At 46.1% G+C, this 288358-nt stretch overlaps 1 protein-coding gene and 1 long non-coding RNA gene across 2 annotated transcripts; both read left to right on the top strand.

Moving 5' to 3' along the window:
• The first annotated feature begins 39687 nt into the window (after positions 1 to 39687).
• On the top strand, positions 39688 to 42571 carry LOC140719229 (uncharacterized). The gene is made up of 2 exons (XR_012096873.1): positions 39688 to 40667; positions 41470 to 42571. It is a non-coding gene; the product is annotated as an uncharacterized lncRNA (long non-coding RNA).
• An 8820-nt stretch (positions 42572 to 51391) lies between these two features.
• On the top strand, positions 51392 to 283017 carry LOC140719223 (complement factor B-like). The gene is made up of 18 exons (XM_073033681.1): positions 51392 to 51539; positions 64779 to 64973; positions 65786 to 65968; positions 77253 to 77426; positions 83330 to 83431; positions 89720 to 89856; positions 99726 to 99873; positions 101378 to 101509; positions 203424 to 203513; positions 217575 to 217712; positions 227757 to 227881; positions 240722 to 240836; positions 247320 to 247470; positions 256766 to 256845; positions 257161 to 257273; positions 274352 to 274487; positions 277171 to 277220; positions 282125 to 283017. The coding sequence occupies exons 1-18, from the start codon at positions 51482 to 51484 to the stop codon at positions 282269 to 282271; spliced, it is 2274 nt and encodes a 757-aa protein (XP_072889782.1). The 5' UTR covers positions 51392 to 51481; the 3' UTR covers positions 282272 to 283017.
• The last annotated feature ends 5341 nt before the right edge of the window (positions 283018 to 288358 follow it).

The raw sequence follows: 288358 nt of genomic DNA, 5'->3' as shown, positions 1-288358 counted from the left end.
TGGACAGAAGTTTTTCTATTGGGGAGGGTGTTTTATTTGGACAGAAGGTGTTCTATTCGGGGAGGGTGTGTGTTTTATTTGGACAGAATGTGTTCTGTTGGGGGGAGGGTGTTTGTTTTATTTGAACAGAAGGTGTTCTCTTGGGGGAGGGTGTTTTATTTGGACAGAAGGTGTTCTATTCGGGGAGGGTGTGTGATTTATTTGGACAGAATGTGTTCTGTTGGGGGGAGTGTGTTTGTTTTATTTGAACAGAAGGTGTTCTGTTGGGGGGAGGGTGTTTATTCTATTTGGACAGAAGGTGTTCTATTGGGGGAGAGTGTGTGTTTTATTTGGACAGAATGTGTTCTGTTGGGGGTAAGGTGTTTGTTTTATTTGAACAAAAGGTGTTCTATTGGGGGGAGGGTGTTTATTTTATAGGGCAGAATGTGTTCTATTGGGGGGAGGTGTTTCTTTTATTTGGACAGAAGGTGTTCTATTGGGGGGAGGGTGTTTATTTTATATGGGCAGAATGTGTTCTATTAGGGGGAGGTGTTTCTTTTATTTGGACAGAAGGTGTTCTATTGGGGATGGTGTTTTGTTTGGACAGAAGGTGTTCTATTGGAGGGAGGGTGTTTGTTTTATTTGAACAGAAGGTGTTCTATTGGGGGGAGGGTGTTTCTTTTATTTGAACAGAAGGTGTTCTATTGGGGGGAGGTGTTTCTTTTATTTGGACAGAAGGTGTTCTATTGGGGGGCGGGTGTTTGTTTTATTTGAGCAGAAGGTGTTCTTTTGGGGGAGGGTGTGTGTTTTATTTGGACAGAATGTGTTCTGTTGGGGGGAGGGTGTTTTATTTGGACAGAAGGTGTTCTATTGGTGGAGCGTGTTTGTTTTATTTGAACAGAAGGTGTTCTATTGGGGGGAGGGTGTTTCTTTTATTTGGACAGAAGGTGTTCTATTGGGGGGGTGTTTGTTTTATTTGAACAGAAGGTGTTCTATTGGCGGGAGGGTGTTTGTTTTATTTGAACAGAAGGTGTTCTATTGGCGGGAGGGTGTTTGTTTTATTTGGACAAAAGGTGTTCTATTGGGGTGAGGGTGTTTTATTTGGACAGAAGGTGTATTGGGGAGGATGTTTGTTTTATTTGGAGAGAAGGTGTTCTATTGGGGGTAGGGTGTTTGTTTTATTTGTACAGAAGGTGTTCTATTGGGGGGAGGGTGTTTTATTTGGACAGAAGGTGTTCTATTGGGGGGAGGGTGTTTTATTTGGACAAAAGGTGTTCTATTGGGGGGAGGTGTTTGTTTTATTTGGACAGAAGGTGTTCTATTGGGGGGAGGGTGTTTGTTTTATTTGGACAGAAGGTGTTCTATTGGGGGGAGGGTGTTTGTTTTATTTGGACAGAAGGTGTTCTATTGGGGGAGGGTATTTGTTTTATTTGGACAGAAGGTGTTCTATTGGGGGGAGGGTGTTTGTTTTATTTGGTCAGAAGTTGTTCTATTGGGGGGAGGGTGTTTTATTTGGAGAGAAGGTGTTCTATTGGGGGGAGGGTGTTTGTTTTATTTGGACAGACCGTGTTCTATTGGGGGGAGTTGTTTGTTTTATTTGGACAGAAGGTGTTGTATTGCGGGAGGTGTTTGTTTTATTTGGACAGACCGTGTTCTATTGGGGGAGGGTGTTTTATTTGGACAGAAGGTGTTCTATTGGGGGGAGGGTGTTTGTTTTATTTGGACAAAAGGTGTTCTATTGCGGGAGGTGTTTGTTTTATTTGGACAGAAGGTGTTCTATTGGGGGGAGGGTGTTTGTTTATTTGGACAGAAGGTGTTGTATTGGGGGAGGGTATTTGTTTTATTTGGACAGAAGGTGTTCTATTGGGGGGAGGGTGTTTGTTTTATTTGGACAGAAGGTGTTGTATTGCGGGAGGTGTTTGTTTTATTTGGACAGAAGGTGTTCTATTGGGGGAGGGTGTTTTATTTGGACAGAAGGTGTTCTATTGGTGGAGGGTGTGTGTTTTATTTGGACGGAATTTGTTCTGTTGGGGGGAGTTGTTTGTTTTATTTGGACAGAATGTGATCTATTGGGGGAGTTCTTTGTTTTATATGGGCAGAATGTGTTCTATTGGGGGAGGTGTTTCATTTATTTGGACAGAAGGTGTTCTATTGGGGGGGTGTTTGTTTTATTTGGACAGAAGGTGTTCTATTGGGGGGAGGGTGTTTGTTTTATTTGGACAGAAGGTGTTCTATTGGGGGAGGGTGTTTTATTTGGACAGAAGTTGTTCTATTGGGGGGTGGTGTTTTATTTGGACAGAAGGTGTTCTATTGGGGGGAGGGTGTTTTATTTGGAGAGAAGGTGTTGTATTGGGGGGAGGGTGTTTTATTTGGAGAGACGGTATTCTATTGGGGGAGGGTGTTTTATTTGGACAGAAGGTGTTCTATTGGGGGAGGTGTTTGTTTTATTTGGACAGAAGGTGTTGTATTGGGGGGAGGGTGTTTTATTTGGAGAGAAGGTGTTCTATTGGGGGGAGGGTGTTTGTTTTATTTGGACAGAAGGTGTTCTATTGGGGGAGGGTATTTGTTTTATTTGGACAGAAGGTGTTCTATTGGGGGACAGTGTTTAATTTGGACAGAAGGTGTTCTATTCGGGGAGGGTGTGTGTTTTATTTGGACAGAATGTGTTCTGTTGGGGGGAGGGTGTTTGTTTTATTTGAACTGAAGGTGTTCTCTTGGGGGAGGGTGTTTTATTTGGACACAAGGTGTTCTATTCGGGGAGGGTGTGTGTTTTATTTGGACAGAATGTGTTCTGTTGGGGGGAGTGTGTTTGTTTTATTTAAAGGTGTTCTGTTGGGGGGAGGGTGTTTATTCTATTTGGACAGAAGGTGTTCTATTGGGGGAGGGTGTGTGTTTTATTTGGACAGAATGTGTTCTGTTGGGGGAGGGTGTTTTATTTGGAGAGAAGGTGTTCTATTGGGGGAGAGTGTGTGTTTTATTTGGACAGAATGTGTTCTGTTGGGGGTAAGGTGTTTGTTTTATTTGAACAAAAGGTGTTCTATTGGGGGGAGGGTGTTTATTTTATATGGGCAGAATGTGTTCTATTGGGGGGAGGTGTTTCTTTTATTTGGACAGAAGGTGTTCTATTGGGGGGAGGGTGTTTATTTTATATGGGCAGAATGTGTTCTATTAGGGGGAGGTGTTTCTTTTATTTGGACAGAAGGTGTTCTATTGGGGATGGTGTTTTGTTTGAACAGAAGGTGTTCTATTGGGGGGAGGGTGTTTATTTTATTTGAACAGAAGGTGTTCTATTGGGGGGAGGGTGTTTTATTTGGAGAGAATGTGTTCTATTGGGGGGAGGGTGTTTGTTTTATTTGAACAGAAGTTGTTCTCTTGGGGGGAGGGGTTTGTTTTATTTGGACAGAAGGTGTTCTATTCGGGGAGGGTGTGTGGTTTTATTTGGACAGAATGTGTTCTATTGGGGGGGTGTTTGTTTTATTTGGACAGAAGGTGTTCTATTGGGGGAGGGTGTTTGTTTTATTTGGACAAAAGGTGTTCTATTGGGGGGAGGGTGTTTTATTTGGACAGAAGGTGTATTGGGGAGGATGTTTGTTTTATTTGGAGAGAAGGTGTTGTATTGGGGGGAGGTATTTGTTTTATTTGGACAAAAGGTGTTCTATTGGGGGGAGGGTGTTTTATTTGTAGAGAAGGTGTTCTATTGGGGGGAGGTGTTTGTTTTATTTGGACAAAAGGTGTTCTATTGGGGGAGGGTGTGTGTTTTATTTGGACGGAATTTGTTCTGTTGGGGGGAGTTGTTTGTTTTATTTGGACAGAATTTGATCTATTGGGGGAGTTCTTTGTTTTATATGGGCAGAATGTGTTCTATTGGGGGAGGTGTTTCATTTATTTGGACAGAAGGTGTTCTATTGGGGGGGTGTTTGTTTTATTTGGACAGAAGGTGTTCTATTGGGGGGAGGGTGTTTGTTTTATTTGGACAGAAGGTGTTCTATTGGGGGAGGGTGTTTTATTTGGACAGAAGTTGTTCTATTGGGGGGTGGTGTTTTATTTGGACAGAAGGTGTTCTATTGGGGGGAGGGTGTTTTATTTGGAGAGAAGGTGTTGTATTGGGTGGAGGGTGTTTTATTTGGAGAGACGGTATTCTATTGGGGGAGGGTGTTTTATTTGGACAGAAGGTGTTCTATTGGGGGAGGTGTTTGTTTTATTTGGACAGAAGGTGTTGTATTGGGGGGAGGGTGTTTTATTTGGAGAGAAGGTGTTCTATTGGGGGGAGGGTGTTTGTTTTATTTGGACAGAAGGTGTTCTATTGGGGGACAGTGTTTAATTTGGACAGAAGTTTTTCTATTGGGGAGGGTGTTTTATTTGGACAGAAGGTGTTCTATTCGGGGAGGGTGTGTGTTTTATTTGGACAGAATGTGTTCTGTTGGGGGGAGGGTGTTTGTTTTATTTGAACTGAAGGTGTTCTATTGGGGGACAGTGTTTAATTTGGACAGAAGTTTTTCAATTGGGGAGGGTGTTTTATTTGGACAGAAGGTGTTCTGTTGGGGGGAGGGTGTTTGTTTTATTTGAACTGAAGGTGTTCTATTGGGGAGGGTGTTTTATTTGGACAGAAGGTGTTCTATTCGGGGAGGGTGTGTGTTTTATTTGGACAGAATGTGATCTATTGGGGGAGTTCTTTGTTTTATATGGGCAGAATGTGTTCTATTGGGGGAGGTGTTTCATTTATTTGGACAGAAGGTGTTCTATTGGGGGGGTGTTTGTTTTATTTGGACAGAAGGTGTTCTATTGGGGGGAGGGTGTTTGTTTTATTTGGACAGAAGGTGTTCTATTGGGGGAGGGTGTTTTATTTGGACAGAAGTTGTTCTATTGGGGGGTGGTGTTTTATTTGGACAGAAGGTGTTCTATTGGGGGGAGGGTGTTTTATTTGGAGAGAAGGTGTTGTATTGGGGGGAGGGTGTTTTATTTGGAGAGACGGTATTCTATTGGGGGAGGGTGTTTTATTTGGACAGAAGGTGTTCTATTGGGGGAGGTGTTTGTTTTATTTGGACAGAAGGTGTTGTATTGGGGGGAGGGTGTTTTATTTGGACAGAAGGTGTTCTATTGGGGGGAGGGTGTTTGTTTTATTTGGACAGAAGGTGTTCTATTGGGGGACAGTGTTTAATTTGGACAGAAGTTTTTCTATTGGGGAGGGTGTTTTATTTGTACAGAAGGTGTTCTATTCGGGGAGGGTGTGTGTTTTATTTGGACAGAAGGTGTTCTGTTGGGGGGAGGGTGTTTGTTTTATTTGAACTGAAGGTGTTCTCTTGGGGGAGGGTGTTTTATTTGGACAGAAGGTTTTCTATTGGGGGACAGTGTTTAATTTGGACAGAAGTTTTTCTATTGGGGAGGGTGTTTTATTTGGACAGAAGGTGTTCTATTCGGGGAGGGTGTGTGTTTTATTTGGACAGAATGTGATCTATTGGGGGAGTTCTTTGTTTTATATGGGCAGAATGTGTTCTATTGGGGGAGGTGTTTCATTTATTTGGACAGAAGGTGTTCTATTGGGGGGAGGGTGTTTGTTTTATTTGGACAGAAGGTGTTCTATTGGGGGACAGTGTTTAATTTGGACAGAAGTTTTTCTATTGGGGAGGGTGTTTTATTTGGACAGAAGGTGTTCTATTCGGGGAGGGTGTGTGTTTTATTTGGACAGAATGTGTTCTGTTGGGGGGAGGGTGTTTGTTTTATTTGAACTGAAGGTGTTGTATTGGGGGGAGGTATTTGTTTTATTTGGACAAAAGGTGTTCTATTGGGGGGAGGGTGTTTTATTTGTAGAGAAGGTGTTCTATTGGGGGGAGGTGTTTGTTTTATTTGGACAAAAGGTGTTCTGTTGGGGGGAGGGTGTTTGTTTTATTTGAACTGAAGGTGTTCTCTTGGGGGAGGGTGTTTTATTTGGACAGAAGGTGTTCTATTGGGGGACAGTGTTTAATTTGGACAGAAGTTTTTCTATTGGGGAGGGTGTTTTATTTGGACAGAAGGTGTTCTATTGGGGGGAGGGTGTTTGTTTTATTTGGACAGAAGGTGTTGTATTGCGGGAGGTGTTTGTTTTATTTGGACAGAAGGTGTTCTATTGGGGGAGGTGTTTCATTTATTTGGACAGAAGGTGTTCTATTGGGGGGAGGTGTTTGTTTTATTTGGACAGAAGGTGTTCTATTGGGGGGAGGGTGTTTGTTTTATTTGGACAGAAGGTGTTCTATTGGGGGAGGGTGTTTTATTTGGACAGAAGGTGTTCTATTGGTGGAGGGTGTGTGTTTTATTTGGACGGAATTTGTTCTGTTGGGGGGAGTTGTTTGTTTTATTTGGACAGAATGTGATCTATTGGGGGAGTTCTTTGTTTTATATGGGCAGAATGTGTTCTATTGGGGGAGGTGTTTCATTTATTTGGACAGAAGGTGTTCTATTGGGGGGGTGTTTGTTTTATTTGGACAGAAGGTGTTCTATTGGGGGAGGGTGTTTTATTTGGACAGAAGTTGTTCTATTGGGGGGTGGTGTTTTATTTGGACAGAAGGTGTTCTATTGGGGGGAGGGTGTTTTATTTGGAGAGAAGGTGTTGTATTGGGGGGAGGGTGTTTTATTTGGAGAGACGGTATTCTATTGGGGGAGGGTGTTTTATTTGGACAGAAGGTGTTCTATTGGGGGAGGTGTTTGTTTTATTTGGACAGAAGGTGTTGTATTGGGGGGAGGGTGTTTTATTTGGAGAGAAGGTGTTCTATTGGGGGGAGGGTGTTTGTTTTATTTGGACAGAAGGTGTTCTATTGGGGGAGGGTATTTGTTTTATTTGGACAGAAGGTGTTCTATTGGGGGACAGTGTTTAATTTGGACAGAAGTTTTTCTATTGGGGAGGGTGTTTTATTTGGACAGAAGGTGTTCTATTCGGGGAGGGTGTGTGTTTTATTTGGACAGAATGTGTTCTGTTGGGGGGAGGGTGTTTGTTTTATTTGAACTGAAGGTGTTCTCTTGGGAGAGGGTGTTTTATTTGGACAGAAGGTGTTCTATTCGGGGAGGGTGTGTGTTTTATTTGGACAGAATGTGTTCTGTTGGGGGGAGTGTGTTTGTTTTATTTAAAGGTGTTCTGTTGGGGGGAGGGTGTTTATTCTATTTGGACAGAAGGTGTTCTATTGGGGGAGGGTGTGTGTTTTATTTGGACAGAATGTGTTCTGTTGGGGGAGGGTGTTTTATTTGGAGAGAAGGTGTTCTATTGGGGGAGAGTGTGTGTTTTATTTGGACAGAATGTGTTCTGTTGGGGGTAAGGTGTTTGTTTTATTTGAACAAAAGGTGTTCTATTGGGGGGAGGGTGTTTATTTTATATGGGCAGAATGTGTTCTATTGGGGGGAGGTGTTTCTTTTATTTGGACAGAAGGTGTTCTATTGGGGGGAGGGTGTTTATTTTATATGGGCAGAATGTGTTCTATTAGGGGGAGGTGTTTCTTTTATTTGGACAGAAGGTGTTCTATTGGGGATGGTGTTTTGTTTGGACAGAAGGTGTTCTATTGGAGGGAGGGTGTTTGTTTTATTTGAACAGAAGGTGTTCTATTGGGGGGAGGTGTTTCTTTTATTTGGACAGAAGGTGTTCTATTGGGGGGTGTTTGTTTTATTTGAACAGAAGGTGTTCTATTGGGGGGAGGGTGTTTATTTTATTTGAACAGAAGGTGTTCTATTGGGGGGAGGGTGTTTTATTTGGAGAGAATGTGTTCTATTGGGGGGAGGGTGTTTGTTTTATTTGAACAGAAGTTGTTCTCTTGGGGGGAGGGGTTTGTTTTATTTGGACAGAAGGTGTTCTATTCGGGGAGGGTGTGTGGTTTTATTTGGACAGAATGTGTTCTATTGGGGGGGTGTTTGTTTTATTTGGACAGAAGGTGTTCTATTGGGGGAGGGTGTTTGTTTTATTTGGACAAAAGGTGTTCTATTGGGGGGAGGGTGTTTTATTTGGACAGAAGGTGTATTGGGGAGGATGTTTGTTTTATTTGGAGAGAAGGTGTTGTATTGGGGGGAGGTATTTGTTTTATTTGGACAAAAGGTGTTCTATTGGGGGGAGGGTGTTTTATTTGTAGAGAAGGTGTTCTATTGGGGGGAGGTGTTTGTTTTATTTGGACAAAAGGTGTTCTATTGGGGGAGGGTGTGTGTTTTATTTGGACGGAATTTGTTCTGTTGGGGGGAGTTGTTTGTTTTATTTGGACAGAATTTGATCTATTGGGGGAGTTCTTTGTTTTATATGGGCAGAATGTGTTCTATTGGGGGAGGTGTTTCATTTATTTGGACAGAAGGTGTTCTATTGGGGGGGTGTTTGTTTTATTTGGACAGAAGGTGTTCTATTGGGGGGAGGGTGTTTGTTTTATTTGGACAGAAGGTGTTCTATTGGGGGAGGGTGTTTTATTTGGACAGAAGTTGTTCTATTGGGGGGTGGTGTTTTATTTGGACAGAAGGTGTTCTATTGGGGGGAGGGTGTTTTATTTGGAGAGAAGGTGTTGTATTGGGTGGAGGGTGTTTTATTTGGAGAGACGGTATTCTATTGGGGGAGGGTGTTTTATTTGGACAGAAGGTGTTCTATTGGGGGAGGTGTTTCTTTTATTTGGACAGAAGGTGTTGTATTGGGGGGAGGGTGTTTTATTTGGAGAGAAGGTGTTCTATTGGGGGGAGGGTGTTTGTTTTATTTGGACAGAAGGTGTTCTATTGGGGGACAGTGTTTAATTTGGACAGAAGTTTTTCTATTGGGGAGGGTGTTTTATTTGGACAGAAGGTGTTCTATTCGGGGAGGGTGTGTGTTTTATTTGGACAGAATGTGTTCTGTTGGGGGGAGGGTGTTTGTTTTATTTGAACTGAAGGTGTTCTATTGGGGGACAGTGTTTAATTTGGACAGAAGTTTTTCAATTGGGGAGGGTGTTTTATTTGGACAGAAGGTGTTCTGTTGGGGGGAGGGTGTTTGTTTTATTTGAACTGAAGGTGTTCTCTTGGGGGAGGGTGTTTTATTTGGACAGAAGGTGTTCTATTGGGGGACAGTGTTTAATTTGGACAGAAGTTTTTCTATTGGGGAGGGTGTTTTATTTGGACAGAAGGTGTTCTATTCGGGGAGGGTGTGTGTTTTATTTGGACAGAATGTGATCTATTGGGGGAGTTCTTTGTTTTATATGGGCAGAATGTGTTCTATTGGGGCAGGTGTTTCATTTATTTGGACAGAAGGTGTTCTATTGGGGGGGTGTTTGTTTTATTTGGACAGAAGGTGTTCTATTGGGGGGAGGGTGTTTGTTTTATTTGGACAGAAGGTGTTCTATTGGGGGAGGGTGTTTTATTTGGACAGAAGTTGTTCTATTGGGGGGTGGTGTTTTATTTGGACAGAAGGTGTTCTATTGGGGGGAGGGTGTTTTATTTGGAGAGAAGGTGTTGTATTGGGGGGAGGGTGTTTTATTTGGAGAGACGGTATTCTATTGGGGGAGGGTGTTTTATTTGGACAGAAGGTGTTCTATTTGGGGGAGGTGTTTGTTTTATTTGGACAGAAGGTGTTGTATTGGGGGGAGGGTGTTTTATTTGGACAGAAGGTGTTCTATTGGGGGGAGGGTGTTTGTTTTATTTGGACAGAAGGTGTTCTATTGGGGGACAGTGTTTAATTTGGACAGAAGTTTTTCTATTGGGGAGGGTGTTTTATTTGTACAGAAGGTGTTCTATTCGGGGAGGGTGTGTGTTTTATTTGGACAGAAGGTGTTCTGTTGGGGGGAGGGTGTTTGTTTTATTTGAACTGAAGGTGTTCTCTTGGGGGAGGGTGTTTTATTTGGACAGAAGGTTTTCTATTGGGGGACAGTGTTTAATTTGGACAGAAGTTTTTCTATTGGGGAGGGTGTTTTATTTGGACAGAAGGTGTTCTATTCGGGGAGGGTGTGTGTTTTATTTGGACAGAATGTGATCTATTGGGGGAGTTCTTTGTTTTATATGGGCAGAATGTGTTCTATTGGGGGAGGTGTTTCATTTATTTGGACAGAAGGTGTTCTATTGGGGGGAGGGTGTTTGTTTTATTTGGACAGAAGGTGTTCTATTGGGGGACAGTGTTTAATTTGGACAGAAGTTTTTCTATTGGGGAGGGTGTTTTATTTGGACAGAAGGTGTTCTATTCGGGGAGGGTGTGTGTTTTATTTGGACAGAATGTGTTCTGTTGGGGGGAGGGTGTTTGTTTTATTTGAACTGAAGGTGTTGTATTGGGGGGAGGTATTTGTTTTATTTGGACAAAAGGTGTTCTATTGGGGGGAGGGTGTTTTATTTGTAGAGAAGGTGTTCTATTGGGGGGAGGTGTTTGTTTTATTTGGACAAAAGGTGTTCTGTTGGGGGGAGGGTGTTTGTTTTATTTGAACTGAAGGTGTTCTCTTGGGGGAGGGTGTTTTATTTGGACAGAAGGTGTTCTATTGGGGGACAGTGTTTAATTTGGACAGAAGTTTTTCTATTGGGGAGGGTGTTTTATTTGGACAGAAGGTGTTCTATTCGGGGAGGGTGTGTGTTTTATTTGGACAGAATGTGATCTATTGGGGGAGTTCTTTGTTTTATATGGGCAGAATGTGTTCTATTGGGGGAGGTGTTTCATTTATTTGGACAGAAGGTGTTCTATTGGGGGGGTGTTTGTTTTATTTGTACAGAAGGTGTTCTATTGGGGGGAGGGTGTTTGTTTTATTTGGACAAAAGGTGTTCTATTGGGGGGAGGTATTTGTTTTATTTGGACAAAAGGTGTTCTATTGGGGGGAGGTGTTTGTTTTATTTGTACAGAAGGTGTTCTATTGGGGGGAGGGTGTTTTATTTGTAGAGAAGGTGTTCTATTGGGGGTAGTGTGTTTGGTTTTTTTTGGACAGAAGGTGTTCTATTGGGGGGAGGGTGTTTGTTTATTTGAACAGAAGGTGTTCTTTTGGGGGGAGGTGTTTCTTTTATTTGGACAGAAGGTGTTCTATTGGGGGTTGTTTGTTTTATTTGTACAGAAGGTGTTCTATTGGGGGGAGGGTGTTTGTTTTATTTGGACAGAAGGTGTTCTATTGGGGGAGGGTGTTTTATTTGGACAGAAGGTGTTCTATTGGTGGAGGGTGTGTGTTTTATTTGGACGGAATTTGTTCTGTTGGGGGGAGTTGTTTGTTTTATTTGGACAGAATGTGATCTATTGGGGGAGTTCTTTGTTTTATATGGGCAGAATGTGTTCTATTGGGGGAGGTGTTTCATTTATTTGGACAGAAGGTGTTCTATTGGGGGGGTGTTTGTTTTATTTGGACAGAAGGTGTTCTATTGGGGGGAGGGTGTTTGTTTTATTTGGACAGAAGGTGTTCTATTGGGGGAGGGTGTTTTATTTGGACAGAAGTTGTTCTATTGGGGGGTGGTGTTTTATTTGGACAGAAGGTGTTCTATTGGGGGGAGGGTGTTTTATTTGGAGAGAAGGTGTTGTATTGGGGGGAGGGTGTTTTATTTGGAGAGACGGTATTCTATTGGGGGAGGGTGTTTTATTTGGACAGAAGGTGTTCTATTGGGGGAGGTGTTTGTTTTATTTGGACAGAAGGTGTTGTATTGGGGGGAGGGTGTTTTATTTGGAGAGAAGGTGTTCTATTGGGGGGAGGGTGTTTGTTTTATTTGGACAGAAGGTGTTCTATTGGGGGAGGGTATTTGTTTTATTTGGACAGAAGGTGTTCTATTGGGGGACAGTGTTTAATTTGGACAGAAGTTTTTCTATTGGGGAGGGTGTTTTATTTGGACAGAAGGTGTTCTATTCGGGGAGGGTGTGTGTTTTATTTGGACAGAATGTGTTCTGTTGGGGGGAGGGTGTTTGTTTTATTTGAACTGAAGGTGTTCTCTTGGGGGAGGGTGTTTTATTTGGACAGAAGGTGTTCTATTCGGGGAGGGTGTGTGTTTTATTTGGACAGAATGTGTTCTGTTGGGGGGAGTGTGTTTGTTTTATTTAAAGGTGTTCTGTTGGGGGGAGGGTGTTTATTCTATTTGGACAGAAGGTGTTCTATTGGGGGAGGGTGTGTGTTTTATTTGGACAGAATGTGTTCTGTTGGGGGAGGGTGTTTTATTTGGAGAGAAGGTGTTCTATTGGGGGAGAGTGTGTGTTTTATTTGGACAGAATGTGTTCTGTTGGGGGTAAGGTGTTTGTTTTATTTGAACAAAAGGTGTTCTATTGGGGGGAGGGTGTTTATTTTATTTGGACAGAAGGTGTTCTATTGGGGGGAGGGTGTTTATTTTATATGGGCAGAATGTGTTCTATTAGGGGGAGGTGTTTCTTTTATTTGGACAGAAGGTGTTCTATTGGGGATGGTGTTTTGTTTGGACAGAAGGTGTTCTATTGGAGGGAGGGTGTTTGTTTTATTTGAACAGAAGGTGTTCTATTGGGGGGAGGTGTTTCTTTTATTTGGACAGAAGGTGTTCTATTGGGGGGAGGGTGTTTTATTTGGAGAGAATGTGTTCTATTGGGGGGAGGGTGTTTGTTTTATTTGAACAGAAGTTGTTCTCTTGGGGGGAGGGGTTTGTTTTATTTGGACAGAAGGTGTTCTATTCGGGGAGGGTGTGTGGTTTTATTTGGACAGAATGTGTTCTATTGGGGGGGTGTTTGTTTTATTTGGACAGAAGGTGTTCTATTGGGGGAGGGTGTTTGTTTTATTTGGACAAAAGGTGTTCTATTGGGGGGAGGGTGTTTTATTTGGACAGAAGGTGTATTGGGGAGGATGTTTGTTTTATTTGGAGAGAAGGTGTTGTATTGGGGGGAGGTATTTGTTTTATTTGGACAAAAGGTGTTCTATTGGGGGGAGGGTGTTTTATTTGTAGAGAAGGTGTTCTATTGGGGGGAGGTGTTTGTTTTATTTGGACAAAAGGTGTTCTATTGGGGGAGGGTGTGTGTTTTATTTGGACGGAATTTGTTCTGTTGGGGGGAGTTGTTTGTTTTATTTGGACAGAATTTGATCTATTGGGGGAGTTCTTTGTTTTATATGGGCAGAATGTGTTCTATTGGGGGAGGTGTTTCATTTATTTGGACAGAAGGTGTTCTATTGGGGGGGTGTTTGTTTTATTTGGACAGAAGGTGTTCTATTGGGGGGAGGGTGTTTGTTTTATTTGGACAGAAGGTGTTCTATTGGGGGAGGGTGTTTTATTTGGACAGAAGTTGTTCTATTGGGGGGTGGTGTTTTATTTGGACAGAAGGTGTTCTATTGGGGGGAGGGTGTTTTATTTGGAGAGAAGGTGTTGTATTGGGTGGAGGGTGTTTTATTTGGAGAGACGGTATTCTATTGGGGGAGGGTGTTTTATTTGGACAGAAGGTGTTCTATTGGGGGAGGTGTTTGTTTTATTTGGACAGAAGGTGTTGTATTGGGGGGAGGGTGTTTTATTTGGAGAGAAGGTGTTCTATTGGGGGGAGGGTGTTTGTTTTATTTGGACAGAAGGTGTTCTATTGGGGGACAGTGTTTAATTTGGACAGAAGTTTTTCTATTGGGGAGGGTGTTTTATTTGGACAGAAGGTGTTCTATTCGGGGAGGGTGTGTGTTTTATTTGGACAGAATGTGTTCTGTTGGGGGGAGGGTGTTTGTTTTATTTGAACTGAAGGTGTTCTATTGGGGGACAGTGTTTAATTTGGACAGAAGTTTTTCAATTGGGGAGGGTGTTTTATTTGGACAGAAGGTGTTCTGTTGGGGGGAGGGTGTTTGTTTTATTTGAACTGAAGGTGTTCTCTTGGGGGAGGGTGTTTTATTTGGACAGAAGGTGTTCTATTGGGGGACAGTGTTTAATTTGGACAGAAGTTTTTCTATTGGGGAGGGTGTTTTATTTGGACAGAAGGTGTTCTATTCGGGGAGGGTGTGTGTTTTATTTGGACAGAATGTGATCTATTGGGGGAGTTCTTTGTTTTATATGGGCAGAATGTGTTCTATTGGGGCAGGTGTTTCATTTATTTGGACAGAAGGTGTTCTATTGGGGGGGTGTTTGTTTTATTTGGACAGAAGGTGTTCTATTGGGGGGAGGGTGTTTGTTTTATTTGGACAGAAGGTGTTCTATTGGGGGAGGGTGTTTTATTTGGACAGAAGTTGTTCTATTGGGGGGTGGTGTTTTATTTGGACAGAAGGTGTTCTATTGGGGGGAGGGTGTTTTATTTGGAGAGAAGGTGTTGTATTGGGGGGAGGGTGTTTTATTTGGAGAGACGGTATTCTATTGGGGGAGGGTGTTTTATTTGGACAGAAGGTGTTCTATTGGGGGAGGTGTTTGTTTTATTTGGACAGAAGGTGTTGTATTGGGGGGAGGGTGTTTTATTTGGACAGAAGGTGTTCTATTGGGGGGAGGGTGTTTGTTTTATTTGGACAGAAGGTGTTCTATTGGGGGACAGTGTTTAATTTGGACAGAAGTTTTTCTATTGGGGAGGGTGTTTTATTTGTACAGAAGGTGTTCTATTCGGGGAGGGTGTGTGTTTTATTTGGACAGAAGGTGTTCTGTTGGGGGGAGGGTGTTTGTTTTATTTGAACTGAAGGTGTTCTCTTGGGGGAGGGTGTTTTATTTGGACAGAAGGTTTTCTATTGGGGGACAGTGTTTAATTTGGACAGAAGTTTTTCTATTGGGGAGGGTGTTTTATTTGGACAGAAGGTGTTCTATTCGGGGAGGGTGTGTGTTTTATTTGGACAGAATGTGATCTATTGGGGGAGTTCTTTGTTTTATATGGGCAGAATGTGTTCTATTGGGGGAGGTGTTTCATTTATTTGGACAGAAGGTGTTCTATTGGGGGGAGGGTGTTTGTTTTATTTGGACAGAAGGTGTTCTATTGGGGGACAGTGTTTAATTTGGACAGAAGTTTTTCTATTGGGGAGGGTGTTTTATTTGGACAGAAGGTGTTCTATTCGGGGAGGGTGTGTGTTTTATTTGGACAGAATGTGTTCTGTTGGGGGGAGGGTGTTTGTTTTATTTGAACTGAAGGTGTTGTATTGGGGGGAGGTATTTGTTTTATTTGGACAAAAGGTGTTCTATTGGGGGGAGGGTGTTTTATTTGTAGAGAAGGTGTTCTATTGGGGGGAGGTGTTTGTTTTATTTGGACAAAAGGTGTTCTGTTGGGGGGAGGGTGTTTGTTTTATTTGAACTGAAGGTGTTCTCTTGGGGGAGGGTGTTTTATTTGGACAGAAGGTGTTCTATTGGGGGACAGTGTTTAATTTGGACAGAAGTTTTTCTATTGGGGAGGGTGTTTTATTTGGACAGAAGGTGTTCTATTCGGGGAGGGTGTGTGTTTTATTTGGACAGAATGTGATCTATTGGGGGAGTTCTTTGTTTTATATGGGCAGAATGTGTTCTATTGGGGGAGGTGTTTCATTTATTTGGACAGAAGGTGTTCTATTGGGGGGGTGTTTGTTTTATTTGTACAGAAGGTGTTCTATTGGGGGGAGGGTGTTTGTTTTATTTGGACAAAAGGTGTTCTATTGGGGGGAGGTATTTGTTTTATTTGGACAAAAGGTGTTCTATTGGGGGGAGGTGTTTGTTTTATTTGTACAGAAGCTGTTCTATTGGGGGGAGGGTGTTTTATTTGTAGAGAAGGTGTTCTATTGGGGGTAGTGTGTTTGGTTTTTTTTGGACAGAAGGTGTTCTATTGGGGGGAGGGTGTTTGTTTATTTGAACAGAAGGTGTTCTTTTGGGGGGAGGTGTTTCTTTTATTTGGACAGAAGGTGTTCTATTGGGGGTTGTTTGTTTTATTTGAACAGAAGGTGTTCTATTGGGGGGAGTGTGTTTATTTTTTTTGAACAGAAGTTGTTCTATTGGGGGGAGGGTGTTTTATTTGGAGAGAATGTGTTCTATTGGGGGGAGGGTGTTTGTTTTATTTGAACAGAAGGTGTTCTCTTGGGGGGAGAGGTTTGTTTTATTTGGACAGAAGTTGTTCTTTTGGGGGAGTATGTGGTTTTATTTGGACAGAATGTGTTCTGATGGGGGAAGGGTGTTTTATTTGGACAGAAGGTGTTCTATTGGTGGAGCGTGTTTGTTTTATTTGAACAGAAGGTGTTCTATTGGGTGGAGGGTGTTTCTTTTATTTGGACAGAAGGTGTTCTATTGGGGGGGTGTTTGTTTTATTTGGACAGAAGGTGTTCTATTGGGGGAGGGTGTTTGTTTTATTTGGACAAAAGGTGTTCTATTGGGGGGAGGGTGTTTTATTTGGACTGAAGGTGTTCTATTGGGGGGAGGATGTTTGTTTCATTTGGAGAGAAGGTGTTCTATTGGGGGGAGGGTGTTTTATTTGTAGAGAAGGTGTTCTATTGGGGGGAGGTGTTTGTTTTATTTGGACAGAAGGTGTTGTATTGGGGGGAGGTGTTTGTTTTATTTGTACAGAAGGTGTTCTATTGGGGGGAGGTGTTTGTTTTATTTGGACAGAAGGTGTTGTATTGGGGGGAGGGTGTTTTATTTGGACAGAAGGTGTTCTATTGGGGGGAGGGTGTTTGTTTTATTTGGACAGAAGGTGTTCTATTGGGGGACAGTGTTTAATTTGGACAGAAGTTTTTCTATTGGGGAGGGTGTTTTATTTGTACAGAAGGTGTTCTATTCGGGGAGGGTGTGTGTTTTATTTGGACAGAAGGTGTTCTGTTGGGGGGAGGGTGTTTGTTTTATTTGAACTGAAGGTGTTCTCTTGGGGGAGGGTGTTTTATTTGGACAGAAGGTTTTCTATTGGGGGACAGTGTTTAATTTGGACAGAAGTTTTTCTATTGGGGAGGGTGTTTTATTTGGACAGAAGGTGTTCTATTCGGGGAGGGTGTGTGTTTTATTTGGACAGAATGTGATCTATTGGGGGAGTTCTTTGTTTTATATGGGCAGAATGTGTTCTATTGGGGGAGGTGTTTCATTTATTTGGACAGAAGGTGTTCTATTGGGGGGAGGGTGTTTGTTTTATTTGGACAGAAGGTGTTCTATTGGGGGACAGTGTTTAATTTGGACAGAAGTTTTTCTATTGGGGAGGGTGTTTTATTTGGACAGAAGGTGTTCTATTCGGGGAGGGTGTGTGTTTTATTTGGACAGAATGTGTTCTGTTGGGGGGAGGGTGTTTGTTTTATTTGAACTGAAGGTGTTGTATTGGGGGGAGGTATTTGTTTTATTTGGACAAAAGGTGTTCTATTGGGGGGAGGGTGTTTTATTTGTAGAGAAGGTGTTCTATTGGGGGGAGGTGTTTGTTTTATTTGGACAAAAGGTGTTCTGTTGGGGGGAGGGTGTTTGTTTTATTTGAACTGAAGGTGTTCTCTTGGGGGAGGGTGTTTTATTTGGACAGAAGGTGTTCTATTGGGGGACAGTGTTTAATTTGGACAGAAGTTTTTCTATTGGGGAGGGTGTTTTATTTGGACAGAAGGTGTTCTATTCGGGGAGGGTGTGTGTTTTATTTGGACAGAATGTGATCTATTGGGGGAGTTCTTTGTTTTATATGGGCAGAATGTGTTCTATTGGGGGAGGTGTTTCATTTATTTGGACAGAAGGTGTTCTATTGGGGGGGTGTTTGTTTTATTTGTACAGAAGGTGTTCTATTGGGGGGAGGGTGTTTGTTTTATTTGGACAAAAGGTGTTCTATTGGGGGGAGGTATTTGTTTTATTTGGACAAAAGGTGTTCTATTGGGGGGAGGTGTTTGTTTTATTTGTACAGAAGGTGTTCTATTGGGGGGAGGGTGTTTTATTTGTAGAGAAGGTGTTCTATTGGGGGTAGTGTGTTTGGTTTTTTTTGGACAGAAGGTGTTCTATTGGGGGGAGGGTGTTTGTTTATTTGAACAGAAGGTGTTCTTTTGGGGGGAGGTGTTTCTTTTATTTGGACAGAAGGTGTTCTATTGGGGGTTGTTTGTTTTATTTGAACAGAAGGTGTTCTATTGGGGGGAGTGTGTTTATTTTTTTTGAACAGAAGTTGTTCTATTGGGGGGAGGGTGTTTTATTTGGAGAGAATGTGTTCTATTGGGGGGAGGGTGTTTGTTTTATTTGAACAGAAGGTGTTCTCTTGGGGGGAGAGGTTTGTTTTATTTGGACAGAAGTTGTTCTTTTGGGGGAGTATGTGGTTTTATTTGGACAGAATGTGTTCTGATGGGGGAAGGGTGTTTTATTTGGACAGAAGGTGTTCTATTGGGTGGAGGGTGTTTCTTTTATTTGGACAGAAGGTGTTCTATTGGGTGGAGGGTGTTTCTTTTATTTGGACAGAAGGTGTTCTATTGGGGGGGTGTTTGTTTTATTTGGACAGAAGGTGTTCTATTGGGGGAGGGTGTTTGTTTTATTTGGACAAAAGGTGTTCTATTGGGGGGAGGGTGTTTTATTTGGACTGAAGGTGTTCTATTGGGGGGAGGATGTTTGTTTCATTTGGAGAGAAGGTGTTCTATTGGGGGGAGGGTGTTTTATTTGTAGAGAAGGTGTTCTATTGGGGGGAGGTGTTTGTTTTATTTGGACAGAAGGTGTTGTATTGGGGGGAGGTGTTTGTTTTATTTGTACAGAAGGTGTTCTATTGGGGGGAGGTGTTTGTTTTATTTGGACAGAAGGTGTTGTATTGGGGGGAGGTGTTTGTTTTATTTGGACAGAAGGTGTTCTATTGGGGGGAGGGTGTTTGTTTTATTTGGACAGAAGGTGTTCTATTGGGGGGAGGGTGTTTGTTTTTTTTGGACAAAAGTTGTTCTATTGGGGGAGGGTGCTTTATTTGGACAGAAGGTGTTCTATTGGGGGGAGGGTGTTTATTTTATATGGGCAGAATGTATTCCATTGGGGGAGGTGTTTCATTTATTTGGACAGAAGGTGTTCTATTGGGGGGCTGTTTGTTTTATTTGGACAGAAGGTGTTCTATTGTGGGGAGGGTGTTTTATTTGGACAGAAGGTGTTCTATTGGGGGAAGGTGTTTGTTTTATTTGGACAGAAGGTGTTCTATTGGGGGAAGGTGTTTGTTTTATTTGGACAGAAGGTGTTCTATTGGGCGAGGGTGTTTTATTTGGAGAGAAGGTGTTGTATTGGGGGGAGTGTGTTTGTTTTATTTGGACAGAAGGTGTTCAATTGGTGGGAGGGTGTTTATTTTATTTGGACAAAAGGTGTTCAATTGGGGGGAGAGTGTTTTATTTGGAGAGAAGGTGTTCTATTGTGGGGAGGGTGTTTGTTTTATTTGGACAGAAGGTGTTCTATTGGGCGAGGGTGTTTTATTTGGAGAGAAGGTGTTCTATTGGGGGAGGGTGTGTGTTTTATTTGGACGGAATTTGTTCTGTTGGGGGGAGTTGTTTGTTTTATTTGGACAGAATGTGATCTATTGGGGGAGTTCTTTGTTTTATATGGGCAGAATGTGTTCTATTGGGGGAGGTGTTTCATTTATTTGGACAGAAGGTGTTCTATTGGGGGGAGGGTGTTTGTTTTATTTGGACAGAAGGTGTTCTATTGGGGGAGGGTGTTTTATTTGGACAGAAGTTGTTCTATTGGGGGGTGGTGTTTTATTTGGACAGAAGGTGTTCTATTGGGGGGAAGGTGTTTTATTTGGAGAGAAGGTGTTGTATTGGGGGGAGGGTGTTTTATTTGGAGAGACGGTATTCTATTGGGGGAGGGTGTTTTATTTGGACAGAAGGTGTTCTATTGGGGGAGGTGTTTGTTTTATTTGGACAGAAGGTGTTGTATTGGGGGGAGGGTGTTTTATTTGGAGAGAAGGTGTTCTATTGGGGGGAGGGTGTTTGTTTTATTTGGACAGAAGGTGTTCTATTGGGCGAGGGTATTTGTTTTATTTGGACAGAAGGTGTTCTATTGGGGGACAGTGTTTAATTTGGACAGAAGTTTTTCTATTGGGGCGGGTGTTTTATTTGGACAGAAGGTGTTCTATTCGGGGAGGGTGTGTGTTTTATTTGGACAGAATGTGTTCTGTTGGGGGGAGGGTGTTTGTTTTATTTGAACTGAAGGTGTTCTCTTGGGGGAGGGTGTTTTATTTGGACAGAAGGTGTTCTATTCGGGGAGGGTGTGTGTTTTATTTGGACAGAATGTGTTCTGTTGGGGGGAGTGTGTTTGTTTTATTTGAACAGAAGGTGTTCTGTTGGGGGGAGGGTGTTTATTCTATTTGGACAGAAGGTGTTCTATTGGGGGAGGGTGTGTGTTTTATTTGGACAGAATGTGTTCTGTTGGGGGAGGGTGTTTTATTTGGAGAGAAGGTGTTCTATTGGGGGAGAGTGTGTGTTTTATTTGGACAGAATGTGTTCTGTTGGGGGTAAGGTGTTTGTTTTATTTGAACAAAAGGTGTTCTATTGGGGGGAGGGTGTTTATTTTATATGGGCAGAATGTGTTCTATTGGGGGGAGGTGTTTCTTTTATTTGGACAGAAGGTGTTCTATTGGGTGGAGGGTGTTTATTTTATATGGGCAGAATGTGTTCTATTAGGGGGAGGTGTTTCTTTTATTTGGACAGAAGGTGTTCTATTGGGGATGGTGTTTTGTTTGGACAGAAGGTGTTCTATTGGAGGGAGGGTGTTTGTTTTATTTGAACAGAAGGTGTTCTATTGGGGGGAGGTGTTTCTTTTATTTGGACAGAAGGTGTTCTATTGGGGGGTGTTTGTTTTATTTGAACAGAAGGTGTTCTATTGGGGGGAGGGTGTTTATTTTATTTGAACAGAAGGTGTTCTATTGGGGGGAGGTGTTTCTTTTATTTGGACAGAAGGTGTTCTATTGGGGGGGTGTTTGTTTTATTTGGACAGAAGGTGTTCTATTGGGGGGAGGGTGTTTGTTTTATTTGGACAGAAGGTGTTCTATTGGGGGAGGGTGTTTTATTTGGACAGAAGTTGTTCTATTGGGGGGTGGTGTTTTATTTGGACAGAAGGTGTTCTATTGGGGGGAGGGTGTTTTATTTGGAGAGAAGGTGTTGTATTGGGTGGAGGGTGTTTTATTTGGAGAGACGGTATTCTATTGGGGGAGGGTGTTTTATTTGGACAGAAGGTGTTCTATTGGGGGAGGTGTTTGTTTTATTTGGACAGAAGGTGTTGTATTGGGGGGAGGGTGTTTTATTTGGAGAGAAGGTGTTCTATTGGGGGGAGGGTGTTTGTTTTATTTGGACAGAAGGTGTTCTATTGGGGGACAGTGTTTAATTTGGACAGAAGTTTTTCTATTGGGGAGGGTGTTTTATTTGGACAGAAGGTGTTCTATTCGGGGAGGGTGTGTGTTTTATTTGGACAGAATGTGTTCTGTTGGGGGGAGGGTGTTTGTTTTATTTGAACTGAAGGTGTTCTATTGGGGGACAGTGTTTAATTTGGACAGAAGTTTTTCAATTGGGGAGGGTGTTTTATTTGGACAGAAGGTGTTCTGTTGGGGGGAGGGTGTTTGTTTTATTTGAACTGAAGGTGTTCTCTTGGGGGAGGGTGTTTTATTTGGACAGAAGGTGTTCTATTGGGGGACAGTGTTTAATTTGGACAGAAGTTTTTCTATTGGGGAGGGTGTTTTATTTGGACAGAAGGTGTTCTATTCGGGGAGGGTGTGTGTTTTATTTGGACAGAATGTGATCTATTGGGGGAGTTCTTTGTTTTATATGGGCAGAATGTGTTCTATTGGGGCAGGTGTTTCATTTATTTGGACAGAAGGTGTTCTATTGGGGGGGTGTTTGTTTTATTTGGACAGAAGGTGTTCTATTGGGGGGAGGGTGTTTGTTTTATTTGGACAGAAGGTGTTCTATTGGGGGAGGGTGTTTTATTTGGACAGAAGTTGTTCTATTGGGGGGTGGTGTTTTATTTGGACAGAAGGTGTTCTATTGGGGGGAGGGTGTTTTATTTGGAGAGAAGGTGTTGTATTGGGGGGAGGGTGTTTTATTTGGAGAGACGGTATTCTATTGGGGGAGGGTGTTTTATTTGGACAGAAGGTGTTCTATTGGGGGAGGTGTTTGTTTTATTTGGACAGAAGGTGTTGTATTGGGGGGAGGGTGTTTTATTTGGACAGAAGGTGTTCTATTGGGGGGAGGGTGTTTGTTTTATTTGGACAGAAGGTGTTCTATTGGGGGACAGTGTTTAATTTGGACAGAAGTTTTTCTATTGGGGAGGGTGTTTTATTTGTACAGAAGGTGTTCTATTCGGGGAGGGTGTGTGTTTTATTTGGACAGAAGGTGTTCTGTTGGGGGGAGGGTGTTTGTTTTATTTGAACTGAAGGTGTTCTCTTGGGGGAGGGTGTTTTATTTGGACAGAAGGTTTTCTATTGGGGGACAGTGTTTAATTTGGACAGAAGTTTTTCTATTGGGGAGGGTGTTTTATTTGGACAGAAGGTGTTCTATTCGGGGAGGGTGTGTGTTTTATTTGGACAGAATGTGACCTATTGGGGGAGTTCTTTGTTTTATATGGGCAGAATGTGTTCTATTGGGGGAGGTGTTTCATTTATTTGGACAGAAGGTGTTCTATTGGGGGGAGGGTGTTTGTTTTATTTGGACAGAAGGTGTTCTATTGGGGGACAGTGTTTAATTTGGACAGAAGTTTTTCTATTGGGGAGGGTGTTTTATTTGGACAGAAGGTGTTCTATTCGGGGAGGGTGTGTGTTTTATTTGGACAGAATGTGTTCTGTTGGGGGGAGGGTGTTTGTTTTATTTGAACTGAAGGTGTTGTATTGGGGGGAGGTATTTGTTTTATTTGGACAAAAGGTGTTCTATTGGGGGGAGGGTGTTTTATTTGTAGAGAAGGTGTTCTATTGGGGGGAGGTGTTTGTTTTATTTGGACAAAAGGTGTTCTGTTGGGGGGAGGGTGTTTGTTTTATTTGAACTGAAGGTGTTCTCTTGGGGGAGGGTGTTTTATTTGGACAGAAGGTGTTCTATTGGGGGACAGTGTTTAATTTGGACAGAAGTTTTTCTATTGGGGAGGGTGTTTTATTTGGACAGAAGGTGTTCTATTCGGGGAGGGTGTGTGTTTTATTTGGACAGAATGTGATCTATTGGGGGAGTTCTTTGTTTTATATGGGCAGAATGTGTTCTATTGGGGGAGGTGTTTCATTTATTTGGACAGAAGGTGTTCTATTGGGGGGGTGTTTGTTTTATTTGTACAGAAGGTGCTCTATTGGGGGGAGGGTGTTTGTTTTATTTGGACAAAAGGTGTTCTATTGGGGGGAGGTATTTGTTTTATTTGGACAAAAGGTGTTCTATTGGGGGGAGGTGTTTGTTTTATTTGTACAGAAGGTGTTCTATTGGGGGGAGGGTGTTTTATTTGTAGAGAAGGTGTTCTATTGGGGGTAGTGTGTTTGGTTTTTTTTGGACAGAAGGTGTTCTATTGGGGGGAGGGTGTTTGTTTATTTGAACAGAAGGTGTTCTTTTGGGGGGAGGTGTTTCTTTTATTTGGACAGAAGGTGTTCTATTGGGGGTTGTTTGTTTTATTTGAACAGAAGGTGTTCTATTGGGGGGAGTGTGTTTATTTTTTTTGAACAGAAGTTGTTCTATTGGGGGGAGGGTGTTTTATTTGGAGAGAATGTGTTCTATTGGGGGGAGGGTGTTTGTTTTATTTGAACAGAAGGTGTTCTCTTGGGGGGAGAGGTTTGTTTTATTTGGACAGAAGTTGTTCTTTTGGGGGAGTATGTGGTTTTATTTGGACAGAATGTGTTCTGATGGGGGAAGGGTGTTTTATTTGGACAGAAGGTGTTCTATTGGTGGAGCGTGTTTGTTTTATTTGAACAGAAGGTGTTCTATTGGGTGGAGGGTGTTTCTTTTATTTGGATAGAAGGTGTTCTATTGGGGGGGTGTTTGTTTTATTTGGACAGAAGGTGTTCTATTGGGGGAGGGTGTTTGTTTTATTTGGACAAAAGGTGTTCTATTGGGGGGAGGGTGTTTTATTTGGACTGAAGGTGTTCTATTGGGGGGAGGATGTTTGTTTCATTTGGAGAGAAGGTGTTCTATTGGGGGGAGGGTGTTTTATTTGTAGAGAAGGTGTTCTATTGGGGGGAGGTGTTTGTTTTATTTGGACAGAAGGTGTTGTATTGGGGGGAGGTGTTTGTTTTATTTGGACAGAAGGTGTTCTATTGGGGGGAGGTGTTTGTTTTATTTGGACAGAAGGTGTTGTATTGGGGGGAGGTGTTTGTTTTATTTGGACAGAAGGTGTTCTATTGGGGGGAGGGTGTTTGTTTTATTTGGACAGAAGGTGTTCTATTGGGGGGAGGGTGTTTGTTTTTTTTGGACAAAAGTTGTTCTATTGGGGGAGGGTGTTTTATTTGGACAGAAGGTGTTCTATTGGGGGGAGGGTGTTTATTTTATATGGGCAGAATGTATTCCATTGGGGGAGGTGTTTCATTTATTTGGACAGAAGGTGTTCTATTGGGGGGCTGTTTGTTTTATTTGGACAGAAGGTGTTCTATTGTGGGGAGGGTGTTTTATTTGGACAGAAGGTGTTCTATTGGGGGAAGGTGTTTGTTTTATTTGGACAGAAGGTGTTCTATTGGGGGAGGGTGTTTGTTTTATTTGGACAAAAGGTGTTCTATTGGGGGGAGGGTGTTTTATTTGGACTGAAGGTGTTCTATTGGGGGGAGGATGTTTGTTTCATTTGGAGAGAAGGTGTTCTATTGGGGGGAGGGTGTTTTATTTGTAGAGAAGGTGTTCTATTGGGGGGAGGTGTTTGTTTTATTTGGACAGAAGGTGTTGTATTGGGGGGAGGTGTTTGTTTTATTTGGACAGAAGGTGTTCTATTGGGGGGAGGTGTTTGTTTTATTTGGACAGAAGGTGTTGTATTGGGGGGAGGTGTTTGTTTTATTTGGACAGAAGGTGTTCTATTGGGGGGAGGGTGTTTGTTTTATTTGGACAGAAGGTGTTCTATTGGGGGGAGGGTGTTTGTTTTTTTTGGACAAAAGTTGTTCTATTGGGGGAGGGTGTTTTATTTGGACAGAAGGTGTTCTATTGGGGGGAGGGTGTTTATTTTATATGGGCAGAATGTATTCCATTGGGGGAGGTGTTTCATTTATTTGGACAGAAGGTGTTCTATTGGGGGGCTGTTTGTTTTATTTGGACAGAAGGTGTTCTATTGTGGGGAGGGTGTTTTATTTGGACAGAAGGTGTTCTATTGGGGGAAGGTGTTTGTTTTATTTGGACAGAAGGTGTTCTATTGGGGGAAGGTGTTTGTTTTATTTGGACAGAAGGTGTTCTATTGGGCGAGGGTGTTTTATTTGGAGAGAAGGTGTTGTATTGGGGGGAGTGTGTTTGTTTTATTTGGACAGAAGGTGTTCAATTGGTGGGAGGGTGTTTATTTTATTTGGACAAAAGGTGTTCAATTGGGGGGAGAGTGTTTTATTTGGAGAGAAGGTGTTCTATTGTGGGGAGGGTGTTTGTTTTATTTGGACAGAAGGTGTTCTATTGGGCGAGGGTGTTTTATTTGGAGAGAAGGTGTTCTATTGGGGGAGGGTGTGTGTTTTATTTGGACGGAATTTGTTCTGTTGGGGGGAGTTGTTTGTTTTATTTGGACAGAATGTGATCTATTGGGGGAGTTCTTTGTTTTATATGGGCAGAATGTGTTCTATTGGGGGAGGTGTTTCATTTATTTGGACAGAAGGTGTTCTATTGGGGGGAGGGTGTTTGTTTTATTTGGACAGAAGGTGTTCTATTGGGGGAGGGTGTTTTATTTGGACAGAAGTTGTTCTATTGGGGGCTGTTTGTTTTATTTGGACAGAAGGTGTTCTATTGGGGGGAAGGTGTTTTATTTGGAGAGAAGGTGTTGTATTGGGGGGAGGGTGTTTTATTTGGAGAGACGGTATTCTATTGGGGGAGGGTGTTTTATTTGGACAGAAGGTGTTCTATTGGGGGAGGTGTTTGTTTTATTTGGACAGAAGGTGTTGTATTGGGGGGAGGGTGTTTTATTTGGAGAGAAGGTGTTCTATTGGGGGGAGGGTGTTTGTTTTATTTGGACAGAAGGTGTTCTATTGGGCGAGGGTATTTGTTTTATTTGGACAGAAGGTGTTCTATTGGGGGACAGTGTTTAATTTGGACAGAAGTTTTTCTATTGGGGCGGGTGTTTTATTTGGACAGAAGGTGTTCTATTCGGGGAGGGTGTGTGTTTTATTTGGACAGAATGTGTTCTGTTGGGGGGAGGGTGTTTGTTTTATTTGAACTGAAGGTGTTCTCTTGGGGGAGGGTGTTTTATTTGGACAGAAGGTGTTCTATTCGGGGAGGGTGTGTGTTTTATTTGGACAGAATGTGTTCTGTTGGGGGGAGTGTGTTTGTTTTATTTGAACAGAAGGTGTTCTGTTGGGGGGAGGGTGTTTATTCTATTTGGACAGAAGGTGTTCTATTGAGGGAGGGTGTGTGTTTTATTTGGACAGAATGTGTTCTGTTGGGGGAGGGTGTTTTATTTGGAGAGAAGGTGTTCTATTGGGGGAGAGTGTGTGTTTTATTTGGACAGAATGTGTTCTGTTGGGGGTAAGGTGTTTGTTTTATTTGAACAAAAGGTGTTCTATTGGGGGGAGGGTGTTTATTTTATATGGGCAGAATGTGTTCTATTGGGGGGAGGTGTTTCTTTTATTTGGACAGAAGGTGTTCTATTGGGTGGAGGGTGTTTATTTTATATGGGCAGAATGTGTTCTATTAGGGGGAGGTGTTTCTTTTATTTGGACAGAAGGTGTTCTATTGGGGATGGTGTTTTGTTTGGACAGAAGGTGTTCTATTGGAGGGAGGGTGTTTGTTTTATTTGAACAGAAGGTGTTCTATTGGGGGGAGGTGTTTCTTTTATTTGGACAGAAGGTGTTCTATTGGGGGGTGTTTGTTTTATTTGAACAGAAGGTGTTCTATTGGGGGGAGGGTGTTTATTTTATTTGAACAGAAGGTGTTCTATTGGGGGGAGGTGTTTCTTTTATTTGGACAGAAGGTGTTCTATTGGGGGGTGTTTGTTTTATTTGAACAGAAGGTGTTCTATTGGGGGGAGGGTGTTTGTTTTATTTGAACAGAAGTTGTTCTCTTGGGGGGAGGGGTTTGTTTTATTTGGACAGAAGGTGTTCTATTCGGGGAGGGTGTGTGGTTTTATTTGGACAGAATGTGTTCTGTTGGGGGGAGGGTGTTTTATTTGGACAGAAGGTGTTCTATTGGGGGGGTGTTTGTTTTATTTGGACAGAAGGTGTTCTATTGGGGGAGGGTGTTTGTTTTATTTGGACAAAAGTTGTTCTATTGGGGGGAGGGTGTTTTATTTGGACAGAAGGTGTATTGGGGAGGATGTTTGTTTTATTTGGAGAGAAGGTGTTGTATTGGGGGGAGGTATTTGTTTTATTTGGACAAAAGGTGTTCTATTGGGGGGAGGGTGTTTTATTTGTAGAGAAGGTGTTCTATTGGGGGGAGGTGTTTGTTTTATTTGGACAAAAGGTGTTCTATTGGGGGGAGGTATTTGTTTTATTTGGACAAAAGGTGTTCTATTGGGGGGAGGTGTTTGTTTTATTTGTACAGAAGGTGTTCTATTGGGGGGAGGGTGTTTTATTTGTAGAGAAGGTGTTCTATTGGGGGTAGTGTGTTTGTTTTTCTTTGGACAGAAGGTGTTCTATTGGGGGGAGGGTGTTTGTTTTATTTGAACAGAAGGTGTTCTTTTGGGGGGAGGTGTTTCTTTTATTTGGACAGAAGGTGTTCTATTGGGGGGTGTTTGTTTTATTTGAACAGAAGGTGTTCTATTGGGGGGAGTGTGTTTATTTTTTTTGAACAGAAGTTGTTCTATTGGGGGGAGGGTGTTTTATTTGGAGAGAATGTGTTCTATTGGGGGGAGGGTGTTTGTTTTATTTGAACAGAAGGTGTTCTCTTGGGGGGAGAGGTTTGTTTTATTTGGACAGAAGTTGTTCTTTTGGGGGAGTGTGTGGTTTTATTTGGACAGAATGTGTTCTGATGGGGGGAGGGTGTTTTATTTGGACAGAAGGTGTTCTATTGGTGGAGCGTGTTTGTTTTATTTGAACAGAAGGTGTTCTATTGGGGGAGGGTGTTTGTTTTATTTGGACAGAAGGTGTTCTATTGGGGGGGTGTTTGTTTTATTTGGACAGAAGGTGTTCTATTGGTGGAGCGTGTTTGTTTTATTTGGACAAAAGGTGTTCTATTGGGGGGAGGGTGTTTTATTTGGACTGAAGGTGTTCTATTGGGGGGAGGATGTTTGTTTTATTTGGAGAGAAGGTGTTCTATTGGGGGGAGGGTGTTTTATTTGTAGAGAAGGTGTTCTATTGAGGGTAGGGTGTTTGTTTTATTTGTACAGAAGGTGTTCTATTGGGGGGAGGTGTTTGTTTTATTTGGACAGAAGGTGTTGTATTGGGTGGAGGTGTTTGTTTTATTTGGACAGAAGGTGTTCTATTGGGGGGAGGGTGTTTGTTTTTTTTGGACAAAAGTTGTTCTATTGGGGGAGGGTGTTTTATTTGGACAGAAGGTGTTCTATTGGGGGGAGGGTGTTTCATTTATTTGGACAGAAGGTGTTCTATTAGGGGGGTGTTTGTTTTATTTGGACAGAAGGTGTTCTATTGTGGGGAGGGTGTTTTATTTGGACAGAAGGTGTTCTATTGGGGGAAGGTGTTTGTTTTATTTGGACAGAAGGTGTTCTATTGGGGGAAGGTGTTTGTTTTATTTGGACAGAAGGTGTTCTATTGGGCGAGGGTGTTTTATTTGGAGAGAAGGTGTTGTATTGGGGGGAGTGTGTTTGTTTTATTTGGACAGAAGGTGTTCAATTGGTGGGAGGGTGTTTATTTTATTTGGACAAAAGGTGTTCAATTGGGGGGAGAGTGTTTTATTTGGAGAGAAGGTGTTCTATTGTGGGGAGGGTGTTTGTTTTATTTGGACAGAAGGTGTTCTATTGGGCGAGGTTGTTTTATTTGGAGAGAAGGTGTTCTATTGGGGGAGGGTGTGTGTTTTATTTGGACGGAATTTGTTCTGTTGGGGGGAGTTGTTTGTTTTATTTGGACAGAATGTGATCTATTGGGGGAGTTCTTTGTTTTATATGGACAGAAGGTGTTCTATTGGGGGAGGGTGTTTTATTTGGACAGAAGTTGTTCTATTGGGGGGTGGTGTTTTATTTGGACAGAAGGTGTTCTATTGGGGGGAGGGTGTTTTATTTGGAGAGAAGGTGTTGTATTGGGGGGAGGGTGTTTTATTTGGAGAGACGGTATTCTATTGGGGGAGGGTGTTTTATTTGGACAGAAGGTGTTCTATTGGGGGAGGTGTTTGTTTTATTTGGACAGAAGGTGTTGTATTGGGGGGAGGGTGTTTTATTTGGAGAGAAGGTGTTTTATTGGGGGGAGGGTGTTTGTTTTATTTGGACAGAAGTTGTTCTTTTGGGGGAGTGTGTGGTTTTATTTGGACAGAATGTGTTCTGATGGGGGGAGGGTGTTTTATTTGGACAGAAGGTGTTCTATTGGTGGAGCGTGTTTGTTTTATTTGAACAGAAGGTGTTCTATTGGGGGAGGGTGTTTGTTTTATTTGGACAGAAGGTGTTCTATTGGGGGGGTGTTTGTTTTATTTGGACAGAAGGTGTTCTATTGGTGGAGCGTGTTTGTTTTATTTGGACAAAAGGTGTTCTATTGGGGGGAGGGTGTTTTATTTGGACTGAAGTTGTTCTATTGGGGGGAGGATGTTTGTTTTATTTGGAGAGAAGGTGTTCTATTGGGGGGAGGGTGTTTTATTTGTAGAGAAGGTGTTCTATTGAGGGTAGGGTGTTTGTTTTATTTGTACAGAAGGTGTTCTATTGGGGGGAGGTGTTTGTTTTATTTGGACAGAAGGTGTTGTATTGTGTGGAGGTGTTTGTTTTATTTGGACAGAAGGTGTTCTATTGGGGGGAGGGTGTTTGTTTTATTTGGACAGAAGGTGTTCTATTGGGGGGAGGGTGTTTGTTTTTTTTGGACAAAAGTTGTTCTATTGGGGGAGGGTGTTTTATTTGGACAGAAGGTGTTCTATTGGGGGGAGGGTGTTTCATTTATTTGGACAGAAGGTGTTCTATTGGGGGGGTGTTTGTTTTATTTGGACAGAAGGTGTTCTATTGTGGGGAGGGTGTTTTATTTGGACAGAAGGTGTTCTATTGGGGGAAGGTGTTTGTTTTATTTGTACAGAAGGTGTTCTATTGGGGGGAGGTGTTTGTTTTATTTGGACAGAAGGTGTTGTATTGGGGGAGGTGTTTGTTTTTTTTGGACAAAAGTTGTTCTATTGGGGGAGGGTGTTTTATTTGGACAGAAGGTGTTCTATTGGGGAGAGGGTGTTTATTTTATATGGGCAGAATGTATTCCATTGGGGGAGGTGTTTCATTTATTTGGACAGAAGGTGTTCTATTGGGGGGGTGTTTGTTTTATTTGGACAGAAGGTGTTCTATTGTGGGGAGGGTGTTTTATTTGGACAGAAGGTGTTCTATTGGGGGAAGGTGTTTGTTTTATTTGGACAGAAGGTGTTCTATTGGGGGAAGGTGTTTGTTTTATTTGGACAGAAGGTGTTCTATTGGGCGAGGGTGTTTTATTTGGAGAGAAGGTGTTGTATTGGGGGGAGGTATTTGTTTTATTTGGACAAAAGGTGTTCTATTGGGGGGAGGGTGTTTTATTTGTAGAGAAGGTGTTGTATTGGGGGGAGTGTGTTTGTTTTATTTGGACAGAAGGTGTTCAATTGGTGGGAGGGTGTTTATTTTATTTGGACAAAAGGTGTTCAATTGGGGGGAGAGTGTTTTATTTGGAGAGAAGGTGTTCTATTGTGGGGAGGGTGTTTGTTTTATTTGGACAGAAGGTGTTCTATTGGGCGAGGTTGTTTTATTTGGAGAGAAGGTGTTCTATTGGGGGAGGGTGTGTGTTTTATTTGGACGGAATTTGTTCTGTTGGGGGGAGTTGTTTGTTTTATTTGGACAGAATGTGATCTATTGGGGGAGTTCTTTGTTTTATATGGGCAGAATGTGTTCTATTGGGGGAGGTGTTTCATTTATTTGGACAGAAGGTGTTCTATTGGGGGGGTGTTTGTTTTATTTGGACAGAAGGTGTTCTATTGGGGGGAGGGTGTTTGTTTTATTTGGACAGAAGGTGTTCTATTGGGGGAGGGTGTTTTATTTGGACAGAAGTTGTTCTATTGGGGGGTGGTGTTTTATTTGGACAGAAGGTGTTCTATTGGGGGGAGGGTGTTTTATTTGGAGAGAAGGTGTTGTATTGGGGGGAGGGTGTTTTATTTGGAGAGACGGTATTCTATTGGGGGAGGGTGTTTTATTTGGACAGAAGGTGTTCTATTGGGGGAGGTGTTTGTTTTATTTGGACAGAAGGTGTTGTATTGGGGGGAGGGTGTTTTATTTGGAGAGAAGGTGTTTTATTGGGGGGAGGGTGTTTGTTTTATTTGGACAGAAGGTGTTCTATTGGGGGAGGGTATTTGTTTTATTTGGACAGAAGGTGTTCTATTGGGGGGTGTTTGTTTTATTTGAACAGAAGGTGTTCTATTGGGGGGAGTGTGTTTATTTTTTTTGAACAGAAGTTGTTCTATTGGGGGGAGGGTGTTTTATTTGGAGAGAATGTGTTCTATTGGGGGGAGGGTGTTTGTTTTATTTGAACAGAAGGTGTTCTCTTGGGGGGAGAGGTTTGTTTTATTTGGACAGAAGTTGTTCTTTTGGGGGAGTGTGTGGTTTTATTTGGACAGAATGTGTTCTGATGGGGGGAGGGTGTTTTATTTGGACAGAAGGTGTTCTATTGGTGGAGCGTGTTTGTTTTATTTGAACAGAAGGTGTTCTATTGGGGGAGGGTGTTTGTTTTATTTGGACAGAAGGTGTTCTATTGGGGGGGTGTTTGTTTTATTTGGACAGAAGGTGTTCTATTGGTGGAGCGTGTTTGTTTTATTTGGACAAAAGGTGTTCTATTGGGGGGAGGGTGTTTTATTTGGACTGAAGGTGTTCTATTGGGGGGAGGATGTTTGTTTTATTTGGAGAGAAGGTGTTCTATTGGGGGGAGGGTGTTTTATTTGTAGAGAAGGTGTTCTATTGAGGGTAGGGTGTTTGTTTTATTTGTACAGAAGGTGTTCTATTGGGGGGAGGTGTTTGTTTTATTTGGACAGAAGGTGTTGTATTGGGTGGAGGTGTTTGTTTTATTTGGACAGAAGGTGTTCTATTGGGGGGAGGGTGTTTGTTTTATTTGGACAGAAGGTGTTCTATTGGGGGGAGGGTGTTTGTTTTTTTTGGACAAAAGTTGTTCTATTGGGGGAGGGTGTTTTATTTGGACAGAAGGTGTTCTATTGGGGGGAGGGTGTTTCATTTATTTGGACAGAAGGTGTTCTATTGGGGGGGTGTTTGTTTTATTTGGACAGAAGGTGTTCTATTGTGGGGAGGGTGTTTTATTTGGACAGAAGGTGTTCTATTGGGGGAAGGTGTTTGTTTTATTTGGACAGAAGGTGTTCTATTGGGGGAAGGTGTTTGTTTTATTTGGACAGAAGGTGTTCTATTGGGCGAGGGTGTTTTATTTGGAGAGAAGGTGTTGTATTGGGGGGAGTGTGTTTGTTTTATTTGGACAGAAGGTGTTCAATTGGTGGGAGGGTGTTTATTTTATTTGGACAAAAGGTGTTCAATTGGGGGGAGAGTGTTTTATTTGGAGAGAAGGTGTTCTATTGTGGGGAGGGTGTTTGTTTTATTTGGACAGAAGGTGTTCTATTGGGCGAGGTTGTTTTATTTGGAGAGAAGGTGTTCTATTGGGGGAGGGTGTGTGTTTTATTTGGACGGAATTTGTTCTGTTGGGGGGAGTTGTTTGTTTTATTTGGACAGAATGTGATCTATTGGGGGAGTTCTTTGTTTTATATGGGCAGAATGTGTTCTATTGGGGGAGGTGTTTCATTTATTTGGACAGAAGGTGTTCTATTGGGGGGGTGTTTGTTTTATTTGGACAGAAGGTGTTCTATTGGGGGGAGGGTGTTTGTTTTATTTGGACAGAAGGTGTTCTATTGGGGGAGGGTGTTTTATTTGGACAGAAGTTGTTCTATTGGGGGGTGGTGTTTTATTTGGACAGAAGGTGTTCTATTGGGGGGAGGGTGTTTTATTTGGAGAGAAGGTGTTGTATTGGGGGGAGGGTGTTTTATTTGGAGAGACGGTATTCTATTGGGGGAGGGTGTTTTATTTGGACAGAAGGTGTTCTATTGGGGGAGGTGTTTGTTTTATTTGGACAGAAGGTGTTGTATTGGGGGGAGGGTGTTTTATTTGGAGAGAAGGTGTTTTATTGGGGGGAGGGTGTTTGTTTTATTTGGACAGAAGGTGTTCTATTGGGGGAGGGTATTTGTTTTATTTGGACCGAAGGTGTTCTATTGGGGGACAGTGTTTAATTTGGACAGAAGTTTTTCTATTGGGGAGGGTGTTTTATTTGGACAGAAGGTGTTCTATTCGGGGAGGGTGTGTGTTTTATTTGGACAGAATGTGTTCTGTTGGGGGGAGGGTGTTTGTTTTATTTGAACTGAAGGTGTTCTCTTGGGGGAGGGTGTTTTATTTGGACAGAAGGTGTTCTATTCGGGGAGGGTGTGTGTTTTATTTGGACAGAATGTGTTCTGTTGGGGGGAGTGTGTTTGTTTCATTTGAACAGAAGCTGTTCTGTTGGGGGGAGGGTGTTTTATTTGGAGAGAATGTGTTCTATTGGGGGGAGGGTGTTTGTTTTATTTGAACAGAAGTTGTTCTCTTGGGGGGAGGAGTTTGTTTTATTTGGACAGAATGTGTTCTGTTGGGGGGAGGGTGTTTTATTTGGACAGAAGGTGTTCTATTGGGGGGGTGTTTGTTTTATTTGGACAGAAGGTGTTCTATTGGGGGAGGGTGTTTGTTTTATTTGGACCGAAGGTGTTCTATTGGGGGACAGTGTTTAATTTGGACAGAAGTTTTTCTATTGGGGAGGGTGTTTTATTTGGACAGAAGGTGTTCTATTCGGGGAGGGTGTGTGTTTTATTTGGACAGAATGTGTTCTGTTGGGGGGAGGGTGTTTGTTTTATTTGAACTGAAGGTGTTCTCTTGGGGGAGGGTGTTTTATTTGGACAGAAGGTGTTCTATTCGGGGAGGGTGTGTGTTTTATTTGGACAGAATGTGTTCTGTTGGGGGGAGTGTGTTTGTTTCATTTGAACAGAAGGTGTTCTATTGGGGGGAGGGGTTTGTTTTATTTGGACAGAATGTGTTCTGTTGGGGGGAGGGTGTTTTATTTGGACAGAAGGTGTTCTATTGGGGGGGTGTTTGTTTTATTTGGACAGAAGGTGTTCTATTGGGGGAGGGTGTTTGTTTTATTTGGACAAAAGGTGTTCTATTGGGGGGAGGGTGTTTTATTTGGACAGAAGGTGTATTGGGGAGGATGTTTGTTTTATTTGGAGAGAAGGTGTTGTATTGGGGGGAGGTATTTGTTTTATTTGGACAAAAGGTGTTCTATTGGGGGGAGGGTGTTTTATTTGTAGAGAAGGTGTTCTATTGGGGGGAGGTGTTTGTTTTATTTGGACAAAAGGTGTTCTATTGGGGGGAGGTATTTGTTTTATTTGGACAAAAGGTGTTCTATTGGGGGGAGGTGTTTGTTTTATTTGTACAGAAGGTGTTCTATTGGGGGGAGGGTGTTTGTTTTATTTGAACAGAAGGTGTTCTTTTGGGGGGAGGTGTTTCTTTTATTTGGACAGAAGGTGTTCTATTGGGGGGTGTTTGTTTTATTTGAACAGAAGGTGTTCTATTGGGGGGAGTGTGTTTATTTTTTTTGAACAGAAGTTGTTCTATTGGGGGGAGGGTGTTTTATTTGGAGAGAAGGTGTTCTATTGGGGGGAGGGTGTTTGTTTTATTTGAACAGAAGGTGTTCTCTTGGGGGGAGAGGTTTGTTTTATTTGAACAGAAGGTGTTCTATTGGGGGAGGGTGTTTGTTTTATTTGGACAAAAGGTGTTCTATTGGGGGGAGGGTGTTTTATTTGGACTGAAGGTGTTCTATTGGGGGGAGGATGTTTGTTTTATTTGGAGAGAAGGTGTTCTATTGGGGGGAGGGTGTTTTATTTGTAGAGAAGGTGTTCTATTGAGGGTAGGGTGTTTGTTTTATTTGTACAGAAGGTGTTCTATTGGGGGGAGGTGTTTGTTTTATTTGGACAGAAGGTGTTGTATTGGGTGGAGGTGTTTGTTTTATTTGGACAGAAGGTGTTCTATTGGGGGGAGGGTGTTTGTTTTATTTGGAGAGAAGGTGTTCTATTGGGGGGAGGGTGTTTGTTTTTTTTGGACAAAAGTTGTTCTATTGGGGGAGGGTGTTTTATTTGGACAGAAGGTGTTCTATTGGGGGGAGGGTGTTTATTTTATATGGGCAGAATGTATTCCATTTTGGGAGGTGTTTCATTTATTTGGACAGAAGGTGTTCTATTGTGGGGAGGGTGTTTTATTTGGACAGAAGGTGTTCTATTGGGCGAGGGTGTTTTATTTGGAGAGAAGGTGTTGTATTGGGGGGAGTGTGTTTGTTTTATTTGGACAGAAGGTGTTCAATTGGTGGGAGGGTGTTTATTTTATTTGGACAAAAGGTGTTCAATTGGGGGGAGAGTGTTTTATTTGGAGAGATGGTGTTCTATTGTGGGGAGGGTGTTTGTTTTATTTGGACAGAAGGTGTTCTATTGGGCGAGGTTGTTTTATTTGGAGAGAAGGTGTTCTATTGGGGGAGGGTGTGTGTTTTATTTGGACGGAATTTGTTCTGTTGGGGGGAGTTGTTTGTTTTATTTGGACAGAATGTGATCTATTGGGGGAGTTCTTTGTTTTATTTGGACAGAAGTTGTTCTATTGGGGGGTGGTGTTTTATTTGGAGAGAAGGTGTTCTATTGGGGGGAGGGTGTTTTATTTGGAGAGAAGGTGTTGTATTGGGGGGAGGGTGTTTTATTTGGAGAGACGGTATTCTATTGGGGGAGGGTGTTTTATTTGGACAGAAGGTGTTCTATTGGGGGAGGTGTTTGTTTTATTTGGACAGAAGGTGTTTTATTGGGGGGAGGGTGTTTGTTTTATTTGGACAGAAGGTGTTCTATTGGGGGAGGGTATTTGTTTTATTTGGACAGAAGGTGTTCTATTGGGGGACAGTGTTTAATTTGGACAGAAGTTTTTCTATTGGGGAGGGTGTTTTATTTGGACAGAAGGTGTTCTATTCGGGGAGGGTGTGTGTTTTATTTGGACAGAATGTGTTCTGTTGGGGGGAGGGTGTTTGTTTTATTTGGACAGAAGTTGTTCTCTTGGGGGAGGGTGTTTTATTTGGACAGAAGGTGTTCTATTCGGGGAGGGTGTGTGTTTTATTTGGACAGAATGTGTTCTGTTGGGGGGAGTGTGTTTGTTTTATTTGAACAGAAGGTGTTCTGTTGGGGGGAGGGTGTTTATTCTATTTGGACAGAAGGTGTTCTATTGGGGGAGGGTGTGTGTTTTATTTGGACAGAATGTGTTCTGTTGGGGGAGGGTGTTTTATTTGGAGAGAAGGTGTTCTATTGGGGGGAGTGTGTTTGTTTTATTTGAACAGAAGGTGTTCTGTTGGGGGGAGGGTGTTTATTCTATTTGGACAGAAGGTGTTCTATTGGGGGAGAGTGTGTGTTTTATTTGGACAGAATGTGTTCTGTTGGGGGTAAGGTGTTTGTTTTATTTGAACAAAAGGTGTTCTATTGGGGGGAGGGTGTTTATTTTATATGGGCAGAATGTGTTCTATTGGGGGGAGGTGTTTCTTTTATTTGGACAGAAGGTGTTCTATTGGGGGGAGGGTGTTTATTTTATATGGGCAGAATGTGTTCTATTAGGGGGAGGTGTTTCTTTTATTTGGACAGAAGGTGTTCTATTGGGGATGGTGTTTTGTTTGGACAGAAGGTGTTCTATTGGAGGGAGGGTGTTTGTTTTATTTGAACAGAAGGTGTTCTATTGGGGGGAGGTGTTTCTTTTATTTGGACAGAAGGTGTTCTATTGGGGGGTGTTTGTTTTATTTGAACAGAAGGTGTTCTATTGGGGGGAGGGTGTTTATTTTATTTGAACAGAAGGTGTTCTATTGGGGGGAGGGTGTTTTATTTGGAGAGAATGTGTTCTATTGGGGGGAGGGTGTTTGTTTTATTTGAACAGAAGTTGTTCTCTTGGGGGGAGGGGTTTGTTTTATTTGGACAGAAGGTGTTCTATTCGGGGAGGGTGTGTGGTTTTATTTGGACAGAATGTGTTCTGTTGGGGGGAGGGTGTTTTATTTGGACAGAAGGTGTTCTATTGGGGGGGTGTTTGTTTTATTTGGACAGAAGGTGTTCTATTGGGGGAGGGTGTTTGTTTTATTTGGACAAAAGGTGTTCTATTGGGGGGAGGGTGTTTTATTTGGACAGAAGGTGTATTGGGGAGGATGTTTGTTTTATTTGGACAGAAGGTGTATTGGGGGGGTGTTTGTTTTATTTGGACAGAAGGTGTTCTATTGGGGGGAGGGTGTTTGTTTTATTTGGACAAAAGGTGTTCTATTGGGGGGAGGGTGTTTTATTTGTAGAGAAGGTGTTCTATTGGGGGGAGGTGTTTGTTTTATTTGGACAAAAGGTGTTCTATTGGGGGGAGATATTTGTTTTATTTGGACAAAAGGTGTTCTATTGGGGGGAGGTGTTTGTTTTATTTGTACAGAAGGTGTTCTATTGGGGGGAGGGTGTTTTATTTGTAGAGAAGGTGTTCTATTGGGGGTAGTGTGTTTGTTTTTTTTTGGACAGAAGGTGTTCTATTGGGGGGAGGGTGTTTGTTTTATTTGAACAGAAGGTGTTCTTTTGGGGGGAGGTGTTTCTTTTATTTGGACAGAAGGTGTTCTATTGGGGGGTGTTTGTTTTATTTGAACAGAAGGTGTTCTATTGGGGGGAGTGTGTTTATTTTTTTTGATCAGAAGTTGTTCTATTGGTGGGAGGGTGTTTTTTTTGGAGAGAATGTGTTCTATTGGGGGGAGGGTGTTTGTTTTATTTGAACAGAAGGTGTTCTCTTGGGGGGAGAGGTTTGTTTTATTTGGACAGAAGTTGTTCTTTTGGGGGAGTGTGTGGTTTTATTTGGACAGAATGTGTTCTGATGGGGGGAGGGTGTTTGTTTTATTTGGACAAAAGGTGTTCTATTGGGGGGAGGGTGTTTTATTTGGACTGAAGGTGTTCTATTGGGGGGAGGATGTTTGTTTTATTTGGAGAGAAGGTGTTCTATTGGGGGGAGGGTGTTTTATTTGTAGAGAAGGTGTTCTATTGAGGGTAGGGTGTTTGTTTTATTTGTACAGAAGGTGTTCTATTGGGGGGAGGTGTTTGTTTTATTTGGACAGAAGGTGTTGTATTGGGGGAGGTGTTTGTTTTATTTGGACAGAAGGTGTTCTATTGGGGGGAGGGTGTTTGTTTTATTTGGACAGAAGGTGTTCTATTGGGGGGAGGGTGTTTGTTTTTTTTGGACAAAAGTTGTTCTATTGGGGGAGGGTGTTTTATTTGGACAGAAGGTGTTCTATTGGGGGGAGGGTGTTTATTTTATATGGGCAGAATGTATTCCATTGGGGGAGGTGTTTCATTTATTTGGACAGAAGGTGTTCTATTGGGGGGGTGTTTGTTTTATTTGGACAGAAGGTGTTCTATTGTGGGGAGGGTGTTTTATTTGGACAGAAGGTGTTCTATTGGGGGAAGGTGTTTGTTTTATTTGGACAGAAGGTGTTCTATTGGGGGAAGGTGTTTGTTTTATTTGGACAGAAGGTGTTCTATTGGGCGAGGGTGTTTTATTTGGAGAGAAGGTGTTGTATTGGGGGGAGGTATTTGTTTTATTTGGACAAAAGGTGTTCTATTGGGGGGAGGGTGTTTTATTTGTAGAGAAGGTGTACTATTGGGGGGAGGTGTTTGTTTTATTTGGACAAAAGGTGTTCTATTGGGGGGAGGTATTTGTTTTATTTGGACAAAAGGTGTTCTATTGGGGGGAGGTGTTTGTTTTATGTGTACAGAAGGTGTTCTATTGGGGGGAGGTTGTTTTATTTGTAGAGAAGGTGTTCTATTGGGGGTAGTGTGTTTGTTTTTTTTGGACAGAAGGTGTTCTATTGGGGGGAGGGTGTTTGTTTTATTTGAACAGAAGGTGTTCTTTTGGGGGGAGGTGTTGCTTTTATTTGGACAGAAGGTGTTCTATTGGGGGGTGTTTGTTTTATTTGAACAGAAGGTGTTCTATTGGGGGGAGTGTGTTTATTTTTTTTGAACAGAAGTTGTTCTATTGGTGGGAGGGTGTTTTATTTGGAGAGAATGTGTTCTATTGGGGGGAGGGTGTTTGTTTTATTTGAACAGAAGGTGTTCTCTTGGGGGGAGAGGTTTGTTTTATTTGGACAGAAGTTGTTCTTTTGGGGGAGTGTGTGGTTTTATTTGGACAGAATGTGTTCTGATGGGGGGAGGGTGTTTGTTTTATTTGGACAAAAGGTGTTCTATTGGGGGGAGGGTGTTTTATTTGGACTGAAGGTGTTCTATTGGGGGGAGGATGTTTGTTTTATTTGGAGAGAAGGTGTTCTATTGGGGGGAGGGTGTTTTATTTGTAGAGAAGGTGTTCTATTGAGGGTAGGGTGTTTGTTTTATTTGTACAGAAGGTGTTCTATTGGGGGGAGGTGTTTGTTTTATTTGGACAGAAGGTGTTGTATTGGGGGGAGGTGTTTGTTTTATTTGGACAGAAGGTGTTCTATTGGGGGGAGGGTGTTTGTTTTATTTGGACAGAAGGTGTTCTATTGGGGGGAGGGTGTTTGTTTTTTTTGGACAAAAGTTGTTCTATTGGGGGAGGGTGTTTTATTTGGACAGAAGGTGTTCTATTGGGGGGAGGGTGTTTATTTTATATGGGCAGAATGTATTCCATTGGGGGAGGTGTTTCATTTATTTGGACAGAAGGTGTTCTATTGGGGGGGTGTTTGTTTTATTTGGACAGAAGGTGTTCTATTGTGGGGAGGGTGTTTTATTTGGACAGAAGGTGTTCTATTGGGGGAAGGTGTTTGTTTTATTTGGACAGAAGGTGTTCTATTGGGGGAAGGTGTTTGTTTTATTTGGACAGAAGGTGTTCTATTGGGCGAGGGTGTTTTATTTGGAGAGAAGGTGTTGTATTGGGGGGAGTGTGTTTGTTTTATTTGGACAGAAGCTGTTCAATTGGTGGGAGGGTGTTTATTTTATTTGGACAAAAGGTGTTCAATTGGGGGGAGAGTGTTTTATTTGGAGAGAAGGTGTTCTATTGTGGGGAGGGTGTTTGTTTTATTTGGACAGAAGGTGTTCTATTGGGCGAGGGTGTTTTATTTGGAGAGAAGGTGTTCTATTGGGGGAGGGTGTTTTATTTGGACAGAGGATTTTCTATTGGGGGAGGGTCTTTGTTTTATTTGGAGGGAGGATGTTACATTTGGAGGGAGGGTGTTTTATTGGGACTGAGGGTTTTTCATTGGGGGAGGGTTTTTTATTTTGAGTAAGGTTGTTGTATTGGGGTGAGTGTGCTTCAGACTGTGTTTTTGAAGTTCCCCTTGCCAGTTGTTCATCGTATCTGACTATGACAGGTAACCTACGTGGGAGAGCTTTTCAATTGGAAAAGCCATTGCACTGGGACATTTCCACTCTCTCCACCTCAGAGGCCTGGGTCCAGGGGTACGAGTAGTCTAACAACTGGTGGCTTGCTTGTTTGTTGTGGCTGACCATGACTTTTCTGTGCCTTCTCCTGCCCTTTGCTCTCTGTGGAGCTTTGCAGAGCCGCATTCCTGGCCATTGGATCTCCCTGTTGGTCTCATTCACCCGGCCCACTGGAGCTGACTTCACGTGCTAGGACAGGGATGTCCCTATCTCACCGGGCCCGGCGTGAGACCTGCCGGCTACTCTCACCTGGTTCAGCCCTCCTGTCGGAGCAGTGTACCGGGGCGTGGCCGCAGTCACAGGCAGCAGGTGAGAGCTGAGTGTCCAGTGGGGACCATAGGTCATTGAGCTGCCCCAGAATGGACAGGCCATACACCCCATCCCTTAAGGTCTCTCTCTCTCACACAGACACATACACACACACACACACTCTCACTCACTCAGTGGCACCCACAGTGCACGTGGACTCATGCCCTCGTATATCCCGCACACAGACACTCAGTGGCCGATTTCTAAGCTACAGGGGTGGAACTGTTGTAACGCTGCTGTAGCCTATCCACTTCAAGGTTCAATGTGTTGTGCATTTCGACATGCTTTTCTGCACACCACTTATCACAAGTCACGTGCGCTGGCATGTCAGAACCCAATTGCGGAGGAAAGACAAACTCCAGTGTTGAAATGGCAACTGGAGTTCATTCATACGATTTCAGTGGCTCCATGAGAGTAACATTCTCAAAACCAGGACCCCGCGATTAGCACTAATCCGTGTCTACTTAAATAGTACAAGAAACACAGGAATCCCCAATTCTGGCAAAATAGACTGAGCAAGTTTAAACAGAAGTCACCATGAGACAGCATTCCAAAGAGTGAATGGCTTGATTTAAAAAAACAGAAGGAACTGTAAATGATTAATAATTCTCATTGAACAACAATTAACCAATTCAGATGCTCTGCAAGCCTTGGAGCCCGATGGTCTCCGACTCCCCGCACAACTGCAAAAATCTTAGTACACCTCTGTGTAACGCATGGTTATTTCAGTTACTGTTGCCGTCCCATCAGTCTGAGCATTCTCCTCTGTACTCCCTCATTAACAAGATATTTTTGCCCACAGAACTGCTGCTGACTGGATGTCTTCTGTTTCTCGCACCATTCTCTGTAAACCCTAGAGACTTTTATGTGTAAAAATCTCAAGAGATCATCAGTTTCTGAGATACTCAAACCACCCCATCCGGCACCAACAATCATTCCATGGTCCAAGTCACTTAGATCACGTTTCTTCCCTTTTCTGATGTTTGGTCTGAACCTCTGGTCTATCTCTGCTTGTTTTCATGCATTGAGTTGCTGCCATATGAATGGCTAATTAGATATTTACATTAATGAGCAGGTATACTAATAAAGTGCCCTAGAAACCAGCTAGTTTTGTTGCTGTCTTATCACTCACTCCATGCCACGTGAGTGAAAGCTCATACTTGGCTTCCACCATCCTGCACAAGCATTTGGACTGATTGGGAGACTAGACAAATAAATGTATGGTCATGCACGTGGTAGAAGGAATAAAAGTGTTAGACTATTTTCTAAACGGGGAGAAAATTGAAAGATCAGAGCTACAAAAGGCCTTGGAAGTCCTGGTGCAGGATCCTGAAAAGTTAATTTGCAGGTAGATTCAGTGGTGAGGAAGGCAAATGCAATGTTGGAACTCATTTTGAGAGGACTAGGATGTAACGCGGAGGTTCCATAAGGTGTTGGTCAGACCGCGCTTGAAGTATTGTGAGCAGTTTTAAGCCCCTTATTGAAAAGATGTGTAGGGATTGGAGAGAGACCAGAGGAGGTTCATGAGAATGATCTCAGGGATGAAAAGGTGAGCATAATATACATAAATTTTATATATAAATGAATGAAAGAATGAAATTAATTTATTTCGTTCAGTTCAAAACATAACATTTATGACGATGATTTCATAGGACAAAATTACAACATAAAACAGATATTATTTAAAACAGACTGAAAGAGTGTAGGCTGAAGCTACAGCTTATTACGCCTACCCCCTCTTACTTATACAACAACATATTTGGTGCCAATCATCACATCAAAAACACAAAAATTCATAATCTTTTAACACAAAATCCAATTCCAAATATCATTTATTTACATTACTCCCATTCATTTTAAGTCATGTATTTTATATTTGTTCATTAAATAATTTTTTTAAACTTGTTAAGTGTAGTGCATGTTTTTAAATTCTCACTACAACTGTTACGTAGATTCACCCCTCTGACTGAAATACAATGATTTTTTACATTTGTTCTTATCCTATGTTTCCTATAGTGGGGGAGTCTAGGACCAGAGGACACAGATAGAGTGGATGTGGAGAGGATGTTTCTTGTAGTGGGGGAGTCTAGGACCAGAGGGAACAGATAGAGTGGATGTGGAGAGGATGTTTCCTATAGTGGGGGAGTGTAGGACCAGAGGGAACAGATAGAGTAGGAATGGAGAGGATGTTTCCTATAGTGGGGGAGTCTAGGACCAGAGGGCACACCCTCAGAATAGAATAACATCCCTTTATTCTGAACAGAGATGAGAAAGAATTTTCTGAGCCAGAGGGTGGTGGATCTGTAGAATTCATTGCCACAGACAGCTCTGGAGGCCAGGTAATTGAGTATGTTGAAAGCGGAGGTTGATAGGTTTTAGATTAGTCAGGGAGTCACAAGTTTCTAGGAGAAGGCAGGAGAATGAGATGAGAGGGATAATAAATCAGCCATGCTGGTGAGGCCAGAACTAGGAAGATTATACAGTTTAATACATGGATAAGGAGTTGGTGTAGGAGGGAGGGCATAAGATTTTTGGATCACTGGGCTCTCTTCCAGGTAAGATGGGAGGGTTTGCACCTGAACTGGCGGGTGAGTAATAACCTAGTGGGAAGGTTTGCAAATGTTGTACGGTGGGGTTTAAACTAAAGTTGCAGGCAGATGGGAGGCAGACAGAGGAGAGATTGGTAAGACCTCAGACAAAGTTAGCAATTAAAAGGTTGAGCATGGTGTGACTAGTGTCCTGAGCTGCATATACAGTATTTCAATGCAAGAAGTATTGTAGGGAGGGCAGATGACAGTGCTGAAGATGAGGTAGCTGGTTTAAAAACAGAAGAAAGGCTGCTGACAGGGCAAAATTGCAGTCAACAGGATGAGTTGCAATGTAAAGGGTGGACAAAAACAAAAAGAGCCAACACGGGACTGAAGGTGTTGTATTTGAATGTGTGCATTTTACGGAATAAGGTAGATGAACTTGTAGTACAGTTACAGACTGGCAGGTATGAAATGATGTTGCTGGCATCACTGAATCACGGCTGAAAGATGATTATAGCTGGGAGCTTATTGTCCAAGGATACACATTGTCTTGAAAGGACAGGTAGGAAGGCAGAGTGGGTGGCGTTGCTCTGTTGGTGAAAAATGAAATTAAATCATTAGAAAGAGGTGGCATAGGGTCTGAAGGGGTTGAATCATTGTGGATAGAGCTAAGGAACTGAAAGGGTAAAAAGACCCTGAAGGGAGTTGTATACACACCCCCAAACAGTAGTAAGGATGTGGTCTACAGATTACAATAGGAGATGGAAAATGCATGCCAAAAGGGTAATGTTTCACTAGTCTTGGGAGATTTCAATATGCAGGTAGTCTGGAAAAATCAGGTTGGCGCTGGATCCCAAAAGGGGGAATTTCTAGAATGCCTACGAGATGGCTTTTTAAAGCAGCTTGTCATTGAGCCCACAAGAGGATCAGCTATTCAGGATTGGGTGTTGTGCAATGAACTGGACAGTTTAAGGGAAAAGAACCCTTTGGAGAAAGTGATCATAATATGATCAAATTCACCCTGAAATTTGAGAAGGGTGAAGTCAGATGTATCAGTATTACAGTGAAGTAAATTGGAATTACAGAGGCTTGAGAGAAGAATGGCCAGAAATGATTGGAAAAAGAACACTGGCAGGGATGATGGCAGAGCAGCAATGCCTGAGCTTTCTGGAAGTAATTCACAAGGGACAGCATATATACATCCCAAAGAGGAAGAAGTATTCTAAAGGCAAGATGGCACAACTGTAGCTAACAAGAGAGTCAAAGTGAACATAGAAGTCAAACAAGGCAAAATAGAGCAAAAATTAGTGGGAAGTTAGAGGATTGGGAAGCTTTTAAAAATCAACAGGAGACAACTAAAGAAGTTATTAAGTTAAAGATGGAATACGAAAGTAAGCTAGTCAATACTATTAAAGAGGATCCCGAAAGTTTCTTCAGATACATAAAGTGTAAAAGAGAGGCAAGAGGGGATACTGGACTGCAGGAAAAACGATGCTGAAGAGGTAGCAATGGGGGACAATAAAATAGCAGATAAGCTGAATAAGTATTTTGCATATGTCTTCACTGTGGAAGACACTAGTAATATGGTGGAAGTTCCAGGTGTCAGGGGTCATGAAGTGTGAGAAGTTACCATTTCTAGAGAGAACTTTCTTAGAAAACTGAAAGGTCTGAAGGGAGATAAGTCACTTGGACCAGATGGTGTACACCCCAGGGCTCTGGAAGAGGTGGATGAAGAATTGCGGAGGCATTTGTAATGATCTTTCAAGAATCACCAGCTTCTTGAATGGTTCTGGAATATTGGAAAATCAGAAATGTCACTTCACTATTCAAGAAGGGAGAGATGCAGAAGAAAGGGAAAGATAGGCAATTTAGTCTGACCTCAGCTGGGAAGATGTTGGAGTCGATTATTAAGGATGAGGTCTCAAGGTACTTGGAGGCACATGATAAAATAGTCAGCATGGTTTCCTCAAGGGAAAATCTTATCTGACAAATCTTGGAATCCTTTGAATAAATGACAAACAGGATAAACTAAGGAGAATCAGTTGATGTTGTGTACTTGGATTTTCAGAAGGCCTTTGAAAAGGTGCCACACGTGAGGCTGTTTGACAAGCTACTGCAAGATTCTAGCATGGATAAAGCAGTGGCTGATTGGCAGGTGGCAAAGAGTGGAATAAAGGGAGCCTTTTCTGATTGGCTGCCAGTGACTAGTGATGTTCCACAGGGTTAAGTGTTGGGATGGACTTTTTTTTACATTATATGTCAATGATTTGGATGATGGAATTGATGGCTTTGTTAAAAAGTTTGCAGATAATATGAAGATTGGTGGAGGGGCAGGTAGTTTTGAGGAAGCAGAGAGTCTGCAGAAGGACTTAGACAGATTAAGAGAATGGACAAAAGTGGCAAATGTAATACAGTGTCAGGAAGTCTGGTCAAACATGCTAGAAGAATTGAAACGGTTGACTATTTTCTAAATGGAGATAAAATATATTTAAAAAAAACTGAGGCACAAAGGGACTTGGAAGTCCTTGTCCAGGATTTCCTAAAGGTTAATTTTCAGGTTGAATCTGTAATGAGGAAGGCAAATGTAATTTTAACATTCATTTCAAGAGCATGAAAGTAATGTTGACTCTTTATAAAGCACTGGTGAGGCCTCACTTGGAGTATTGTGAGCAGGTTTGGGCCCCTTATCTTCAAAAGGATTGCTGAAATTGGAGCTTCACGAAAACAATTCCAGGATTGAATAGCTTGTCATATGAAGAACGTTTGATGGCTTTAGGGCCAAATTCACTAGAATTCAGAAGAATGAGGGGTGACCTCATTGAAACCTATTGAATGGTGAAAGGCCTTGAGAGTGGATGTGGAGAGGTTGTTTCCCATGGTGGGAGAGTCTAAGACCAGAGGACAGAGCCTCTGCCTGGTGTCAGTGGTCACATAACCAGGACTTCTAACTTGCACCAGCTGTTCATATGATTATTTAGAATCAGAATCAGGTTTATTATCACTGGCATGTGTTGTGAAATTTGTTAACTTAGTAGCAGCAGTTCAATGCAATACAAAGTATAGAAGAAAAAAAAGTAATAACAAATGAATAAGCAAATCTTCCTCAGTATACTTTACACAATGTACATATATTCAATAGATTAAAAATCATGCCAAAAAAACTGTATATTAAAAAAGTGAGTTAGTGTCCAAGGGTTCAATGTCCATTTAGGAATCGGATGGCAGAGGGGAAGGAGCTGTTTGCCACCTGCTCCCATGGCTCCACATGACCCGGATCGTTGGGGAGGAGGTGGGGGCTCAGCAGGGTGACCTGGCCGAGGGTAGGGGTACCTGCCACCTCCTTTGGTAGAGATGACTCTTCACCCTGCCACACACACGTGTATATATACTGTATATTACTGTTCCTTATTCATTACTCCACATGACCATGAGATATGGGAGCAGAGTCATCGTGACCGATCCAATTTTCGTCTCAGCCCCCATCCCCTGCCTTCTCCCCATATCACTTCATACCCTGACCAATCAAAAATCTATCAATCTGCCTTAAGTAAACAAAGAATTGGCTTCCAGCAGCTGCCTGTGGCACTAACCGCTGCACCAGCTCGATACTTGTTGCCACAGTGACACTATGGATTAGAAACATAGAAAACCTACAGCACAATACAGGCCATTCGGCCCACAATGCTGTGCGGAGCATGTACTTACTAAGAAATTACCTAAGGTTACCCATAGCCCTCTTTTTCTAAGATGGAATACCCATCTTTTTAATTACCCATTTTTTCTAAGCTCTGTTTACCTATCCAAGACTTTCTTAGAAGATCATGTCATATCCGCCTCCACCATCGTCGCCAGCAGCCCATTTCACGCACTCACCACTCTCTGCGTAAAAAAAACTTAACCCGACATCTCCTTTGCACCTAATTCCAAGCACCTATAAACTGTGCCCGCTCATGTTAGGTACTTCAGCCCCGTGAAAAAGCCTCTGACTATCCACAGGATCAATGTCTCTCATCATCTTATACACATATATCAGGTCACCTTTCATTCTTCACCACTCCAAGGAAAAAAGACCGAGTTCACTCAACCTATTCTCATAAGGCATGCTCCCCAATCCAGGCAAATTATAAATCTCCTCTGCACCCTCTCTGTAGTTTCCACATCCTTCCTGTAGTGAGGTGACCGGAACTGAGCACTGTACTCCCCCAGGGCCCTATATAGCTGCAACATTACCTCTCGGATCTTAAACTCACTCCCATGGTTGATGAAGGCCAATGCACTGTATGACTTCTTAACCACAGAGTTAACCTGTGCAGCAACTTTGAGCATTCTATGAACTTGGACCCCAAGATCCCTCTGATCCTCCACACTGCCAAGAGTCTTACCATTAATACTATATTTTGCCATCATATTTGACTTACCAAAGTGAACCACCTCACACTTATCTGGGTTGAACTCCATCTGCCACTTCTCAGCCCAGTTTTGCATCCTATCAATGTCCCGCTGTAACCTCTGACAACCCTCCACACTATCCACACCACCTCCAACCTTTGTGTCATCAGCAAACTTACTAACCCATCCCTCCACTTCCTCATCCAGGTCATTTATAAATATCACAAAGAGAAGAGGTCTCAGAACAAATCCCTGAGGCACACCACTGGTGACCGACCTCCATGCAGAATATAACCCGTCTACAACCACACTTTGCCTTCTGTGAGCAAACCAATTCTGGATCCACAAAGCAAGGTCCCCTTGGATCCCATGCCTCCTTACTTTCTCAATAAGCCTTGCATCAAATGCATCAAAGGCATCAAATGCCTTGCTGAAATGTCGACTGTTTATTCATTTCCATAGATCCTGAGTTCCTCCAGCATTTTGTGTGTATTGCTCTGGATTTCCAGCATCTACAGAATCTCTTGTGTTTAAGTTCTGAAGCACAAGTCTTCAGTGCTATTTGCAGAAAGCTACTAGGGGCCAAGGCCTTTGCTTTAATCAATAACTTGCATGTTGTCATTACCCAGATCTCCAAACTCTTCACTGAGGGAAGCAGGCAAGGGTGCGCCCTGTGAGATCACAGCTGAGCAATGTTCTGTTCCCACCAGCTCCTCAATACTGTGGTTTACAGTCCATCTGTGAATCTCGGGTATAAAGTGAGTGATGGAGATGTAATCTATCGCAACTTGTGAAACACGTGAAGACACACACTCAATGTTTTAGGAGCGGAATCTACCCCTCTGCCATGAGATTTCTCAACAGACAATGAGCCCATGAACATCACCTTTTTTCTTCTGCACTACTGATTTATATAATGGTGGGGGGAGGGCTTTGCCTGTGATGGACTGGGCTGTATCCACTACTCTCTGTGCTCGAGGACATTGTTGTTTGCAGCCAGTCAACATACTCTCCACCGCACATGTATAGAAGTTAGTCAGAGTTTTATATTACAAGCCGAATGTTCACAAACTTCGATGCCCAGTTCCCAGTTCCAGCGTGGTGAGGATCTGGAATGTTTTTGCAATGGTTTAATATTAACCGAGTGCTGGTAATGGTCACAGTGATGGTGCAATCCCAGTCGGAAAATTACTGAAATGCTTCCCGTAGTCATTTATCTTCGATCTGTGCCCTGAGTGAACTGGCGGCCTTTTGCCCCCCGAAGCGATGAATGTGAAGCTGAGGAACTGCTGTGTTGTTCTTGCTGAATTGTGGCTCCAGGGCAATGTTATTCTGCAGGCTACGACACCAGGACTTGTGCTATTAGCTTTTTCTCTTGTCTTTGCTATTCTGCAGCCGTGTGCTGTGTGTGACTGCTCATTCTGTGTTTCACACCTTGGCCCCGGAGGAACACTGTTTCACTTCACTGTGTTCACGTGTATGGTGAATGACAATTAAACTTGAATGGTTGTAATGAACACTATGCAGGGCGAGTTTTTCACAGCACCCCGGTACACGTGGCAATCATGAACCAACTTATTAATTTAGCCTCAATGCCCATTGCTTTTCTGAATGAACCGAGCCTCCAAGGCTCCTGGGAGACAGAGAGAGAGAATTCCAGGGATTCAGCCACCCCACTGAGCAGAGAAACCTCAACTCAACATAAAGGTGCTTTGTTACTTCCAAGACCCTGACGCCCGGTCCCAGACTTCTCGACCATGTGAGGTATTGTCCGTGTATCTTACAACAATGTTTAAGTTTCAGTAACACATACAAAATGCTGGAGGAACTCAGCTAGTCAGGCAGCAGATTTGACATTTTGGACTGAGACCCTTCATCAGGACTGGAAAGCAATGGGGGAGAAGTTTCAAATTCCCCCAGAGCCATCAAATACTCCTCATGCATTAACTCTTTAATTCCTGGGATAGCTCTTGTGAACATAGACATGTATACGTGAAACATACATGGATATAGTTGAATGACAATTGAGATTGAACTTGATATGACAGTTCAATAAATGTTGAGCAAATTTGTGAGGCCTGTTTGTATCCCCAGAATGGAATACCTTGGTCAGACCAATGACGTGTAAACTATCAGCTGGACTCTGACTCTGAAACCCTATTTGCAAAGGACACTTCCTTCAATTGTAACTTTAAAACAAAGTTGTAGGTCTTAAAGAAATGGTCAATAATGACAAGTTAACATGGGGGTCAGAGAATGTTAAATCTTTGTGGATGCCATTAAGAAACTGCAAGGATAAAAAAAAAACATGGGAATCATATATATTAGTGAAGAATTGGGGTTGAGATTGCAAAGGGAGCTGGAAAAGGTATGTAAGAATGGTAATGACACAATTGTAATGGGAATTTCAATATGCAAGGGGATTTGGGAAAATCAGGTTAGTGTTGGATAACAAGAAAGGGAATTTGTTGAATGCCTACAAGATGGCTTTTTTAGAGCAGCTTGTGCTTGAGCCTATTCGGGAAAGGCTATTATAGATTGGGTGTTGTAAACTAACCCAGATTTTATTAGTCAACTTAACGTAAAGGTAACCCAGAGGAGGCAGTAATCATAATATGATTGAACTCATACTGCAATTTGAGAGGGAGAAGCATAAAACATATGTATCAATATCGCAATGGAATTACAGAGGCATGAGAGAGGAGCTTGCCCAGGTGGATTGGAGGAGGATACTGGCAGGGATCACGCAGAGCAGAGATGGCTGAACTTTCTGGGAATAGTTCACAAGGCACAGGTTTATCCCACAGAGGAAAAAGTTCTCAAATGATAGGTATGGAAACTGTGGCTGACAAGGGGAGGTATGGACTGCATAACAGCCAAGAAAAGGACACACAAGGTAGCAAAAGTGAGTGGGAAGTTGGATGATTGGGAAGCTTTTAAAATCCAACAAAAAGCAACTAAAGAAGGGAAAAGATGAAATATGAAGGCAAACTAGGCAATAATATAAAGCAGGAAACAAAGTTTTTTCAGTTATATAAAGAGTAAAAGGTGAGTCCATCCTCAGGATGGAGAAGCAACACATATTCCTTCTGGGTATTCCCCGCCCCCCCCCCCCCCAGGCGATTTCTCGATTTCCCCTTCCAGTGAACAATTCCTCCACCCCTCTTTCTCCACTCTGATCTTTCACTTCCTCTCACCTCCCTATTACTTCCCCCTGGGTCCCCTGCTCCTATGGTACAATCTCCTCTCCTATTAGATTATTTCTTCTCCAGCCCTTGGCCTTTCACGCCCACCTGGTTTCTTCAAGCTAGCTTCTTTTCCCTCCTGGCATCTTACCCTTTCCTGAGGAAGGGTCTTGGACCAAAATATCTGTTTACTCTTCTCCATATATACTGCCGGACCTACTGAGTTCCGCCAGCGTTTTATGCACTTCGCTGTGGATTTCCAGCATCTGCAAACTTTCACGTGTTTGAGACTCTATAGGCCGAATGGCCTACTTCTGATCTTATGGTATCCTTGCAGTACATTTTCAGGAATTTGTCTATCCATCTGTGTTTTACAATGGGCTGTTGCCCCAATTGCCTTTTGTGGATTCCCAAGTCTTTCCCTCTCCCTGGCTTTTTCCCAATCTCACTCCTCTAATGGGGGCTCTACTTTGTAGTTGGTGCCTCTCCCCTCTCCCAGCCTCGCACGCCTGCCCATGGACTCTGCAATTTCCAAGAACTGCTTTGTGAAAAGCAAACACAAGTTCTGTTTGTGGACCTCTGTTTACAGTGGAGTTAATGAACCAACAAAAGGTATACAGTCCCTTGCCCTCACCTCGCTTTCCATTTGGAGCTGTGACTCCGACTTTAGCGTGCCCAGGGAGGGATTAGTCATCCACGGAAACCAGGGATGAATGCACTATACCTGGGTCTTGGTTTGGGCCTCGCTTTGCTTCTGACATCTAAAGGTAAAGTAACGGGATGTAACTACGGATGTCTTTCTGTGCCTAGGTTGTTCAGAATCAGAAGCAGGTTTAATATCACTGGCAAATGTTGTGAAATTTGTTGTTTTGCAGCACCAGTACATTGTAATATGAATATTACAATACAAATATGAATAACAATAAGAACAAAAACTAAAATAAATTAAGTGAAGAATTATACAAAGAGAGCAAAAACAAAGAAAAAAGTGAGGTAGTGAGGTTGTCCATTCAGAAATCTGATGGTGGAGGGGAAGAAGCTGTTCCTGAAACATTGAGTGTGAGTCTTCATGTTCCTGTACCTCCTCCCTGATGGCAGCAATGAGAAGAGGGCATGTCCTGGGTTATGGGAGTCCTTCTTGATGGATGCCATCTTCTTGAAGCATTGTCTTTGGAAGATGTACTCGACGCTGGTTACGGAGGTACAGAGGCCCAGGTATTGGAGCTTTTTGATGAGAATTGAGGGTATTATTGTATTGAGCTGTGATCAATAAACAGCAGCCTGGCATACAGTAGCTACAGCAGTTGTCATGGTGATTCAACGCCGAGTGAAGAACCAGAGAAATTGTATGTGCTGCAGACCTATTGTAGTAATAAGCAAATTGCAGCACGTTCAGGTCCTTGCTTAGACAGGAGTTGATCACAGCCATGTGCTGTAGGTTTTCTATGTTTCTATGAACAACGATGAAAGCATTTCATCGCTGCAGCTGTGAGTGCCACTGGGCACTTCACCCTGCTCTTCACTGGCACTGGTGTGATTGTTGTCCTTTTGAAACAGGTGGGACCCTCCGACTGCAGCAGTGAGAGATTGAAGATGTCCTTGAACACTCCACCAGTTGGAGGCTTTCAAAGTCCCACCATCAGGGCCTAATGCCTTGTGAGGGTTCAGATATTCTGACATTGGCAGCCGAGACAGAGATCACAGGGTTACCGGGTGCTCTCTTTCAAAGCAAGCATAAAAGGTGTGGGGCTCATCTGGGAGTGATGAACACTGCTGTTCCTCATGTTACATCTTGCTTTGGAAGGCAGCAGCAGTACATTGTAATACACAATAATTAAAATATATAGTGGTTGGCATTTGTCTGGAAGAACAAAGAGGTGTGATGATCATCATCACAAGCCTGAGCAGAAGGTCTGGAGATCCTGAGATGCCCCAGTTGTCAAGATCCCCCCTCTGGGCCTCAGTACTATAGTCCAAAGGAAAGCTTATGAAGCAATATGTTTGGCACCAGCTTGGCCACAGGAGCTGCCAGAAGTTTGTTTAATGATGTCCAGCCACCTTGGCAGCTCCACTCTGGATTTGCTGTTTGAGTTTACTCACTTAGCCTTCTTCTCTCCCAAGGCTGCCCACAGGGCAGTGGGGCTATTTACTCCTAGCCGGGGATCTGGTTCACGAACACCAGGGTATGTCCACACACCGATGGGCCTGCATGCTATATGTGCAGGGGACAGACCTCCTCCCATCCTCTGGAGTTCAGCCTGAGTCCAAAAGGAGTCCGTTTCCACATGTTGCCGGCGAGGAGGCTTGCTGCTGGATAGCAACATTCTGGGTGATGGGGGTCCTTAATGACGGATGTGCCCTCTTTAGGCATCATCTTTTAGATAGATAGATAGATAGATACTTTATTCATCCCCATGGGGAAATTCAACTTTTTTCCAATGTCCCATACACTTGTTGTAGCAAAACTAATTACATACAATACTTAACTCAGTAAAAAAAATATGATATGCATCTAAATCACTATCTCAAAAAGCATTAATAATAGCTTTTAAAAAGTTCTTAAGTCCTGGCGGTTGAATTGTAAAGCCTAATGGCATTGGGGAGTATTGACCTCTTCATCCTGTCTGAGGAGCATTGCATCGATAGTAACCTGTCACTGAAACTGCTTCTCTGTCTCTGGATGGTGCTATGTAGAGGATGTTCAGAGTTTTCCATAATTGACCGTAGCCTACTCAGCGCCCTTCGCTCAGCTACCGATGTTAAACTCTCCAGTACTTTGCCCACGACAGAGCCCGCCTTCCTTACCAGCTTATTAAGACGTGAGGCGTCCCTCTTCTTAATGCTTCCTCCCCAACACGCCACCACAAAGAAGAGGGCGCTCTCCACAACTGACCTATAGAACATCTTCAGCATCTCACTACAGACATTGAATGACGCCAACCTTCTAAGGAAGTACAGTCGACTCTGTGCCTTCCTGCACAAGGCATCTGTGTTGGCAGTCCAGTCTAGCTTCTCGTCTAACTGTACTCCCAGATACTTGTAGGTCTTAACCTGCTCCACACATTCTCCATTAATGATCACTGGCTCCATATGAGGCCTAGATCTCCTAAAGTCCACCACCATCTCCTTGGTCTTGGTGATATTGAGACGCAGGTAGTTTGAGTTGCACCATATCACAAAGTCCTGTATCAGTTTCCTATACTCCTCCTGTCCATTCCTGACACACCCCACTATGGCCGTGTCATCAGCGAACTTCTGCACATGGCAGGACTCCGAGTTATATTGGAAGTCTGATGTGTACAGGGTGAACAGGACCGAAGAGAGTACGGTTCCCTGCGGCGCTCCTGTGCTGCTGACCACCGTGTCAGACCTACAGTCTCCCAACCGCACATATTGAGGTCTATCTGTCAAGTAGTCCACTATCCAATCCACCATGTGAGAGTCTACTCCCATCTCCGTTAGTTTGTGCCTTAAGATCTTGGGCTGGATGGTGTTAAAGGCACTAGAGAAGTCAAGGAATGTAATCCTCACAGCACAACTGACCCCATCTAGGTGAGAGAGTGATTTGTGCAGCAAATACGTGATAGCATCCTCCACTCCCACCTTCTCCTTATACGCAAACTGAAGAGGATCCTGGGCGTGCCTGGTTTGGTGGTGTTGGTTGCTGGGGAAGATTGTGCCCATGATGGAACTGGCTGTGTTTTCAACTTCTTGCTGCTTTTCCTGATCCCGTGCAGTGGCATTGTCCTCAGATCCATCGAAATGCCGAGAGATCATTGACCATTGTATCATTGCTGCCGGAATGATAGGTGAGGATGTGATTAAACCGGATGAAGAAGTGAGCCCGACGGGCTTGACGGGAGTTGAATCTCTGCATCAGGCAAGTAGGAGAGGTTCTTGTGATCAGTCCAAACCGATAACAGAGGCTCTGCCCTCTCCAGCCCAATGGGCTTGACGGGAGTTGAATCTCCTTGCGTAAAGAAAGTAGGAGAGATTCTTGTGATCAGTCCAAACCAGTAACAGAGGCTCTGCCACTCCAGCCCAATGGGCTTGACGGGAGTTGAATCTCTGCGTAAAGAAAGTAGGAGAGATTCTTGTGATCAGTCCAAACCAGTAACAGAGGCTCTGCCCTCTCCAGCCCAATGGGCTTGACAGGAGTTGAATCTCTTTGCATCAGGAAAGTAGGAGAGGTTCTTGTGATTAGTCAAAACCGATAACAGAGGCTCTGCCCTCTCCAGCCCAATGGGCTTGACGGGAGTTGAATCTCTTTGCATCAGGAAAGTAGGAGAGGTTCTTGTGATTAGTCAAAACCGATAACAGAGGCTCTGCCCTCTCCAGCCCAATGGGCTTGACGGGAGTTGAATCTCTTTGCATCAGGAAAGTAGGAGAGGTTCTTGTGATTAGTCAAAACCGATAACAGAGGCTCTGCCCTCTCCAGCCCAATGGGCTTGACGGGAGTTGAATCTCTTTGCATCAGGCAAGTAGGAGAGGTTCTTGTGATCAGTCCAAACCGATAACAGAGGCTCTGCCCTCTCCAGCCCAATGGGCTTGACGGGAGTTGAATCTCTGCATCAGGCAAGTAGGAGAGGTTCTTGTGATCAGTCCAAACCAGTAACAGAGGCTCTGCCACTCCAGCCCAATGGGCTTGACGGGAGTTGAATCTCCTTGCGTAAAGAAAGTAGGAGAGATTCTTGTGATCATTCCAAACCGATAACAGAGGCTCTGCCCTCTCCAGCCAGTGTTGTCATTCTTTCATGGGCTCCTTGACAGCCAGAAGTTCTCAGCTTCCGACATCGTGGCCGGAGTCAAGCGACAGGAAAGAAAAGCAGAATGGTGCAGCAGGTTATTTGCTGAAGAGTGCTGAGAGAGTACAACTCAAATGCCGACGTCTGACACGTCGACCCCCCAGAATGGGTCTGGGTGCTGCAGCACTGGGGTAGTGGTGAAGCTTTGCTTTCATTCCGAGATTGCTTGGCCTGCTTCGCTTGTCCAGTGGAATCCTACAGAGGTCTTCTTGGTGAACGTATTTATGGGGGGTGCGACTGAGCTGAAATTTTGGATGAAGTGGTGATAATAGTTCGCAAGCCCCATGAAGCACCGCACCTGTTTGACCATAGGTGGTTTGGGTCAGTCTGTAACCACCTAAACTTCACTCAGCTCCATTTGAACACTGACGGATCTAAGTACCTTGCCCAAAAGTGACACCTGGTCTTTTTGGAACTTGCACTTTTCTGGCTTGGCATATAAAGGAATCTGAAGGAGCTGTCTGCAAACCCTCCGGCCATGCTGGACCTGTTGGGAATAGATCCGACTGTCGACCAAATACACACAAACAAACTGGTTGGTGCATCATTGACGAGAGCCTGAAAAACAGTGGGGGCATTGGCCAGACCAAAGGGCATCACAAGGTACTCATAGTGGCCAGTGAAGGTGTTCAAAGCCATTTTCCACCCGTCCCTTTCTCTGGTACCAACCATATTTTAAGCACTGCACAGATTTATCGTGGAAAATATGATTGCTCCCTGGAGATATTCAAACGCAGAGGCAAGCAGGGGAAGAGAGTAGCGGTTCTTCATGGTAAGTTGTTGAGGGGCCAATAATGCAGGGACGAAACTTGCCATCCTTGCTCACAAAAAAGAAGCTCGCTCCTGCTGGTGAGGTTGACGGACGGATAAACTCCAAGACCAGTACCTCCTTTATACTTTCGAGGTCATCATTTCTGAATGAGAGTGAGGAAAGAGCCGGTCCCTGGGAGGACGAGCACTGGGTAAGAGGTCAATAGCGCAGTTGTATGGCCGGTGTGGAGGCAGGGAGGTGGCCTTTATTTTGTATTGAAGACCTCGACAAGATCAATATATTCAGCCAGAATCCCAGACAGGTCCACATCAGTAGTTGATACACGGGGGGATTCCCAGTCCGAGGCTTTCAGCTGGACGTAGACAGGTAAAGGGAATACTGGTCCCCAATGTTCCCAGTGAGTCCACGCAAAACTCTTCTGCTGTGCATTTCTTTGCCTGGTGACATGTGCACGCTGAATTCTATTCATTTTAATAGCTAGCAAAACACTGTCAATAAGAACTTTGATCTCCTCTGGGTATGATCATTTTTGCTCTTGTTCATCTGCACTCTCACCAAACATACGTGGCAGGCCTGTATTGGGTAATGAAGGATTTTCTCGCACAGTGTCCAAGTGCCATATGTGATATGCTTGCTAAATGATGTTTTAAGAGGTCAAGTTTTCAAATATCACTCCACATCTTCGCACTTACAAATTCTCCAGCAACATTTGTATTAGACAATAACACTTAAGTAACACCAGTTTCAATATTGTACATAAATATTTCTGCTAACTGCATGCTCCTGACCTCATGAGCTTTCGGTGCAGCCGATTCTACGGCTTCATTAAGCCACTCCGCTTCAGATGAACTAGCAGTTCTTTCATTGTGAGTGGTTTAAACTAACATGGCAGGGATGTGGGAACCAGGATGATAGAGCTGAGGATGAGCTAGCAGGTTTACAACTAGATGATGGGTGTAACATGAATGTAAGGAAGGACAAGCCAATGACTGGGTGCTGATGCAGATGGAGTAAAGAGTTAAATTGTACCACAGAGGCAAAATTCAAAAGGGCAACAAATGCAGGACTGAAAGTGCTGTATTTAAATGTGTGTGGCATTCAGAATAAGGTGGTCGAACCAATTAGAGATTGGTTGGTTTGGTGTTGTGGGCATCACTGAGTCTAGGCTGAAAGAAGACCATAGTTGGGAGCTTAACAACGATGCATTTACTTTGTATCGCAAGGACAGGCCGGAAGGCATAGGCAGTGGTGTGGGTCTGTTGGTAAGAAATGGAATTACATCTTTAGAAAGAGGAGACATAGGGTCAGAGAATGTTAAATTTTTGTGGGTACCGTTAAGAACCTACAAGGGTAAAAAAACATGGGAATCATATATAGTAGTGAAGAATTGGGGTTGAGTTTGCAAAGGGAGCTGGTAAAGGCATGGCATAATGGCAATGACACAATTGTAATGGGGGATTTCAATATGCAAGGGGATTTGGGAAAATCAGGTTAGTGTTGGATAACAAGGGAGGGAAATTATTGAATGCCTATGAGATGGATTTTAGAGCAGCTTGTGCTTGAGCCACTGTCATTGTCATTGTCACTGTCATTGATTGGGTGTTGTGTACTAGCCCTGATCTTACTAGGGAGCTTAACATAAAGGAACCCTTAGGAGGCAGTGATCATAATATAATTGAATTTATACTGTAATTTTAGGGTGAGAAGCATAAGTCATACCAGTATCGCAATGGAATAAAGGGAAGTACAGAGGCATGAGAGAGGAGCTTGCCAAGGTGGGTTGGAGGAGGATACTGGTGGGGATGATGGCAGAACAAAGATGGGTGAAGTTTCTGGGAATAGTTCACAAGTCATGGGATAGATAAGTCACACAGAGGAAGTTCTCAAATAGCAGGGGTAGACAACCTTGGCTGACAAGGAAAGAGGGCCAGCCCAAGTTGGGCCTCAACACATTACAGTTCCATCCCTGATCTTGGACTGTGACCAGCCCGTCACCTGCTCAGCCCATGCAAATCAACTGCATAAGAATCTCCACTGGAGAGGTTCTGGCATTTGAGTCAAGGTCGCTGAAGAAGGTCACCTGTGGGTCGGATATCTGAAGCTGCAGCTGTGAGGAGAACTGTTTAGACCATCCGATGTCAGGAGGACTGTGACAGTAGCACCCATCACCCCTAACATCACAGATTTTAGTGTGGCACTGAGGGTGGAGGGCTCCTGAGGTAGGAACTGTCAACAAGTGAGTGTTCTTTTGGACCCTGAAGTAGCTGGAAATTTCCTGGACATGGGGACCGCCTGTCGGCTCAACTACCGCTGCAGGTAGGAGCCAGCCCATGCCCACAAATGTCCTGGACGGCCATCTGCTTAGTTCCAGGCAGATCTGGCAGTAGACATTGGTTTTGCAGATGAGTATAAGAGGACTGTGTGGAAGAGCTGTGATTTTGAACTGGTGTTCCAACCCTCAGACTCTCCCGAGACCAGCAGCCAACGCGGAGACAGATGTCTGCTCAGGGTAACCTGGAGCTTTCAGGAAACCCAACCCTGCCTTCTAGGGAAGACCGGCTGGCCCCAGCTAATAGGCCCTTGCGAGTCCCTACCCAGCCCATTCTAGTCTCTAGTTCGGGAGCAAGCCAAGGAGATGTACAAGCAATCCAGATCTTCAGCAGCCAAGTCAAAGAGCTCCAGTTGCCAGATCCCATCTAAAGGAAGGCTCCAAAACAGAGACCCTTGGAACCTTGTCCCAAGAGCACAAAGACCACTTGTTGCACCTCACGGTCAATGTCTGAGGAGACGGACGAGGATTTGGACTTGAAGATGGCTTTTGTTTTTACTAAACACGCTTGTGGACCTATGGGGGAGACGCTGGAGTCTGTTGAACCACAACTGCTACTGAGAGAGTCTCCATCGTATCTGCCTCCATCACCACCCAGAGGAAGGTTCAGGGGTAATTACAGCACCCAAGCCAGTAGAAATCCCTTCTATCTACAAGGATTTAGAAGAGGTCTTCAGTAATGGAAGGGCCTCGACTTTTCAACCGTACCGACCCCCTGACTGCCCTTGTACGTGCTCTCAGGCCCAGAGAGAAACGCTTTGGAGGCTCCTGCCCTGGGATTCATTCGACCCTCCCCCTCCCCATACAGAAGGAGGACGGGAGCCTGTGGCAATGCATTGATTATAGAAGGCTGAATCGCACAACAGTCTAGAATCTTCCTCTCATGAACTCTACCTTTGAGATTCTCCAAGGGGCAAGAGTATTCTTGAAGCTGGACTTGTGGAGTGCAGACATCCCAGTAGGCATAAAGGAGGCCATGAGCGGAAGACGGCATTCAACACACCAACAGGGCACTAACTCTAACCACCATTTCCTTTTATGACTTTGCCTCCTCTGAAGATGCATCCTACTAAGACAAAGACAGGCAGAGACTGTCCACAACCCTCCAGTGTGAAACAAGCCCATCAATTCCTGGGATTTGCCAACTTTTACCAAAGGTTCACCAGAAACTTCAGCTCATGGTGGCTCCGCTGACTGCTCTAACCAAGAGATCCACAGGCCCTTTTGGTTGGACTACCATGGCAGAGGCTGCTTTTACAGAGCTCAAGCATCTGATGGACATTATTTACTTGGATTTCCAGAAGGTGTCTGATAAGGTGCCACATAAAAGACTTATCCATAGAGGATGTATAGAGTTGGGGGTGATGTATTAGCATGCATAGAAGATTGGTTAACTACTAGAAAGCAGGGTTGGGATACATGGGTGTTACTCTGGTTGGCAGTCATTGGTGAGCAGTGTGCCGCAGGGGTCGGTGCTGGGCCCTCGAGTTCAAGATATGCATTAGAGGGGTCCGAGTGTAGTGTATCTAAGTTTGCTGATGATACTAAATTGAGTGGAAAAACAAATTGTGCAGAAGGTACAGAGTGATATAGATGGGTTAAGTGAGTGGGCAAGGGTCTGGCAGATGGAGTACAATGTTGGTAAGTGCGAGGTCATCCACTTTTGAAAGAAAAATGGAAGAGAAGATTATTATTTAAATGGTAAAAAATTGCAGCATGCTGCTGTGCAGAGGGATTCGGGAGTGCTTGTGCATGTATCACAAGAGGTTGGTTTGCAGGTACAGCCCGCTATCAAGAAGGCAAGTGGAATCATGGCCTTCATTGCTAGAGGGATTGAATTCAAGAGCAGGGAGGTTATGCTGCAACTATACAGGGTACTGGTGAGGCTGCACCTGGAGTACTGTGTGCAGTTCGGGTCTCCTTACTTGAGGAAGGATATACTGGCTTTGGAGGCAGTGTGGAGGAGGTTCACCAGGTTGATTTCAGAGATGAGGGGGTTTGGACTATGAGGAGAGATTGAGTCACCTGGGACTGTACTTGCTGGAATACAGAAGGATGAGAGGAGATCTAATAGAAACATTTAGAATTATGAAAGGGATAGATAAGATAGAGGCAGAAAGGCTGTTTCCACTGATAGGTGAGACTAGAACTAGGGAACATAGCCTCAAGATTCAGAGACTAGAACTAGGGGACATAGCCTCAAGATTCAGGGGAGTAGATTTAGGACGGAGATGAGGAGGAACTGCTTTTTCCAGAGAGTGGTGAATTTGTGGAATTCTCTGCTGGTGAAGCAGTGGAGGCTACCTCGGTAAATATATTTAAGACAAGGTTGGATAGATTTTTGCATAGTAGGGAATTAAGGGTTATGGGGGAAAAGACAGGTGGAGATGAGTCCTTGGCCAGATCAGCCATGATCTTATTAAGTGTCAGAGCAGGCTCAATGGGCCACATGGCCTACTCCTGCTTCCACTTCTTATGTACAACAGCTCCCATTTTGGTTGAACCTAACCCGGACCCTCCCTTCATCATGGAGATGGACACCTCGAGCATTGAAGTAGGTGCAGTGTTGTCTCAACGGACACCTTTGGGCAACAAATTGCACCTGTGTGCATTCTTTTCCAGGCGGTTAACCCCAGCGTGAGTTGGCGCGGATAAGGCATCGAACTAGTAACCTGAAGGTCACTGGTTCGAGCCTCAGCTGAGACAGCATGTTTGTGTCCTTGAGCAAGGCACTTAACCACACATTGCTCTGCAATGACACCGGTGCCAAGCTGCATGGGTCCTAGTGCCCTTCCCTTTGACAACATCAGTGGCGTGGAGAGGGGAAGGCTTGCAGCTTGGGCAACTGCCAGTCTCCCATACAACCCTGCCCAGGCCAGCGCCCTGGAAAAACCTTCCAAGGTGCAAATCCATGGTGTCATGAGACTGACAGATGCCTATTATAACCCCAGCAGAGATGAACTATGACTTGGGAATTGGGAGCTTCTTGCAGTTAAATTAGCTCTGGAGGAATGGTTTCACTGGCTAGAAAGGGCCAAGAACCTTCTTATAGTTTGAGCAGACCACGTGAATCTGGCTTGTATTTAGCCTGAATTCCAGGCAGGCCAGGTGGTCTTTGCTCATTAACCATTTTAATTTCATCCTGACCTGGTGACCAGAGTCAAAGAACCAGAAGCCAGATGCCTTGTCCTGTCAGTTTTGAGAAGAACAGCCAACCACCATTCTGCATCAAGCCAAGGTGGGGAATTGATGCTCTTGTTTCCAAGGCCCCAGCGCAAAGGGAAGATTCCTAACAACGGTGCTCCAGGTCAGCCGGTCGTCCCAAGTTCCGTTCTGTCCCAAGTACTCCAGTGGACACATTCCTTGAGAATGGCCGCTCACCTAGGGATTGCCAGCACCCTCGAGTTTATCAAGTGGAGGTGGTGGTGGCCTGGAAGAAAGTTCGGCTGTATGTACCCTGGCATGGAAGGAGCCATGTAGCCGACCTCAAGGGCTGGACAGACCATGGGCTCACATCTCCATAGACTTGGATAGTCTACCAACTGTGGCGGAGACAGCCAAAATTGTCTTGCACCAGGTCTTTGGGATTCATGGTTTTCTGGTGGGCATTTTGTTGGATTGCAGTCTGCAATTCACATCACATTTCTGAGGAGTGTTTTGCAAACTGATTGGGGCAACAGCGGGTCTTTCCTCCGGGTTTCACCTGCAGCCCAATGGTCAGATGGAGCAGGTGAACCAAGATACGGAACATACCTTAAGATGCCTGGCCTCTGAAAGACTGAACAAGTAGAGTGACCATTTGATGTGGGCAGAGATTGCCCACAACACATTATGCATTCAGCGCATGGGATATTCCTGTCCAAATGCCAATTTGGGTATTCTTTGCCACACTTCGCTTGGTGGGAGGGTGAGGTTGAGGGTTCCTGTGGCCAAAGATCTCACCCGTCGCTGCAAGGAGAGATAGACTAGGGCAAGGGAGATTTTGCTAGCTTCTACTCTGAAGGCTGAAATAAATGCTAACCATGAGAAGAGGCTCCAGTTTTGCAGCCTGGGCAACAGGTCTGCCTGTCGACCCAGAACTTGCCTCTGAGTGGAGTCCAGGAAATTAGAGCCCAAGTTCATTGGACCCTCCAAGATTTTCAGGAAAGTAAATCTGGTGGCCTACACCTTGCAGCTCCCCAAGACTTCCAAGTTTCCAAGTTAAAGCCTGTGAACACCAGCATGTCAGCTCTGCCGCCACCCAGGTTTGCTGATGGGGAACAGGTCTTCACCGTGAGAAGAATTTTGGATTCAGGAACTGTTCGGGGTGTTCAGCAGTTCTTTGTGGATTGAGAGGGATTTGGACCCGAGGAACGTCTCGGATCTGATGCTCATCCGTGCCTACGATCATCGTCTCCACAGACAGCCAGGGCTGCCAGGAGTCGGCCATAGGGGAGAGTCCTGTTATGCCACACACCGAACTCCACCCGCTTCTAGGTTTAGACGCTCTAACTCCTCGGTGTGCAGATAGCTGGGGCGGTCTCTTTAAAGATTCAGCGTTGTCCCGGTAATTGGCAATCATGTTTTGGGCACCAAGAGGGGACTATTTGAAGAGCACCTTAGCAGAAGTTCAGTGCTCAGTTGTCAGCCTTACTAGAGATTTCGTCCAGTGTTATGTTTCATGCACAATTCTCGATCCAGATTGAAACTGTGTCTCGATCTTGGCTTCAGGTATTCCAGTGTTTGGGTCCAAACCATCCTTGTAAAGGGCCCTCATCACAGTAATAACGGATCAATCATAATATAATTTGTGGAATTCTGAATCTAAAACTACATCAGGCTTATATATAGCAAGGCATGCTTTCTTTTGAGATTGTATTTTAAAGCAAGGTTTTGGTGAATGATGTTTGCCACTTGATTGTCCCTGTGTAAGTAATCAGATTGAGTTAAACTGCAACAGGATCCTGTAGTGTGTTGGATAGTTTCTGTTTTTTTCTTGTCGTTTCCTGCATTTATCATCTTGAATGTGTTGGTCTTTTATTAAGTATTTTTAATATTTTTCTTGTTAACTACCTGGTCCCGTATTGCCACAGGGAACCCTTCTGTTTCTGGGAAGAGGTCTCCAACTCTGAGCCAGGCGTTTGACAAACCACAAAGGGCCATAAAACAAGAGGGAAAAGAAACTAAACAGGCAACATGGTAAATTTTCGACAGGCAGAGTGAAATCTGGGAGAAGCTGGTGGAGTCCGGTTGTATAAATGAGTGAACAAGGACTGGGGTTAAATAGGCTGCCGGTGATGAGTCTGGAGTGAGTGGCAGGTGAACCCTATTAGCTGGGTGGAGACTGGGAGGTGCCTGCACGTGCAGGCTGGGAGATGTCAGTGAGAACAGACCTGACAGGTGGATGGGCAGTCAGTGAACTGACTCTGAAATCTGTTACACGGTACTGCTCTATGTAACACCCTCCGGCCCAGGTCCCCAACGTACAAGGGAAGGATCACTGCATAAGGAGACCTCCCTCAGTGTCAAGTGCTAAAACAGACTGCCGTGGCATGTCTGGATGGCAGCTGAGGAGAAGGAAGTGAAAAGCCCATGCAAAAACCACCTTGGCTTCACCATCGTGAAATCAGTGGGTAAATATCTTCCATGAGTCGGCTCGTGTTGTGTGGGGCCAGCTATTGAGAGAAATCTCAGCTAACAGAAATTCCACGGTGACATTAGAATCAAAATCAGAACCACGTTTATTATCACCAGTATGTGTTGTGAAATTTGGAATCTTAGCTGCAGCAGTTCAAAGCAATATATAATATAGAATAATAATACTTAAATCATGCAAAAACAGAAATAATGTATATTAAAAAAGTGAGGTAGTGTTCACGGGTTCAATGTCCATTTAGGAATCGGATGGCAAAGGGGAAGAAGCTGTTCCTGCCAGTTCCAGCTTCTAGACAGGGATGGGAGGGATGTGGGGAGGGGGAGAAGAATGGGACAGGTAGCACAGGTCCTGTGGGCTGAATGGCTTCACCTATATCAGTTCTTTGACCCCATCCCCCTCGCGCCCCTCCTGCATTTCTACCTGCTCTTTAATATTCCAGGAGTTACACTGACGTGTTGTTTGCAGGAGAGGAGGTGGTAACCTGTGACCCCAACATTCACATCACTGGAGGGTGGGTCATCAAGTCCAAAGGCAATAATGTGACGAGTGTGGCGACGTTCCAGTGTCCGGATTGGCATTATCCCTGGCCAATGTCCACTTCGAAGTGTCTTCATAGTGGCAAATGGAGATTCTACAACAAAGGAACGTTCATCTGTAAAGGTACGTTTACCTTCTGTAAAGATTCTTCTAACATCTGTAAAGGGACAGTAAACAGTTGTTTTCCCTCGCTCTCCCACTGCCTTACTCTCTTGGTCATATTCACTCCTCCTTACACCTCTGCCTGACTCTCCCCTTCTCCCTCTTACTTTTTTATCCCTACATAACTCTTTCTTCTTCCCTTTTTTGCTATATCTCTTTCCCTTTTTCTCTCTTTCCCACTCCCTTACCTTGCTCTCCTATTTTCACTCTTCTCTCATCATACTACACTGCTTCCTCCCTCTCTGTCCTGCTCTCTGCTCCTTCTCCCCATTTCCTGCTTCTCCCCCTCTCCTGCCTTGACCCCAGTCTTTCGCTCTCCCCTGCCGCTTCACCCTGCCTTGCTCCATAGAATGAGCCCGGGGGACTAGACTTCGGTCCAAACTCCAGAAGGGTAAGAAGTGGTGCTATCGTGGTTCTAACATCACCATCCCACAGGCCAGGTCTACCGCGCTGTCTTTCTCTAAGGTCTCATGGGGCATAGGCTCTGGATAGCACTAGCCAGAGACATCATCCTGGACGGTCTTTCAAGTTATCCCTAGGAGAATCCATCTTTAAAGATCTTTTCTCTCCCAGAAATGAGGTATTGGCGATTCTGTAACTCTGGCAGTTTGTTGGGATGGGGTTGCTAACCCTATGCCCAAACTGCTCCTTTCATAGCTGGACTTGGGACCCTCCATGGTGGAGTTAAGTTTGCCATTCTGGCCACATCCAATTATCGAGCACGGCCTAACTACTAACTGCCTCAATGTAACATCAGCTTTCACCTTTCTCAGCGTTAGAATGTCCAGCTCCTGTACTCGAAGATGGAACTGTCTACCCCGGGAACTTGTCCTTTGTACAGGGAGAGACTGCTTCATTTGACTGTTACGACGGGTACATCCTTAAAGGTTCACAGAAGAGAACGTGCATGAAGAACGGTCGTTGGAATGGGACCAATGCTGTCTGTACCACAGGATGTAAGTTCATCTTCTATAAAGGTTGGCCTTGGAATCAAAAGGATATGGACAGGATAAATGAGTGGGCAAGTGGGTGGTAGAAGTAGTTTATTAACAGGGAAGTGAGAAGGTTCAGTTGAAAGCCCAACATAAAGGTGGTCCCCAGGTTATGTATTGATTCATTCTTGAGAATTGAGCCTACTCTGACTACCAAATCATGTTGACAAAGATAGAACTGTGGATGTGGTGTATATGGATTTTAGTAAGTTGAGCAAGGCCTTACTTGGTAGGCTCATTCATAATGTCAGAAGGCACGAGATCCTGGGAGACTTGGCAGTCTGGATTTAGAGTTATCCATAGGAAACAGAGGGTGGTTGTAGATGGAGTGATATGTGCCTGGATATGCATGGCTACAGGTGTTTCACAGGGATCCATTGTGAGACACCTGCTCTTTGTGATTTTTATAAACAGCTTGGATGAGGAAGTGGAAGGTAGGTTAGGAAGTTTGCAGATGACATGAAGGTTGGTGGAGTTGTGGATAGTGTAGAAGGCTGTTGTAGGTTACAGTGGAACATTGACAGGATGCAGAGTTGAACTGAGAGATGGCAGGTGGAGTTCAACCCCAAAAAATGTGAAATGATTCATTTTGGAAGGTCGAACTTGAGGCAGAGTACAACTTTAATCACAGAGAGATCCTGGAGTCCACGTCCATAGGTTCCTCAAAGGTGCCACACAAGTTGATAGGGAGGTTAAGAAGGCGTATGATGTGTTAGTCTTAATTCTAGACATTGCAGGTCTATAAAACCCTTGTTCAGCTCTGGTCATCTCATTATAGAAAGAATGTGGAAGCTTTAGAGAGGGTGCAGAGGAGATTTACCAGGAGGCTATCTGGATTAGAGAGGGTGCAGAGGAGATTTACCAGGACGCTGCCAGGATTAGAGAGGGTGCAGAGGAGATTTACCAGGAGGCTATCTGGATTAGAGAGGGTGCAGAGGAGATTTACCAGGAGGCTATCTGGATTAGAGAGGGTGCAGAGGAGATTCACCAGGATGCTGCCTGGATTAGAGAGGGTGCAGAGGAGATTGACCAGGACGCTGCCTGGATTAGAGAGGGTGCAGAGGAGATTTACCAGGAGGCTATCTGGATTAGCGAGGGTGCAGAGGAGATTTACCAGGAGGCTATCTGGATTAGAGAGGGTGCAGAGGAGATTCACCAGGATGCTGCCTGGATTAGAGAGGGTGCAGAGGAGATTTACCAGGATGCTGCCTGGATTAGAGAGGGTGCAGAGGAGATTGACCAGGACGCTGCCTGGATTAGAGAGGGTGCAGAGGAGATTTACCAGGAGGCTATCTGGATTAGAGAGGGTGCAGAGGAGATTTACCAGGAGGCTATCTGGATTAGAGAGGGTGCAGAGGAGATTCACCAGGATGCTACCTGGATTAGAGAAGGTGCAGAGGAGATTTACCAGGATGCTGCCTGGATTAGAGAGGGTGCAGAGGAGATTCACCAGGATGCTGTCTGGATTAGAGAGGGTGCAGAGGAGAGTTACCAGGATGCTGCCTGGATTAGAGAGGGTGCAGAGGAGATTTACCAGGGTGCTGCCTGGATTAGAGAGGGTGCAGAGGAGATTTACCAGGATGCTGCCTGGATTAGAGAGGGTGCAGAGGAGAGTTACCAGGATGCTGCCTGGATTAGAGAGTGTGCAGAGGAGATTTACCAGGAGGCTATCTGGATTAGAGAGGGTGCAGAGGAGATTTACCAGGAGGCTATCTGGATTAGAGAGGGTGCAGAGGAGATTTACCAGGAGGCTATCTGGATTAGAGAGGGTGCAGAGGAGATTTACCAGGGTGCTGCCTGGATTAGAGAGGGTGCAGAGGAGATTCACCAGGATGCTGTCTGGATTAGAGAGGGTGCAGAGGAGAGTTACCAGGATGCTGCCTGGATTAGAGAGTGTGCAGAGGAGATTCACCAGGATGCTGCCTGGATTAGAGAGGATGCAGAGGAGATTTACCAGGACGCTGCCTGGATTAGAGAGGGTGCAGAGGAGATTGACCAGGATGCTGCCTGGATTAGAGAGGGTGCAGAGGAGATTTACCAGGATGCTGCCTGGATTAGAGAGGGTGCAGAGGAGATTCACCACGATGCTGCCTGGATTAGAGAGGGTGCAGAGGAGATTCACCAGGATGCTGCCTGGATTAGAGAGGGTGCAGAGGAGATTTACCAGGAGGCTATCTGGATTAGAGAGGGTGCAGAGGAGATTTACCAGGAGGCTATCTGGATTAGAGAGGGTGCAGAGGAGATTGACCAGGAGGCTATCTGGATTAGAGAGGGTGCAGAGGAGATTTACCAGGATGCTGTCTGGATTAGAGAGGGTGCAGAGGAGATTTACCAGGATGCTGCCTGGATTAGAGAGGGTGCAGAGGAGATTGACCAGGATGCTGCCTGGATTAGAGAGGGTGCAGAGGAGATTTACCAGGATGCTGTCTGGATTAGAGAGGGTGCAGAGGAGATTTACCAGGAGGCTATCTGGATTAGAGAGGGTGCAGAGGAGATTTACCAGGAGGCTCTCTGGATTAGAGAGGGTGCAGAGGAGATTTCCCAGGAGGCTATCTGGATTAGAGAGGGTGCAGAGGAGATTTACCAGGAGGCTATCTGGATTAGAGAGGGTGCAGAGGAGATTTCCCAGGAGGCTGCCTGGATTAGAGAGGGTGCAGAGGAGATTTACCAGGAGGCTATCTGGATTAGAGAGGGTGCAGAGGAGATTTCCCAGGAGGCTATCTGGATTAGAGAGGGTGCAGAGGAGATTTACCAGGAGGCTGTCTGGATTAGAGAGGGTGCAGAGGAGATTTACCAGGAGGCTATCTGGATTAGAGAGGGTGCAGAGGAGATTTACCAGGAGGCTATCTGGATTAGAGAGGGTGCAGAGGAGATTTACCAGGATGCTATCTGGATTAGAGAGGGTGCAGAGGAGATTTACCAGGATGCTGCCTGGATTAGAGAGGGTGCAGAGGAGATTCACCAGGAGGCTATCTGGATTAGAGAGGGTGCAGAGGAGATTCACCAGGATGCTGCCTGGATTAGAGAGGGTGCAGAGGAGATTCACCAGGATGCTGCCTGGATTAGAGAGGGTGCAGAGGAGATTTACCAGGGTGCTGTCTGGATTAGAGAGGGTGCAGAGGAGATTTACCAGGATGCTGCCTGGATTAGAGAGCGTGCAGAAGAGATTCACCAGGAGGCTATCTGGATTAGAGAGGGTGCAGAGGAGATTCACCAGGATGCTGCCTGGATTAGAGAGGGTGCAGAGGAGATTCACCAGGAGGCTATCTGGATTAGAGAGGGTGCAGAGGAGATTCACCAGGAGGCTATCTGGATTAGAGAGGGTGCAGAGGAGATTTACCAGGAGGCTGCCTGGATTAGAGTGGGTGCAGAGGAGATTTACCAGGATGCTGCCTGGATTAGAGAGGGTGCAGAGGAGATTTACCAGGATGCTGTCTGGATTAGAGAGGGTGCAGAGGAGATTTACCAGGAGGCTATCTGGATTAGAGAGGGTGCAGAGGAGATTTACCAGGAGGCTATCTGGATTAGAGAGGGTGCAGAGGAGATTTCCCAGGAGGCTATCTGGATTAGAGAGGGTGCAGAGGAGATTTACCAGGAGGCTATCTGGATTAGAGAGGGTGCAGAGGAGATTTCCCAGGAGGCTGCCTGGATTAGAGAGGGTGCAGAGGAGATTTACCAGGAGGCTATCTGGATTAGAGAGGGTGCAGAGGAGATTTCCCAGGAGGCTATCTGGATTAGAGAGGGTGCAGAGGAGATTTACCAGGAGGCTGTCTGGATTAGAGAGGGTGCAGAGGAGATTTACCAGGAGGCTATCTGGATTAGAGAGGGTGCAGAGGAGATTTACCAGGAGGCTATCTGGATTAGAGAGGGTGCAGAGGAGATTTACCAGGATGCTATCTGGATTAGAGAGGGTGCAGAGGAGATTTACCAGGATGCTGCCTGGATTAGAGAGGGTGCAGAGGAGATTCACCAGGAGGCTATCTGGATTAGAGAGGGTGCAGAGGAGATTCACCAGGATGCTGCCTGGATTAGAGAGGGTGCAGAGGAGATTCACCAGGATGCTGCCTGGATTAGAGAGGGTGCAGAGGTGATTCACCAGGATGCTGTCTGGATTAGAGAGGGTGCAGAGGAGATTTACCAGGATGCTGCCTGGATTAGAGAGGGTGCAGAAGAGATTCACCAGGAGGCTATCTGGATTAGAGAGGGTGCAGAGGAGATTCACCAGGATTAGAGAGGGTGCAGAGGAGATTCACCAGGAGGCTATCTGGATTAGAGAGGGTGCAGAGGAGATTTACCAGGAGGCTGCCTGGATTAGAGTGGGTGTAGAGGAGATTTACCAGGATGCTGCCTGGATTAGAGAGGGTGCAGAGGAGATTTACCAGGATGCTGCCTGGATTAGAGAGGGTGCAGAGGAGATTTCCCAGGAGGCTGCCTGGATTAGAGAGGGTGCAGAGGAGATTTACCAGGAGGCTATCTGGATTAGAGAGGGTGCAGAGGAGATTCACCAGGATGCTGCCTGGATTAGAGAGGGTGCAGAGGAGATTTACCAGGAGGCTATCTGGATTAGAGAGGGTGCAGAGGAGATTGACCAGGATGCTATCTGGATTAGAGAGGGTGCAGAGGAGATTTACCAGGATGCTGCCTGGATTAGAGAGGGTGCAGAGGAGATTCACCAGGATGCCGCCTGGATTAGAGAGGGTGCAGAGGAGATTGACCAGGATACCCTCTGGATTAGAGAGGGTGCAGAGGAGATTTACCAGGATGCTGCCTGGATTAGAGAGGGTGCAGAGGAGATTCACCAGGATGCTGTCTGGATTAGAGAGGGTGCAGAGGAGATTTACCAGGAGGCTGCCTGGATTAGAGAGGGTGCAGAGGAGATTCACCAGGATGCTGCCTGGATTAGATAGGGTGCAGAGGAGATTTACCAGGAGGCTGCCTGGATTAGAGAGGGTGCAGAGGAGATTCACCAGGAGGCTATCTGGATTAGAGAGGGTGCAGAGGAGATTCACCAGGATGCTGCCTGGATTAGAGAGGGTGCAGAGGAGATTCACCAGGAGGCTATCTGGATTAGAGAGGGTGCAGAGGAGATTTACCAGGAGGCTGCCTGGATTAGAGAGGGTGCAGAGGAGATTTACCAGGATGCTGCCTGGATTAGAGAGGGTGCAGAGGAGATTTCCCAGGAGGCTGCCTGGATTAGAGAGGGTGCAGAGGAGATTTACCAGGAGGCTATCTGGATTAGAGAGGGTGCAGAGGAGATTTACCAGGATGCTGCCTGGATTAGAGAGGGTGCAGAGGAGATTCACCAGGATGCCGCCTGGATTAGAGAGGGTGCAGAGGAGATTGACCAGGATGCTGCCTGGATTAGAGAGGGTGCAGAGGAGATTCACCAGGATGCCGCCTGGATTAGAGAGGGTGCAGAGGAGATTGACCAGGATACCCTCTGGATTCGAGAGGGTGCAGAGGAGATTTACCAGGGTGCTGCCTGGATTAGAGAGGGTGCAGAAGAGATTTACCAGGAGGCTATCTGGATTAGAGAGTGTGCAGAGGAGATTGACCAGGATGCTGCCTGGATTAGAGAGGGTGCAGAGGAGATTCACCAGGATGCTGCCTGGATTAGAGAGGGTGCAGAGGAGATTCACCAGGATGCTGTCTGGATTAGAGAGGGTGCAGAGGAGATTTACCAGGAGGCTGCCTGGATTAGAGAGGGTGCAGAGGAGATTCACCAGGATGCTGCCTGGATTAGAGAGGGTGCAGAGGAGATTTACCAGGAGGCTGCCTGGATTAGAGAGGGTGCAGAGGAGATTCACCAGGAGGCTATCTGGATTAGAGAGGGTGCAGAGGAGATTTCCCAGGAGGCTATCTGGATTAGAGAGGGTGTCTTATTGAGGATAGGTTGAGCGTGCTAGAGGTTTTTACTTTGGAGCGAAGGATGTTGAGATGTGTACAAGATAAAAGCCATGGACAGCCAGAGACTTTCTGTCAGGGCAGTGTACAAGAGGGTATAACTTTATGGTGACAGGAGGAAAGTATAGAGACGTCAGACGCAGTTTATTTGTACATGGAGTGGCAAGTGTGTGGATATTTGGTGATGGTTTTAGGGACGTTTAAAAACCTCTGAGATGGATGCGTGTTGATCGGGCGGTGATATGTTGATGTGAAAACGAAGGGCTGTGTGGGAGGAAGGGGTTGAATTAATTTTGGAGTAGGTTTAAAAAGTTGGCACAGCATAGTGGGCCATATTGTGCTGTAATGCTCTATGTCTGTAAACAGAACTTTCCTTGTCAGAAACAATGCATGTCAGTGAGGGACCTTTAACACGGATTTCAATGGTTATGCATCAGCATGTCCCACATCCAAGCACATCAAAGGAGATGCTGGCAGAGGTGACAGCAGAGAAACAGTGGCTTGAGTTTCTGGGGAAAACGAGGAAGGTGCAGGATAGATGTATTCCAAAAACTATCATTCAAACCTTTTGAATGACAGAGTAGATATGGAAAGGATGCTTCTCATGGTGGGCCAGTCTCAGGGTAGAGGGGCTTTGATTTAAAACAGATGTGGAGAAATTTCTTTAGCCAGAGGGTGATGTATTTGTGGAATTTGTTACCACAGGCAGCTGTGGATGCCAGTTTGTTGGGTGTATTTAAGGCAGAGAATGATAGGTTCTTGATTGAACATGGCATCAAAGGTTCTGGAAAGGCCAGGGAGTGTGGCTGAGGGGAAAAAAGGATCAGCCACGATCGAATGGCAGAGCAGAATCGATGGGCCAAATGGCCTAATTCTGATCCCATGTCATAAGGTCTTGTGGTCTAACAAAGAAATACTCAAATGGCAAAATAGTACAACTGTGGCTGATAGGGAAGTCAAAGCAAAAGGGGGCATAAAATAAAGCAAAAGTTAGCGGAAGACAGAAAATTTGGAAGCTTTTAAAAACTTACAGAATGCAACTAATGTTTTGTAATGTCATGTTTTGTACTGTGTCATGTAACGCCATGGTCCTGAAAAACGTTGTCTCATTTTTACTATGCACTGTACCAGCAGTTATGGTCGAAATGACAATAAAAGTTGACTTGACTTGACTAAAATAATCATTACGAGGGAAAAGATGAAATATGGAAGCAAGCTAGCGAATACTATTAAGGTGGATAGAAAAATCTTTTTCATGTTTGTAAAGATTAAAAGAGAGATGTGAGTGGATACAGGACCACGAGCAAATGAGGCCAGAAAAATAAAAACTGGGGGACAAGGAGATGGCAGGTGAACCAATTTTGCATCAGTTGTTACTGTGGAAGACACTAACAGTGTGCGAGGTGTTGAAGTGTGTGAGGGAACAGAAGTGAGTGCAATCACTATTACAAGGGAGAAGGTGCTCAAAAAGCTGAAAGACCTAAGGGTGCATAAGTCACCCGGACCAGATGAACTGCACCCTGGGGTGCTGAAAGAGATAGCGTTAGAGATTGTGGCGGCATTATCAATGATCTTTCAAAAATAACTGGACTCTGGCATGGTGCCAGAGGACTGCAAAATTGCAAATGTCACTACACTCTTTAAGAAAGGAGGGAGGCAGCAGAAAGGAAATTATAGACCAGTTAGCCTGACCTCAGTGGTTGGGAAGATGTTGGAGTCAATTGTTAAGGATGAGGTGATGGAGTAGTTGGTGACACAGGACAAGATTGGATAAAGTCAGCATGGTTTCATTCAGAGAAAACCCTGCTGACAAACCTATTGAAGAGATTACAAGTAGGATAGATAAAGGGGATGTAGTGGATGTTATACGAGGGGTGATTGATAAGTTCATGGCCTGAGGTAGAAGGAGTCAATTTTAGAAAACCTAGCACTATTTTTCAACATAGTCCCCTCCTACATTTACACACTTAGCCCAGCGGTCGTGGAGCATACGGATCTTGGGCTTCCAGAATGTGTCCACAGCAGGGGTGATTGATAAGTTTGTGGCCTAAGGTAGAATGAGATGAGTTATACAGCTCTCGTTACATGCACATGCAATTCAACTCTTTGAGTGATTATGCAGAAAGTTTGAAGTTAATGATTTATCAGGGGTGATTGATAAGTTCATGGCTTAAGATAGAAGGAGATGAATTATTAACTTCAAACTTTCTACATAATCAAAGAGTTGAACTGCATGTGCATGTAACGAGAGCTGTATAACTCATCTCCTTCTACCTTAGGCCATGAACTTATCAATCACCCCTTGTATTATTTGGACTTTCAGAAGTCGTTTGATAAGGTGCTACACATGTGGCTGCTTACCAAGTTGAGAGGAAAGTTACTAACATGGCTAGAGCAATGGCTAATTGGAGGAGGCAGCAATTCTTTCTCCCGAGGCCTCCCGTCCCAAGATCCTTGCCCTTCTCCAGCTCTGTATCACTTTCGCCAATCACCTTTCCAGCTCTTAGCTTCATCCCACCCCCTCCGGTCTTCTCCTATCATTTCACATTTCCCCCTCCCCCCTCTACTTTCAAATCTCTTACTATCTTTCCTTTCGGTTAGTCCTGACGAAGGGTCTCGGCCCGAAACGTCGACATCGCTTCTCCCTATAGATGCTGCCTGGCCTGCTGTGTTCTACCAGCATTTTGTGTGTGTTGTTAATGGGAATAAAAGGATCCTTTTCTAGTTGGCTGCTAGAGACTAGTAGTGTTCCACTGGGGTCGGCGTTGGGACCACTTCTGTTTATGTTGTATGTCAATGATTTAGATGATGGAATCGATGGCTTTGTTGCCAAGTTTGCAGATAATATGAAGGTTGGTGGAGGGCCAGGTAGTGTTGAGGAAACAGGTAGGTTGCAGAAGGACTTAGACTGATTAGGAGAGTTGTCAAGAAAGTGGCAAATGAAATAAAATCTTGAAAAATTCATGGTAGTAGAGATTTTGGTAGTAAAAATAAATGTTCAGACTATTTTCAAAATGGGGAGAAAATCCAAAACTCTGAGATGCAAAGGGACTTGGGTGTCCTTGTGCAGGATACCCTAAAGATTAACTTGCAGGTAGAATTGGTGGTGAGGAAGGCAAATGCAATGTTAGCGTTCATTTCAAGAGGTCTAGAAGACAAGAGCAGGGCTGTGATGCTGAGGCTTTATAGGACACTGGTGAGGCATCACCAGTGAGTACAGTTTAACCTTCTGTAATCCGGCACCATTGGGACCTGAGGAGTGCTGGATTAGTGAAAATGCTGAATTACAGAAGGATCACATTAAGCAATAGCTAACCGCCTCATCATACCTTTAAAATATCATATAAATCAGTACGTTAGATAATAATGAAACAGAAATATTAAATGAGTAGCAAGTGAAATTTTAATAAAGTAATATACTGTACAGGCACAGATAAATAAAGGGTACAGGTAAATGTACAGGAATTAACTTATACAGAACAGTTGAGCACTTCTACTTCTAAAGTGAGACGTTTAATATGCCTTCAGGCAAAGTTACATGTCTACAAGTGTGGGGTTGTCAGGATCATCAACATCTTCATCCTGAAAAATGAGTGAAGCATCAGGAACTGGTGCTGAAACTGGCTCAACAGTTTCTCCAAAAACTGTTGATGTTGGTGGCAGCACATCTGGGTGAGCAGAAGCAGAAGTCGGAGAAAGAAGGTCTTCTATACGCCACATTTCACGCGTCCGCCAGGCGGTCGGGGATTCAGCGCTGGGCCCTTCCCTCTTCACTCGCAGTTACTGAGGGAATCCTCGTTATTTTCTTTTCCTCCGCTTAGTAATATGCTTAAATTTAGCGGGTCACCAGGCGTGCCAGCTCCCCCGCCGCTGGTGGGTGAGACGAGCGGGTGCCGGGTGGCCGTGCCTCACGCAAATGATATTAATAAATGCAGGAAAACAAGCAGGAATCGCCTGTCTGTGCTTACAAGAGCGCGCCAACATGTGAGCAGCCAAAACGATGCGCAGCAGATTGGTGCAGTGGCCCGGGAAATTGGAAATTACAGTTGCATGGAAAATTTGAAATTAGTGCTGGATTATCGAAGGAACCGATTACAGGTAGTCGGGTTAGTGAAGGCCGACTGTATTGTGAACAGATTTGGGCTCTTCATCAAAGTAAAGATGTGCCGACATTGGAGAGGGTCTAGAGGAGGTTCACGAGGATGACTCTGGGAATGAAAGGGTTATCATATGAAGAATGTTTGATGGCCCTGGGTTTATACGATGTAATTTAGAAGGACGGGGGGGGGGGGGGGGGGATCTCATTGAAATCCTTTGCATGTTGAAAGTCTTAGAGTAGATTCCCATGGTGGGGGTGTCTGGGATAAGAGGGCACAACCTCAGGATAGAGGAGTTGTCTGTTTGAAACACAGATGTGGAGAAGTTTCTTTAGCCAGCGGTTGGTGAATTTGTGGAATTTGTTACCACAGACAGCTGTAGAGGACAGGTCATTGGGTGTATTTAAGGCAGAGATTGATAGGTTCTTAATCAGACACGGCGTCAAATGTTATCGGGAGAAGGCCGAGGAGAGGAAGGACAGGTCAGCCATAATTGAAAGGCGGAGCAGACTAGATGGGCCAAATGGCCTAATTCTGCTCCTTTGTCTTATGATTGTCTGAGGCTGTGCCCTCTGATCTTAGACTCTCGAACGAAAGGAAACATCCTTTTCACATCGACTCAATGTCAGCCATTCGATATTTGATGAAGTTTCAGTGAGATTCTCCCCTCCCCTCATTCTTCTGAATTAGAGTACAGCCTCAGCCATCAAACGCTCCTCATACATTAACCCTTTCATTACCAGGATCAATGGATGATTGTTTAATATCATTTCCAGTGCATAGTGTAAAGGAGAATGTATTAATTGTCTCTGTATCCAATGTAGCACAAAAAATTGCAGTAAGATTAAGAACACCATAATTATAAATACATAAGTTAGGTTATGTACATAGATTGTATGTCTGTAAAATGGCATTAGGCATGGTTGTGTCTGTATGTAGGGTGACTCAGACAGCAAGTGATAAATTAAAGGTGGTTGGGGGTGTGGAGGGGTGGGTTAATGGGTGAAGCTGTTGGACAACTTTACCACTTGGGAAAAGTAACTGTTTTTGGGTCTGGTGGTCCTGGCATGGATGCTACGTGGATGCTCTCCCTGATGAGGGTGGGACAAACAGTCGATGAGCATGATGATGGACTGGCCCTTTACAATGATACTCGCCCTTTCCTGGCGTGTGTGGGCGTGTGTATGTACACTACTTACTGTGCACTTGTGCCCTTGCCTCTAATGCCTTATCCTGTACCTTTCAAGTGCAAGAATGCTCTCATCCGGGGATTCCGGCGGGCGGCAGGAAAGCTGGAACGAGATACAACATTGGAGACAAGGTCCAGTACTATTGCAATAGCGGTCTGGTGTTGGTGGGATCGACCATTAGGCAGTGCATGGAGCCGGGCGTCTGGAGTGGCATGGCGCCCATGTGTTTGTGTGAGTATCCACTCGGGCTTGGCGGCTTCCCTGGGGGCTGCGTGTGGTGGCCATCTGCCTGGTGAGTCTCCACCCGGGTCTGTCTGGTGAGTCTCCACCCGGGTCTGCCTGGTGAGTCTCCACCCGGGTCTGCCTGGTGAGTCTCCACCCGGGTCTGTCTGGTGAGTCTCCACCCGGGTCTGTCTGGTGAGTCTCCACCCGGGTCTGTCTGGTGAGTCTCCACCCGGGTCTGCCTGGTGAGTCTCCACCCGGGTCTGCCTGGTGAGTCTCCACCCGGGTCTGCCTGGTGAGTCTCCACCCGGGTCTGTCTGGTGAGTCTCCACCCGGGTCTGCCTGGTGAGTCTCCACCCGGGTCTGTCTGGTGAGTCTCCACCCGGGTCTGTCTGGTGAGTCTCCACCCGGGTCTGCCTGGTGAGTCTCCACCCGGGTCTGCCTGGTGAGTCTCCACCCGGGTCTGCCTGGTGAGTCTCCACCCGGGTCTGCCTGGTGAGTCTCCACCCGGGTCTGTCTGGTGAGTCTCCACCCGGGTCTGTCTGGTGAGTCTCCACCCGGGTCTGCCTGGTGAGTCTCCACCCGGGTCTGCCTGGTGAGTCTCCACCCGGGTCTGCCTGGTGAGTCTCCACCCGGGTCTGTCTGGTGAGTCTCCACCCGGGTCTGTCTGGTGAGTCTCCACCCGGGTCTGTCTGGTGAGTCTCCACCCGGGTCTGTCTGGTGAGTCTCCACCCGGGTCTGCCTGGTGAGTCTCCACCCGGGTCTGTCTGGTGAGTCTCCACCCGGGTCTGCCTGGTGAGTCTCCACCCGGGTCTGTCTGGTGAGTCTCCACCCGGGTCTGCCTGGTGAGTCTCCACCCGGGTCTGTCTGGTGAGTCTCCACCCGGGTCTGCCTGGTGAGTCTCCACCCGGGTCTGCCTGGTGAGTCTCCACCCGGGTCTGCCTGGTGAGTCTCCACCCGGGTCTGTCTGGTGAGTCTCCACCCGGGTCTGTCTGGTGAGTCTCCACCCGGGTCTGCCTGGTGAGTCTCCACCCGGGTCTGCCTGGTGAGTCTCCACCCGGGTCTGCCTGGTGAGTCTCCACCCGGGTCTGCCTGGTGAGTCTCCACCCGGGTCTGCCTGGTGAGTCTCCACCCGGGTCTGCCTGGTGAGTCTCCACCCGGGTCTGCCTGGTGAGTCTCCACCCGGGTCTGCCTGGTGAGTCTCCACCCGGGCGTCATAGGAAGTCATTCCTGCCTGTAGCCATCAAACTTTACAACTCCTCCCTCGGAGTGTCAGACACCCTGAGCCAATAGGCTGGTCCTGGACTCATTTCCACTTGGAATTATTTACTTATTATTATTTAATTATTTATGGTGTTATATTGCTATATTTCTACACTATTCTTGGTTGGTGTGACTAACGAAACCCAATTTCCCTCGGGATCAATAAAGTATGTCTGTCTGTCTGGATCTGGAGCCTGGCTATAAACCAAGAGTGACTGGAAGTGCTGAATTCAATACAGAGTCTGCAAGGCTCCAATGGGCCCTGACAGGAGATTGTCACTAACTGGTTAGAGTGTGAGTGAGAGTGGAATGGGAAGTTTAGAGCAATATTGCAGGCTATCGGGAGATTGATCACTAAGGAGCATGGCCTCGGGGAAAGGGGGTGGTGCCGAGGGAGCACCACGTGGCGGGAGGCTAGTGTCAAGAGAGTGCCAGTCGCAGGAGGGGCATCACTGATGGAGTGCCACACGGCAGGAGGGGCGATGCTAAGTGACTGCTGCATCATGGGAAGGCAGGCGACACACCATCAATGGTTAAATTCACACGCCTGCTCAGTTCCCAGAAGACACAGGAGAAAAATTAAGCCATTCAGTCCGATCCCACTCAACCCCACCACTTACCTTCTCACCATATCCTTTGATGCTCTGACCAAAACAGTCAAAGTCCGCTTTCAATATACCCACAGACTTGCCCTCCACCGCTGTCTGTGGTAGAGTATTCCATAGGTTCACTACTCTCTGGCTAAAAATTTCCTCCTTACCTCTGTTCTAAAAGGTCACCCCTCAGTTTTGAAGCTGTGCCCTCTAGTTCTGGATACCCCCACCAAAGGAAACATTCTCTCCACATCTACCCTATCTAGTCCTTTTAACATTCAGTAGGTTTCAATGAGATCCCCCTGCATTCGCGGTGCTGTTCCAATTTTGCTCACCAGACCTGGAATATCTAGCAGTAAAGTGCCGTTCTTTTTATCTACCATGGGAGTTCTCTGGGGTCATTTTGGTAGCAGTTACATTCCACCTCAGGCCAATGCCAAGCAGGCTTTAGATGATCTATGTCAAGTCAAACTTGAATTTCTGGAAAGTATTGGGACCTAGAGGCAAAAGAAAATAAAATTTTAAAGTCAGAGCAAGAATTCACTGATAGACTGGAGGGAACCTACTGCCTGAGTGCTAACACGAGGAAATCTGCAGATGCTGGAAATTTCAAAATGCTTCTCCCTATAGATGCTGCCTGGCCTGCTGTGTTCTACCAGCATTTTGTGTGTGTTGTTGCCTGAGTGCTGCTTCTTCCCGGAACATTTGGGCAGACCCCGCAGCGCCACAGCGGCTGTCCAGGAGCAGCGTTGGAATCGTGATAAGATGCCGAACTTTAAATAACTTGCGCTGTGTCACTGCATTGGGGTTAACTTCGCCACGGGAGCATCGTGCGCAGGCACTTCTCGGGCCTTAAGAAGAGCTCGTGAACCTTCGAGAGAGTTCGCCCACGGAGGCCATGACGGTCCATTAGAGAAACGGAGGTGCAGGTCCGAATTCGTCTACAAAGTCCGAGAGGCAGCCAGCTTTTTCACCTTCTTATGACTAGACTTAACCTAATGACTGACTTATGACGACTGACTAATAACTAACGGAACTGTAAAACTGCCGCACTAGCGAAAAATAAAAGGGGAGAAAAAAAGGAAAAGTTGTTTGGTCATAGATTGGAATCCGGTTAAAAAAAACTTTCGGGTAGGCGTATTCAATCTCTTTCAAGTGGGGAAGCTGCACATGTTCAAAGAACAAGAACTCAGACTTGACAATCTGAGCAATGGAATCAACATTCATGAAACAGGGCACCCTAACGCCTTCACCATCGCTTTGAGAGATTTTAACCAGGCCAGTCTGAAAAAAATCACTGAGCAACTACCATCAACAGATCACTTGCAAAACCAGAGGAAACAACAAACTGGACCACTGTTACACCATCATCAAGAATACCTACCGTGCTATTCCACGCCCTCTCTTCGGGAATACTGATCACCCGGCTGTACGTCTACTCCCTGAGTACAGGCAGAGACTGAAGACTGCAGCACCAGCAGTGAGGACCAAGAGGGTATGGACAAGGGAAGCACAGGAACGCCTACAGGACTGGACTGTATTCAGGAATTCATCTTCGAACCTGGATGAGAATGCTGCAGTTGTTATCGACTTCATTAAAGCCTGGGTGGATGAGTGTGTGCCCACAAAGACTTACTGTACATTCCCAAACCAAGAGCCATGGATGAACCACGAGGTACGTCATCTGCTGAAGGCAGGATCTGTGGCATTCAAGTCTGGCGACCCAGGCCTGTAGCAAAAAACCAGGTATGATTTATGGAGGGCTATTTTAAGGGCAAAGAGACAATTTCGAATGAGTTTGGAGGTGACATTGGATGCACAGCAACTCTGGCAGAGTCTGCAAGATCCCTGCTGCACCTGATGACCCTGTGATCTCTGTCTCAGGGGCCGATGTTAGGCTGTCTTTAAAAAGGGTGAACCCTCATAAGGTGGAAGGTCCCGATGGAGTACCTGGTAAGGCTCTGAAAACCTGTGCCAACCAACTAGCGGGAGTATTCAAGGACATTTTCAACCTCTCGCTGCCATGGACAGAAGTTCCCACTTGCTTCAAAAAGGCAACAATTATACGAGTGTCTAAGAAGGATAATGTGGGCTGCCTTAATGACTATCGCCTGGTAGCACTCACATTGACAGTGATGCAATGCTTTGAGAGGTTGGTCATGACTAGACTGAGCAAGGGCCTCAGCAAGGACCTGGACCCATTGCAGTTTGGCTAATGCCACAATAGGTCAACGGCAGATGCAATTTCAATGGCTCTCCACACGGTTTTAAACCACCTGGACAACACAAACACCTACGTCAGGATGCTGTTAAATCAACTATAGCTCAGCATTTAATACCATCATTCCCATAATCCTGATTGAAAAGTTGTAGAACCTGGGCCTCTGTACCTCCCTCTGCAATTGGATCCTTGACTTCCTAACTGGAAGACCACAATCTTGCCGGATTGATGATAACATATCCTCCTTGCTGATGATCAACACTGGTGCACCTCAGGGGTGTGTGCTTAGCCCACTGCTCTACCCTCTCTATACCCATGACTGCGTGGCTAGGCATAGATCAAATACCATCTACAAATTTGCTGGTGATACAACCATTGTTGGTAGAATCTCAGGTGGTGACAAGAGGGCATACAGGAGTGAGATATGCCAACTAGTGGAGTGGTTTGCAGCAACAACCTGGCACTCAACATCAGTAAGACAGAAGAGCTGATTGTGGACTTCAGGAAGGGTAAGATGAAGGAACATATTCCAATCCTCATAGAGGGATCAGAAGTGGAGAGAGTGAGCAGTTTCAAGTTCCTGGGCGTCAAGATCTCTGAGGATCTAACCTGGTCCCAACATATTGATGTAGTCATAAAGAAGGCAAGACGGTGGCTATAATTTATTAGGAGTTTGAACAGATTTGGTATGTCAACAAATACACTCAAAGACTTCTATAGTTGTACAGTGGAGAGCATTCTGACAGGCTGCAGCACTGTCCATTATGGGGGGGGGGGGGCGCTACTGCACAGGACTGAAAGAAGCTTCAGAAGGTTATAAATCTAGTCAGCTCCATCCTGTGTACTAGCCTACAAAGTACCCAGGACATCTTTAGGGAGCAGTGTCTCAAAAATGCAGTGTCCATTATTAAGGACCTCCAGCACCCAGGGCATGTCCTTTTCTCACTGTTACCATCAGGGAGGGATCAGGTATATTTTTACCCTTGCAGTTTCTTAACGGCATCCACATAGATTCAACATTTTCTGACCCTATGACATCCACATAGATTCAACATTTTCTGACCCTATGACATCCACATAGATTCAACATTTTCTGACTCTATGACACCTCTTTCTAAAGATGTAATTCCATCTCTTATCAACACAGCCACACCACCGCCTATGCCTTCCTGCCTGTCCTTTCAATACAAAGTATATCCTTTGATGTTAGACTCCCAACTGTTACCTCCTTTCACCACGACGCTTCGATGCCCACATCATATGACCAATGTCTAATTGCACTGCAAGTTTGTCCACCTTATTCTGAATGCTACGCACATTTAAATACAGCACTTTCAGTCCTGCATTCTTCGACTTTTTGAACTTTGCTGCTGTGGTACAATTTAATGCTTTACATCCATCATCTACTCGTAAACCCACTGGCTCATCCTCAGCTCTATCATCCTGATTCCCATCTCCCTGCCATACCACTCCCAACCACTCTAATTACGTTATAGTTTAGACCTCGCAACAGCCGCCACTGAGGGACCACTCCAAAAGTTTGAATCCCACCGCCAGAATTCCAACTTCTGACATTCAATAAATCAGAAATTAATCTGTCTACTTAATCACCGAGCGCAGAGTCCAGACTGTGATTTACGGTTGCTTGTCCTGGAATCAAATCCTGTCCTTTCCACCATCTCTGTTTCTGACTACTTCTCAGCCGACTCTGTGTGTGGGCAGTTTTGGACGGTCAATAATGGGAAAATCTAGGTGAAAATGAGAGCATTGCTTATAAACCCGGAGGAGAGCGGATATATTTCCCATTCTGAACAAGATGTCACTTTGCTCCACAGACCCGAACTCATTCGACATGCCTGAAGAAGTAGCAGAATCTTTCTCAGCCTCACTGACCAGCACCCTGGGCATAAGCCGCAGTGACCCCTCGAAGACTTCAGGTGGTAATAATTATTATTTCTCTATCATATTGTTTCTATGAAATAAGTTGTTCTTGCTTGTTTATTTAATAATACAGGACAAACAAGCAGGAACAACTTATTTACTAGATAGAGCCATTGCAAATACATATAAGATGCAGAAATCAGTCAGTGGAGAACACCAGAAATATGCTGAATTATGAGGATATTGAAAGACTTTGGAACAAGAACAGAGTTTTGTCCCAATAGAAATATTTATAACTGGTATCATCCCAAAGGTACTACACAACAGCATTAAAGAATTAGGGCATCACAGCATCACCTGTGTAAATCTTCAGACAGCCACAATACTAAACAGTACAAAAATTCCTAATAATTGAGAAATTGCTTTTACTTTGGCTCTGACTTCACTTGTCAGCCATGGTACTGTCTTTCTTCCATTCAAAAATTTCTTCTTCTTGGGAATATATCTGTCTTGCACTTCCCTCATTTTTTGCAGAAACTCCACCCATTGCTGCTCTGCTCTCCTTCCTGCTAGTGTCCCTCTCCAGTCAAATTTGGCCAGTTCCCCTCTCATTGTTTTTTTATTAAGTGCAATTGTGAACAGCAGCCAGATCAGAAATGCTGATCGTCAACTAGTTCCCAAAGAGAACTCTGATAGACCAATCAGATGGTTCACTGCTGCTCAGTGATAGAACACAAAAAAATCATATGTACAATTAAGAAACATTAAAAAATAGTAGAAATACAGGAGTCATGATGAAGCCTGCTGGAGAGACATTTATACACATGCTGTCCTCCATAGTTCAGAGAGATTGAAGGATAAGGTTGCAGGGTGATAAAACGTGACAGGAGCACTTGGAACTAAAAACTAATCCCTACTGGGAGAAAACAGCACCTGTTCTTTCCGCACTGTTCTCCAGCAGTTTAAGTCCAGCCAGAACATAACTCACAAGTGCTCTTGAGAGTCAGGTATTAACCCTTCCTACCAACAACCAAGCATTGCCATCCTGGTCCCCTTCATGATAGCTTCTGAAGAAGCATGTGACTTCCCTCCCAGAGATGATAGGTGTTTGTGTACTGGACTCTTGAAGGCTTAGACCCCATCATCGCAGATGTTTCCAACCACAGCATCTGGAAGGCTGTTCCAAATTCTGATAGCACAGTGAAGGAAGCTTCTATCCAGTGTGTAGGTTCTCACATCAGGCATAGAAACAGCATGAGCAGGCATAGATAAACTTGGTCATGTGGTGCGCCGTCTCTCATAAGATGAAGGCAGCATGGCGTGAAGGTCTGTAAGGCTGTGGCTGGTGTGCATTTTGTGTAGCACAGTAGGTGCAGCAACCTGTCGTCTGTGATGTAAGCTACTGATGGCTAGCTTCTCACGAGCTGTGGCTTCATCTACACCTGTAATCCTGAGAGCCTTTCTTTGAATGGAATCAAGCTGGCTGAGGACACTCTGTGAGGCATTCATCTATGAAAAGCAGTCTCAAATTTCAAAATGAACTCGATCATATTGTGATCACTGTTCCGTAAGGGTTCCTTAACCTTAAGCTCTCTTATCATCTCTAGACCATTTGCACAACACCCAACCCAGCACAGCTGATCCCCAAGTGGGCTCAACAACAAGCTGTTCTAAAAAGCCATCCCTTAGACATTCTACAAATTCTCTCTCTTTCTTGAGGTCCAGTACTGACCTGGTTTTCCCAATTCAATTTCGTATTAAAATCCCCAACGATTATCATGACATTGCCCTTCTGACACACCTTTTCTATCTCCTGCTGCAATTTGTAATCCACATCCCGGCTGCTGTTTGGAGGCCTGTCTACAACTGCCATTAGGGTCCTTTTACCCTTGCCATTTCTTAACTCAACGCATAGAGACTCTAATCCTATGTCATATCTTTCTAATGATTTAATATTATTTCTTATACACAGAGCCACACCACCTCCTATGCCTATATCTTTCTGATACACCGTATGTCCTTGGACGTTCAGCTCCCAACAGCAGCTGTCCTTTGGCTAAGTTTCAGAGATGCCCACGACATCATATTTGTCAATCTGTAGCTGAATTTCCAGATTGTCCATTTTATTTCTTATGCTGTGTGCATTCAAATCTAACACTTTCAGTTCAGTATTTGTAGCTTTCTGTTTTAACTGCACCATGCCTTTTTTGCCCTGTAACTCATCCCACTGGCTTGATTAAGCCTCATCTCCTGCCTGTCCTTTCTATCATCTCTGTTGCACACTATCTTTGATTTATTTCTGTGTTCCCCTCCCTCAGCCTCATCACTCTGGTTCCCACCCCCCTGCCAAATTAGTTTAAACTCTCCTTAACAGCTCTATTAAACCTGCCTGTTAGGATATTGAACCCCTCTGGGTTCAGGTGTAACCCTTCCTTTTTGTACAGGTCCCCAGAAGAGGCCCCAATGATTCAGGAACCTGAAGCCCTGCCCCCTGCACCAGTCTCTCAGCCATGCATTAACATGCCTGATCATACTATTCTTGCGCTTGTTAGCACTTGGCAGTCAGCAATCCTGATTACTACCCTGGAGGTCCTGCTTTACAGTTCCTGCCCAACTCTCTGAATTCTCTTTTCAGGACCTCCTCCCTTTTTCTACCTATGTCATTGGTACCAACGTGTACCAAGACTTTTGGCTGTTCACCTTCTCCCTTCAGATCACACCTGATCCGAGACATCCTGTACCCTGGCACCTGGGAGGTAACACACAATGTGGGTATCTCTATCAGGCTGACAGAATCTCCTGTTTGTTCCCCTCACTGTGGAATCCCTCATGACTACCACATTCCTCATCTTCCTCTTTCCCTTCTACACCGCAGAACCAGGCTCAGTTCCAGAGACCCGATCGCCGTGGTCAACCCCCTCAACATCATCCAAAACGAGATAACGATTACTGAGGGGGACGGCCACAGGGCTGCTCTCTACCATCTGAGCTCTTCCCATCCCTTACCTTCCCTAACCGTCACCCACTTCTGCATCCTCGGGATGACTAACTCCCTGTAGCTCCTATCTATCTCCTGCTCACTTTCCCTAATAAGCTGACATCCCATGAGAAAGAGCACCTTTAATGTTGGGCACCTGTGGTCTCACTTTAATCCCCCCAGACCTACACCACATCCATCTCTGTAAAACCCTCCAGTTCCTACACCCCTCCTCGTCTCTGTAAACCCCTCCAGTTCCTACACCCCTCCTCATCTCTGTAAACCCCCCCAGTTCCTACACCCCTCCTCATCTCTGTAAACCCCTCCAGTTCCTACACCCCTTCCATCTCTGTAAACCCCTCCAGTTCCTACACCCCTTCCATATATGTAAACCCATCCAGTTCCTACACCCCTCCTCATCTCTGTAAACCCCTCCAGCCCCTACACCCCTCCTCATCTCTGTAAACCCCTCCAGTTCCTACACCCCTTCCATCTCTGTAAACCCCTCCAGTCCCTACACCCCTTCCATATCTGTAAACCCCTCCAGCCCCTACACCCCTCCTCATCTCTGTAAACCCCTCCAGCCCCTACACCCCTCCTCATCTCTGTAAACCCCTCCAGTTCCTACACCCCTTCCATCTCTGTAAACCCCTCCAGTTCCTACACCCCTCCTCACTGAACCCCTCCAGTTCCTACACCCCTCCTCATCTCTGTAAACCACTCCAGTTCCTACACCCCTCCTCATCTCTGTAAACCACTCCAGTTCCTACACCCCTTCTCATCTCTGTAAACTCATCCAGTTCCTACACCCCTCCTCATCTCTGTAAACCCCTCCAGTTCCTACACCCCTCCTCATCTCTGTAAACTCATCCAGCCCCTACACCCCTTCTCATCTCTGTAAACTCATCCAGTTCCTACACTCCTCCTCATCTCTGTAAACCCCTCCAGTTCCTACACCCCTCCTCATCTCTGTAAACTCATCCAGCCCCTACACCCCTCCTCATCTCTGTAAACCCCTCCAGTTCCTACACCCCTCCTCATCTCTGTAAACCCCTCCAGTTCCTACACCCCTCCTCATCTCTGTAAACCCCTCCAGTTCCTACACCCCTCCTCATCTCTGTAAACCCCTCCAGTTCCTACACCCCTCCTCATCTCTGTCCATCAGAACGACCCTATTATTATTGCACCCTTCCAAAATCTTCCTCCCTATCTGCTCCTCGATGTTCATGTTACTATTGGGGGTTCTATAAAAACACCCAGTAGAGTTATTGCCCCTTTCTGTTTCTGACTTCCACCCACACTGACTCAGTAGACCACTCCTCCTTTTCTGCAGCCGTGACACTATCTCTCATCAGCAACGCCGCACCCTGACCTCTTTTGCCTCCCTCTCTGTCCTTTTTGAAACATCTGAAGCCTGGCACACACCGCAGCCATTCCTGCTCCTGAGACATCCAAGTCTCTGTAATGGCCACAACGTCACACTTCCTCATATTGATCCATGCTGTACATTCGTCCTCCTTGTTTATAATACTCCTTGCATTAAAATAGACACATCTCAAGCCATCAGGCTGACTGCATCTTTGCTCTAACTTGCTCTAATTCTTTGTCATAAAGTACTAATCAACCAAGTAGAATAATTTCCGACAACACACGCAAAATGCTGGTGGAACACAGCAGGCCAGGCAGCATCTATAAGGGGAAGCACTGGTGAAGAGGTTCTCCTGTTCAGACCAAACATGAGAATGGGGAAAGAAATGTGATCTAAATACCTTTGACCGTGGAATGATTGCTGGTGCCAGCCAGAGTGTTTTCAGAGTGGAAACTGCTGATCGATCAGGGTTATGGGCTGAGTGCGGGTCGGTGGGACTAGGTGAGAGTAAGCGTTCGGCATGGACTAGAAGGGCCTGTTTCCGTGCTGTAATTGTTATATGGTTATATGATCTGCTGGCATTCTCAGTACAGTCTCTACAGTTTACAAAGATTCATATAAGATCACAGAACAAGACATCAGTGAGTGGCAGCTCTGTGGGTGAAAACACCCTGTTAATGAGAGAGGTCGGAGGAGAATGGCCAGACTGGTTCAAGCTGACAGGAAGGTGACAGTAACTCAGTAACCACACCTTACAACAGTGGCATACAGAAAATGCTGGAGGAATTTTGGACCCTTCCATATTTGCCTTTTCAGCTCCCCCCCCGCTCCTAACTCACTGCAGCCTGAACACTCTCCTAGTGTCCCCACGACTCAGGCTGTCTGGTCTCCTCTGTGGGGTTTTGCGCACTTGGGCAGTCTGTGGCCAGAGCTGAGGGTCCCAGTGGCTGAGGAACAATTGCACTGACATTATGGGCAGGGGAGGTCCATGGCTGTCTACACATTACCAGATGTTAGTTTAATCTCACTTGCTCTCGGACTATGCCCCAGTGGATGACCACGGCCGGTCAGTGCTGCTCTTGGTGTGTTCAAAGTTCAGAGTAAATTCAGTCAATGTCACCATATACTACATTGAGACTGATCTTCCTGCTGTTGTTCACAGGAAGAATAAAAAACTACAATATAATTTATGAAAACTTACACACAGAAATGAGTGATGCACCATCTGCAAAAGAACACACACAAAATGCTGGAGGAACTCAGCAGGTCAGGTAGCATCGATGGAAATGAATAAACAGTTGATGTTTCAGGCTGAGACCCTTCTTCAGGACTGAAAAGAAAGGGGGAGGATGCTGGAATAAAAAGTTGGGGGGAGGGAAAGGAGGACCAGGCAGTACGTGATGTCAAGCCAGGTGGGTGGGAAAGGTAAAGGGCTGGAGAAGAGGGACTCTGATAGGAGAGGAGAGTGGACCATTGGAGAAAGGGGAAAGAGGGGTACCAGGAGGAGGTGGTAGGCTGGTGAGGAGAAGAGGTAAGAGGCCTCTTCAACTGCAAATAAATACAAACTGCATAAAAATATATAGTACTGAGAACATGAGATGTAGAGTCCTTGTACAGATTCTACAGAAGTGGATCTGTAGATTGTGGAGTCAGGTTGGAGTTGTGGTGAGTGAAGTTATCCATGCCAGTTCAGGAGCCTGATGGTTGTAGGGTGATAATGGTTCCTGAACCTGGGCTCCTGTATCTCCTGCCTGACGGCAGCAGCAAGACGAGAACACGGCCTTGGTGGAGAGGGTCCTCGATGATGGACGCTGCTTTCTTGTGGCAGTTCTCCTTGTAAATGTACTCAATGGAGGGGAGGTCTTTACTTGTGATGGACTGGGCTGTATCCACTACTTTCTGTAGGCCTTGTTTCTGGGTGGCTAGGACTTCTGGGGGCCAGTGGGTGACACGGTGGTCTGGGCATCGCTAACGGCTACAAACCTTCCTCTCCTTCAGACCGCTCCACAGCCCGCAAACTGACTATCGGCAAAGACGCACACCTCCATGTCTACTTCATGATCGATGCGTCACGGAGCGTGGAGGAAGCAAACTTCAATTTGGCCATGGACATGGTGAAGAACCTTATCGACAAGGTGAGAGGCAGCACAGTGCTGGAGTTACAGCTAAATCCAGATTCAGATTTAGTTATCGCACACACATGTAAACCCTACAGTGAAATGCTTCATTTGTCTTAACTAAGGGTGTGCTGGGGGCAGCCCGCAAGTGTCTCGACACATTCTGGTGCAAACGTAACATTCCACAAACGATGCACACACACAGTGAGACGGGTAATTTCAAAGGAGCTCTGAGCTCGAGTAAAGGGTTCGGCACAACATGGAGGGCTGCTTCTGTTGTGTACAGTATAACGTTCTTTGCCCCAGGGTTGAAATGTCTAGTACTAGGCGGCATGCATTTAAGCTGAGAGGGGGTAATTTCAGAGGCAATGTGTTTTCTTTACTCCGACAGTGGTGGGTACCTGAAACACGCTGCCTGGGGTGGAGGGAGAGGCAGATTCATTAGGGACTTTTACGAGACATTTAGATGAGCACATGGATGTGAGGAAAGTGGAAGGAGATGGACATTGTTGTGGCTGAAAGAAGGCCGTGGTTGGGAGCTTAATATCAAACTTTGTATCGAAAGGACTGGCAGGAAGGCGTAGGCCGTGGCATGGATCTGTTGGTGAGAGATGGAATTACATGCTTAGAAAGAGGTGACATAGGGTGAATCTTTCTGGGTGGAGTTAAGAAGCTGCAAGGGTTAAATAAAAAACTATTCTGGGGATCATATACAGGCCAACAAATAGAGGCCAAGATGTGGGGTTGAGGTTGCAAAGGGAGCTGGAAAAGGCTTGTGATGATCCAATTGTAATGGGGGACTTCAATATGCAAGGGGATTGGGAAAATAAGGTTGGTGTCAGATTGCAAGAGGGAATTTGTTGAATACCTATGAGATGAGTTTTTAGAGCAGCTTGTGCTTGAGCCTACTCGGGGAAAGGTTATCTTACTTTGGGTGTTGTGTAATAACCCAGATCTTGTTAGGGAGCTTAATGTAAAGAAACCATTAGGAGACAGTGATCATAACGTAATTGAATTAATACTACAGTTTGAGAGGAAGGAGCATAAATCACATCTATCAGTATTGCAAAGGAATAAAGGGAATTACAGAGGCATGAGAGAGGAGCTTGCCCTGGTGGATTGGAGGAGGATACTGGCAGGGATGACGGCAGAGCAGAGATGAGCTGAAGCTTTTGGGAATAGTTCACAAGGCACAGGATAGATGTGTCTCACAGAAGAAGTTGTTCTGAAATGGCAGAGGTAGGCAACTATGGCTGACAAGGGAAGTTAAGGACTGCATAAAAGCCAAGCAAAGGACACACAAGGTAGCAAAAGTGAGTGGGAAGTTGGATGATTGGGAAGCTTTTAAAATCCAACCAAAGGCAACTAAAAAAGCTACAAGAAGGGAAAAGATGAATATGAGGGCAGACCAGCCAATAATACCTAAAGTTTTTTCAGCTATACAAAGAGTAAAAGGGAGGTGAGAATTGAACCACTGGAAAATGATGCTGGTGAGGTAGTAATGGGGGACAAAGAAATGGCAGATGAACTTAATGGGGACTTTGCATCTATCTTCACTGTGGAATCACTAGCAGTGTGCCAGTGGTCCGCAAGTGTCAGGGAGCAGGAGTGAGTGCCATTGATATTACAAACGAAAATATGTGAGGCAAGCTCAAAGGTCTTAAGGTGGATAAGTCACCTGGACCAGATGGACGACATCCCAGAGTCCTGAGAGAGGTTGCTGAAGAGATAATGGATGCATTGGTCATGATCTTTCAAGAATTACTTGATTTTGGCATGGTCCTGGAGGACTGGAAGATTGCAAATGTCACTCACTCTTTAAGAAGGAGGAAGGCAAATGAAAGGAAATTACAGGCCAGTTAGTCTGACCTCAGTGGTTGGGAAAGTGTTGGAGTCTATTATTAATGATGAGGTTTCGGGGTACTTGAGGTCTAATGATAAAGTAAGTCAAAGTCAGCATGGTTTCTGTGAAGGGAAATCTTGCCTGACAAAGCTGTTAGAGTCCTTTGAGGAAGTAACAAGCAGAGTGGACAATGGAGAGGCAGTGGATGTCATTTACTTGGATTTTCAGAAGGCATTTGATAAGGTGCCACACATAAGACTGCTTATCAAGATAAAATCCGATGGCATTACTGGAAATATACCGGTTTGGGTAGCAGAATGGCTGACAGGCAGGAGGCAGAGAGTGGGAATAAAAGGGGCTTTTCTGATTGGCTGTCAGTGAATAGTGGTGTTCCTCAGGGGTCAGTATTGGGACCGCTACTTTTCACAGTGTCAGTGATTTAGATAATGGAATTGATGGCTTTGTGGCAAAGTTTGCGGATGATAAGAATATAGGTGGAGGGGTAGGTAGTGCTGAGGAAGCAATGCAATTGAAGCAGGACAGACAAATTGGAAGAATGGGCAGAAATAGGGGCAGATGGAATACAGTGTATGATAATGCATTTTGGTAAAAGGAACAATAGTGCGGATTATTATCTAAATGGGGAGAAGTGTCAAACATCAGAGGTGCAGAGGGACTTGGAGTCCTCATGCAAGACTCTAAAAGGTTAATTTGCATGTTGAGTTTGTGGTAAATAAATGTTGGCATTTATTTCAAGGGGAATAGAATATAAAAGCAAGGAGATAATGCTGAGCCTTTATAAGACACCAGTCAGCCCGCACTTGGAGTATTGTCAAGAGTTTTTGGCGCGGTATCTCAGACAGGATGTGTTGAAATTAGACAGAGTCCAGAGGAGGTTCTTGAGGATGATTCTGGGACTGAAGGAGTTAAAATATGAGGAGCATCTATCAGCTTTGGGCCTGTACTCACTGGTATTTAGAACAATGCAGAGGGATCTCATTGAAATCTACTGAATGTTGAAAGGACTACATAGGGTGGGTGTGGAGAGGGTGTTTCCTACGGTGGGGTATCCAGAACTATAGAGCACACTCAAAGTTGAGAGATGACCCTTTAGAACAGCGGTAAGCAGTAATTTTTTTAGCCAGAGAGTAGTGAATCTGTGGAATACTCTGCCGTAGACTGCAATGAAGGCCAAGTCCATGCGTACATTTAAGGCAGAAGTTGATTGTTTTCTGATTGGTCAGGACATCAAAGGACAAGAAGGCAGGAATGGTAGAGCAAACTTGATGGGCTGAATGGCCTAATTCTACTCCCGTGTCTTATGGTCTTATTGTGTGGACAGAGGGGATTAGTTAAGTCGGCCATTTCTTCACAAACATTGTGGGCCGAAGGGTCTGTTCCTGTGCACGTGGACCTTGGAGCCGGGATTTGCCAACGTGGGTGGGGAATCGCTGGTCTCAGTCCACAGCACCTGGTGACCCGAGCTGCGGGACTGCTGAGTCTTCATTTACCGTCCCCGACCCTCATCCCTGTCCCTAAGCCATTACTTGGTCCCTAACTCCTCTCGCTGCCCCACAAACAATCCCTACAAACCAGAGAAAACTACTGTCTAAGCCACTACGTTACCGCTCGGCGCCATGTTGACAGAAATTATGAGAACTCGTCCCAGATCTATTTCCGACAGGGAGTACCGCAGAGTGTGGGGGTAGGGGCAGCACTGAGGAAGCGCCACAGTCTGAGAGGGAAAGATGCTCTCAGGTTAGGGCAATGGATAGCCGCGCGGTTTGGGGGGGAGCAGTGGTGAGGGAGAGTCACATTGTGGGTTTGTCCTGGAGTATCATGAGCAGTTTTGGGCCCCTTATCTAAGAAACAATGTGGTGGTATTGAAGAGGGTCCATAAGATATTCATGAGAATGAAAGGGTTAATGTATGAGGAGCATTTGATGGCTCTGGGCCTGTACCTGCTGGAATTTAGAAAAATGAGGGGGGCACCGCATTGCAACGTGTTGAATATTGAAAGGACTCAATAGAGTGGGACTAGAGAGGATGTTTCCTATAGTGGGGGAGTCTAGGACCAGAGGACACAGATAGAGTGGATGTGGAGAGGATGTTTCCTATAGTAGGGGAGTCTAGGACCAGAGGACACAGAGAGAGTGGATGTGGAGAGGATGTTTCCTATAGTGGGGAGTCAAGGAGCAGAGGGCACAGATAGAGTGGATGTGGAGAGGATGTTTCGTATCGTGGGGGAGTCTAGGACCAGAGGACACAGATAGAGTGGATGTGGAGAGGATGTTTCCTATAGTGGGGGAGTCTAGGACCAGAGGACACAGATAGAGTGGATGTGGAGAGGATGTTTCCTATAGTGGGGGAGTCTAGGACCAGAGGACACAGATAGAGTGGATGTGGAGAGGATGTTCCCTATAGTGGGGGAGTCTAGGACCAGAGGACACAGATAGAGTGGATGTGGAGAGGATGTTTCCTATAGTGGGGGAGTCAAGGAGCAGAGGGCACAGATAGAGTGGATGTGGAGAGGATGTTCCCTATAGTGGGGGAGTCTAGGACCAGAGGACACAGATAGAGTGGATATGGAGAGGATGTTTCCTATAGTGGGGGAGTCTAGGACCAGAGGACACAGATAGAGTGGATGTGGTGAGGATGTTTCCTATAGTGGGGGAGTCAAGGAGCAGAGGACACAGATAGAGTGGATGTGGAGAGGATGTTCCCTATAGTGGGGGAGTCTAGGACCAGAGGACACAGATAGAGTGGATGTGGAGAGGATGTTTCCTATAGTGGTAGAGTCAAGAAGCAGAGGGCACAGATAGAGTGGATGTGGAGAGGATGTTTCGTATCGTGGGGGAGTCTAGGAGCAGAGGACACAGATAGAGTGGATGTGGAGAGGATGTTCCCTATAGTGGGGGAGTCTAGGACCAGAGGACACAGATAGAGTGGATGTGGAGAGGATGTTTCCTATAGTGGGGGAGACAAGGAGCAGAGGGCACAGATAGAGTGGATGTGGAGAAGATATTTCCTATAGTGGGGGAGTCTAGGACCAGAGGACACAGATAGAGTGGATGTGGAGAGGATGTTTCCTACAGTGGGGGAGTCTAGGATCAGAAGACACAGATAGAGTGGATGTGGTGAGGATGTTTCCTATAGTGGGGGAGTCTAGGACCAGAGGACACAGATAGAGTGGATGTGGAGAGGATGTTTCCTATAGTAGGGGAGTCTAGGACCAGAGGACACAGATAGAGTGGATGTGGAGAGGATGTTCCCTATAGTGGGGAGTCAAGGAGCAGAGGGCACAGATAGAGTGGATGTGGAGAGGATGTTTCGTATCGTGGGGGAGTCTAGGACCAGAGGACACAGATAGAGTGGGTGTGGAGAGGATGTTTCCTATAGTGGGGGAGTCTAGGACCAGAGGACACAGATAGAGTGGATGTGGAGAGGATGTTTCCTATAGTGGGGGAGTCTAGGACCAGAGGACACAGAAAGAGTGGATATGGAGAGGATGTTTCCTATAGTGGGGGAGTCTAGGACCAGAGGACACAGATAGAGTGGATGTGGAGAGGATGTTCCCTATAGTGGGGGAGTCTAGGACCAGAGGACACAGATAGAGTGGATGTGGAGAGGATGTTTCCTATAGTGGGGGAGTCAAGGAGCAGAGGGCACAGATAGAGTGGATGTGGAGAGGATGGTTCGTATCGTGGGGGAGTCTAGGAGCAGAGGACACAGATAGAGTGGATGTGGAGAGGATGTTCCCTATAGTGGGGGAGTCTAGGACCAGAGGACACAGATAGAGTGGATGTGGAGAGGATGTTTCCTATAGTGGGGGAGTCAAGGAGCAGAGGGCACAGATAGAGTGGATGTGGAGAGGATGTTTCGTATCGTGGGGGAGTCTAGGACCAGAGGACACAGATAGAGTGGATGTGGAGAGGATGTTTCCTATAGTGGGGGAGTCTAGGACCAGAGGACACAGATAGAGTGGATGTGGAGAGGATGTTTACTATAGTGGGGGAGTCTAGGACCAGAGGACACAGATAGAGTGTATATGGTGAGGATGTTTCCTATAGTGGGGGAGTCTAGGACCAGAGGACACAGATAGAGTGGATGTGGAGAGGATGTTTCCTATAGTGGGGGAGTCAAGGAGCAGAGGGCACAGATAGAGTGGATGTGGAGAGGATGTTTCGTATCGTGGGGGAGTCTAGGACCAGAGGACACAGATAGAGTGGATGTGGAGAGGATGTTTCGTATCATGGGGGAGTCTAGGACCAGAGGACATAGATAGAGTGGATGTGGAGAGGATGTTTCCTATAGTGGGGGAGTCTAGGACCAGAGGACACAGATAGAGTGGATGTGGAGAGGATGTTTCCTATAGTGGGGGAGTCTAGGACCAGAGGACACAGATAGAGTGGATGTGGAGAGGATGTTTCCTATAGTGGGGGAGTCTAGGACCAGAGGACACAGATAGAGTGGATGTGGAGAGGATGTTTCCTATAGTGGGGGAGTCTAGGACCAGAGGACACAGATAGAGTGGATATGGAGAGGATGTTTCCTATAGTGGGGGAGTCTAGGACCAGAGGACACAGATAGAGTGGATGTGGTGAGGATGTTTCCTATAGTGGGGGAGTCAAGGAGCAGAGGACACAGATAGAGTGGATGTGGAGAGGATGTTCCCTATAGTGGGGGAGTCAAGGAGCAGAGGGCACAGATAGAGTGGATGTGGAGAGGATGTTTCGTATCGTGGGGGAGTCTAGGACCAGAGGACATAGATAGAGTGGATGTGGAGAGGATGTTTCCTATAGTGGGGGAGTCTAGGACCAGAGGACACAGATAGAGTGGATGTGGAGAGGATGTTTCCTATAGTGGGGGAGTCTAGGACCAGAGGACACAGATAGAGTGCATATGGAGAGGATGTTTCCTATAGTGGGGGAGTCTAGGACCAGAGGACACAGATAGAGTGGATGTGGTGAGGATGTTTCCTATAGTGGGGGAGTCTGGGACCAGAGGACACAGATAGAGTTGGTGTGGAGAGGATGTTTCCTATAGTGGGGGAGTCTAGGACCAGAGGACACAGATAGAGTGGATGTGGAGAGGATGTTCCCTATAGTGGGGGAGTCTAGGACCAGAGGACACAGATAGAGTGGATGTGGAGAGGATGTTTCCTATAGTGGGGGAGTCAAGGAGCAGAGGGCACAGATAGAGTGGATGTGGAGAGGATGTTTCGTATCGTGGGGGAGTCTAGGACCAGAGGACACAGATAGAGTGGATGTGGTGAGGATGTTTCCTATAGTGGGGGAGTCAAGGAGCAGAGGACACAGATAGAGTGGATGTGGAGAGGATGTTCCCTATAGTGGGGGAGTCTAGGACCAGAGGACACAGATAGAGTGGATGTGGAGAGGATGTTCCCTATAGTGGGGGAGTCAAGGACCAGAGGGCACAGATAGAGTGGATGTGGAGAGGATGTTCCCTATATTGGGGGAGTCTAGGACCAGAGGACACAGATAGAGTGGATGTGGAGAGGATGTTTCCTATAGTGGGGGAGTCTAGGAGCAGAGGACACAGATAGAGTGGATGTGGAGAGGATGTTTCCTATAGTGGGGGAGTCTAGGACCAGAGGACACAGATAGAGTGGATGTGGAGAGGATGTTTCCTATAGTGGGGGAGTCTAGGACCAGAGGACACAGATAGAGTGGATGTGGAGAGGATGTTTCCTATAGTGGGGGAGTCTAGGACCAGAGGACACAGATAGAGTGGATGTGGAGAGGATGTTTCGTATCGTGGGGGAGTCTAGGAGCAGAGGACACAGATAGAGTGGATGTGGAGAGGATGTTCCCTATAGTGGGGGAGTCTAGGACCAGAGGACACAGATAGAGTGGATGTGGAGAGGATGTTTCCTATAGTGGGGGAGTCAAGGAGCAGAGGACACAGATAGAGTGGATGTGGAGAGGATGTTTCGTATCATGGGGGAGTCTAGGACCAGAGGACATAGATAGAGTGGATGTGGAGAGGATGTTTCCTATAGTGGGGGAGTCTAGGACCAGAGGACACAGATAGAGTGGATGTGGAGAGGATGTTTCCTATAGTGGGGGAGTCTAGGACCAGAGGACACAGATAGAGTGGATATGGAGAGGATGTTTCCTATAGTGGGGGAGTCTAGGACCAGAGGACACAGATAGAGTGGATGTGGTGAGGATGTTTCCTATAGTGGGGGAGTCAAGGAGCAGAGGGCACAGATAGAGTGGATGTGGAGAGGATGTTCCCTATAGTGGGGGAGTCAAGGAGCAGAGGGCACAGATAGAGTGGATGTGGAGAGGATGTTTCCTATAGTGGGGGAGTCTGGGACCAGAGGACACAGATAGAGTGGATGTGGAGAGGATGTTTCCTATAGTGGGGGAATCAAGGAGCAGAGGACACAGATAGAGTGGATGTGGAGAGGATGTTCCCTATAGTGGGGGAGTCTAGGAGCAGAGGACACAGATAGAGTGGATGTGGAGAGGATGTTCCCTATAGTGGGGGAGTCTAGGACCAGAGGACACAGATAGAGTGGATGTGGAGAGGATGTTTCCTATAGTGGGGGAGTCAAGGAGCAGAGGACACAGATAGAGTGGATGTGGTGAGGATGTTCCCTATAGTGGGGGAGTCTAGGACCAGAGGACACAGATAGAGTGGATGTGGAGAGGATGTTTCCTATAGTGGGGGAGTCTAGGACCAGAGGACACAGATAGAGTGGATGTGGAGAGGATGTTTCGTATCGTGGGGGAGTCTAGGACCAGAGGACACAGATAGAGTGGATGTGGAGAGGATGTTCCCTATAGTGGGGGAGTCTAGGACCAGAGGACACAGATAGAGTGGATGTGGAGAGGATGTTTCCTATAGTGGGGGAGTCAAGGAGCAGAGGACACAGATAGAGTGGATGTGGAGAGGATGTTCCCTATAGTGGTGGAGTCTAGGACCAGAGGACACAGATAGAGTGGATGTGGAGAGGATGTTTCCTATAGTGGGGGAGTCAAGGAGCAGAGGGCACAGATAGAGTGGATGTGGAGAGGATGTTTCGTATCGTGGGGGAGTCTAGGAGCAGAGGACACAGATAGAGTGGATGTGGAGAGGATGTTCCCTATAGTGGGGGAGTCTAGGACCAGAGGACACAGATAGAGTGGATGTGGAGAGGATGTTTCCTATAGTGGGGGAGTCAAGGAGCAGAGGGCACAGATAGAGTGGATGTGGAAAGGATGTTTCCTATAGTGGGGGAGTCAAGGAGCAGAGGGCACAGATAGAGTGGATGTGGAGAGGATGTTTCGTATCGTGGGGGAGTCTAGGAGCAGAGGACACAGATAGAGTGGATGTGGAGAGGATGTTTCCTATAGTGGGGGAGTCTGGGACCAGAGAACACAGATAGTGTGGATGTGGAGAGGATGTTTCATATCGTGGGGGAGTCTAGGACCAGAGGGCACAGATAGAGTTGATGTGGAGAGGATGTTTCGTATCGTGGGGGAGTCTAGGACCAGAGGGTATAGACTCAGAACAGAAGGACAGAGATAAGGAGGAATTTCTTCAGCTGGAGAATGGTGAATCTGTGGAAATCATTACCACAGACTGCTGTGGGTGTCAAGTCACTGGGTATATTTAAAGTGGAGGAAGATAAGTTATTGATCAGTCAGGGTGTCAAAGGTTTTGGGGAGAAGAAATGAGAATGGGTTAAGGGGGTGATCAATCTGCCATGATCATTGTTCTCTCTAAGGTGCGTGACCACATGGTAACTGAAACGCTCCCGCACACGTTCTCTTTGCTGTCACACAGCCGTATTAAAGATAGATGAGAAAAAGTTTACGAAACATGAAAGATATTCATCCCTCCAACCTGATGGCATGAATATTGATTTCTCCTTCCAGTGACCAAATCCCGCCCCCCACCCCCCCATCATCTCCTTCTTTCCCTACTCTGGCCGTTTACTTCTCACCTGCCTGATACTGTCGAGATTTGCGAATGTCTCGAGCGGTGGACCCTTTGCGCTGGCCTCTCTGACGCAGCTCTCATTGCTCCACAGATCTCCAGCTTTGACGTAAGACCGCGGTTTGGGGTGGTGACCTATGCAACCAATCCCATAAGGGTGGTGAATCTGAACGAAAGAGAGCGATCCGGATCAGAGGACGTCCTCCATATACTGAACACTGAAGAATCTGCCACGTATGCAGGTAAAAGATGTAAAATCGCTGTCTTTTACATAGGTAAAATAATGCCAAATTATATTCTATTTGTCTAGAAACTAGAATATAAAAGCAGGGATATAAGGCTGAGGCGTTATAAGATAAACATCAGCTTTATTTGGCAAATAAATTTATTCTAGTCCTTTTCAGTGAATGCTAACATACACTTCCCATTTCTTTGCCCATTCTCTTAATCTCTCCGAGCCCTTCTGTAGCCTCTCTACTCCATCAAAACTACTGGTTCCTCCATCTATCTTCATATAATCCACAAAGCCATCAATCCCATCATCCAAATCATTGCCATATCATTGAATCCGTCCCAACGCTTCCCCCTGTGGAACCGGCAGCCCTTCAGAAAAGGCTCCCTTCAATCACTCTTTGTCTCCTCCCAATCAGGCGTGGCTGTATCCATGCTAGAATCTTTCCTGATACCATGGGCTCATAGCTTATTTAGCAGCCTCAAGTCTGACACCTTGTCAAAGGCCTTCTGAAAATCCAAGTACATCACATTAAACGATTCTCCTTTGTCTGTTCGCTGGAGTTTATAACCATATAACAATTACAGCACGGAAACAGGCCATCTCAGCCCTTCTAGCCCGTGCCAAACGCTTACTTTCACCTAGTCCCACCGATCTGCACTCAGCCCATAACCTTGCATTCCTTTCCTGTCCATATACCTGTCCAATTTTTTTTAATGACAATATCAAACCTGCCTCTATCACTTCTACTGGAAGCTCGTTCCACACAGCTACCACTCTCTGAGTAAAGAAGTTCCCCCTCGTGTTACCCCTAAACTTTTGCCCCCTAACTCTCAACTCATGTCCTCTTGTTTGAATCTCCCCTGCTCTCAATGGAAAAAGGCTATCCACATCAAATCTATCTATCCCCCTCATAATTTTAAATACCTCTATCAAGTCCCCTCTCAACCTTCTATGCTCCAAAGAATAAAGACCTAATAGTAGAATGAGGGGAGGGGGGATTTAGAAGGCCGAAATAGATTCCTCCACTACAGGAAACATCCTCGACATGTCCGGTCTAAGATCAGAGGATGCTGCCTCAGAACAGGAGGGGCATCCAGTTAGAACAGCGCTGAGCAGGAATTCCTTTATTAGAGAGTGGTGAATCTGTGCAATTCATTGCCACAGTCTTCTGTAGCCAAGTCATCGTGTATATTTAAAGTGGAGATTGATAGGTTGTGATCAGACATGGCATCAAAGGTTACAGAGAGATCTCAGGAGAATGGTTTCAGAGGAATAAATCAGCTATTCTGGAATGGCAGAGCAAACTCAAAGGTCCACATGGCATAATTCTACTCTCATCTAAAGCCGGGAAACCCAGGTCTGTTATCTTGACCAACCAATCTCCTTCCCATCCCCAAGCTCCCTGATATTATCATGAAGGGGACAACTGCCCCATCCTTTTCAGCAGAAAGCAGCAGTCTGCCTGGCCACTCTTTCTCTCTCTAACGTCAGTCTCTTGTATCTTTCCGCAGCTCACAAGGATCAGAGAGGCACCGACATCTACGCGGCACTGGATACAGTTTATAAAATGATGCTGTTCTCAAAGCAACATTTTAAAAACACGTGGAAGGACATTAGATTTGCCACAATTTTATTCACTGATGGTGAGCACGCTTCTCCAGATGAACAGGGGAAGGGCAAATGACAGAGGTAGTTAATGTTAATTTATTTCTGAAAGGATACAGTGCGAAACAAGAAATTCTGTCCCAATGAGCCACACAGCCACAGATTTATCTCCAGCCTGATCACAGGAAAAACACAAAGACCAGATAACCAGAATATTAGGTGAGGTTGCTAACCTACTAACCAGAATGTCTTTGGAAGGTGGGACGAAACTGCAGAAACCAGAGATAACTGAGGGAGAGTGTATAGACTCCTGACAGAGGGCGTTACAATTGTAAACCCACGCACACTCGGAGTAATGTACAGACTCCTGAGAGACAGTGTTACAATTGTAAACCCATGCACACTCGAGTAATGTACAGACTCCTGACAGACAGTGTTACAATTGTAAACCCACGCACACACGGAGTAATGTACAGACTCCTGACAGAGGGCGTTACAATTGTAAACCCACGCACACTCGAGTAATGTACAGACTCCTGACAGACAGTGTTACAATTGTAAACCCACGCACACTCGGAGTAATGTACAGACTCTTGACAGAGGGCGTTACAATTGTAAACCCACGCAAACTCGGAGTAATGTGCAGACTCCTGACAGACAGTGTTACAATTGTAAACCCACGCACACTCAGAGTAATGTACAGACTCCTGACAGAGGGCGTTACAATTGTAAACCCACGCACACTCGGAGTAATGTGCAGACTCCTGACAGACAGTGTTACAATTGTAAACACACGCACATTCGGAGTAATGTACAGACTCCTGACAGAGGGCGTTACAATTGTAAACCCACGCACACTCGGAGTAATATGCAGACTCCTGACAGACAGTGTTACAATTGTAAACCCACACACACTCGGAGTAATGTACAGACTCCTGAGAGACAGTGTTACAATTGTAAACCCACGCACACTCGGAGTAATGTACAGACCCCTGAGAGACAGTGTTACAATTGTAAACCCACGCACACTTGGAGTAATGTACAGACTTCTGACAGACAGTGTTACAATTGTAAACCCACACATACTCGGAGTAATGTACAGACTCCTGACAGAGGGCATTACAATTATAAACCCACGCACACTCAGAGTAATGTACAGACTCCTGACAGACAGTGTTACAATTGAAAACCCACACATAGTTGGAGTAATGTACAGACTCCTGAGAGACAGTGTTACAATAGTAAACCCACACACACACTCGGAGTAATGTACAGACTCCCGACAGAGGGCGTTACAATTGTAAACACACGTACACTCGGAGTAATGTACAGACTCTTTACAGACTGTGTTACAATTGTAAACCCATGCACACTCGGAGTAATGTACAGACTCCTGACAGACGGTGTTACAATTATGAACCCACACACACTCGGAGTAATGTACAGATTCCTGACAGACGGTGTTACAATTGTAAACCCATGCACACTTGGAGTAATGTACAGACTCCTGACAGACGGTGTTACAATTGTGAACCCACACACATTCGGAGTAATGTACAGACTCCTGACAGACGGTGTTACAATTGTGAACCCACACACACTCGGAGTAATGTACAGACTCCTGACAGACGGTGTTACAATTGTAAACACACGCACACTCGGAGTAATGTACAGACTCCTGACAGACAGTGTTACAATTGTAAACCCACACACACACTCGGAGTAATGTATAGACTCCTTACAGACAGTGTTACAATTGTAAATCCACACACACTCGGAGTAATGTACAGACTCCTTACAGACAGTGTTACAATTGTAAACCCATGCACACTCGAAGTATTGTACAGACTCCTGAAAGACTGTGTTTCATTTGTAACCCCACGCACACTCAGAGTAATGTACAGACTCCTGAGAGATGGTGTTACAATTGTAAACCCACGCACACTAGGAGTAATGTACAGACTCCTGACAGACAGTGTTACAATTGTAAACCCACGCACACTCGGAGTAATGTACGGACTCCTGACAGACAGTGTTACAATTGTAAACCCACGCACACACTCGGAGTAATGTACAGACTCCTGACAGACAGTGTTACAATTGTAAACCCACGCACACTCGGAGTAATGTACGGACTCCTGACAGGGGGCGTTACAATTGTAAACCCACGCACACTCGGAGTAATATGCAGACTCCTGACAGACAGTGTTACAATTGTAAACCCACACACACACTCGGAGTAATGTACAGACTCCTGACAGACAGTGTTACAATTGTAAACCCACACACACACTCAGAGTAATGTACAGACTCCTTACAGACAGTGTTACAATTGTAAACCCACACACACTCGGAGTAATGTGCAGACTCCTGACAGACAGTGTTACAATTGTAAACCCACGCACACTCGGAGTAATGTACGGACTCCTGACAGGGGGCGTTACAATTGTAAACCCACGCACACTCGGAGTAATATGCAGACTCCTGACAGACAGTGTTACAATTGTAAACCCACACACACTCGGAGTAATGTACAGACTCCTGACAGACAGTGTTACAATTGTAAACCCACGCACACTTGGAGAAATGTACAGACTCCTGACAGAGGGCGTTACAATTGTAAACCCACGAACACTCAGAGTAATGTACAGACTCCTGAGAGACGGCGTTACCATTGTAAACCCACGCACACTCGGAGTAATGTACAGATTCCTGACAGACGGTGTTACAATTGTAAACCCATGCACACTCGGAGTAATGTACAGACTCCTGACAGACGGTGTTACAATTGTGAACCCACACACACTCGGAGTAATGTACAGACTCCTGACAGACGGTGTTACAATTGTGAACCCACACACACTCGGAGTAATGTACAGACTCCTGACAGAGGGCGTTACAATTGTAAACCCACGCACACTCGGAGTAATGTACAGACTCCTGACAGAGGGCGTTACAATTGTAAACCCACGCACACTCGGAGTAATGTACAGACTCCTGAGAGACGGCGTTACCATTGTAAACCCACGCACACTCGGAGTAATGTACAGACTCCTGACAGAGGGCGTTACAATTGTAAACCCACGCACACTCGGAGTAATGTACAGACTCCTGAGAGACGGCCTTACCATTGTAAACCCACGCACACTCGGAGTAATGTACAGACCCCTGAGAGACAGTGTTACAATTGTAAACCCACGCACACTTGGAGTAATGTACAGACTCCTGACAGACAGTGTTACAATTGTAAACCCACACATACTCGGAGTAATGTACAGACTCCTGAGAGACAGTGTTACAATTGTAAACCCACACACACACTCGGAGTAATGTACAGACTCCTGACAGAGGGCATTACAATTAAAAACCCACGCACACTCAGAGTAATGTACAGACTCCTGACAGACAGTGTTACAATTGTAAACCCACACATAGTTGGAGTAATGTACAGACTCCTGAGAGACAGTGTTACAATTGTAAACCCACACACACACTCGGAGTAATGTACAGACTCCTGACAGAGGGCGTTACAATTGTAAACCCACGGACACTCGGAGTAATGTACAGACTCCTGAGAGACAGTGTTACAATTGTAAACCCACACACACACTCGGAGAAATGTACAGATTCTTTACAGACTGTGTTACAATTGTAAACACACGCACACTCGGTGTAATGTACAGACTCCTGACAAACGGTGTTTCAATTGTAAACCCATGCACACTCGGAGTAATGTACAGACTCCTGACAGACGGTGTTACAATTGTGAACCCACACACACTCGGAGTAATGTACAGACCCCTGACAGACGGTGTTACAATTGTGAACCCACACACACTCGGAGTAATGTACATACTCCTGAGAGAGGCGTTACAATTGTAAACCCACGCACACTCGAGTAATGTACAGACTCCTGAGAGACAGTGTTACAATTGTAAACCCACGCACACTTGGCGAAATGTACAGACCCCTGAGAGACAGTGTTACAATTGTAAACCCAAGCACACTCGGAGTAATGTACAGACTCCTGACAGAGGGCATTACAATTGTAAACCCACGCACACTCGGAGTAATGTACAGACCCCTGAGAGACAGTGTTACAATTGTAAACCCACGCACACTCAGAGTAATGTACAGACTCCTGCAGAGGGCGTTACAATTGTAAACCCACGCTCACTCGGAGTAATGTACATACTCCTGAGAGACAGTGTTAAAATTGTAAACACACGCACACTTGGAGTAATGTACAGACTCCTGACCGACAGTGTTACAATTGTAAACCCACACATAGTCGGAGTAATGTACAGACTCCTGAGAGACAGTGTTACAATTGTAAACCCACACACACACTCGGAGTAATGTACAGACTCCTGACAGAGAGCGTTACAATTGTAAACCCACGCACACTCGGAGTAATGTACAGACTCCTGACAGACTGTGTTACAATTGTAAACCCACACACACACTCGGAGTAATGTACAGATTCTTTACAGACGGTGTTACAATTGTAAACAACGCACACTCGTAGTAATGTACAGACTCCTGACAGACGGTGTTACAATTATGAAACCACACACACTCGGAGTAATGTACAGAATCCTGACAGACGGTGTTACAATTGTAAACACACGCACACTCGGAGTAATGTACAGACTCCTGACAGACGGTGTTACAATTGTAAACCCATGCACACTCGGAGTAATGTACAGACTCCTGACAGACGGTGTTCCAATTGTAAACCCATGCACACTCGGAGTAATGTACAGACTCCTGACAGAGGGCGTTACAATTGTAAACCCACGCACACTCGGAGTAATGTACAGACTCCTGAGAGACAGTGTTACAATTGTAAACCCACACACACACTCGGAGTAATGTACAGACTCCTGACAGAGGGCGTTACAATTGTAAACCCATGCACACTCGGAGTAATGTACAGACTCCTGACAGACTGTGTTACAATTGTAAACACATGCACACTCGGTGTAATGTACAGACTCCTGACAGACGGTGTTACAATTATGAACCCACACACACTCGGAGTAATGTACAGATTCCTGACAGACGGTGTTAAAATTGTAAACCCATGCACACTCGGAGTATTGTACAGACTCCTGACAGACGGTGTTACAATTGTGAATCCACACACACTCGGAGTAATGTACAGACTCCTGACAGACGGTGTTACAATTGTGAACCCACACACACTCGGAGTAATGTACAGACTCCTGACAGAGGGCGTTACAATTGTAAACCCACGCACACTCGGAGTAATGTACAGACTCCTGAGAGACGGCCTTACCATTGTAAACCCACGCACACTCGGAGTAATGTACAGACCCCTGAGAGACAGTGTTACAATTGTAAAACCACGCACACTCGGAGTAATATGCAGACTCCTGACAGACAGTGTTACAATTGTAAACCCACACACACTCGGAGTAATGTACAGACTCCTGACAGACGGTGTTACAATTGTGAACCCACACACACTCGGAGTAATGTACAGACCCCTGACAGACGGTGTTACAATTGTGAACTCACACACACTCGGAGTAATGTACATACTCCTGAGAGAGGCGTTACAATTGTAAACCCACGCACACTCGAGTAATGTACAGACTCCTGAGAGACAGTGTTACAATTGTAAACCCACGCACACTTGGCGAAATGTACAGACCCCTGAGAGACAGTGTTACAATTGTAAACCCAAGCACACTCGGAGTAATGTACAGACTCCTGACAGAGGGCATTACAATTGTAAACCCACGCACACTCGGAGTAATGTACAGACCCCTGAGAGACAGTGTTACAATTGTAAACCCACGCACACTCAGAGTAATGTACAGACTCCTGACAGAGGGCGTTACAATTGTAAACCCACGCACACTCGGAGTAATGTACATACTCCTGAGAGACAGTGTTAAAATTGTAAACACACGCACACTTGGAGTAATGTACAGACTCCTGACCGACAGTGTTACAATTGTAAACCCACACATAGTCGGAGTAATGTACAGACTCCTGAGAGACAGTGTTACAATTGTAAACCCACACACACACTCGGAGTAATGTACAGACTCCTGACAGAGAGCGTTACAATTGTAAACCCACGCACACTCGGAGTAATGTACAGACTCCTGACAGACTGTGTTACAATTGTAAACCCACACACACACTCGGAGTAATGTACAGATTCTTTACAGACGGTGTTACAATTGTAAACAACGCACACTCGTAGTAATGTACAGACTCCTGACAGACGGTGTTACAATTATGAAACCACACACACTCGGAGTAATGTACAGAATCCTGACAGACGGTGTTACAATTGTAAACACACGCACACTCGGAGTAATGTACAGACTCCTGACAGACGGTGTTACAATTGTAAACCCATGCACACTCGGAGTAATGTACAGACTCCTGACAGACGGTGTTCCAATTGTAAACCCATGCACACTCGGAGTAATGTACAGACTCCTGACAGAGGGCGTTACAATTGTAAACCCACGCACACTCGGAGTAATGTACAGACTCCTGAGAGACAGTGTTACAATTGTAAACCCACACACACACTCGGAGTAATGTACAGACTCCTGACAGAGGGCGTTACAATTGTAAACCCATGCACACTCGGAGTAATGTACAGACTCCTGACAGACTGTGTTACAATTGTAAACACATGCACACTCGGTGTAATGTACAGACTCCTGACAGACGGTGTTACAATTATGAACCCACACACACTCGGAGTAATGTACAGATTCCTGACAGACGGTGTTAAAATTGTAAACCCATGCACACTCGGAGTATTGTACAGACTCCTGACAGACGGTGTTACAATTGTGAACCCACACACACTCGGAGTAATGTACAGACTCCTGACAGACGGTGTTACAATTGTGAACCCACACACACTCGGAGTAATGTACAGACTCCTGACAGAGGGCGTTACAATTGTAAACCCACGCACACTCGGAGTAATGTACAGACTCCTGAGAGACGGCCTTACCATTGTAAACCCACGCACACTCGGAGTAATGTACAGACCCCTGAGAGACAGTGTTACAATTGTAAAACCACGCACACTCGGAGTAATATGCAGACTCCTGACAGACAGTGTTACAATTGTAAACCCACACACACTCGGAGTAATGTACAGACTCCTGACAGACAGTGTTACAATTGTAAACCCACGCACACTCGAGTAATGTACAGACTCCTGACAGACAGTGTTACAATTGTAAACCCACGCACACTTGGAGAAATGTACAGACTCCTGACAGAGGGCGTTACAATTGTAAACCCACGCACACTCGGAGTAATGTACAGACTCCTGAGAGACGGCGTTACCATTGTAAACCCACGCACACTCGGAGTAATGTACAGACCCTTGAGAGACAGTGTTACAATTGTAAACCCACGCACACTTGGAGTAATGTACATACTCCTGACAGACAGTGTTACAATTGTAAACCTACACATACTCGGAGTAATGTACAGACTCCTGAGAGACAGTGTTAAAATTGTAAACCCACACACACACTCGGAGTAGTGTACAGACTCCTGACAGAGGGCATTACAATTATAAACCCACGCACACTCAGAGTAATGTACAGACTCCTGACAGACAGTGTTACAATTGTAAACCCACACATAGTTGGAGTAATGTACAGACTCCTGAGAGACAGTGTTACAATTGTAAACCCACACACACACTCGGAGTAATGTACAGACTCCTGACAGAGGGCGTTACAATTGTAAACCCACGCACACTCGGAGTAATGTACAGACTCCTGAGAGACAGTGTTACAATTGTAAACCCACACATAGTTGGAGTAATGTACAGACTCCTGAGAGACAGTGTTACAATTGTAAACCCACACACACACTCGGAGTAATGTACAGACTCCTGACAGAGGGCGTTACAATTGTAAACCCACGCACACTCGGAGTAATGTACAGACTCCTGACAGACAGTGTTACAATTGTAAACCGACATACAAACTCGGAGTAATGTACAGATTCTTTACAGACTGTGTTACAATTGTAAACACACGCACACTCAGAGTAATGTACAGACTCCTGACAGACGGTGTTACAATTATGAACCCACACACACTCGGAGTAATGTACAGATTCCTGACAGACGGTGTTACAATTGTAAACCCATGCACACTCGGAGTAATGTACAGACTCCTGACAGACGGTGTTACAATGGTGAACCCACACACACTCGGAGTAATGTACAGACTCCTGACAGACAGTGTTACAATTGTAAACCCACGCACACTCGGAGTAATGTACGGACTCCTGACAGGGGGCGTTGCAATTGAAAACCCACGCACACTCGGAGTAATATGCAGACTCCTGACAGACAGTGTTACAATTGTAAACCCACACACACACTCGGAGTAATGTACAGACTCCTTACAGACAGTGTTACAATTGTAAACCCACACACACTCGGAGTAATGTGCAGACTCCTGACAGACAGTGTTACAATTGTAAACCCACGCACACTCGGAGTAATGTACGGACTCCTGACAGGGGGCGTTACAATTGTAAACCCACGCACACTCGGAGTAATATGCAGACTCCTGACAGACAGTGTTACAATTGTAAACCCACACACACTCGGAGTAATGTACAGACTCCTGACAGACAGTGTTACAATTGTAAACCCACGCACACTTGGAGAAATGTACAGACTCCTGACAGAGGGCGTTACAATTGTAAACCCACGCACACTCAGAGTAATGTACAGACTCCTGAGAGACGGCGTTACCATTGTAAACCCACGCACACTCGGAGTAATGTAGAGATTCCTGACAGACGGTGTTACAATTGTAAACCCATGCACACTCGGAGTAATGTACAGACTCCTGACAGACGGTGTTACAATTGTGAACCCACACACACTCGGAGTAATGTACAGACTCCTGACAGACGGTGTTACAATTGTGAACCCACACACACTCGGAGTAATGTACAGACTCCTGACAGAGGGCGTTACAATTGTAAACCCACGCACACTCGGAGTAATGTACAGACTCCTGACAGAGGGCGTTACAATTGTAAACCCACGCACACTCGGAGTAATGTACAGACTCCTGAGAGACGGCGTTACCATTGTAAACCCACGCACACTCGGAGTAATGTACAGACCCCTGAGAGACAGTGTTACAATTGTAAACCCACGCACACTTGGAGTAATGTACAGACTCCTGACAGACAGTGTTACAATTGTAAACCCACACATACTCGGAGTAATGTACAGACTCCTGAGAGACAGTGTTACAATTGTAAACCCACACACACACTTGGAGTAATGTACAGACTCCTGACAGAGGGCATTACAATTAAAAACCCACGCACACTCAGAGTAATGTACAGACTCCTGACAGACAGTGTTACAATTGTAAACCCACACATAGTTGGAGTAATGTACAGACTCCTGAGAGACAGTGTTACAATTGTAAACCCACACACACACTCGGAGTAATGTACAGACTCCTGACAGAGGGCGTTACAATTGTAAACCCACGGACACTCGGAGTAATGTACAGACTCCTGAGAGACAGTGTTACAATTGTAAACCCACACACACACTCGGAGAAATGTACAGATTCTTTACAGACTGTGTTACAATTGTAAACACACGCACACTCGGTGTAATGTACAGACTCCTGACAAACGGTGTTTCAATTGTAAACCCATGCACACTCGGAGTAATGTACAGACTCCTGACAGACGGTGTTACAATTATGAACCAACACACACTCGGAGTAATGTACAGATTCCTGACAGACGGTGTTACAATTGTAAACCCATGCACACTCGGAGTAATGTACAGACTCCTGACAGACGGTGTTACAATTGTGAACCCACACACACTCGGAGTAATGTACAGACCCCTGACAGACGGTGTTACAATTGTGAACCCACACACACTCGGAGTAATGTACATACTCCTGAGAGAGGCGTTACAATTGTAAACCCACGCACACTCGAGTAATGTACAGACTCCTGAGAGACAGTGTTACAATTGTAAACCCACGCACACTCGAGTAATGTACAGACTCCTGACAGACAGTGTTACAATTGTAAACCCACGCACACTTGGAGAAATGTACAGACTCCTGACAGAGGGCGTTACAATTGTAAACCCACGCACACTCGGAGTAATGTACAGACTCCTGAGAGACGGCGTTACCATTGTAAACCCACGCACACTCGGAGTAATGTACAGACCCTTGAGAGACAGTGTTACAATTGTAAACCCACGCACACTTGGAGTAATGTACATACTCCTGACAGACAGTGTTACAATTGTAAACCTACACATACTCGGAGTAATGTACAGACTCCTGAGAGACAGTGTTAAAATTGTAAACCCACACACACACTCGGAGTAGTGTACAGACTCCTGACAGAGGGCATTACAATTATAAACCCACGCACACTCAGAGTAATGTACAGACTCCTGACAGACAGTGTTACAATTGTAAACCCACACATAGTTGGAGTAATGTACAGACTCCTGAGAGACAGTGTTACAATTGTAAACCCACACACACACTCGGAGTAATGTACAGACTCCTGACAGAGGGCGTTACAATTGTAAACCCACGCACACTCGGAGTAATGTACAGACTCCTGAGAGACAGTGTTACAATTGTAAACCCACACATAGTTGGAGTAATGTACAGACTCCTGAGAGACAGTGTTACAATTGTAAACCCACACACACACTCGGAGTAATGTACAGACTCCTGACAGAGGGCGTTACAATTGTAAACCCACGCACACTCGGAGTAATGTACAGACTCCTGACAGACAGTGTTACAATTGTAAACCGACATACAAACTCGGAGTAATGTACAGATTCTTTACAGACTGTGTTACAATTGTAAACACACGCACACTCAGAGTAATGTACAGACTCCTGACAGACGGTGTTACAATTATGAACCCACACACACTCGGAGTAATGTACAGATTCCTGACAGACGGTGTTACAATTGTAAACCCATGCACACTCGGAGTAATGTACAGACTCCTGACAGACGGTGTTACAATGGTGAACCCACACACACTCGGAGTAATGTACAGACTCCTGACAGACAGTGTTACAATTGTAAACCCACGCACACTCGGAGTAATGTACGGACTCCTGACAGGGGGCGTTGCAATTGTAAACCCACGCACACTCGGAGTAATATGCAGACTCCTGACAGACAGTGTTACAATTGTAAACCCACACACACACTCGGAGTAATGTACAGACTCCTTACAGACAGTGTTACAATTGTAAACCCACACACACTCGGAGTAATGTGCAGACTCCTGACAGACAGTGTTACAATTGTAAACCCACGCACACTCGGAGTAATGTACGGACTCCTGACAGGGGGCGTTACAATTGTAAACCCACGCACACTCGGAGTAATATGCAGACTCCTGACAGACAGTGTTACAATTGTAAACCCACACACACTCGGAGTAATGTACAGACTCCTGACAGACAGTGTTACAATTGTAAACCCACGCACACTTGGAGAAATGTACAGACTCCTGACAGAGGGCGTTACAATTGTAAACCCACGCACACTCAGAGTAATGTACAGACTCCTGAGAGACGGCGTTACCATTGTAAACCCACGCACACTCGGAGTAATGTACAGATTCCTGACAGACGGTGTTACAATTGTAAACCCATGCACACTCGGAGTAATGTACAGACTCCTGACAGACGGTGTTACAATTGTGAACCCACACACACTCGGAGTAAAGTACAGACTCCTGACAGACGGTGTTACAATTGTGAACCCACACACACTCGGAGTAATGTACAGACTCCTGACAGAGGGCGTTACAATTGTAAACCCACGCACACTCGGAGTAATGTACAGACTCCTGACAGAGGGCGTTACAATTGTAAACCCACGCACACTCGGAGTAATGTACAGACTCCTGAGAGACGGCGTTACCATTGTAAACCCACGCACACTCGGAGTAATGTACAGACCCCTGAGAGACAGTGTTACAATTGTAAACCCACGCACACTTGGAGTAATGTACAGACTCCTGACAGACAGTGTTACAATTGTAAACCCACACATACTCGGAGTAATGTACAGACTCCTGAGAGACAGTGTTACAATTGTAAACCCACACACACACTCGGAGTAATGTACAGACTCCTGACAGAGGGCATTACAATTAAAAACCCACGCACACTCAGAGTAATGTACAGACTCCTGACAGACAGTGTTACAATTGTAAACCCACACATAGTTGGAGTAATGTACAGACTCCTGAGAGACAGTGTTACAATTGTAAACCCACACACACACTCGGAGTAATGTACAGACTCCTGACAGAGGGCGTTACAATTGTAAACCCACGGACACTCGGAGTAATGTACAGACTCCTGAGAGACAGTGTTACAATTGTAAACCCACACACACACTCGGAGAAATGTACAGATTCTTTACAGACTGTGTTACAATTGTAAACACACGCACACTCGGTGTAATGTACAGACTCCTGACAAACGGTGTTTCAATTGTAAACCCATGCACACTCGGAGTAATGTACAGACTCCTGACAGACGGTGTTACAATTATGAACCCACACACACTCGGAGTAATGTGCAGATTCCTGACAGACGGTGTTACAATTGTAAACCCACACACACACTCGGAGTAATGTACAGACTCCTGACAGAGGGCGTTACAATTGTAAACCCACGGACACTCGGAGTAATGTACAGACTCCTGAGAGACAGTGTTACAATTGTAAACCCACACACACACTCGGAGAAATGTACAGATTCTTTACAGACTGTGTTACAATTGTAAACACACGCACACTCGGTGTAATGTACAGACTCCTGACAAACGGTGTTTCAATTGTAAACCCATGCACACTCGGAGTAATGTACAGACTCCTGACAGACGGTGTTACAATTATGAACCCACACACACTCGGAGTAATGTACAGATTCCTGACAGACGGTGTTACAATTGTAAACCCAGGCACACTCGGAGTAATGTACAGACTCCTGACAGACGGTGTTACAATTGTGAACCCACACACACTCGGAGTAATGTACAGACCCCTGACAGACGGTGTTACAATTGTGAACCCACACACACTCGGAGTAATGTACATACTCCTGAGAGAGGCGTTACAATTGTAAACCCACGCACACTCGAGTAATGTACAGACTCCTGAGAGACAGTGTTACAATTGTAAACCCACGCACACTTGGCGAAATGTACAGACCCCTGAGAGACAGTGTTACAATTGTAAACCCAAGCACACTCGGAGTAATGTACAGACTCCTGACAGAGGGCATTACAATTGTAAACCCACGCACACTCGGAGTAATGTACAGACCCCTGAGAGACAGTGTTACAATTGTAAACCCACGCACACTCAGAGTAATGTACAGACTCCTGACAGAGGGCGTTACAATTGTAAACCCACGCACACTCGGAGTAATGTACATACTCCTGAGAGACAGTGTTAAAATTGTAAACACACGCACACTTGGAGTAATGTACAGACTCCTGACCGACAGTGTTACAATTGTAAACCCACACATAGTCGGAGTAATGTACAGACTCCTGAGAGACAGTGTTACAATTGTAAACCCACACACACACTCGGAGTAATGTACAGACTCCTGACAGAGAGCGTTACAATTGTAAACCCACGCACACTCGGAGTAATGTACAGACTCCTGACAGACTGTGTTACAATTGTAAACCCACACACACACTCGGAGTAATGTACAGACTCCTGACAGAGGGCGTTACAATTGTAAACCCACGCACACTCGGAGTAATGTACAGACTCCTGAGAGACAGTGTTACAATTGTAAACCCACACACACACTCGGAGTAATGTACAGACTCCTGACAGAGGGCGTTACAATTGTAAACCCATGCACACTCGGAGTAATGTACAGACTCCTGACAGACTGTGTTACAATTGTAAACACACGCACACTCGGTGTAATGTACAGACTCCTGACAGACGGTGTTACAATTATGAACCCACACACACTCGGAGTAATGTACAGATTCCTGACAGACGGTGTTAAAATTGTAAACCCATGCACACTCGGAGTATTGTACAGACTCCTGACAGACGGTGTTACAATTGTGAACCCACACACACTCGGAGTAATGTACAGACTCCTGACAGACGGTGTTACAATTGTGAACCCACACACACTCGGAGTAATGTACAGACTCCTGACAGAGGGCGTTACAATTGTAAACCCACGCACACTCGGAGTAATGTACAGACTCCTGAGAGACGGCCTTACCATTGTAAACCCACGCACACTCGGAGTAATGTACAGACCCCTGAGAGACAGTGTTACAATTGTAAAACCACGCACACTCGGAGTAATATGCAGACTCCTGACAGACAGTGTTACAATTGTAAACCCACACACACTCGGAGTAATGTACAGACTCCTGACAGACAGTGTTACAATTGTAAACCCACGCACACTCGAGTAATGTACAGACTCCTGACAGACAGTGTTACAATTGTAAACCCACGCACACTTGGAGAAATGTACAGACTCCTGACAGAGGGCGTTACAATTGTAAACCCACGCACACTCGGAGTAATGTACAGACTCCTGAGAGACGGCGTTACCATTGTAAACCCACGCACACTCGGAGTAATGTACAGACCCTTGAGAGACAGTGTTACAATTGTAAACCCACGCACACTTGGAGTAATGTACAGACTCCTGACAGACAGTGTTACAATTGTAAACCTACACATACTCGGAGTAATGTACAGACTCCTGAGAGACAGTGTTAAAATTGTAAACCCACACACACACTCGGAGTAGTGTACAGACTCCTGACAGAGGGCATTACAATTATAAACCCACGCACACTCAGAGTAATGTACTGACTCCTGACAGACAGTGTTACAATTGTAAACCCACACATAGTTGGAGTAATGTACAGACTCCTGAGAGACAGTGTTACAATTGTAAACCGACACACACACTCGGAGTAATGTACAGACTCCTGACAGAGGGCGTTACAATTGTAAACCCACGCACACTCGGAGTAATGTACAGACTCCTGAGAGACAGTGTTACAATTGTAAACCCACACATAGTTGGAGTAATGTACAGACTCCTGAGAGACAGTGTTACAATTGTAAACCCACACACACACTCGGAGTAATGTACAGACTCCTGACAGAGGGCGTTACAATTGTAAACCCACGCACACTCGGAGTAATGTACAGACTCCTGACAGACAGTGTTACAATTGTAAACCGACATACAAACTCGGAGTAATGTACAGATTCTTTACAGACTGTGTTACAATTGTAAACACACGCACACTCAGAGTAATGTACAGACTCCTGACAGACGGTGTTACAATTATGAACCCACACACACTCAGAGTAATGTACAGATTCCTGACAGACGGTGTTACAATTGTAAACCCATGCACACTCGGAGTAATGTACAGACTCCTGACAGACGGTGTTACAATGGTGAACCCACACACACTCGGAGTAATGTAGAGACTCCTGACAGACGGTGTTACAATTGTGAACCCACACACACTCGGAGTAATGTACAGACTCCTGACAGAGGGCGTTACAATTGTAAACCCACGCACACTCGGAGTAATGTACAGACTCCTGAGAGACGGCGTTACCATTGTAAACCCACGCACACTCGGAGTAATGTACAGACCCTTGAGAGACAGTGTTACAATTGTAAACCCACGCACACTTGGAGTAATGTACAGACTCCTGACAGACAGTGTTACAATTGTAAACCTACACATACTCGGAGTAATGTACAGACTCCTGACAGACAGTGTTAAAATTGTAAACCCACACACACACTCGGAGTAGTGTACAGACTCCTGACAGAGGGCATTACAATTATAAACCCACGCACACTTGGAGTAATGTACAGACTCCTGACAGACAGTGTTACAATTGTAAACCCACACATAGTTGGAGTAATGTACAGACTCCTGAGAGACAGTGTTACAATTGTAAACCCACACACACACTCGGAGTAATGTACAGACTCCTGACAGAGGGCGTTACAATTGTAAACCCACGCACACTCGGAGTAATGTACAGACTCCTGAGAGACAGTGTTACAATTGTAAACCCACACACACACTCGGAGTAATGTACAGACTCCTGACAGAGGGCGTTACAATTGTAAACCCACGCACACTCGGAGTAATGTACAGACTCCTGACAGACTGTGTTACAATTGTAAACCCACACACACACTCGGAGTAATGTACAGATTCTTTACAGACGGTGTTACAATTGTAAACACACGCACACTCGTAGTAATGTACAGACTCCTGACAGACGGTGTTACAATTATGAAACCACACACACTCGGAGTAATGTACAGACTCCTGACAGACGGTGTTACAATTGTAAACACACGCACACTCGGAGTAATGTACAGACTCCTGACAGACGGTGTTACAATTGTAAACCCATGCACACTCGGAGTAATGTACAGACTCCTGACAGACGGTGTTCCAATTGTAAACCCATGCACACTCGGAGTAATGTACAGACTCCTGACAGAGGGCGTTACAATTGTAAACCCACGCACACTCGGAGTAATGTACAGACTCCTGAGAGACAGTGTTACAATTGTAAACCCACACACACACTCGGAGTAATGTACAGACTCCTGACAGAGGGCGTTACAATTGTAAACCCACGCACACTCGGAGTAATGTACAGACTCCTGACAGACTGTGTTACAATTGTAAACACACGCACACTCGGTGTAATGTACAGACTCCTGACAGACGGTGTTACAATTATGAACCCACACACACTCGGAGTAATGTACAGATTCCTGACAGACGGTGTTAAAATTGTAAACCCATGCACACTCGGAGTATTGTACAGACTCCTGACAGACGGTGTTACAATTGTGAACCCACACACACTCGGAGTAATGTACAGACTCCTGACAGACGGTGTTACAATTGTGAACCCACACACACTCGGAGTAATGTACAGACTCCTGACAGAGGGCGTTACAATTGTAAACCCACGCACACTCGGAGTAATGTACAGACTCCTGAGAGACGGCCTTACCATTGTAAACCCACGCACACTCGGAGTAATGTACAGACCCCTGAGAGACAGTGTTACAATTGTAAAACCACGCACACTCGGAGTAATATGCAGACTCCTGACAGACAGTGTTACAATTGTAAACCCACACACACTCGGAGTAATGTACAGACTCCTGACAGACAGTGTTACAATTGTAAACCCACGCACACTCGAGTAATGTACAGACTCCTGACAGACAGTGTTACAATTGTAAACCCACGCACACTTGGAGAAATGTACAGACTCCTGACAGAGGGCGTTACAATTGTAAACCCACGCACACTCGGAGTAATGTACAGACTCCTGAGAGACGGCGTTACCATTGTAAACCCACGCACACTCGGAGTAATGTACAGACCCTTGAGAGACAGTGTTACAATTGTAAACCCACGCACACTTGGAGTAATGTACAGACTCCTGACAGACAGTGTTACAATTGTAAACCTACACATACTCGGAGTAATGTACAGACTCCTGAGAGACCGTGTTAAAATTGTAAACCCACACACACACTCGGAGTAGTGTACAGACTCCTGACAGAGGGCATTACAATTATAAACCCACGCACACTTGGAGTAATGTACAGACTCCTGACAGACAGTGTTACAATTGTAAACCCACACATAGTTGGAGTAATGTACAGACTCCTGAGAGACAGTGTTACAATTGTAAACCCACACACACACTCGGAGTAATGTACAGACTCCTGACAGAGGGCGTTACAATTGTAAACCCACGCACACTCGGAGTAATGTACAGACTCCTGAGAGACAGTGTTACAATTGTAAACCCACACACACACTCGGAGTAATGTACAGACTCCTGACAGAGGGCGTTACAATTGTAAACCCACGCACACTCGGAGTAATGTACAGACTCCTGACAGACTGTGTTACAATTGTAAACCCACACACACACTCGGAGTAATGTACAGATTCTTTACAGACGGTGTTACAATTGTAAACACACGCACACTCGTAGTAATGTACAGACTCCTGACAGACGGTGTTACAATTATGAAACCACACACACTCGGAGTAATGTACAGACTCCTGACAGACGGTGTTACAATTGTAAACACACGCACACTCGGAGTAATGTACAGACTCCTGACAGACGGTGTTACAATTGTAAACCCATGCACACTCGGAGTAATGTACAGACTCCTGACAGACGGTGTTCCAATTGTAAACCCATGCACACTCGGAGTAATGTACAGACTCCTGACAGAGGGCGTTACAATTGTAAACCCACGCACACTCGGAGTAATGTACAGACTCCTGAGAGACAGTGTTACAATTGTAAACCCACACACACACTCGGAGTAATGTACAGACTCCTGACAGAGGGCGTTACAATTGTAAACCCACGCACACTCGGAGTAATGTACAGACTCCTGACAGACTGTGTTACAATTGTAAACACACGCACACTCGGTGTAATGTACAGACTCCTGACAGACGGTGTTACAATTATGAACCCACACACACTCGGAGTAATGTACAGATTCCTGACAGACGGTGTTAAAATTGTAAACCCATGCACACTCGGAGTATTGTACAGACTCCTGACAGACGGTGTTACAATTGTGAACCCACACACACTCGGAGTAATGTACAGACTCCTGACAGACGGTGTTACAATTGTGAACCCACACACACTCGGAGTAATGTACAGACTCCTGACAGAGGGCGTTACAATTGTAAACCCACGCACACTCGGAGTAATGTACAGACTCCTGAGAGACGGCCTTACCATTGTAAACCCACGCACACTCGGAGTAATGTACAGACCCCTGAGAGACAGTGTTACAATTGTAAAACCACGCACACTCGGAGTAATATGCAGACTCCTGACAGACAGTGTTACAATTGTAAACCCACACACACTCGGAGTAATGTACAGACTCCTGACAGACAGTGTTACAATTGTAAACCCACGCACACTCGAGTAATGTACAGACTCCTGACAGACAGTGTTACAATTGTAAACCCACGCACACTTGGAGAAATGTACAGACTCCTGACAGAGGGCGTTACAATTGTAAACCCACGCACACTCGGAGTAATGTACAGACGCCTGAGAGACGGCGTTACCATTGTAAACCCACGCACACTCGGAGTAATGTACAGACCCTTGAGAGACAGTGTTACAATTGTAAACCCACGCACACTTGGAGTAATGTACAGACTCCTGACAGACAGTGTTACAATTGTAAACCTACACATACTCGGAGTAATGTACAGACTCCTGAGAGACCGTGTTAAAATTGTAAACCCACACACACACTCGGAGTAGTGTACAGACTCCTGACAGAGGGCATTACAATTATAAACCCACGCACACTCAGAGTAATGTACTGACTCCTGACAGACAGTGTTACAATTGTAAACCCACACATAGTTGGAGTAATGTACAGACTCCTGAGAGACAGTGTTACAATTGTAAACCCACACACACACTCGGAGTAATGTACAGACTCCTGACAGAGGGCGTTACAATTGTAAACCCACGCACACTCGGAGTAATGTACAGACTCCTGAGAGACAGTGTTACAATTGTAAACCCACACATAGTTGGAGTAATGTACAGACTCCTGAGAGACAGTGTTACAATTGTAAACCCACACACACACTCGGAGTAATGTACAGACTCCTGACAGAGGGCGTTACAATTGTAAACCCACGCACACTCGGAGTAATGTACAGACTCCTGACAGACAGTGTTACAATTGTAAACCGACATACAAACTCGGAGTAATGTACAGATTCTTTACAGACTGTGTTACAATTGTAAACACACGCACACTCAGAGTAATGTACAGACTCCTGACAGACGGTGTTACAATTATGAACCCACACACACTCGGAGTAATGTACAGATTCCTGACAGACGGTGTTACAATTGTAAACCCATGCACACTCGGAGTAATGTACAGACTCCTGACAGACGGTGTTACAATGGTGAACCCACACACACTCGGAGTAATGTACAGACTCCTGACAGACGGTGTTACAATTGTGAACCCACACACACTCGGAGTAATGTACAGACTCCTGACAGAGGGCGTTACAATTGTAAACCCACGCACACTCGGAGTAATGTACAGACTCCTGAGAGACGGCGTTACCATTGTAAACCCACGCACACTCGGAGTAATGTACAGACCCTTGAGAGACAGTGTTACAATTGTAAACCCACGCACACTTGGAGTAATGTACAGACTCCTGACAGACAGTGTTACAATTGTAAACCTACACATACTCGGAGTAATGTACAGACTCCTGAGAGACAGTGTTAAAATTGTAAACCCACACACACACTCGGAGTAGTGTACAGACTCCTGACAGAGGGCATTACAATTATAAACCCACGCACACTTGGAGTAATGTACAGACTCCTGAGAGACAGTGTTACAATTGTAAACCCACACACACACTCGGAGTAATGTACAGACTCCTGACAGAGGGCGTTACAATTGTAAACCCACGCACACTCGGAGTAATGTACAGACTCCTGAGAGACAGTGTTACAATTGTAAACCCACACACACACTCGGAGTAATGTACAGACTCCTGACAGAGGGCGTTACAATTGTAAACCCACGCACACTCGGAGTAATGTACAGACTCCTGACAGACTGTGTTACAATTGTAAACCCACACACACACTCGGAGTAATGTACAGATTCTTTACAGACGGTGTTACAATTGTAAACACACGCACACTCGTAGTAATGTACAGACTCCTGACAGACGGTGTTACAATTATGAAACCACACACACTCGGAGTAATGTACAGACTCCTGACAGACGGTGTTACAATTGTAAACACACGCACACTCGGAGTAATGTACAGACTCCTGACAGACGGTGTTACAATTGTAAACCCATGCACACTCGGAGTAATGTACAGACTCCTGACAGACGGTGTTCCAATTGTAAACCCATGCACACTCGGAGTAATGTACAGACTCCTGACAGAGGGCGTTACAATTGTAAACCCACGCACACTCGGAGTAATGTACAGACTCCTGAGAGACAGTGTTACAATTGTAAACCCACACACACACTCGGAGTAATGTACAGACTCCTGACAGAGGGCGTTACAATTGTAAACCCACGCACACTCGGAGTAATGTACAGACTCCTGACAGACTGTGTTACAATTGTAAACACACGCACACTCGGTGTAATGTACAGACTCCTGACAGACGGTGTTACAATTATGAACCCACACACACTCGGAGTAATGTACAGATTCCTGACAGACGGTGTTAAAATTGTAAACCCATGCACACTCGGAGTATTGTACAGACTCCTGACAGACGGTGTTACAATTGTGAACCCACACACACTCGGAGTAATGTACAGACTCCTGACAGACGGTGTTACAATTGTGAACCCACACACACTCGGAGTAATGTACAGACTCCTGACAGAGGGCGTTACAATTGTAAACCCACGCACACTCGGAGTAATGTACAGACTCCTGAGAGACGGCCTTACCATTGTAAACCCACGCACACTCGGAGTAATGTACAGACCCCTGAGAGACAGTGTTACAATTGTAAAACCACGCACACTCGGAGTAATATGCAGACTCCTGACAGACAGTGTTACAATTGTAAACCCACACACACTCGGAGTAATGTACAGACTCCTGACAGACAGTGTTACAATTGTAAACCCACGCACACTCGAGTAATGTACAGACTCCTGACAGACAGTGTTACAATTGTAAACCCACGCACACTTGGAGAAATGTACAGACTCCTGACAGAGGGCGTTACAATTGTAAACCCACGCACACTCGGAGTAATGTACAGACTCCTGAGAGACGGCGTTACCATTGTAAACCCACGCACACTCGGAGTAATGTACAGACCCTTGAGAGACAGTGTTACAATTGTAAACCCACGCACACTTGGAGTAATGTACAGACTCCTGACAGACAGTGTTACAATTGTAAACCTACACATACTCGGAGTAATGTACAGACTCCTGAGAGACAGTGTTAAAATTGTAAACCCACACACACACTCGGAGTAGTGTACAGACTCCTGACAGAGGGTGTTACAATTGTGAACCCACACACACTCGGAGTAATGTACAGACCCCTGACAGACGGTGTTACAATTGTGAACCCACACACACTCGGAGTAATGTACAGACTCCTGACAGACGGTGTTACAATTGTGAACCCACACACACTCGGAGTAATGTACAGACTCCTGACAGAGGGCGTTACAATTGTAAACCCACGCACACTCGAGTAATGTACAGACTCCTGAGAGACAGTGTTACAATTGTAAACCCACGCACACTCGAGTAATGTACAGACTCCTGACAGACAGTGTTACAATTGTAAACCCACACATAGTTGGAGTAATGTACAGACTCCTGAGAGACAGTGTTACAATTGTAAACCCACACACACACTCGGAGTAATGTACAGACTCCTGACAGAGGGCGTTACAATTGTAAACCCACGCACACTCGGAGTAATGTACAGACTCCTGAGAGACAGTGTTACAATTGTAAACCCACACATAGTTGGAGTAATGTACAGACTCCTGAGAGACAGTGTTACAATTGTAAACCCACACACACACTCGGAGTAATGTACAGACTCCTGACAGAGGGCGTTACAATTGTAAACCCACGCACACTCGGAGTAATGTACAGACTCCTGACAGACAGTGTTACAATTGTAAACCGACATACACACTCGGAGTAATGTACAGATTCTTTACAGACTGTGTTACAATTGTAAACACACGCACACTCAGAGTAATGTACAGACTCCTGACAGACGGTGTTACAATTATGAACCCACACACACTCGGAGTAATGTACAGATTCCTGACAGACGGTGTTACAATTGTAAACCCATGCACACTCGGAGTAATGTACAGACTCCTGACAGACGGTGTTACAATTGTGAACCCACACACACTCGGAGTAATGTTCAGACTCCTGACAGACGGTGTTCCAATTGTAAACCCATGCACACTCGGAGTAATGTACAGACTCCTGACAGAGGGCGTTACAATTGTAAACCCACGCACACTCGGAGTAATGTACAGACTCCTGAGAGACAGTGTTACAATTGTAAACCCACACACACACTCGGAGTAATGTACAGACTCCTGACAGAGGGCGTTACAATTGTAAACCCATGCACACTCGGAGTAATGTACAGACTCCTGACAGACGGTGTTACAATTGTAAACACACGCACACTCGGAGTAATGTACAGACTCCTGACAGACTGTGTTACAATTGTAAACACACGCACACTCGGTGTAATGTACAGACTCCTGACAGACGGTGTTACAATTATGAACCCACACACACTCGGAGTAATGTACACATTCCTGACAGACGGTGTTAAAATTGTAAACCCATGCACACTCGGAGTATTGTACAGACTCCTGACAGACGGTGTTACAATTGTGAACCCACACACACTCGGAGTAATGTACAGACTCCTGACAGACGGTGTTACAATTGTGAACCCACACACACTCGGAGTAATGTACAGACTCCTGACAGAGGGCGTTACAATTGTAAACCCACGCACACTCGGAGTAATGTACAGACTCCTGAGAGACGGCCTTACCATTGTAAACCCACGCACACTCGGAGTAATGTACAGACCCCTGAGAAACAGTGTTACAATTGTAAAACCACGCACACTCGGAGTAATATGCAGACTCCTGACAGACAGTGTTACAATTGTAAACCCACACACACTCGGAGTAATGTACAGACTCCTGACAGACAGTGTTACAATTGTAAACCCACACATAGTTGGAGTAATGTACAGACTCCGGAGAGACAGTGTTACAATTGTAAACCCACACACACACTCGGAGTAATGTACAGACTCCTGACAGAGGGCCTTACAATTGTAAACCCACGCACACTCGGAGTAATGTACAGACTCCTGAGAGACAGTGTTACAATTGTAAACCCACACACACACTCGGAGTAATGTACAGACTCCTGACAGAGGGCGTTACAATTGTAAACCCACGCACACTCGGAGTAATGTACAGACTCCTGACAGACTGTGTTACAATTGTAAACCCACACACACACTCGGAGTAATGTACAGATTCTTTACAGACGGTGTTACAATTGTAAACACACGCACACTCGTAGTAATGTACAGACTCCTGACAGACGGTGTTACAATTATGAAACCACACACACTCGGAGTAATGTACAGACTCCTGACAGACGGTGTTACAATTGTAAACACACGCACACTCGGAGTAATGTACAGACTCCTGACAGAGGGCGTTACAATTGTAAACCCACGCACACTCGGAGTAATGTACAGACTCCTGAGAGACAGTGTTACAATTGTAAACCCACACACACACTCGGAGTAATGTACAGACTCCTGACAGAGGGCGTTACAATTGTAAACCCACGCACACTCGGAGTAATGTACAGACTCCTGACAGACTGTGTTACAATTGTAAACACACGCACACTCGGTGTAATGTACAGACTCCTGACAGACGGTGTTACAATTATGAACCCACACACACTCGGAGTAATGTACAGATTCCTGACAGACGGTGTTAAAATTGTAAACCCATGCACACTCGGACTATTGTACAGACTCCTGACAGACGGTGTTACAATTGTGAACCCACACACACTCGGAGTAATGTACAGACTCCTGACAGACGGTGTTACAATTGTGAACCCACACACACTCGGAGTAATGTACAGACTCCTGACAGAGGGCGTTACAATTGTAAACCCACGCACACTCGGAGTAATGTACAGACTCCTGAGAGACGGCCTTACCATTGTAAACCCACGCACACTCGGAGTAATGTACAGACCCCTGAGAGACAGTGTTACAATTGTAAAACCACGCACACTCGGAGTAATATGCAGACTCCTGACAGACAGTGTTACAATTGTAAACCCACACACACTCGGAGTAATGTACAGACTCCTGACAGACAGTGTTACAATTGTAAACCCACGCACACTCGAGTAATGTACAGACTCCTGACAGACAGTGTTACAATTGTAAACCCACGCACACTTGGAGAAATGTACAGACTCCTGACAGAGGGCGTTACAATTGTAAACCCACGCACACTCGGAGTAATGTACAGACTCCTGAGAGACGGCGTTACCATTGTAAACCCACGCACACTCGGAGTAATGTACAGACCCTTGAGAGACAGTGTTACAATTGTAAACCCACGCACACTTGGAGTAATGTACAGACTCCTGACAGACAGTGTTACAATTGTAAACCTACACATACTCGGAGTAATGTACAGACTCCTGAGAGACAGTGTTAAAATTGTAAACCCACACACACACTCGGAGTAGTGTACAGACTCCTGACAGAGGGCATTACAATTATAAACCCACGCACACTCAGAGTAATGTACAGACTCCTGACAGACAGTGTTACAATTGTAAACCCACACATAGTTGGAGTAATGTACAGACTCCTGAGAGACAGTGTTACAATTGTAAACCCACACACACACTCGGAGTAATGTACAGACTCCTGACAGAGGGCGTTACAATTGTAAACCCACGCACACTCGGAGTAATGTACAGACTCCTGAGAGACAGTGTTACAATTGTAAACCCACACATAGTTGGAGTAATGTACAGACTCCTGAGAGACAGTGTTACAATTGTAAACCCACACACACACTCGGAGTAATGTACAGACTCCTGACAGAGGGCGTTACAATTGTAAACCCACGCACACTCGGAGTAATGTACAGACTCCTGACAGACAGTGTTACAATTGTAAACCGACATACACACTCGGAGTAATGTACAGATTCTTTACAGACTGTGTTACAATTGTAAACACACGCACACTCAGAGTAATGTACAGACTCCTGACAGACGGTGTTACAATTGTGAACCCACACACACTCGGAGTAATGTACAGACTCCTGACAGACGGTGTTCCAATTGTAAACCCATGCACACTCGGAGTAATGTACAGACTCCTGACAGAGGGCGTTACAATTGTAAACCCACGCACACTCGGAGTAATGTACAGACTCCTGAGAGACAGTGTTACAATTGTAAACCCACACACACACTCGGAGTAATGTACAGACTCCTGACAGAGGGCGTTACAATTGTAAACCCATGCACACTCGGAGTAATGTACAGACTCCTGACAGACGGTGTTACAATTGTAAACACACGCACACTCGGAGTAATGTACAGACTCCTGACAGACTGTGTTACAATTGTAAACACACGCACACTCGGTGTAATGTACAGACTCCTGACAGACGGTGTTACAATTATGAACCCACACACACTCGGAGTAATGTACACATTCCTGACAGACGGTGTTACAATTGTGAACCCACACACACTCGGAGTAATGTACAGACTCCTGACAGACGGTGTTACAATTGTGAACCCACACACACTCGGAGTAATGTACAGACTCCTGACAGAGGGCGTTACAATTGTAAACCCACGCACACTCGGAGTAATGTACAGACTCCTGAGAGACGGCCTTACCATTGTAAACCCACACACACTCGGAGTAATGTACAGACCCCTGAGAGACAGTGTTACAATTGTAAAACCACGCACACTCGGAGTAATATGCAGACTCCTGACAGACAGTGTTACAATTGTAAACCCACACACACTCGGAGTAATGTACAGACTCCTGACAGAGGGCGTTACAATTGTAAACCCACGCACACTCGGAGTAATGTACAGACTCCTGAGAGACGGCCTTACCATTGTAAACCCACGCACACTCGGAGTAATGTACAGACCCCTGAGAGACAGTGTTACAATTGTAAAACCACGCACACTCGGAGTAATATGCAGACTCCTGACAGACAGTGTTACAATTGTAAACCCACACACACTCGGAGTAATGTACAGACTCCTGACAGACAGTGTTACAATTGTAAACCCACGCACACTCGAGTAATGTACAGACTCCTGACAGACAGTGTTACAATTGTAAACCCACGCACACTTGGAGAAATGTACAGACTCCTGACAGAGGGCGTTACAATTGTAAACCCACGCACACTCGGAATAATGTACAGACTCCTGAGAGACGGCGTTACCATTGTAAACCCACGCACACTCGGAGTAATGTACAGACCCTTGAGAGACAGTGTTACAATTGTAAACCCACGCACACTTGGAGTAATGTACAGACTCCTGACAGACAGTGTTACAATTGTAAACCTACACATACTCGGAGTAATGTACAGACTCCTGAGAGACAGTGTTAAAATTGTAAACCCACACACACACTCGGAGTAGTGTACAGACTCCTGACAGAGGGCATTACAATTATAAACCCACGCACACTCAGAGTAATGTACAGACTCCTGACAGACAGTGTTACAATTGTAAACCCACACATAGTTGGAGTAATGTACAGACTCCTGAGAGACAGTGTTACAATTGTAAACCCACACACACACTCGGAGTAATGTACAGACTCCTGACAGAGGGCGTTACAATTGTAAACCCACGCACACTCGGAGTAATGTACAGACTCCTGAGAGACAGTGTTACAATTGTAAACCCACACATAGTTGGAGTAATGTACAGACTCCTGAGAGACAGTGTTACAATTGTAAACCCACACACACACTCGGAGTAATGTACAGACTCCTGACAGAGGGCGTTACAATTGTAAACCCACGCACACTCGGAGTAATGTACAGACTCCTGACAGACAGTGTTACAATTGTAAACCGACATACACACTCGGAGTAATGTACAGATTCTTTACAGACTGTGTTACAATTGTAAACACACGCACACTCAGAGTAATGTACAGACTCTTGACAGACGGTGTTACAATTATGAACCCACACACACTCGGAGTAATGTACAGATTCCTGACAGACGGTGTTACAATTATGAACCCACACACACTCGGAGTAATGTACAGATTCCTGACAGACGGTGTTACAATTGTAAACCCATGCACACTCGGAGTAATGTACAGACTCCTGACAGACGGTGTTACAATTCTGAACCCACACACACTCGGAGTAATGTACAGACTCCTGACAGACGGTGTTCCAATTGTAAACCCATGCACACTCGGAGTAATGTACAGACTCCTGACAGAGGGCGTTACAATTGTAAACCCACGCACACTCGGAGTAATGTACAGACTCCTGAGAGACAGTGTTACAATTGTAAACCCACACACACACTCGGAGTAATGTACAGACTCCTGACAGAGGGCGTTACAATTGTAAACCCATGCACACTCGGAGTAATGTACAGACTCCTGACAGACTGTGTTACAATTGTAAACACACGCACACTCGGTGTAATGTACAGACTCCTGACAGACGGTGTTACAATTATGAACCCACACACACTCGGAGTAATGTACAGATTCCTGACAGACGGTGTTACAATTGTGAACCCACACACACTCGGAGTAATGTACAGACTCCTGACAGACGGTGTTACAATTGTGAACCCACACACACTCGGAGTAATGTACAGACTCCTGACAGAGGGCGATACAATTGTAAACCCACGCACACTCGGAGTAATGTACAGACTCCTGAGAGACGGCCTTACCATTGTAAACCCACGCACACTCGGAGTAATGTACAGACCCCTGAGAGACAGTGTTACAATTGTAAAACCACGCACACTCGGAGTAATATGCAGACTCCTGACAGACAGTGTTACAATTGTAAACCCACACACACTCGGAGTAATGTACAGACTCCTGACAGACGGTGTTACAATTGTAAACCCACGCACACTCGAGTAATGTACAGACTCCTGACAGACAGTGTTACAATTGTAAACCCACGCACACTTGGAGAAATGTACAGACTCCTGACAGAGGGCGTTACAATTGTAAACCCACGCACACTCGAGTAATGTACAGACTCCTGACAGACAGTGTTACAATTGTAAACCCACGCACACTCGAGTAATGTACAGACTCCTGACAGACAGTGTTACAATTGTAAACCCACGCACACTTGGAGAAATGTACAGACTCCTGACAGAGGGCGTTACAATTGTAAACCCACGCACACTCGGAGTAATGTACAGACTCCTGAGAGACGGCGTTACCATTGTAAACCCACGCACACTCGGAGTAATGTACAGACCCTTGAGAGACAGTGTTACAATTGTAAACCCACGCACACTTGGAGTAATGTACAGACTCCTGACAGACAGTGTTACAATTGTAAACCTACACATACTCGGAGTAATGTACAGACTCCTGAGAGACAGTGTTAAAATTGTAAACCCACACACACACTCGGAGTAGTGTACAGACTCCTGACAGAGGGCATTACAATTATAAACCCACGCACACTCAGAGTAATGTACAGACTCCTGACAGACAGTGTTACAATTGTAAACCCACACATAGTTGGAGTAATGTACAGACTCCTGAGAGACAGTGTTACAATTGTAAACCCACACACACACTCGGAGTAATGTACAGACTCCTGACAGACGGTGTTAAAATTGTAAACCCATGCACACTCGGAGTATTGTACAGACTCCTGACAGACGGTGTTACAATTGTGAACCCACACACACTCGGAGTAATGTACAGACTCCTGACAGACGGTGTTACAATTGTGAACCCACACACACTCGGAGTAATGTACAGACTCCTGACAGAGGGCGTTACAATTGTAAACCCACGCACACTCGGAGTAATGTACAGACTCCTGAGAGACGGCCTTACCATTGTAAACCCACGCACACTCGGAGTAATGTACAGACCCCTGAGAGACAGTGTTACAATTGTAAAACCACGCACACTCGGAGTAATATGCAGACTCCTGACAGACAGTGTTACAATTGTAAACCCACACACACTCGGAGTAATGTACAGACTCCTGACAGACAGTGTTACAATTGTAAACCCACGCACACTCGAGTAATGTACAGACTCCTGACAGACAGTGTTACAATTGTAAACCCACGCACACTTGGAGAAATGTACAGACTCCTGACAGAGGGCGTTACAATTGTAAACACACGCACACTCAGAGTAATGTACAGACTCCTGAGAGACGGCGTTACCATTGTAAACCCACGCACACTCGGAGTAATGTACAGACCCTTGAGAGACAGTGTTACAATTGTAAACCCACGCACACTTGGAGTAATGTACAGACTCCTGACAGACAGTGTTACAATTGTAAACCTACACATACTCGGAGTAATGTACAGACTCCTGAGAGACAGTGTTAAAATTGTAAACCCACACACACACTCGGAGTAGTGTACAGACTCCTGACAGAGGGCATTACAATTATAAACCCACGCACACTCAGAGTAATGTACAGACTCCTGACAGACAGTGTTACAATTGTAAACCCACACATAGTTGGAGTAATGTACAGACTCCTGAGAGACAGTGTTACAATTGTAAACCCACACACACACTCGGAGTAATGTACAGACTCCTGACAGAGGGCGTTACAATTGTAAACCCACGCACACTCGGAGTAATGTACAGACTCCTGAGAGACTGTGTTACAATTGTAAACCCACACATAGTTGGAGTAATGTACAGACTCCTGAGAGACAGTGTTACAATTGTAAACCCACACACACACTCGGAGTAATGTACAGACTCCTGACAGAGGGCGTTACAATTGTAAACCCACGCACACTCGGAGTAATGTACAGACTCCTGACAGACAGTGTTACAATTGTAAACCGACTTACACACTCGGAGTAATGTACAGATTCTTTACAGACTGTGTTACAATTGTAAACACACGCACACTCAGAGTAATGTACAGACTCCTGACAGACGGTGTTACAATTATGAACCCACACACACTCGGAGTAATGTACAGATTCCTGACAGACGGTGTTACAATTGTAAACCCATGCACACTCGGAGTAATGTACAGACTCCTGACAGACGGTGTTACAATTGTGAACCCACACACACTCGGAGTAATGTACAGACTCCTGACAGACGGTGTTACAATTGTGAACCCACACACACTCGGAGTAATGTACAGACTCCTGACAGAGGGCATTACAATTGTAAACCCACGCACACTCGGAGTAATGTACAGACTCCTGAGAGACGGCGTTACCATTGTAAACCCACGCACACTCGGAGTAATGTACAGACCCTTGAGAGACAGTGTTACAATTGTAAACCCACGCACACTTGGAGTAATGTACAGACTCCTGACAGACAGTGTTACAATTGTAAACCTACACATACTCGGAGTAATGTACAGACTCCTGAGAGACAGTGTTAAAATTGTAAACCCACACACACACTCGGAGTAGTGTACAGACTCCTGACAGAGGGCATTACAATTATAAACCCACGCACACTTGGAGTAATGTACAGACTCCTGACAGACAGTGTTACAATTGTAAACCCACACATAGTTGGAGTAATGTACAGACTCCTGAGAGACAGTGTTACAATTGTAAACCCACACACACACTCGGAGTAATGTACAGACTCCTGACAGAGGGCGTTACAATTGTAAACCCACGCACACTCGGAGTAATGTACAGACTCCTGAGAGACAGTGTTACAATTGTAAACCCACACACACACTCGGAGTAATGTACAGACTCCTGACAGAGGGCGTTACAATTGTAAACCCACGCACACTCGGAGTAATGTACAGACTCCTGACAGACTGTGTTACAATTGTAAACCCACACACACACTCGGAGTAATGTACAGATTCTTTACAGACGGTGTTACAATTGTAAACACACGCACACTCGTAGTAATGTACAGACTCTTGACAGACGGTGTTACAATTATGAAACCACACACACTCGGAGTAATGTACAGACTCCTGACAGACGGTGTTACAATTGTAAACACACGCACACTCGGAGTAATGTACAGACTCCTGACAGACGGTGTTACAATTGTAAACCCATGCACACTCGGAGTAATGTACAGACTCCTGACAGACGGTGTTCCAATTGTAAACCCATGCACACTCGGAGTAATGTACAGACTCCTGACAGAGGGCGTTACAATTGTAAACCCACGCACACTCGGTGTAATGTACAGACTCCTGAGAGACAGTGTTACAATTGTAAACCCACACACACACTCGGAGTAATGTACAGACTCCTGACAGAGGGCGTTACAATTGTAAACCCACGCACACTCGGAGTAATGTACAGACTCCTGACAGACTGTGTTACAATTGTAAACACACGCACACTCGGTGTAATGTACAGACTCCTGACAGACGGTGTTACAATTATGAACCCACACACACTCGGAGTAATGTACAGATTCCTGACAGACGGTGTTAAAATTGTAAACCCATGCACACTCGGAGTATTGTACAGACTCCTGACAGACGGTGTTACAATTGTGAACCCACACACACTCGGAGTAATGTACAGACTCCTGACAGACGGTGTTACAATTGTGAACCCACACACACTCGGAGTAATGTACAGACTCCTGACAGAGGGCGTTACAATTGTAAACCCACGCATACTCGGAGTAATGTACAGACTCCTGAGAGACGGTGTTACAATTATGAACCCACGCACACTCGGAGTAATGTACAGACCCCTGAGAGACAGTGTTACAATTGTAAAACCACGCACACTCGGAGTAATATGCAGACTCCTGACAGACAGTGTTACAATTGTAAACCCACACACACTCGGAGTAATGTACAGACTCCTGACAGACAGTGTTACAATTGTAAACCCACGCACACTCGAGTAATGTACAGACTCCTGACAGACAGTGTTACAATTGTAAACCCACGCACACTTGGAGAAATGTACAGACTCCTGACAGAGGGCGTTACAATTGTAAACCCACGCACACTCGGAGTAATGTACAGACTCCTGACAGACAGTGTTACAATTGTAAACCGACATACACACTCGGAGTAATGTACAGATTCTTTACAGACTGTGTTACAATTGTAAACACACGCACACTCAGAGTAATGTACAGACTCTTGACAGACGGTGTTACAATTATGAACCCACACACACTCGGAGTAATGTACAGATTCCTGACAGACGGTGTTACAATTATGAACCCACACACACTCGGAGTAATGTACAGATTCCTGACAGACGGTGTTACAATTGTAAACCCATGCACACTCGGAGTAATGTACAGACTCCTGACAGACGGTGTTACAATTCTGAACCCACACACACTCGGAGTAATGTACAGACTCCTGACAGACGGTGTTCCAATTGTAAACCCATGCACACTCGGAGTAATGTACAGACTCCTGACAGAGGGCGTTACAATTGTAAACCCACGCACACTCGGAGTAATGTACAGACTCCTGAGAGACAGTGTTACAATTGTAAACCCACACACACACTCGGAGTAATGTACAGACTCCTGACAGAGGGCGTTACAATTGTAAACCCATGCACACTCGGAGTAATGTACAGACTCCTGACAGACTGTGTTACAATTGTAAACACACGCACACTCGGTGTAATGTACAGACTCCTGACAGACGGTGTTACAATTATGAACCCACACACACTCGGAGTAATGTACAGATTCCTGACAGACGGTGTTACAATTGTGAACCCACACACACTCGGAGTAATGTACAGACTCCTGACAGACGGTGTTACAATTGTGAACCCACACACACTCGGAGTAATGTACAGACTCCTGACAGAGGGCGATACAATTGTAAACCCACGCACACTCGGAGTAATGTACAGACTCCTGAGAGACGGCCTTACCATTGTAAACCCACGCACACTCGGAGTAATGTACAGACCCCTGAGAGACAGTGTTACAATTGTAAAACCACGCACACTCGGAGTAATATGCAGACTCCTGACAGACAGTGTTACAATTGTAAACCCACACACACTCGGAGTAATGTACAGACTCCTGACAGACGGTGTTACAATTGTAAACCCACGCACACTCGAGTAATGTACAGACTCCTGACAGACAGTGTTACAATTGTAAACCCACGCACACTTGGAGAAATGTACAGACTCCTGACAGAGGGCGTTACAATTGTAAACCCACGCACACTCGAGTAATGTACAGACTCCTGACAGACAGTGTTACAATTGTAAACCCACGCACACTCGAGTAATGTACAGACTCCTGACAGACAGTGTTACAATTGTAAACCCACGCACACTTGGAGAAATGTACAGACTCCTGACAGAGGGCGTTACAATTGTAAACCCACGCACACTCAGAGTAATGTACAGACTCCTGAGAGACGGCGTTACCATTGTAAACCCACGCACACTCGGAGTAATGTACAGACCCTTGAGAGACAGTGTTACAATTGTAAACCCACGCACACTTGGAGTAATGTACAGACTCCTGACAGACAGTGTTACAATTGTAAACCTACACATACTCGGAGTAATGTACAGACTCCTGAGAGACAGTGTTAAAATTGTAAACCCACACACACACTCGGAGTAGTGTACAGACTCCTGACAGAGGGCATTACAATTATAAACCCACGCACACTCAGAGTAATGTACAGACTCCTGACAGACAGTGTTACAATTGTAAACCCACACATAGTTGGAGTAATGTACAGACTCCTGAGAGACAGTGTTACAATTGTAAACCCACACACACACTCGGAGTAATGTACAGACTCCTGACAGACGGTGTTAAAATTGTAAACCCATGCACACTCGGAGTATTGTACAGACTCCTGACAGACGGTGTTACAATTGTGAACCCACACACACTCGGAGTAATGTACAGACTCCTGACAGACGGTGTTACAATTGTGAACCCACACACACTCGGAGTAATGTACAGACTCCTGACAGAGGGCGTTACAATTGTAAACCCACGCACACTCGGAGTAATGTACAGACTCCTGAGAGACGGCCTTACCATTGTAAACCCACGCACACTCGGAGTAATGTACAGACCCCTGAGAGACAGTGTTACAATTGTAAAACCACGCACACTCGGTGTAATATGCAGACTCCTGACAGACAGTGTTACAATTGTAAACCCACACACACTCGGAGTAATGTACAGACTCCTGACAGACAGTGTTACAATTGTAAACCCACGCACACTCGAGTAATGTACAGACTCCTGACAGACAGTGTTACAATTGTAAACCCACGCACACTTGGAGAAATGTACAGACTCCTGACAGAGGGCGTTACAATTGTAAACACACGCACACTCAGAGTAATGTACAGACTCCTGAGAGACGGCGTTACCATTGTAAACCCACGCACACTCGGAGTAATGTACAGACCCTTGAGAGACAGTGTTACAATTGTAAACCCACGCACACTTGGAGTAATGTACAGACTCCTGACAGACAGTGTTACAATTGTAAACCTACACATACTCGGAGTAATGTACAGACTCCTGAGAGACAGTGTTAAAATTGTAAACCCACACACACACTCGGAGTAGTGTACAGACTCCTGACAGAGGGCATTACAATTATAAACCCACGCACACTCAGAGTAATGTACAGACTCCTGACAGACAGTGTTACAATTGTAAACCCACACATAGTTGGAGTAATGTACAGACTCCTGAGAGACAGTGTTACAATTGTAAACCCACACACACACTCGGAGTAATGTACAGACTCCTGACAGAGGGCGTTACAATTGTAAACCCACGCACACTCGGAGTAATGTACAGACTCCTGAGAGACTGTGTTACAATTGTAAACCCACACATAGTTGGAGTAATGTACAGACTCCTGAGAGACAGTGTTACAATTGTAAACCCACACACACACTCGGAGTAATGTACAGACTCCTGACAGAGGGCGTTACAATTGTAAACCCACGCACACTCGGAGTAATGTACAGACTCCTGACAGACAGTGTTACAATTGTAAACCGACTTACACACTCGGAGTAATGTACAGATTCTTTACAGACTGTGTTACAATTGTAAACACACGCACACTCAGAGTAATGTACAGACTCCTGACAGACGGTGTTACAATTATGAACCCACACACACTCGGAGTAATGTACAGATTCCTGACAGACGGTGTTACAATTGTAAACCCATGCACACTCGGAGTAATGTACAGACTCCTGACAGACGGTGTTACAATTGTGAACCCACACACACTCGGAGTAATGTACAGACTCCTGACAGACGGTGTTACAATTGTGAACCCACACACACTCGGAGTAATGTACAGACTCCTGACAGAGGGCATTACAATTGTAAACCCACGCACACTCGGAGTAATGTACAGACTCCTGAGAGACGGCGTTACCATTGTAAACCCACGCACACTCGGAGTAATGTACAGACCCTTGAGAGACAGTGTTACAATTGTAAACCCACGCACACTTGGAGTAATGTACAGACTCCTGACAGACAGTGTTACAATTGTAAACCTACACATACTCGGAGTAATGTACAGACTCCTGAGAGACAGTGTTAAAATTGTAAACCCACACACACACTCGGAGTAGTGTACAGACTCCTGACAGAGGGCATTACAATTATAAACCCACGCACACTTGGAGTAATGTACAGACTCCTGACAGACAGTGTTACAATTGTAAACCCACACATAGTTGGAGTAATGTACAGACTCCTGAGAGACAGTGTTACAATTGTAAACCCACACACACACTCGGAGTAATGTACAGACTCCTGACAGAGGGCGTTACAATTGTAAACCCACGCACACTCGGAGTAATGTACAGACTCCTGAGAGACAGTGTTACAATTGTAAACCCACACACACACTCGGAGTAATGTACAGACTCCTGACAGAGGGCGTTACAATTGTAAACCCACGCACACTCGGAGTAATGTACAGACTCCTGACAGACTGTGTTACAATTGTAAACCCACACACACACTCGGAGTAATGTACAGATTCTTTACAGACGGTGTTACAATTGTAAACACACGCACACTCGTAGTAATGTACAGACTCTTGACAGACGGTGTTACAATTATGAAACCACACACACTCGGAGTAATGTACAGACTCCTGACAGACGGTGTTACAATTGTAAACACACGCACACTCGGAGTAATGTACAGACTCCTGACAGACGGTGTTACAATTGTAAACCCATGCACACTCGGAGTAATGTACAGACTCCTGACAGACGGTGTTCCAATTGTAAACCCATGCACACTCGGAGTAATGTACAGACTCCTGACAGAGGGCGTTACAATTGTAAACCCACGCACACTCGGTGTAATGTACAGACTCCTGAGAGACAGTGTTACAATTGTAAACCCACACACACACTCGGAGTAATGTACAGACTCCTGACAGAGGGCGTTACAATTGTAAACCCACGCACACTCGGAGTAATGTACAGACTCCTGACAGACTGTGTTACAATTGTAAACACACGCACACTCGGTGTAATGTACAGACTCCTGACAGACGGTGTTACAATTATGAACCCACACACACTCGGAGTAATGTACAGATTCCTGACAGACGGTGTTAAAATTGTAAACCCATGCACACTCGGAGTATTGTACAGACTCCTGACAGACGGTGTTACAATTGTGAACCCACACACACTCGGAGTAATGTACAGACTCCTGACAGACGGTGTTACAATTGTGAACCCACACACACTCGGAGTAATGTACAGACTCCTGACAGAGGGCGTTACAATTGTAAACCCACGCATACTCGGAGTAATGTACAGACTCCTGAGAGACGGTGTTACAATTATGAACCCACGCACACTCGGAGTAATGTACAGACCCCTGAGAGACAGTGTTACAATTGTAAAACCACGCACACTCGGAGTAATATGCAGACTCCTGACAGACAGTGTTACAATTGTAAACCCACACACACTCGGAGTAATGTACAGACTCCTGACAGACAGTGTTACAATTGTAAACCCACGCACACTCGAGTAATGTACAGACTCCTGACAGACAGTGTTACAATTGTAAACCCACGCACACTTGGAGAAATGTACAGACTCCTGACAGAGGGCGTTACAATTGTAAACACACGCACACTCAGAGTAATGTACAGACTCCTGAGAGACGGCGTTACCATTGTAAACCCACGCACACTCGGAGTAATGTACAGACCCTTGAGAGACAGTGTTACAATTGTAAACCCACGCACACTTGGAGTAATGTACAGACTCCTGACAGACAGTGTTACAATTGTAAACCTACACATACTCGGAGTAATGTACAGACTCCTGAGAGACAGTGTTAAAATTGTAAACCCACACACACACTCGGAGTAGTGTACAGACTCCTGACAGAGGGCATTACAATTATAAACCCACGCACACTCAGAGTAATGTACAGACTCCTGACAGACAGTGTTACAATTGTAAACCCACACATAGTTGGAGTAATGTACAGACTCCTGAGAGACAGTGTTACAATTGTAAACCCACACACACACTCGGAGTAATGTACAGACTCCTGACAGAGGGCGTTACAATTGTAAACCCACGCACACTCGGAGTAATGTACAGACTCCTGAGAGACTGTGTTACAATTGTAAACCCACACATAGTTGGAGTAATGTACAGACTCCTGAGAGACAGTGTTACAATTGTAAACCCACACACACACTCGGAGTAATGTACAGACTCCTGACAGAGGGCGTTACAATTGTAAACCCACGCACACTCGGAGTAATGTACAGACTCCTGACAGACAGTGTTACAATTGTAAACCGACTTACACACTCGGAGTAATGTACAGATTCTTTACAGACTGTGTTACAATTGTAAACACACGCACACTCAGAGTAATGTACAGACTCCTGACAGACGGTGTTACAATTATGAACCCACACACACTCGGAGTAATGTACAGATTCCTGACAGACGGTGTTACAATTGTAAACCCATGCACACTCGGAGTAATGTACAGACTCCTGACAGACGGTGTTACAATTGTGAACCCACACACACTCGGAGTAATGTACAGACTCCTGACAGACGGTGTTACAATTGTGAACCCACACACACTCGGAGTAATGTACAGACTCCTGACAGAGGGCATTACAATTGTAAACCCACGCACACTCGGAGTAATGTACAGACTCCTGAGAGACGGCGTTACCATTGTAAACCCACGCACACTCGGAGTAATGTACAGACCCTTGAGAGACAGTGTTACAATTGTAAACCCACGCACACTTGGAGTAATGTACAGACTCCTGACAGACAGTGTTACAATTGTAAACCTACACATACTCGGAGTAATGTACAGACTCCTGAGAGACAGTGTTAAAATTGTAAACCCACACACACACTCGGAGTAGTGTACAGACTCCTGACAGAGGGCATTACAATTATAAACCCACGCACACTTGGAGTAATGTACAGACTCCTGACAGACAGTGTTACAATTGTAAACCCACACATAGTTGGAGTAATGTACAGACTCCTGAGAGACAGTGTTACAATTGTAAACCCACACACACACTCGGAGTAATGTACAGACTCCTGACAGAGGGCGTTACAATTGTAAACCCACGCACACTCGGAGTAATGTACAGACTCCTGAGAGACAGTGTTACAATTGTAAACCCACACACACACTCGGAGTAATGTACAGACTCCTGACAGAGGGCGTTACAATTGTAAACCCACGCACACTCGGAGTAATGTACAGACTCCTGACAGACTGTGTTACAATTGTAAACCCACACACACACTCGGAGTAATGTACAGATTCTTTACAGACGGTGTTACAATTGTAAACACACGCACACTCGTAGTAATGTACAGACTCTTGACAGACGGTGTTACAATTATGAAACCACACACACTCGGAGTAATGTACAGACTCCTGACAGACGGTGTTACAATTGTAAACCCACGCACACTCGGAGTAATGTACAGACTCCTGACAGACAGTGTTACAATTGTAAACCGACATACACACTCGGAGTAATGTACAGATTCTTTACAGACTGTGTTACAATTGTAAACACACGCACACTCAGAGTAATGTACAGACTCTTGACAGACGGTGTTACAATTATGAACCCACACACACTCGGAGTAATGTACAGATTCCTGACAGACGGTGTTACAATTATGAACCCACACACACTCGGAGTAATGTACAGATTCCTGACAGACGGTGTTACAATTGTAAACCCATGCACACTCGGAGTAATGTACAGACTCCTGACAGACGGTGTTACAATTCTGAACCCACACACACTCGGAGTAATGTACAGACTCCTGACAGACGGTGTTCCAATTGTAAACCCATGCACACTCGGAGTAATGTACAGACTCCTGACAGAGGGCGTTACAATTGTAAACCCACGCACACTCGGAGTAATGTACAGACTCCTGAGAGACAGTGTTACAATTGTAAACCCACACACACACTCGGAGTAATGTACAGACTCCTGACAGAGGGCGTTACAATTGTAAACCCATGCACACTCGGAGTAATGTACAGACTCCTGACAGACTGTGTTACAATTGTAAACACACGCACACTCGGTGTAATGTACAGACTCCTGACAGACGGTGTTACAATTATGAACCCACACACACTCGGAGTAATGTACAGATTCCTGACAGACGGTGTTACAATTGTGAACCCACACACACTCGGAGTAATGTACAGACTCCTGACAGACGGTGTTACAATTGTGAACCCACACACACTCGGAGTAATGTACAGACTCCTGACAGAGGGCGATACAATTGTAAACCCACGCACACTCGGAGTAATGTACAGACTCCTGAGAGACGGCCTTACCATTGTAAACCCACGCACACTCGGAGTAATGTACAGACCCCTGAGAGACAGTGTTACAATTGTAAAACCACGCACACTCGGAGTAATATGCAGACTCCTGACAGACAGTGTTACAATTGTAAACCCACACACACTCGGAGTAATGTACAGACTCCTGACAGACGGTGTTACAATTGTAAACCCACGCACACTCGAGTAATGTACAGACTCCTGACAGACAGTGTTACAATTGTAAACCCACGCACACTTGGAGAAATGTACAGACTCCTGACAGAGGGCGTTACAATTGTAAACCCACGCACACTCGAGTAATGTACAGACTCCTGACAGACAGTGTTACAATTGTAAACCCACGCACACTCGAGTAATGTACAGACTCCTGACAGACAGTGTTACAATTGTAAACCCACGCACACTTGGAGAAATGTACAGACTCCTGACAGAGGGCGTTACAATTGTAAACCCACGCACACTCGGAGTAATGTACAGACTCCTGAGAGACGGCGTTACCATTGTAAACCCACGCACACTCGGAGTAATGTACAGACCCTTGAGAGACAGTGTTACAATTGTAAACCCACGCACACTTGGAGTAATGTACAGACTCCTGACAGACAGTGTTACAATTGTAAACCTACACATACTCGGAGTAATGTACAGACTCCTGAGAGACAGTGTTAAAATTGTAAACCCACACACACACTCGGAGTAGTGTACAGACTCCTGACAGAGGGCATTACAATTATAAACCCACGCACACTCAGAGTAATGTACAGACTCCTGACAGACAGTGTTACAATTGTAAACCCACACATAGTTGGAGTAATGTACAGACTCCTGAGAGACAGTGTTACAATTGTAAACCCACACACACACTCGGAGTAATGTACAGACTCCTGACAGACGGTGTTAAAATTGTAAACCCATGCACACTCGGAGTATTGTACAGACTCCTGACAGACGGTGTTACAATTGTGAACCCACACACACTCGGAGTAATGTACAGACTCCTGACAGACGGTGTTACAATTGTGAACCCACACACACTCGGAGTAATGTACAGACTCCTGACAGAGGGCGTTACAATTGTAAACCCACGCACACTCGGAGTAATGTACAGACTCCTGAGAGACGGCCTTACCATTGTAAACCCACGCACACTCGGAGTAATGTACAGACCCCTGAGAGACAGTGTTACAATTGTAAAACCACGCACACTCGGAGTAATATGCAGACTCCTGACAGACAGTGTTACAATTGTAAACCCACACACACTCGGAGTAATGTACAGACTCCTGACAGACAGTGTTACAATTGTAAACCCACGCACACTCGAGTAATGTACAGACTCCTGACAGACAGTGTTACAATTGTAAACCCACGCACACTTGGAGAAATGTACAGACTCCTGACAGAGGGCGTTACAATTGTAAACACACGCACACTCAGAGTAATGTACAGACTCCTGAGAGACGGCGTTACCATTGTAAACCCACGCACACTCGGAGTAATGTACAGACCCTTGAGAGACAGTGTTACAATTGTAAACCCACGCACACTTGGAGTAATGTACAGACTCCTGACAGACAGTGTTACAATTGTAAACCTACACATACTCGGAGTAATGTACAGACTCCTGAGAGACAGTGTTAAAATTGTAAACCCACACACACACTCGGAGTAGTGTACAGACTCCTGACAGAGGGCATTACAATTATAAACCCACGCACACTCAGAGTAATGTACAGACTCCTGACAGACAGTGTTACAATTGTAAACCCACACATAGTTGGAGTAATGTACAGACTCCTGAGAGACAGTGTTACAATTGTAAACCCACACACACACTCGGAGTAATGTACAGACTCCTGACAGAGGGCGTTACAATTGTAAACCCACGCACACTCGGAGTAATGTACAGACTCCTGAGAGACTGTGTTACAATTGTAAACCCACACATAGTTGGAGTAATGTACAGACTCCTGAGAGACAGTGTTACAATTGTAAACCCACACACACACTCGGAGTAATGTACAGACTCCTGACAGAGGGCGTTACAATTGTAAACCCACGCACACTCGGAGTAATGTACAGACTCCTGACAGACAGTGTTACAATTGTAAACCGACTTACACACTCGGAGTAATGTACAGATTCTTTACAGACTGTGTTACAATTGTAAACACACGCACACTCAGAGTAATGTACAGACTCCTGACAGACGGTGTTACAATTATGAACCCACACACACTCGGAGTAATGTACAGATTCCTGACAGACGGTGTTACAATTGTAAACCCATGCACACTCGGAGTAATGTACAGACTCCTGACAGACGGTGTTACAATTGTGAACCCACACACACTCGGAGTAATGTACAGACTCCTGACAGACGGTGTTACAATTGTGAACCCACACACACTCGGAGTAATGTACAGACTCCTGACAGAGGGCATTACAATTGTAAACCCACGCACACTCGGAGTAATGTACAGACTCCTGAGAGACGGCGTTACCATTGTAAACCCACGCACACTCGGAGTAATGTACAGACCCTTGAGAGACAGTGTTACAATTGTAAACCCACGCACACTTGGAGTAATGTACAGACTCCTGACAGACAGTGTTACAATTGTAAACCTACACATACTCGGAGTAATGTACAGACTCCTGAGAGACAGTGTTAAAATTGTAAACCCACACACACACTCGGAGTAGTGTACAGACTCCTGACAGAGGGCATTACAATTATAAACCCACGCACACTTGGAGTAATGTACAGACTCCTGACAGACAGTGTTACAATTGTAAACCCACACATAGTTGGAGTAATGTACAGACTCCTGAGAGACAGTGTTACAATTGTAAACCCACACACACACTCGGAGTAATGTACAGACTCCTGACAGAGGGCGTTACAATTGTAAACCCACGCACACTCGGAGTAATGTACAGACTCCTGAGAGACAGTGTTACAATTGTAAACCCACACACACACTCGGAGTAATGTACAGACTCCTGACAGAGGGCGTTACAATTGTAAACCCACGCACACTCGGAGTAATGTACAGACTCCTGACAGACTGTGTTACAATTGTAAACCCACACACACACTCGGAGTAATGTACAGATTCTTTACAGACGGTGTTACAATTGTAAACACACGCACACTCGTAGTAATGTACAGACTCTTGACAGACGGTGTTACAATTATGAAACCACACACACTCGGAGTAATGTACAGACTCCTGACAGACGGTGTTACAATTGTAAACACACGCACACTCGGAGTAATGTACAGACTCCTGACAGACGGTGTTACAATTGTAAACCCATGCACACTCGGAGTAATGTACAGACTCCTGACAGACGGTGTTCCAATTGTAAACCCATGCACACTCGGAGTAATGTACAGACTCCTGACAGAGGGCGTTACAATTGTAAACCCACGCACACTCGGTGTAATGTACAGACTCCTGAGAGACAGTGTTACAATTGTAAACCCACACACACACTCGGAGTAATGTACAGACTCCTGACAGAGGGCGTTACAATTGTAAACCCACGCACACTCGGAGTAATGTACAGACTCCTGACAGACTGTGTTACAATTGTAAACACACGCACACTCGGTGTAATGTACAGACTCCTGACAGACGGTGTTACAATTATGAACCCACACACACTCGGAGTAATGTACAGATTCCTGACAGACGGTGTTAAAATTGTAAACCCATGCACACTCGGAGTATTGTACAGACTCCTGACAGACGGTGTTACAATTGTGAACCCACACACACTCGGAGTAATGTACAGACTCCTGACAGACGGTGTTACAATTGTGAACCCACACACACTCGGAGTAATGTACAGACTCCTGACAGAGGGCGTTACAATTGTAAACCCACGCATACTCGGAGTAATGTACAGACTCCTGAGAGACGGTGTTACAATTATGAACCCACGCACACTCGGAGTAATGTACAGACCCCTGAGAGACAGTGTTACAATTGTAAAACCACGCACACTCGGAGTAATATGCAGACTCCTGACAGACAGTGTTACAATTGTAAACCCACACACACTCGGAGTAATGTACAGACTCCTGACAGACAGTGTTACAATTGTAAACCCACGCACACTCGAGTAATGTACAGACTCCTGACAGACAGTGTTACAATTGTAAACCCACGCACACTTGGAGAAATGTACAGACTCCTGACAGAGGGCGTTACAATTGTAAACCCACGCACACTCGGAGTAATGTACAGACTCCTGAGAGACGGCGTTACCATTGTAAACCCACGCACACTCGGAGTAATGTACAGACCCTTGAGAGACAGTGTTACAATTGTAAACCCACGCACACTTGGAGTAATGTACAGACTCCTGACAGACAGTGTTACAATTGTAAACCTACACATACTCGGAGTAATGTACAGACTCCTGAGAGACAGTGTTAAAATTGTAAACCCACACACACACTCGGAGTAGTGTACAGACTCCTGACAGAGGGCATTACAATTATAAACCCACGCACACTCAGAGTAATGTACAGACTCCTGACAGACAGTGTTACAATTGTAAACCCACACATAGTTGGAGTAATGTACAGACTCCTGAGAGACAGTGTTACAATTGTAAACCCACACACACACTCGGAGTAATGTACAGACTCCTGACAGAGGGCGTTACAATTGTAAACCCACGCACACTCGGAGTAATGTACAGACTCCTGAGAGACAGTGTTACAATTGTAAACCCACACATAGTTGGAGTAATGTACAGACTCCTGAGAGACAGTGTTACAATTGTAAACCCACACACACACTCGGAGTAATGTACAGACTCCTGACAGAGGGCGTTACAATTGTAAACCCACGCACACTCGGAGTAATGTACAGACTCCTGACAGACAGTGTTACAATTGTAAACCGACATACACACTCGGAGTAATGTACAGATTCTTTACAGACTGTGTTACAATTGTAAACACACGCACACTCAGAGTAATGTACAGACTCTTGACAGACGGTGTTACAATTATGAACCCACACACACTCGGAGTAATGTACAGATTCCTGACAGACGGTGTTACAATTATGAACCCACACACACTCGGAGTAATGTACAGATTCCTGACAGACGGTGTTACAATTGTAAACCCATGCACACTCGGAGTAATGTACAGACTCCTGACAGACGGTGTTACAATTCTGAACCCACACACACTCGGAGTAATGTACAGACTCCTGACAGACGGTGTTCCAATTGTAAACCCATGCACACTCGGAGTAATGTACAGACTCCTGACAGAGGGCGTTACAATTGTAAACCCACGCACACTCGGAGTAATGTACAGACTCCTGAGAGACAGTGTTACAATTGTAAACCCACACACACACTCGGAGTAATGTACAGACTCCTGACAGAGGGCGTTACAATTGTAAACCCATGCACACTCGGAGTAATGTACAGACTCCTGACAGACTGTGTTACAATTGTAAACACACGCACACTCGGTGTAATGTACAGACTCCTGACAGACGGTGTTACAATTATGAACCCACACACACTCGGAGTAATGTACAGATTCCTGACAGACGGTGTTACAATTGTGAACCCACACACACTCGGAGTAATGTACAGACTCCTGACAGACGGTGTTACAATTGTGAACCCACACACACTCGGAGTAATGTACAGACTCCTGACAGAGGGCGTTACAATTGTAAACCCACGCACACTCGGAGTAATGTACAGACTCCTGAGAGACGGCCTTACCATTGTAAACCCACGCACACTCGGAGTAATGTACAGACCCCTGAGAGACAGTGTTACAATTGTAAAACCACGCACACTCGGAGTAATATGCAGACTCCTGACAGACAGTGTTACAATTGTAAACCCACACACACTCGGAGTAATGTACAGACTCCTGACAGATGGTGTTACAATTGTAAACCCACGCACACTCGAGTAATGTACAGACTCCTGACAGACAGTGTTACAATTGTAAACCCACGCACACTTGGAGAAATGTACAGACTCCTGACAGAGGGCGTTACAATTGTAAACCCACGCACACTCGAGTAATGTACAGACTCCTGACAGACAGTGTTACAATTGTAAACCCACGCACACTCGAGTAATGTACAGACTCCTGACAGACAGTGTTACAATTGTAAACCCACGCACACTTGGAGAAATGTACAGACTCCTGACAGAGGGCGTTACAATTGTAAACCCACGCACACTCGGAGTAATGTACAGACTCCTGAGAGACGGCGTTACCATTGTAAACCCACGCACACTCGGAGTAATGTACAGACCCTTGAGAGACAGTGTTACAATTGTAAACCCACGCACACTTGGAGTAATGTACAGACTCCTGACAGACAGTGTTACAATTGTAAACCTACACATACTCGGAGTAATGTACAGACTCCTGAGAGACAGTGTTAAAATTGTAAACCCACACACACACTCGGAGTAGTGTACAGACTCCTGACAGAGGGCATTACAATTATAAACCCACGCACACTCAGAGTAATGTACAGACTCCTGACAGACAGTGTTACAATTGTAAACCCACACATAGTTGGAGTAATGTACAGACTCCTGAGAGACAGTGTTACAATTGTAAACCCACACACACACTCGGAGTAATGTACAGACTCCTGACAGACGGTGTTAAAATTGTAAACCCATGCACACTCGGAGTATTGTACAGACTCCTGACAGACGGTGTTACAATTGTGAACCCACACACACTCGGAGTAATGTACAGACTCCTGACAGACGGTGTTACAATTGTGAACCCACACACACTCGGAGTAATGTACAGACTCCTGACAGAGGGCGTTACAATTGTAAACCCACGCACACTCGGAGTAATGTACAGACTCCTGAGAGACGGCCTTACCATTGTAAACCCACGCACACTCGGAGTAATGTACAGACCCCTGAGAGACAGTGTTACAATTGTAAAACCACGCACACTCGGAGTAATATGCAGACTCCTGACAGACAGTGTTACAATTGTAAACCCACACACACTCGGAGTAATGTACAGACTCCTGACAGACAGTGTTACAATTGTAAACCCACGCACACTCGAGTAATGTACAGACTCCTGACAGACAGTGTTACAATTGTAAACCCACGCACACTTGGAGAAATGTACAGACTCCTGACAGAGGGCGTTACAATTGTAAACACACGCACACTCAGAGTAATGTACAGACTCCTGAGAGACGGCGTTACCATTGTAAACCCACGCACACTCGGAGTAATGTACAGACCCTTGAGAGACAGTGTTACAATTGTAAACCCACGCACACTTGGAGTAATGTACAGACTCCTGACAGACAGTGTTACAATTGTAAACCTACACATACTCGGAGTAATGTACAGACTCCTGAGAGACAGTGTTAAAATTGTAAACCCACACACACACTCGGAGTAGTGTACAGACTCCTGACAGAGGGCATTACAATTATAAACCCACGCACACTCAGAGTAATGTACAGACTCCTGACAGACAGTGTTACAATTGTAAACCCACACATAGTTGGAGTAATGTACAGACTCCTGAGAGACAGTGTTACAATTGTAAACCCACACACACACTCGGAGTAATGTACAGACTCCTGACAGAGGGCGTTACAATTGTAAACCCACGCACACTCGGAGTAATGTACAGACTCCTGAGAGACAGTGTTACAATTGTAAACCCACACATAGTTGGAGTAATGTACAGACTCCTGAGAGACAGTGTTACAATTGTAAACCCACACACACACTCGGAGTAATGTACAGACTCCTGACAGAGGGCGTTACAATTGTAAACCCACGCACACTCGGAGTAATGTACAGACTCCTGACAGACAGTGTTACAATTGTAAACCGACTTACACACTCGGAGTAATGTACAGATTCTTTACAGACTGTGTTACAATTGTAAACACACGCACACTCAGAGTAATGTACAGACTCCTGACAGACGGTGTTACAATTATGAACCCACACACACTCGGAGTAATGTACAGATTCCTGACAGACGGTGTTACAATTGTAAACCCATGCACACTCGGAGTAATGTACAGACTCCTGACAGACGGTGTTACAATTGTGAACCCACACACACTCGGAGTAATGTACAGACTCCTGACAGACGGTGTTACAATTGTGAACCCACACACACTCGGAGTAATGTACAGACTCCTGACAGAGGGCATTACAATTGTAAACCCACGCACACTCGGAGTAATGTACAGACTCCTGAGAGACGGCGTTACCATTGTAAACCCACGCACACTCGGAGTAATGTACAGACCCTTGAGAGACAGTGTTACAATTGTAAACCCACGCACACTTGGAGTAATGTACAGACTCCTGACAGACAGTGTTACAATTGTAAACCTACACATACTCGGAGTAATGTACAGACTCCTGAGAGACAGTGTTAAAATTGTAAACCCACACACACACTCGGAGTAGTGTACAGACTCCTGACAGACAGTGTTACAATTGTAAACCCACACATAGTTGGAGTAATGTACAGACTCCTGAGAGACAGTGTTACAATTGTAAACCCACACACACACTCGGAGTAATGTACAGACTCCTGACAGAGGGCGTTACAATTGTAAACCCACGCACACTCGGAGTAATGTACAGACTCCTGAGAGACAGTGTTACAATTGTAAACCCACACACACACTCGGAGTAATGTACAGACTCCTGACAGAGGGCGTTACAATTGTAAACCCACGCACACTCGGAGTAATGTACAGACTCCTGACAGACTGTGTTACAATTGTAAACCCACACACACACTCGGAGTAATGTACAGATTCTTTACAGACGGTGTTACAATTGTAAACACACGCACACTCGTAGTAATGTACAGACTCTTGACAGACGGTGTTACAATTATGAAACCACACACACTCGGAGTAATGTACAGACTCCTGACAGACGGTGTTACAATTGTAAACACACGCACACTCGGAGTAATGTACAGACTCCTGACAGACGGTGTTACAATTGTAAACCCATGCACACTCGGAGTAATGTACAGACTCCTGACAGACGGTGTTCCAATTGTAAACCCATGCACACTCGGAGTAATGTACAGACTCCTGACAGAGGGCGTTACAATTGTAAACCCACGCACACTCGGAGTAATGTACAGACTCCTGAGAGACAGTGTTACAATTGTAAACCCACACACACACTCGGAGTAATGTACAGACTCCTGACAGAGGGCGTTACAATTGTAAACCCACGCACACTCGGAGTAATGTACAGACTCCTGACAGACTGTGTTACAATTGTAAACACACGCACACTCGGTGTAATGTACAGACTCCTGACAGACGGTGTTACAATTATGAACCCACACACACTCGGAGTAATGTACAGATTCCTGACAGACGGTGTTAAAATTGTAAACCCATGCACACTCGGAGTATTGTACAGACTCCTGACAGACGGTGTTACAATTGTGAACCCACACACACTCGGAGTAATGTACAGACTCCTGACAGACGGTGTTACAATTGTGAACCCACACACACTCGGAGTAATGTACAGACTCCTGACAGAGGGCGTTACAATTGTAAACCCACGCATACTCGGAGTAATGTACAGACTCCTGAGAGACGGTGTTACAATTATGAACCCACGCACACTCGGAGTAATGTACAGACTCCTGACAGACAGTGTTACAATTGTAAACCTACACATACTCGGAGTAATGTACAGACTCCTGACAGAGGGCGTTACAATTGTAAACCCACGCACACTCGGAGTAATGTACAGACTCCTGAGAGACAGTGTTACAATTGTAAACCCACACAAAGTTGGAGTAATGTACAGACTCCTGAGCGACAGTGTTTCAATTATAAACCCACACACACACTCGGAGTAATGTACAGACTCCTGACAGAGGGCGTTACAATTGTAAACCCACAAACACTCGGAGTAATGTACAGACTCCTGACAGACAGTGTTACAATTGTAAACCGACATACACACTCGGAGTAATGTACAGATTCTTTACAGACTGTGTTACAATTGTAAACACACGCACACTCAGAGTAATGTACAGACTCCTGACAGACGGTGTTACAATTATGAACCCACACACACTCGGAGTAATGTACAGACTCCTGACAGACGGTGTTACAATTGTGAACCCACACACACTCGGAGTAATGTACAGACTCCTGACAGACGGTGTTACAATTGTGAACCCACACACACTCGGAGTAATGTACAGACTCCTGACAGAGGGCGTTACAATTGTAAACCCACGCACACTCGGAGTAATGTACAGACTCCTGAGAGACGGCGTTACCATTGTAAACCCACGCACACTCGGAGTAATGTACAGACCCTTGAGAGACAGTGTTACAATTGTAAACCCACGCACACTTGGAGTAATGTACAGACTCCTGACAGACAGTGTTACAATTGTAAACCTACACATACTCGGAGTAATGTACAGACTCCTGAGAGACAGTGTTAAAATTGTAAACCCACACACACACTCGGAGTAGTGTACAGACTCCTGACAGACAGTGTTACAATTGTAAACCCACACATAGTTGGAGTAATGTACAGACTCCTGAGAGACAGTGTTACAATTGTAAACCCACACACACACTCGGAGTAATGTACAGACTCCTGACAGAGGGCGTTACAATTGTAAACCCACGCACACTCGGAGTAATGTACAGACTCCTGAGAGACAGTGTTACAATTGTAAACCCACACACACACTCGGAGTAATGTACAGACTCCTGACAGAGGGCGTTACAATTGTAAACCCACGCACACTCGGAGTAATGTACAGACTCCTGACAGACTGTGTTACAATTGTAAACCCACACACACACTCGGAGTAATGTACAGATTCTTTACAGACGGTGTTACAATTGTAAACACACGCACACTCGTAGTAATGTACAGACTCCTGACAGACGTTGTTACAATTATGAAACCACACACACTCGGAGTAATGTACAGACTCCTGACAGACGGTGTTACAATTGTAAACACACGCACACTCGGTGTAATGTACAGACTCCTGACAGACGGTGTTACAATTGTAAACCCATGCACACTTGGAGTAATGTACAGACTCCTGACAGACGGTGTTCCAATTGTAAACCCATGCACACTCGGAGTAATGTACAGACTCCTGACAGAGGGCGTTACAATTGTAAACCCACGCACACTCGGAGTAATGTACAGACTCCTGAGAGACGGCCTTACCATTGTAAACCCACGCACACTCGGAGTAATGTACAGACCCCTGAGAGACAGTGTTACAATTGTAAAACCACGCACACTCGGAGTAATATGCAGACTCCTGACAAACAGTGTTACAATTGTAAACCCACACACACTCGGAGTAATGTACAGACTCCTGACAGACAGTGTTACAATTGTAAACCCACGCACACTCGAGTAATGTACAGACTCCTGACAGACAGTGTTACAATTGTAAACCCACGCACACTTGGAGAAATGTACAGACTCCTGACAGAGGGCGTTACAATTGTAAACCCACGCACACTCGGAGTAATGTACAGACTCCTGAGAGACGGCGTTACCATTGTAAACCCACGCACACTCGGAGTAATGTACAGACCCTTGAGAGACAGTGTTACAATTGTAAACCCACGCACACTTGGAGTAATGTACAGACTCCTGACAGACAGTGTTACAATTGTAAACCTACACATACTCGGAGTAATGTACAGACTCCTGAGAGACAGTGTTAAAATTGTAAACCCACACACACACTCGGAGTAGTGTACAGACTCCTGACAGAGGGCATTACAATTATAAACCCACGCACACTCAGAGTAATGTACAGACTCCTGACAGACAGTGTTACAATTGTAAACCCACACATAGTTGGAGTAATGTACAGACTCCTGAGAGACAGTGTTACAATTGTAAACCCACACACACACTCGGAGTAATGTACAGACTCCTGACAGAGGGCGTTACAATTGTAAACCCACGCACACTCGGAGTAATGTACAGACTCCTGAGAGACAGTGTTACAATTGTAAACCCACACATAGTTGGAGTAATGTACAGACTCCTGAGAGACAGTGTTACAATTGTAAACCCACACACACACTCGGAGTAATGTACAGACTCCTGACAGAGGGCGTTACAGTTGTAAACCCACGCACACTCGGAGCAATGTACAGACTCCTGACAGACAGTGTTACAATTGTAAACCGACATACACACTCGGAGTAATGTACAGATTCTTTACAGACTGTGTTACAATTGTAAACACACGCACACTCAGAGTAATGTACAGACTCCTGACAGACGGTGTTACAATTATGAACCCACACACACTCGGAGTAATGTACAGATTCCTGACAGACGGTGTTACAATTGTAAACCCATGCACACTCGGAGTAATGTACAGACTCCTGACAGACGGTGTTACAATTGTGAACCCACACACACTCGGAGTAATGTACAGACTCCTGAGAGACGGCCTTACCATTGTAAACCCACGCACACTCGGAGTAATGTACAGACCCCTGAGAGACAGTGTTACAATTGTAAAACCACGCACACTCGGAGTAATATGCAGACTCCTGACAGACAGTGTTACAATTGTAAACCCACACACACTCGGAGTAATGTACAGACTCCTGACAGACAGTGTTACAATTGTAAACCCACGCACACTCGAGTAATGTACAGACTCCTGACAGACAGTGTTACAATTGTAAACCCACGCACACTTGGAGAAATGTACAGACTCCTGACAGAGGGCGTTACAATTGTAAACCCACGCACACTCGGAGTAATGTACAGACTCCTGAGAGACGGCGTTACCATTGTAAACCCACGCACACTCGGAGTAATGTACAGACCCTTGAGAGACAGTGTTACAATTGTAAACCCACGCACACTTGGAGTAATGTACAGACTCCTGACAGACAGTGTTACAATTGTAAACCTACACATACTCGGAGTAATGTACAGACTCCTGAGAGACAGTGTTAAAATTGTAAACCCACACACACACTCGGAGTAGTGTACAGACTCCTGACAGAGGGCATTACAATTATAAAACCACGCACACTCAGAGTAATGTACAGACTCCTGACAGACAGTGTTACAATTGTAAACCCACACATAGTTGGAGTAATGTACAGACTCCTGAGAGACAGTGTTACAATTGTAAACCCACACACACACTCGGAGTAATGTACAGACTCCTGACAGAGGGCGTTACAATTGTAAACCCACGCACACTCGGAGTAATGTACAGACTCCTGAGAGACAGTGTTACAATTGTAAACCCACAAATAGTTGGAGTAATGTACAGACTCCTGAGAGACAGTGTTACAATTGTAAACCCACACACACACTCGGAGTAATGTACAGACTCCTGACAGAGGGCGTTACAATTGTAAACCCACGCACACTCGGAGTAATGTACAGACTCCTGACAGACAGTGTTACAATTGTAAACCGACATACACACTCGGAGTAATGTACAGATTCTTTACAGACTGTGTTACAATTGTAAACACATGCACACTCAGAGTAATGTACAGACTCCTGACAGACGGTGTTACAATTATGAACCCACACACACTCGGAGTAATGTACAGATTCCTGACAGACGGTGTTACAATTGTAAACCCATGCACACTCGGAGTAATGTACAGACTCCTGACAGACGGTGTTACAATTGTGAACCCACACACACTCGGAGTAATGTACAGACTCCTGACAGACGGTGTTACAATTGTGAACCCACACACACTCGGAGTAATGTACAGACTCCTGACAGAGGGCGTTACAATTGTAAACCCACGCACACTCGGAGTAATGTACAGACTCCTGAGAGACGGCGTTACCATTGTAAACCCACGCACACTCGGAGTAATGTACAGACCCTTGAGAGACAGTGTTACAATTGTAAACCCACGCACACTTGGAGTAATGTACAGACTCCTGACAGACAGTGTTACAATTGTAAACCTACACATACTCGGAGTAATGTACAGACTCCTGAGAGACAGTGTTAAAATTGTAAACCCACACACACACTCGGAGTAGTGTACAGACTCCTGACAGAGGGCATTACAATTATAAACCCACGCACACTTGGAGTAATGTACAGACTCCTGACAGACAGTGTTACAATTGTAAACCCACACATAGTTGGAGTAATGTACAGACTCCTGAGAGACAGTGTTACAATTGTAAACCCACACACACACTCGGAGTAATGTACAGACTCCTGACAGAGGGCGTTACAATTGTAAACCCACGCACACTCGGAGTAATGTACAGACTCCTGAGAGACAGTGTTACAATTGTAAACCCACACACACACTCGGAGTAATGTACAGACTCCTGACAGAGGGCGTTACAATTGTAAACCCACGCACACTCGGAGTAATGTACAGACTCCTGACAGACTGTGTTACAATTGTAAACCCACACACACACTCGGAGTAATGTACAGATTCTTTACAGACGGTGTTACAATTGTAAACACACGCACACTCGTAGTAATGTACAGACTCCTGACAGACGGTGTTACAATTATGAAACCACACACACTCGGAGTAATGTACAGACTCCTGACAGACGGTGTTACAATTATAAAACCACGCACACTCAGAGTAATGTACAGACTCCTGACAGACGGTGTTACAATTATGAACCCACACACACTCGGAGTAATGTACAGATTCCTGACAGACGGTGTTACAATTGTAAACCCATGCACACTCGGAGTAATGTACAGACTCCTGACAGACGGTGTTACAATTGTGAACCCACACACACTCGGAGTAATGTACAGACTCCTGAGAGACGGCCTTACCATTGTAAACCCACGCACACTCGGAGTAATGTACAGACCCCTGAGAGACAGTGTTACAATTGTAAAACCACGCACACTCGGAGTAATATGCAGACTCCTGACAGACAGTGTTACAATTGTAAACCCACACACACTCGGAGTAATGTACAGACTCCTGACAGACAGTGTTACAATTGTAAACCCACGCACACTCGAGTAATGTACAGACTCCTGACAGACAGTGTTACAATTGTAAACCCACGCACACTTGGAGAAATGTACAGACTCCTGACAGAGGGCGTTACAATTGTAAACCCACGCACACTCGGAGTAATGTACAGACTCCTGAGAGACGGCGTTACCATTGTAAACCCACGCACACTCGGAGTAATGTACAGACCCTTGAGAGACAGTGTTACAATTGTAAACCCACGCACACTTGGAGTAATGTACAGACTCCTGACAGACAGTGTTACAATTGTAAACCTACACATACTCGGAGTAATGTACAGACTCCTGAGAGACAGTGTTAAAATTGTAAACCCACACACACACTCGGAGTAGTGTACAGACTCCTGACAGAGGGCATTACAATTATAAAACCACGCACACTCAGAGTAATGTACAGACTCCTGACAGACAGTGTTACAATTGTAAACCCACACATAGTTGGAGTAATGTACAGACTCCTGAGAGACAGTGTTACAATTGTAAACCCACACACACACTCGGAGTAATGTACAGACTCCTGACAGAGGGCGTTACAATTGTAAACCCACGCACACTCGGAGTAATGTACAGACTCCTGAGAGACAGTGTTACAATTGTAAACCCACAAATAGTTGGAGTAATGTACAGACTCCTGAGAGACAGTGTTACAATTGTAAACCCACACACACACTCGGAGTAATGTACAGACTCCTGACAGAGGGCGTTACAATTGTAAACCCACGCACACTCGGAGTAATGTACAGACTCCTGACAGACAGTGTTACAATTGTAAACCGACATACACACTCGGAGTAATGTACAGATTCTTTACAGACTGTGTTACAATTGTAAACACATGCACACTCAGAGTAATGTACAGACTCCTGACAGACGGTGTTACAATTATGAACCCACACACACTCGGAGTAATGTACAGATTCCTGACAGACGGTGTTACAATTGTAAACCCATGCACACTCGGAGTAATGTACAGACTCCTGACAGACGGTGTTACAATTGTGAACCCACACACACTCGGAGTAATGTACAGACTCCTGACAGACGGTGTTACAATTGTGAACCCACACACACTCGGAGTAATGTACAGACTCCTGACAGAGGGCGTTACAATTGTAAACCCACGCACACTCGGAGTAATGTACAGACTCCTGAGAGACGGCGTTACCATTGTAAACCCACGCACACTCGGAGTAATGTACAGACCCTTGAGAGACAGTGTTACAATTGTAAACCCACGCACACTTGGAGTAATGTACAGACTCCTGACAGACAGTGTTACAATTGTAAACCTACACATACTCGGAGTAATGTACAGACTCCTGAGAGACAGTGTTAAAATTGTAAACCCACACACACACTCGGAGTAGTGTACAGACTCCTGACAGAGGGCATTACAATTATAAACCCACGCACACTTGGAGTAATGTACAGACTCCTGACAGACAGTGTTACAATTGTAAACCCACACATAGTTGGAGTAATGTACAGACTCCTGAGAGACAGTGTTACAATTGTAAACCCACACACACACTCGGAGTAATGTACAGACTCCTGACAGAGGGCGTTACAATTGTAAACCCACGCACACTCGGAGTAATGTACAGACTCCTGAGAGACAGTGTTACAATTGTAAACCCACACACACACTCGGAGTAATGTACAGACTCCTGACAGAGGGCGTTACAATTGTAAACCCACGCACACTCGGAGTAATGTACAGACTCCTGACAGACTGTGTTACAATTGTAAACCCACACACACACTCGGAGTAATGTACAGATTCTTTACAGACGGTGTTACAATTGTAAACACACGCACACTCGTAGTAATGTACAGACTCCTGACAGACGGTGTTACAATTATGAAACCACACACACTCGGAGTAATGTACAGACTCCTGACAGACGGTGTTACAATTGTAAACACACGCACACTCGGTGTAATGTACAGACTCCTGACAGACGGTGTTACAATTGTAAACCCATGCACACTCGGAGTAATGTACAGACTCCTGACAGACGGTGTTCCAATTGTAAACCCATGCACACTCGGAGTAATGTACAGACTCCTGACAGAGGGCGTTACAATTGTAAACCCACGCACACTCGGAGTAATGTACAGACTCCTGAGAGACAGTGTTACAATTGTAAACCCACACACACACTCGGAGTAATGTACAGACTCCTGACAGAGGGCATTACAATTGTAAACCCACGCACACTCGGAGTAATGTACAGACTCCTGACAGACTGTGTTACAATTGTAAACACACGCACACTCGGTGTAATGTACAGACTCCTGACAGACGGTGTTACAATTATGAACCCACACACACTCGGAGTAATGTACAGATTCCTGACAGACGGTGTTATAATTTATAAACCCATGCACACTCGGAGTATTGTACAGACTCCTGACAGACGGTGTTACAATTGTGAACCCACACACACTCGGAGTAATGTACAGACTCCTGACAGACGGTGTTACAATTGTGAACCCACACACACTCGGAGTAATGTACAGACTCCTGACAGAGGGCGTTACAATTGTAAACCCACGCACACTCGGAGTAATGTACAGACTCCTGAGAGACGGCCTTACCATTGTAAACCCACGCACACTCGGAGTAATGTACAGACCCCTGAGAGACAGTGTTACAATTGTAAAACCACGCACACTCGGAGTAATATGCAGACTCCTGACAGACAGTTTTACAATTGTAAACCCACACACACTCGGAGTAATGTACAGACTCCTGACAGACAGTGTTACAATTGTAAACCCACGCACACTCGAGTAATGTACAGACTCCTGACAGACAGTGTTACAATTGTAAACCCACGCACACTTGGAGAAATGTACAGACTCCTGACAGAGGGCGTTACAATTGTAAACCCACGCACACTCGGAGTAATGTACAGACTCCTGAGAGACGGCGTTACCATTGTAAACCCACGCACACTCGGAGTAATGTACAGACCCTTGAGAGACAGTGTTACAATTGTAAACCCACGCACACTTGGAGTAATGTACAGACTCCTGACAGACAGTGTTACAATTGTAAACCTACACATACTCGGAGTAATGTACAGACTCCTGAGAGACAGTGTTAAAATTGTAAACCCACACACACACTCGGAGTAGTGTACAGACTCCTGACAGAGGGCATTACAATTATAAACCCACGCACACTCAGAGTAATGTACAGACTCCTGACAGACAGTGTTACAATTGTAAACCCACACATAGTTGGAGTAATGTACAGACTCCTGAGAGACAGTGTTACAATTGTAAACCCACACACACACTCGGAGTAATGTACAGACTCCTGACAGAGGGCGTTACAATTGTAAACCCACGCACACTCGGAGTAATGTACAGACTCCTGAGAGACAGTGTTACAATTGTAAACCCACACATAGTTGGAGTAATGTACAGACTCCTGAGAGACAGTGTTACAATTGTAAACCCACACACACACTCGGAGTAATGTACAGAGTCCTGACAGAGGGCGTTACAATTGTAAACCCACGCACACTCGGAGCAATGTACAGACTCCTGACAGACAGTGTTACAATTGTAAACCGACATACACACTCGGAGTAATGTACAGATTCTTTACAGACTGTGTTACAATTGTAAACACACGCACACTCAGAGTAATGTACAGACTCCTGACAGACGGTGTTACAATTATGAACCCACACACACTCGGAGTAATGTACAGATTCCTGACAGACGGTGTTACAATTGTAAACCCATGCACACTCGGAGTAATGTACAGACTCCTGACAGACGGTGTTACAATTGTTAACCCACACACACTCGGAGTAATGTACAGACTCCTGACAGACGGTGTTACAATTGTGAACCCACACACACTCGGAGTAATGTACAGACTCCTGACAGAGGGCGTTACAATTGTAAACCCACCCACACTCGGAGTAATGTACAGACTCCTGAGAGACGGCGTTACCATTGTAAACCCACGCACACTCGGAGTAATGTACAGACCCTTGAGAGACAGTGTTACAATTGTAAACCCACGCACACTTGGAGTAATGTACAGACACCTGACAGACAGTGTTACAATTGTAAACCTACACATACTCGGAGTAATGTACAGACTCCTGAGAGATAGTGTTAAAATTGTAAACCCACACACACACTCGGAGTAGTGTACAGACTCCTGACAGAGGGCATTACAATTATAAACCCACGCACACTCAGAGTAATGTACAGACTCCTGACAGACAGTGTTACAATTGTAAACCCACACATAGTTGGAGTAATGTACAGACTCCTGAGAGACAGTGTTACAATTGTAAACCCACACATAGTTGGAGTAATGTACAGACTCCTGAGAGACAGTGTTACAATTGTAAACCCACACACACACTCGGAGTAATGTACAGACTCCTGACAGAGGGCGTTACAATTGTAAACCCACGCACACTCGGAGTAATGTACAGACTCCTGAGAGACAGTGTTACAATTGTAAACCCACACATAGTTGGAGTAATGTACAGACTCCTGAGAGACAGTGTTACAATTGTAAACCCACACACACACTCGGAGTAATGTACAGACTCCTGACAGAGGGCGTTACAATTGTAAACCCACGCACACTCGGAGCAATGTACAGACTCCTGACAGACAGTGTTACAATTGTAAACCGACATACACACTCGGAGTAATGTACAGATTCTTTACAGACTATGTTACAATTGTAAACACACGCACACTCAGAGTAATGTACAGACTCCTGACAGACGGTGTTACAATTATGAACCCACACACACTCGGAGTAATGTACAGATTCCTGACAGACGGTGTTACAATTGTAAACCCATGCACACTCGGAGTAATGTACAGACTCCTGACAGACGGTGTTACAATTGTGAACCCACACACACTCGGAGTAATGTACAGACTCCTGAGAGACGGCCTTACCATTGTAAACCCACGCACACTCGGAGTAATGTACAGACCCCTGAGAGACAGTGTTACAATTGTAAAACCACGCACACTCGGAGTAATATGCAGACTCCTGACAGACAGTGTTACAATTGTAAACCCACACACACTCGGAGTAATGTACAGACTCCTGACAGACAGTGTTACAATTGTAAACCCACGCACACTCGAGTAATGTACAGACTCCTGACAGACAGTGTTACAATTGTAAACCCACACATAGTTGGAGTAATGTACAGACTCCTGAGAGACAGTGTTACAATTGTAAACCCACACACACACTCGGAGTAATGTACAGACTCCTGACAGAGGGCGTTACAATTGTAAACCCACGCACACTCGGAGTAATGTACAGACTCCTGAGAGACAGTGTTACAATTGTAAACCCACACATAGTTGGAGTAATGTACAGACTCCTGAGAGACAGTGTTACAATTGTAAACCCACACACACACTCGGAGTAATGTACAGACTCCTGACAGAGGGCGTTACAATTGTAAACCCACGCACACTCGGAGTAATGTACAGACTCCTGACAGACAGTGTTACAATTGTAAACCGACATACACACTCGGAGTAATGTACAGATTCTTTACAGACTGTGTTACAATTGTAAACACACGCACACTCAGAGTAATGTACAGACTCCTGACAGACGGTGTTACAATTATGAACCCACACACACTCGGAGTAATGTACAGATTCCTGACAGACGGTGTTACAATTGTAAACCCATGCACACTCGGAGTAATGTACAGACTCCTGACAGACGGTGTTACAATTGTGAACCCACACACACTCGGAGTAATGTACAGACTCCTGACAGACGGTGTTACAATTGTGAACCCACACACACTCGGAGTAATGTACAGACTCCTGACAGAGGGCGTTACAATTGTAAACCCACGCACACTCGGAGTAATGTACAGACTCCTGAGAGACGGCGTTACCATTGTAAACCCACGCACACTCGGAGTAATGTAAGACCCTTGAGAGACAGTGTTACAATTGTAAACCCACGCACACTTGGAGTAATGTACAGACTCCTGACAGACAGTGTTACAATTGTAAACCTACACATACTCGGAGTAATGTACAGACTCCTGAGAGACAGTGTTAAAATTGTAAACCCACACACACACTCGGAGTAGTGTACAGACTCCTGACAGAGGGCATTACAATTATAAACCCACGCACACTTGGAGTAATGTACAGACTCCTGACAGACAGTGTTACAATTGTAAACCCACACATAGTTGGAGTAATGTACAGAGTCCTGAGAGACAGTGTTACAATTGTAAACCCACACACACACTCGGAGTAATGTACAGACTCCTGACAGAGGGCGTTACAATTGTAAACCCACGCACACTCGGAGTAATGTACAGACTCCTGAGAGACAGTGTTACAATTGTAAACCCACACACACACTCGGAGTAATGTACAGACTCCTGACAGAGGGCGTTACAATTGTAAACCCACGCACACTCGGAGTAATGTACAGACTCCTGACAGACTGTGTTACAATTGTAAACCCACACACACACTCGGAGTAATGTACAGATTCTTTACAGACGGTGTTACAATTGTAAACACACGCACACTCGTAGTAATGTACAGACTCCTGACAGACGGTGTTACAATTATGAAACCACACACACTCGGAGTAATGTACAGACTCCTGACAGACGGTGTTACAATTGTAAACACACGCACACTCGGTGTAATGTACAGACTCCTGACAGACGGTGTTACAATTGTAAACCCATGCACACTCGGAGTAATGTACAGACTCCTGACAGACGGTGTTCCTATTGTAAACCCATGCACACTCGGAGTAATGTACAGACTCCTGACAGAGGGCGTTACAATTGTAAACCCACGCACACTCGGAGTAATGTACAGACTCCTGACAGACAGTGTTACAATTGTAAACCGACATACACACTCGGAGTAATGTACAGATTCTTTACAGACTGTGTTACAATTGTAAACACACGCACACTCAGAGTAATGTACAGACTCCTGACAGACGGTGTTACAATTATGAACCCACACACACTCGGAGTAATGTACAGATTCCTGACAGACGGTGTTACAATTGTAAACCCATGCACACTCGGAGTAATGTACAGACTCCTGACAGACGGTGTTACAATTGTGAACCCACACACACTCGGAGTAATGTACAGACTCCTGACAGACGGTGTTACAATTGTGAACCCACACACACTCGGAGTAATGTACAGACTCCTGACAGAGGGCGTTACAATTGTAAACCCACGCACACTCGGAGTAATGTACAGACTCCTGAGAGACGGCGTTACCATTGTAAACCCACGCACACTCGGAGTAATGTAAGACCCTTGAGAGACAGTGTTACAATTGTAAACCCACGCACACTTGGAGTAATGTACAGACTCCTGACAGACAGTGTTACAATTGTAAACCTACACATACTCGGAGTAATGTACAGACTCCTGAGAGACAGTGTTAAAATTGTAAACCCACACACACACTCGGAGTAGTGTACAGACTCCTGACAGAGGGCATTACAATTATAAACCCACGCACACTTGGAGTAATGTACAGACTCCTGACAGACAGTGTTACAATTGTAAACCCACACATAGTTGGAGTAATGTACAGACTCCTGAGAGACAGTGTTACAATTGTAAACCCACACACACACTCGGAGTAATGTACAGACTCCTGACAGAGGGCGTTACAATTGTAAACCCACGCACACTCGGAGTAATGTACAGACTCCTGAGAGACAGTGTTACAATTGTAAACCCACACACACACTCGGAGTAATGTACAGACTCCTGACAGAGGGCGTTACAATTGTAAACCCACGCACACTCGGAGTAATGTACAGACTCCTGACAGACTGTGTTACAATTGTAAACCCACACACACACTCGGAGTAATGTACAGATTCTTTACAGACGGTGTTACAATTGTAAACACACGCACACTCGTAGTAATGTACAGACTCCTGACAGACGGTGTTACAATTATGAAACCACACACACTCGGAGTAATGTACAGACTCCTGACAGACGGTGTTACAATTGTAAACACACGCACACTCGGTGTAATGTACAGACTCCTGACAGACGGTGTTACAATTGTAAACCCATGCACACTCGGAGTAATGTACAGACTCCTGACAGACGGTGTTCCTATTGTAAACCCATGCACACTCGGAGTAATGTACAGACTCCTGACAGAGGGCGTTACAATTGTAAACCCACGCACACTCGGAGTAATGTACAGACTCCTGAGAGACAGTGTTACAATTGTAAACCCACACACACACTCGGAGTAATGTACAGACTCCTGACAGAGGGCGTTACAATTGTAAACCCACGCACACTCGGAGTAATGTACAGACTCCTGACAGACTGTGTTACAATTGTAAACACACGCACACTCGGTGTAATGTACAGACTCCTGACAGACGGTGTTACAATTATGAACCCACACACACTCGGAGTAATGTACAGATTCCTGACAGACGGTGTTAAAATTGTAAACCCATGCACACTCGGAGTATTGTACAGACTCCTGACAGACGGTGTTACAATTGTGAACCCACACACACTCGGAGTAATGTACAGACTCCTGACAGACGGTGTTACAATTGTGAACCCACACACACTCGGAGTAATGTACAGACTCCTGAGAGACAGTGTTACAATTGTAAACCCACACATAGTTGGAGTAATGTACAGTCTCCTGAGAGACAGTGTTACAATTGTAAACCCACACACACACTCGGAGTAATGTACAGACTCCTGACAGAGGGCGTTACAATTGTAAACCCACGCACACTCGGAGCAATGTACAGACTCCTGACAGACAGTGTTACAATTGTAAACCGACATACACACTCGGAGTAATGTACAGATTCTTTACAGACTGTGTTACAATTGTAAACACACGCACACTCAGAGTAATGTACAGACTCCTGACAGACGGTGTTACAATTATGAACCCACACACACTCGGAGTAATGTACAGATTCCTGACAGACGGTGTTACAATTGTAAACCCATGCACACTCGGAGTAATGTACAGACTCCTGACAGACGGTGTTACAATTGTGAACCCACACACACTCGGAGTAATGTACAGACTCCTGACAGACGGTGTTACAATTGTGAACCCACACACACTCGGAGTAATGTACAGACTCCTGACAGAGGGCGTTACAATTGTAAACCCACGCACACTCGGAGTAATGTACAGACTCCTGAGAGACGGCGTTACCATTGTAAACCCACGCACACTCGGAGTAATGTACAGATCCTTGAGAGACAGTGTTACAATTGTAAACCCACGCACACTTGGAGTAATGTACAGACACCTGACAGACAGTGTTACAATTGTAAACCTACACATACTCGGAGTAATGTACAGACTCCTGAGAGACAGTGTTAAAATTGTAAACCAACACACACACTCGGAGTAGTGTACAGACTCCTGACAGAGGGCATTACAATTATAAACCCACGCACACTCAGAGTAATGTACAGACTCCTGACAGACAGTGTTACAATTGTAAACCCACACATAGTTGGAGTAATGTACAGACTCCTGAGAGACAGTGTTACAATTGTAAACCCACACACACACTCGGAGTAATGTACAGACTCCTGACAGAGGGCGTTACAATTGTAAACCCACGCACACTCGGAGTAATGTACAGACTCCTGAGAGACAGTGTTACAATTGTAAACCCACACACACACTCGGAGTAATGTACAGACTCCTGACAGAGGGCGTTACAATTGTAAACCCACGCACACTCGGAGTAATGTACAGACTCCTGACAGACTGTGTTACAATTGTAAACCCACACACACACTCGGAGTAATGTACAGATTCTTTACAGACGGTGTTACAATTGTAAACACACGCACACTCGTAGTAATGTACAGACTCCTGACAGACGGTGTTACAATTATGAAACCACACACACTCGGAGTAATGTACAGACTCCTGACAGACGGTGTTACAATTGTAAACACACGCACACTCGGAGTAATGTACAGACTCCTGACAGACGGTGTTACAGTTGTAAACCCATGCACACTCGGAGTAATGTACAGACTCCTGACAGACGGTGTTCCAATTGTAAACCCATGCACACTCGGAGTAATGTACAGACTCCTGACAGAGGGCGTTACAATTGTAAACCCACGCACACTCGGAGTAATGTACAGACTCCTGACAGAGGGCGTTACAATTATAAACCCACGCACACTCGGAGTAATGTACAGACTCCTGACAGACGGTGTTACAATTATGAACCCACACACACTCGGAGTAATGTACAGATTCCTGACAGACGGTGTTAAAATTGTAAACCCATGCACACTCGGAGTATTGTACAGACTCCTGACAGACGGTGTTACAATTGTGAACCCACACACACTCGGAGTAATGTACAGACTCCTGACAGACGGTGTTACAATTATGAACCCACACACACTCGGAGTAATGTACAGATTCCTGACAGACGGTGTTAAAATTGTAAACCCATGCACACTCGGAGTATTGTACAGACTCCTGACAGACGGTGTTACAATTGTGAACCCACACACACTCGGAGTAATGTACAGACTCCTGACAAACGGTGTTACAATTGTGAACCCACACACACTCGGAGTAATGTACAGACTCCTGACAGAGGGCGTTACAATTGTAAACCCACGCACACTCGGAGTAATGTACAGACTCCTGAGAGACGGCCTTACCATTGTAAACCCACGCACACTCGGAGTAATGTACAGACCCCTGAGAGACAGTGTTACAATTGTAAAACCACGCACACTCGGAGTAATATGCAGACTCCTGACAGACAGTGTTACAATTGTAAACCCACACACACTCGGAGTAATGTACAGACTCCTGACAGACAGTGTTACAATTGTAAACCCACGCACACTCGAGTAATGTACAGACTCCTGACAGACAGTGTTACAATTGTAAACCCACGCACACTTGGAGAAATGTACAGACTCCTGACAGAGGGCGTTACAATTGTAAACCCACGCACACTCGGAGTAATGTACAGACTCCTGAGAGACGGCGTTACCATTGTAAACCCACGCACACTCGGAGTAATGTACAGACCCTTGAGAGACAGTGTTACAATTGTAAACCCACGCACACTTGGAGTAATGTACAGACTCCTGACAGACAGTGTTACAATTGTAAACCTACACATACTCGGAGTAATGTACAGACTCCTGAGAGACAGTGTTAAAATTGTAAACCCACACACACACTCGGAGTAGTGTACAGACTCCTGACAGAGGGCATTACAATTATAAACCCACGCACACTCAGAGTAATGTACAGACTCCTGACAGACAGTGTTACAATTGTAAACCCACACATAGTTGGAGTAATGTAAAGACTCCTGAGAGACAGTGTTACAATTGTAAACCCACACACACACTCGGAGTAATGTACAGACTCCTGACAGAGGGCGTTACAATTGTAAACCCACGCACACTCGGAGTAATGTACAGACTCCTGAGAAACAGTGTTACAATTGTAAACCCACACACACACTTGGAGTAATGTACAGACTCCTGACAGAGGGCGTTACAATTGTAAACCCACGCACACTCGGAGTAATGTACAGACTCCTGACAGACTGTGTTACAATTGTAAACCCACACACACACTCGGAGTAATGTACAGATTCTTTACAGACGGTGTTACAATTGTAAACACACGCACACTCGTAGTAATGTACAGACTCCTGACAGACGGTGTTACAATTATGAAACCACACACACTCGGAGTAATGTACAGACTCCTGACAGACGGTGTTACAATTGTAAACACACGCACACTCGGAGTAATGTACAGACTCCTGACAGACGGTGTTACAATTGTAAACCCATGCACACTCGGAGTAATGTACAGACTCCTGACAGACGGTGTTCCAATTGTAAACCCATGCACACTCGGAGTAATGTACAGACTCCTGACAGAGGGCGTTACAATTGTAAACCCACGCACACTCGGAGTAATGTACAGACTCCTGACAGACTGTGTTACAATTGTAAACACACGCACACTCGGTGTAATGTACAGACTCCTGACAGACGGTGTTACAATTATGAACCCACACACACTCGGAGTAATGTACAGATTCCTGACAGACGGTGTTAAAATTGTAAACCCATGCACACTCGGAGTATTGTACAGACTCCTGACAGACGGTGTTACAATTGTGAACCCACACACACTCGGAGTAATGTACAGACTCCTGACAGACGGTGTTACAATTGTGAACCCACACACACTCGGAGTAATGTACAGACTCCTGAGAGACGGCCTTACCATTGTAAACCCACGCACACTCGGAGTAATGTACAGACCCCTGAGAGACAGTGTTACAATTGTAAAACCACGCACACTCGGAGTAATATGCAGACTCCTGACAGACAGTGTTACAATTGTAAACCCACACACACTCGGAGTAATGTACAGACTCCTGACAGACAGTGTTACAATTGTAAACCCACGCACACTCGAGTAATGTACAGACTCCTGACAGACAGTGTTACAATTGTAAACCCACGCACACTTGGAGAAATGTACAGACTCCTGACAGAGGGCGTTACAATTGTAAACCCACGCACACTCGGAGTAATGTACAGACTCCTGAGAGACGGCGTTACCATTGTAAACCCACGCACACTCGGAGTAATGTACAGACCCTTGAGAGACAGTGTTACAATTGTAAACCCACGCACACTTGGAGTAATGTACAGACTCCTGACAGACAGTGTTACAATTGTAAACCTACACATACTCGGAGTAATGTACAGACTCCTGAGAGACAGTGTTAAAACTGTAAACCCACACACACACTCGGAGTAGTGTACAGACTCCTGACAGAGGGCATTACAATTATAAACCCACGCACACTCAGAGTAATGTACAGACTCCTGACAGACAGTGTTACAATTGTAAACCCACACATAGTTGGAGTAATGTACAGACTCCTGAGAGACAGTGTTACAATTGTAAACCCACACACACACTCGGAGTAATGTACAGACTCCTGACAGAGGGCGTTACAATTGTAAACCCACGCACACTCGGAGTAATGTACAGACTCCTGAGAGACAGTGTTACAATTGTAAACACACACATAGTTGGAGTAATGTACAGACTCCTGAGAGACAGTGTTACAATTGTAAACCCACACACACACTTGGAGTAATGTACAGACTCCTGACAGTGGGCGTTACAATTGTAAACCCACGCACACTCGGAGTAATGTACAGACTCCTGACAGACAGTGTTACAATTGTAAACCGACATACACACTCGGAGTAATGTACAGATTCTTTACAGACTGTGTTACAATTGTAAATCCACACACACTCGGAGTAATGTACAGACTCCTGACAGACAGTGTTACAATTGTAAACCCACGCACACTCGGAGTAATGTACATACTCCTGACAGACTGTGTTTCATTTGTAACCCCATGCACACTCAGAGTAATGTACAGACTCCTGAGAGATGTTGTTACAATTGTAAACCCATGCACACTAGGAGTAATGTATAGACTCCTGACAGACGGCATTACAATTGTAAACCCACACACACTCGGAGTAATGTACAGACTCCTGACAGACAGTGTTAGAATTGTAAACCCACACACACTCGGAGTAATGTACAGACTCCTGACAGACAGTGTTACAATTGTAAACCCACACACACTCGGAGTAATGTACAGACTCCTGACAGACAGTGTTAGAATTGTAAACCCACGCACACTCGGAGTAATGTACAGAATCCTGACAGACTGTGTTACAATTGTAAACACACGCACACTCGGTGTAATGTACAGACTCCTGACAGACGGTGTTACAATTATGAACCCACACACACTCGGAGTAATGTACAGATTCCTGACAGACGGTGTTAAAATTGTAAACCCATGCACACTCGGAGTATTGTACAGACTCCTGACAGACGGTGTTACAATTGTGAACCCACACACACTCGGAGTAATGTACAGACTCCTGACAGACGGTGTTACAATTGTGAACCCACACACACTCGGAGTAATGTACAGACTCCTGAGAGACGGCCTTACCATTGTAAACCCACGCACACTCGGAGTAATGTACAGACCCCTGAGAGACAGTGTTACAATTGTAAAACCACGCACACTCGGAGTAATATGCAGACTCCTGACAGACAGTGTTACAATTGTAAACCCACACACACTCGGAGTAATGTACAGACTCCTGACAGACAGTGTTACAATTGTAAACCCACGCACACTCGAGTAATGTACAGACTCCTGACAGACAGTGTTACAATTGTAAACCCACGCACACTCGGAGTAATGTACATACTCCTGACAGACTGTGTTTCATTTGTAACCCCATGCACACTCAGAGTAATGTACAGACTCCTGAGAGATGTTGTTACAATTGTAAACCCATGCACACTAGGAGTAATGTATAGACTCCTGACAGACGGCATTACAATTGTAAACCCACACACACTCGGAGTAATGTACAGACTCCTGACAGACAGTGTTAGAATTGTAAACCCACACACACTCGGAGTAATGTACAGACTCCTGACAGACAGTGTTACAATTGTAAACCCACACACACTCGGAGTAATGTACAGACTCCTGACAGACAGTGTTAGAATTGTAAACCCACGCACACTCGGAGTAATGTACAGACTCCTGACAGAATGTGTTACAATTGTAAACACACGCACACTCGGTGTAATGTACAGACTCCTGACAGACGGTGTTACAATTATGAACCCACACACACTCGGAGTAATGTACAGATTCCTGACAGACGGTGTTAAAATTGTAAACCCATGCACACTCGGAGTATTGTACAGACTCCTGACAGACGGTGTTACAATTGTGAACCCACACACACTCGGAGTAATGTACAGACTCCTGACAGACGGTGTTACAATTGTGAACCCACACACACTCGGAGTAATGTACAGACTCCTGAGAGACGGCCTTACCATTGTAAACCCACGCACACTCGGAGTAATGTACAGACCCCTGAGAGACAGTGTTACAATTGTAAAACCACGCACACTCGGAGTAATATGCAGACTCCTGACAGACAGTGTTACAATTGTAAACCCACACACACTCGGAGTAATGTACAGACTCCTGACAGACAGTGTTACAATTGTAAACCCACGCACACTCGAGTAATGTACAGACTCCTGACAGACAGTGTTACAATTGTAAACCCACGCACACTTGGAGAAATGTACAGACTCCTGACAGAGGGCGTTACAATTGTAAACCCACGCACACTCGGAGTAATGTACAGACTCCTGAGAGACGGCGTTACCATTGTAAACCCACGCACACTCGGAGTAATGTACAGACCCTTGAGAGACAGTGTTACAATTGTAAACCCACGCACACTTGGAGTAATGTACAGACTCCTGACAGACAGTGTTACAATTGTAAACCTACACATACTCGGAGTAATGTACAGACTCCTGAGAGACAGTGTTAAAACTGTAAACCCACACACACACTCGGAGTAGTGTACAGACTCCTGACAGAGGGCATTACAATTATAAACCCACGCACACTCAGAGTAATGTACAGACTCCTGACAGACAGTGTTACAATTGTAAACCCACACATAGTTGGAGTAATGTACAGACTCCTGAGAGACAGTGTTACAATTGTAAACCCACACACACACTCGGAGTAATGTACAGACTCCTGACAGAGGGCGTTACAATTGTAAACCCATGCACACTCGGAGTAATGTACAGACTCCTGAGAGACAGTGTTACAATTGTAAACCCACACATAGTTGGAGTAATGTACAGACTCCTGAGAGACAGTGTTACAATTGTAAACCCACACACACACTCGGAGTAATGTACAGACTCCTGACAGTGGGCGTTACAATTGTAAACCCACGCACACTCGGAGTAATGTACAGACTCCTGACAGACAGTGTTACAATTGTAAACCGACATACACACTCGGAGTAATGTACAGATTCTTTACAGTCTGTGTTACAATTGTAAATCCACACACACTCGGAGTAATGTACAGACTCCTGACAGACAGTGTTACAATTGTAAACCCACACACACACTCGGAGTAATGTACAGACTCCTGACAGAGGGCGTTACAATTGTAAACCCACGCACACTCGGAGTAATGTACAGACTCCTGACAGACTGTGTTACAATTGTAAACCCACACACACACTCGGAGTAATGTACAGACTCCTGACAGAGGGCGTTACAATTGTAAACCCACGCACACTCGGAGTAATGTACAGACTCCTGAGAGACAGTGTTACAATTGTAAACCCACACACACACTCGGAGTAATGTACAGACTCCTGACAGAGGGCGTTACAATTGTAAACCCACGCACACTCGGAGTAATGTACAGACTCCTGACAGACTGTGTTACAATTGTAAACCCACACACACACTCGGAGTAATGTACAGATTCTTTACAGACGGTGTTACAATTGTAAACACACGCACACTCGTAGTAATGTACAGACTCCTGACAGACGGTGTTACAATTATGAAACCACACACACTCGGAGTAATGTACAGACTCCTGACAGACGGTGTTACAATTGTAAACACACGCACACTCGGAGTAATGTACAGACTCCTGACAGACGGTGTTACAGTTGTAAACCCATGCACACTCGGAGTAATGTACAGACTCCTGACAGACGGTGTTCCAATTGTAAACCCATGCACACTCGGAGTAATGTACAGACTCCTGACAGAGGGCGTTACAATTGTAAACCCACGCACACTCGGAGTAATGTACAGACTCCTGAGAGACAGTGTTACAATTGTAAACCCACACACACACTCGGAGTAATGTACAGACTCCTGACAGAGGGCGTTACAATTATAAACCCACGCACACTCGGAGTAATGTACAGACTCCTGACAGACTGTGTTACAATTGTAAACACACGCACACTCGGTGTAATGTACAGACTCCTGACAGACGGTGTTACAATTATGAACCCACACACACTCGGAGTAATGTACAGATTCCTGACAGACGGTGTTAAAATTGTAAACCCATGCACACTCGGAGTATTGTACAGACTCCTGACAGACGGTGTTACAATTGTGAACCCACACACACTCGGAGTAATGTACAGACTCCTGACAGACGGTGTTACAATTATGAACCCACACACACTCGGAGTAATGTACAGATTCCTGACAGACGGTGTTAAAATTGTAAACCCATGCACACTCGGAGTATTGTACAGACTCCTGACAGACGGTGTTACAATTGTGAACCCACACACACTCGGAGTAATGTACAGACTCCTGACAAACGGTGTTACAATTGTGAACCCACACACACTCGGAGTAATGTACAGACTCCTGACAGAGGGCGTTACAATTGTAAACCCACGCACACTCGGAGTAATGTACAGACTCCTGAGAGACGGCCTTACCATTGTAAACCCACGCACACTCGGAGTAATGTACAGACCCCTGAGAGACAGTGTTACAATTGTAAAACCACGCACACTCGGAGTAATATGCAGACTCCTGACAGAGAGTGTTACAATTGTAAACCCACACACACTCGGAGTAATGTACAGACTCCTGACAGACAGTGTTACAATTGTAAACCCACGCACACTCGAGTAATGTACAGACTCCTGACAGACAGTGTTACAATTGTAAACCCACGCACACTTGGAGAAATGTACAGACTCCTGACAGAGGGCGTTACAATTGTAAACCCACGCACACTCGGAGTAATGTACAGACTCCTGAGAGACGGCGTTACCATTGTAAACCCACGCACACTCGGAGTAATGTACAGACCCTTGAGAGACAGTGTTACAATTGTAAACCCACGCACACTTGGAGTAATGTACAGACTCCTGACAGACAGTGTTACAATTGTAAACCTACACATACTCGGAGTAATGTACAGACTCCTGAGAGACAGTGTTAAAATTGTAAACCCACACACACACTCGGAGTAGTGTACAGACTCCTGACAGAGGGCATTACAATTATAAACCCACGCACACTCAGAGTAATGTACAGACTCCTGACAGACAGTGTTACAATTGTAAACCCACACATAGTTGGAGTAATGTAAAGACTCCTGAGAGACAGTGTTACAATTGTAAACCCACACACACACTCGGAGTAATGTACAGACTCCTGACAGAGGGCGTTACAATTGTAAACCCACGCACACTCGGAGTAATGTACAGACTCCTGAGAGACAGTGTTACAATTGTAAACCCACACACACACTCGGAGTAATGTACAGACTCCTGACAGAGGGCGTTACAATTGTAAACTCACGCACACTCGGAGTAATGTACAGACTCCTGACAGACTGTGTTACAATTGTAAACCCACACACACACTCGGAGTAATGTACAGATTCTTTACAGACGGTGTTACAATTGTAAACACACGCACACTCGTAGTAATGTACAGACTCCTGACAGACGGTGTTACAATTATGAAACCACACACACTCGGAGTAATGTACAGACTCCTGACAGACGGTGTTACAATTGTAAACACACGCACACTCGGAGTAATGTACAGACTCCTGACAGACGGTGTTACAATTGTAAACCCATGCACACTCGGAGTAATGTACAGACTCCTGACAGACGGTGTTCCAATTGTAAACCCATGCACACTCGGAGTAATGTACAGACTCCTGACAGAGGGCGTTACAATTGTAAACCCACGCACACTCGGAGTAATGTACAGACTCCTGACAGACTGTGTTACAATTGTAAACACACGCACACTCGGTGTAATGTACAGACTCCTGACAGACGGTGTTACAATTATGAACCCACACACACTCGGAGTAATGTACAGATTCCTGACAGACGGTGTTAAAATTGTAAACCCATGCACACTCGGAGTATTGTACAGACTCCTGACAGACGGTGTTACAATTGTGAACCCACACACACTCGGAGTAATGTACAGACTCCTGACAGACGGTGTTACAATTGTGAACCCACACACACTCGGAGTAATGTACAGACTCCTGAGAGACGGCCTTACCATTGTAAACCCACGCACACTCGGAGTAATGTACAGACCCCTGAGAGACAGTGTTACAATTGTAAAACCACACACACTCGGAGTAATATGCAGACTCCTGACAGACAGTGTTACAATTGTAAACCCACACACACTCGGAGTAATGTACAGACTCCTGACAGACAGTGTTACAATTGTAAACCCACGCACACTCGAGTAATGTACAGACTCCTGACAGACAGTGTTACAATTGTAAACCCACGCACACTTGGAGAAATGTACAGACTCCTGACAGAGGGCGTTACAATTGTAAACCCACGCACACTCGGAGTAATGTACAGACTCCTGAGAGACGGCGTTACCATTGTAAACCCACGCACACTCGGAGTAATGTACAGACCCTTGAGAGACAGTGTTACAATTGTAAACCCACGCACACTTGGAGTAATGTACAGACTCCTGACAGACAGTGTTACAATTGTAAACCTACACATACTCGGAGTAATGTACAGACTCCTGAGAGACAGTGTTAAAACTGTAAACCCACACACACACTCGGAGTAGTGTACAGACTCCTGACAGAGGGCATTACAATTATAAACCCACGCACACTCAGAGTAATGTACAGACTCCTGACAGACAGTGTTACAATTGTAAACCCACACATAGTTGGAGTAATGTACAGACTCCTGAGAGACAGTGTTACAATTGTAAACCCACACACACACTCGGAGTAATGTACAGACTCCTGACAGAGGGCGTTACAATTGTAAACCCACGCACACTCGGAGTAATGTACAGACTCCTGAGAGACAGTGTTACAATTGTAAACACACACATAGTTGGAGTAATGTACAGACTCCTGAGAGACAGTGTTACAATTGTAAACCCACACACACACTTGGAGTAATGTACAGACTCCTGACAGTGGGCGTTACAATTGTAAACCCACGCACACTCGGAGTAATGTACAGACTCCTGACAGACAGTGTTACAATTGTAAACCGACATACACACTCGGAGTAATGTACAGATTCTTTACAGACTGTGTTACAATTGTAAATCCACACACACTCGGAGTAATGTACAGACTCCTGACAGACAGTGTTACAATTGTAAACCCACGCACACTCGAGTAATGTACAGACTCCTGACAGACAGTGTTACAATTGTAAACCCACGCACACTTGGAGAAATGTACAGACTCCTGACAGAGGGCGTTACAATTGTAAACCCACGCACACTCGGAGTAATGTACAGACTCCTGAGAGACGGCGTTACCATTGTAAACCCACGCACACTCGGAGTAATGTACAGACCCTTGAGAGACAGTGTTACAATTGTAAACCCACGCACACTTGGAGTAATGTACAGACTCCTGACAGACAGTGTTACAATTGTAAACCTACACATACTCGGAGTAATGTACAGACTCCTGAGAGACAGTGTTAAAACTGTAAACCCACACACACACTCGGAGTAGTGTACAGACTCCTGACAGAGGGCATTACAATTATAAACCCACGCACACTCAGAGTAATGTACAGACTCCTGACAGACAGTGTTACAATTGTAAACCCACACATAGTTGGAGTAATGTACAGACTCCTGAGAGACAGTGTTACAATTGTAAACCCACACACACACTCGGAGTAATGTACAGACTCCTGACAGAGGGCGTTACAATTGTAAACCCATGCACACTCGGAGTAATGTACAGACTCCTGAGAGACAGTGTTACAATTGTAAACCCACACATAGTTGGAGTAATGTACAGACTCCTGAGAGACAGTGTTACAATTGTAAACCCACACACACACTCGGAGTAATGTACAGACTCCTGACAGTGGGCGTTACAATTGTAAACCCACGCACACTCGGAGTAATGTACAGACTCCTGACAGACAGTGCTACAATTGTAAACCGACATACACACTCGGAGTAATGTACAGATTCTTTACAGTCTGTGTTACAATTGTAAATCCACACACACTCGGAGTAATGTACAGACTCCTGACAGACAGTGTTACAATTGTAAACCCACACACACACTCGGAGTAATGTACAGACTCCTGACAGAGGGCGTTACAATTGTAAACCCACGCACACTCGGAGTAATGTACAGACTCCTGACAGACTGTGTTACAATTGTAAACCCACACACACACTCGGAGTAATGTACAGATTCTTTACAGACGGTGTTACAATTGTAAACACACGCACACTCGTAGTAATGTACAGACTCCTGACAGACGGTGTTACAATTATGAAACCACACATACTCGGAGTAATGTACAGACTCCTGACAGACGGTGTTACAATTGTAAACACACGCACACTCGGAGTAATGTACAGACTCCTGACAGACGGTGTTACAATTGTAAACCCATGCACACTCGGAGTAATGTACAGACTCCTGACAGACGGTGTTCCAATTGTAAACCCATGCACACTCGGAGTAATGTACAGACTCCTGACAGAGGGCGTTACAATTGTAAACCCACGCACACTCGGAGTAATGTACAGACTCCTGACAGACTGTGTTACAATTGTAAACACACGCACACTCGGTGTAATGTACAGACTCCTGACAGACGGTGTTACAATTATGAACCCACACACACTCGGAGTAATGTACAGATTCCTGACAGACGGTGTTAAAATTGTAAACCCATGCACACTCGGAGTATTGTACAGACTCCTGACAGACGGTGTTACAATTGTGAACCCACACACACTCGGAGTAATGTACAGACTCCTGACAGACGGTGTTACAATTGTGAACCCACACACACTCGGAGTAATGTACAGACTCCTGACAGACGGTGTTACAATTGTGAACCCACACACACTCGGAGTAATGTACAGACTCCTGACAGAGGGCGTTACAATTGTAAACCCACGCACACTCGGAGTAATGTACAGACTCCTGAGAGACGGCCTTACCATTGTAAACCCACGCACACTCGGAGTAATGTACAGACCCCTGAGAGACAGTGTTACAATTGTAAAACCACGCACACTCGGAGTAATATGCAGACTCCTGACAGACAGTGTTACAATTGTAAACCCACACACACTCGGAGTAATGTACAGACTCCTGACAGACAGTGTTACAATTGTAAACCCACGCACACTCGAGTAATGTACAGACTCCTGACAGACAGTGTTACAATTGTAAACCCACGCACACTTGGAGAAATGTACAGACTCCTGACAGAGGGCGTTACAATTGTAAACCCACGCACACTCGGAGTAATGTACAGACTCCTGAGAGACGGCGTTACCATTGTAAACCCACGCACACTCGGAGTAATGTACAGACCCTTGAGAGACAGTGTTACAATTGTAAACCCACGCACACTTGGAGTAATGTACAGACTCCTGAGAGACAGTGTTACAATTGTAAACCTACACATACTCGGAGTAATGTACAGACTCCTGAGAGACAGTGTTAAAACTGTAAACCCACACACACACTCGGAGTAGTGTACAGACTCCTGACAGAGGGCATTACAATTATAAACCCACGCACACTCAGAGTAATGTACAGACTCCTGACAGACAGTGTTACAATTGTAAACCCACACATAGTTGGAGTAATGTACAGACTCCTGAGAGACAGTGTTACAATTGTAAACCCACACACACACTCGGAGTAATGTACAGACTCCTGACAGAGGGCGTTACAATTGTAAACCCACGCACACTCGGAGTAATGTACAGACTCCTGAGAGACAGTGTTACAATTGTAAACCCACACATAGTTGGAGTAATGTACAGACTCCTGAGAGACAGTGTTACAATTGTAAACCCACACACACACTCGGAGTAATGTACAGACTCCTGACAGTGGGCGTTACAATTGTAAACCCACGCACACTCGGAGTAATGTACAGACTCCTGACAGACAGTGTTACAATTGTAAACCGACATACACACTCGGAGTAATGTACAGATTCTTTACAGACTGTGTTACAATTGTAAATCCACACACACTCGGAGTAATGTACAGACTCCTGACAGACAGTGTTACAATTGTAAACCCACACACACACTCGGAGTAATGTACAGACTCCTGACAGAGGGCGTTACAATTGTAAACCCACGCACACTCGGAGTAATGTACAGACTCCTGACAGACTGTGTTACAATTGTAAACCCACACACACACTCGGAGTAATGTACAGATTCTTTACAGACGGTGTTACAATTGTAAACACACGCACACTCGTAGTAATGTACAGACTCCTGACAGACGGTGTTACAATTATGAAACCACACACACTCGGAGTAATGTACAGACTCCTGACAGACGGTGTTACAATTGTAAACACACGCACACTCGGAGTAATGTACAGACTCCTGACAGACGGTGTTACAATTGTAAACCCATGCACACTCGGAGTAATGTACAGACTCCTGACAGACGGTGTTCCAATTGTAAACCCATGCACACTCGGAGTAATGTACAGACTCCTGACAGAGGGCGTTACAATTGTAAAACCACGCACACTCGGAGTAATGTACAGACTCCTGACAGACTGTGTTACAATTGTAAACACACGCACACTCGGTGTAATGTACAGACTCCTGACAGACGGTGTTACAATTATGAACCCACACACACTCGGAGTAATGTACAGATTCCTGACAGACGGTGTTAAAATTGTAAACCCATGCACACTCGGAGTATTGTACAGACTCCTGACAGACGGTGTTACAATTGTGAACCCACACACACTCGGAGTAATGTACAGACTCCTGACAGACGGTGTTACAATTGTGAACCCACACACACTCGGAGTAATGTACAGACTCCTGAGAGACGGCCTTACCATTGTAAACCCACGCACACTCGGAGTAATGTACAGACCCCTGAGAGACAGTGTTACAATTGTAAAACCACGCACACTCGGAGTAATATGCAGACTCCTGACAGACAGTGTTACAATTGTAAACCCACACACACTCGGAGTAATGTACAGACTCCTGACAGACAGTGTTACAATTGTAAACCCACGCACACTCGAGTAATGTACAGACTCCTGACAGACAGTGTTACAATTGTAAACCCACGCACACTTGGAGAAATGTACAGACTCCTGACAGAGGGCGTTACAATTGTAAACCCACGCACACTCGGAGTAATGTACAGACTCCTGAGAGACGGCGTTACCATTGTAAACCCACGCACACTCGGAGTAATGTACAGACCCTTGAGAGACAGTGTTACAATTGTAAACCCACGCACACTTGGAGTAATGTACAGACTCCTGACAGACAGTGTTACAATTGTAAACCTACACATACTCGGAGTAATGTACAGACTCCTGAGAGACAGTGTTAAAACTGTAAACCCACACACACACTCGGAGTAGTGTACAGACTCCTGACAGAGGGCATTACAATTATAAACCCACGCACACTCGGAGTAATGTACAGACTCCTGACAGACTGTGTTACAATTGTAAACACACGCACACTCGGTGTAATGTACAGACTCCTGACAGACGGTGTTACAATTATGAACCCACACACACTCGGAGTAATGTACAGATTCCTGACAGACGGTGTTAAAATTGTAAACCCATGCACACTCGGAGTATTGTACAGACTCCTGACAGACGGTGTTACAATTGTGAACCCACACACACTCGGAGTAATGTACAGACTCCTGACAGACGGTGTTACAATTGTGAACCCACACACACTCGGAGTAATGTACAGACTCCTGAGAGACGGCCTTACCATTGTAAACCCACGCACACTCTGAGTAATGTACAGACCCCTGAGAGACAGTGTTACAATTGTAAAACCACGCACACTCGGAGTAATATGCAGACTCCTGACAGACAGTGTTACAATTGTAAACCCACACACACTCGGAGTAATGTACAGACTCCTGACAGACAGTGTTACAATTGTAAACCCACGCACACTCGAGTAATGTACAGACTCCTGACAGACAGTGTTACAATTGTAAACCCACGCACACTTGGAGAAATGTACAGACTCCTGACAGAGGGCGTTACAATTGTAAACCCACGCACACTCGGAGTAATGTACAGACTCCTGAGAGACGGCGTTACCATTGTAAACCCACGCACACTCGGAGTAATGTACAGACCCTTGAGAGACAGTGTTACAATTGTAAACCCACGCACACTTGGAGTAATGTACAGACTCCTGACAGACAGTGTTACAATTGTAAACCTACACATACTCGGAGTAATGTACAGACTCCTGAGAGACAGTGTTAAAACTGTAAACCCACACACACACTCGGAGTAGTGTACAGACTCCTGACAGAGGGCATTACAATTATAAACCCACGCACACTCAGAGTAATGTACAGACTCCTGACAGACAGTGTTACAATTGTAAACCCACACATAGTTGGAGTAATGTACAGACTCCTGAGAGACAGTGTTACAATTGTAAACCCACACACACACTCGGAGTAATGTACAGACTCCTGACAGAGGGCGTTACAATTGTAAACCCACGCACACTCGGAGTAATGTACAGACTCCTGAGAGACAGTGTTACAATTGTAAACCCACACATAGTTGGAGTAATGTACAGACTCCTGAGAGACAGTGTTACAATTGTAAACCCACACACACACTCGGAGTAATGTACAGACTCCTGACAGTGGGCGTTACAATTGTAAACCCACGCACACTCGGAGTAATGTACAGACTCCTGACAGACAGTGTTACAATTGTAAACCGACATACACACTCGGAGTAATGTACAGATTCTTTACAGACTGTGTTACAATTGTAAATCCACACACACTCGGAGTAATGTACAGACTCCTGACAGACAGTGTTACAATTGTAAACCCACACACACACTCGGAGTAATGTACAGACTCCTGACAGAGGGCGTTACAATTGTAAACCCACGCACACTCGGAGTAATGTACAGACTCCTGACAGACTGTGTTACAATTGTAAACCCACACACACACTCGGAGTAATGTACAGATTCTTTACAGACGGTGTTACAATTGTAAACACACGCACACTCGTAGTAATGTACAGACTCCTGACAGACGGTGTTACAATTATGAAACCACACACACTCGGAGTAATGTACAGACTCCTGACAGACGGTGTTACAATTGTAAACACACGCACACTCGGAGTAATGTACAGAATCCTGACAGACGGTGTTACAATTGTAAACCCATGCACACTCGGAGTAATGTACAGACTCCTGACAGACGGTGTTCCAATTGTAAACCCATGCACACTCGGAGTAATGTACAGACTCCTGACAGAGGGCGTTACAATTGTAAACCCACGCACACTCGGAGTAATGTACAGACTCCTGACAGACTGTGTTACAATTGTAAACACACGCACACTCGGTGTAATGTACAGACTCCTGACAGACGGTGTTACAATTATGAACCCACACACACTCGGAGTAATGTACAGATTCCTGACAGACGGTGTTAAAATTGTAAACCCATGCACACTCGGAGTATTGTACAGACTCCTGACAGACGGTGTTACAATTGTGAACCCACACACACTCGGAGTAATGTACAGACTCCTGACAGACGGTGTTACAATTGTGAACCCACACACACTCGGAGTAATGTACAGACTCCTGAGAGACGGCCTTACCATTGTAAACCCACGCACACTCGGAGTAATGTACAGACCCCTGAGAGACAGTGTTACAATTGTAAAACCACGCACACTCGGAGTAATATGCAGACTCCTGACAGACAGTGTTACAATTGTAAACCCACACACACTCGGAGTAATGTACAGACTCCTGACAGACAGTGTTACAATTGTAAACCCACGCACACTCGAGTAATGTACAGACTCCTGACAGACAGTGTTACAATTGTAAACCCACGCACACTTGGAGAAATGTACAGACTCCTGACAGAGGGCGTTACAATTGTAAACCCACGCACACTCGGAGTAATGTACAGACTCCTGAGAGACGGCGTTACCATTGTAAACCCACGCACACTCGGAGTAATGTACAGACCCTTGAGAGACAGTGTTACAATTGTAAACCCACGCACACTTGGAGTAATGTACAGACTCCTGACAGACAGTGTTACAATTGTAAACCTCCACATACTCGGAGTAATGTACAGACTCCTGAGAGACAGTGTTAAAACTGTAAACCCACACACACACTCGGAGTAGTGTACAGACTCCTGACAGAGGGCATTACAATTATAAACCCACGCACACTCAGAGTAATGTACAGACTCCTGACAGACAGTGTTACAATTGTAAACCCACACATAGTTGGAGTAATGTACAGACTCCTGAGAGACAGTGTTACAATTGTAAACCCACACACACACTCGGAGTAATGTACAGACTCCTGACAGAGGGCGTTACAATTGTAAACCCACGCACACTCGGAGTAATGTACAGACTCCTGAGAGACAGTGTTACAATTGTAAACCCACACATAGTTGGAGTAATGTTCAGACTCCTGAGAGACAGTGTTACAATTGTAAACCCACACACACACTCGGAGTAATGTACAGACTCCTGACAGTGGGCGTTACAATTGTAAACCCACGCACACTCGGAGTAATGTACAGACTCCTGACAGACAGTGTTACAATTGTAAACCCACGCACACTCGGAGTAATGTACATACTCCTGACAGACTGTGTTTCATTTGTAACCCCATGCACACTCAGAGTAATGTACAGACTCCTGAGAGATGTTGTTACAATTGTAAACCCACGCACACTAGGAGTAATGTATAGACTCCTGACAGACGGCATTACAATTGTAAACCCACACACACTCGGAGTAATGTACAGACTCCTGACAGACAGTGTTAGAATTGTAAACCCACACACACTCGGAGTAATGTACAGACTCCTGACAGACAGTGTTACAATTGTAAACCCACACACACTCGGAGTAATGTACAGACTCCTGACAGACAGTGTTAGAATTGTAAACCCACGCACACTCGGAGTAATGTACAGACTCCTGACAGACTGTGTTACAATTGTAAACACACGCACACTCGGTGTAATGTACAGACTCCTGACAGACGGTGTTACAATTATGAACCCACACACACTCGGAGTAATGTACAGATTCCTGACAGACGGTGTTAAAATTGTAAACCCATGCACACTCGGAGTATTGTACAGACTCCTGACAGATGGTGTTACAATTGTGAACCCACACACACTCGGAGTAATGTACAGACTCCTGACAGACGGTGTTACAATTGTGAACCCACACACACTCGGAGTAATGTACAGACTCCTGAGAGACGGCCTTACCATTGTAAACCCACGCACACTCGGAGTAATGTACAGACCCCTGAGAGACAGTGTTACAATTGTAAAACCACGCACACTCGGAGTAATATGCAGACTCCTGACAGACAGTGTTACAATTGTAAACCCACACACACTCGGAGTAATGTACAGACTCCTGACAGACAGTGTTACAATTGTAAACCCACGCACACTCGAGTAATGTACAGACTCCTGACAGACAGTGTTACAATTGTAAACCCACGCACACTTGGAGAAATGTACAGACTCCTGACAGAGGGCGTTACAATTGTAAACCCACGCACACTCGGAGTAATGTACAGACTCCTGAGAGACGGCGTTACCATTGTAAACCCACGCACACTCGGAGTAATGTACAGACCCTTGAGAGACAGTGTTACAATTGTAAACCCACGCACACTTGGAGTAATGTACAGACTCCTGACAGACAGTGTTACAATTGTAACCCTACACATACTCGGAGTAATGTACAGACTCCTGAGAGACAGTGTTAAAACTGTAAACCCACACACACACTCGGAGTAGTGTACAGACTCCTGACAGAGGGCATTACAATTATAAACCCACGCACACTCAGAGTAATGTACAGACTCCTGACAGACAGTGTTACAATTGTAAACCCACACATAGTTGGAGTAATGTACAGACTCCTGAGAGACAGTGTTACAATTGTAAACCCACACACACACTCGGAGTAATGTACAGACTCCTGACAGACAGTGTTACAATTGTAAACCCACACATAGTTGGAGTAATGTACAGACTCCTGAGAGACAGTGTTACAATTGTAAACCCACACACACACTCGGAGTAATGTACAGACTCCTGACAGAGGGCTTTACAATTGTAAACCCACGCACACTCGGAGTAATGTACAGACTCCTGAGAGACAGTGTTACAATTGTAAACCCACACATAGTTGGAGTAATGTACAGACTCCTGAGAGACAGTGTTACAATTGTAAACCCACACACACACTCGGAGTAATGTACAGACTCCTGACAGTGGGCGTTACAATTGTAAACCCACGCACACTCGGAGTAATGTACAGACTCCTGACAGACAGTGTTACAATTGTAAACCGACATACACACTCGGAGTAATGTACAGATTCTTTACAGACTGTGTTACAATTGTAAATCCACACACACTCGGAGTAATGTACAGACTCCTGACAGACAGTGTTACAATTGTAAACCCACGCACACTCGGAGTAATGTACATACTCCTGACAGACTGTGTTTCATTTGTAACCCCATGCACACTCAGAGTAATGTACAGACTCCTGAGAGATGTTGTTACAATTGTAAACCCACGCACACTAGGAGTAATGTATAGACTCCTGACAGACGGCATTACAATTGTAAACCCACACACACTCGGAGTAATGTACAGACTCCTGACAGACAGTGTTAGAATTGTAAACCCACACACACTCGGAGTAATGTACAGACTCCTGACAGACAGTGTTACAATTGTAAACCCACACACACTCGGAGTAATGTACAGACTCCTGACAGACAGTGTTAAAATTGTAAACCCATGCACACTCGGAGTATTGTACAGACTCCTGACAGACGGTGTTACAATTGTGAACCCACACACACTCGGAGTAATGTACAGACTCCTGACAGACGGTGTTACAATTGTGAACCCACACACACTCGGAGTAATGTACAGACTCCTGACAGAGGGCGTTACAATTGTAAACCCACGCACACTCGGAGTAATGTACAGACTCCTGAGAGACGGCCTTACCATTGTAAACCCACGCACACTCGGAGTAATGTACAGACCCCTGAGAGACAGTGTTACAATTGTAAAACCACGCACACTCGGAGTAATATGCAGACTCCTGACAGACAGTGTTACAATTGTAAACCCACACACACTCGGAGTAATGTACAGACTCCTGACAGACAGTGTTACAATTGTAAACCCACGCACACTCGAGTAATGTACAGACTCCTGACAGACAGTGTTACAATTGTAAACCCACGCACACTTGGAGAAATGTACAGACTCCTGACAGAGGGCGTTACAATTGTAAACCCACGCACACTCGGAGTAATGTACAGACTCCTGAGAGACGGCGTTACCATTGTAAACCCACGCACACTCGGAGTAATGTACAGACCCTTGAGAGACAGTGTTACAATTGTAAACCCACGCACACTTGGAGTAATGTACAGACTCCTGACAGACAGTGTTACAATTGTAAACCCACACATAGTTGGAGTAATGTACAGACTCCTGAGAGACAGTGTTACAATTGTAAACCCACACACACACTCGGAGTAATGTACAGACTCCTGACAGAGGGCGTTACAATTGTAAACCCACGCACACTCGGAGTAATGTACAGACTCCTGAGAGACAGTGTTACAATTGTAAACCCACACATAGTTGGAGTAATGTACAGACTCCTGAGAGACAGTGTTACAATTGTAAACCCACACACACACTCGGAGTAATGTACAGACTCCTGACAGAAGGCGTTACAATTGTAAACCCACGCACACTCGGAGTAATGTACAGACTCCTGACAGACAGTGTTACAATTGTAAACCGACATACACACTCGGAGTAATGTACAGATTCTTTACAGACTGTGTTACAATTGTAAACACACGCACACTCAGAGTAATGTACAGACTCCTGACAGACGGTGTTACAATTATGAACCCACACACACTCGGAGTAATGTACAGATTCCTGACAGACGGTGTTACAATTGTAAACCCATGCACACTCGGAGTAATGTACAGACTCCTGACAGACGGTGTTACAATTGTGAACCCACACACACTCGGAGTAATGTACAGACTCCTGACAGACGGTGTTACAATTGTGAACCCACGCACACTCGGAGTAATGTACAGACTCCTGACAGAGGGCGTTACAATTGTAAACCCACGCACACTCGGAGTAATGTACAGACTCCTGAGAGACGGCGTTACCATTGTAAACCCACGCACACTCGGAGTAATGTACAGACCCTTGAGAGACAGTGTTACAATTGTAAACCCACGCACACTTGGAGTAATGTACAGACTCCTGACAGACAGTGTTACAATTGTAAACCTACACATACTCGGAGTAATGTACAGACTCCTGAGAGACAGTGTTAAAATTGTAAACCCACACACACACTCGGAGTAGTGTACAGACTCCTGACAGAGGGCATTACAATTATAAACCCACGCACACTCAGAGTAATGTACAGACTCCTGACAGACAGTGTTACAATTGTAAACCCACACATAGTTGGAGTAATGTACAGACTCCTGAGAGACAGTGTTACAATTGTAAACCCACACACACACTCGGAGTAATGTACAGACTCCTGACAGAGGGCGTTACAATTGTAAACCCACGCACACTCGGAGTAATGTACAGACTCCTGAGAGACAGTGTTACAATTGTAAACCCACACATAGTTGGAGTAATGTACAGACTCCTGAGAGACAGTGTTACAATTGTAAACCCACACACACACTCGGAGTAATGTACAGACTCCTGACAGAAGGCGTTACAATTGTAAACCCACGCACACTCGGAGTAATGTACAGACTCCTGACAGACAGTGTTACAATTGTAAACACACGCACACTCGTAGTAATGTACAGACTCCTGACAGACGGTGTTACAATTATGAAACCACACACACTCGGAGTAATGTACAGACTCCTGACAGACGGTGTTACAATTGTAAACACACGCACACTCGGAGTAATGTACAGACTCCTGACAGACGGTGTTACAATTGTAAACCCATGCACACTCAGAGTAATGTACAGACTCCTGACAGACGGTGTTCCAATTGTAAACCCATGCACACTCGGAGTAATGTACAGACTCCTGACAGAGGGCGTTACAATTGTAAACCCACGCACACTCGGAGTAATGTACAGACTCCTGACAGACTGTGTTACAATTGTAAACACACGCACACTCGGTGTAATGTACAGACTCCTGACAGACGGTGTTACAATTATGAACCCACACACACTCGGAGTAATGTACAGATTCCTGACAGACGGTGTTAAAATTGTAAACCCATGCACACTCGGAGTATTGTACAGACTCCTGACAGACGGTGTTACTATTGTGAACCCACACACACTCGGAGTAATGTACAGACTCCTGACAGACGGTGTTACAATTGTGAACCCACACACACTCGGAGTAATGTACAGACTCCTGACAGAGGGCGTTACAATTGTAAACCCACGCACACTCGGAGTAATGTACAGACTCCTGAGAGATGGCCTTACCATTGTAAACCCACGCACACTCGGAGTAATGTACAGACCCCTGAGAGACAGTGTTACAATTGTAAAACCACGCACACTCGGAGTAATATGCAGACTCCTGACAGACAGTGTTACAATTGTAAACCCACACACACTCGGAGTAATGTACAGACTCCTGACAGACAGTGTTATAATTGTAAACCCACGCACACTCGAGTAATGTACAGACTCCTGACAGACAGTGTTACAATTGTAAACCCACGCACACTTGGAGAAATGTACAGACTCCTGACAGAGGGCGTTACAATTGTAAACCCACGCACACTCGGAGTAATGTACAGACTCCTGAGAGACGGCGTTACCATTGTAAACCCACGCACACTCGGAGTAATGTACAGACCCTTGAGAGACAGTGTTACAATTGTAAACCCACGCACACTTGGAGTAATGTACAGACTCCTGACAGACAGTGTTACAATTGTAAACCTACACATACTCGGAGTAATGTACAGACTCCTGAGAGACAGTGTTAAAATTGTAAACCCACACACACACTCGGAGTAGTGTACAGACTCCTGACAGAGGGCATTACAATTATAAACCCACGCACACTCAGAGTAATGTACAGACTCCTGACAGACAGTGTTACAATTGTAAACCCACACATAGTTGGAGTAATGTACAGACTCCTGAGAGACAGTGTTACAATTGTAAACCCACACACACACTCGGAGTAATGTACAGACTCCTGACAGAGGGCGTTACAATTGTAAACCCACGCACACTCGGAGTAATGTACAGACTCCTGAGAGACAGTGTTACAATTGTAAACCCACACATAGTTGGAGTAATGTACAGACTCCTGAGAGACAGTGTTACAATTGTAAACCCACACACACACTCGGAGTAATGTACAGACTCCTGACAGAGGGCGTTACAATTGTAAACCCACGCACACTCGGAGTAATGTACAGACTCCTGACAGACGGTGTTACAATTATGAACCCACACACACACTCGGAGTAATGTACAGATTCCTGACAGACGGTGTTACAATTGTAAACCCATGCACACTCGGAGTAATGTACAGACTCCTGACAGACGGTGTTACAATTGTGAACCCACACACACTCGGAGTAATGTACAGACTCCTGACAGACGGTGTTACAATTGTGAACCCACACACACTCGGAGTAATGTACAGACTCCTGACAGAGGGCGTTACAATTGTAAACCCACGCACACTCGGAGTAATGTACAGACTCCTGACAGAGGGCGTTACAATTGTAAACCCACGCACACTCGGAGTAATGTACAGTCTCCTGACAGACTGTGTTACAATTGTAAACCCACACACACTCTCGGAGTAATGTACAGATTCTTTACAGACGGTGTTACAATTGTAAACACACGCACACTCGTAGTAATGTACAGACTCCTGACAGACGGTGTTACAATTATGAAACCACACACACTCGGAGTAATGTACAGACTCCTGACAGACGGTGTTACAATTGTAAACACACGCACACTCGGAGTAATGTACAGACTCCTGACAGACGGTGTTACAATTGTAAACCCATGCACACTCGGAGTAATGTACAGACTCCTGACAGACGGTGTTCCAATTGTAAACCCATGCACACTCGGAGTAATGTACAGACTCCTGACAGAGGGCGTTACAATTGTAAACCCACGCACACTCGGAGTAATGTACAGACTCCTGACAGACTGTGTTACAATTGTAAACACACGCACACTCGGTGTAATGTACAGACTCCTGACAGACGGTGTTACAATTATGAACCCACGCACACTCGGAGTAATGTACAGATTCCTGACAGATGGTGTTAAAATTGTAAACCCATGCACACTCGGAGTATTGTACAGACTCCTGACAGACGGTGTTACAATTGTGAACCCACACACACTCGGAGTAATGTACAGACTCCTGACAGACAGTGTTACAATTGTGAACCCACACACACTCGGAGTAATGTACAGACTCCTGACAGAGGGCGTTACAATTGTAAACCCACGCACACTCGGAGTAATGTACAGACTCCTGAGAGACGGCCTTACCATTGTAAACCCACGCACACTAGGAGTAATGTACAGACCCCTGAGAGACAGTGTTACAATTGTAAAATCACGCACACTCGGAGTAATATGCAGACTCCTGACAGACAGTGTTACAATTGTAAACCCACACACACTCGGAGTAATGTGCAGACTCCTGACAGACAGTGTTACAATTGTAAACCCACGCACACTCGAGTAATGTACAGACTCCTGACAGACAGTGTTACAATTGTAAACCCACGCACACTTGGAGAAATGTACAGACTCCTGACAGAGGGCGTTACAATTGTAAACCCACGCACACTCGGAGTAATGTACAGACTCCTGAGAGACGGCGTTACCATTGTAAACCCACGCACACTCGGAGTAATGTACAGACCCTTGAGAGACAGTGTTACAATTGTAAACCCACGCACACTTGGAGTAATGTACAGACTCCTGACAGAGGGCGTTACAATTGTAAACCCACACACACACTCGGAGTAATGTACAGACTCCTGACAGAGGGCGTTACAATTGTAAACCCACGCACACTCGGAGTAATGTACAGACTCCTGAGAGACAGTGTTACAATTGTAAACCCACACATAGTTGGAGTAATGTACAGACTCCTGAGAGACAGTGTTACAATTGTAAACCCACACACACACTCGGAGTAATGTACAGACTCCTGACAGAGGGCGTTACAATTGTAAACCCACGCACACTCGGAGTAATGTACAGACTCCTGAGAGACAGTGTTACAATTGTAAACCCACACACACACTCGGAGTAATGTACAGACTCCTGACAGAGGGCGTTACAATTGTAAACCCACGCACACTCGGAGTAATGTACAGATTCTTTACAGACTGTGTTACAATTGTAAATCCACACACACTCGGAGTAATGTACAGACTCCTGACAGACAGTGTTACAATTGTAAACCCACGCACACTCGGAGTAATGTACATACTCCTGACAGACTGTGTTTCATTTGTAACCCCATGCACACTCAGAGTAATGTACAGACTCCTGAGAGATGTTGTTACAATTGTAAACCCACGCACACTAGGAGTAATGTATAGACTCCTGACAGACGGCATTACAATTGTAAACCCACACACACTCGGAGTAATGTACAGACTCCTGAGAGACAGTGTTACAATTGTAAACCCACACATAGTTGGAGTAATGTACAGACTCCTGAGAGACAGTGTTACAATTGTAAACCCACACACACACTCGGAGTAATGTACAGACTCCTGACAGAAGGCGTTACAATTGTAAACCCACGCACACTCGGAGTAATGTACAGACTCCTGACAGACAGTGTTACAATTGTAAACACACGCACACTCGTAGTAATGTACAGACTCCTGACAGACGGTGTTACAATTATGAAACCACACACACTCGGAGTAATGTACAGACTCCTGACAGACGGTGTTACAATTGTAAACACACGCACACTCGGAGTAATGTACAGACTCCTGACAGACGGTGTTACAATTGTAAACCCATGCACACTCAGAGTAATGTACAGACTCCTGACAGACGGTGTTCCAATTGTAAACCCATGCACACTCGGAGTAATGTACAGACTCCTGACAGAGGGCGTTACAATTGTAAACCCACGCACACTCGGAGTAATGTACAGACTCCTGACAGACTGTGTTACAATTGTAAACACACGCACACTCGGTGTAATGTACAGACTCCTGACAGACGGTGTTACAATTATGAACCCACACACACTCGGAGTAATGTACAGATTCCTGACAGACGGTGTTAAAATTGTAAACCCATGCACACTCGGAGTATTGTACAGACTCCTGACAGACGGTGTTACTATTGTGAACCCACACACACTCGGAGTAATGTACAGACTCCTGACAGACGGTGTTACAATTGTGAACCCACACACACTCGGAGTAATGTACAGACTCCTGACAGAGGGCGTTACAATTGTAAACCCACGCACACTCGGAGTAATGTACAGACTCCTGAGAGATGGCCTTACCATTGTAAACCCACGCACACTCGGAGTAATGTACAGACCCCTGAGAGACAGTGTTACAATTGTAAAACCACGCACACTCGGAGTAATATGCAGACTCCTGACAGACAGTGTTACAATTGTAAACCCACACACACTCGGAGTAATGTACAGACTCCTGACAGACAGTGTTATAATTGTAAACCCACGCACACTCGAGTAATGTACAGACTCCTGACAGACAGTGTTACAATTGTAAACCCACGCACACTTGGAGAAATGTACAGACTCCTGACAGAGGGCGTTACAATTGTAAACCCACGCACACTCGGAGTAATGTACAGACTCCTGAGAGACGGCGTTACCATTGTAAACCCACGCACACTCGGAGTAATGTACAGACCCTTGAGAGACAGTGTTACAATTGTAAACCCACGCACACTTGGAGTAATGTACAGACTCCTGACAGACAGTGTTACAATTGTAAACCTACACATACTCGGAGTAATGTACAGACTCCTGAGAGACAGTGTTAAAATTGTAAACCCACACACACACTCGGAGTAGTGTACAGACTCCTGACAGAGGGCATTACAATTATAAACCCACGCACACTCAGAGTAATGTACAGACTCCTGACAGACAGTGTTACAATTGTAAACCCACACATAGTTGGAGTAATGTACAGACTCCTGAGAGACAGTGTTACAATTGTAAACCCACACACACACTCGGAGTAATGTACAGACTCCTGACAGAGGGCGTTACAATTGTAAACCCACGCACACTCGGAGTAATGTACAGACTCCTGAGAGACAGTGTTACAATTGTAAACCCACACATAGTTGGAGTAATGTACAGACTCCTGAGAGACAGTGTTACAATTGTAAACCCACACACACACTCGGAGTAATGTACAGACTCCTGACAGAGGGCGTTACAATTGTAAACCCACGCACACTCGGAGTAATGTACAGACTCCTGACAGACGGTGTTACAATTATGAACCCACACACACACTCGGAGTAATGTACAGATTCCTGACAGACGGTGTTACAATTGTAAACCCATGCACACTCGGAGTAATGTACAGACTCCTGACAGACGGTGTTACAATTGTGAACCCACACACACTCGGAGTAATGTACAGACTCCTGACAGACGGTGTTACAATTGTGAACCCACACACACTCGGAGTAATGTACAGACTCCTGACAGAGGGCGTTACAATTGTAAACCCACGCACACTCGGAGTAATGTACAGACTCCTGACAGAGGGCGTTACAATTGTAAACCCACGCACACTCGGAGTAATGTACAGTCTCCTGACAGACTGTGTTACAATTGTAAACCCACACACACACTCGGAGTAATGTACAGATTCTTTACAGACGGTGTTACAATTGTAAACACACGCACACTCGTAGTAATGTACAGACTCCTGACAGACGGTGTTACAATTATGAAACCACACGCACTCGGAGTAATGTACAGACTCCTGACAGACGGTGTTACAATTGTAAACCCACGCACACTCGGAGTAATGTACAGACTCCTGAGAGACAGTGTTACAATTGTAAACCCACACATAGTTGGAGTAATGTACAGACTCCTGAGAGACAGTGTTACAATTGTAAACCCACACACACACTCGGAGTAATGTACAGACTCCTGACAGAAGGCGTTACAATTGTAAACCCACGCACACTCGGAGTAATGTACAGACTCCTGACAGACAGTGTTACAATTGTAAACACACGCACACTCGTAGTAATGTACAGACTCCTGACAGACGGTGTTACAATTATGAAACCACACACACTCGGAGTAATGTACAGACTCCTGACAGACGGTGTTACAATTGTAAACACACGCACACTCGGAGTAATGTACAGACTCCTGACAGACGGTGTTACAATTGTAAACCCATGCACACTCAGAGTAATGTACAGACTCCTGACAGACGGTGTTCCAATTGTAAACCCATGCACACTCGGAGTAATGTACAGACTCCTGACAGAGGGCGTTACAATTGTAAACCCACGCACACTCGGAGTAATGTACAGACTCCTGACAGACTGTGTTACAATTGTAAACACACGCACACTCGGTGTAATGTACAGACTCCTGACAGACGGTGTTACAATTATGAACCCACACACACTCGGAGTAATGTACAGATTCCTGACAGACGGTGTTAAAATTGTAAACCCATGCACACTCGGAGTATTGTACAGACTCCTGACAGACGGTGTTACTATTGTGAACCCACACACACTCGGAGTAATGTACAGACTCCTGACAGACGGTGTTACAATTGTGAACCCACACACACTCGGAGTAATGTACAGACTCCTGACAGAGGGCGTTACAATTGTAAACCCACGCACACTCGGAGTAATGTACAGACTCCTGAGAGATGGCCTTACCATTGTAAACCCACGCACACTCGGAGTAATGTACAGACCCCTGAGAGACAGTGTTACAATTGTAAAACCACGCACACTCGGAGTAATATGCAGACTCCTGACAGACAGTGTTACAATTGTAAACCCACACACACTCGGAGTAATGTACAGACTCCTGACAGACAGTGTTATAATTGTAAACCCACGCACACTCGAGTAATGTACAGACTCCTGACAGACAGTGTTACAATTGTAAACCCACGCACACTTGGAGAAATGTACAGACTCCTGACAGAGGGCGTTACAATTGTAAACCCACGCACACTCGGAGTAATGTACAGACTCCTGAGAGACGGCGTTACCATTGTAAACCCACGCACACTCGGAGTAATGTACAGACCCTTGAGAGACAGTGTTACAATTGTAAACCCACGCACACTTGGAGTAATGTACAGACTCCTGACAGACAGTGTTACAATTGTAAACCTACACATACTCGGAGTAATGTACAGACTCCTGAGAGACAGTGTTAAAATTGTAAACCCACACACACACTCGGAGTAGTGTACAGACTCCTGACAGAGGGCATTACAATTATAAACCCACGCACACTCAGAGTAATGTACAGACTCCTGACAGACAGTGTTACAATTGTAAACCCACACATAGTTGGAGTAATGTACAGACTCCTGAGAGACAGTGTTACAATTGTAAACCCACACACACACTCGGAGTAATGTACAGACTCCTGACAGAGGGCGTTACAATTGTAAACCCACGCACACTCGGAGTAATGTACAGACTCCTGAGAGACAGTGTTACAATTGTAAACCCACACATAGTTGGAGTAATGTACAGACTCCTGAGAGACAGTGTTACAATTGTAAACCCACACACACACTCGGAGTAATGTACAGACTCCTGACAGAGGGCGTTACAATTGTAAACCCACGCACACTCGGAGTAATGTACAGACTCCTGACAGACGGTGTTACAATTATGAACCCACACACACACTCGGAGTAATGTACAGATTCCTGACAGACGGTGTTACAATTGTAAACCCATGCACACTCGGAGTAATGTACAGACTCCTGACAGACGGTGTTACAATTGTGAACCCACACACACTCGGAGTAATGTACAGACTCCTGACAGACGGTGTTACAATTGTGAACCCACACACACTCGGAGTAATGTACAGACTCCTGACAGAGGGCGTTACAATTGTAAACCCACGCACACTCGGAGTAATGTACAGACTCCTGACAGAGGGCGTTACAATTGTAAACCCACGCACACTCGGAGTAATGTACAGTCTCCTGACAGACTGTGTTACAATTGTAAACCCACACACACACTCGGAGTAATGTACAGATTCTTTACAGACGGTGTTACAATTGTAAACACACGCACACTCGTAGTAATGTACAGACTCCTGACAGACGGTGTTACAATTATGAAACCACACACACTCGGAGTAATGTACAGACTCCTGACAGACGGTGTTACAATTGTAAACACACGCACACTCGGAGTAATGTACAGACTCCTGACAGACGGTGTTACAATTGTAAACCCATGCACACTCGGAGTAATGTACAGACTCCTGACAGACGGTGTTCCAATTGTAAACCCATGCACACTCGGAGTAATGTACAGACTCCTGACAGAGGGCGTTACAATTGTAAACCCACGCACACTCGGTGTAATGTACAGACTCCTGACAGACGGTGTTACAATTATGAACCCACGCACACTCGGAGTAATGTACAGATTCCTGACAGATGGTGTTAAAATTGTAAACCCATGCACACTCGGAGTATTGTACAGACTCCTGACAGACGGTGTTACAATTGTGAACCCACACACACTCGGAGTAATGTACAGACTCCTGACAGACGGTGTTACAATTGTGAACCCACACACACTCGGAGTAATGTACAGACTCCTGACAGAGGGCGTTACAATTGTAAACCCACGCACACTCGGAGTAATGTACAGACTCCTGAGAGACGGCCTTACCATTGTAAACCCACGCACACTAGGAGTAATGTACAGACCCCTGAGAGACAGTGTTACAATTGTAAAATCACGCACACTCGGAGTAATATGCAGACTCCTGACAGACAGTGTTACAATTGTAAACCCACACACACTCGGAGTAATGTACAGACTCCTGACAGACAGTGTTACAATTGTAAACCCACGCACACTCGAGTAATGTACAGACTCCTGACAGACAGTGTTACAATTGTAAACCCACGCACACTTGGAGAAATGTACAGACTCCTGACAGAGGGCGTTACAATTGTAAACCCACGCACACTCGGAGTAATGTACAGACTCCTGAGAGACGGCGTTACCATTGTAAACCCACGCACACTCGGAGTAATGTACAGACCCTTGAGAGACAGTGTTACAATTGTAAACCCACGCACACTTGGAGTAATGTACAGACTCCTGACAGAGGGCGTTACAATTGTAAACCCACACACACACTCGGAGTAATGTACAGACTCCTGACAGAGGGCGTTACAATTGTAAACCCACGCACACTCGGAGTAATGTACAGACTCCTGAGAGACAGTGTTACAATTGTAAACCCACACATAGTTGGAGTAATGTACAGACTCCTGAGAGACAGTGTTACAATTGTAAACCCACACACACACTCGGAGTAATGTACAGACTCCTGACAGAGGGCGTTACAATTGTAAACCCACGCACACTCGGAGTAATGTACAGACTCCTGAGAGACAGTGTTACAATTGTAAACCCACACACACACTCGGAGTAATGTACAGACTCCTGACAGAGGGCGTTACAATTGTAAACCCACGCACACTCGGAGTAATGTACAGATTCTTTACAGACTGTGTTACAATTGTAAATCCACACACACTCGGAGTAATGTACAGACTCCTGACAGACAGTGTTACAATTGTAAACCCACGCACACTCGGAGTAATGTACATACTCCTGACAGACTGTGTTTCATTTGTAACCCCATGCACACTCAGAGTAATGTACAGACTCCTGAGAGATGTTGTTACAATTGTAAACCCACGCACACTAGGAGTAATGTATAGACTCCTGACAGACGGCATTACAATTGTAAACCCACACACACTCGGAGTAATGTACAGACTCCTGACAGACAGTGTTAGAATTGTAAACCCACACACACTCGGAGTAATGTACAGACTCCTGACAGACAGTGTTACAATTGTAAACCCACACACACTCGGAGTAATGTACAGACTCCTGACAGACAGTGTTACAATTGTAAACCCACACACACACTCGGAGTAATGTACAGACTCCTGAGAGACAGTGTTACAATTGTAAACCCACACACACACTCGGAGTAATGTACAGACTCCTGACAGAGGGTGTTACAATTGTAAACCCACACACACTCAGAGTAATGTACAGACTCCTGACAGACAGTGTTAGAATTGTAAACCCACACACACTCGGAGTAATGTACAGACTCCTGACAGACAGTGTTAGAATTGTAAACCCGCACACACTCAGAGTAATGTACAGACTCCTGAGAGAAGGCGTTACCATTGTAAACCCACGCACACTCAGAGTAATGTACAGACTCCTTACAGACGGTATATAATTGTAGGTGTGTATCATTCCGTTGTCACCTCACCCCACAGTGTGTTTCATTCCCTCATTACCTCACCCCATGCTGTGTGGCGTTCCCTCGTTCTCTCCCCTCCCTCTCCTGCCGTCCGTCTACCGCCATTTCCGAGTGAAGCTGGTGCTGTCCACTGATGTCTTCAGATACATAAAGAGTAAAAGTGAGGTGAGTGCAGATATTGGACCATCGGGAAACGATGCTGGAGAGGTCATGACAATGGACATGGATATGGTGGGCAAACTGAATAGATATTTTGTGTCTGTATTCACTGTGGAATACTCCATCTCAATGCTGGATGTTTAGAGTGTCAGGGGGCAGAGGTGCATCAAGTTGCTGTTACTAGCAAGAAGGTTCTTTGGAAACTGAGAGGTCTGCAGGTAAATAAGTCACTTGGAGCTGGTGGTGTACACGCCAGGGTTCTGAAAGTGGTGGCTGAAGAGATCGTTGATGATCTTTCAAGAATAACTAGATTCTGGAATGGTTCTGGAAGACCAGAAAACTTCAAATGTCACTCCACTCTACAAGAAGGGAGAGAGGCAGAAGAAAGGAAGCTAGCCTGACCTCAGCAGTTGGGAAGATGTTGGGGTTAATTATTAAGGATGCACATACTTGGAAGCATGTGATAAAATAGGCCATAGTCAGCATAGCTTCCTCACGGGAAATTCATGCCCGACAAATCTGTTGGAATTCATTGAAGAAATAACAAGCAGGGTAGACAGGAGAATCGGTTGATGTTGTGTTCTTGGTTTTTCAGAAGACGTTTGACAAGGTGCCACACGAGGCTGCTTAATAAGCTACAAGCCCGTGGTATTACAGGAAAGATTCTCGCATGGATAAAGCAGTGGCTGATTGGTAGAAGGCAAAGAGTTAGAATAAAGGGAGCTTTTTTTCTGACTGGTTGCCGGTGACTAGTATTGTGCCATAGGATCCACGTTGGGACCAATTCTTCATCAATGACTTGGATGATGGAATTGATGGCTTTCTGGCAAAGTTTGCAGATATCCAAAGATGGGTGGAGGGGCTGTAGTTTTCTGGAAGTAGAGGTGCTGCAGAAGGGCTTGGTTAGGTTAGGGGAATGGACAAAGAAGTGGCAGGTGGAATGCAGTGTTGGGAAGTGTATGGTCATGAACTTTGCCAGAAGAAATAACAGGGTTGACTATTTTGTAAGTGGAGAGAAAATTCAAAAATCTGAGGTGCAAAGGGACTTGTGCAGGATTTGCTGAAGGTTAATTTGCAGGCTGAGTCTGTGGTGAGGAGAGCAAATACAATCATTTCAATAGGACTGGAATATAAAAGCAAGGTTGTAATATTGACACTTTATAAAGCAATTGAGGGCTTCACTTGGAGTTTTGTGAGCAGCTTTGGGCCCTTTTCCTAAGAATGGATGAGCTGTCATTGGAGAGGATTCAAAGGAGGTTCAGAAATATCAGGCAAAGGTTGAAATTTAGCTGCAATTGTCACGGAGAACGGGTGAACCCAAACGCAGGGCACTGGCATGGAGACAGAGTCGGGATGCAAACAAGGACATGGGCGTGGCTGGAGCAGAACGGCAAACCGGAGGATGAGCGGAAAGGCAGGTAGCAGGTGATGGTTCTCTTGACACAGAGTTAACACAGGCAAACCACAGTGCTAAAACAAAACTTTGAATACGCGGCCGGGAACGTGAATTACCACGCTGTCTGAAACAACGATCTGGCGATGAGTGGATGTGAACCCAGGGTATTTATGCTGCAGGCTTAGATGGGAATCAGCTGTGCTGCAATCAAGGCCTGGGAGAACACGGGGAAAAGGGAATCGGGAGGATATGAGGAATCAATGGTCGGGACTGTGATGGCGATATTAATTTAATTTTATTTAAAGTTTTAGCATGGGACAGGTCTTTCCAGCCCTTTGTGCTGCTCTGCAAAGCAACTCAGCCATTTAATCCTCACCTCATCACAGGGCAATTTACAGTGACCAATGGACGTAGTAACCCATTGATATTCGGACTGTGGGAAGGAAACTGAGCAAGAACCTGGAGGAATCCCGTACACAAAGAGGAAAGAATGTGCATTCTTCTTATTGAGGATGCCGGGATTGAACTCTGAACTCTGATGCCTCAAGCTGTGATATCATCACACTATCCGCTACACTACCATGGTGAATGACAAGATCAAAGGACTGAGCGGCCTTCTCCTGTTCCTATATCTTCCCCAAAGCTGGCTTGGTGTTGCCTTCTCCAAGATCGGCAATAAATACTGCAGGATTTTGCCTCCATACCCAGCACATCTTTCTCTACAACTTCTTGTCTCCTTCAACGGGATACTGTCGCCAAACACATCTTCCCCTCTGCATCACCCCATCCCCCACTCTCTCCATGAATCCCTTGTCCACTCATCACTTCCCACTCCCACCTTATCTGTGTAAGTGGGAGAGAGCACCCCTGTTCCTCACCATCAAAACATTCCTTCCAGGTGAGGCAACACTTAACCTGCGAGTCTATTAGCATCTTCCACCTTCTTACTCTGGCACCGGCCCCCTTCCTTTCCAGTCCTGATGAATGGTCTCAGCCCAAAATATTGACTGTTTATTCCCCTCCATAGATGCTGCCTGATTTGCGGAGTTCCTTCAGCATTTTGGGGTGTCTTGTCCATTTATGGTTTGGTGCTATTTACTTATTTTGTAATTTTCTGCATTTTCACTGCCCTGCTCTCTTATTTCACATCATTTAACACACATCTTGCCATATCCATTTACCTTATTTAGAGGCCTGTCTGGCCCAACAAGCTGCACCACCAAGCAACACACATATTTTCCAACAACTGATTAACCTTCAGACTGTAGCTCTCAGGGGAAACCTGAGAAGAATGAACCTTCATGGGAAGAATGAACAAAGTTCTTAAAGGCTGTAGTGGGAATTGAACTCTGAACTCTGAAAGGCAAAGGGTTGTACTAGCGTGGTACTAACTGCTGCGATGAGGAATTTGGTATGAATTGTTGGCAGGGCACCAATATACTCGTAAGTCAGTGAGGATAAACCTGATTCTGGTCTCAGGACCGTTTGGTATTGTGTTTTGCGAGGGACTGTGGCGCGTGGTAAGTGAGCTCTCCATGGAGCAGTGTAAGTGACCTCTGAGGTTTTCCTGTGTTTCAGGAAGGAAGAACATGGGCGCAGAACCACATCTTGCTGCAGAGAAAATCAAGAAGTTTGTGGAAGACGAAGGGAAGTCAGAGGATTACCTGGGTAAGTACCTGGATATCCAGAATGAAAGGGTTATCATACGAGGACCGGTTGATGGCTCTGGGCCTGTACCTGCTGGAATTCAGAAGGATGAGGGTGGATCTCATTGAAACCTTTCGAATGTTGAAAGGCCTAGAGTAGATGTGGGAAGGATATTTCCCATAGTGGGAGAGCCTAGGACAAGAGGGCACAGCCTCAGGATAGAGGGGCATCCATTCAAAACAGAGATGTGGAGAAATTTCTTTAGCCAGAGGGTGGTGAATTTGTGGAACTTCTTACCACAGACAGCTGTAGAGGCCAGGTTGTTGGGTGTATTTAAGGCAGAGAGTGGCGTCAAAGGTTACGGGGAGAAGGCTGGGGAGTGCAATTGAGGAGGAGGAAGAAAGTTCAGCCATGATTGAATGGTATAATAGACTCGATGGGCCAAATGGCCAAATTCTGCTCCTATGTCATATGCTGTTACTGACACCGATGTTAGTGTTCCCTACTGTACTATGTACACTGGGGTTTAAACTCTGTGGCGAGATTCTACAAAACGTTTCAACGATTTAAAAAGTTCAAATTAAATTTGCTCTCATATCCATATCAGTCACCATGAACAATTCAGATTCATTTACTTGTGGGCTTTCACAGTAAATACGAAAAAAAATTCACAATAGAATCAGTGAAAGACAGCACCCGACAAGATGGAAGGGCAGACAAACACCAGTGTCCAAAAGGCAGCAACTGTGAAAGTACAAACACGAGGAAATCTGCAGATGCTGGAAATTCAAACAACACACTCAAAATGTTCCACCAGCATTTTGCGTGAACTGCGAAAGTCCATCATGATAATCATCATCTCTGCATTTTTGACAGAAGGTAAAACCTATCTCTTTGTTAAAGTGGAAACCACAAATGACCCATCAAACTTTTGTCCTTTGACTTGTTACACACTAGGTATAAAATTGTAACGTCATGCATCTCGCAATAATCACACTCATTTAGATAACCACAGACAAGCAGAGAGGGTGCCATGAGGGTATGAAAGGATATGAAGAACAACTGATAATAGATTCTCTAATTCTAAATCAAGCCTGGAGGAAAAGCAGAAATCTTTCCCATAAATTAAATTCTGACCGATCAGTTATGATAGACAGGACAATCCTCAGTAACCATCTGGATATAATAACACATAACCAGGAGCAACTTACTTAATAGATATAGCCGTTCCATCACACGTAATATACAGAAATTAGTAAGAGAAAAACACCAGAAATAGGCTGAATGAAAAGAGGAAATTGAACGACTTTGGAACATTGACAGGTTATACATTGTGCCAATTGTAATATCTACAGCTGATGCCATCCCCAAGTCAAAGGACAAACAAGGACATCCCCAAGTCTCACTACACAATAGCAATAAACAATGAGAGCTACACAGCAATATCTGTCCCAGAACACCACAATGCTAAAGCACTAGAATAGTACAAAAGTTGAGAAGTGAGTGTGCTTGGCTATGCCTGTACCCCAGGTTTTACCAACTTGAGCTGAAACAAAATGTTTTAATATTTTATAATAATCATAATGCCTCGAATTTTGACGGGAGATAAAACCTCTTACCTGAAGGAGAAAGCTCAGTGATCCATCAAAATATCATTCTGTGACTTGTTTACAAACTACATATAAAATTGTAACTTCATGTATCTCACAACTATCACCACCCACTTAGATAATTGTATCTCAGGTTCTACCAGCTTGAGCTGAGAAAAAAATAAACAATAATAATAAGTAAATAAGCAACAACGGTCAAGAGCATGAGATGAAGAGTCCTAGAGAGTGTGTGAATAGTCTGTGGGAACAGTTCAGTAATAGAGTGAGTGAAGTTGGGTGAAGCTATCCCCACTGGTTCAAGAGCCTGATCTGATGGAGGTTGTCCAGATGTTAGGGTGATGAAGGGACGTAGGTTCTGGACCAGGGGGCTGATTCGGAGAGGATCAGAGTTGAAGTTTGGATTGAATGAAAATCAATCGATCGAAGAAGCTGAAAATCTGTTGGTAACGCTCAGCGGTACAGGTAGTGAATGGGACCACGTTTGCGGGTCCTGCTACAGAATGTGCAGAACCTGAAACAATGACTGTTTTCCCTTCCACATGTGGGTGCTCCTGTGTTTTCTGTTTTTTTTGTATTATCTACCTTCTCATTAATCGACATGAGCAGTCCCAGTGAACAGCCAACTGAGACTGAGATAGATTTGTCTAAGGTTCCTTGTTCACACCCTAACCTACGTGGCCTTGCATGATGCCCCTGACCAGACAACATGGAAAATAGAACATCGAACAGCACGATGTAGTGCCGACCCTTTGGCCCATGTGCCAAACTTTTAACCTCAGATATCATTTCAAGATTCAAGATTGTTTAATGTCATTTCCAGTACACAAGTGTAAAGGGGAATGAAATAATTGCTGCTATGGATCTGATGCAGCTCAAAAACACACTACAAGATAAAGAAATTACAATAACTATAAATACATAAGATGGCTGATATACGTCGATTGACTGTATGTCCTGTTACGATACGGCAACAATGAATATAGAATTGAGTCCAGTTAAATAAACATTTATTAAACACTGCTCAATAAAAATAAAAAGTAAACAAACGACTAACTTAACTGGAAGTTAACTGCTATACAGCAACTCAAATAGTTCTTAAAGCGATAAATACGAAAGTCCAAGTGATTTATACAGTCCATTAGGAGAGACTTTTGGCCGAAGGATTTACGATGAAGGAAATAGAAATGGCTTAAAGGAACTGACCTTTTCCCTGGCAAATAACACTGCGCCCAGCCCTTTCTGCTTTCACAATGCAGGGGCTATCTCGGATGCAGGTTACTACTTCCTGAGCAAACATCCAACAAGGTCGATCCTGTATCACCGCCGACAACACCAACTTTACTCGATCCTTCGGGTTCCCGCACTTCGGTAAATTCTTCACTCTCCAACTGAATTGCAAAGGTAGACACCAAACCACAACTGCCGGCAATAACCTTTGAGACTTAAGACAGAAAGTAAAACTCCACTTTAAAACAAAACTGCATCATGAGACGAATACACAACATAACGGAATAACTGACAAATTAAACCACGAACTAACCTGTGTCAGAGCAAGGCTTTCCCATTTTATACCTGTTGGAACAGGCCGTCACATTGGGAAAATCCACTGCTGGGAAAATTACATCATGTGACCTCACACTGGCAGGAAATTACATCACCCCACCATCACGAGACCATTACATCATGCTCACCAGATACTCAATTACATCATGGTCATAAGACAGTCACAACATACCCACGGGGTATGTAACAGTCCATAAAGATACGCTAGGCACAGGAATGTCTGTACATAAGGTGACTGACAGGAATTGATAGAGTCGTGGTGATTGGGGGTGTGGAGGGGTGGCTCAGTGGGTGCAGGTGTTGATCAGCCTTGTCGCTTGGGGAAAGTATCTTCTGTTTGAGTCTGGTGGCCCTACTGTGAATGCTATGTAGCTGTGTCCCCAATGGGAGTGGGACACACAGTCCTTGCATAGGGTAGGTGGGATCCTTCATGATGTTACTGGCCCTCTTTCGGTACATACGTATGTCCTTGATGACCAGTCTTGTGTTGAACAGTTTTGAGAACATGTTATGAGCCTTCCTGTTCAGCACAGTGCAGTTTCCAATCAATTAACCCTTCCCTCCCTATAGCACTCCATTTTCTCTGGTCCATCTCCGCATGCGAATCGAAGAGGCTCTGAAATGCCTGTAGTGATTCTACTGGCAACCAAGGCAGATCATTGCATGCAAACTGGAACACCTACCTCTGACATCCCCCCATACTTTCCTCCAATCAACTTAAAATCATGCCTCCTCGTATTATTAATTATTCTGCCCTGGGGATAAAAGTCTCTGGTTATCCACTCCATCTATGCCTCTTACCATCTTGTACACTTCTATCAAGTCACCTCTCATCCTCCTTCACTCCAAAGAGAAAAGCCCAAGCTCACTCAACCTTCCCTCGTAAGACATGCTCTCTAATCCAGACAGCATCCTGGTGAATCTCCTCTGCACCGTCTCTAATCCAGGCAGCACCCTGGTGAATCTCCTCTGCACCCTCTCTAATCCAGGCAGCACCCTGGTGAATCTCCTCTGCACCCTCTCTAATCCAGGCAGCATCCTGGTGAATCTCCTCTGCACCCTCTCTAATCCAGGCAGCATCCTGGTGAATCTCCTCTGCACCCTCTCTAATCCAGCCAGCATCCTGGTGAATCTCCTCTGCACCCTCTCTAATCCAGACAGCATCCTGGTGAATCTCCTCTGCACCCTCTCTAATCCAGGCAGCATCCTGGTGAATCTCCTCTGCACCTTCTCTAATCCAGACAGCATCCTGGTGAATCTCCTCTGCACCGTCTCTAATCCAGCCAGCATCCTGGTGAATCTCCTCTGCACCCTCTCTAATCCAGCCAGCATCCTGGTGAATCTCCTCTGCACCTTCTCTAATCCAGCCAGCATCCTGGTGAATCTCCTCTGCACCTTCTCTAATCCAGACAGCATCCTGGTGAATCTCCTCTGCACCGTCTCTAACCCAGGCAGCATCCTGGTGAATCTCCTCTGCACCTTCTCTAATCCAGACAGCATCCTGGTGAATCTCCTCTGCACCGTCTCTAATCCAGACAGCATCCTGGTGAATCTCCTCTGCACCCTCTCTAATCCAGCCAGCATCCTGGTGAATCTCCTCTGCACCGTCTCTAATCCAGGCAGTATCCTGGTAAATCTCCTCTGCACTGTCTCTAATCCAGCCAGCATCCTGGTGAATCTCCTCTGCACCCTCTCTAAAGCTTCCACCTCCTTCCTATAATTAACTGGCCTGAACTGAACACCATACTCCAAGAATCTTTCTCAGTTCACATATTGGACAGATTCAGGACAGATGATCCCTTGACTGATGGGGATTTGATGGGAGTTTCCCTTATGGGAATTACAACACCCTCTCAACTGAACTCAGTTCAACCCCAGCCCCTTCTCAGTCGCTGTGGAATTGGCAGTCCTTCCAGCCCAGGGGTTTTAATATACAACCGTACGTCACAGGAACACAGCGGTGCCCCGTACAAAGTATAGTACTAATCAAACGATTATCTAAACTGATCTCTTCTGCCTGGTTTGGAAATTGCACCATCTCGGATTGCAAGACCCTGCAGCGGATAGTGAGGTCAGCTGAGAAGATCATCGGGGTCTCTCTTCCTGCCATTACAGACATTTACACTACACGCTGCATCTACAAAGCAAACAGCATTATGAAGGACCCCACGCACCCCTCATACAAACTCTTCTCCCTCCTGCCATCTGGGAAAAGGCACCGAAGCATTTGGGCTCTCACGACCAGACTATGTCAAGTCAAGTCAAGTCAAGTCACTTTTATTGTCATTTCGACCATAACTGCTAGTACAGTACACAGTAAAAATGAGACAACGTTTTTCAGGACCATGGTGTTACATGACACAGTACAAAAACTAGACTGAACTACGTAAAAAACAACACAGAAAAAAACTACACTAGACTACAGACCTGCCCAGGACTGCATAAAGTGCACAAAAACAGTGCAGGCATTACAATAAATATTAAACAGGCCAATAGGGTAACAGTTTCTTCCCCCAAGCCATCAGACTCCTCAATACCCAGAGCCTGGACTGACACCAACTTACTGCCCTCTACTGTGCCTATTGTCTTGTTTATTATCTATTATAATGCCTGCACTGTTTTGTGCACTTTATGCAGTCCTGGGTAGGTCTGTAGTCTAGTGTAGTTTTTTTCTGTGTTGTTTTTTACGTAGTTCAGTGTAGTTTTTGTACTGTTTCATGTAGCACCATGGCCCTGAAAAACATTGTCTCGTTTTTACTGTGTACTGTACCAGCAGTTATGGTCAAAATGACAATAAAAAGTGACTTGACTTGATACACAATGTCAAAATCTTTCAGTTTTGCATACATTCATGTGCTTTTCTAAACGTCTGATATCTCTGATGAAGGGTCTCAGCCCGAAACGCCAATTGTTTACTCTTTTCCATTGATGTTGCCTGACTTGCTGAGTTCCTCCAACATTTTGTGTGTGATGCTCTGACATGTAAAGACCTTGCTGATCATCTAGCTGGAGTGTTCACTGAGATCTTTAACCCTTTGCTTTGGCAGTCTGAGGTAGCCACCTGCTTCAAACAGGCATCGAGAAGGAAGTGGTATCTTGCCTCAGTGACTATTGCCCAGTAGCACGTACATTCACAGTGATGAATGACTTTGAGAGGCTGGTGCTGAAAATTACAGCTCCTGCTCCAGTTTGCCTACCAGAGCAACAGGTCCACAGCAGATGCCATCTCATTGGCTCTTCACTCAACCCTGAAACATCCGGACAGCAAAGGTGCACACATCAGGATGCTCTTTATTGACTACAGCTCAGCATCTCCTCAAAACTAATCAATATGCTTCAAGACCTTGGCTTCAATACTGTCATTTGCAATTGAATCCTTGCTGTTGTCACTTACGGACCCCAGTCTTTATGGATTGGCAACAGCATCTCCTCCAGAATCTCCATCAGTACAGGTGCACCACAAGGCTATGTGTTTAGCCCCCTGCTCTACTCACTTTACACATATAACTGTGTGGCTGAGCATAGCTCCAATACCGTATACAAGTTTGCTGATGACACCACTATGTGGCTGAATCAAAGATGGTGATAGTAGGAAATCTGGCTGAATGGTGTCACAACACCAACCACTTCCTGAACGTTAGCAAGGCCAAGAGCTGGTTATTGATTTCAGGAGAAGGAAAACTAGAGCTCCATGAGCCAGTCCACACTGGAGGATCGGAGGTGGAGAGGGTCGGCCACTTTAAATTCCTCGGTGTTGTCATTTCAGAGGGCTGTCCTGAGCCCAGCATGTAAATGCAATTACTAAGAAAGCACAGCAGCACTTCTACTTCCTTAGGAGATGGCGATGATTCGGTGTAACTTCTAAAACTTTGACAAACTTCTATAGATGTGTGGTGGAGAGTATAATGACTGGCTGCATCACAGCCTGGAATGGAAATAACAATGCCCTTGAATGGAAAATCCTACAAAAGTAGTCCAGTCCATCTTGGGTAAGGCCCTCCCCACCACTGAGCACATCTGCAATGGCACAATGGCATCAGTGCCGGACTCTGGAGCGAAGGGTCCTGAGTTCGAATCCAAGTCGGGCCACTCCGAGCACGCTCTCCATCACGCCGCTCAACAGATATAAGCAACAAGGCACTCAGCTCATCGGCACAAAGTAAACAACACGAGCCTAGGCACAGGCCAAAAATCAGCCACATCAGGAAGATTCAAACGCTAGTGAATAAAGGTAAGTTTTGAGCCTGGATTTAAAAGAGTCGATGGAAGGGGCAGATCTGATTGTGGGGGTTGCAGTTCCACAGTCTAGGGACTGCAACAGCAATGGCATGGTCACCCCGAGCTTAAATTTAGATGGTGGGACAGCCAGGAGCCCCAAGTCAGCCGACCTGAGGGACCGGGAAGTAGAATAAGGGGTTAGAAGGTCTGTGATACAGGAGGGGGGGCGCAGCCCATTTAGGGCTTTATAAACAAACAGGAGAGTCTTAAAATCAATTCTGAACTGTACTGGCAGCCAGTGGAGAGAGGCCAGGATAGGAGTGATATGGTCCCTCTTCCGGGCACCTGTCAGGAGCCTGGCTGCGGCGTTCTGGACCAGTTGCAGGCGGGACAGAGACGACTGACTAATTCCGGTATGCAGGGAGTTGGAGTAGTCCAAGTGGGAGGATATAAGGGCGTGGGTGACTTTCTCGAGATCTTTGAAAGAGAGACACGGCTTGATTTTGGCAATAGATTTTGGCAGAGTCGACTGTACTTCCTTAGAAGGTTGGCGTCATTCAATGTCTGTAGTGAGATGCTGAAGATGTTCTATAGGTCAGTTGTGGAGAGCGCCCTCTTCTTTGTGGTGGCGTGTTGGGGAGGAAGCATTAAGAAGAGGGACGCCTCACGTCTTAATAAGCTGGTAAGGAAGGCGGGCTCTGTCGTGGGCAAAGTACTGGAGAGTTTAACATCGGTAGCTGAGCGAAGGGCGCTGAGTAGGCTACGGTCAATTATGGAAAACTCTGAACATCCTCTACATAGCACCATCCAGAGACAGAGAAGCAGTTTCAGCGACAGGTTACTATCAATGCAATGCTCCTCAGACAGGATGAAGAGGTCAATACTCCCCAATGCCATTAGGCTTTACAATTCAACCGCCAGGACTTAAGAACTTTTTAAAAGCTATTATTAATGCTTTTTGAGATAGTGATTTAGATGCATATCATATTTTTTACTGAGTTAAGTATTGTATGTAATTAGTTTTGCTACAACAAGTGTATGGGACATTGGAAAAAAGTTGAATTTCCCCATGGGGATGAATAAAGTATCTATCTATCTATCTATCTAGTACGAAGCTGGAAAAAACTGGCTTGTCAAACTTAAAGGTGGAATCAAATATCACACCAAGGGATTTGACATGGGGTTTGACAAGGGTGGACAGGTCACCAAGACTGTTGGTAATCACTTTGATGGAGTCGGGGGGGGGCAAATAGGACAACTTCAGACTTGCCTTCATTCAGCTGTAGGACGTTTTGTGCCATCCAACACTTTATGTCCTCAAGGCAGTTCATGAGGCTGACTGGATTTGACCGGTCGTTTGGTTTAGATAGATAGATAGATAGATAGATACTTTATTCATCCCCATGGGGAAATTCAACATTTTTTCCAATGTCCCATACACTTGTTGTAGCAAAAACTCATTACATACAATACTTAACTCAGTAATAATATGATATGCATCTAAATCACTAACTCAAAAAGCATTAATAATAGCTTTAAAAAAAAGTTCTTAAGTCCTGGCAGTTGAATTGTAAAGCCTAATGGCATTGGGGAGTATTGACCTCTTCATCCTGTCTGAGGAGCATTGCATCGACAGTAACCTGTCGCTGAAACTGCTTCTCTGTCTCTGGATGGTGCTATGTAGAGGATGTTCAGGGTTTTCCATAATTGACCGTAGCCTACTCAGCGCCCTTCGCTCAGCTACCGATGTTAAACTCTCCAGTACTTTGCCCACGACAGAGCCCGCCTTCCTTATCAGCTTATTAAGACGTGAGGCGTCCTTCTTCTTAATGCTTCCTCCCCAACACGCCACCAGAAAGAAGAGGGCGCTCTCAACAACTGACCTATAGAACATCTTCAGCATCTCACTGCAGACATTGAATGACGCCAACCTTCTAAGGAAGTACAGTCGACTCTGTGCCTTCCTGCACAAGGCATCTGTGTTGGCAGTCCAGTCTAGCTTCTCGTCCAACTGTACTCCCAGATACTTGTTTCAAGGGGAGATAAAGCTGTGTGTCATCAGCATAACAATGGAAGGAAATATCGTGCTTTTGAATGATTTGGCCGGGGGCGGGGGTGGGGGGGAACATGTATATAGAGAAAAGAATGGGACCTAGGGATGCCGCAGGAGTAACGAGCTGGGGAAGAGGAAAATTTGCCAACGTTGATGGAGAAGCTTCTATTTTTGAGATAAGATGTGAACCAGTTCAAGGCAGTGCCATCAACACCAACCCTGTACTGGAGACGGTCAATTAAAATGGCGCGATCCACAATATCGAACGCTGCGTTGAGGTCAAGAGGAATTAGAATGGCAGAGTCACCTGAGTCGGTAGAGAGGAGGAGGTCATTGTACACTTCCAGCAGGGCAGACTCTGTGCTATGATAAGCCTTGAAGCCTGACTGAAATCTTTCCAAGATGTTGTTTTGGTGAAGGTAGGGCAGCAATTGATTGAGAATAACCTTTTTGAGAACCTTTGATAGGAATGGAAGTTTAGAAAAAGGTCTGTAGTTACTAGGTAAGGTAGGGTCTAATTTGGTGTTTCTCAGGAGGGGCTGGACCATGGCGCGCTTGAAGCAGATTAGAACAGTACCAGTGGCCAGGGAGCTGTTGATAATAGAGAGGATGCTGGGACCGGCTATGTCAAAGACATCCTTCAAGAGGGCACTGGGGACACTGTCAAGGGGCCAGGTTGCAGGTTTCATGGAGGAAACAATCTTTGTAAGGGAGAGTAGCGTGATGGGTTGGAAACAATCCAGTTTAGATGAACAAACCAGTGAGACAGCTAGGTCACGGGTAGGGGGGGGAAATGTTCATCCTAATGTCCTCAACATTGCTAATGAAGAATTTTTAAAATTCTTCACACTTAACAGGGGACACATCTAAACTAATACTGGGGTGGGACAAATGACAGAATTTATGGTACTGAATAAGACATTGGAATTATGAGAGTTTTTAGAAATTAGGTCAGAAAAGATACATAAGACCTTTGAGCTGATTGTTACACCCGCGACCGTGCTGCCACACAGAGCTCCAGTCTGCTGATCAAATTCACAGATGACACGACATTGATTGGCCTTATTTCTAGCGGTGATGAGACAGCCTACAGAGGAGAGGTTGACACTCTGACACAATGGTGCCATGAAACAACCTCTCCCTTAATGTCCAAAAAATCAAAAGAGCTGATCATGTATTACAGGAGGAACGGAGACAAGCTCACTCTGATCAACATCAGCGGGACTGCAGTTGAGAGGGTGAGTAGTTTCAAGTTCCTCGGTATACACATCAGTGACGATCTCATGTGGACTGTGCACACCGGCTTTGTGGCATTTAAAAAGCACAGCAGCATCTCTTCCACCTCAGGCAGCTGAAGAATGGGCATGGGCTTCTATGTGGGCACCACTGAGAGTATCCTGACTGGCTGATACGGGAACTGCACCAACCTCGATCGCCGGGCACTGCAGAGAGTGGTACGGACAGCCCAGAGCATCTGTGAACTTCCCTCCACTGAGGACATTTACGACAGCGGGTGTAGAAAGAAGGCCTGGAAGATCATCGGGGACAGCAGTCACCCCACCATAAACTGCTTCAGCTGCTTCTGCTTGGCAAACGGGACTGCAGCATTAAAGCAAGGACCGGCAGACTGCAGGACAGCTTCTTTCTACGAGCCATTGGACTTATGAATTCACGTGTCTGTACATAGTGACAGAGTCATAACACAAAGATTTTTACTCCCTCACATTGTGGGATGTAGAAGCAAAAGAGAGGGCATACAAGGAAGCCAAAGCCACTGGGAAGATGGAGGACTGGGAAGCTTATAAAAACTTGCAGAAGGAAACTAAGAAGGTTATTAGGAAGGAAAAGATGAATTATGAAAGCAAGCTGGTGACTAATATCAAGGAAGGTAATAAAAGCTTCTTTAAGTATATAAAGGTAAAAGAGAGTTGAGGGTAGATATAGGATCAATAGAAAATGATGCTGGAGATATTGTAATGAGAGGCACAGAGATGGCAGAGGAACTGAATGCGTATTTTGCATCAGTCTTCACAGTGGAAGATGTCTGCAGTACACCGGACATTCAAGAGTGTCAGGGAGGTGAAGTATGTGCAGTGAAAATTATGACTGAGAAGGTGCTCAGGAAACTTAATGGTTTGAGGATGGATAAATCTCCTGGACCTGATGGAATGCACCCTTGGGTTCTGAAGGAAGTAGCTGGAGAGATTGCGGAGGAATTAACGATGATCTTTCAAGTATCAGTAGATTCTGTTATTGTACCGGATAACTGGAAAATTTGCAAATGTTACTCTGCTATTTAAAAAGGGTGGGAGGCAGCAGAAAGGAAACTATAGACCTGTTAGCCTGACATCAGTGGTTGGGAAGTTGTTGGAATCAATTGTTAAGGATGAGATTATGAAATACCTGGAGGGACATGTCAAGATAGGCCAAAGCCAGCATGGTTTCCTGAAAGGAAAATCATGCCTGACAAACCTACTTGGAATTCTTTGAGGAAATTTTGAGGAACAGGGTAGACAAAGGAGATGCAGTAGATGTGATGTACTTGGATTTTCAGAAGGCCTTTGACAAGGTGCCGCACATGAGGCTGTATAGCAAAATAAGATCCCATGGAATTACAGGGAGCATTGGCTGGTTGGCAGAAAATAGAGAGTGGGAACAAAGGGATCCTATCCTGACTGGCTGCTGGTTACCAGTGGAGTTCCACAAGGGTCAGTGTTGAGACCGCTGCTTTTTACGATGTTTGTCAATAATTTGGACTATGGGATTATTGGATTTGTGACTAAATTTGCCATTGATACAAAGATAGGTGTAGGATTGGGTAGTGTTGAGGAAACAGAGAGCCTGCAGAGAGACCTAGGTAGTTTAGGTGAATGGGCAAAGAAGTGGCAAATGAAATGCAATGTTGGAAAGTGTATGGTCATGCACTTTGGTTGAAGAAATAAATGGGCAGACTATTATGTAGATGGGGAGAGAATTCAAAATGCAGAGATGTGAAGCGACTTGGGAGTCCTTGTGCAGGATACTCTAAAGGTTAACCTCCAGGTTGAGTCAGTGGTGAAGAAGGTCAATATAATATTGGCATTCATTTCTAGAGGTAGAGAATATAAGAGCAAGGTTGTGATGTTGAGGCTCTATAAGGCACTCCTCAGACCACACAGAGTATTGTTTGCAGTTTTGGGCTCCATATTTTAGAAAGGATATACTGACATTGGAGAAGGTTCGGAGAAGATTCACGAGAATGATTCCAGGAATGAAAGGGTTACCATATGAGGAACGTCTGGCAGCTCTTGGGCTGTATTCCCTGGAGTTCAGGAGAATAAGGGGGATCTCATAGAAACATTCCAAATGTTAAAAGGCCTGAACTGATTAGATATGGCAAAGTTATTTCCCATGCTAGGGGATTCTAGGACAAGAGGGCATGACTTCAGGATTGAGGATGTCCATTTAGAACGGAGATGTGGAGAAACTACTTTAGTCAGAGGATGGTAAATCTGTGGAATTTGTTGCCACGAGCGGCTGTGGAGGCCAAGTCATTGGGTGTGTTTAAGGCAGAGATTGATAGGTTCTTGATTAGCCAGAGAATCCAAGGGTATAAGGCAGGGGAGTGGGGCTGACTGGAAGAATTGAATCAGCCCATGATTGAATGGTGGAGTAGACTCAATGGGCCGAATGGCCTACTTCTGCTCGTATATCTTATGGTCTTATGTAAATAAGTTCAAATTCAATTATTTTTGTGTGAGTTAACCACCCGTATTGCCACGAGGAACCCTTCTGTTTCTGGGAAGAGGTCTCCAACTCTGAGCCAGGCGTTCGACACTTCCTCGTCGACATCTAGTCTGCTCGGATCCTGGGGGTGTCTGCCATGGAGCATTCTCTTCCATTGGTTAACTTTTTCTTCATTTTTCTGCGAATTTCTGGGGTGAAGATAATTGCTTCATTTTTCTGGGTTGTGCACTCTTAATTTTAGTGGTGTGTACTTCTTATCAGAATTGCAAATGCTCGTGGTGCGGAATCTTATTTGTATTGATCAAAATATATCCTTAAAGTTTTGTTGTGTAAATTTTTAATGTCTGTGGTTCCTCTTCCTCCTTACTATTATGTTTTTTCTTTCTTTTTGTGTTTAAGGAGGCTGGTGTCTTCACACACTGGTTGTCCACCCTGGTGGTGCAGTCTTTCATTGATTCTGTTACGGTTATTGAAATTATTGAGTATGCTCACAAGAAAGCTGTTGTGTTTGGGAACAGATCTGTACTTTGATAAGATGTTCTCACTCAGTACCACGCCAGGCACCTGCCACTCTGTCGGGGGGTAAAAGGGATGAGGTCTCTGGGGCTTCTGCTGGTGGTTTGGTAGCTCTGGGCTTTTACGGGATGGGGTTGCTGGTCCCATTCCAAACCCTCCTCCTTTTGCAGCCGGACCTGGGACTGTCCGTGGCTGAGTTGTTCTTGATAATTACTGCTTACCGGTATTTATTTTTTATTATTATATATTGTGACGTATATGTACCTCGATAATAAATTTTCTACATTGAAAGGTGAAGGAGGACAGGGAGGAGGCAGCGAGGTGGGAGGTGGGAAATGGTTACCAGACTCCGGTCATGTGAGGCTGCACTCACTTTGATCCCATTGTACCTTACAGACATGTATGCGTTTGGCATCTCTGACCAAGTGGACAGAGGGGAACTGAATAAACTCGCATCAAAGAAAGACGGCGAGAGGCACAGCTTCAACGTGAAGAACATCAGCGTTTTGGTGCAGTCCTTTGACGAGATATTAGGTCGGGAATTAACAGATTGTTGGAGTCTTAGAACATTACAGCGCCTTTGGCCCTTTTGGTCCATGCCAAATTATTAATCTGCCTATTCCCACTGACCTGCACCTGGAGACTAGTCCTCCATACCCCTCCCATCCATCTACTTATCCAAACATCTCTTAAATGTTGCAATTGAACCCCCATCTACCATTTCCTCTGGCAGATTGTTCACACACCCAACACCCTCCGACTGAAGACGTACCTCCTCATGTTCCCCTTATGCATTTCACCTTTCACCCTTAACCCATCACCTCCAGTTCTAGTCTCACCCAACCTCTGTGTAAAAAGCCTGCTGCATTTACCCTGTCTATACCCCTCATAATTTTGTATGCCTCCATCAAATCTCCCCTCATTCTCCTACACTCCAGAGAATAGAGTTCTGAACTATTCAACCTTTTCCCCATAACTCAGGCCCTCAAATTCTGGCAAAATCCTTGTAAGTATTTTTTGCACTCTTCCTTCTATCCTGTAGGTAGATTACTAGAACTGCACAAAATGCCCCACCTTAGACACACCAATGTCTTAAACAATTTCCACATAATATCCCACTTCCTGTGTTCGGTACTTTGATTTATGAAGGCCAACCCTAATGTACCTGTGACACCATTTTCAAGGAATCATGGATCTGTATTTCCAGGTTCCCCTGTTCTACTGCTCTCTTCAGTGCCCAACCACTCACCATTTTATTGCTACCCTGGTTGATCTGCCCAAAGTGCACCAGCTCCCACTTGTCTGCATTAAATTCGATCTGTAATTCTCCAGTCAATTTTACCAGCTGGCCCAGATCCCTCTCCCAATGAGATGGTTGCTGTTCGGTACAAGAGGTGTCTGAGTGCTCAGTGCTACTTGGCAGACAATGCTTGATCACCAGGTTACTGTTAGATACAGAGCTGGTTACAACCGGTTAGGATCAATACTGGTTACTGTCGGTTGTCAGTACAGCTTCAAGTGGTAGCTGGGTGATCACTGACCATTAAACCATAAGAACTTTCAAGCAGAATTAAGCCATTCGGCCCATCGAGTCTGTTCTGCCAAGGCCGATTTATTATCCCTTGCAGCTCCATTCTCCTGCCTTCTTCCCGTAACCTTTGACACCCTGACTGATCAAGAACCTGTCGACCTCCACTTTAAATATACCCAATGACACGGCCTCTACAGCTGTTTGTGGCAATGAATTCCACAGATTCACCATCCTCTGGCTAAAGAAATTCTTCCTCATTCCTGGTTTTAAAGGGGCATTCTTGTGCCCTGTGAACTTAAAGCTCCCTGATTGTAGGAAAGATCCTCTCCACATGCATTCTGTCTAGGCCTTTAAATCTTCAATTGGTGACCCTTCTCCTTCACTCTTCTAAACTCCTGCGAGTACTAGCCTGGAGCCGTCAAACACTCCCTTTCATTCCCAGAATAATTCTCTTGAACCTCCTCTAGACTTTGCCCAATGCCAGCACATCTTTTATTAGATAAATAATGGGTCTAAAACTGTTCACAATACTCCAGGGGAGGTCTGAGCTGAGCTTTAGAAACCCTCAGCATTCCACCTGTACCACTGGGTTCTCCAGGGGAGGTCTGAGCTGAGCTTTATAAACCCTCAGTATTCCACCTGTACCATTGGGTTCTCCAGGGGAGGTCTGAGCTGAGCTTTAGAAACCCTCAGTATTCCACCTGTACCACTGGGTTCTCCGGGGGAGGTCTGAGCTGAGCTTTAGAAACCCTCAGTATTCCACCTGTACCATTGGGTTCTCCAGGGGAGGTCTGTGCTGAGCTTTAGACACCCTCAGTATCCCACCTGTACCACTGGGTTCTCCAGGGGAGGTCTGAGCTGAGCTTTAGACACCCTCAGTGTCCCACCTGTACCACTGGGTTCTCCAGGGGAGGTCTGAGCTGAGCTTTAGACACCCTCAGTATTCCATCTGTACCACTGGGTTCTCCAGGGGAGGTCTGAGCTGAGCTTTAGACACCCTCAGTATTCCATCTGTACCACTGGGTTCTCCAGGGGAGGTCTGAGCTGAGCTTTATAAACCCTCAGTATCCCACCTGTACCACTGGGTTCTCCAGGGGAGGTCTGAGCTGAGCTTTAGAAACCCTCATCATTCCACCTGTACCACTGGGTTCTCCGGGGGAGGTCTGAGCAGAGCTTTATAAACCCTCAGTATTCCACCTGTACCACTGGGTTCTCCAGGGGAGGTCTGAGCTGAGCTTTATAAACCCTCAGTATTCCACCTGTACCACTGGGTTCTCCAGTGGAGGTCTGAGCTGAGCTTTAGAAACCGTCAGCATTCCACCTGTACCACTGGGTTCTCCGGGGGAGGTCTGAGCTGAGCTTTAGACACCCTCAGTATCCCACCTGTACCACTGGGTTCTCCAGGGGAGGTCTGTGCTGAGCTTTAGACACCCTCAGTATTCCACCTGTACCACTGGGTTCTCCAGGGGAGGTCTGAGCTGAGCTTTATAAACCCTCAGTATTCCACCTGTACCACTGGGTTCTCCAGGGGAGGTCTGAGCTGAGCTTTATAAACCCTCAGTATTCCACCTGTACCACTGGGTTCTCCAGGGGAGGTCTGAGCTGAGCTTTATAAACCCTCAGTATTCCACCTGTACCACTGGGTTCTCCGGGGGAGGTCTGAGCTGAGCTTTATAAACCCTCAGTATTCCACCTGTACCATTGGGTTCTCCAGGGGAGGTCTGTGCTGAGCTTTAGACACCCTCAGTATCCCACCTGTACCACTGGGTTCTCCAGGGGAGGTCTGACCTGAGCTTTATAAACCCTCAGTATTCCACCTGTACCACTGGGTTCTCCAGTGGAGGTCTGAGCTGAGCTTTAGAAACCGTCAGCATTCCACCTGTACCACTGGGTTCTCCAGGGGAGGTCTGTGCTGAGCTTTAGACACCCTCAGTATCCCACCTGTACCACTGGGTTCTCCAGGGGAGGTCTGAGCTGAGCTTTAGACACCCTCAGTATCCCACCTGTACCACTGGGTTCTCCAGGGGAGGTCTGAGCTGAGCTTTATAAACCCTCAGTATTCCACCTGTACCACTGGGTTCTCCAGTGGAGGTCTGAGCTGAGCTTTAGAAACCGTCAGCATTCCACCTGTACCACTGGGTTCTCCAGGGGAGGTCTGTGCTGAGCTTTAGACACCCTCAGTATCCCACCTGTACCACTGGGTTCTCCAGGGGAGGTCTGAGCTGAGCTTTAGACACCCTCAGTATCCCACCTGTACCACTGGGTTCTCCAGTGGAGGTCTGAGCTGAGCTTTAGAAACCCTCAGTATTCCACCTGTACCACTGGGTTCTCCAGGGGAGGTCTGAGCTGAGCTTTATAAACCCTCAGTATTCCACCTGTACCACTGGGTTCTCCAGGGGAGGTCTGAGCTGAGCTTTAGACACCCTCAGTATTCCACCTGTACCACTGGGTTCTCCAGGGGAGGTCTGTGCTGAGCTTTAGACACCCTCAGTATCCCACCTGTACCACTGGGTTCTCCAGGGGAGGTCTGAGCTGAGCTTTAGACACCCTCAGTGTCCCACCTGTACCACTGGGTTCTCCAGGGGAGGTCTGAGCTGAACTTTAGACACCCTCAGTATTCCATCTGTACCACTGGGTTCTCCAGGGGAGGTCTGAGCTGAGCTTTATAAACCCTCAGTATTCCACCTGTACCACTGGGTTCTCCAGGGGAGGTCTGAGCTGAGCTTTATAAACCCTCAGTATTCCACCTGTACCACTGGGTTCTCCAGGGGAGGTCTGAGCTGAGCTTTAGAAACCGTCAGCATTCCACCTGTACCACTGGGTTCTCCAGGGGAGGTCTGTGCTGAGCTTTAGACACCCTCAGTATTCCACCTGTACCACTGGGTTCTCCAGGGGAGGTCTGTGCTGAGCTTTAGACACCCTCAGTATTCCACCTGTACCACTGGGTTCTCCAGGGGAGGTCTGAGCTGAGCTTTAGAAACCCTCAGTATTCCACCTGTACCACTGAGTTCTCCAGGGGAGGTCTGAGCTGAGCTTTATAAACCCTCAGTATTCCACCTGTACCACTGGGTTCTCCAGGGGAGGTCTGAGCTGAGCTTTATAAACCCTCAGTATTCCACCTGTACCATTGGGTTCTCCAGGGGAGGTCTGAGCTGAGCTTTATAAACCCTCAGTATTCCACCTGTACCACTGGGTTCTCCGGGGGAGGTCTGAGCTGAGCTTTAGAAACCCTCAGTATTCCACCTGTACCATTGGGTTCTCCAGGGGAGGTCTGTGCTGAGCTTTAGACACCCTCAGTATCCCACCTGTACCACTGGGTTCTCCAGGGGAGGTCTGAGCTGAGCTTTAGACACCCTCAGTGTCCCACCTGTACCACTGGGTTCTCCAGGGGAGGTCTGAGCTGAGCTTTAGACACCCTCAGTATTCCATCTGTACCACTGGGTTCTCCAGGGGAGGTCTGAGCTGAGCTTTAGACACCCTCAGTATTCCATCTGTACCACTGGGTTCTCCAGGGGAGGTCTGAGCTGAGCTTTATAAACCCTCAGTATCCCACCTGTACCACTGGGTTCTCCAGGGGAGGTCTGAGCTGAGCTTTAGAAACCCTCATCATTCCACCTGTACCACTGGGTTCTCCGGGGGAGGTCTGAGCAGAGCTTTATAAACCCTCAGTATTCCACCTGTACCACTGGGTTCTCCAGGGGAGGTCTGCGCTGAGCTTTAAACACCCTCAGTATTCCATCTGTACCACTGGGTTCTCCAGGGGAGGTCTGAGCTGAGCTTTATAAACCCTCAGTATTCCACCTGTACCACTGGGTTCTCCAGTGGAGGTCTGAGCTGAGCTTTAGAAACCGTCAGCATTCCACCTGTACCACTGAGTTCTCCGGGGGAGGTCTGAGCTGAGCTTTAGACACCCTCAGTATCCCACCTGTACCACTGGGTTCTCCAGGGGAGGTCTGTGCTGAGCTTTAGACACCCTCAGTATTCCACCTGTACCACTGGGTTCTCCAGGGGAGGTCTGAGCTGAGCTTTATAAACCCTCAGTATTCCACCTGTACCACTGGGTTCTCCAGGGGAGGTCTGAGCTGAGCTTTATAAACCCTCAGTATTCCACCTGTACCACTGGGTTCTCCAGGGGAGGTCTGAGCTGAGCTTTATAAACCCTCAGTATTCCACCTGTACCACTGGGTTCTCCAGGGGAGGTCTGACCTGAGCTTTATAAACCCTCAGTATTCCACCTGTACCATTGGGTTCTCCAGGGGAGGTCTGTGCTGAGCTTTAGACACCCTCAGTATCCCACCTGTACCACTGGGTTCTCCAGGGGAGGTCTGACCTGAGCTTTATAAACCCTCAGTATTCCACCTGTACCATTGGGTTCTCCAGGGGAGGTCTGTGCTGAGCTTTATAAACCCTCAGTATTCCATCTGTACCACTGGGTTCTCCAGGGGAGGTCTGAGCTGAGCTTTAGACACCCTCAGTATTCCACCTGTACCACTGGGTTCTCCAGGGGAGGTCTGAGCTGAGCTTTATAAACCCTCAGTATTCCACCTGTACCACTGGGTTCTCCAGTGGAGGTCTGAGCTGAGCTTTAGAAACCGTCAGCATTCCACCTGTACCACTGGGTTCTCCAGGGGAGGTCTGTGCTGAGCTTTATAAACCCTCAGTATTCCATCTGTACCACTGGGTTCTCCAGGGGAGGTCTGAGCTGAGCTTTAGACACCCTCAGTATTCCACCTGTACCACTGGGTTCTCCAGGGGAGGTCTGAGCTGAGCTTTATAAACCCTCAGTATTCCACCTGTACCACTGGGTTCTCCAGTGGAGGTCTGAGCTGAGCTTTAGAAACCGTCAGCATTCCACCTGTACCACTGGGTTCTCCAGGGGAGGTCTGTGCTGAGCTTTAGACACCCTCAGTATTCCACCTGTACCACTGGGTTCTCCAGGGGAGGTCTGTGCTGAGCTTTAGACACCCTCAGTATTCCACCTGTACCACTGGGTTCTCCGGGGGAGGTCTGAGCTGAGCTTTAGAAACCCTCAGTATTCCACCTGTACCACTGGGTTCTCCAGGGGAGGTCTGAGCTGAGCTTTATAAACCCTCAGTATTCCACCTGTACCATTGGGTTCTCCAGGGGAGGTCTGAGCTGAGCTTTAGAAACCCTCAGTATTCCACCTGTACCACTGGGTTCTCCGGGGGAGGTCTGAGCTGAGCTTTAGAAACCCTCAGTATTCCACCTGTACCATTGGGTTCTCCAGGGGAGGTCTGTGCTGATCTTTAGACACCCTCAGTATCCCACCTGTACCACTGGGTTCTCCAGGGGAGGTCTGAGCTGAGCTTTAGACACCCTCAGTGTCCCACCTGTACCACTGGGTTCTCCAGGGGAGGTCTGAGCTGAGCTTTAGACACCCTCAGTATTCCATCTGTACCACTGGGTTCTCCAGGGGAGGTCTGAGCTGAGCTTTAGACACCCTCAGTATTCCATCTGTACCACTGGGTTCTCCAGGGGAGGTCTGAGCTGAGCTTTATAAACCCTCAGTATCCCACCTGTACCACTGGGTTCTCCAGGGGAGGTCTGAGCTGAGCTTTAGAAACCCTCATCATTCCACCTGTACCACTGGGTTCTCCGGGGGAGGTCTGAGCAGAGCTTTATAAACCCTCAGTATTCCACCTGTACCACTGGGTTCTCCAGGGGAGGTCTGAGCTGAGCTTTAGACACCCTCAGTATTCCATCTGTACCACTGGGTTCTCCAGGGGAGGTCTGAGCTGAGCTTTATAAACCCTCAGTATTCCACCTGTACCACTGGGTTCTCCAGTGGAGGTCTGAGCTGAGCTTTAGAAACCGTCAGCATTCCACCTGTACCACTGGGTTCTCCGGGGGAGGTCTGAGCTGAGCTTTAGACACCCTCAGTATCCCACCTGTACCACTGGGTTCTCCAGGGGAGGTCTGTGCTGAGCTTTAGACACCCTCAGTATTCCACCTGTACCACTGGGTTCTCCAGGGGAGGTCTGAGCTGAGCTTTATAAACCCTCAGTATTCCACCTGTACCACTGGGTTCTCCAGGGGAGGTCTGAGCTGAGCTTTATAAACCCTCAGTATTCCACCTGTACCACTGGGTTCTCCAGGGGAGGTCTGAGCTGAGCTTTATAAACCCTCAGTATTCCACCTGTACCACTGGGTTCTCCAGGGGAGGTCTGACCTGAGCTTTATAAACCCTCAGTATTCCACCTGTACCATTGGGTTCTCCAGGGGAGGTCTGTGCTGAGCTTTAGACACCCTCAGTATCCCACCTGTACCACTGGGTTCTCCAGGGGAGGTCTGACCTGAGCTTTATAAACCCTCAGTATTCCACCTGTACCATTGGGTTCTCCAGGGGAGGTCTGTGCTGAGCTTTATAAACCCTCAGTATTCCATCTGTACCACTGGGTTCTCCAGGGGAGGTCTGAGCTGAGCTTTAGACACCCTCAGTATTCCACCTGTACCACTGGGTTCTCCAGGGGATGTCTGAGCTGAGCTTTATAAACCCTCAGTATTCCACCTGTACCACTGGGTTCTCCAGTGGAGGTCTGAGCTGAGCTTTAGACACCCTCAGTATTCCATCTGTACCACTGGGTTCTCCAGGGGAGGTCTGAGCTGAGCTTTATAAACCCTCAGTATTCCACCTGTACCACTGGGTTCTCCAGGGGAGGTCTGAGCTGAGCTTTATAAACCCTCAGTATTCCACCTGTACCACTGGGTTCTCCAGGGGAGGTCTGAGCTGAGCTTTAGAAACCGTCAGCATTCCACCTGTACCACTGGGTTCTCCAGGGGAGGTCTGTGCTGAGCTTTAGACACCCTCAGTATTCCACCTGTACCACTGGGTTCTCCAGGGGAGGTCTGTGCTGAGCTTTAGACACCCTCAGTATTCCACCTGTACCACTGGGTTCTCCAGGGGAGGTCTGAGCTGAGCTTTAGAAACCCTCAGTATTCCACCTGTACCACTGGGTTCTCCAGGGGAGGTCTGAGCTGAGCTTTATAAACCCTCAGTATTCCACCTGTACCACTGGGTTCTCCAGGGGAGGTCTGAGCTGAGCTTTATAAACCCTCAGTATTCCACCTGTACCATTGGGTTCTCCAGGGGAGGTCTGTGCTGAGCTTTAGACACCCTCAGTATTCCACCTGTACCACTGGGTTCTCCAGGGGAGGTCTGAGCTGAGCTTTAGAAACCCTCAGTATTCCACCTGTACCACTGGGTTCTCCAGGGGAGGTCTGAGCTGAGCTTTATAAACCCTCAGTATTCCACCTGTACCACTGGGTTCTCCAGGGGAGGTCTGTGCTGAGCTTTAGACACCCTCAGTATCCCACCTGTACCACTGGGTTCTCCAGGGGAGGTCTGAGCTGAGCTTTAGACACCCTCAGTATTCCACCTGTACCACTGGGTTCTCCAGGGGAGGTCTGAGCTGAGCTTTAGAAACCCTCAGTATTCCACCTGTACCACTGGGTTCTCCAGGGGAGGTCTGAGCTGAGCTTTATAAACCCTCAGTATTCCACCTGTACCACTGGGTTCTCCAGGGGAGGTCTGAGCTGAGCTTTAGACACCCTCAGTATCCCACCTGTACCACTGGGTTCTCCAGGGGAGGTCTGAGCTGAGCTTTAGAAACCCTCAGTATTCCACCTGTACCATTGGGTTCTCCAGGGGAGGTCTGTGCTGAGCTTTAGACACCCTCAGTATCCCACCTGTACCACTGGGTTCTCCAGGGGAGGTCTGAGCTGAGCTTTATAAACCCTCAGTATCCCACCTGTACCACTGGGTTCTCCGGGGGAGGTCTGAGCTGAGCTTTAGAAACCCTCATCATTCCACCTGTACCACTGGGTTCTCCGGGGGAGGTCTGAGCAGAGCTTTATAAACCCTCAGTATTCCACCTGTACCACTGGGTTCTCCAGGGGAGGTCTGAGCTGAGCTTTATAAACCCTCAGTATTCCACCTGTACCACTGGGTTCTCCAGGGGAGGTCTGAGCTGAGCTTTAGACACCCTCAGTATCCCACCTGTACCACTGGGTTCTCCAGGGGAGGTCTGAGCTGAGCTTTATAAACCCTCAGTATTCCACCTGTACCACTGGGTTCTCCAGTGGAGGTCTGAGCTGAGCTTTAGAAACCGTCAGCATTCCAATTGTACCACTGGGTTCTCCAGGGGAGGTCTGTGCTGAGCTTTAGACACCCTCAGTATTCCACCTGTACCACTGGGTTCTCCAGGGGAGGTCTGAGCTGAGCTTTAGAAACCCTCAGTATTCCACCTGTACCACTGGGTTCTCCAGGGGAGGTCTGAGCTGAGGTTTAGAAACCCTCAGTCTTCCACCTGTACCACTGGGTTCTCCAGGGGAGGTCTGAGCAGAGCTTTATAAACCCTCAGCATTCCACCTGTACCACTGGGTTCTCCAGGGGAGGTCTGAGCTGAGCTTTATAAACCCTCAGTATCCCACCTGTACCACTGGGTTCTCCAGGGGAGGTCTGAGCTGAGCTTTATAAACCCTCAGTATCCCACCTGTACCACTGGGTTCTCCAGGGGAGGTCTGAGCTGAGCTTTATAAACCCTCAGTATTCCACCTGTACCACTGGGTTCTCCAGTGGAGGTCTGAGCTGAGCTTTATAAACCCTCAGCATTCCACCTGTACCACTGGGTTCAGAGCTTGTACGTAGCTGATCGGCCTGTGTTTGATTTCTTTACTTATTTAGAGACAGAATGGGGGAAGGGCCCTTTCAGCCCAATGAGCCACACCACCCAGCAACACACCAATTTAACCCTCGTCTTGTCTCAGGACAACTGGTAATGTTCAGTTGGCCGACTAACAGGTACATCCCTGTCCTGTGGGAGGAAAGTGGGGTGCCGGGAGGAAACCCAGATGGTCACAGACTCCTTTCAGAACTGGTCTCCTCAAGCCCCAAGCTAATCGGTGTGCTGCCGTAGTGGTAATCTTGTCCTGATTAATGTGATAGGTGGGATTATGGAGACACTCGTGACACGGGATCCAATCCGAATGTAAAGACTAAAGCTGAACCAGTACTCCTGTTGCTGCAGATTTTACTACACTTGGTGATCTGTGCGGAGTGGCCGATGAGAACCCCCAGGCCAGCTTACGGAAGAGGCACCCCTGGCACGTTAACATAGAGATCCCGCAAATAGACATACAGGATAACGCACCGGTAAGAGGAGTTTCGGACTTTGCCGCAACCCAGCCTTCCTCCCCACTGTCATTCACGCCTCATCTCCGCTCTGGGCAGGCCACCAACACTCACTGAGTTGGATCCCCGACGGATGCAGGCAGGACTTTCCGTGCTTTCTATTTCTTATTTATTTAGGTTTTCAGCATTGTCACATTTTCCTCTCACTTGACAGCTTGTTTCTTCGGGTGTTTCCTTTGTGCTTCTTGATGTGTTCACCCCTCTTCAGATGTAGACCCATCAACCACCTCACTGGTTCAGCTATGTGAAACCTTTGCTTTGACTTTGCCTGTGGTGAGGCCTCAGTTGGAGTATTGTTTTTGGTTCTGGTCACCTACGTACAGGAACGATATCAATAAGATATTGCAGAGCAAATTCTCAAAGTGTTGCCCGGACTTGAGGACCTGAGTTATAGGGAAAGGTTAAAGTTAGGACTTTATTCCTGGAAAATAGAAGAATGAGGGGATATTTGATTGAGCATTCAGGCTCTCACGACCAGACTATGTAACAGTTCCTTCCCCCAAGCTATCAGACTCCTCAATACCCAGAGCCTGGACTAACACCTTGCCCTGCTGTCCTGTTTATTATTTATTGTAATGCCTGCACTGTTTTTGTGCACTTTATGCAGTCCTGGGTAGGTCTGTAGTCTAGTGTAGCTTTCTCTGTGTTTTTTTATTACGTATTCAGTCTAGTTTTTGTACTGTGTCATGTAACATCATGGTCCTGAAAAACATTGTCTCATTTTTACTATGTACTGTACCAGCAGTTATGGTCGCAATGACAATAAAAGTGACAACTTGAATTAGGAGGGGTAATAGACAATAGACAGGTGCAGGAGTAGGCCCTTCGGCCCTTCTAGCCAGTACCACCGTTTACCCCGTTCCTGCCCTCTCCCCATATCCCTTGACCCTGCTATCTATAAGAGCTCTATCTAACTCTCTCTTGAAAGCATCCAGAGACTTGGCCTCCACTGCTTTCTGGGGCAGAGCATTCCACATATCCACCACTCTTTTTCCGCATCAGTGTTCTAAATGGCCTACTCCTTACTCTTAAACTGTGGCCTCTAGTTCTGGACTCACCCATCAGCGGGAACATGCTTCCTGCCTCTAATGTGTCCAATCCCTTAATAATCTTATATGTTTCAACCAGATCCCCTCTCATCCTTCTAAATTCCAGTGTATACAAGCCCAGTCGCTCCGATCTTTCAACATATGACAGTCCCGCCATTCCGGGAATTAACCTTGTGAACCTACACTGCACTCCCTCAATAGCAAGAATGTCCTTCCTCAAATTTGGAGACCAAAACTGCACACAATACTCCAGATGGGGTCTCACCAGGGCCCTGTACAGCTGCAGAAGGACCTCTTTACTCCTATACTCAATTCCTCTTGTTATAAAGCCCAGCATGCCATTAGCTTTCTTCACTGCCTGCTGTACCTGCATGCTTGCTTTCATTGACTGATGTACAAGAACACCTAGATCTCGTTGTACTTCCCCTTTTCCTAACTTGACTCCATTTAGATAGTAATCTGCCTTCCTGTTCTTGCCACCAAAGTGGATAACCTCACATTTATCCACATTAAACTGCATCTGCCATACATTCGCCCACTTACCAAGACTGTCCAAGTCACCCTGCATTCTCATAACATCCTCCTGACATTTGGGTACAGATAGGGTAAATGCAAGCAGGTTTTTGACATGGTGCTGCATGTGAGACTGCTTAACAAGGCAAGAGCCCATATTATCAGTACTACAGTGGAATAAAGGGAATTACTGAGCAATGACAGAGGAGTTGGCCAACATTGAGAGGTAAAAAACACTTGCAGGGATGATGGAAGAACAGCAATGGCTGGAGTTTCTGGAAGCAATTCGAGAGGCACAGTATATATACATCCCAAAGATGAACAAGTATTCTAATGGAAAGATGGCACAACTGTGGCTAACAAGAAAAGTCAAAGCCAGCATAAAAGCCAAAGAGAAGCCATATAATAGAGCAAAAAACAGAGCGAAGTTAGAGGTTTGGAAAACTGTTTAAAAAACCAACAGAAGGCAAATAAAAAACATTAAGAAGGTAAAATTGGAATACAAAAGTAAGTTAGCCAATAATATTAAAGAGGGAACCAGAAGTTTCACAGATACATAAAGTGTAAAAAAGGGACGAGAGTGTATATTGGACCGCTGGAAAGCGAAGCTGGATGTGTAGTAATGGGAGACAAGGAAACGATGGATGAACTGAATAAGTACCTTGTAACAGTCTTCGCTGTGGAAGACACTGACAGAATGGTCAAAGTTCCAGGTGTCAGGGCATGAAGTGTGTGAAGGTACCATAACTAGAGAGAAGGTTCTTGGGAAACTGAGAAGTCTGAAGGTAGATGAGTCACCTGGACCAGACGGTGTACACCCCAGGGTTCTGAAAGAGGTGGCTGAAGAGATTGTGGAGGCATTTGTAATGATCTTTCAAGAATCAGTAGATTATAGAATGGTTCCAGATGACTAGAAATTTGAAATAATGTCACTCTTCTCTTTAATAAGGCAGAGATACAGAAGAAAGGAAACCATGGGCCAATTCATCTGACCTCAGTGTTTGGAAAAACATTGGAGGTGATTGTCAAGAATGTGGTTTAGGGTTATTTGGAAGCACATAATAAAGTAGGCTAAAGTCAGCATTCATTCCTCGAGGGGAAACCTTGCCTGACAAATCTATTGGAATCCTTTGAAGAAATAACAAGCAGGATAGACAAAGGGGAATCGGTTGATGTTGTGTGCTTGCATTTTCAGAAATGGTCTAGAACACGATGCAGAACCAGAACCCGGTGTGGATCCTGATCCCAATCCTGATTCTGATTCCTATTCTGATCCTGAACCAGGATTCTGACCCAGAACCTGATTCTGATACCGATCCCAATCCTGACCATGACTCTGAACTTGATTCTAATTCTGATCCGGTCCAGATATCAATTTAGATTCTAAGCCTTATCCTAATTCAAATGCTGGACTCGATCCCGATCCCAATTCCTATTCTGATCCAGATACCAATTGTGATGCTGATACTGATCTGTATTCTGATACCAGATTTGATCCTGATCCTTGTAGTGGTGGTTGATAGTGCTATTCCTATGCCACTCCCACATGGGAATGTTTCATATATTGTACAAGCAGAATATCAATAAAGTTCAGTTGAATGGTAGGGCACTGAGGAGTGCAGAGGAGCAAATGGATCTGGGAATTCAGATACATAATTCCCCGAAAGTGGCATCACAGGTAGACAGGGTTGTAAAGAAGGCTTTTGGCATCCTGGCATTCATAAATCAAAGTATTGAGTATAGGAGTTGGGATGTTATGGTGCGGTTGTATAAGACATTGGTGAGGCCAAATTTGGAGTATTGTGTGCAGTTCTGGTCACCTAACTGTAGGAAGGATATCAGTAAGATTGAGAGAGTGCAGAGAAGATTTACTAGGATGTTGCTGGGTCTTCAGGAGTTGACTTACAGGGAAAGAATGAACAGGTTAGGACTTTATTCCTTGGAGCATAGAAGAATGAGGGAGGATTTGATAGAGGTTTACAAAATTATGAGGGGTATAGACAGAGTAAATGCGAGTAGGCTCTTTCCACTTAGATTAGGAGAGATAAATACGAGAGGACATGGCTTTATGGTGAAATGGGAAAGGTTTAGGGGGAACATTAGCGGGCAACTTCTTCATTCAAAAAGTGGTGAGAGTGTGGAGCAAGCTGCCATCTGAAGTGGTATCTCTAATGTCAGCATACCTTTTATAAAATAAAGAGCCCAAAACTGCACACAATATTCCAAGTGTGGCCTCACAAGTGCCTTATAGAGCCTCAACATCACATCCCTGCTCTTATATTCTATACCTCTAGAAATGAATGCCAACATTGCATTCCCCTTCTTCACAAACAACTCAACCTGGAGGTTAACCTTTAGGGTATCTTGCACAAGGACTTCCAAGTCTCTTTGCATCTCTGCATTTTGAATTCTGCCCCCAACTAAATAATAGTCTGCCTGTTTATTTTTTCACCAAAGTGCATAACCATACACTTTCCAACATTATATTTCATGTGCCACTTCTTTGCCCATCCTCCTAAACTATCTAAGTCTCTTTGCAGGCTCTTTGTTTCCTCAACACTACCTGCTCCTCCACCTACCTTTGTATCATCAGCAAATTTAGCCACAAATCCATTAATACTGTGGTCCAAATTATTGACATACATTGTATAAAACAGCAGCCCCACACTGACCGCTGTGGAAATCCACTGGTATCCGGCAGCCAGCCAGAATAGGAGCCCTTTATTCCCACACTCTGTCTTCTGCTGACCAGCCAATGCTCCACCCATGCAAGTAACTTCCCTGTAATTCAATGGGGTCTTAGCTTGTTTAGCAGCCTCATGTGCGGCACCTTGTCAAAGGCCTTCTGAAAATCCAAATACACCATGTCTACTACATCTCCTTTGTCTACTCTGCTTGTAATTTCCTCAAAGAATTGTAATATGTTTGTCAGGCAGGATTTTCCTTTCAGGAAGCCATGCTGGTTTTGGTCTATCTTGTCATGTGCCTCCAGGTATTCCGTAATCTCATCCCTAACAATCGATTCCTACAACTTCCCAATCACTAATGTCAGGCTCAGTACATCTGCCTTGTCTATTTGAATCTGGAGCCCCAAGGAAAGCTCTCTCTTCATCTGAATCATGGTCTCTTTGACCTCCTGAAGAAATGTTTTTGAGCGACACTGGTTTTTGTAATGGCCTATTGAATTGGTGGCAATTCTCTTCTTTTGCTGGACAGGGCTTTTTGACATGGAATGGAGTCTTGGTGCATCTGCTGCAGTTGGACATTTTACCTGCCCTTTGTGTCGCTTGCCTGTTTTGTTTGAGCTGAGCTCTACTGTCACCTCTTTCTGACTGCAACTTGTTTGTACCCTGCTGTTTGAGCAGCCTCGAGCTCTATCTCAGCATCGGTTTTTGTGCCCAAGTCCTCCCTGTTGCTGACCATTGTGATAGCTTTCTTTAGTGTGAGGTTTGCATGCAACTGAAGTCTCTCTGACAATTTGGTGTATAGTAGCATGACAACAATCCTGTCTCTAATGAGCTCATCTCTCAGATTCCCATTTGCACAGTTGTCTGACAGGGCACACAATGCTGTGATGAAGTCATTTACACTTTCATCTGACTCCTGTTTTCTGGAGTTGAACTTTTCCTTCTCATATATCACATTTCGTTTACCTATGAAATATTCTTTGTATTTTTCCTGAACTGCTCGTACTCCCTTATCTGAGCATCTGTTGGTCCTACTCCACAGAGGCAAAATTCAAAAGGGCAAAGAATGCAGGAATGAAGATGCTGTATTTAAATGTGTGTAGCATTTGGAATAAAATGCAGAAACTCATGACATTGGTCAGTATGACATTGTGGGCATCACTGGTCGTGGCTGATAGAAACTATAGTTGGAAGCTCAACATCAAAGGATATACTTTGTATTGAAAGGACAGGCAGGAAGACAAAGGTAGTAGTGTGACTCTTTTGGAATGAGATGGAATTAAATCTTCAGAAAGAGGTGTCATAGGGTCAGAGAATGTTGAATCTTGGTGGGTGGAGTTAAGAAATTGCAAGGGTAAAAAAATCATTATGGGAATCATATATGACCTCAGAAATGTAGCCAAGATGTGGGATTGAGATTGCAAAGGGAGATGAAAAAAGCATGTAATAAGGGTAATGACACAATTGTAATGGGGGACTTCAATATGCAAGGGATTTGGGAAAATCAGGATGGTGTTGGATCACAAAAGAGGGAATTTGTTAAATGCCTACAAGATGGCTTTTTAGATCAACTTGTGCTTGAGCCAACTCAGGGAAAGGATTTTGTGTAATAACCCAGCTCTTCTTAGGGAGCTTAACGTAAAGGAACCCTCAGGAGGCAGTAATCATATTATGATTGAATTCATACTGCAATTTGCGAGGGAGAAGCATCAATCAGATGTATCTGTATTGCAGTGGAATCAAGGGAATTACAGACGTATGATAGAGGTGCTAACCAGGTGGATTGGAGGAGGATACTGGTGAGGATGACGGCAGAGCAGAGGTGGCTGAAATTTCTGGGTATAGTTCACAAGGTGGAGGATAGGTATGTCCCATAGAGGAAAAAGTTCTCAAATGGCAGGGGTAGACAATCGTGGCTGAAAAAGGAAGTTAAGGACTGCATAAAAGCTAAGGCAAGGGCATATAAGGTAGCAAAAGTGGGTGAGAAGTTGGATGGTTGGGAAGCTTTTAAACTCCAAGAAAAATGCAAGTAAAAAAGGTATAAGAAGGGAAAAGATGAAATATGAGGGCAGACAAGCCAATAATATAAAGCAGGATACCAAAAGTTTTTCCAGTTATGTGAAGAGTAAAAGGGAAGTGTGAGTTGATATTGGACCACTGGAAAATGTGAGGTTGTAAGGAGGGACAAAGAAATGGCAGATGGACTTAATGGTACTTTGCATCTGTCTTCACTGTGGAAGACAGTGTCCAGTTCTGGTCGCCTCACTATAGGAAGGATGTGGAAGCATTGGAAAGGGTACAGAAGAGATTTACCAGGATGCTGCCTGGTTTAGAGAGTATGGATTATGATCAGAGATTAAGGGAGCTAGGGCTTTACTTTTTGGAGAGAAGGAGGATGAGAGGAGACATGATAGAGGTGTACAAGATATTAAGAGGAATAGACAGAGTGGACAGCCAGCACCTCTTACCCAGGGCACCACTGCTCAGTACAAGAGGACATGGCTTTAAGGTAAGGGGAGGGAAGTTCAAGGGGGATATTAGAGGAAGGTTTTTCACTCAGAGAGTGGTTGGTGCGTGGAATGCACTGCCTGAGTCAGTGGTGGAGGCAGATACACTAGTGAAGTTTAAGAGACTACTAGACAGGTATATGGAGGAATTTAAGGTGGGGGGTTATATGGGAGGCAGGGTTTGAGGGTCAGCACAACATTGTGGGCTGTACTATTCTATGTTCTATGTTCTAAGACACCAGCAGTGTGCCAGAGGTCCGTGAGTTAACAGGAGTGAGTGCCATTGCTATTACAAAGGAAAAAGGTGCTAGGCAATCTCAGAGGTCTTAAAGTGGATAAGTCACCTGGACCAGATGGACTATATCCCAGAGTCCTGAGAGAGGTTGCTGAAGAGACAATGGATGCATTGGTCATGATCTTTCAAGATTCACTTGATTCAGGCATGGTTAGAAACATGGAAAACCTACAGCACAATACAGGCCTTTGGGCCCACAATGCTGTGCCAAACATGTACTTACCTTAGAAGTTACCTAGGGTTACCCATAGCCCTCTATTTTTCTAAGCTCTATGTGCCTATCCAGGAGTCTCTTAAAAGACCCTATTGTATCCGCCTCCACCACCGTCACCAGCAGCCCATTCCACACACAGAAAACTGGAAGACTGCAAATGTCACTCACTCTTTAAGAAGGGAAGAAGGCAAAAGAAAGGAAATTACAGGCCAGTTAGTCTAACCTCAATACTTGGGAAAGTGTTGGAGTCTATTATTAGAGATGAGTTTTCAAGGTGTTTGGAGACTAAGGATAAAGAGAAAGGGGGGGGGGGGAGGGGGAAGCACCAGAGGAAGATGGAGAACAGGCAAAAAACTAAATATGTCAGGGATGGGGTAAGAAGGGGAGGAGGGGCATTAACGGAAGTTAACCATCTTGACTTCACCACACCATGTTCCAATTCCAACCTCACTCCTTCCGAACACTCTGCTCTCCGCTCCCTCCGCACCAATCCCAACCTCACTATAAAACCTGCTGATAAGGGGGGAGCTGTTGTTGTCTGGCGTACTGACCTCTACCTGGCCGAGGCACAGCGACAGCTCTCTGATACCTCCTCTTATTTACCCCTTGATCATGACCCCACTAAGGAGCACCAGGCCATTGTCTCCTATACCATCACCAACCTTATCAGCTCTGGGGATTTCCCATCCACTGCCACCAACCTCATAGTTCCCACACCCCGCACTTCCCGTTTCTACCTCCTACCCAAGATCCACAAACCTGCCTGTCCAGGTAGACCTATTGTCTCAGCTTGCTCCTGCTCCACTGAACTCATTTCTGCATACCTTGACACTGTCTTATCCCCCCTTGTTCAATCTCTTCCCACCTATGTTCGTGACACTTCTCATGGCCCCACCATCTTATTTTCACGATGGACGTCCAGTCCCTATATACCTCCATCCCCCACCGAGATGGTCTCGAAGCTCTTTGCTTTTTTTAAAATTCCAGACCTAAACAATTCCCCTCTACCACCACTGTCCTCCGTCTAGCGGAATTAGTTCTTACTCTCAATAGTTTCTCCTTTGGCTCCTCCCACTTCCTCCAAACCAAGGGTGTAGCCATGGGCACCCGTATGGGTCCCAGTTATGCCTGCCTTTTTGTTGGCTTTGTGGAACAGTTCATGTTCCAAGTCTATACCGGTATCCATCCCCCTCTTTTCCTTCGCTACATCAACGACTGCATTGGCGCTGCCTCTTGCACGCGTGCTGAGCTCGTCGACTTCATTAACTTTGCCTCCAACTTTCACCCTGCCCTCAAATTTACCTGGTCCATTTCCGACACCTCCCTCCCCTTTCTTGATCTTTCTGTCTCCATCTCTGGAGACAGCCTATCTACTGATATCTACTATAAGCCTACAGACTCTCACAGCTACCTGGACTATTCCTCTTCCCACCCTGTCTCTTGCAAAAATGCTATCCCCTTCTCACAATTCCTCCGTCTCCACCGCATCTGCTCTCAGGATGAGGCTTTTCATTCCAGGACGAAGGAGATGTCTTCCTTTTTTAAACAAAGGGGCTTCCCTTCGTCCACCATCAACTCTGCTCTCAAACGCATCTCTCCCATTTCCCGCACATCTGCCCTCACCCCATCCACCCGCCACCGCACTCGGGATAGGGTTCCCCTTGTCCTTACCTACCACCCCACCAGCCTCCAGGTCCAACGTATAATTCTCCGTAACTTCCGCCACCTCCAACGGGATCCCACTACCAAAAACATTTTTCCCTCCCCCCTCTTTCTGCTTTTCGCAGGGATTGCTCCCTACACGACTCCCTTGTCCACTCGTCCCCCCCATCCCTTCCCACCGATCTCCCTCCTGGCACTTATCCTTGTAAACGGAACAAGTGCTACACCTGCCCTTACACTTCCTCCCTCACCACCATTCAGGGCCCCAGACAGTCCTTCCAGGTGAGGCGACACTTCACCTGTGAGTCGGCTGGTGTGGTATACTGCGTCCGGTACTCCCGGTGTGGCTTTTTGTATATTGGTGAGACCCGACGCAGACTGGGAGATCGTTTTGCTGAACACCTACGCTCGGTCCACCAGAAAAAGCAGGATCTCCCAGTGGCCACACATTTTAATTCCACGTCCCATTCCCATTCTGATATGTCTATCCACGGCCTCCTCTATTGTCAAAATGAATCCAAACTCAGGTTGGAGGAACAACACCTTATATACTGGCTGGGTAGCCTCCAACCTGATGGCATGAACATTGACTTCTCTAACTTCTGTTAATGCCCCTCCTCCCCTTCTTACCCCATCCCTGACATATTTAGTTGTTTGCCTGTTCTCCATCTCCCTCTGGTGCTCCCCACTCCCCTCCTTTCTTTCTCCCTAGGCCTCCCGTCCCATGATCCTTTCCCTTCTCCAGCTCTGTATCACTTTCGCCGATCACTTTTCCAGCTCTTAGCTTCATCCCACCCCCTCCAGTCTTCTATCATTTCGCATTTCCCCCTCCCCCCACTACTTTCAACTTTCTTACTATCTTTCCTTTCGGTTAGTCCTGACGAAGGGTCTCGGCCCAAAACGTCGACAGCGCTTCTCCCTATAGATGCTGCCTGGCCTGCTGTGTCCCACCAGCATTTTGTGTGTGTTGTTGTTTGAATTTCCAGCATCTGCAGATTTCCTCGTGTTTGCTGAGATGATGCTGAGGCTTTATAAGACACTAGTCAGGCCACACATGGAATACTGTCAACAGTTTTAGGCCAGAAAGAGTGTGTTGTCATTGGAGAGAGTCCAGAGGAGGTTCACGAGGACGATTCTCTAAATTTCAATGAGATCCCCCCCCCTGCATCCTTCTAAATTCCAGTGATTACAGGCCCAAAGCTGCCAAACGCTCCACAACAGCAAGATGCCAGCATTCCGGATATTCAACTGAACTTTATTGACAACGCTGCTCATACATTATGGGAACTCCTCCCATGTGGGAGTGGCTAATTCCGTGTCAAAAGATTCTCACCCTGATCCTAATACTGACCCCAATCCTGATCATGATTTTGACCCTGATTGTGATCCAGATCCCAATCTTGATCTTAATCCAGTTTGATTCTTATCCTATTCCAGATTCTGATCCTAATCCCAAACCTGATCCGGATTCTGAACCTGCTCTGATTCTGACCCTGATTGTAACTCTGATGCTTCTCCCAATACCAAACCTAATCTCTATCGCGATTCTGATCCTGATCCTAATCCAGTTCCTATATCTGATCCAGATTCTTATCCCAATCCAGAGCTAGTTGAAGGATGATCCTGGTCCTAATTCTGATTCTGATCTTGATCCTCACCCCAATCCTGATAGCGATTCTGTTCCTGGTTCTGATCCTGATCTTCATCCAGATCCCAATCCCGATTCTGATCCTGTTTCTGAATCTAATATGGATCCTGATCCATCTTCTAATCCTATTCTGAATCAGATTCTGTTCCTGATTTAAGAGTGGTCCTGATAAGGATCTTTATCCCGAACCCAATTCTTATTCTGATGTGATCCTGATCCCGGTATCATAGAAACATAGAAAATAGGTGCAGTAGTAGGCCATTCGTCCCTTCGAGCCTGCACCGCCAGTCAGTATGATCATGGCTGATCATCCAACTCAAAACCCTGTACCTGCTTTCTCTCCATACCCCTGATCCCTTTAGCCACAAGGGCCATATCTAACTTCCTCTTAAATATAGCCAATGAACCGGCCTCAACTGTTTCCTGTGGCAGGGAATTCCACAGATTCACCACTCTCTGTGTGAAGAAGTTTTTCCTCATCTCGGTCCTAAAAGGCTTCCCCTTTATCCTTAAACTGTGACCCCTCATTCTGGACTTCCCCAACATCGGAAACAATCTTCCTGCATCTAGCCTGTCCAATCCCTCTAGAATTTTATACGTTTCAATAAGATCCCCCCTCAATCTTCTAAATTCCAGTGAGTATAAGCCTAGTTGATCCAGTCTTTCTTCATATGAAAGTCCTGCCATCCCAGGAATCAATCTGGTGAACCTTCTCTGTACTCCCTCTATGGCAAGAATGTCTTTCCTCAGATTAGGGGACCAAAACTGCACACAATATTCTAGGTGCGGTCTCACCAAGGCCTTGTACAACTGCAGTAGAACCTCCCTGCTCCTGTACTCAAATCCTTTTGCTATGAATGCCAACATACCATTTGCCTTTTTCACCGCTTGCTGTACCTGTATGCCCACCTACAATGACTGGTGTACAATGACACCCAGGTCTCAAATCTGTTTTCCTGTTCTTGCAACCAAAGCGGATAACCTCACATTTATCCGCATTAAATTGCATCTGCCATGAATTTGCCCACTCACCTAACCTATCCAAGTCACCCTGCATCCTCTTAGCATCCTCCTCACAGCTAACACCGCTGCCCAGCTTCGTGTCATCTGCAAACTTGGAGATGCTGCATTTAATTCCCTCGTCTAAATCATTTATATATATTGTAAACAGCTGGGGTCCCAGCACTGAGCCTTGCGGTACCCCACTTGTCACTACCTGCCATTCTGAAAAGGTCCCGTTTACTCCCACTCTTTGCTTCCTGTCTGCCAACCAATTCTCTTTCCACATCAATACCATACCCCCAATACCATGTACTTTAAGTTTGTACACTAATCTCCCGGGTGGGACCTTGTCAAAAGCCTTTTGAAAATCTAAATATATCACACCCACTGGCTCTCCCCTATCCACTCTACTAGTTACATCTTCAAAAAATTCTATAAGATTCGTCAGACATGATTTTCTTTTCACAAATCCATGCTGACTTTGTCCGATGATTTCTCCTCTTTCCAAATGTGCTGTTATCACATCTTTGATAACCGACTCTAGCATTTTCCCTACCACCGATGTCAGACTAACCGGTCTATATTTCCCCGGTTTCTCTCTCCCTCCTTTTTTAAAAAGTGAGGTTACATTAGCTACCCTCCAATCCTCAGGAACTAATCCAGAATCTAAGGAGTTTTGAAAAATTATCACTAATGCATCCACTATTTCTTGGGCTACTTCCTTAAGCACTCTGGGATGCAGACCATCTGGCCCTGGGGATTTATCTGCCTTTAATCCCTTCAATTTACCTAACATCACTTCCCTACTAACACTATCATCTCTGATCTTGTTCCTGATTTTGATACTGATTCTGATCCCTATCCCGATCCCAATATAGATATTGGTGCCTGTCCTGATCCTTATCCCGATCCCTATGCAGGTCGTGAGCTCGATATCCACTCTGATGTGGATCCTGACCCTGATACAGATCTCATTCACAATCCTGATCCTAATTCTAATCCAGAATTACTGATCTGGATCCTAATCCTGATTTTGATGCCGATTCAGATCCTGTTACTGATCTTGATATTGATTCTACTCCTGATTCTCATCCTGATGCTGATCTAGATCCACATTCTGATCCTGATCCTGATTATGACTCCGATTTTCACTCTGACTCTGATTTTCGCTGCCTGGCACGATGCAGACCATGGTTCCCATTGCCTCCCCATTTTCCTTTGCAGCACTCTGCCACGTGCAGTGGTTCCATCGTGGCTCCCAAATGGATCCTGACTGCAGCGCACTGCTTCATCAACATAGAGTCCCGGGTTAGCACTCAGAGGATCCAAGTCATTGTTGGTAAGCTTTGTCACTCTGTTCCTTGGCAGTTGTCGAGACAGCATTCGTGGGGGGAGCCCCCAAGTGGAGCCATGGATTCCCAGTTCCAAGCGCTCATTTTGACCCGGAGCTCTGGTGCAGGTTCGCGCAATTCCTCTAGACTCTCCAATTCCCTCACACGCCTGAGGTTTGTGGTTGGTCCATTGATTAAGTGGCTGCTGTAGATTTTCCTTCATGTGGGTGGCCATGAAAAATGGAAATTTGATGGGTGACGTGGAATATAATGTTTCCTCTGGTGGGGGTATCCACTACTAGAGGGCACAGCCTCAAAACTGAGGGGCGACCTTATAGAGCAGAGGTGAAGAGGGTAGTTAATCTGTGGAATGACCTGCCGCAGACTGCGGTGGATGCCAGGTCCGTGGGTATGTTCAAAGCAGAAATTGCCTGATTGGGCAGGGCATCAAGGGCAATAGAAACATAGAAAACCTCCACAGAATACAAATGCTTTGGCCCACAAAGCTGTGCCGAACATGTCCTTACTTTAGAAATTACCTGTGGTTACCCATAGCCCTCTATTCTTCAAGCTCCATGTACCTATCCAAGAGTCTCTTAAAAGACCCTATCGTATCCACCTCCACCACTGTCACTGGCAGCCCACTCCATGCACTCACCACTCTCTGAGTAAAAAACTTACCCCTGACATCTCCTCTGTACCTATTTCCAAGCACCTTAAGCCTGTGCCCTCTCGTGTTAGCCATTTCATCCCTGGGGATTAGTCTCTGACTATCCACATGATCAATGCATCTCATCATCTTCTACACTTCTATCAGGTCACCTCTCATCCACCGTCGCTCAAGGGAGAAAAGGGCAAATACACCCAACCTATTCTCATGCTTCTCCATCCAAGCAACATATTTGCATCTTTGTAGATCTCCTCTGCATCCTTTTTTATAGTTTCCACATCCTTCCTGTAGTGAGGCGACTGAACTGAGCACAGTACTCCAAGTGGGGTCTGACCAAGGTATAGCTGTAACATTCCCTCTTGGCTCATAAACTCAATCCTATGATTGATGAAAGCCAATACACCGTATGCCTCCTTAACCACGCAGTTAACCTGCGCAGCAGCTTTGAATGTCCTATGGACTCAGAACCCAAGATCCCTCTGATCCTCCACACTGCCAAGAGTCTTGCCATTATTACAATCTTCTGCCATCATATTTGACCTACCAAAATGTACCACCTCACGCTTATCTGGGTTGAACTCCATCTGCCACTTCTCAGCCCAGTTTTGAATCCTATCGATGTCCGGCTGTAACCTCTGACAGCCCTCCACACTATCCACAACACCCCCAACCTTGTGTCATCAGCAATTTTACTAACCCATCCCTCTACTTCCTCATCCAGGTCATTTATAAATAAAACAAAGAGACGGGGTCCCAGAACAGATCCCTGAGGCACACTACTGCTCACTAACCTCCATGCAGAATATGACCCATCTATAACTACTCTTTGCCTTCTGTGGGCAAGCCAGTTCTGGATCCACAAAGCAATGTCCCCTTGGATCCCATGCCTCCTTACTTTCTCAGTAAGCCTTGCATGGGTACCTTATCAAATGCCTTGCTGAAATCCATATACACTACATCTACTGCTCCACATCAATGTGTTTAATCACATCCTCAAAAAAATTCAATCAGACTCGTAAGGTATGACCTGCCTTTGACAAAGCCATGCTGACTATTCCTAATCATATTATGCCTCTCCAAATGTTCATAAATCCTGCCTCTCAGGACCTCCATCAACCATCAATTCACAAGGGAAAATGAGGTAGTCATAGATGAGAGCTACAGGGAGGTAGTCACACCTAGGCTGCCGGAAGCAGGTCGTTGGGTGACAGTCTGAGGGGGGGAAAGTGAAGGAGAGTAGACAGGTAGTGCAGAGCACCCCTGTAGCCATTCCCCTGAATAATAAGTTTACTGTCCTGGATGCTGTTGGTGAGGACGACCGACCAGGTGTGAGCCACGGTGGCAGGGTCTCTGGCACTGAGTCTGACCCTGTGGTGCAGAAGGATGGGACGGAGAAGAGGAGAGCTGTCGTCATTGGAGACTCTATAGTCAGGGGAGCAGACAGGAGATTTTGTGGATGTGAGAAGGACATCCACATGGTTTGTTGCCTCCCGGGTGCCAGGGTCCGGGATGTCTCTGACCGGGTGCATGACATCCTGGTACGAGAGGGAAAGCAACCAGAAGTCATGATACACGTTGGGACCAACGACATAGGCAGGAAGAGGGATGAGGTCCTGAAGTGTGAGTTTCGGGAACTAGGCAGAAGGCTAAAGAACAGGACCTCAAGGGTGGCGTTCTCAGGATTGCTGCCAGTGCTACCTGATAGTGATGGTAAGAATTGGAGGAGATGGCAGTTGAATGCGTGGCTGAGGAGTTGGTGCAGGGCGCAGGGTTTTAGATTTTTGGATCATTGGGATCTCTTCTGGGGAAGGTGGGACCTGTACTGATTGGATGGGTTGCACCTGAACTCGAGGGGGAGCAATATCCTTGCAGGTAGGTTTGCTAGCATGCTTTGGGAGGGTTTAAACTAATTTGCAAGGGGGATGGGACCCGGAGCAATAGAGCAGTGAAAGAAGTGCATGGAGTAAAGCCAGATCTAACATATAGAGAGGCTTTGAGGAAAGAGAAGCAGAATAAAGGGTGTAAAGGTAGTAAGGTAGAAGGGCTAAAGTGTGTGTACTTCAATGCAAGAAGCATCAGGAACAAAGGTGATGAACTGAGAGCTTGGATACATACATGGAACTATGATGTAGTGGCCATTACGGAGACTTGGCTGGCACCAGGGCAGGAATGGATTCTCAATATTCCTGGATTTCAGTGCTTTAAAAGGGATAGAGAGGGGGGAAAAAGGGGAGGAGGGGTGGCATTACTGGTCAGGGATACTATTACAGCTACAGAAAGGGTGGGTAGTGTAGCAGGATCCTCTTTTGAGTCAGTATGGCTGGAAGTCAGGAACAGGAAGGGAGCAGTTACTCTACTCGGGGTATTCTATAGGCCCCTGGTAGCAGCAGAGATACCGAGGAGCAGACTGGGAGGCAGATTTTGGAAAGGTGCAAAAATAACAGGGTTGTTATCATGGGTGACTTTAACTTCCCTAATATTGATTGGCACCTGATTAGTTCCAAAGGTTTAGATGGGGCAGAGTTTGTTAAGTGTGTCCAGGACGGATTCCTGTCACAGTATGTTGACAGGCCGACTGGGGGAATGCCATACTAGATCTAGTATTAGGTAACGAACCGGGTTAGGTCGCAGATCTGTCAGTGTGTGAGCATCTGGGGGACAGTGACCACCACTCCCCGGCCTTTAACATTATCATGGAAAAGGATAGAATCAGAGACGACTGGAAAATTTTTAATTGGGGAAGAGCAAATTATGAGGCGATCAGGCTAGAACTTGCGGGTGTGAATTGGGATGATGTTTTTGCAGGGAAATGTACTATGGACATGTGGTCGATGTTTAAGGATCTCTTGCAGGATGTTAGGGATAAATTTGTCCCGGTGAGGAAGATAAAGAATGGTAGGGTGAAGGAACAATGGCTGACAAGTGAAGTGGAAAATCTAGTCAGATGGAAGAAGGCAGCATACATGAGGTTTAGGAAGCAAGGATCAGATGGGTCTATTGAGGAATATAGGATAGCAAGAAAGGAGCTTAAGAAGGGGCTGAGGAGAGCAAGAAGGGGGCATGAGAAGGCCTTGGCAAGTAGGGTAAAGGAAAACCCCAATTATGTGAAGAACAAAAGGATGACAGGAGTGAAGGTAGGACCGATTAGAGATAAAAGTGGGAAGATGTGCCTGGAGGCTGTGGAAGTGAGCGAGGTCCTCAATGAATACTTCTCTTAGGTATTCACAAATGAGAGGGAACTTGATGATGGTGAGGACAATATGAGTGAGGTTGATGTTCTGGAGCATGTTGATATTAAGGGAGAGGAGGTGTTGGAGTTGTTAAAATACGTTAGGATGGATAAGTCCCTGGGGCCTGTCGGAATATTCCACCAGGCAGCTCCACGAGGTGAGGGAAGAGATTGCTGAACCTCTGGCAAGGATCTTTATGTCCTCATTGTCCATGGGAATGGTACCGGAGGATTGGAGGGAGGCGAATGTTGTCCCCTTGTTCAAAAAAGGTAGTAGGGATAGTCTGAGTAATTATAGACCAGTGAGCCTTGCGTCTGTGGTGGGAAAGCTGTTGGAAAAGATTCTTAGAGATAGGATCTATGGGCATTTTGAGAATCATGGTCTGATCAGGGACAGTCAGCATGGCTTTTTGAAGGGAAGATCATGTCTAACTAGACTGATAGAGTTCTTTGAGGAGATGACCAGGCATATAGATGAGATGATCTACATGGATTTTAGTAAGGTATTTGACAAGGTTCTACACGGTAGGCTTATTCAGAAAGTCAGAAGGCATGGGATCCAGGGAAGTTTGGCCAGATGGATTCAGAATTGGCTTGCCTGCAGAAGGCAGAGGGTCGTGGTGGAGGGAGTACATTCAGATTGGAGGGTTGTGACTAGTGGTGTCCCACAAGGATCTGTTCTGGGACATCTACTTTTCGTGATTTTTATTAACGACCTGGATGTGCAGGTAGAAGTATGGGATGGCAAGTCTGCAGACGTCACAAAGGTTGGTAGTGTTGTAGATAGTGTAGAGGATTGTCAAAGATTGCAGAGAGACATTGATAGGATGCAGAAGTGGGCTGAGAAGTGGCAGATGGAGTTCAACCCAGAGAAGTGTACACTTTGGAAGGGCAAACTCCAAGGCAGAGTACAACATAAATGGCAGGATACTTGGTAGTGTGGAGGAGCAGAGGGATCATGGGGTACATGTCCACAGATCCCTGAAAGTTGCCTCACAGGTAGATAGGGTAGTTAAGAAAGCTTATAGGGTGTTAGCTTTCATAAGTCGAGGGATAGAGTTTAAGAGACGCGATGTAATGATGCAGCTCTATAAAACTCTAGTTAGGCCACACTTGGAATACTGTGTCCAGTTCTGGTCGCCTCACTATAGGAAGGATGTGGAAGCATTGGAAAGGGTACAGAGGAGATTTACCAGGATGCTGCCTGGTTTAGAGAGTATGGATTATGATCAGAGATTAAGGGAGCTAAGGCTTTACTCTTTGGAGAGAAGGAGGATGAGAGGAGACGTGATAGAGTTGTACAAGATATTAAGAGGAATAGACAGAGTGGACAGCCAGCACCTCTTCCCCAGGGCACCACTGCTCAGTACAAGAGGACATGGCTTTAAGATAAGGGGAGGGAAGTTCAAGGGGGATATTAGAGGAAGGTTTTTCACTCAGAGAGTGGTTGGTGCGTGGAATGCACTGCCTGAGTCAGTGGTGGAGGCAGATACACTAGTGAAATTTAAGAGACTACTAGACAGGTATATGGAGGAATTTAAGGTAGGGGTTTATATGGGAGGCAGGGTTTGAGGGTCGGCACAACATTGTGGGCCGAAGGGCCTGTAATGTGCTGTACTTTTCTATGTTCTATGTTCTAACTTACCAACCACGGAAGTAAGACTCACTGATCTATAATTTCCTGGGTTATCTCTACTCCTGTTCTTGAATAATGGAACAGCATCTGCAACCCTCCAATCCGGAACCTCTCCTGTCCGCATTGATGATGCAAAATTCATTGCCAGAGGCTCAGCAATCTCCTCCCTCACCTCCCACAGTAGCCTGGGGTACATCTCGTCCAGTCCCGGCGACTTATCCAACTTGATGCTTTCCAAAAGCTCCAGCACATCCTCTTTGTTAATGTTTCTATGCTCTAGCTTCTCAGTCCGCTATAAGTCATCCCTCCAATCACCAAGGTCCTTTTCTGTAGTGAATGCTAAAGCAAAGTATTCATTAAGTACCTCTGCTATCTCCTCCCGTTCCATACACACTTTTCCTCTGTCACGTTTGATTGGTCCTATTCTCTCACAGCTTATCCTCTTGCTCTTCACTTACTTGTAGAATGCCTTGAGGTTTTCTTTAATCCTGCTTGCCAAGGCCTTCTCAGGGTCCTTTCTCGCTCTCCGAATTTCATTCTTCAGATCCCTCCTGCTAACCTTATAATTTTCTAGATCTCTATATTTACCTAGTTTCTTTGAACCTTTCGTTAGGTGTCCTGTTGTTCTTGACTAGATTTTCAATAGCCTGGTTCCTGTTCCTGTTCCTGCACCCTACCATCCTTTCCCTGTCTCATTAGAACGTACCTATGTAGAAAGCCACGCAAATGTCCCCTGAACATTTGCCACATTTCTGCTGTACATTTCCCTGAGAACATTTGTTCCCAAATTATACTTCCAAGTTTTGCCAGGCAGGTGTATGGGATTGAGTGGGATCTGGGATCAGCCATGATGGAATCGCAGTGTGGACTTGATGGGCTGAAAGGCCTAATTCTGGTCTTATGATCTTTTGGCATTTTTTCTCTAATCTACGCATCATCTATAATTCTTTGTCTAGGTGAAAACCAATTGGCCAGAGTGAACGAATTGCACGTTCACCCACAGTTTTCAATCGCAGCCAAAGTAGGCATGAACATCTCGCAATTCTACGATTATGACGTTGCCTTGATTGAACTGGACAAGCCTTTAACCTATTCACCGGCTGTCAGGTAACTGGCCAGTCGCTCACACAACATCCCAGAGCAGTGAGTGGGTCTGCCCACCCTGCCTATCGCCACAGCAACCCACACAAAATGCTGGAGGAACTCAGCAGGTCAGGCAGCATCTATGGAAATTAATAAACAGTCGACATTTTGGGCCAGAATCCTTATTCAGGACTGAAGAAGAAGGAGGAAGATGCCAGGATCAGAAGGTGGAGGGAGGAGAGGAGGTGGTATGTGAAGTTGTAAAGTTGTAAAGGCAGAAAAAGATAGAGTGTGGTGAAGAAGGAATCTGACAGGAGAGCAGGATGGACCATGGGTGAAAGAGAACATGGATGGGTACCGGAGGGAGATGATAGGCAGGTGGAAGAAGAGGCATGAGTGGGAATTTGAAGGTGGGAGGAGGGAAAACTTGCTGTAAGTTGGAGAGATTTATGCCCATGCCATCAGGTTGGAGGCTACCCAGATGAAATATGAAGTGTTGATTGAGAGTGGCCTCATAGTGGGAAAATAGGAGCATCATGTTGGAACCAGAAGGGGTGGGGGGTAGGAATTAGAATGTTTGGTCACTAGGAGATCCCACTTTTTGTGGAGGGGGTGGATAAGTCGGGTGACCAATCCGGAGGAGGCCGTATCGGGAGCACCACGTGCAGTAGACAGTCATCTGATTGGAGATGGCTCAGGGGCAGGAGCTTGGGCTCAGCCGGTAAATTACAAATGACCCTCCTGATGAGGGGTTTCAGCCTGAGATGTTGACCAGTTACTCACCACCATAGATGCTGTCTGACCTGCTCGGTTGACACAGCATTTTGCACATGCTTCTCGGATTTACAAACACCGGTAACCACAGAGCGCCCGAGTTACCCCTCAAGCAGCGGTTACAAAATATCTTCAGTGTGGCAGCTTAACAATCTGTCCCTCCCCACTTCCTGTCCCTGTGAAGATAAGGTTGAACCCTACAGGGTGGTGGTTCATGTAACGCTACTTCAGCTCAGAATGTCAGAGTTCCGACACCGCCTGTGAGGAGTTGGTGTGTTTTTACCGTGCTCGCGTGGCTTTCCTCCACTGGCACCAGTTTCCTGCTAAAGTCCATAGACATATTGGTTAGTAGGTTAGCTGCTGATTGCAGATTGTCCTGTGATTAGGCTCGGCACAAATCGGTTGATTGTTGGGTGGTGTGGTTTATTAGGCTGGGAGGGTAGGGTCGGCCAGGGTGTAGGGGTAGGGCCGGCCGGGGTGTAGGGGTAGGGTCGGCCGGGGTAGGGTAGGGCCAGGGTGTAGGGTAGGACCGGCCGGGGTGTAGGGGTAGGGCCGTCTGGGGTGTCGGGGTACGGTCGGCCGGGGGTGTCGGGGTAGGGTCGGCCGGGGTGTCGGGGTAGGGCCGGCCGGGGTGTCGGGGTAGGGCCGGGGTGTAGGGTAGGGCCGGCCGGGGTGTAGGGGTAGGGTCGGCCGGGGTGTCGGGGTAGGGTCGGCCGGGGTGTCGGGGTAGGGCCGTCCGGGGTGTCGGGGTGCGGTCGGCCGGGGTGTCGGGGGTAGGGCCGTCTGGGGTGTCGGGGTACGGTCGGCCGGGGTGTCGGGGTAGGGTCGGCCGGGCTGTCGGGGTAGGGTAGGGCCGGGGTGTAGGGGTACGGCCGGCCGGGGTGTCGGGGTAGGGTCGGCCGGGGTGTCGGGGTAGGGCCGTCCGGGGTGTCGGGGTGCGGTCGGCCGGGGTGTCGGGGTAGGGCCGTCCGGGGTGTCGGGGTACGGTCGGCCGGGGTGTCGGGGTAGGGTCGGCCGGGCTGTCGGGGTAGGGTAGGGCCGGGGTGTAGGGGTATGGCCGGCCGGGGTGTCGGGGTAGGGTAGGGCCGGGGTGTAGGGGTAGGGTAGGGCCGGGGTGTAGGGGTACGGTCGGCCGGGCTGTCGGGGTAGGGTAGGGCAGGGGTGTAGGGGTAGGGTAGGGCCGGGGTGTAGGGGTACTGCCGGCCGGGGTGTCGGGGTGTCGGGGTAGGGTCGGCCGGGGTGTCGGGGTAGGGCCGGGGTGTAGGGGTAGGGCCGGCCGGGGTGTCGGGGTAGGGCCGGCCGGGTTGTAGGGGTCGGGTCGGCCGGGGTGTCGGGGTAGGGCCGGGGTGTCGGGGTACGGTCGGCCGGGGTGTAGGGGTAGGGCCGGGGTGTCGGGGTACGGTCGGCCGGGGTGTAGGGGTAGGGCCGGGGTGTAGGGGTACTGCCGGCCGGGGTGTCGGGGTGTCGGGGTAGGGTCGGCCGGGGTGTCGGGGTAGGGCCGGGGTGTAGGGGTAGGGCCGGCCGGGTTATAGGGGTCGGGTCGGCCGGGGTGTCGGGGTAGGGCCGGGGTGTTGGGGTACGGTCGGCCGGGGTGTAGGGGTAGGGCCGGGGTGTCGGGGTACGGTCGGCCGGGGTGTAGGGGTAGGGCCGGGGTGTCGGGGTAGGGCCGGCCGGGGTGTCGGGGTAGGGCCGGGGTGTAGGGGTACGGTCGGCCGGGGTGTAGGGGTAGGGCCGGCCGGGGTGTCGGGGTAGGGCCGGGGTGTAGGGGTACGGTCGGCCGGGGTGTAGGGGTAGGGCCGGCCGGGGGTGTCGGGGTAGGGCCGGGGTGTAGGGGTACGGTCGGCCGGGGTGTCGGGGTAGGGCCGGCCGGGGTGTCGGGGTAGGGCCGGGGTGGCGGGGTAGGGTCGGCCGGGGTGTAGGGGTAGGGCCGGCCGGGGTGTCGGGGTAGGGCCGGGGTGTAGGGGTACGGTCGGCCGGGGTGTAGGGGTAGGGACGGCCGGGGTGTCGGGGTAGGGTCGGGGTGTAGGGGTACGGTCGGCCGGGGTGTAGGGGTAGGGCCGGCCGGGGTGTCGGGGTATGGTCGGCCGGGGTGTAGGGGTAGGGCCGGCCGGGGTGTCGGGGTAGGGCCGGCCGGGTTGTAGGGGTCGGGTCGGCCGGGGTGTCGGGGTAGGGCCGGGGTGTCGGGGTACGGTCGGCCGGGGTGTAGGGGTAGGGCCGGGGTGTCGGGGTACAGTCGGCCGGGGTGTAGGGGTAGGGCCGGGGTGTCGGGGTAGGGCCGGCCGGGGTGTCGGGGTAGGGCCGGCCGGGGTGTCGGGGTAGGGCCGGGGTGTAGGGGTACGGTCGGCCGGGGTGTCGGGGTAGGGCCGGCCGGGGTGTCGGGGTAGGGCCGGGGTGGCGGGGTAGGGTCGGCCGGGGTGTAGGGGTAGGGCCGGCCGGGGTGTAGGGGTAGGGCCGGCCGGGGGTGTCGGGGTATGGTCGGCCGGGGTGTAGGGGTAGGGCCGGCCGGGGTGTCGGGGTAGGGCCGGCCGGGTTGTAGGGGTCGGGTCGGCCGGGGGTGTCGGGGTAGGGCCGGGGTGTCGGGGTACGGTCGGCCGGGGTGTAGGGGTAGGGCCGGGGTGTCGGGGTACGGTCGGCCGGGGTGTAGGGGTAGGGCCGGGGTGTCGGGGTAGGGCCGGCCGGGGTGTCGGGGGTAGTGTCGGCCGGGGTGTAGGGGTAGGGCCGGGGTGTAGGGGTACGGTCGGCCGGGGTGTCGGGGTAGGGCCGGGGTGTCGGGGTACGGTCGGCCGGGGTGTAGGGGTAGGGCCGGGGTGTCGGGGTAGGGCCGTCCGGGGTGTCGGGGTAGGGCCGGCCGGGGGTGTCGGGGTAGGGCCGGGGTGTAGGGGTAGGGTCGTCCGGGGTGTCGGGGTAGGGCCGGGGTGTAGGGGTAGGGCCGGCCGGGGTGTAGGGGTACGGTCGGCCGGGGTGTAGGGGTAGGGTCGGCCAGGGTTAGGGCTAGGGCCGGCCGGGGTGTCGGGGTAGGGCCGTCCGGGGTGTCGGGGTAGGGCCGGCCGGGGTGTCGGGGTAGGGTCGGGGTGTAGGGGTAGGGTCGGCCGGGGTGTCGGGGTAGGGCCGGGGTGTCGGGGTAGGGTCGGCCGGGGTGTCGGGGTAGGGCCGGCCGGGGTGTCGGGGTAGGGTCGGGGTGTCGGGGTACGGTCGGCCGGGGTGTCGGGGTTGGGCCGGGGTGTCGGGGTAGGGTCGGGGTGTCGGGGTATGGTCGGCCGGGGTGTCGGGGTTGGGCCGGGGTGTCGGGGTAGGGTCGGCCGGGGTGTCGGGGTAGAGCCGGGGTGTCGGGGGTACGGTCGGCCGGGGTGTCGGGGTTGGGCCGGGGTGTCAGGGTAGGGTTGGCCGGGGTGTAGGGGTAGGGTCGGCCGGAGTGTCGGGGTTGGGCCGGGGTGTCGGGGTAGGGCCGTCCGGGGTGTCGGGGGTAGGGCCGGCCGGGGTGTCGGGGTAGGGCCGGGGTGTAGGGGTAGGGTCGTCCGGGGTGTCGGGGTAGGGCCGGGGTGTAGGGGTAGGGCCGGCCGGGGTGTAGGGGTACGGTCGGCCGGGGTGTAGGGGTAGGGTCGGCCGGGGTGTAGGGGTACGGTCGGCCGGGGTGTAGGGGTAGGGTCGGCCAGGGTTAGGGCTAGGGCCGGCCGGGGTGTCGGGGTAGGGCCGTCCGGGGTGTCAGGGTAGGGCCGTCCGGGGTGTCGGGGTAGGGCCGGCCGGGGTGTCGGGGTAGGGTCGGGGTGTAGGGGTAGGGTCAGCCGGGGTGTCGGGGTAGGGCCGGGGTGTCGGGGTAGGGTCGGCCGGGGTGTCGGGGTAGGGCCGGCCGGGGTGTCGGGGTAGGGTCGGGGTGTCGGGGTACGGTCGGCCGGGGGTGTCGGGGTAGGGTCGGCCGGGGGTGTCGGGGTAGGGCCGGCCGTGGTGTAGGGGTACGGTCGGCCGGGGTGTCGGGGTAGGGCCGGGGTGTAGGGGTAGGGTCGGCCGGCGTGTCGGGGTAGGGCCGGGGTGTCGGGGTAGGGTCGGCCGGGGTGTCGGGGTATGAGGAGCATGCAAGCTCAAAGGTTTTCAAGTGGTTAAGTCACCCGGACCAGATGGACGACATCCCAGAGTCCTGAGAGAGGTTGCTGAAGAGATAATGGATGCATTGGTTCTGATCTTTCAAGATTCACTTGATTCTGACAAGGTCTCAGAGGACTGAAAGATTGTAAATGTCACTCCCAGAAGGTTAATTTATAGGTTGAGTCTGTGGCAAAGAAGAGAAATGCAACACTGGCATTTATTTCAAGGGGAATAGAATATAAATGCAAGGAGACAATGCTGAGCCTTTATAAGATGTAAGATGTAAAATATAAGATGTACCTCAGGCTGCACTTGGAGTATTGTCAAAAGTTTTGTGTCCCATATTTCAGAAAGGATGTATTGTCATTGGAGAGAGTCCAGAGGAGGCTCACAACGATTATTCCGGGAATGAAGGGGTTAACATATGAGGAGTGTTTGGCAGCTTTGGGCCTGTACTCACTAGAATTTTCTGAACAATGTGGGGGAATCTAATTCAAATCTACCGAATGTTGAAAGGGTGAATGTGGAGAGTGTGTTTCCTATGGTGGTGGTATCCAGGACTAGAGGGCACAGCCTCAAAATTGAGGGGTGACCTTTTAGAACAGATGCGAGCAGGAATTATTTTAGCCAAAGAGTAGTGAATCTGTGGAATGGCTCTGCCACAGGCTGCAGTGAAGGCCAGGTCCATGGGTTTGTTTACGGCAGAAGTTGCTCATTTTCTGATCGTTCTGGGCTTTAAAGGGTACAGTGATAAGGCAGGTGTATGGGATTGAGTGGGATCTGGGATCAGCCATGATGGAATGGCAGAGCAGTGTCGATGGGCTGAATGGCTTACTTCTGATGCTATGTCTTATGTCTATGTCAACTATATCTGGATGATAATGTGGTAAACTGGATCAGCAAATTTGTGAATGACACCAAGATTGGGGATGTACTGGACAGTGAGAAAGATTTTGCAACAGATCTGGACCAGCTGGAAAAATAGCAGCAGCAGATGAAATTCATGCAGACGGATGTGAGGTGTTGCATTTTGGGAGGACCACCCAGGGTAGGTTTTATCCAAGGGGTGATTGATAAGTTCGTGGCCTAAGATCCATTTTCTCAGACAGTGCTTACTTGCAATTTTCAATTATCTGGAACGGAAATACCACAAAAATTACTAACTTCAAACTTTCTGCATGATCACTCAAAGTGTTGAACTGCACGTGCATGTAATGAGAGCTGTATAACTCATCTCCTTCTACCTTAGGCCACGAACTTATCAATCACCCCTCGTACAGTGAGCTGTCGGGCACTGAGGGGTGAGGTAGAGCAAAGGCATCTGTGAACACAGGTCCAGAATTCATTGTTACTGGTGTCACAGTTGGATAGGTTTGGAAAGAAAGCTTTGGCATATGGCTTTGAAATATCAAAGTACTGAGAGCAAGAGTTGCGATGCCATGTTGAAGTTGAATGAGATGGTGAGGCCTAATTTCAACTGTTGTGTGCAGTTTTGATCACCTCCCTACAGGAAAGTTGCAAATGCTGTTGAAAGAGCACAGAGAATGAAAGAGCAAAGGATATTGGTGGGACTTGAGGAATTTAGTTGTAGGGAATGGTTGAATAGGTTAGGACTTCAATCCCTAGATTTTAGAAGAATGAGGGGAAACTACGAGGGGTATAAAGAGTGTAAATGCAAGCAGCCTTTTCCATTGAGGTTGAGTGAGACTAGAACTAGAGGTGAAAGGTGAAATGTTTAAGAGGAACATGGGGGCAACTTCTTGAGAGTGTGGAATGTGCAGCTAGCACAAGTGGAGGATGCGATTTAAATTTCAAGGTTTAAGTGAATATTGGATGGTAGGTGTATGAATGGCCATATGGTGCGGGTTCAGGTTGATGGGACTGGGCGTATAAACGGTTCGGCAGAGACTAGATGGGTTGAGTGGCCTGTTTCTGTGCTGTACATTTCCATGACTCTATGTCTCTAAATATCAAGCAGAATAGACAAAAGGATGTTGTGTACTTTGATTTTCAGAAGGCCTGTGGTATTACACAGGGGATACTGTATGGAGAGAGCATTGGCTGATTGCCAGGAGGTGAAGAGTATGACTAGCGGTTTTCCACAGGGGTCTGTGGTGGGACCGCTGCTTATAATGTTGCATGTCAACGATTTGGATGATGGAATTGTTGGATTTGTGGCCACATCTGCAGCTAATGTGAAGATAGTTTGAGAGGCAGGGAGACCTCAGGAGGATTTAGATGGTTTAGGAGAATAGGCAAATAACTGGTGGTGTTGGTAAATCATGCATCTTGGTAGAAGGAATGAAAGTGGCGAGATAATTCAAAAATGTGATGTGGAAGGGGACTTGGGAGCCCTTCTGCAGGATAACTTGTAGGTTGAGTCAGTGATGACAAAGGCAATTGTGATGATAGTGTTCATTTTGAGAGGGCTGGAATACTGTAATGCTGACGCCTCACTTTGAATATCGTGAGCAGTTTTGGGTCCCTCGTCGAAGGTAGGATGAGGTGACGTTGGGAAGATTCATGAGAATGATTCCAGGAGTGAAATGCATGAGGAGCAGTTGATGGCTCTGGGCCTGTACTCGCATCAGTTTAGAAGAATGGGGTGTGAGGGGTGTAATCTCATTGAAACCTATCGAATGTAGAAAGGTCTAGGTAGAGTAGGTGGGGGAGCCTGGGACCAAGGTGCACAGCCTCAGAATAAAGGGACATCCATTTAGAACAGAGAAGAAGAGGAATTTCTTCAGCCAGAGGAAGGTTAGTCTGTGTGATTCATTACCGTGGAAGCGTAGTCACTGGGTATTTCTAAAGCGGAGATTGATCAGCTCTTGATTTGCCAGGCTGTCAAAGGTTACGGGGAGAAGGCAGGAGAATGGGTTTCAGAGGGAAATGGATAAGCCATGATGAAGTGATGGAGCAGACCCAATGGGCAGAATGGCCCAATACTGCTCCCATGTCTTTTTCAGTTCAGTTCAGTTCAGTTTCAGTTTATTGTCGTTTAGAAACCACAAATGCAATGCAGTTAAAAAATGAGACAACGTTCTCCAGAATGATATCACAAAAGCACATGACAAAACAGACTACACCAGAAAATCCACATAACGTTTGGTAATCCCCAAATCCAGAGTCCGGAGAGGCTGCCATGTACTAATGTTGCGCTACCATCTTAGCGCGTTCCCCGGAAAGGAGCTCCAAACCCACGAGACAAAACAAGACTACCCAGACACACCAAGTCAGAAGACCAACTCTCCCACCCAACAAACCAAAAACTAAAGCTACAAAACCTACACAAAACCACATAGTTACATATAATTAACATATAGTTACAATAGTGCAGACTATATCATAATTGATTTAAAAAAAACAGACCATGGGCACAGTAAAAATAGTCCAAAGATGTTAAAAGATTATAAGTTCAAAAGAAACCACCACACAGTTTCCACAAGTCTTCAGGGTCCCGATAGACTCGTCATCCCACGCCAGCAGCAGAAGGGAATACCCCCGCTATGGGCTTCCACAGCACCGGACTCAGCCTCGCAGACACAGCACTCAATGAAAGCGCTGTTGGACCCAGCGTCGCAGACACAGCATACAGTGAAAGCGCCCCGACTGCAGCGGACTCCGAGTCCGTCGAACCTCCGAGCCTCCGACCATCCCCTCCGGCACAACCTCTCTGAGCACGATCCTCTACCAAGCGCACTATGACGCCCCGCCAATGGCCACCGGCAACACGACCCCGAGGACTGGGGGCCTGTTCTTCTCAGCAGAGACCCGGACCTCACAACAGCAGCAGTAATGAAAAAGGCCTTCCTGGAGAAATCCAGATGTTCCTCCGTGCTCCACATCTGTTTTTCATCCAATTAGGATTGTGCACGGCACCCTGCTTAACAAATAACAGATATCAGCTCCGGAGCGGCCGCTGCAAACTGCGTCGTGCCGCCATCTTGGCTTCCAACTGCAACGAATAAAAATGTGGCTAATCAAACACTCCAACACAACTCCCCCCACCCACCAAACTCTGACTCTAAACTGAAAGTCTGAAGTGTCAGCACTGCTCCTATTGAGACCTGCTGACACGTCGCATGCCAACACCGCTCTGCCTCCACCTGGTAACAGAATCCGCCTGCCATTCATACCAGACTCGTTACCTGCAGCCTATTAAACCCCAGTTTTCATCCACAGTCCTTATCAAACCAGCCGACCTTAACCAGTTGCTCCGAGCTTTTGCCCTCCCTGCCTAAAGTTTTCCTCAGTGCCTGTTGTGTTTATTTTCTGTGCTCTCTTGGTTTGTGGCCCCCTCATGGCTTGTTACTTTATGGTTATTTAAGTTGCCCTTCATGGCTGAATCATTTCCGCTGCTCTGCTTTTGGGTGAATCCTCCTCTATGTTTCCTGCTTCGTCCTTGGGCACTGGGGCGATGCTGGATTTGATCACTGCCCCCACTGACGCTGCCCTCTTGCCGCAGGTCCATCTGCTTGCCGTGCACACCAGAGACAACTCGCGCCTTGCGCAAGCCTCACCCCAAGACCAAGTGCATTGATCACGGTAAGGAGAGGGCGGAACTCCCCAAGGCTGGAGCGTGTTCAGTTGGGTCCCAGTGCCTGTGGGAAGGCATGGCTTGGGTACATTTGCAGAAGAGAGTGAGTGTGAGTGAGAGAGAGGAGGGATTGGAGCGAGAGATAAGAGGGCAGAGGGAGCGAGTTGGGGAAATGGAAAGGGGTGTGAGTGTGCACTTGTTCGCCTAGTTTTGGGGTATTGCAATGTTTCTGGCTTCCCTCTCTGCAGGGACCTACCGAGGGGAGGGGATGGGTTTGCAGTGGCAAGGGGGGTAACATCTGCCTAATTCCTGGTGTCTCACAGAGAGGCTACTCCTGCCCACTGACCAGCTAGTTCAGGCTAGCTTTGTGAAGCGGAACCGAGCAACGACCAGGAAAGAGACACAAGGACACGTGACAATCAAAACTATCGAAGGGGTATGTGAAAGTCAACAATGACCTTGAGATTTCCCATGCATGTTGACAGGGTGGTTAAGAGGGTGTATGGTATGCTGGGGGTATTCCTTTCAAGAACTGTGAGATAATGTTGGAACTCAATAAAACTCTTGTTAGACCACACTTGGAATATTGTCACAAGCATGAGAAAATCTGCAGATGCTGAAAATTCAAAAAAATAAATAACACAAAATTTTGGAGAAGCTCAGCAGGCTAGGCAGCATCTATGGAAAAGAGTAAATAGTCAACGTTTCAAGCCAAGACCCTTCATCAGGATTGGAATGGAAGAGAAGTGAGACGGTTTAATATGAGAGGAGCAAGTTTTTTTTTTACACTGGGAGTGATAGGTGCTTAGAATCTGCTGCCTGGGGTGGTGAGAGGCAGAACCATTTGGGACTTTTAGGTGACATTTAGTGAATGTGGGGGAAATAGAAGGCTATGGACATTGTGTAGGGGGAGGGGAGGGGTAGTTTCATTGCCCATTTGGTTACTAATTTAATTGGATCTGTGGCACAACATTATAGGCCAAAGGGCCTGTTTCTCTGTTCCGGTCTATGTTCTAACCCCTGGATTGAAATGACTAATGATTCCCCGGCAACTGGGAAGGTGCTAGGACTGAGCTGAGTTGTGTTGAGAGGGCGTCATGATTCCAAGCAGATGAGCTGCTGTCCAAGCCTGAGTGATTGTAGGACCAACGCTTGTCACCAGCACAAGAAGTTCTGCGGATGCTGGAAATCCAAGCCACACCAAACGCTGGAGAAGCCTCTGCAGGCCAGGCAGCGTCTATGGAAAAGAATGAACAGTCGATGTTTCAGACTGAGAACCTTCATCAGGACTGGAAAAAATGAGAAGTTAGAGTAAGAAGGTGGGGGAGGGGTGGAGGAAGTACAAAGAGGTAGGAGATAGGTGGAACTGGGAGGGGGAGGGAAGGGGTGAAGTAAAGAGCTGGGAAGTTGATTAGTGAAAGAGATAAAGGGCCGGAGAAGGGGAAATCTAATAGGAGGGGATAGAAGGCTATAGAAGAAGGGAAATGAGGAGGGAGGTGATGGGCAGGTAAGCAGATGCAGTGAGAGATGGAAATAGGAATGATGAGGGGGGCAATTCGAGAAGTTTAAAAAATGGATGCTCATGTCATCATGTTGGAGGGTACCCAAACTGAATATAAGGTGTTGTTCCTCCAACCTGAGTGTGGCCTCATCGTGGAAGTAGACGTGGCCATGGACTGACATGTTGGAATAAGAATGGGAAATAGAATTAAAATGGTGGCCACCAGGAGATCCCGCTTTTTCTGGTGGACAGAGTGTAGGTGCTCGCCAAATCGGTCTCCCAGTCTACCTTTGGTCCTACAGGAGGCCACACCGGGAGCACTGGTCACAGTATATGATCCCAAAAGGCTCAGAGGTGAAGTGTCACCTCACCTGGAAGGACTGTCTGGGGCCCTGAATGGTAGTCAGGGAGGAGGTGTAGGGGCAGATGTAGCACTTGTTCCGCTTGCAAGGACAAATGGCAGGAGGGAGATCAGTGGAGAGGGACAAATGGACAAGGGAGTTGTGTAGGGAGCGATCCCTTGGAAAGTGGAAAGTGGTGGTTGGCAGGGGTGTGGGGGGGGGGGGTGGTGGTGGGATCCCATTGGAGGTGACAGAAGTTATAAATCCACGCTTTCAGTGGCTGGTTCTTCGCCTTTCTCAAATCTGGCATGGATCAGAAGGTTGCCCTTCTATAGACTACAGAGCCTGCTGTTTCCAACACTGGCAGGCACAGACCGCGATCCCTGCTGCCGATGTCCCAACCAGATTCAGAACCCAGACTCCACTGCCATCAACGACTTCGGCCACCTTCAAAGCACCTCTTGCGCAACCGCCAACTCCGACTTCAGCCTGGAACTTACCACAGCACCTCCAGCCCAGAACTTTACGTGCTGACACTGGACCCTCTGTCTCTCTCAGGTCCCACCATCAGCTCTCGGGTCCTCAGAGACTCTGTCTTCCTCCCACCCCACCTTTCCAGTACTCCCCTCTCCTCGCACTACTAACCCTCTTCCCCTCCTACCTACATCCGTGACATAACACACTCTGGATCTTTTCAATAACTTTAAGTTCCCTGGCCCTGACTGCGTCACTACACCTGTGAGTCTGTTGGGGTTATCTACTGTATCCAGTGCTCCCGGTGTGGCCTCCTGTATATCAATAAGACCCACCGTAGATTGGGAGACCACTTCGCCAAGCATCTATGCTCCATCTGCCAGAAAAAAAGCACGATCTCCCTCTGGCCACCCATTTCAATTCTACTTCCCATTTCCATTCCCATATGTCATTCCCTGGCCTCCACTACTGACGTGATAAGGCCATACTCCAGTTGGAGAAGCAACACCTTATATTATGGGTAGCCTCCAATTTGATGGCAAGAACATCGATTTCTTGAACCTCCAGTAATTTCCCTTTCCTCTTCACCATACCCCATTCCCATTTTCCTCTCTCACCTTATCTCCTTGCCTGCCCATCATCTCCCTCTGATGCACCTCCCTCTTCCCTTTCTTCCATGGTTTTCTACCCTTTCCTATCAGATTACCCCTTCTCCAGCCCTTTATCTCTTTCACCAATCAACTTCCCCCCATTTGCTTCACCATTCTCCCTCTTCCTATCACCTACCCACTTATACTTCCTTCGTCCCTCCACCCTGCCTTCTCATCTTTTTTTCCAGTCTTAAAGACCATAAGGCCAGAATACAGGAGCAGAATTAGGCCGTTGGGCCCATCAATTCTGCTCCGCCATTCAATCATGCCTGATCCCTTTTGCCCTCCTCAGCTCCACTGCCCAGACTTCTCCCCGTAAACTTTGATGCAGTGGGCAATCAAGAACCGAGCAATCTCTGCCTTAAATACACCCGATGACCTGGCCTCCACAGCTGCCTGTAGTAACAAACTCCACAAATTCACCATCCTCTATCTGAAGAAATTTCACCACATCTCTGTTTTAAATGGACACCTCTCCATCCTGATGCTGTGCCTACTTGTCCAAGAAATATCTAGTCTGTCTTGGCCTTCCAACATTCGAAAGGTTTCAGTGAGTTCCTCCTTTTAATTTCCAGAGAATATAGGCCCAGAGTTATCAAACGTTCCTCGTATGATAACCGTTTCATCCCTGGAATCATTCTTGTGAACCTCCTCTGAATCCTCTCCAATGCCAGCACATCTTTTCTTAGACAACTGTTCACAATACTCAAGGTGAGGTTTCACCAGTGCCTTATATGCATCACATCTCTCTGTTGTATTCAAGACCTCTTGAAATGAATGCTAACATTGCATTTGCCTTCCTCACCATCGACACAACCTGCAAGTAACCTTTAGGGTGTTCTGCACAAGGACTCCCAACTCCCTCTGCATCTCAGATTTTTGGATTTTCTCCCCATTTAGAAAATAGTCTGCACATTTATAACTTTTTCTAAAGTGCATGACCATGCATTTTCCAACATTGTATTTCATTTGCTACTTTCTTGCCCATTCTCCAAATCTGTCCAAGTCCTCCAGCAGCCTACCTGTTTGCTCAACACTATCTACACCTTTCTATCCTGATGCTGTGCCTTCTTGTTCAAGAAATATCTACTATGTCTAGGCCTTTCAACTTTCAAAACTTCACCTCCACAAAACTTTGTATCATCTGCAAACTTGGCAACAAAGCCATCTATTGCATCATCTAAATCATTGATATACAGCATAAAAAGAAGTGGTCCCAACACCAACCCCTGTTGAACACCACTAGTCACTGGCAGCCAACCAGAAAAGGATCCTTTTATTCCCACTCACTGCCTCCTACCAATCAGCCAATGCTCTGACCATGCCAATAACTTTTCTGTATTACCATGGGTTCTTAACTTGATAAGCAGTCACATGTGTTGCTTCTTCTCAAAGGCCTTCTGAAAATTCAAATGTACAACATTTACTGCATCCCTTTTATCTGTCCTACTTGTAATCTCCTCAAAGAATTCCAACAGGTTCGTCAGGCAAGATTTCTCCTGAAGGAAACCATGCTGACTTTGACCCAGTGTCACTAAGTACTTCATCACCTCATCCTTAACAATTGACACCAACATTTTCCCCACCACTGAGGTCAGGCTAACTGGTCTATAATTTCCTTTCTGCTGCCTCCCTCCTTTCTTAAAGGGTGAAATGACAGTTGCAGTTTTCTAGTCCTCTGGCACCATGCCAGAGTCCAAACATTTTTGAAACATCATTACTAATACCTCCACAGTCTCTGCCGCTACCTCATTCAAAACCCTATGGTGCAGTTCATCTGCTCCAGGTGACATGTACCTTTAGGTCTTTCAGCACTTTGAGCAACATCTCCTTTGTAATAGTAACTGCACCCACTTCTCTTCCTCACACACTACAACATGAGGCACACTGCTAGTGTCTTCCACAGTGAAGACTGATACAAAATACTCATTTAGTTCATCTGCCATCTCCGTGTCCCCAATTATTATTTCTCCGGCCTCATTTTCTAGTGGTCCTATATTCACTCTCATCTCTCTTTTTTTTTAATGTACTTGAAAAAGCTTTTACTATCCACAGTGATATTATTTGTTAGCTTGCTCTCATATTTCAAATCCCCAGGTACAGATGGTCTGCATCCTAGGGTACTAAAGGAGGTGGCCCTGGAAATTGCGGATGCATTGGTAATCATTTTCCAATGTTCCTTAGATTCAAGATCAGTTCCTGAGGATTGGAGAATGGCTAATGTTATCCCACTTTTTAAGAAAGGAGGGAGGGAGAAAACGGAGAACTATCGTCCTGTCAGCCTAACATCAGTAGTGGGGAAGATGCTACCGTCCATTATTAAAGATGAAATAGTGGCATATCTAGATAGCAGTAATAGGACTGGGCCGAGCCAGCATGGATTTACCAAGGGCAAATCATGCTTGACTAATCTATTGGAGTTTTTCGAGGATGTAACCAGAAAGTTAGACAAGGGAGATCCAGTGGATGTAGTGTATCTCGATTTTCAGAAGGCATTTGATAAGGTCCCACATAGGAGATTGGTGGGTAAAATCAGAGCTCATGGCATTGGGGGTAAGATATTGACATGGATAGAAAACTGGTTGGCAGATAGAAAGCAAAGTGTAACGGTGAATGGGTGTTTCTTGGAATGGCAGGTGGGGTGCCACAGGGCTCGGTATTGGGACCACAGCTGTTTACGATTTACATCAATGATTTAGATGAAGGCATTGAGAATAACATCAGCAAGTTTGCTGATGATACTAAGCTGGGTGGCAGTGTGACATGTGATGAGGATGTTAGGAGAATTCAGGGTGACTTGGATAGGCTGAGTGAGTGGGCAGATACTTGGAAGATGACGTTTAATGTGAATAAGTGTGAGGTTATCCACTTTGGGGGTAAGAACAGGAAGGCAGATTATTATCTGAACGGTGTAGAGTTAGGTAAGGGAGAAATACAAAGAGATCTAGGAGTCCTTGTTCATCAGTCACTGAAGGTGAATGAGCAAGTGCAGCAGACAGTGAAGAAGGCTAATGGAATGTTGGCCTTTATTACAAAGGGAATTGAGTACAAGAGCAAGGAAATTGTTTTGCATTTGTACAGGGCCCTGGTGAGACCACACCTGGAGTATTGTGTGCAGTTTTGGTCTCCAGGGTTAAGGAAGGACATCCTGGCTGTAGAGGAAGTGCAGCGTAGATTCACGAGGTTAATTCCTGGGATGTCCGGACTGTCTTACGCAGAGAGGTTAGAGAGACTGGGCTTGTACATGCTGGAATTAAGGAGATTGAGAGGGGATCTGATTGCAGCATATAAGATTATTAAGGGATTGGACAAGGTAGAGGCAGGAAAAATGTTCCAGATGCTGGGAGAGTCCAGTACCAGAGGGCATGGTTTGAGAATAAGGGGTAGGTCATTTAGGACAGAGTTAAGGAAAAACTTCTTCTCCCAGAGAATTGTGGGGGGTCTGGAATGCACTGCCTCAGAAGGCAGTGGAGGCCAAGTCTCTGGATGCTTTCAAGAAGGAGCTAGATAGGTATCTTATGGATAGGGGAATCAAGGGAAATGGGGACAAGGCAGGAACCGGGTATTGATAGTAGATGATCAGCCATGATCTCAGAATGGCGGTGCAGGCTTGAAGGGCCGAATGGTCTACTTCTGCACCTATTGTTTATTGTCTATATTTCATCTTTTCCATAAGACCGTAAGACAAAGGAGTAGAAGTCGGCCATTCGGCCCATCAAGTCTGCTCTGCCATTTTATCATGAGCTGATCCATTCTCCCATTTAGTCCCACTCTCCCACCTTCTCACCATAACCGTTGATGGCCTGGCTACTCATATCCACTGCCGCCCGTGGCAACAAATTCCACAAATTCACCACCGTTTGGCTAAAAATAATTTCTTCGCATCTCTGTTCCGAATGGGTGCCCTTCAATCCTTGTTATGCCCTCTCGTACTAGACTCCCCCACCATGGGAAACAACTTTGCCACATCCACTCTGTCCATGCCTTTTAACAATCAAAATGTTTCTGTGAGGTTCCCCCTCATTCTTTAAATTCCAAGGAGTACAGTCCACGAGCAGTCAAACGTTCCTCATATGTTAACTCTCTCATTCCCGGAATTATTCTAGTGAATCTTCTCTGAACCCTCTTCAACATCAGCACATCCTTTCTTAAATAAGGAGCCCAAAACTGCACACAGTACTCCAAGTGAGGTCTTACCAGTGCCTTATAGAGCCTCAACATCACATCCCTGCTCCTATACTCTATTCCTCTGGAAATGAATGCCAACATTGCATTCGCCTTCTTCACCACCGACTCAACCTGGAGGTTAACCTTAAGGGCATCCTGCACGAGAATTCCCAGGTCTCGTTGCATCTCAGAACTTTGAATTCTCTTCCCATTTAAATAATAGTCTGCCCGTTTACTTCTTCTACCAAAGTGCATGACCATACACTTTCCAACATTGTATTTCATTTGCCACTTCTTTGCCTATTCCCCCAATCTATCCAAGTCTCTCTGCAGACTCTCTGTTTCCTCAGCACTACCGGCCCCTCCACCTATCTTTGTAACATCAGCAAACTGAGCCACAAAGCCATCTATTCCATAATCCAAATCGTTGATATACAACGTAAAAAGAAGTGGCCCCAACACGGACCCCTGTGGAACACCACTGGTAACCGGCAGCCAACCAAAATGGGATCCCTTTATTCCCACTTTCTGTTTCCTGCCAATCAGCCAACGCTCTATCCACATATGTAACTTTCCCGTAATTCCATGGGGTCTTATCTTGTTTAGCAGCCTCATGTGCAGCACCTTGTCAAAGGCCTTCTGAAAATCCAAATCACAACATCCACCGCATCTCCCTTGTCTAGCCTACTTGTAATTTCCTCAAGAAATTGCACTAGGTTTGTCAGGCAGGATTTTCCTTTAAGGAAACCATGCTGAGTGTGGCCTATCTTGCCATAAGCCTCCTGGTACTCCGTAACCTCATCCTTGACAATCGACTCCAACAACTTCCCAACCACCGATGTCAAGCTAACAGGTCTATAATTTCCTTTTTGCTTCCTTGCCCCCTTCTTAAATAGCAGAGTGACATTTGCAATCTTCCAGTCCTCTGGAACCATGCCATTTCCTCCTAATGATTCTTTTATTTGTTCTCTGTAGATTTTTTAAAGCTTCCCAATCCTCTATTTTCCCACTAACTTTAGCTTATTGTACGCCCTCTCGTTTGCTGTTACATTAGCTTTGATTTCCCTTGTCAATCATGGTTGTACTATTTTGCCATTTGAGTATTTCTTTGTTTTTGGAATACATCTATCTGGCACCGTCTCTCATTTTTCCCAGAAACTGTCAGTATCCCTACCAGCAGCTCCTTCCAATTTACTTCTCTCATACCACTGTAATTTCCTTTACTCCACTGAAATACTGCTTCGTCAGACTTCACTTTCTCCCTACCAAATTTCAAGTTGAATTCAGTCAGATTGTGATCACTGCCTCATGAGGGTTCTTTAACCTAATCTCCTCATGTTTATTACATGACACCCAATCCAGTATAGCTGATACCCTGGTAGCCTCAAAGACAAACTGCTCTAAAAAGCCATCTCTTCAAATTCAACAAATTCACTCTCTTGAGATGCATTACCAACCCGATTTTCCCAATCTACTTGCATGTTGAAATCTCCCATGACTATCATAACTACCATACTCTTCTGACATGACTTTTCTATTTCCCATTGTGGTTTGTATTCCACATCCCAGCCATTGCTGGGAGGCCTGTATATAACTGCCATCAGGGTCCTGTTACCCTTGCAGTTTCTTAACTCAACCCACAAGGATTCAACATCTTCCGATCCTATGTCACATCATTCTACCCATTTGATGCCATTCTTTACCAGTAGAGCCACACCACCCCCTCTGCCTACCCTCCTATCCCTCCGATACAGTGTGTAACCTTGGACATTCAGCTCCCAAATACAACTATCCTTCAGCCACGATTCAGTGATGGCCATGACATCATATCCAACAATCTGTAAAAGTGCAACAAGATCATCCACCTTATTTCTTACACTCTGCACATTGGGATATAACACTTTGAGTACCTTATTTGCTACCCTTTTTGATTCTGCATCCCTAATGCACTGATACTCACCCTACTGGCTGTAATTATATCCTATCATCTGCCTGCCCTTCCTGAAATTCTGACTGCACACTCTCTTTGCTTTTTTAACCACCTGTCCTATCCTGAGTCCCTTCGCTCTGATTTCCATCCCCATGCCCAATTAGTTTAAACCCTCTCCAACCTGCCCGTGAGATTATTGGTCCCCCTCAAGTTCAGGTACAACCTGTCACTTTTGTACAGGTCATACCTTCCCCAGAAGAAATCCCAGTGATCCAAGAACCTGAAGCCCTGCCCCCTGCACCAGCTTCTCAGCCACACATTTATCTGCCAAATCATCGTGTTTCTACCCTCACTAGCACAAGGCACAGGCAGCGATCATAAATCACTACCTTGGAAGTCCTGCTTCTCAGCTTTCTACCTCGCTCTCTAAATTCTCTCTTCAGGACCTTTTTGACTTTCCTTCCTATGTCAAGACATCTGGCTGCTCTCCCTCCCCCTCCAAAATGTTGTGAACATGATCTGAGACTTCCCTGACCCTGGCATGTGGGAGGCAACATGCTATCTGGGTGTTTTCTTCACGTCCACAGAATCTCCTGTCTGTTCCTTTGACTATCGAGTCCCCTATCTCTACTGCTCTGCTCTTCTCCCTGTTTCCCTTCTGCATCTCAGTAGCAGTGGCATCCCCCGGGAGGTTATCCCCCACTACAGTATCCAAAACAGTGTACTCATTCAAGGGGAATGAACAGGGATGCTCTGCACTAACTGCCTACTCACCTTCCCATTCCTTCTCCTGACAGTCACCCAGCTACCTGCCTTCTGCATCCTTGGGATAACTACTTCCCTGTAATTCCTATCGATGATCTCCTCATTCTTCTACACAAGGCAAAGGTCATCCAGTCCTGATGAAGAGGCTTGGTTCAAAGTGATGACTGTTTACTCTTTTCCATAGATGCTGCCTGGCCTGCTGAGTTCCTCCAGCATTTTGTCTGTCCTGAGTCTGTCTGTCTTGTGTGAACAGGGTCAGACATTTGGAATATTGTGTTCCATTCTTGTTGCCTCATAGGAAGGATGTGGAAGCATTAGAGAGCAGAGGAGATTTACCAGGATGTCGTCTGGATTAGGGAGCATCTTTTATTAGCATAGGTTGAGCAAACCTTTTCTCTTTGGAGTGAAGGAGGGTAAGACATGACTTGATAGGGATCTATTAAGAGGTCTGGAAAGGGGGACTGTATGAGGGGGGATTAATGTTGAGATGATTGGTGGAAATAGTGGAAGGGCAGACTCAGGTAAATCCGGTCTTTGTTCAGTGGCTCAGGCACAGGGAAAGTGAGTGTCAGTGTCTGAGCACCACACAAGTCCGGAGAGTGAGCACAACAGGAGCAGATTCGGGGAAGGCCGGTCTTTCTGGGCTGCGAAGCTGCGGTGAGTATTGGCATCAGAGGCCTAAACTCAACTGCAACTAAAAGGAAGGTAGGCTCAAGTGGAGGGGCTATTGTCAGAGTTTGCCAGTGATAGAGTGGCTAAACAGGCTTCAGCATAAACAGGTGAAAGCATAGTTCAGAAGAGGTAAGGGAGTATTCAGGATGGAATACTCCTCCTGTCGGACGTGGGAATTTGGGATATTGGATGGTTTTCCGGATGACCACATCTGCAGGAAATGCACCCAACCTAGGGTGCTAGGGTCCATGATATATTGGAGCAGCTGCAGAATATTCTTAAAAGGGGAAGGGGAACAGCCTGGGGTCATGGTGGTTATTGGCACCAGTGACATAGGTAGAAAAGAGGAAGAGAGAATATAGAGTTATAATAAAGGCTGAAAAGGAGCACCTCTGAGGGTGTAATCTCCGGAATACTCCCTGTGCCACGGGCTAGTGCGGGAAGTATGGGTGATAGCATGGATGAATGAGTGGCTGCGGAGATGGAGCAGGGGAGAAGACTTCAAGTTCTTGGATCATTGGAACCTTTTCTGGGGAAAGGGTGGCCTTGTCAAGAGGGATGGATTGCATCTGAACTGGAGGGGAACCAATATCCTGGCAGGGAGGTTTGCTGATGCTTTTTCAGGAGAGTTTAAACTAATCTTGCAGGGGTTAGGGAAGCAGAGCCCCAGGTCAGTAAGGGAAGGATCAGACAAGAAGATCAGGGAAAGCAAAATCGAAATAATGGTTTGGATAGTTTGAAGTGTGTATATTTTAATGCCAGGTGTATTATGGGTAAGGATGATGAACTTAGAGCATGGATCAGTACATGGAACTACGATGCTGTAACCATCATTGAGAGTGATAAGGGAATGGGTGATTAATATACCAGATTTCTGAAGATTTAGAAAAGATAGAGGTTAAAAAAGGGGGGTGGGGTAGTTGCACTATCACAGCTGCATCAGGGGAGATATCACAGGACCATAAGATATAGGAGCAGAATTAGGCCATTTGGCCCATCGAGTCTGCTCCACCATTTAATCATGGCTGATCCTTTTTTGCCCCTCCTCAGCCCCACTTCCCGGCCTCCTTCCCGTAATCTTTGATATCATGTCCAGTAAAGAACCGATCTAGCCCTGCCTTAAATTGACCAAATGATCTGGCATCCACAGCTGCAAATAAAATACAGAGAGTGGTGGTTAAAGGGACTTATGGTTGGTGATTAGTGATGCTCCACAGCGATCTGTGCTGGGACCTCTGCTCATTGTGATGTATACAAATGACCTGGCTGAAAATGTAGATGGGTGGATTAGTAAGTTTGCAGATGATACCAGGATTGGTGGAGTTGTGGATAGTGTAGAAGACGGGCAAAGAATGCAGCACGATATAGATCAGTTGCAGATATGGGCAGAGGAATGACAGGTGGAGTTTAACCCAAATAAATGTGAGGCGTTGCCCCTCGGTAGGGCAAATGCAAGGAGACAGTACATTGTTAAGGACTAAGTCCTTAAGTGTTGCTGAGCAGAGAGATCTTCAGGTCCAGTCTCATAGCTAGTTGATAGTGGCTGCACAGGTCAATAAGGTGGTTAAGAGGGCTTATGGAACACTTGCTTATATCAGTCAAGGCATTGAGTTCAAAAGTCAAGAGGCGAAGTTGCAACTTTGTCAAACTCTGTTGAGGCCACATCTGGAGTATTGCACATAGTTCTGGTTGCCCCACCATAGGAGGGATGTTGAGGCTTTGGAGAGGGTGCGGAAGAGGTTCACCATGATTCTGCCTGGTTAAACTTGGGTTGTTTTCTGTGGAGCGCCAGAAGCTGATGGGAGATCAGACAAAGGTGTACAAGATTATGAGAGGCATAGTTAGAATGGACTGAGTTTATCTCTTTCTCAGGGTTGAAGTGTCTAACACCAGAGGGCTTGAACTGAAGGTGAGAGGGATAGGTCCAAGGGGGATGTGAGGGATAAGTTTTTTTTACACAGATTCTTGGGTGCCTGGAATGTACTGCCTGGTATAGACAATGGGTGCAGGAGTAGGCCGTTCGGCCCTTTGAGCCAGCACCGCCATTCAATGTGATCATGGCTGATCTTCCACAATCAGTACCCCGTTCCTGCCTTCTCCCCATATCCCTTGACTCCAGTATCTTTGAGAGCTCTATCTAACTCTTTCTTGAAAGCATCCAGAGAATTGGCCTCCACTGCCTTCTGAGACAGAGCATTCCATAGATCCACAACTCTCTGGGTGAAAAAGTTTATCCTCAACTCTGTTCTAAATGGCCTACCCCTTATTCTTAAACTGTGGCCTCTAGCTTTGGACTCAGAGAGTGAGATACCCTGGTCACTGACATGCAGGGTAGACTTGTAGTCTGTAAACCTCTAAATTCCCTGCCATATGCACCTTGTGTCTGTGTATATTGCAAAAGTGATTGTAAATTCTCTGAGAATGCTCCCATTTCACCTTCCTGGGGAGTGGGAAACCACAGTTATAGACAATAGACAATAGGTGCAGAAGTAGAGTATTCGGCCCTTCGAGCCTGCACCGCCATTCTGAGATCATGGCTGATCATCTACGATCAATACCCAGTTCCTGCCTTGTCCCCATATCCCTTGATTTCCCCTATCCATAGGATACCTATCTAGCTCCTTCTTGAAAGCATCCAGAGACTTGGCCTCCACTGCCTTCTGAGGCAGTGCATTCCAGACCCCCCACAATTCTCTGGGAGAAGAAGTTTTTCCTTAACTCTGTCCTAAATGACCTACCCCTTATTCTCAAACCATGCCCTCTGGTACTGGACTCTCCCAGCATCTGGAATATATTTCCTGCCTCTACCTTGTCCAATCCCTTAATAATCTTATATGCTGCAATCAGATCCCCTCTCAATCTCCTTAATTCCAGCATGTACAAGCCCAGTCTCTCTAACCTCTCTGCGTAAGACAGTCCGGACATCCCAGGAATTAACCTCGTGAATCTATGCTGCACTTCCTCTACAGCCAGGATGTCCTTCCTTAACCCTGGAGACCAAAACTGCACACAATACTCCAGGTGTGGTCTCACCAGGGCCCTGTACAAATGCAAAACAATTTCCTTGCTCTTGTACTCAATTCCCTTTGTAATAAAGGCCAACATTTCGTTAGCCTTCTTCACTGCCTGCTGCACTTGCTCATTCACCTTCAGTGACTGATGAACAAGGACTCCTAGATCTCTTTGTATTTCTCCCTTACCTAACTCTACACCGTTCAGATAATAATCTGCCTTCCTGTTCTTACTCCCAAAGTGGATAACCTCACACTTCCTCACATTAAACATCATCTGCCAAGTATCTGCCCACTCACCCAGCCTATCGAAGTCACCCTGAATTCTCCTAACATCCTCATCACATGTCACACTGCCACCCAGCTTAGTATCATCAGCAAACTTGCTGATGTTATTCTCAATGCCTTCATCTAAATCATTGATGTAAATCGTAAACAGCTGTGGTCCCAATACCGAGCCCTGTGGCACCCCACCTGCCATTCCAAGAAACACCCATTCACCGTTACACTTTGCTTTCTATCTGCCAACCAGTATTCTATCCATGTCAATATCTTCCCCCCAATGCCATGAGCTCTGATTTTACCCACCAATCTCCTATGTGGGACCTTATCAAATGCCTTCTGAAAATCAAGATACACTACATCCACTGGATCTCCGTTGTCTAACTTTCTGGATACATCCTCGAAAAACTCCAATAGATTAGTCAAGCATCTTCCCCACTACTGATGTTAGGCTGACAGGATGATAGTTCTCCGTTTTCTCCCTCCCTCCTTTCTTAAAAAGTGGGATAACATTAGCCATTCTCCAATCCTCAGGAAATGATCCTGAATCTAAGGAACATTGGAAAATGATTACCAATGCATCCGCAATTTCCAGGGCCACCTCCTTTAGTACCCTAGGATGCAGACCATCTAGACCTGGGGATTTGTCAGCCTTCAGTCCCATCAGTCTACTCATCACCGTTTCCTTCCTAATGTCAATCTGTTTCATTTCCTCTGTTACCCTATGTCCTTGGCCCATCCATACATCTGGGAGATTGCTTGTGTCTTCCCTCGTGAAGACAGATCTAAAGTACTTAATAAATTCTTCTGCCATTTCTCTGTTTCCCATAACAATTTCACCCAATTCATTCTTCAAGGGCCCAACATTGTTCTTAACTATCTTCTTTCTCTTCACATACCTAAAAAAGCTTTTGCTATCCTCCTTTATATTCCTGGCTAGCTTGCGCTCATATCTCATTTTTTCTCCCCGTATTGCCTTTTTAGTTAAGTTCTGTTGTTCCTTAAAACTTTCCCAATCATCTGTCCTCCCACTCACCTTAGCGCTGTCATATTTCCTTTTTTTTAAAAAAATGCTATGCAATCTCTGACTTCCTTTGTCAACCACCGTGGCCCCTTTCCCTCCTTTGAATCCTTCCTTCTCTGGGGGTTGAACTGATTTTTCACCTTGTGCATTATTCCCAAGAATACCTGCCATTGCTGTTCCACTGTCTTTTCTGCTAGGATATCCGTCCAGTTAACTTTGGCCAGCTCCTCCCTCATGGCTCCATAGTTTCCCCTGTTCAACTGCAACACTGACACCTCCGATCTGCCCTTATCCTTCTCAAATTGCAGATAAAAACTTACATTATTATGGTCACTACCTCTTAATGGCTCCTTTACTTCAAGATTGCTTATCAAATCCTGTTCATTACACAAGACTAAATCCAGAATAGCCTTGTCCCTGGTCGGCTCTCGTACAAGCTGTTCCAAGAATGCATCCCGTAGGCACTCTACAAACTCCCTATCCTGGGGTCCAGCACCAACCTGATTCTCCCAGTTCACCTGCATGTTGAAATCCCCCATAACTACTGCGACATTATCTTTGCCACATGCCAATGTTAACTCCCTATTCAACTTGCACCCAATATCCATGCTACTGTTTGGTGGCCTGTAGACAACACCCATTAGGGTCTTTTTGCCCTTACTGTTCCTCAGTTCTATCCACACAGACTCTATTTCTCCTGATCCTATGTCCCCCCTTGCAAAGGACTGAATCTCATTCCTCACCAACAGGGCCACCCCACCCCCTCTGCCCACATTTCTGTCCCTACGATAGCACGTATACCCTTGTACATTTATTTCCCAGGTCTGATCTCCCTGCAGCCATGTCTCCGTTATCCCAACAACATCATAGTTACCCATTCGCACCTGAGCTTCAAGCTCATCCGCCTTATTTCTGACACTTCGTGCATTCAGATATAGAATTTTTAGCCCATTTTTCCTCTCTCTGTTTAAATCGCTCCCTATTGTGCTTAACCCAGCTCCCCGAACTCCCATCGGGCTATATGCCCCTTGAATTTTGTTGTCCTTCCTAAATTTACTTATTCTTTCTGCACATTTAACTGCATGTTCTGTCAGACCATCCCTCTGTACATGTGTCCTCCTTATCACTTGTTCTGCCTCACCTTTCTCTACTACACACTTAATATTCCGGAACCATGTAGTCCCCACCTGTCCTTTATTCTTCATCTCGCTATCCTCTCTTGCATTCTGGATCCCTGCCCCCTGCAAATTTAGTTTAAACCCCCCCCACGAGCAGCACTAGCAAACTTTCCTGCAAGAATGTTAGTACCGCTCCAGTTCAGGTGTAAACCGTCCCGTCGGAACAGATCCCACCTTCCCTGGAACAAAGCACAATTATCTACAAACCTGAAGCCCTCCCTCCTGCACCATCCTCTCAGCCACGTATTAATCTGTATAATCCTTCTGTTCCTTGTCTCACTCGCACGTGGCACAGGTAGCAATCCTGAGATTGTTACCCTGGAGGTTCTGCCCTTCAGCTTCGCACCTAACTCCCTGAACTCACTATGCAGGACCCCCTCACTCATCCTACCCACGTCGTTGGTCCCTACATGGACCACAACATCTGGGTTCTTGCCCTCCCTCTCGAGAATAACCTGCACCCGATCTGAGATGTCCCAGCACCAGGGAGGCAACATACCATCCGAGACTCCCGATCTTCCCCACAAAATCTCCTATCTGCCCCCCGACAATAGAATCCCCTATCACGACCACTCTCTTCTCTCCCCTCCTCCCCTTCCTAGTCGAGGGTCCAACCTCAGTGCCAGAGACAGGACCACTGCAACTTGTTCCTGGTAGGTCATCCCCACCAACAGTATCCAAAACGGTATACTTATTGTTGATGGGAACAGCCACAGGGGTGCTCTTCTCTCTCTGTCTGCTCCCCCTGCCTCTCTTGACTGTCACCCATTTGCCTACCTCCTGTCTTTTTGGTGTGACTACCTCCCAATAACTCTTATCTATCTCTGCCTCTGCCTCCCGAATGATCCGTAGTTCATCCAGCTCCTGCTCCAGTTCCCTAACTCGGTCTGATAGGAGCTGCAGCTGGTTGCACCTTTTGCAGGTGTGGTCATCAGGGACCAGTGTGGTCATCAGTTCTTGCTTTCCTGACAGCTATCGTATCTCCCGATCTGAAAGCAACATCACAATCCCGCAGCCTGGGATGAGCATCTGTGGCTTCTGATTTGCCCTCACCCAGATGTGCTTCATGATGGTGAAATCCTCAGTTCACTTCTCTGTGTACCCAGTCACCGAATCCACGTATCCCTCGATGTTAACGCGGTTTCCATGGTTAGCAGCCTCTCTGAATATTCTCCAGTCCATGTTTTCAAAGCATTATTTTTATTATTTCTTTTTCCTTTCTTGGTACGTACTGTGAATGCCTGAAAGAAAATAAATCTTAGATTGTATATATGGTGACATATATGTACATTAATAATAAATGTACTCAGAATTTGAATTTTGAGGCACGTAGGTCCAGTTCTTGAGGAACTTCCAAGAATGGCTCTTCGCTATTCCCAGCGTTCGCCGTATCCCTGTCTCTGTACACGGCACTGTTCCCTCGCGGGTCTATACGAGGCTTGGGAGGATGCCCTGTGGCGGCGGCTGGCTTGGATGCCTGGACTCTTGGTGGACTCACTGCCATGTTGGTTTCCTACAGCCACGGCTAGCTTGCGAGAGGAAAGCGCTGAAGTCTCCGGAATATCGGCATGTGAAAGATGTGAGGGAAGTGGTCACCGACAGATTCCTCTGCACAGGGGGAAGTGACCCCACTCTGGAGGACAACACATGCTATGGTGAGATATCTCCCTGCCCCTCACCCCTTCTCCCTCCTCCCTGCCCTGCCCTAATAGGCGAGACCTTCAGTTATTTAAGTTCTTAATGTCAAGCAATCTAGCGATCATAAAAACATATACACAAACATCTTTGGTTGGCCCTTTAGAACCCGCTGCGACTGAGCACTCCACCATCTTACCAAAAGATATTTGACTCTGTCTGTGTCATTATGTATATATATATGTCTGCATGAACATGTTTCTGTGTGTGTGTGTGCGTGCGCCCAGCTGTACCTCTCCCCATGTCACACTAATATTCCCAAGTCTCAGTTTCACTGCGGGTCAGTTGCCGTCAGGCACTGTGAGATGACGTGCCCCCTTGTGTTAGCCTTTTCAGCCCTGAGAAAAATGTTGAGTGAACTTGGCCTTTTTTCCTTGGAGTAAAGGAGGATGAGAGGTGACCTGATAGAGGTGTATAAGATGATGAGAGGCATTGATCGTGTGGATAGTCAGAGGCTTTTTCCCAGGGCTGAAATGGCTAACACAAGAGGGCACAGTTTTAAGGTGCTTGGAAGTAGGTACAGAGGAGATGTCAGGGGTCAGTTTTTTTTACACTGAGAGTGGTGAGTGCATGGAAAGGGTTGCCAACGATGGTGGTGGAGGCGGATATGATAGGGTCTTTTAAGAGACTCCTGGACAGGTATATGGAGCTCAGAAAAATAAAGGGCTATGGGTAACCCTGGGTAATTTCTAAGGTAAGGACATGTTCAGCACAGCTTTGTGGGCTGAAGGGCCTGTATTGCGCTGTAGGTTTTCTATATTTCTATTAATACTATATTCTGTCATCATATTTGACGTACCAAAATGAACCACCTCACACTTATGTGGGTTGAACTCAATTTATCATTTCTCAACCCAGTTTTGCATCCTATCAATGTCCTGCTGTAAACTCTGACAGCCCCCCCACACTATCCACAACACCTCCAACCTTTGTGTCATCAGCAAATTTACTAACCCATCCCTCCACTTCCTCATCCCCGTCATTTATAAAAATCATGAAGAGTAAGGGTCCCAGAACAGATCCCTGAGGCACACCACTGGTCACCAGCCTCCATCAGAATATGACCTGTCTACTGCCTCTCTGCCTTCTGTGTGCAAGCCAATTCTGGATCCACAAAGGAAGGTCCCTTTGGATCCCATGCCTCCCTACTTTCTCAATAAGTCTTACATGGGGTACCTTGTCAAATGCTTTGCTGAAATCCATATTCACTACATCTACTGCTCTACCTTGATCAATGTGTTTAGTCACATCCTCAAAAAAACTTAATCAGGCTTGTAAGGCACGACCTGCCTTTGACAAAGCCATGCTGACTATTCCTAATCATATTATGCCTCTCCAAGTGTTTATTAATCCTGCCTCTCAGGATCTTCTCCATCAACTTACCAACTACTGAAGTAAGACTCACTGGTCTATAATTTCCTGGGTTATCTCTACTCCCTTTCTTGAATAAGGGAACAACATCTGCACCCCTCCAATCCTCCAGAACCTCTCCCATTCCCATTGATAATGCAGAAGATTATTGCCAGAGGCTCAGCAGTCTCCTCCCTCACCTCTCACAGTAGCCTGGGGCACATCTCGTCAGTCTCAGAGACTTATCCAACTTGATGCTTTCCGAAAGAAAGCTACAGTACATCCTCTTTCTGAATGTTTGTATGCTCAAGCTTTTCAGTCCACTGTAAGTCATCGCCAAAATCCTTTTCCATAGTGAATACTGAAGTACTCATTAAGTACCTCCACTATCTCCTCCGGTTCCATACACACTTCTCAAAAGTCACACTATTCTCTCACATCTTGCTCTTCACATACTTGTAGAATGCGTTTGGGTTTTCCTTAATCATGCTTATCAAGGCCTTCTCATGGCCCCTTCTGGCTCTCCAAATTTCATTCTTAAGTTCCTTCCTGCTAGCCTTATAATTTTCTAACTCTGTATCACTACCTCAGTTTTTGAACCTTTTGTAAGCTTTTCCTTTCTTCTGGACAAGATTTTCAACTGCCTTTGTACTCCATGGTCCTTGTACCCTACCGTCCTTTCCCTGTCTCATTGGGTGGGATCAGCGTACTGAGCTTGGACCAATAGCCTGTCTCTTGGTTCTTAACAGCATAAGACACGGGAGCAGAATTAGGCCATTCAACCTATCGCATCTGCTCAGCCATTCCATCATGTCTGATTTATTAATCCTCTCAACCCCATTCTCCTACCTTCTCTCCATAGCCTTTGATACCCTGATTAATCCAGAACCTATCAACATCCATTTAAAATACACCCAATGACTTGGCATCCACAGGCATCTGTGAATTCCACCGATTCAGCACCCTCTGTTTAAAGAAATCCCTCCTCATCATTGCCTAAACGGACGTCCCTCAGTCCTGAGACTTGCCCTCTGGTCCTGGACTCGCCCAGTACAGGAAACATCTTCTCCACAACTGCTTGATCTAGGCCTTTCAATATCCAACAGGTTTCAGTGAGAACCTCCTTCATTCTTCTAAACTCAAAGGAGGACAGGCCCAGAGCCATCAAGCACACCTGATACATTAACCCTTTCATTCCCAGAGTCCTTGCTGTCCTCTTCATATGGATCACAGTGTTGCATTTGCCTTACTTGCCACCGACTCAACCTATACGTTAACCTTCTTGACTCACAGGTGACTCGGGAGGGTCGCTGTTCATCAACATGAAGAGACGGTTCATCCAGGTGAGTCTTGCCCGCTGAAAGGCCACGGGATCGGGGAATGAGTGAGCAGGAGGGACAGATTGCAGAGCAGCTGTCGGCTGAGAGGGGAATCTGACCCAGTCTGTCTCGAACCCCAGACACGGCTCGAGTTCTCCTGAACCACAGCTGTCGGGTGAGAGGGGAATCTGACCCAGTCTGTCTCGAACCCCAGACACGGCTCGAGTTCTCCTAAACCACAGCTGTCGGCTGAGAGGGGAATCTGACCCAGCCTGTCTCGAATCCCAGACACGTCTCGAGTTCTCCTGAACCACAGCTGTCGGCTGAGAGGGGAATCTGACCCAGTCTGTCTCGAACCCCAGACACGTCTCGAGTTCTCCTGAACCACAGCTGTCGGCTGAGAGGGGAATCTGAACCCAGTCTGTCTCGAACCCCAGAGACGGCTCGAGTTCTCCTGAACCACAGCTGTCGGCTGAGAGGGGAATCTGACCCAGTCTGTCTCAAACCCCAGAGACGGCTCGAGTTCTCCTGAACCACAGCTGTCGGCTGAGAGGGGAATCTGACCCAGCCTGTCTCGAACCCCAGACACGGCTCGAGTTCTCCTGAACCACAGCTGTCGGCTGAGAGGGGAATCTGACCCAGTCTGTCTCGAACCCCAGACACGTCTCGAGTTCTCCTGAACCACAGCTGTCGGGTGAGAGGGGAATCTGACCCAGTCTGTCTCGAACCCCAGAGACGGCTCGAGTTCTCCTGAACCACAGCTGTCGGCTGAGAGGGGAATCTGACCCAGTCTGTCTCGAACCCCAGACACGGCTCGAGTTCTCCTGAACCACAGCTGTCGGCTGAGAGGGGAATCTGACCCAGCCTGTCTCGAACCCCAGACACGGCTCGAGTTCTCCTGAACCACAGCTGTCGGCTGAGAGGGGAAACTGACCCAGTCTGTCTCGAATCCCAGAGACGGCTCGAGTTCTCCTGAACCACAGCTGTCGGCTGAGAGGGGAATCTGACCCAGCCTGTCTCGAATCCCAGACACGTCTCGAGTTCTCCTGAACCACAGCTGTCGGCTGAGAGGGGAATCTGACCCAGTCTGTCTCGAACCCCAGAGACGTCTCGAGTTCTCCTGAACCACAGCTGTCGGCTGAGAGGGGAATCTGACCCAGTCTGTCTCAAACCCCAGAGACGGCTCGAGTTCTCCTGAACCACAGCTGTCGGCTGAGAGGGGAATCTGACCCAGCCTGTCTCGAACCCCAGACACGGCTCGAGTTCTCCTGAACCACAGCTGTCGGCTGAGAGGGGAATCTGACCCAGTCTGTCTCGAACCCCAGACACGTCTCGAGTTCTCCTGAACCACAGCTGTTGGCTGATGCACAGCAAGATCCCACAAATGGTCATTGCACCATGGTAGCGTAGCGGGCAGAGTGACTCATTTCAGCTGAGACATTCCAGATTCGGTGTTCAATTCTGCTGTCATCTGTAAGGACTTTGTATGTTCTTCCATGACCACATCGGTATCCTCCGGGTGCTCCTGTTTGCTACCACCCTCCAAAGATGTACTGGCTGTTAGATTAACTGGGCACTGTAAATTGTCCTGTGGTTAGGCTAGGGTAAAACCGGTGGGTTGCTGGCCATAAGTGCCTGTTCTGTGCTGTATATCCTCTCCCTCTACAGAGAGATATGTGACCATGAGAAGCCATGGGCTGTGGGGAGTAGAAGCACGGGGAGATCCAGTTTTCTGGGGAAAGCACGGACACGATGGGCCGGGCGGCCTGTTCCAGGGCAGTACACGCAGTTCACGTGGTTGTCAGTGGGCCGTGCTGTGGCTGCAGTGACGTGGTCATTGTGCACAGTGGTCAGTAGATGGACGGTAGATCGCAGAGTGTGGGGAGATGTTGCGGTGGGGGTGGGGAGTGTGATTGAGTGTTCGGGGGGTGGGAACTAGGGATGCATGGGAGGCTATGGTAATGCTTTACATTTTCAGTAACCTGAGTTCAATTTCCTCCATCATCTGGAAGTAGTTTGTACGTTCTCCCGGTGCCCATGTGCGTTCTGGGTTACTAACATCCCAAAGACAGACAGGACGGGGTTTGTAAGTTGTGGGTATGCTATGTTGGTAATGGAAGCATAGCGACACTTGTAGACTGCCCCACAGCACATCCTCGGACTGTTGGCCATTGACCCAAGAGTAACGCATTTCACTGTGTGTCCTCGATGTACACATGACAAATAAATCTAATTTATCCCTCTCTTTCGGGAACCTCACGGCTGCGTGGCCAAGCGTCAACACCTCCGCTCCCCCGTCACACCTCCCCACCCGGTGAACTGGGTCAAACTGCAGACCTCAGCCAGGGGAAAATCTGCAGATGGGGGAAATCCGGAGCAACAGACACAAAATGCTGGAGGAGCTCGGCAGGCCAGGCGGAATCTATGGAAACGAGTAAATATTCGACGTTTGGGGCCGAAGCTCTTCATCAGCCGACAAGCGTATTTAGCCGCAGGCGGGGAGCTGTCCCCTGGCGCCCCCCCCCCCCCTTCTCTGGACCCTGTCAACTCAACACCCCGTCACAACCTGGAGCGCCTCTCTGCTTCTCCGGCCGGATGCTCACCCAGCGCTCGGCTGACCGCAACCACGCCCTAACCCTGCCAACTCAACACCCCCGTCACAACCTCGAGCGCCTCCCTGCTTCTCCGGCCGGATGCTCACCCAGCGCTCGGCTGACCGCAACCACGCCCTGACCCTGCCAACTCAACACCCCGTCACAACCTGGAGCGCCTCCCTGCTTCTCCGGCCGGATGCTCCCCCAGCGCTCGGTTGACCGCAACCACGCCCGATCCTGCCAACTCAACACCCTGTCACAACCTGGAGCGCCTCTCTGCTTCTCCGGCCGGATGCTCACCCAGTGCTCGGCTGACCGCAACCACGCCCGATCCTGCCAACTCAACACCCTGTCACAACCTGGAGCGCCTCCCTGCTTCTCCGGCCGGATGCTCACCCAGCGCTCGGTTGACCGCAACCACGCCCGATCCTGCCAACTCAACACCCTGTCACAACCTGGAGCGCCTCTCTGCTTCTCCGGCCGGATGCTCCCCCAGCGCTCGGCTGACCGCAACCACGCCCGATCCTGCCAACTCAACACCCTGTCACAACCTGGAGCGCCTCCCTGCTTCTCCGGCCGGATGCTCACCCAGCGCTCGGTTGACCGCAACCACGCCCGATCCTGCCAACTCAACACCCTGTCACAACCTGGAGCGCCTCTCTGCTTCTCCGGCCGGATGCTCACCCAGTGCTCGGCTGACCGCAACCACGCCCGATCCTGCCAACTCAACACCCTGTCACAACCTCGAACGCCTCCCTGCTTCTCCGGCCGGATGCTCACCCAGCGCTCGGCTGACCGCAACCACGCCCGATCCTGCCAACTCAACACCCTGTCACAACCTGGAGCGCCTCTCTGCTTCTCCGGCCGGATGCTCACCCAGCGCTCGGCTGACCGCAACCACGCCCGACCCTGCCAACTCAACACCCCGTCACAACCTCGAGCGCCTCTCTGCTTCTCCGGCCGGATGATCACCCAGTGCTCGGCTCACTGCAACCACACCCTCCACCGTCCCCCGCAACCATGCAGCGTCAGACACACACTCCTAAGCTGTGGAACTCAATACCCAAAACTATAAGGGATACGGACTCAGTTGGCACTTTTAAACACCAGCTCAAAACCTACTTAATTAACCTTGCTTTTAACTAACATCATTTTGTCTTTTATTTACATATTTACTTTTACCTTTTATTTTATATTTCCACACGATATATCACCAAATAAAAATAGTAAAATAAATAAATCCATACCTTTATAATAACTTAGTCTTTATGAAGAGTGCTCTATAAATGTCATCATTACTATATGATCGAATACCCTTGATGACCCGTAACCACTCTGTGATCCCTACCCCACCCTCTTGGGCCTTCAATGTCTCACATTCCATACAAACCACAGCTCTCTCCAAGCCCCTCACCTCTCTTCCTCGACACCCAGAGCACCCCGTCCCCAGTCCACACACTGACAGCAAGCTTGCTGTGGTGAACTACATATACCTGTCTGGACTGCTCCTGTGGCTCCTCCCACAGACCCCTGTATAAAGGCGATTGAGGCTTGATGCCCGGCCTCATTCTCCAGGATGTAGTGTTGTTCATTCTTCCAGTCAATAAAAGCCGATACCTCGCTTCTTACGTCTCAGAGTGAGAGCTCGCAACTTGCCCTTACCATTACACACACTGTAACCCCAGTGCTTCCTGCCACCCCAGCCCCCGCAACGTTACCGAGCACCTTCCGCCTTCACTCTATCCACAAACAAAAACACACAGGATTTCCCCGTGGCCATCCATTTTAATTCCAGCCCCCATGCCCATTCTGAAAGCTGGTCCATGGCCTCCACTTCGGCCACTCTCAGGTTGGAGGAGCAAAGCCTTATATTCCTTTGGGCACCCTCCGACTTGAAGGAATGATTGCTCTAATTTCAGGTAATTTTCCCCCTCCCCTCCCATGTTCTGCAGTTCCCCACTCTGCTTCCCCTCTCCGCTGATTTCTTCTCCACACATGCCCGTTACCCCCCAGTTCCCCTCCTCCTTCCCTTTCTCCCATTGCCTAATCTTCTCTCCTATCAGATTCTGCCTTCTCCAGCCCTTTATCTTTTTTACCTCTCACATTCCGGATAGTTACTTCATTCCCCCTCCCCCGTCTACCTGGTTTCACCTGTCACCTTCTATATTGTCTTCTTTCATCTCGCTCCCACCTCTGGCATTGTCCCCCTTCATTTCCAGTCCTGGAGAAGGCAGCATAAATGCTGCCTGACCTCCAGAATTTTGTGTGTGTTTCTCCAGATTTACAGCTTCTGCAGAATCTGTTGTATTTATTGGCTGATTCTGCTCTCTGCAGGCAGGTGTGGTGAGCTGGGGATCGATAAACGTGTGTACAGACTTGCATCCTGACAGGAACAATGCCCGCGATTTCCACATCAACCTGTTAAAGGTGCAGCCGTGGCTCAGGCAGACGCTTCACGAGAGCCTGGTCTTTATCGATTAGGAGGAGGAACGCAATAAGCCTCTACTCACCAATCGACTCCTCTTTCATTGTTTCACCCAACTCTGCCCTTGATCTCCCTTTCTCGCTGATGAAAGGCACAGAGACACAACATCATGAAGCAGGCCATTTGGCCCATCGACTCTGTACCAAACTATTAATCTGCCTAGTCCCATCGACCAGTGCCTGGACAATAGCCCTTCATACCCCTCCCATTCATGTACCAAGTTGTTCTTCAATGTTGAAATTGAACCTACATCTATCTGTGCTGGTAGCTCATTCCACACTCCCAGCATCCTTTGAGTGAAGAGCTTCCCCCTCATGTTCCCATGACATATTTTACCTTTCACCCTCAACCCATGACTTCTAGTTCTATTCTTGCCCAACCCCAGGGGAAAAGCCTGCTTGTATTCCCCCTTGCTATTATACACTTACCCCACCCCTCATAATTTTGTTATGAGAAGGAGCCCTTCAGCCTCCTCAGAATCTAAATCTGAATGTGAACCATAACGAGAATCAGTTTTATATCGCTGACATGTATCTTCCAACGGAGGGTTATGTAGGAGCAAGAAGTTAGTTTGATCTTAGGGTGGGTGTAAAGGTCGTAGACTTTGTTCTACGATCTATGAAATTTGCTGTTTTCCAGATGCACTACAGTATAATCATGAAAAATTCTAAGTTACAACAATAATTATTTAAAATAAATATTTCTTAAAATAAAAAATGCACAGAGAGAAAGAGTACAATGATGAGAGAGTTCCGGTGAATGGTCTCAGCCTGAAACATCGACAGTTTATTACTCTCCGTAGATGCTGTCTGATCTGTTGAGTTCCTCCAGTATGTTCTGTGTGCTGCTGAAGATTTCCGGCACCTGCAGGTTTGCAGTACAGGCCATTCAGCCCGCACTGTTGAGCCAAACTGTTAAACTACTCTAAGGTCAACCTTCGTCGAGCGCCCTCGCTCGGTCCTTTCGGTGACGAGGAACTGCAATGCAGGAAAACCCGGAGTAAAGCACGAGCCAGTGCAGGAAACAGTAAATGGTGATGGGTCAAAGTGTCCAATATTGATTCTCCTCATTGATAGTGTCTGACCTGCCGAGTTCCTCCAGCATTGTGTGTGTACTGTGCAAAACCGTACATACACAGTTATCATATAGCACTCTGCATACCAAATCCACGAATGGATGCCTTATTCAGTGAACTACCACACCCTGACAAGGGTTTACACACACGTGGTGTTCACAAAGGTTTTCCCTCACCAGAGAACACACTCCTGTGGATTAACTATGTGACAACCACACTTCCGTATTCGAATGGAATCAAACTCACCCTTGCGGGCAACTTGGAGACAGTCCAAATTGTGATCTCTGTGTCACTAGGTTTCTTCTGTTTCAAACGTTTTCTCTCCCTTCTTCTCTGCAAATGCCTCCACTGTAGCAACCGAGAGACTCATTTATCAATACTCTGGATCAATCTCAACTCACTCCTTGAGCTACTGAAAGTTTCAACCAGCCTCGACTCACTGGTGTCTTTCCATGTTCGAAGCCATACTCGACTCGCTGGAGCAATCTGCGATGCTCCTTTTAGACTGCGGGGTAGGTCATTGCGTGACACTCACAGAAACAAAGTCACAGATTTCTAGTACATCACCTACCGACCCAAGAATTGATACACAGATTGTGTATACATAATACACAGATTCCCAGTACATCATGTACCGTCCCAGGTGTTGAAGCTGGGGTTCATAACACGTCCCCCAAAGGAGAGAAAATTTTGATCTAATACGAGCAAAATTTTAACTACTATTTACACAATATACAAACGTACATCTATAAAATGTACCATACATATATGGTTATCATATAGCACTCTACAAAACGAATCCACGAATGCATTGTCACCAAGAGTAGCTTATCACAAAGGGGACCATCTTTAAGGGAAAACTACCACCCAGGCAAGGGTAGACGCACCAGTAGATTCCACAAGGTTACCCCAATCACACCACCTGATAGTCACTTATCTAATCCCAGCTTTAACTTCTCGTTCACCCGGATCATTTCAGCTACCCTCTTGGAAGCTCTCATTTGGGAGAAACTTAACCTTATGGGTTATGACAAACACATCAGCAACTTAGCAGACTCTAAAAGGGTCGCAGACTTCCCTCCATCTAGGCACATCTCCATCCCATCAAAGACATTCGTAGCCACATAGTGCTCAGCTATCTTACTTTTAATCACCGGTTTTTGTCGTAACCATTGTTATCCCTGTAAGCATCAATTCCTTAGCAATTTCCAGCACCTCAACCTTTTTCGCTTTTCCTAATGCTGCAGGGGTTGGTGATTCCAGAATACACTCAACATCCACTGTTGCTGAATTCTTAAAGCTGAAAACCCTTTTAAACAAGAAGAATCAGGTATTTCTTTTTCCCCAATTAGATCGCTCATTAACTAAAATGATCCTGGATGAGCCCCAATGTTTTGTTACGTGGAAACAGCAATAATAGGTGTGGAATGGAGTCATGATATTATCGGAAAAATACAGAATTTACTAACACTCAAGCAGAAACATAGAAAATTGAACAAGTGACTAACTTCACATGAGGTTTACAGCGCTCTGCGTCTATAGCTCCCAAATGGTTAAACTTAGAAACAATCCTTAACAGAGTCTTACTGAAGCACAGTCTCAGAATGTCAGTTCAGAAATTGTCAGGAATTCTCGAGGGAACTGAGAGGAGAGACTTTTAGATTCGAATTGTAGTGAAGAGATGATCTTGAAGACGGAGATTCAAAAAACAGTGAAGAGGCAAGTTTCACAGAGATACACCATAAACGGCCAGCGTACCTTTCTGAAGGTGATACGGCAGACACACAGTACCCAACAAGTGAGAATTTCACCACGTAACTGACAGGAGACGTCCCTTTTCCAGGACTGGTCACCACACACCTGAGACCTTGCAGGGGTTTACCAAAGTGGGTGCCAAAAATCCACTTTTGGATTATCCAGTTCCACGACATATGAAGTAACTCCAACAGTGATTTGCCACAGGGATGCCTTCATCAGTGAACTACCACACCCAGACAAGGGTTAACACACACGTGGTATTCACAAAGGTTTTCCCTCACCAGAGAATCCACTCCTGTGGATTAACTATGGGATAACCACACTTTCATATCCGAATGGAATCAAACTCATCCTTACAGGCTACTTGGAATCAAAATCGCACTTACGGGCACCGTGGAGAGAGTCCAAATAGTGATCTCTGTGTCACTACGTTTCTTCTGTTTCAAACCTTTTCTCTACCCTCTTCTCAGCAAATGCCTCCAGCCGCAGAAACCATGAGAGTCATTTATCAATACTCTGGATCGATCCCAACTCACTCCTTTGGGCTCCTGAAAGTTTCAACCAGCCACCGACTCACTGGTGTCTTTCCATTTCCAAAGCCATACTGGACTCTCTGGAGCAATCTGCGATGCTCCTTTTAGACTGTTGGGGTAGGCCATCGCATGGCACACACAGTAACAAAGTCACAGATTCCCAGTACATCAGGTACACTCCCAAGATTTGATACTGGGGTACATAACACACAGATTCCCAGTACATCACGTAACATCCCAGGTGTTGAAACTGGGGTTCATAACACTACCCCACAAGGAGAGAAAATATTTATATAATAGAGCAAAATTTTCACTACAATTAACACAATATACAAATGTACAATGTCAATAAAATGTACCATACATATACGGTTATCATATAGTACTCTACAAACCGAATCAATGAATGCATTATCACCAACAGTAGCTCATCACAAAGGGGACCATCAACTACCACCCAGACAAGGGTAGACGCCCCGGTAGATTCCAGAAGGTTACCCCGATCACACCATGTGATAGCTACTTATCCAATCCCAGCTTTAACTTCTCGTTCACTCGGATCTTCTCAGCTCCCCTCATGGATGCTCTCATTCGGGAGAAACTTAACCTTATGGGTTAAGGCAAAATCGTCAGCTAACTTAGCAGACTCTGAAAGGGTCACAACCTCCCCTCCATCTAGGCCCGTCCCCGTCCCATCAAAGACATTCGTAGGCACATAGTGCTCAGCTATCTTACTTTTAATCACCGGTTTTTGTCGTAACCATTGTTATCCCTGTAAGCTTCAATTCCTTAGCAATTTCCAGCACCTGAACCTTTTTTGCTTTTCCTAATGCCGCCGGGGTTGGTGATTCCAGAGAACCCCCAACATCCATTGCTGCTGAATTCCACACACAAACCAATTAAACATCACGAATTGGCGAGACCCGATGCAGATTGGGGGACTGCTTCGTCGAACACCTCTGCTCCACCTGGCACAACAGACAGGATCTCCTGGTTGCCACCCACTTCAACTCTGCCTCACATTCCTATTCGGATATGTCCATACATGGCCTCCTCTACTATCATGATGAGGCTAAACTCAGGTTGGAGGAGTAACACCTCATTTACCGTCTGGGTAGTCTCCAGCCCCTTGGTATGAACATCGAATTCTCCATTTTCCAGGTAATTCCCTCCCTCTCGCTTTCCCCATCCCACATTCACTCTGCCAACTCTTCCAGCTGCCTATCACCTGTCTCATGATTCTGCCGCCTTCTACTACCCATAGTGTTTTCCCCTTATAGTCCTTCTTCACCTTTCCTGCTTATCCCGTCCCTGCTTCCCCTCTCACACCCCTTGATCTTTCTTCTGATTGGTTTTTCACCTGGCATCTTCCACCCTCCCCCCAAATTCTTTATAGGGCCCCTGCCCCTCCTTCTTCAGTCCTGACGAAGGGTCTCGGCCCGAAACATTGACTGCTCATTTTCATAGATGCTGCCTGACCTGCTGAGTTCCTCCAGCTTGTTTGTATGGTTTGAAGAATCGGATTTCCAATTAATCGTTCATTAACCAATAAGTTCCAAATTGTTCTGATCCTAGACGAGCCCCCAATTCTATGTTCTGTGGAACCAGCAATAATGGATGTGGAATGGAGTCAGGATATTATCGGATAATTTACTAACAGTCAAGCAGAATCATCGAAAATTGAACAAGTTACTAACTTCACACGAAGTTTACAGCACTCTGGATCTATTGCTCCCAAACGGTTAAACTTAGAAACAATTCTTAACAGAGTCTTACTGGGGCACAGTCTCAGAATGTCAGTTCAGAAAGTTTCAGGGATTCGTGGGGAACTGAGAGGAGAGACTTTTACATTTGAATTGTAGCGAAGAGGTGATCTTGAAGACGGAGATTCAAAATATAGCGAACAATCGAGTCTCGCAGAGCTATGCCAGAAATGGCCACCATACCTTTCTGAAGGTGATACGGCAGTCACACAGTACCCAAAAAGTGAGAATTTCACCACGTAACTGACAGGAGACGTCCCTTTTCCAGGACTGGTCACTTTCGTATTCAAATGGAATCAATCACACCCTTATGGGCGACTTGGAATCAAAATCACACTTATGGGCGACGTGGAGAGAGTGATCTCTGTGTCTCTGGGTTTCTTCTGTTTCAAACCTTTTGTCTCCCCTCTTCTCTGCAAATGCCTCCAGCTGCAGCACCCTTGAGAGTCATTTATCAATACTCTGGATCAATCTCAACTCAGTTCTTTGGGCTACTGAAAGTTTAAACCCCACTCACTGGTGCCTTTTTTAATGTCTGAAGCCATACTGGACTCTCCGGAGCAATAGGCGATGCTCCTTTTGTACTGTTGTGGTAGGTCATTGCATGACATTCACAGAAACAATGTCACAGGTTTCCAGTACATCACATATACTCCCAAGAATTGATACTAGGGTACATAACACACAGATTCCCAGTACATCACGTACTGTCCCAGCTGCTGAAACTGGGGTTCATAACACCTCCCACCAAGGACAGAAATTTTTATCTAATAGGAGCAAAATGTTAACTACAATTAACACAATATAAAATGTACAAAATCTCTAAAAATGTATCATACATATACGGTTATCATATAGCACTTTACAAACCGAATCATCGAATGCATGATCACCAACAGCAGCTCATCACAAAGGGGACCATCTTCAAGAGAAAACTACCACCCAGACAAGGGT

Source organism: Hemitrygon akajei, chromosome 2 (genome assembly GCF_048418815.1).
Source record: "Hemitrygon akajei chromosome 2, sHemAka1.3, whole genome shotgun sequence".
Classification (NCBI taxonomy): Eukaryota; Metazoa; Chordata; class Chondrichthyes; order Myliobatiformes; family Dasyatidae; genus Hemitrygon; species Hemitrygon akajei.
This window is presented reverse-complemented; position numbering and strand designations above follow the sequence as displayed.

Coding starts and splice junctions, on each gene's coding strand:
- LOC140719223 (XM_073033681.1), top strand. CDS start 51,482: ATGAATGCACTATACCTGGGTCTTGGTTTGGGCCTCGCTTTGCTTCTG. Junction 217,713..227,756: donor GTCCTTTGACGAGATATTAG/GTCGGGAATTAA, acceptor CTGTTGCTGCAG/ATTTTACTACACTTGGTGAT. Junction 240,837..247,319: donor GAGGATCCAAGTCATTGTTG/GTAAGCTTTGTC, acceptor TTCTTTGTCTAG/GTGAAAACCAATTGGCCAGA.